The sequence below is a fragment of the Myotis daubentonii genome, chromosome 7 (assembly GCF_963259705.1).
Source record: "Myotis daubentonii chromosome 7, mMyoDau2.1, whole genome shotgun sequence".
NCBI classification, from domain to species: Eukaryota; Metazoa; Chordata; class Mammalia; order Chiroptera; family Vespertilionidae; genus Myotis; species Myotis daubentonii.
Genome location: NC_081846.1, coordinates 22,530,373 through 22,791,256, shown reverse-complemented (window position 1 = coordinate 22,791,256; position 260,884 = coordinate 22,530,373). Strand labels below are relative to the sequence as shown.

Sequence of the window (260,884 nt, the reverse complement as noted above, 5' to 3'; positions counted from 1 at the left end):
CCACCGCCTGCCAGAAAGCCCGGACACTTGCTCTCCTAGACTTCTCGGCTCCAAGGGTGCAGGCAAAAGACACAGCTCTGCCAGTGGCAAGCTCCCTCTGGGACTCTGAATCTGGATCAAGTCACAGAAAAGCGGGGACAGTTGAGAATTCATTTCTGCATTGTGACGGCAGTGGAGCCAGCAGTGGCCTCTAGTGTCCGGAGGAGAAAATGTCAGCCTCGGTGCCTGGGTGGGAGGGGGCCTCACTGCAGTGGGCAGCGGGACTGGCAAGCTGCCCTGTGCCCTGACCTTGACGGTGGTGCCGGCTGCCCACGTTCCCTTGGAGCTTACCTGTTTGCGGAGGCTTGTTTGGTGGCCCTAAATACTGATTCTGTGTGCTACCTGACACCTCTCTAAGTCTGTGTGTGTGTGTGTGTGTGTACGCGTGCTTTTTTAATTTGCCAGAGTTAGTTTCTGCTTTTTACAACAAAAGTCTGACTGATCTTGGTATAAGAGGAAGGAATAGGTTAGGCCACTCTAAAATCTTCCAAATCTCTTTCTCCTTACTTCTCTTATCTCCACAGACATTTTTCTAGCACCTCCCATGTAAGTGGTTGTATCAAGAACAGGAATACAAAGAGGCTTAAGTTCCAGTCCCTATACTCAACAAGATGAAAATATAGCTGGGACATAGACAAATGACAGCTGGGAGAAATTATATAAAACACATCAGCAAGCAGGATTCATCTCCTCTGTTCACAAAGAATTCCAACAAATCAATAAGAAAAGACAAACAATGCCATTTTTTAAAAAAAAATGGGCAAAGAGCACAGACAAGACAGTTCGTAGAAGAGAAAGTACCGACTTTTAAACAATTGAAAAGATGCTCAACTTCATTCATAACAAGAGAATTATGAAGGAAATCTGTGACAAAATACTTTCACTTATCAGATGATTGACCAAGATTAAAAAGTTCAGTACATCGTATGGGCAAGGCTGTGGGCACAGGCATTCTCATACACTGGTAGAGGGAGGGTAATTTGGTATAACTTCTAAACAGAGCAATATGGGGTATGTTAAAATTAAAGGTGCATAGCCTTTGACCACGATTGCAATTCTAATAACTTATTGTTGAATATACGTGCAAAGACATATACACAAGGGTTGCAGCATTTTTATCAATAGCAAAAAAAAGGAAACAACCTAAATACCCATTTAACCAGTACACTGGCTAAATAAGTGATGGAATGGAATGGAATACTAAATTGCCACCAGAAAGAATGAGGTATGTTCTAACACAGACTATCTTCTAGATTTATTGATAAGTGTGTGTGTGGGGGGGGAGGGGAACAGGCATAGAACAAAGTGTATGTAGGTTTGTATACGCACAGTATGTATAGATGTCTCTGGAAGGAAACACTAATAAAAAAGTCAACAGTGGTGGCTGCCAAGAGGGGAACCAATGAAGGAAACATTTTCACGGTATAAGCTTATTTCTGTTCATCTCGTTGGTACTTTTGAATTCTGAAGCACATGTACATAACTGTACAGATACATACAGAATTTTTAAAAAATTGGGAAAATAGGTTATTGGCAAGAAGCTAAGCAGCCTATGCCAAGCACAAAATGAGTGATAGAGACACACGCAGTAGGGGCCGGGAGGATCTAGAGGAGGCAGAGCTCCCAGGGTTGGATGGGTTCTGGGTGACCATGACCTCAGCTGGAAGGAATGACAACTTTGAGACAAGCAGGGGGAGTGGCATTCCAGGAGGAGGGAATGGTGGGAATGCCGCTTTGGGGGCAGGCATGTTCCGGACACATCAGAGGCGAGAAAATAAAGGTGATGGGTGGGATCCAAGGCTAGGAGTCTGTCTCTTGTGTCTGCCCGCAGGAGATAATTGTAGTCCAGCTTTAGAGGCATCACGGATGAAAGCATTCCCCTTCACTGAGGGAGTCCTCAGGAGCCCGGCTGGGTCACTCCCAGCTGCCCCATGGAGGTCAGAGTTGCCACCTCCACACACGCACACCCAGCCCAACCTAGGCCTGCCAGCACCTGCCAGCAGGGTTTCTAGCTGGGAGGCTTTTCGGGTCTGAGAGGAGGTGGCCTTACAGCTGCCCGGGGTGGGCTGGCTGGTACTGTGGACAGGAAGGGAGCCTGACTGCCTCTCTGGATGACCAGCATCTTGGCAGGCGAGGCCCTCCCTACTGGCCTCCCAAGCCTTCACCTCACCTCCTATGGGATGTTGGGGGGTAGGCAGAGGACTTTTCAGAAGGCACTGACAACCCCAAAACATAGGCCCCAAAACACCTCTGCTCTTGTTCAGCCCAGAAACTGGACCCTTGTTACCATTGCCCCCCCAACACATGCCTGGGCAGGGCAGAGTAAAGGGGAGTGTCACCCCCTCCCTGCCTTTGAGGCTCCTGAGTCACTGTCTGGGAATTGGGCCTTGGCAGGCCCAGAAAAGGTGGTGTCTGGAGGGGGGCCTGTAACTCCTATAGGCAGGAGGGGAGGGCACCTGGAGGAGCGGAGGGCAGCAGCATAAGCTTTGGCCCAGGCTGGCCTGGGGTTTGAATCCTTACACCTTCCTTTACTGGCTGAGTAACCTTGGGCAAGCCTCAGTCTCCACATCTATAAAATAGGCATTCATTTAACACGTCTATTCAACAAATACTGAGTATCTAATATAGGTTGGGCAGCATTCTGATCCTGAGAGTAGAATAGACTCTGTTCCCATGAAGCTTCCAGCCCAGTAGGTATAACTGTATGTACCTCAGGATTAAACCAGGTAATGTGGACATAGCGCCCAGTAGATGCCCAATAAATGACATGATTGCTTGGAATTTGAAGGACTCTCTGCCCAAAACCTCTTCCCTCCCCAAGTTTGAAACCAATCGAGAAAGAGAAAGACATGAGTCAAATAAAGATTTGAAAATCCGTTCTCTTAGTGAAAAAATAAACAGCTTTGAGGATATAGCTGAGCTATTGAGCCAAAATAGGCTTCTAAATACTCCCTCTGAATTAAGTGCCCCCCCTCCCCCCACCAGTACTACACACATATACACACAACTTCAGGCCTCTCTCCTCCAGGACAGAGCTTCCCGTGTGAGCTTAAATCCTCACATTGAGAATACTTGCTTTCTCTGGACAAATTACTCCAAACTAGAAGGAGGAAATTGCTATGCCAGGCATGCCCATTTTCTTCTCTAAATCCCCCACCACTCTGTTGCTTCCACTCCATCCTCTACTTACTACAAAGTAATTATTGGAACAAAAGTGACGGGGACAGGTAATGGGCCTCTGGGAAGGCAGGAGTCACTCCATTTCTGGTGTCGCCCAAGGTGCAGGTATGTGTTTTATTAGCCTGTTTTCTCTGAGATCCATTCCTCCATCTGCCTGCCCTGCTGTGTCTCAAAGGCTGCACCCTCTTTTTCCTTGGCCTCTTTGCCAACTAGCTTCTGTTTAGGTTCAGCCAATGGGAGACACTGATCGAAGATTGAGGGTGGGAAGAAGGGAGAAGCCAGGGTATTTCTCTCCCTCTTTCAAATCAAGGGGCACCTCTGACAGTGGTTGTGTCTCCTCCATGGCTCTGACTCTTGCCAAATTTACCTCCCTCCTTATTCCCTCCTGGTCACTCTGGGTAGCTCTGCTATGGCTGCAGCTCCCGCCTGGTGTCCCAGTTCCAAGCCTCTGGCATTATCATCTCCTCCCTTGGCCTCCAGCCCTCGGGGTGATAGCAGCTTCCTGATGTTACTCACTTTAGGGTTGGCTTCCCAGCATCCACTCCTGAGAGCAGGAGGCTGCAGGAAGGACTGCAGAGGGCAACACTGGGCACCGAATCTCGAATCTCGCTGAGGGTTGGGGGTAGGGTGGGGTTGCTCAAGTTTCTACAGCTCCGATGGCTGAACCAATCCTCCCGCCCAGCGGGAGCTACAGAAAGTCCATATACAAAGATTTTAGGGGCAGCCATCTGGTTGAAAGTGAGGGCTAGAAGCTGTGCTGGTATAACACATGGCATTTGAGAAAAGGGTCAATTGTCTTCATCAAAAAATGGCGAGTGTTGATGGAGCTCGCAGGAGGGCAAACCCAGCCCCTCCCCAGCCATTCTTCCATGGTTACGGCCACAGTGCCACTGTTCTGCCTTAATGCCAGCGTCTGGTCTCTCTAAACCCAACTGCCTGCCTGAAGAAGATAACTCCCCTCTATAGAGTGAACACCAGCTATGTCAGACTGTGTCAGCTACATCAGACTCCTCTAAGGCACCACTTCAGACCCGCCTGGCCTCACCAGCGCCAGCTGCAGTCTTGCGAGGCTCCGACCAGCTTCACATACATGCTGTTCAGAAGCGCCTTACCTCCTGTCCAGGGGTTCTTTGTTGACGCTGCAGCCCAAGGGTGCGCCACCCAGAAGTTCAGGGGGGTTCATGCTTAATGGACTAGAGGTTTAGCCAATGGCAGAGTGGAGTCGGTGCATCAATTCCCCCACCCTCACCACCACCCCTACCCAAGGAATGCTTCTGAGATGCCATTTATTCAGCTGCATCTGCTCTAAATTCTCCCTCCTTTCCGGCCTTACACCCTCTTCTTAGGATCGCAGCCATGAATGAAATCTGAAATCAGGTCTGCTTTCTGGGGAGCCCAGGCTAAGATACCAGCTTTCCTGTCTCTCACTGAAGCCCTCCCCCCATGGTTTTCCCCAAGAGAAAAAGACATTTGTGAGACAATAATGCCACAGCACTTTATTTAGGATAGATACAAAGGATTCCCCTAGTATTCATCCCCCTCCTCCTCTTCTCCCTCCCCCTCCACACTATCCATGCCCACCTCCTCGTAATCCTTCTCCAGGGCAGCCATATCCTCCCGGGCCTCAGAGAACTCACCCTCCTCCATGCCCTCGCCCACATACCAGTGCACAAACGCCCTCTTGGCATACATCAGGTCGAACTTGTGGTCCAGACGGGCCCAGGCCTCGGCGATGGCGGTCGTGTTACTCAGCATGCACACGGCACGCTGCACCTTGGCCAGGTCACCGCCGGGCACCACAGTGGGTGGCTGGTAGTTGATGCCAACCTTGAAGCCTGTGGGGCACCAGTCCACGAACTGAATACTGCGCTTGGTCTTGATGGCGGCGATGGCGGAGTTGACATCCTTGGGCACCACGTCTCCACGGTACAGCAGGCAGCAGGCCATGTACTTGCCATGACGGGGGTCACACTTCACCATCTGGTTGGCAGGCTCAAAGCAGGAATTGGTGATCTCCGCCACCGACAGCTGCTCGTGGTATGCCTTCTCTGCGGAGATGACTGGCGCATAGGTGGCCAGGGGGAAGTGGATGCGGGGGTAGGGCACCAGGTTGGTCTGGAACTCTGTCAGGTCCACGTTGAGGGCCCCGTCAAAGCGCAGGGAAGCTGTGATGGAGGAGACGATCTGGCTGATGAGGCGGTTGAGGTTGGTGTAGGTGGGGCGTTCGATGTCCAGGTTGCGGCGGCAGATGTCATAGATGGCTTCGTTGTCCACCATGAAGGCGCAGTCTGAGTGCTCCAGGGTGGTGTGGGTGGTCAGGATGGAGTTGTAGGGCTCGACCACAGCTGTGGACACCTGGGGGGCTGGGTAGATGGAGAACTCCAGCTTGGATTTCTTGCCATAATCAACAGAGAGCCTCTCCATCAAGAGTGAGGTGAAGCCGGAGCCGGTGCCCCCTCCAAAGCTGTGGAAGATGAGGAACCCTTGTAGTCCTGTGCACTGGTCAGCCTAGAAAGTGAAGGCGAAGAGAAATGTGGGTGTGAAGCACCCCTGACAAATGGGAAAGAACCAGCTTGTGCTGTTTCACATTCCCTCCATGTGTCATAAAATCCTTGGAAGACTTTTTCCAAGAGCACAAAACAGGGCCTGATAAGGTCGGCCCACTCTCTCCTCCTCATCCCTCTTCCTCTCTAAAGCCTCCCGAGGTCTCTAACCAACAGCTCTCTTGAATCTTGTAACATAATCATGTTTGTCATCACCGTTTGCCAGCTCTACCCATACCCGTGTTTCCCTGATTTAACTCCAGATATTTCTGGAGGGTTTCTCCAACAATCCAGGAACTTATCCCCAAAGTCAGTCATAGAGCCCTGGGCCAGCATGATTTGGATCTCTGCTTTTCATAAGGCCTTCTGCCCTCACCCCTACAACACAAGGTGATATTCTAGGAATGCTTATGGGCCTCCATCACTTGGCCAGGCAGCCCATGGACAGGTTTGCCCTGGCGGCCGTGCTGCCCAGGATTGGGCCTGTTGCTGTAGGAGATAAAGAAGACACCCAGCTCCGGGCTGCCGCTGTACTCCGCCGCCCCTGACCAGGATGCAGGGCCCTGATCCTGTGTGTTTAAGACTTTTCCAGGAGGCTCTCCCAAGGGCTGGCGCTGTCCTTCCCCTATCTGGCCTCCAAACCACAACAAGAATCCCCAGCCTTTAGCCATTCTCTCACCAGCTTCCGAATCCGGTCCAGCACCAGGTCAATGAGCTCCTTTCCGATGGTGTAGTGGCCTCGGGCGTAGTTATTGGCAGCATCTTCCTTGCCTGTGATGAGCTGCTCTGGATGGAAAAGTTGGCGGTAGGTGCCCGTCCGAACTTCATCTGCAATGAACAGAGTTTTAGGCCCCACTCCTCTTGTAGCCTGGCTCCCAGAGCCCCAGGGTACCCAGGAGAAGTGGGATCTCTAGGCTCCAAGTCCTACCCTGGAGGAGCCCCATTCAGGTTGCTGCTATTGCCCTTGACTTTACGTGTTCATCAAGAAAAGGAAAGGGATGTGGGGTGACGTTGAAACTCTAGAGCTGAGTGACAGCGGAGTTCTAATTGGCTGCAGTAACTGGGAACCACACACTCCAGTGCTATCCAGTTGTAAAGAAGGACTTGCTGTGGTACCTGGGACAAGGCCATGGAAGAGATGGATCATCACTCACCAATCACAGTGGGCTCCAGATCCACAAACACAGCCCGGGGCACGTGTTTTCCAGCCCCAGTTTCACTAAAGAAGGTGTTGAAGGAGTCATCCCCTCCTCCGATGGTCTTGTCACTGGGCATCTGCCCATCTGGTTGGATTCCATGTTCCAAGCAGTAGAGCTCCCAGCAGGCGTTGCCAATCTGCACGCCGGCCTGGCCCACATGGACTGAGATACACTCACGCTGAGCAGAAAATAGCAGAAAACACCCTTAGCAGAGAGAAACGTATCATGCCTGGACACAATTCCTGCCTTCTTGCCATCCTTGAGTGGTTCTCTGGCTGAGGGCAAAGTTTCTTGGACTCGGCTCTCCTTGCCCCACCCCCTGTGGCTAAGCATTTACAGGTGGCATTGAGGACCAACAGGCATTGGTTCTGGGGGCTGGGCCAAAGCCCTCAGGGGAAGCAGAAGATGTGGGCAGTTCTCAGCTTATGGAGTCTTGCTCAGGGACTAAGCATCTTGAGGAATGTTGAGGGGATCAAATGAGTCTGGCAGAGAACCAAAGTCAACCCACTCATGTTCAGAAAGAAATTAGGGGCCACTGGTGAGGGAAGCAAGATCCAAGTGAAGTTTCAGGAGTCAAGGATAAGGAAGAGGTTTATAGAAGCAGAAAGAACTCTGGATTGATGTGACAGCCAGAAATGCCAGTGAGAAAGGAAAAAGAGGGCCTGGAATGGACATGCATGTGCTATCTTTCCTCTTGGGTGTGCATGGCTCTGGAGTGGGGTGGGACTGGAAAGAAAGGTCTTCCTACAAGATTCAAGGCTGGTGGTCAAAGAACCCTTGGCCCCTGAAACAGGACTGTTGGTCTAAGAAAAGAGAAAGGTCGGTGTCCTTCCTGGGGAGTCCCATGAGAATCAAGAAGGCTTGACTCTCTTGCTTCAGCAAAGATTTATTGAGCCTCTACTATGTACTGCACACTGTGCTGACACTGGGGACACATAACGCCTATCACTCAGTCCCTGCCCTCAAGAAGCTCACTGTCTAAGGAAGGGAGAGTTTCGTAAGTTAACAGATGTGTGGCAGTGTAGTCAGTGGGGTACCAGAGACGTCTCCCAGACCACTTCCCTGGGTACTACCAGAGTACTTCTCTGCTTGAGAAGTAATTTCCACAGACCTTACAAATAAAATGAGCACATTCATCAAATTTCCCCAAATTAAGGCTTAACAATACAGAGGATGCGAAGAAATGGGAACTCTTACACTGCTAGTAGAAGCCTAAAGTGACGTATCTCAAATTAAGAAGAATCACATAATACGATACCATTTATATAACCAATACTATGCATCATCGACAGATAAATTTATATATTTACTATACAGTCTTGTAAAATGGATAGATTGCAAAAATAAAGAAAGCAAAGGAAAATATTAACCAAACTTGGAATAATGGTTCTCTCTGGTAGAGATGAATGTAATTGGGAAGAGATCCTTTTTCTTCCTTTTTTTGAGATCCTATTTCTTAAAGTGGGTAACAGGTGTTCATTAGATTATTCTTTATACCTTTTTACATATCTAAAATAGTTTGTACATTTTTTAACGAGGATACTTTCTCCATAAATTTAACATGTCACTGACATTTTTATCCTATATAATAAAACTCTAATATGCAAATTGACCAACTGGTGGACCGGTGGAATGACTGGTGGCTATGACGTGCACTGACCACCAGGGGGCAGACACTCAACACAGGAGCTGCCCCCTGGTGATCAGTGAGGCTACCACAGGGGGAGGGCTGCTCAGCCAGAAGCCAGGTTCACGGCTGGCTAGCACAGCGGCAGTGGTGGGAGTTTCTCCAGCCTCCGCTGCAGGTAGGCAGTAAGGAGTGAGGGGTCCCAGACTGCGAGAGCCCTGGACTGCGGGGGGCGGAGGGGGATCGGGCCTAAGAAGGCAGGCAGACATCCCCTGAGGGGTCCCAGACTGCGAGAGGGTGCAGTCTGGGTTGAGGGACAATCCCTTTCCCTGCAGTGCACAAATTTCATGCACCAGGCCTCTAGTATGATATAAGGGCCTTGACTTATGATTTTTAGATGACTAGGATTAATCCATAAATCATTTGTATCCCAGCCCCATTACTTCTGTACTTGCCTCGAGCAAGTCTTAGCCTCTCTGTTGATGTCCTCCATTATGACAGGGGGGCAATAATAAGAGCCCCCTCCTAGAATTTTTTTTGAGGATTAAGTGAAGGAATGCATGCATGTTGCCTGCCTCATTTCATGACACTTTCTAGGGTGCACCATATGTTGGGTCCCCCTACTAAACCCCTCAGCCCCTAATCACTGAGTCATAGAAAGAAAAGTTAATGAATTAATCTGGGAGGGATTTAAGGACACAGGAGTTCAGAAATCCGCAGGTCCAGAAGAGAGGGCTGACTCAGCTTCTCAGCTCACCAACCACCTGGCCAGGCCAGGGACAACTGCTGCACCTCCGAGCCTGGCCGAGCTCTGTCTACAAAGTCAGACGCTGTCCTGCTGCCCTTGCTCCTTTTTCTTGACTGTAAAAATAGCACAATCTCGTACCTGTATCCAGCAGGCTTTGTCATTATGTTGATTAGTCCCATATATTAAGCATTAATTAGTTCCAGAAACTATGCTAAGTGCTTCACATACATTTTCTCATTTGATCTTCACAACAGCCCCCTTGAGTAGGTATTTTTATTAACCCATTTTACAGATGAGGACACTGACTCTCAAAGAGGTTAAGCAACTAGTTCAAGGTCATGAGCAAAATGAGGAATATTCAAAGCAGGGACAGCCTGGCTCCAACTATGTTCTTAACTGCTCTTCTATCCTGCCTATGGGGGAGACAGGGTAAACATAGCAAATGATCCCACACCCAGACAACTCTGGGTAACTGGAAGCACCCTCCTTCTCCGCACCCCCCTTTCCTTCCTCCCCCCCAATATGTAACTGCAGTTGGGCAGGGCTATGAGGGTGTATCCCCACAGCTGGGAGATGGGACCACAGTGAATCTGCCATGGGGCCCAGGGTGTGTAGGGCAGTGCCTACATTTTGTGTTCCAGTCCTGCTTACCCCACACTCCCTACCCCGAAATTCAGAGCCCTTTAGCAGCCCTGTTCCTGAGTCCAGGCTCGGAAAACACACACACACACACACACACACACACACACACACACATCCTGGTTACCATCACCCTGTCCTTCTTCACCCCTGCACATACCCCCACATATCAGCACATTTGGGAAGGGGCACACACATCTGGAAGTCTCTTTCCCCCATCCCCACCTGCCCACACACTGTAGTACCTGACTCCCAGAGATTCCTCACACCACCCACCTGGGCCCACTGGGACCCTCACTTGCATGCTTAGCACCCCACCTCTGCTCACCATGCTGTTTGGCTGAGTGCTGACTGGGGTCTGTCTGCTGCTAGATGGAAAACAGGGATGGGTGCGTGAGAGACCCACAGCCTCTGGCCTCCTATACGCTCTGGTCTGCTCTCAGGGTGGAAATGTTGTTAGAAACATCCCCGGGAGGGCAGGCCTGTTGACTTGGTTACCAGGCAGCAGGCAAGTCCTGGTCCTGGGCCCAAATAGGGGAGGGAGGTGGAGTGTAGGTGGGGCTATGACGAGCCTGTGGTGAACTAGAACAAGGAGTCCTCGGACAGGAGATCAACCTCAGGGCCTTTGGGTGGGAACTCTGTCATAGAACATAGGGAATAAGAGCTTGGTTTTAGCCTCAGCTCTAGCATTTAACTTTTTTGCCTCCATTTTCTCATCTGTAGAATGGGGAAAGGGGGAATTGTGAGGATTAAACAACATAAACTTTCTAAGTGCTCTGTCCAGAATTGCTGCTGTTCTCCATGGGGAAAACACGCTGATGAGCAGGGCTCGGGGCTATTTGTCGGAGTCTCTCCCTATTTCAGTGCAAGTTGTTGCTGGCCTCGCCTGCCCTGATTTCTCCACCGAAGGACTCGCCCTATGGCCTTAGGCAAAGTTATGAAATGAAAATGTTAATCTCTCACATTTGTATTCTGTGTTGTAGTTCTTTTTTTTTTTTTTTCATGATTTTTTTTTTTTTTTATTGCTTAAAGTATTACAAAGGGTATTACATATGTATCCATTTTATCCCCCCGCCCTAGACAGTCCCCTAGCCTCCCCTATCACCCAGTTGTGTTGTAGTTCTTAAGGCTGCTTCACCCCTTATCTCCTTTGAGACCCTCAACTGTGTGAGGTAGCCAAGGTGAGGCCTCCATTCCCATGATGTCTTGCCCAAGGTCACATGGGGGTTAGTTAGTGGTAGAATTAAGAATCTGGGACTCAAGCTCAGCGCCTCTCCGCTTTCCACGTGGCAGCGTTGTCTGTCCCTCTTCCCCATCCTGTGTCTCTATTTTCTTCCTTCCCTTTCTCAGTTGCAGTGGTGGCCATTCTCTTGCATACCCTGCAACTCCCTGGCCTCCCTCTAGCTTCAGCAGCTTCATTTGACTAAACCACCACCCTACATAATTCATTTCTTCACCACGTCTGTGCCTGCACTGACCCAGCGAAATAGTGGAAAAAACCCAGAACCAAGCTGATGAATCTGACTTCGAATTCATGACCTCAAATGGACCCTAACGCTGCCTGGAAACCACACAACATCTCGTCTGTCATTTTTCCAAATAGCAACCGTGACCTGGAATAGGAACGCCATATTTAGCAAATAAGAGAATTTTATCTAGCAACCCTATCCAGGAAGTAGTTGCTACTGTGAAATTTCAGTCACTGTGGCAATTAGTGGGGGTTACTTTGAGGGAGGGGCTTTTTCAGAGTCCTTCTCATCACAGTTTACTAGGGAGTGACCCTGAGTATCAACATGGCTAACTCTGACTTGGGTTGTAGACTGAAGTCTTCACTCTTCCGCCGGGACCTAAGAGGCCAAGATCCCCAGAGGGAAGACACAGTCAACCAGCACTTCAAAGGCAAGGAAGCCCCGCCTCCTACAGGGCCGATTCATGGAGCCACAGGCCTCAGGAACTGCCATCCTGGGAATGATTATTCAGATGGAGGAATTCAGGGCCTACCCACTGGGCCCCAAACTCTGTTACCTAGCACTTTGTGAAACTTTTTAAAAATCCGTTTTTATTGATTTCAGAGAGTGGAAGGAGGAGAGAGAGAAACATCGAGGCACTGCCTCCTGCACACCCCCTACTGGCAATCGAGCCCCCAACTCAGGCATGTGCCCTGACCGGGCATTGAACTCTGACCTCCTGGTTCATGGGTTGATGCTCAACCACTGAGCCACACCAGTCAGGTTCTTGTCTAGCACTTTAACTTCTCCCAACTGGACTCCCAGTTGGGCTCAGGGTCAACCGAGATTTCACCAGCTCTAGAGAGAGGCAGGTGGGGGAAGAAGCCTTATGTAAAATGGAATAACGAGACAGATTTTTAAAGCATATTAATGTACCTAAGTTATAAAATAAGAGGCAGTCAATACTCTAATTCCTTCAACAAATATTTATTGAGTGTCCACTATGTGCCAAGCACTGTACCGGATGCCAGGGTTCCAGTGGTGGACAAAAAGAGTCTGTGCTCTTAAAGAGCTGACATTTTCATGGGCAAACACATAACAAATTAAGAAGACGATCTCAGAGAGCCATTGCACGTGAGAAAACAAAACCGGACAATGGCCCCCAAAGAGATAGATGGGAGGTGGGGGCTGCTGCTGAGAAGGAGCGGCTCTCTAAGAAGGTGACACTGGAGCTGAGAGGGCACGACAGGGTGTTAGCCATGCGGGATCTGGATAGAGCGCTCCAGGCAGAGAAAATAGTGAGTGCAAAGGTCCATAGGTAGGAGTGAGCCCCACGTGTTCAAGGAAACAGAGTGAGGGAAGGGGAGAGCTATACAAGATGAGATCACAGAGCCAAAGGGACTTGGAAGGAGAACAGCTTTTATTACAGGTGCAATAGCAGGGTTAAGCAAGCATCATTGCCTACTTTGTGTTTTAGAGAGATTATTACAGCTGCTGTGTGGAGACTGCATTATAGGGGTTCAAGAGTAGAAGCAGAAAACTGGTTAGGAGGCTACTGTAGGCATCCAGAAATGGGGGGTGGGGCTTGGACTAGAGTGGGGACGGTGGGAGGTGGCTGGGTTCAACGTAGTGGGACGTGCTAATGTGTGCAGCAGACCTACCCAACAGCCTTACCTGCCCCCTGCCTCCACTTCTTCTTTGCTCGCAGGGTCCCGATTTGTTTAATTACTTCCCTTCCACTTGCTCAGGGAAGATGGCTTTTCCCCAGACCTAGGAGTGAGTAGAGAGCAGTTTAAACCATTCATGGTAATTCTAGTCCCTCCTTCCGGAGATCGGTTTAGGAATGGGGCCAGTGAGCTAAAAGGGGAAGTCTGCAAGGATGCTTTAAGGAAAGGTTTTTCTCCCTGATAAAAAGAGATGTGGGAGAAAACCCCCCTTTTCCTGTGTCCATTGGAGGCATGATACTTGTAGCTGCTGCAGGCATCTTGTGATCATGAGCGAAGCTGCCACCAGCTCACTGAGGATGCCAGAGCAGAAAGCTGGAAATACTGGGTTATTGGTGACATCACTGAAGCAACCCTGGAACCGCCCTACACTCAGAATTCTTGTGGGATAATAAATACTCTCATTGTTTAAGCTGTTGTTACTTAGGCTTTTCATTATTTGCAGCCAAAAAAAAAAAAATCTAACTAATAAAAGAGGAGAAGGAGAGAGGGAAAGAGGAATGCAGGGTGACCCTAGGTTTTTAGCTTAAGCGTGTGGGTGGAAGGTGATACTGTGCACTCAGACTCAGAAGCCTAGGACAGAGCAGGTTTGGCAGGGAGGGGGGTGAGGGTATTGAGAGTTCTGCTTTGAATGTGCTATGTTTGAGATGTCTCATGGGCTTTCAAGTGGTGATGTCAACAATGCAAAAAGTCACATGAGTCTGGAGTTCAGAGAAGTCCAAAATGGAGATGCAAATGTGAGAGTCATCAGCATATAGATGCTATTTCTTTTTATTCCATTCTTTCACTATGGTTGGGGAATGTGTAGACTCTAGTTCTGTTCCTTCTGGATAACCCTACAAATGTTGTAACTTTTTATTAAGGACATTTAAAAATACACTTACAGTAGAGATAATATAATAAAACCCCATACACTCATCACCCCCCTTCAACAGTTGCTTTTTCAGGGACAAAAACAAAGAAAAGAGAGAGCCCAGGACTGAGCTATGGGAACTCCCTTTAGAAATAGACCATGAAAAACTACCAGGAAGAAGTGCCCAGGACAAAAACCAGGAGAGGGGGTGTCATCAAAGCCAAGAAAGAAGTGTTTCAAGGAGGGAGGAAGGACCAACTATGTCAAACACAGCTGAGAGGCTGAGAAAGATGAAGATAGAGATGTAAACACTGGCAAGATGGAAGTCACTGGAGAACTTGGCAGATCATCTCAGTGGAGCATGAGAACCAAGCCTGCGTAGAGAGTGGGGAGGAGAGCAGATATGCAGATATCCCTTTAGGAAGGTTGGCTGTGCGAAGGAAGACAGCTGGTAGGTGCTCCAGTCTGAAAGAAACAGAAGGGTGTGCACTAAGGCTCCGCTCCACCTCTCCCAGAGGGCGTCAGTGGAGTCATTTGAAGCTTTGAGGACCTTGTTGCTCTGCTCCAAGATGGAGGTGTAAGATTCTGGGAAAAGGTTAGAAAAGACAGAGATACCAATGGCCAAGGGGGAAAGTATAGAAATCCAAAGAGAGTGTGTTTTGCTGGACACCCATGTATGGTAGACGGACTAAGCAATGATTCAATGGGAAGAGTGAAGTGCCTGGAATCGTCTTCTAGATTCTGTCCATGTATGTGAATGTCTAAATGTTTTCAGTCTGGTAATGTGGACCATTACCTGCATATCCATGCAGAGCTACGGCCCTAATTCAGAAGCATCTGTATATATGCTGAGGATATGCACACAGTCATGCACAAAATCAGAAGTAGACTCTTCATTCCACTAACACGCCTTGGATAATTCTCCCTGCACCTTCTCCATTTTCCCTGCCAGAGGCCTGCTCAGGAGTTTTTAAACTTCTTGCCACAGGGGCCAGGGTAACATAAAACTGTAAGGTAGGCTGAGCATATGATGTTAAATGGCAACAGATACTTGTCTTCTGTGTCAGGAAGACACAGGATGGCATGTACTGAGTGAATTGGAGCAGCTTGTTGCCTCTCAGAAAGCTCCGTTTGTTGCCGTATTTGTTTCCTGTCGCTGCTGTAACAAATAGCTACAAACTTAGTAGCTTGAAACAACACAAAGTTACTATGTTACAGTTCTGGAGACCAGCTATCCACAGTTGGTCTTATGTGGCCAAACTCAAGGTGTTTCAAGTGTTGCCTCCTTCAAAAGACTCTAGAGGAGAATCTGTTCCTTGCTTTTTCCGTCTTCTAGAAGCTGCCCACATTCCTTTACTCGCGGCCCCCTTCCATCTTGAAAGCTAACAGTCACGCCTGACCTTTGCTTCTGACCTCTCCTTCCCTGACTCTGACTCTCCTGCCCCCCTCTTCCACTTGTAAGAACCGTTGTAAGGGCTGATCCCACCCAGAAAGTTCAGAATTATCTCCACATCTCAAGATGTTTACCTTAATCATGTCTGCCAAGCCTTTGCCATGTAAGATAATGGAGGCACAGGTTTGGGGATTAGGATGTGGGTCTTTTTGCAGGACTGTTATTCTGCCTACCACTGTTGCTAAATGGGAATGCAGGCCTAGTACGGCCAGACCTACCAGTTCTTTTCAATTAAACCTAGAAACCTGCATTTTTATTTTTATGTTATTGACTTTTCCCCCCCCCCAATTGATTTCAGAGAGAGGAAGGGAGAGGGAGAAAGAGAAACATCATTGGGCTGCCTCCTGCACGCCCCCTTCTGGGGGTCAAGCCTGCAACCCAGGCATGTGCCCTGACTGGGAATCAAACCCGGCAACTTCCTGGTGCATGGGATGACACTCAACCAACTGAGCCACACTGGCTCAGCCAGAAATCTGCATTTTTACATGACTGCGTAGAAAAAAGTTAACATAAAAGGCCTGAGATTGCTATCCTTAGAAAGGCCTGCTTACAAGACTGGCCCTTGGCTGGCATCGGGGAACTTGGTGTTTGCAGTGTTCCAAATCAGCAGTTAACTGACAATGATGGTTTGTTGTGCCTAGACTCTTAATCTAAATAATATAATTTATGTTGAACAGCTGCTTTTATTCCAGGAGTCTGGAATTGTTGTATGTGCTAGGCAAAGGTGCCTATGTGACTGACACCCAAGAAAAACCTTGGGTGTTGAGTCTCTAATGGGCTTCTTTGGGCAGAAACACTGCAGAGAAATATTGCTCCATTTTTATTCGGGAGGAAGAACACACTTTGTGAGCCCTTATGGGAGGGAGAGGGCATAGATCACTCCACACACCCCTTGTGTTTTTTCCCCTTACAGTCTGCCTGTGTATTGTCCTATGTCCCTGTAATAAACCTTAGTTGTGAGTACAATTTTATGCTGAGTCCTTCAAGTTCTTCTAGCTCAGTGGTTCTCAACCTTCCTAATGCCGCGACCCTTTAATACAGTTCCTCATGTTGTGGTGACCCCCAACCATAAAATTATTTTCGTTGCTACTTCATAACTATAATTTTGCTACTATTATGAATCGTAATGTAAATATCTGATATGCAGGATGTATTTTCATTGTTACAAATTGAACATAATTAAAGCATACTGATTAATCACAAAACAATTTGTAATTATATATGTGTTTTCTGATGGTCTTAGGCGACCCCTGTGAAAGGGTCGTTCAACCCCCAAAGGGGTCGCGACCCACAGGTTGAGAACCACTATTCTAGCTAATCTCCTAACATAGGGGTGGTCTTAGAAATGCCCCAACACAATGACAATTCCTGAATTTTTTCATATTCTAAATGTTACAGGGGCTAACACTGTGAGGGCCAAACAAAACATTTCTGAAAGCGAATTTGGCCTCCAGGCTGCCAATTTGTAAATTCTGGCTTCTTAGACGTCTGTCTACCCTAGTTTTAGTCCCATCTCTGAAGTGGAAAATTCATCCGACACACTCAGCACATGCCTACCATGGGCTAAGCACCATGGTAGGAGCTAGGGATACAAAGATGAACAAGATACAGTCCTTACCTTCAAGTTTGCTATGTAGTAAGATGGAAATGTACACAAATAAATGCAGCATGATGCACTACACGCACTGCTACAAATGAATAAAATAAGAATCCAGATAGCTGCTTACAGTGCTTTGCCATGTCTATACACATTCCTAAATTCATCTGGTCCTCACAACCTGAAGTTATCCCACTTTTACAAATGAAGCATCTGAACCTGAAAGTCAAAGACGGTTAGGGTTTTGCCGAAGCTAAAATCTCTTTTGGTCTTCGTTGTGCGGGGGTGGGGTTGCACAAGTGGAAAAGAGCCAGGGGAGGTCTGCAGAGGCCAGGTGTTCTGTTATCACCAAGCTCCTTGCTCTGTAGAGACCATGACCCCATTTCCCAAAGCAGCCTTGCTCTTGCCCTTGTCAGTTTTCTTTTTTATGAATGAGTCTTGTTCTTCCAACCAGAAGGTAAGTCCACTGGGAAGAGAGACCTTGCCATGTTTCACCGTATTCCTTTCCCTGCCTTGCCTAAGTAAGATCTCCTTCAGCTCTTTTGTTGAGAGAAGGTTGCCATGCTAGGTATTTTGTCCTACTGTGTTGTGTTGTCAGAGAGCCCTGGCCCTAGGAAACACTATGGTAGGAGCGGCAGGTGAATCCTTTCTAAGTGACTAGCAGGTGGGACAGGTTTAAGTCTGTGCCGGTGGGCACATGGGGCACTTCCTGGTGAATTTCCCCGGTGAAGGGAGAGGGCTAGGAAATGTAAGGCACGTCAAGGAAAGCAGAGGTGGATTGAGGCGTTCATTCTTGCAAGCAGTGGAAATGAAACATAGAAAGAGGGAATGGCTTCTGTTGCGGCCTCCACCTGAGTGCTGATGCTCTAAAGATGCAGGTTGTAGCTCCTGCCCTTGGCTGAGGGTCAGAAGAGGACGTGAAAGCCAAAATCCGCCTCGATATCAGAGTCTTCGTTTCCTTTTTTCCTCTTCCGCGTCAACAAGCGTTCTGATACCTCACAGCAATGCTTTCGGGGTGGAGTCGTCTCCTATTCTCCGATGAAGAAGCCAAGGGTTCAGTGGCATTAAGTCACCTGCCCAAGGTCACATAGGGCAGTCGGGATGCGAGTCCAGGTGCTAAGGACTTCAGGCCCGAGCTGAGCTCCCGCGGTTCCGGCAGCAGGAAAGCGCGCGGGCGGTAGTGGCAAGGGCTCGCCAATAGCTAATAGTGACGGCACTGATGACAAGGCCACCAGCCGCGGGCACCGGCCGAGTCCGGGCAGCTTCTCGGGGTCTGCCCTCGCAGACAGGCTGCGGGGCGCAGCTCGGCGGGGCCGGCTAAGGGATCGGCGCCCTGGGGCTCAGGCGGTGCAGCTCGCGGTCCTCGGCCTCCCACAGGCGTTGGCCAAGGCCAGCTGTCCCGGGCATGCAGCCGCAAGGGGATCCTCGAGGACCGGCCGGAGCCAGGCGGCCTGTGGGAGCCGCGGGAGAGGCAGGGCGGGAGGGCGCCTGCGAAGGCCTGGGGCAGCCACCTGGGGCGCACAGCCCCGACGGCAGCGGCCTCAGCCAGAACACCTGCGCGCCCCGGCCCCCATGACGCAGGTGCAGGCGGGACGCGCTCCGGCTCCGCGCCCTCCGTGCCGGCAGCGGAGCTCGAGAGCCCGGCATGGGGGCCCCAAACCCTGAGCGGGGAGTTCAAGTCCCGATTGCTTCACGTTCGACAGGTGAGGGACCAGGGCGCGACTGGCGGGAGGCCCGCGCTGGCCCCACCCCCGGAGCCGCCTGGCCCTCGCGGGGCGTGGCCTCTGGGCCTCGGCGCCTAGTGGGCGAGGAGCGCGGGCCCGCCTCCCTATATAAGGCGGGTGCCGCACTGCAGCTAGCGCACTTCTCACTGAGACCCGTCGCCCGGACTCTACGTGAGACCCACCGCCCGGACTCAACATGGTGAGTGCGGCCCGCCAGGACTGCCCGCCCCCTAACTGTCCCTCTCCCTCGGGGGCGCTCGCTCTGGGGATGCGCGGAGCCCTCCATCTGGCGTTCCGCGTCTCAAGGAGGCGCAAGGGTGTTTGCCTCGCCCCCGCCCCCACCCCGTCCGGCTACTGACTTTGGCCGGGCCGTGTGGTCCACTTTCAAAGGCTGGGGAAGGGGGAGGGTGGAGTGGACTCTTCTCCAGGAGAGAGGAGCGGCCCTGGCGATCCCTTCCTGCCCCACCAAGCGTTCGCGCCCTAATCCTCCTGCGGGCAGTCACGCGGTGCGGCGCCCAGTTTCCGCGGGCGAGGGAGACCCGCTTGGCTGCCCTCCGCCGCCAGCCTCACCCCACCCAGTCCCTGGCACGGACCGAACACGTGCTTGGCGCCAGAAGGTGGAAGGGGATCGGGTGACTGGATCCAGCATCCCCTTTGCCTTCGGCTGCGTGTGCATCCCTCCTGCCCACAGCCTCCCCCCGCCGTGACTCAGCACCCCGCTTCTGAGCCAGGAATGGGGTTCGGTCTCGTGAGGCGGGCCGGCCCCTCTCCAGCGGGAGCCCGGGGGCGCGGACGGGCAGAGACAGCTGTAGCCGAGCGGGAGCCCGGGCCCAGGCCAGGTTGGGGGGAGGGGAAGAGGTGTGTGTAGGGGGTGGTATTTATAGCCCAGGAACGGGGGCCGAAATCCAATCCTCGCTTTCCGCTGGGATGTAATTGGAAAGGGGGGGGGGGGGCGAATACAGGGCGGGGTGCAGGATGGCGTTCATGCTGCCTGGGGCAAGGCGGGGCAAGGCGGGTTACCTCTGTGCCTCACCGCGGGTTCCGCTTCCTTTTCTGAGTATTTGGAAACCTTCACCCCGCCATTTCCGTGTGGGACAGGGCGGCCGCGCGGCCTGGCGCCGCACCACTTTGGCGCGTCAGGGGTTACTTTCAGACTGGCAGGGGCCAGCTTAGGGCTGCGACTGTCCCAGTGCTCACAACCCTTATTGCCCTCACCTGCCCTCTGCACACACCAGCATTATCGCTGCTATTTTCCTGAGGCCTGTCGCCTCGGATGAAGGTGGTAAAGACTCCCAGAGTGCTGTGTGTGTGTGTGTGTGTGTGTGTTGGGGCGGGGAGGGAGAGAAGGGAGCAGGAGGAGCCAGATGGGATTGATCCCCAGAGCCAGATGGGATTTAAAGGTGGGGGAGAGGGCATCCTGATGCCAGTGTGGTCAGTTGATGCCAGACTGGAAGGCTGAGATACCTCTGCAGCCCACAGAAAAGAAAGGGGGAGAAGGTTATATGAAATTTCAGTTGTTTATCCTCCAAGCAAAGAGTTAGGCGAGTGGGGGCCTCTAGCTATAAACTGACAGGTCTGGAAAACCTGTCTTTTCTCAGGCTCTTCAGAAGCTGTTGTTGTGAGGGTAGGAATCAGGAACAGCTAGAAAGTTGCTTGTCCTTGTCTCAGTTACTGCACTTGCCCTCTCCGCCCTCCCTGAGTATTCTGTGAGTGTGGCAGGGTCATGTGGAGCCACAGCTCTTGCTTTTTAAAAAAATATGTTTTTGATTTTTAGAGAGGGGGGGGGGAAGGGAGAAGGATACGGAAATAGAAACATCATCAATTGGCTGCCTCCTGCACACCCCCACTGGGGATCAAGCCCCCAACCTGGTCATGTGCCCTGACTAGGAATCAAATTGGTGACCTCCTGGTTCCATGCTCAACCACTGAGCCACACTGGCTGGGTGAACCACAGCTCTTAATTAACAAGGACCCCATGGAGTAGTAGGCTAAGGGGCTGGCCTGCCCTACTGGGTGCCTCCAGTTGGAGCCTGGGCAGGCTGCCAGCCTTTTCTGACCTCTGTCCAGCCCCAAATTTCTACTTTTGCCAACTGAGTCATCCTAGCTGAAAGGTGATAGGATGGGGGAGAGGTTTATAAGTGAGGACTTATGGATGTAGGGCTTATTCTCTGTCCCCTCTTTTTATTTCTCAGCGTGAATGTATCTCAGTCCATGTGGGGCAGGCAGGTGTCCAGATGGGCAATGCCTGCTGGGAACTCTACTGTCTGGAACATGGGATTCAGCCTGATGGGCAGATGCCCAGTGACAAGACCATTGGTGGAGGAGACGACTCCTTCACCACCTTCTTCTGTGAAACCGGAGCTGGAAAGCACGTGCCCCGGGCAGTTTTTGTGGATTTGGAGCCCACTGTAATAGGTGAGAGAAAGAAGGGGGTGGAATTGAGGGGAGTGGAGAGTGACTCTAACGCTTCTTTCTGGTGAGAGTACCTAGACCTGGCTTTCCTCATCCTGAAAACTCACTCAGTTTGAATCTAATCGAATGCTGGCCTTGCACAGCAGGTCTGGGTTTCTCTCACACTGGTATCTTGGACTGGCAGAAGGATGAGCTATTCCACATATCTCACTGCAGCTACCGCACTGAGGGAGGGAGGCCCCAGCTGAGCACAGCCTGTGGTTTGGGCCCTGACAGTGTGGTTTGTGCCCTTGCAGATGAGATCCGAAATGGCCCATACCGGCAGCTCTTCCATCCAGAGCAGCTCATCACTGGGAAAGAGGATGCTGCGAACAACTACGCCCGCGGCCACTACACCATTGGCAAGGAGATCATTGACCCAGTACTGGACCGGATCCGCAAGCTGGTGAGAGTCTGGCATGGACGGGAGGTAGCTTTTGATGATGCTAAGGGTCAGGAACATTTTTTTCCAGGCCTTTTGGATGGAGTCACTCTAATTGTACATGTTCCAGAGCATGTTGCTGCTATGGAATACTCATTAGTCTGTGCTCTGACTCCTAAGATATTTAGTCTTTTGTGGAGCGAGAAGATAGAGTTCCTCAGGACTCTCCCACCTACATTGCTCTTTCTCGTTCTTGTCTTTCAGTCTGACCAGTGCACAGGACTTCAGGGCTTCCTGGTCTTTCACAGCTTTGGAGGGGGCACCGGCTCCGGCTTCACCTCACTCTTGATGGAGAGGCTCTCTGTTGATTATGGCAAGAAATCCAAGCTGGAGTTCTCCATCTACCCAGCCCCCCAGGTGTCCACAGCTGTGGTCGAGCCCTACAACTCCATCCTGACCACCCACACCACCCTGGAGCACTCAGACTGCGCCTTCATGGTGGACAACGAAGCCATCTATGACATCTGCCGCCGCAACCTGGACATCGAACGCCCCACCTACACCAACCTCAACCGCCTCATCAGCCAGATCGTCTCCTCCATCACAGCTTCCCTGCGCTTTGACGGGGCCCTCAACGTGGACCTGACAGAGTTCCAGACCAACCTGGTGCCCTACCCCCGCATCCACTTCCCCCTGGCCACCTATGCGCCAGTCATCTCCGCAGAGAAGGCATACCACGAGCAGCTGTCGGTGGCGGAGATCACCAATTCCTGCTTTGAGCCTGCCAACCAGATGGTGAAGTGTGACCCCCGTCATGGCAAGTACATGGCCTGCTGCCTGCTGTACCGTGGAGACGTGGTGCCCAAGGATGTCAACGCTGCCATCGCCGCCATCAAGACCAAGCGCAGTATTCAGTTCGTGGACTGGTGCCCCACAGGCTTCAAGGTTGGCATCAACTACCAGCCACCCACTGTGGTGCCCGGCGGTGACCTGGCCAAGGTGCAGCGTGCCGTGTGCATGCTGAGTAACACGACCGCCATCGCCGAGGCCTGGGCCCGTCTGGACCACAAGTTCGACCTGATGTATGCCAAGAGGGCGTTTGTGCACTGGTATGTGGGCGAGGGCATGGAGGAGGGTGAGTTCTCTGAGGCCCGGGAGGATATGGCTGCCCTGGAGAAGGATTATGAGGAAGTTGGCATCGACTCCTATGAGGACGAGGATGAGGGAGAAGAATAGACCAGCTGCCTGGAGCCCACTCACTATGTTCATTGCAAAATCCTTTCGAAATAAACAGTCTCCTTGCACGATTTCTTGTTCCCTCTGTGATGTGAGTACTTGAGCTTCTGCTGCCTTCCTTTGTGCTGCTGCTGCTTCTGCCCTATTTGCTGCTCATGACCCTTTTCCCTTCCATGGCTGAAGGTGAGACTTGCCAAGGATCCCTTGCCAGACTCAGGAAACATGACCCCAGGGACCTTGATGTAGGATCCTAAGGGGTACCCAGGAGAGGGAGGAAATGAGGACTGAGTCCTGGACCAGTCTGTCCAGCCACAGCCTATTGAAGGATATGAGTCTTCACTTCTTTTCCAAGTAGGAGTTTTAAGTAGAAAAGTTTCTGTATTTGAGTTGGACTAGACCTGTTCTTCCTGCTGCTTCTGCATTCACCGACTCTGGAAGCAAGGCTTGGCCCAGGCACCTCTGTGTTACGAGGGCTTGGGAGTGGGGCTGAGCTGGCCCAAAGTTCCTTGGCATGGAGCCCAGTCATAAGCGTGGGGGATGGGAGGGAACAGGGCCGTCTCCTGGAGTTGTTTATGTCACTGCATAAACAGCTTTGCATAGCTTACTGTCTTGCTGCTTTGCTGGGGGCTAGGGCTGTGCCATTAAAAGTCAGGTCGTCTTCCCTGTTTGTGCTTTCTTTCTGGCCTCGGTTCCTAGCTGGTGGGAGCCTCTTGCCAGGGCCCTGGGGAAAATTTCAACTTTGCTAATAGGCACCCCAGGACCCACACTGACGTCAGCATGTGGGGGTGGGCAGGGTTGGGGGAAAGAAGCTTCAATCTCAGCAGCAAGCGATGCCAACCCTGCCCTTGCCTCCCCTCCCTGTGATTCAGGGACGCAGTGCCCTTCCCTGGGGAACAGGTTTCCAGCCCAGCAAGGCAGGGCCCCTGTTTACTCAGCAGAGTAGGCAGGAAGTGGCAGTTGGATGCTGCCACGCCACACTGGCCTCATTAATCATTAACCATGTGTGAGCTAAAACCATCTGGGAGAGACTGTGGGCCAACATGGCTGCCTCCTCCACTCCCTTTGCCCCCAGGCTGAGGCTGAGACCTGTTATCTAGCTGTCAAGCTTCCTGGGATGTCTCCACCCAGAAGCCCTTGCCTGGCAAACCAGCTGGGCTGCTCTAAGCTATCCACCCCTGGGAATGAAGGAAGGAAAGAATGAGTTGAATGTGTTTTTTAAGGGACCCTGGTTCCAGTTCTTGGCACAGAAGCCTGCTCAAACCAGAGCAACTTTAAGTTTTTAACTAAGTCAAGCTAGAAGCCATTGCCAATCATGCCTCCTGACACACCAGTCCCGCTTTTTCCCAGGCTGTTCCTTGGAAATGACCAGACTTTGGGCCCCTTATATCTCCTCTCCAGGAACAATGAGACTAAGAGCCACACCAAGCTGCTTTCACTTTATTCTTCTATTTATACACTCTCCTGCTCCCCGACTTGGAAGCAGACCATGATGTAAGCTTGGCAGTCCTGCTCAGATCCTTTACCAGAATCTATCAGTTTGCCTTTCTCCATCCCCCACCCACCCCAACTCAGGCTCCCTGTCCAGTTGTCCTGAGGGTAAAAGAACAGAGATAGAAGACGGAGCTGGCTCTCCCCAGCCCCCTGCCCCAACTATGAGAGAGCAGGCCTAGATAGAAAGGACGGAGATTCCAGTGAAGGACAAGGCACAGGGGCCACCTCAGCGTGGCCACTGGTTTGTTCAGATTTGGGTAGTGTGCTGGCCTGGAGTTGGGGGTTGCAGTGCTTCCAACTGACTGAGGAGGAATGGAATATAAGGGCGCTGCAGGGGGTCCACAGTCATCATCGAGGCCAGCAGCTGCCGCAATGCTGAAGAATGCCTGTGGAGGGAGGAAGGCAGGGTGACTGAGGGGCACCCATCCGCCGTGCCAAGGCTCCAATGTCAAGGAGAGTCAAACGTGCTTGGTGCCCCTTCATCACTCACCTGGGGCTTTGTGGGATGCTGAGTTGGTTCTGTACAGCCAGGGCCACACTGTCACCCTTCTGGAAGACCATGTCATAAGGGCCTTCCCCAAACATCATAGCATATAGCACACAGCCTAGGGACTGAGCATAACTTGGTTATTCCATAAAAGGGGACCAATGGAGATGGTAACTCTCCTGTTAATTCTGTAGTGAAAGGAGACTACATAAACTAAAAGGACTATGCTAATGTCAGCCACATCACAGAGAAACTGCCAGTTAGCTGGAGGCCTCTGCAACCCTTGCTTAGCTACTGCCTTCAGCTATGACTCTTAGCTGTACCAACCCTGTTCAAAGGGCAGGGTTTTACCACTTCCTGAGCAATTGAGTACAGTGTTGGTAACAGTTCTCAGGAAGGAAGTTGAGGGGGATGGGGACATACATGGTTCTTGGGGCCCCATGCACTGGAAACCAAACACCTGCTCCTCTACTCCACAGGAGGTACAGAGCAGCTCCTCTCCCCCCAGATTCCCACCCGCATGCTCCTCACCCAAACATCAGTCCGCTCATCGATGACACAGTGGCTCTGCACAGAGAAAAGCTCCGGGGCCCGGTAGGAAATGGTGCACCGCTGGGCTGCCCAGTCCTGGAACAGTGGCCCCAGAGCTCAAAAGCGGGGCACAGGGCATGGTCATGTGACCAAATTGGGGAATGCACCAGAGGCGGTCAGGGATTGGGAACAGGTGGGCAAAAGAACCCGCAGACTCTTACCTGCAGGGCCAGAGCTTGGCGGGAGCTCTCCACATGGATGCGTGCTTGCTTCATGGAACCCAAGTCCATTAAAACCGGCTGCCCCTCATCTCCAAGCAAGATATTGGTGGGCTTCAGATCCCTGTCGGGAAGTGGAAATGACCCATGAGCATCTCTGGTCAGGAAGGCTAGAATCCCAGGGAGGCATAAGAATCATGGGATGTTCCTTAGGGGGAGAGCTCAGACCTCTCATTTCTCTTAGTGGGGCTCTTTCTGTCCCAGAAAGTACACAGGGCGCTCCTACTGACCTGTGGGCATAACCCTGGGCATGAATGGCTTCAAGTCCTCTGCAGATGCCCAGCAACAGCTGAAGGATTTCATCTTCAGTCAAGAAGTTGCCTTTGTCTTTCAGCCTTTCTATCTCGTTCCACAGCGTACCTCTCTGCAACACAAATATCCCCACAGTTGGTTTTTCAGCTTCTGTTCCCTGAGTCTGATCCCTTCCCTAGGTTAAAAGTTACCAACCTTTTCACCACACAACCACACCCTACAGTCCCATTTGGATTCCTCTAAACTCCAAATTTGAGGTGGTCAAACCCAAGACATAGCCTCTGATTCCTAATATATTTGACTGCTCACACAGCTCTCAGTTGGTGGCCCTGTTGCAACCCCTCCATAGCCAGGAGACTTTCTGACCTTCAAGTAAGGAAGTAGCAGCCAGGCCTCATGTTTTGTGCCCCGCTCCTTCAGACAATAAGCCACGAGGTGAAGAATGTTGGGGTGATTGAAGAGGTGATGCATATCTGCTTCTCGCTGGGCCTCCTCCACATCCTGCTGCTCGTGACACAGGATTCGCTTCAGTGCGTAGAAGTGTCCATCATGTAACCCCTCCACTAGGTCCACATAGCTGAACCCACTGTGGGCCAAAAGGGTCAGTGAAGGACCACGGTCATCTCCCACACTGCTTGGACCCAGAGGAACTCCCTGGGGAGAATGGGGATGTCTTTCCCAGTTAGTAGGAACCCTCCCAAGATGTGACTCTAAGAGGAGTTTGAAGATTATTACACTTTGAGCTCAAGAGCTGGGACACAGTAATCATTGAGGTCTTGTGGTCTTAACCCAGTGTTCTGCACAGGACAGATGCTCAATGAACATTAAATGAATAGTCTACATTTAGGTGCTGCGAACCTGGCACTGGCAAGACATTTTATATGCACTATCGTATTTAATCCTCACAGCTCCATCAGTGGCACAAGACAGTAATTATCTCCATTGAGCAGATGAAGAAACCATGGCTTATCAAGGTCACACAGGTGGATCAGGAGGCCTGGCTCCAGAGTCCACTGTCTTGACTAGCCTGTTACTAGGCTCTGTCGGGTGAGTTAAAGGATAGGCTACAGAATAAAACCTTGGTGCCCCTAATCATGAGCAGACTGCTGTCTTTCAATCATCATAACCCTGGGGGCTAGTCATTTCCAAACACTCACCCCTCCCCCAGTTTCTGGATGAAGAGGTAGCGCTTATTGTCAATGATGACAGTTCCCGGAGAGCAGATACACAGCGCGTGGCCCATAGTGTCTCAGTCATCCTCCTCCGGGGCGGCCTGAGGTGCCAAAGGGCTCGTCCAGGTTGAGTGGGCTCTTCCGGGCGACGCGCTGGGGGCCCAGCGGGTCATGCTGGAAGGAAAAGAGCGGCAGGGTCGCGGGTCGGACACCGTCCAGACGACCCTGAAGTACTGGTGTGGAGAGCTCAGGCCCAAGTCTCGGAATCGAGAGAAAACAGGTCCTGGCGATACCATCTCCAAGAAAGCTGGGATCGGGTGTCTCAAGGCCGAGGCCACGCAGCGACTACCAGCCCGCTTCCTCCACCACCAGCCCGCCTGTGGGCGGCCCCGGCTCCCACGCCCGCTCGCCGCCAAGGCAGGGCCCGGGAGTGCGAGGCTCGGGCCCAGCCCTTGCAGAGTCCACCCCCGGCCTCGGCGTGCAGACCCGGGTAGGCCAGCCGAGCTCCCCCACTGACCTGGCTTGGGCAGCAAGGAAGCGCCAAGAACCGGAAGCAGTGGGTGCGTCATCATTCAGCGCCGGCTAACGGCCCGCGGTGTCCTAGCAACCGCCGGGCATCCGGAGGATGTAGGGGCGCGGAGTGGACAAGCCGGGGGCGGGCTAGGCCTGCGGGAGGACGGGTACCTGGGCCCCAGGGAGGGTTCCACACCTGGCCTTCTGTAGGGGTCAGGACGCAAGCACCTACGACAGCGGGGAGCAAAGCCGGGCTCGGCCCGAGGCCCCCAGGACCTCCACTTCCCAATGCTGGAGGTAGGAGGCCTCATACCCACGGCGCGCTGCGTGGCCGAGTACAGCGCAGGCCAGGGGGTGGGGGGTACGCGGGGGGCGGGGAGGGGTGTGTGTGTGGGGGGGCGGGGGTGCTGGCGATCCGGACTTCTGGAACTCGAATCGGTACAACCCTGGGGGCTCTGCCTATACCCCACTACCCTAGTCTCACTGGTTAAGAGCTCAGGCTCTTGAACCAGACTAGGGTCTAAATATGGTCCTAATACTAGCCTACCAGCTGTGCGCCCTCGGACAAGTTATTTCACATCACTCTCCCTATCTATAAAATAGGTACCCACTACCTAAGGTTAAGTGCATGAACCGTGAGGCCAGATTGCCTACTTCAAATCCCAGCTCTACTAAACTAGTTGTGGGACCTTGAACAAGCTACTGAATATTTCTGTTCCTCAATTTCCTCATCTGTAAAATGCAAATGATACTTATCTACCTCATGGAGTTGTTTGAAGATTAAATGATATGTGAAGTGCCTAGCACAATATCTGACGCATAGCCCTCAATAAGTGTTAAACAGAAGTATTCTTATTCTTATTATTATTATTATCCTGATTCTCACATCTCAAGCTTGGGACTGTGAAGGCAGGAGTAATGGAAATTCCCAAATTCCCAAGCCTTGGCACCAAGCAGCTGTCCTTGACATCTCTCGCACAGGCAGGCAGAGGTAACTTAGAAAGGGGCGCACACCCAAGGAAGATGGAATAGACCTTGAAGGTGTCTTTTGCTGAAATAGGGCTCTCCAGGAAAAATATGTTTTGTAACCTACCTCCCCAACCTTGCCCTCCCCCTTGCACATCACTGGGAAGATCTCTCTGCAGTTTTCCTTGTTTCTAAACCTGTTTTACTCATCCCCTCAGGGTTCTGACATTTATCTAGATTTAACCTGCTACATGTGGACCCTGTGCCTGAAACTGAGGATGTAAGGTGAACAAGGTCCCAACCCTTGAGGAGCTCATCTAGGTCTAGTAGAGCACGGGTTCTCAGTCTTAAATGTGCTTACGATCGCCTGGGAATCTTGTTAAAATACAAATGCCGATTCTGAGGCCTGAGGCAGGACCTGGAACTCTGCATTTCTAACAAGCTCCCAGGTGACTCATAAAGCTGGTTCACAATGCAGAGGACTTTATCGCTTCCTAAAACTAACTTGCGCTATGCATTTCTATGGCACAGCAAATCAAGAAATGAAGGATGGGATAAGGTTAATGATGATTTTTTTTTTGGGTCTAAATAACGTAAACCACCTTTTATGGGGGGGTGGGGGGGGAATGTGGAGGACTCTACAAACTAGTAGAGGAGCCGGAGGCGAAAGTCCAGGCTAATTGCCTGGCAACTTGAGGTGGTCTCCGCCCCTCCTTGCTCACTGAAGTTCCCGCCCAGGAATCCGCCACGTGACAGTTGGACCGCAGGCTAAGCGCCATGGCTCCCAAGAAGCCTCTCTGCTTTCCCTCCTTGCTGCTGCTCCTGACGCTGCTGCTACCCCAGGTGAGACAAGAGGATTGAACTAGCCTGCGGTGAGACCGGATTCGATCTGGTTTAGGAGACAAAGTGAAAATAACAAAACTCTCGGCCGAGCTAGTTCCATCTCTTCTGCTCTTGGCAGACGCCCATTACCCCTCCTCCCAGCCCTTCCTCCAGACCCCTGCTGAGCACCGCCTCTCCCTTTGCAGGCAGACTCTCGGTCGTTCGTAGTAGATCGGGAACACGATAGATTCCTTCTGGACGGGGCTCCGTTCCGCTATGTGTCTGGCAGCCTGCACTACTTTCGGGTACCTCGCGTGCTTTGGGCTGACCGGCTTTTCAAGATGCAAATGAGTGGCCTCAACGCAGTACAGCTGTAAGAAGGGCTCAGGAGAGCCACGGAGGGGTGGGATTTATTTTTCCTACCACCCCCTTATGAAGCGGGTCGGGACAGGAAGACTGCTTGGGTATGATGAGGAGTCAGAGCTCCAGGGCTTCCAGGCCAAGGGTGGGAAAGGGTGGGCCAGGACCTCCGTCCAGCAGCTTCCTGGCGATTCCTTGCAAGGCCAGGAGCCCTTATGCCTGCCTCCCAGGCATTTCCCATGCAAGCCTTGGGCCCTGTTAACCTCTTCCTTTCTCAGTTATGTACCCTGGAACTACCATGAGCCAGAGCCTGGGGTCTATAACTTTAATGGCAGCCGGGATCTCATTGCATTTCTGAAAGAGGCATCTATAGCGAACCTGTTGGTCATACTGAGACCAGGACCTTACATCTGTGCAGAGTGGGAGATGGTGAGTTAGTTGAAGGGACAGAACCAAAGCCACCCACGTGGGGTTCCTAGGCTATTCCCTTCTGCCCATACTCTAGGGCCACTTCCAGCACTATACTTAATTTCTTCTCAGACAACAAAACCCATATGCTGCCTTTGTTGTCTTTATGTTTGTCTCAGGGGGGTCTCCCAGCCTGGTTGCTTCGTAAACCTAATATTCATCTGAGAACTTCAGATCCAGGTGAGTTGAAAGAAAAAAAATTTAACAAGGAAAAAAAGCAAACAATGACAAAATGGGTCATTTGGGTGCCTAAAACAGAAGAGACCATCCCCAAACTGGAGATCATACATTCAAATATATATTGAGTGTTTCCTTTGTGCCCAGCAGGATGCTAGAAACTGGGGAACTAGACAGACTCAGTTCCTGTTCAATGGAGCTTACTATGTAGTGGAAGAAACAGATCTTTTAAGAAACCAAAAATCTGTAATATTATTGCAAGTTATAAAAATACCACACAAGGAATAGACAAGTTGAGATCGTGAATAATAGAGAAGACCTCTTTTAGGTAGGGAGGTCAGGAAATGCTTTTCTGAGATGACATTCAGTTGACTAGGGAAGGAAGCGTTCTGGTCATATGAAGAGTGAAGTGAGAATGACCAGGTAGAGGGGACAGTGTATTATAAGGCCCAGAGATGGGAAAGAACATGGCATGATTGAGACCAGCATGGCTGGAGCATAGTGGGTAAGGGAGAAAGTGGTATGACGTGAAATTGGAGATAGGAACTGCCAATGCAGGACTTTGTGGGCTATTCTAAGGGGTTTGCATTTTATTCTAGCATAGTGGAAAGTCATTGAGTTTAATCAGAGATGTGACATGATTAGGTTTGTTTTCAGACTACTTTAGCCTGGATGTAGAGAATGGGTTGAGGGGAGTAAGGATCATGGTAGAGAAACCAATTGGGAGATTAAGCCTGTAGTTGAGGAGATGATGGCTCCTGAACTATGGTGATGGTGGTGGAAATGGAAAGAAAAGAGCAGAATTGAGATATAGGTTGGAGATAAAATCACCAGGACTTGTTGACAGATTTGATTGAAAGGGTAGGGGTGGCGGCAGTGTGAGTACCTAGTGAAGATGGTGGTGCCAGCCCCACAGATGTGGCTCAGTGTTGAGTGTCGATCTAGGAACCAGCAGGTCATGGTTCGATTCCTGGTCAGAGCACATGCCCAGGTTGCTGGCTCTATCTTCAGTTGGAGTGTGCATGAGGCAGCCAATCAATGATTCTCATTGATGTTTCTATCTCTTTCTCCCTCTCTCTTCCTCTCTGAAATCAATAAAAAAAAATTTTTTTTTAAATGATAAAGTCTTGCCGAAACCGGTTGGGCTCAGTGGATAGAGCGTCGGCCTGCGGACTGAAGGGTCCCGGGTTCGATTCCGGTCAAGGGCATGTGCCTTGGTTGCGGGCACATCCCCAGTGGGGAGTGTGCAGGGGGCAGCTGGTCGATGTTTCTCTCTCATCGATATTTCTAACTCTCTATCCCTCTCCCTTCCTCTCTGTAAAAAGTCAATAAAATATATTTTAAAAAAAAATGATAAAGTCTTGATGGAACACCAATATGCAGTGTAATTTTTTTTAAATGATTATGATGATGAAGCTTATGTGTAGTCTCACTTCCTTTTTTTATATAAAGATTTTAAAATTGATTTTGAGAGAGAGAAGAAAGGAAAAGGAGAGAGAGAAATATCAATGTGAGAACAAAACATTGATCAGCTGCCTCCTGCATCTACCGGGGATCAGGCCCGCAACCCGGGCATATGCCCTTGACTGGAAATCCAAACAGCAACCTTTCGGTGCATGGGATGACACTCAACCAGCTGAGCCACGCTGACCAGGGCTGCAATCTCCTTTTTTCTCAAGAATACCAGTAACCTCTTTAATGTTAACTCCATGGCGATTTCTCAGACCTCATCCTCCTTGACTAATCAGCAGCATTTAGCACAGTTGGTCACTCTCCTTTGAAATACATTTTTCTCGTAGCTTCCATGATACTACACTTATCTGGTCTTTGCCCCTCTCCCCACGATCTTTCTGACCACTCCTCAATCTCTTACTGGTTCTTCTCCATTTCCTTTTCTGCTAAATGCTTGAGTGTTTCAGATCTCAGTCCTTAGATGTTTCTCTTTTCTGTGTTCATGCCCTATACCCATGGTTGGCAAACTGCGGCTCGCGAGCCAAATGCGGCTCTTTGGCCTCTTGAGTGTGGCTCTTCCACAAAATACCGACTTCTGCGCATGGGCCACGAAGTTTCGATCACACTGTACGTGGTATTTTGTGGAAGAGCCACACTCAAGGGGCCAAAGAGCTGCAGTTTGCCGACCACTGCCAAGACCAAGCATGTCAAACTCAAAGGCTAACACAGGCCAAATAAACAAAGTTTAAGTTTATGTGGGCTGCAAAAAAAACAAAAGCTTCAATTTTCATAGAAACATAGGTTTATTTTGATAGAGACATGCTGAATACAAAAGGCTGAAATAAATGAGTAATCGTTAATATAAAATAATAGAGCATTTTAATAAAAATTAATATTTTTTTCTTGAATATTAACTTACCAGACACTGAATAACTGCACAAATTAATCAGCGTAACGCAAATAAACCTATTTTTCTTGTTCTCCGAAAGCAAAATACTTCCTGTTGCACACAGCAAACAAGTCAGTACAAGACTAATGACGTGGCAATCAGCTGCTAAAATATCTGCTGCTAGTATTAGTGGAGAGAAATGGTGCGCCTGCACATAAGGCACGTAAGGGAAATGAATGCAACACGATTATAGTAATCAGTCATTAGCGAATGCTGTAGTTCGTTATTAATAATCATGTATGACAGGATATTGTAATGATTAAGTTACAAAATTTTAATTAAAACGTTTCTTACATACCATTATATTGGCTGGGCCAAAAAAATATTTGTTGGGTCCTCAGGCTGCGAATTTGACATGCTTGCCTTAGACCCGTGGTCGGCAAACTGCGACTCGCGAGCCACAGGAGGCTCTTTGTCCCCTTGAGTGTGGCTCTTCCACAAAATACCACGTGCGGGCGCGCGTACAGTGTGATTGAAACTTCATGGCCCATGAGCAGAAATCGGTTTTCGGCGTGGGCAAGTCTATTTTGAAGAAGTACTGTTGATATTTGGCTCCGTTGACTAATGAGTTTGTCGACCATTGCCCTAGACAATCTCATCTATTTGCATAGCATTGAACTCCATTTATTAGCTAATGACTGAAATATGTTCTCTCCAAGACCTTTCTTTGGCCTCCAAACACATTACCCAACTGCCTTCTTGACTTCTGCATTTGGAGATCCAACAGTCATAATGATACAACTAAGCACTTGATATTGCCTCCCAAACTAGCTATTTCAACAATCTCCCCCTGTCAGTTAGTGGTAACTCTATTTCCCAACTGATCAAACTAAACACTATGGTGTAATTATTCATGTATATCTTTCTCTTGCACCCCACGTCATAGAATTCTGTCAGCTTTACTCTCAAAATATATTGAATTCAACTACTTCTCATCACCTCCACTGCCACCACTCTGGTCCAAACCACCTCTCTCCGCTGGATTATTTTAAGCTTCCTAGCTCGTTTCCCGTCTTTGCCCTTCTCCCATGTAGTCTTATTCTCAATACAATAGCCAGTGTGATCCTGTTAAAATATGTTTATCATATCAGATCATGTCATTTCTTTGCTTAAACCTCTCCAACAGGTTCTCATCTCACTCAGAATATGAACCACAGGTTCCTTAAAATGGCCTACTAGTTCCTACCTCATTGTCTCGGTCACCTTCCTGACCTCTACTCTTCTCACTGTTCATGCTAGCCTCATTGCTGTTCTTTAAACCCTCCAGCCCTTCTTGCAGAATCCCCTTCACAGTAAGGTCTTCTCTGGGCCAGCCTTTAAAATTTAAGCTCCCCCACCTCACTATTTTATATCTTCCTTTTCTGCTTTATTTTTCTCTCCTTGGCATTAAACCACTGTATTTTTTACCTATTTACCAACTGCTTCCCTCACTGGAAAGGAAATTTCCAGGGATTTTTGTCTATTTCTTTCTATTCTATATCCTTAACACTTCCAATAGTGCTTGGTGCTAGTCACTACCCATAATGTTTTGTTGAGTGAGATTTAATGTATGCTTGGATTAAAGAAGGTAATAAAACCCGGGCCTCCTTTATGAAGAACACAAATATAAAGGAATTAAATATTTCATTTTAGTCCTTTCTTAGAATTAAGTCTTTTAGGGACACAAAAATATTCTCCAAAATATCTTTCATCAAATCCACCTTCAGGAGTCTGCTATCTGCTAGGCATTGTCCTTAATGATAGGGACCAACAAATGAACCTGACAAAATTCCCGCTCACTAGTGGGGAAGACCAACAGGAAACAATTACAAAAATAAATGCTTAATTATAATTGGGTATGTGTTTGAAAGACAAGTATCAGGTGATATGAGAGGATGTAACAGGGGGATCTACCCTAATCTGGGATTATCAAAGGCTTTCTTAAGGAAGTGAAATATAAGTTAAGACCTGAAGACTGAGTTGGAGTTGGCTAGGTAAAGGCAGTGGGGAGAGAGTGTCAGCCAAAGGTAGTAACATACATGAAGACCATGAGTATGAATCAACAACAATCACAAATAGGAGTGGAGAATTTTAAGCCATGAAACCTAATATAATGCTCTTTCAGTTGATGACTGAAATCACCTGGACTGTCGTTCACATCAAGGTGTAGGTCAGGCATTCTACAGTTCTGTGAATTCCCATGTTAGATTACACATTATAGCTCCATTAGATGTGTTTAACATTTTTCTTACATTTAAAAAATAAATTTACAAGAAACGTTGCTTTAAGGTTTCATGTGCTCAAATTTCTTGCCATGCAAATAGGGTTGAGAGCTTTTCACGAGTTACTGCTTTCCACATTTAGTTATGGACAAGTGGGATGCAAACTGCTATTCCTACAATCTCTCCTACAGTTCAGGCAGCACTGAAGTTCCTAGCATTGATGCTAGGGTGGGGATTGTGGAGGTGGTGGTGCCCTAATGAGCAGAGCACTGCTCCTTCCTTTAGACTTCCTTGCCGCAGTGGATTCCTGGTTCAAGGTCTTGCTGCCCAAGATATATCCATGGCTCTACCACAATGGGGGCAACATCATTAGCATTCAGGTACAAGTGGAAAGTTGAATGGGCAAGGGGAAGGAGGTTCCGGGGGTCTTAACCTTCTCCACCTCATGGCTGAGCTCTACTTTTCCTTTCTCCTGGCAGGTGGAGAATGAATATGGTAGCTATAGGTCATGCGATTTTGCCTACATGAAGCACCTGGCTGGGCTCTTCCGTGCACTACTAGGAGATGAGATTTTGCTCTTCACCACAGATGGGCCACAGGGACTCAGATGTGGCTCCCTCAAGGGACTTTACACCACTGTAGATTTTGGCCCAGGTCTCCTAAGCAAGGGTTAGGGTGGAGTCTGGGGAAGGGGCACCTCTTCTGTGATGTTTATCTTTCACCCGTTCCTCCTTTCTGCAGCTGACAACATGACCAAAATCTTTGCCCTGCAAAGGGAGTATGAACCTCACGGGCCACTGGTGAGAAGCCAGAGGGGAGGGCAATCAAGGCAAGAATCACGGGTGGGAATGGGTTGAGCTCGGTTCCCCATCTTGCTCATGGTGGCTCCTTTCACTTCACACTAGGTGAACTCTGAGTACTACACAGGCTGGCTGGATTACTGGGGCCAGAATCACTCCACACGGTCCATTATAGCTGTAACCAAAGGACTAGAGAAAATGCTGAAGTTGGGAGCCAGTGTGAACATGTAACTGGACACTGGGGCCAACATGAATGTAACTGGGTGTGGGGGATGAAAGTTAAGATTCCATGGGTCAGCACATGCTTCCCCCACCCCCCCACCTTCCCTCATTTCAGGTACATGTTTCATGGAGGTACCAACTTCGGATACTGGAATGGTGAGTCCAGATGGTCCCTGGGGTGGAAGCAGGAAGGTAGCAAGGAATTAGAATTTGAGGGCTGGGTGGATTAGGATATCTATAATCGTAATGGCCATCACTGCCCCCATCTGATGGCAAAATTCTCTGCATGTGCATAGATGTATTGAATTAATTAAATTGGTTCAACCCCAGGTGCTGATGAGAAGGGACACTTCCTTCCAATTACTACCAGCTATGACTACGATGCACCAATATCTGAAGCAGGGGATGTTACACTCAAGCTTTTTGCTCTTCGAAATGTCATCAGCCAGGTGCCCTACCACTTCATTAAGTACCAAAGGCTTTTATTAATTGGGGAAAGGGAGTGCCTAAATTGTTTATAGAGTTCCCAGAAATCACTGGTGGTTGTCTAGGCCACTGAGCCCTGTGAGCATCCTATAAAAACATTTTCTACTTGCCCAAATGGGACTACCTGGGGAGATACACACAAGTATGTGTAAAATTACAGGATCTTCATGACCCTGAAGCCATTCCCTGGATGCCAGGTTAAGAACCCTGTGCTAGGGTCTTGGAATAGGGGTTGTGTGGTTTTTCTATGGCTCCTGAGAGAATTTGGGCTCAGTTCCAGGAAATTCCCTTGGGACCTTTACCTCCCCCCAGCCCCAAGATGATGCTCGGACCTTTGACCCTACACCTGGTAAGCTCCTCCCTCTCTCCTGATTCTACCATATTATCCTCTAAATAGCCCTCTATTCTGAAACTTCCCTTTTATTCTGATACTGCTTCCTTATTCTAATAGGATGGATATTTGCTGGATTTCCTACACTTACTGTGCCCCCAAGGGCCCATCCATTCAATCTTGCCAATGACCTTTGAAGCTGTCAAGCAGGTAAGGCATAATCCTACAGCCAGTAGGTAAGGCAACCTTCCTCACCAGCTATAGCCAAAGGTTCCCTAAGTTCCACATCTTCCCCATTTTTTATATCAATTTATCATAAGTACTCATTCTTCCACACTTAGGACCGTGGTTTTATGTTGTACCGGACCTATCTAACGCATACTGTTTTTGAGCCAACACAATTCTGGGTGCCAAACAACGGAATACATGACCGTGCCTACGTGATGGTGGATGGGGTACGAACCTAATTCCAGGCTACCTTGTGAGCCCCACTTTCCTCTCCTCTCAAGCACCCTTTGGCCTTAAGTTCCCCTACCTACCTTTTCCCACTGCCTGCCCACATTTGCAGGGGTCCAGGGATACGGTGGGATGAGAAAGCATTTGAAGAAGGGTAAGGTCCAGAATGGAGAGTAATTGACAGATGAGCTACATGCTCTTTGCCCTCCAAATAAGTACCCTAATGTGGCTTCCTGTTTGGTGGCCAGGAGCTAGATGCTGAGCCCTTCCCATCACAGATGTTCTTATCCACAGGTGTTTCAGGGTGTTTTGGAACGAAACACAAAACACAAACTATTTTTGACGGGGAAAATGGGGGCCAAACTGGATGTCTTGCTGGAGAACATGGGGAGGCTCAGTTTCGGGTCTAACTACAGTGACTTCAAGGTGAGCTAGCTTTGCCCCTCCTCCCACCCCACAACTTTATTGACCAAACTCCCTTAGAGGGACGTCCCACAGCTCCAGCAGCATCTGAGCAGAGGAAGAAAAATGGAAAGATAGGGGCCTAATGGAAGATAAGCAAGAGCCATGTCCTTAGCAAAGTAGTGGCTTGTAGGAATCTGGACTTGGCTACTAGTTGCATCTCGGGGCTTGATTAGGGACAGTTTCACCTTAGAGGTTATTGAATGTGATGACTTTTCATTTGCCTTCTTCACAGGGCCTTTTACAGGCACCAATTCTGGGGCAAACAATCCTTACCCAATGGCTGATGTTCCCTCTGAAAGTTGATAAACTTGTGAAGTGGTCATTTCCCCTCCAATGGCTGAAAAACTCACATCCTCAAACTCCCTCTGGCCCCATCTTCTACTCCACAACGTTTCCAATTTTAGACTCCGTCAGAGACACATTTCTCTTTCTACCTGGATGGACCAAGGTATTGCTGATAGTAGTCGTCGGGATGAGGGTGGGAGGTGGTAAGACAGAAAAATCATGGAAGGGGGAACAGAAATTATTCCTCTGAATAGAAACCCAAAAGAGGATAATTCTACCCCCCTGAGAACTGACCATTTATTTTCCTCTCCTCCCACCATGACAGGGTCAAGTCTGGATCAATGGGTTTAACTTGGGCCGGTACTGGACAAAGAGAGGGCCACAACAGACCCTCTACGTGCCAAAACCTTTGCTGTTTCCTAGGGGAGTTCTCAACAAAATCACATTGCTTGAGCTAGAAAATGTGCCTCCCCAACCCCAAATCCAATTTCTGGATAGTCCTATCCTCAATAGCACCTTGCATAGGACATACATCTACTCCCTCTCAGCTGATACACGAAGTGATTCTGAACCAATGGAGTTAAGTGGGCACTGAAAGAAAGGTAACCCTTGGACCTGGGACATGGAGTGGGCAGAATCCCTTGGTACTGGCCAAGGTGACCACAAAGAATCAAAGGCCAAAACAACTGTACAAGTGCAGTTTCCTTGCCAAACTTTATTGAGATTAAAATTCCAGAGACAGTACCAGCTCCACACATCTCTATGGCACTGTCTTTGTCTGGGCTCCTGAGTCTCTCATCCCAAGCTTCCAAATACTCTGGTTTCTCGGGAAGAAGAAACCTAGGACCAGTGTAAATGTGCCCTCAGGGTCTGAGTTGGCCCTGGGTGGAGCTGTGAGATCAGGAAGAGGGCTTCCTGGCCTGACAGCGATGAATCTGGAGGCAGCGTGTGGAGCAGAAAGAGAAGTCAAGGTAGTGAAAGGGAATGAGGCCTTGGAGGGACGTCCCACAGCTCAAGCAGCGTCTGCACAGAGGAAGAAAAATGGATGTACAGGTACCCAAAAACTTCTCGATCCAAGTACCCCTGCCCCTCTTCCTGCCATTTTTGTTTCCACTCCATAGGTTCAAAGAACTTCTCACACCCCTTCAACAGCCTTTGTAGGCACTCATTCTACTTGCCCAAACATGGTCCACCCATCATCACTCCTGCCCCCCGCCACATACCCAGCATTGACGATTGCAGAGTCAGGAATCTGAGGGGTAGGGGCTCCCAACTGAGCAGCTAGTCGGCGCTCTGCAGCCACAGCTCTCTGAGGGGAAGAGAAATTGTGTCAAGGACAAGGCCCCAAAGGTGGATGGGGTACCCAAGAAGTGACAGTTGAACATTGGGAAGGGACTAGACCGCTAAGGAAGTCTCAGGGTGGAAGAGAAAACCTCCAGCCTCACCTTCTCTCTGTCACTGAGAGCAGCAAATCGCTGCTGCTCTTCTTGCTCCTGCTTTTCCTGCTCCCACTGTTTGCGCTGCTGTTCCTCCCGTTGCCTCCGGGCTGCCTTCTGCTCCCTTTTCCGCATAGCCTTCCGTGCTTCCATTTCTGATGTCAGTGGCCCTGGCACCTGGAGGATTTCGGGGAAGGTATGAGGTAAGACCTATACAAACTATCCTTGGTAAATCTAAACAGTAGAAGAGATCTAGCCAGGATATATGATGCAATCCCACTCTGCTGCTGCTTCCTTTCCCAGCTGACCTGAGCCTTGCTGTAATCATAAGCATCTGGATTCTTCTCCATGAACCTTCGGAACTCATTACGTGTTGCTTTGTCAGCTGCAACCATATATGGTGGCCGAGTCCGGAAGTCCCTAGGTGTGGAAACCCCCAAAATGGGTTCAATTTGCCTATGGCATCTCCTAACACCACCTCCAGTGGTTCTCAACCTTCCTAGTGCCGCGACCCTTTAATACAGTTCCTCATGCTGTGGTGACCCCCAACCATAAAATTATTTTCGTTGCTACTGTAATTTTGCTACTGTTATGAATCCTAATATAAATATCTGATATGCAGGATGTATTTTCATTGTTCACGACCCACAGGTTGAGAACCACTGGTTAACCAGACCAAGGGGAATACTGTCAAGTAGCTAATGCCAATGTTAGTCTTCAGATCATCCTCTCTATACCCTAAAAGGCTCGCTATGGGGACCCTTACTTACCGGATGGTGGGGTCAGCACCTGCCTCTAGCAGCAACTGAACCACTGAGCCCCTCCCAGCTGCAGCTGCTGCATGCAGGAGGGTGAAGCCACTGGAGCCCAAGGGGGCATTGAGCAGAGACAGAACTTCAGGGTCTACGGGGCTGGCAGCTAGCTGGATTTTCAGCATCCCAGTATCCCCAGCTTTGCAAGCAGCGAGAAGCTTGTCCCAGCGCTCTGGCTGACCAGGGACCTTGGCCTCATCCATGAAAGGCTCCAAAGGGACTGCATGTGAGAAGGCCTTGTCTTCTTCAGGTTGCTGGGGAAGAGTCACATGTGCCCCAGCCTCCAGGTCTTGGCTTTTCTCCCTCTTATTCCTTTTTCTCCTCCTCCGCTTGGGCAATACCTCAAATTCACGAAGATCCAGGGTCCCTATTGTCGACTCTACTAGATCCAACTCTACCTGGAAGCCATCCTCTCCCTCTGACTCTGAAGCTAGGGAAAAACATGACATATTAGATCCATCTAAAGAATAAAGGGAGGGTGGAAGGATGTGGGCTAACCCAGATGCATAAGAATGTACATAAAGAGATAATCCAGATCATCTTAAAATAAAATTATCTGTATTGTCACCCAAGATAAAGTAACACATTGAGAGCTGAATCCATTAGTATGATATGCAGAAATGAGGCTCTCAGGCCAGACACGTACAGTCCCTAGATCAGGGGTGGGCAAACTTTTTGACTCGAGGGCCACAATGGGTTCTTAAACTGGACCGGAGGGCCGGAACAAAAGCATGGATGGAGTGTTTGTGTGAACAAATACAAATTCAAAGTAAACATCATTACATAAAAGGGTACGGTCTTTTTTTTTTTAGTTTTATTCATTTCAAACGGGCAGTCCGGCCCGCGGGCCGTAGTTTGCCCACGGCTAGACTCCCATGAGCACCCTTAGATGGTGCACACGGGGGAAAGCATAGGAGCAGTGACAGCTATGCAGGCCAAGAGTCTGCAGCCCAGGAAGCATCCAATAAGACAGGTGAATTCTGAGATTCATGCAACACATTTAAACATCTACTTCATGCTAAGACTTTTCTGAGTACTAGGGCTATATTAATGAACAGAAGCAGTAATAGATCTGGAAAGGTCACGAAACATGTCTCAGTAATTGCTATCACATATCTCATTATTAAAAGACCTGTGTGTGTTGCATGAGGCTCATCTATAAATAGGAAAGTGAGAGTAGGGGATTTGCTACTGCATTTCCTGGACAGACACCCAGATAGAGATTTGACAGTTGACAGGTGGTACTCAAACCTTGTTTGGGAGAGTCCTCATTCTGCCTTACTGCCCCGTTTTCATCACTGGGGACCTTTCTTTCTTCCTCAATAGCCTTCTTCTTCTCTCGCATTGTCTTCCAGTATGAGTGAGGTGAGTCCAACCTGACTGTCTCCCGGGGGTCTTCTCCTGCCATAAAACAAAAGATGTTGCTCAAGTTTAGCTGAGGAGAACCCAGCCAGGTTTTCTCAATGAAGATGGGATTGGGCTGCAGTCCAAGGACTAGAAAATCATCTGGATGAACAAATGAGAACCTGAGATTTGGTTTAGAAGGTACCAGAAGGTCTACGGAGTTGGAATCAGGGTCAAAGGCTCACCATGGATATGCAAAGTGGTCAGCTTATGGAGCACACGCTGTAGTTCTTTGAAGGTGGGTCTGCGGGTAGCGAGGGGGATATCCCAAAGTCGGGGATCCCCCCGTTGCAGGGGTGCCCCTTGGCCTCCGAAGAACAAGGAGCGGCCAGAGCGGGGGGCACGCAGCAGTATTGTCCCAGCCTCCCCCAACGCCTTAGCCCAGCCTGGCTCTGCCAGCAGGTCACGAACGTCCTAGAGAAGAAAGTCACAGCCCTGTATATCTTCACTTGTTTAAATCTCCAACCAAAAAGTGACCCCATGTGTAGGGAGTGAAAGGTAGAAATTAACAGAGGGAGGAAGGACAAGACTAAGATTACTGAGGATCCATCCTATTCTACCTTAACCAAAAATAATGAAGACTGGAAGATAAAGGAGTCAACCTCTTTACTGTAACATTTAGTAAGTTGAGGGGAAAAGGTATATTAGTGGGCCACAAGATCTGAGATGCCTAACTTACCTTATATAGTGCAGCTTCATTGTAGCGCCTCAGGTTGGCTCCTGCAGAGCGAGAAGCCCCACCCCGGGCATCATGAAGTCCCTGGGCTGTACCACGCTTGGCCCGTACTGTGTAGCGGTGAAAGGTTTTGTGTGTCACCACTTCTCTTCTGTAGACAATACAGACTCAGTACTGGAAACCTGGTACTCCCAGTTGAGAAGGATCCATTCCATCCTTAACCCCTCACAGCACCCTCTCACCCTTGGAAAATGGCACCAGCAAAGTGCCCAGCTGCAGCCATGAGTACCACGCAGTGTCTAGGACCTCCACTTTGCAGGTTTCGTAGCAGCAGTTCTGACTCTTCTGGGAGCACCTAGATGACAGAGGAGCAGCACTAACATATCTGGTTACATTCATTGAGAGTAAGGAACCAAGTGCCCGTGCTAACTGCTTCACATGCATTATCATTTAATACAACCACTTGAGGCATGTCTCCACTTTATATAGACAAGGAAATGTGAGGCTTGTAGAGTTAGTCAAGATCAAGTGGTAGAACTATAATCCAAACCTAGATTGGTCTGTTTCTAAACTTAATTCCATCACACTTGACCCAAGATTCAGGCCAGTTCAAAACAAGACTGGGCTGTCAAGCCTGACACCCACACGCAATAGGAAGGAAGGGGAGAAGTGAGAAATGGACTGAGCGAAGTGGAAATCTATGCTGAATGTACGAAAGGTTGGGGTTAACCACACAACCTGTGCTGTCACTTGCCTGGTGAGGGCCTAGGACACAGCGATAGGCATAAAGAAATTGGCCATGGGCATTTTGGAAAAGAACCCGATGGGAGCAGAAGCCTTGGGATCTGTTAGACTTCTCAGACTCAACCCTCTCTTCATCCAGTATCTGTAAGTCCTCCTCAGGGGCTGAGTCTGAGTCTTCTGATCCTGAGATGCTGGAAAGATCTCCTGAAACATGAGATATATAAGTTTGATGCCTCATCTTTGAACTTCCCTTAAGCTCCTAAATGATGGCCCTCTTCCACCCCCATGTCCTGCCCCCACTAAGGTCTTCCACCAGACATCACCTGTGGAGCTCTGCTTTTCAAAGTCCAGGGCAGACAGGAGAGGCTTGTCCTTGAGACGCTGCTTTAGGTTAAACCGATGCCAGTCAAGTTTATAATGTTCCCTCTGGTAGGAGTCAATGAGGGAAGCAGAATGTGGAAATATGCCCCAGCCTGGCCTTTTATGGTACCCAAGACCAGTAACAGGACTTCAGCAGTACGACTGGGTAACACCAACTGCCTTATTCAAAACGTGAACCTTTATTCATTAAACACAAATGTCTATCTCTCCTCACCCACTGTTCTACTTTTGCCTCCACCATTTAGTTCTGCACCTGTTGTTTTACCTGTTCCTGATGGTTCTGGAAGGTCTGGTCACAGGTTGAACAAAATAACTTCCCTGAAATATCCAGAGGACCCTGGAATGGTTTTCTTTCTGGGCTTGTTCTCACCCCTGAGCCTAAATAAGGGAGAGTAATTAGAGGTGGAAAGGGAGTCCAAATGGATAGTACCTGGAATTTTATTCAGGGTTTGATATATATAGCAGAGGAAGATACAAAAGAAAGAGATGGCATTTAAGGAATTTATAGTCTAGTAATCAATCAATAAATAGCACATGCCCAGCTGGTGTGGCTCAGTGGTTGAGCATCAACCTATGAACCAGGAGGTCACGGTTCAATTCCCCTTCAGGGCACATGCCTGGGTTGTGGACTCAATCCCCAGTGTGGGGTGTGCAGGAAGCAGCCAATCAGTGATTTTCTCTCATCATTGATGTTTCTCTCTCTCTCTCTCTCTCTCTCTCTCTCTCTCTCTCTCTCTCCCTTCCTCTCTGAAATAAATAGCACAGTAATCACTTTATACAATAAAGATGCTTCTGAAAAGATACGTGTAAAATGATTATAAGTCAAACATTGTATTTAAATTAACCAAAGGGATTTAGAGGAATCTTGCAGAAAATATATATTGGTACGGTTAAAATTATTTTTAACTGTTCAAAAACCACTTCCTGAATGCCAATTTTTTAGTTTACGTTTCCAGTTACAGTGTGCAGTTTGTTTAAAAAAGGTTCAAGAAAAACAGCCAGAGACAAACTAAAGTTGTACATAACCAAATATAACATTGTTTTACATTCAGCATGAATGAATGATTGATTGGGATCCAGTTAAATTTGTACTATAGGAATTTTAAAAAATACCTAGGAGTTTTTGAAGTGTTTTTGTAGGTAGTGGCATTACTGAGACAAGAACATAAGCAATGACAAGAGACTTATTTGGAGATAATTCAGGGGTCTGTGTTAGACAGTGAATTTAAGATACATTTTATCCCGTGGAAACAGATGTCAACAAGGGCTCCTAAACTGGGAAATGCCAATAGGAATGTGTTCTCTGGAGGAGCAATAAGCTGCAAAGCGCCCTGTTATGTTTCTCATGGGTTCACTCCAAATCTTCCCGGATACCTGGAGAGGAAGTCCGCAGTGCCTGGGCCAGAGTCTCCCCGGGACGGTGTCTCACTAGGCTCAGGCCCCGAAGGACCGGAGCCTCCACGCTGAGATCAAACAGGGAGACCAACGTAGGAGCCTGGGCTGCTGCTGGAGCCGGCGACATGGCTGCGCAGAAAAGAGGGGAGAAAAGCAGAGCCCTCCCCAAGCGAGATCCGACCGCCGTGTCTCCTGCCTGCCAGACTCGGTCTCCACCGCGCTGCAAGCAGGCTCCAGGAGTCAGCTTTGGGGCTGATACGTGACCCCAGCCCGCTTTCTCATACCTCCAGTCTCCGGCCACACAGGAGTGAAATGGGAGAGCATCCGGCTTTAAAATCGAATCCAACAGAGTTAAAGTCACTGAGGTTCCCAAAGCGACCGCTCTTCGCTTCTCGTGCGATGAGCTCCATCAGTGACTAAGCCGCAAGGACTCCTCCCGGCCCTCCGAAGCTGCACCGCAAATCCCAAACTGCTGCGAGTTACGCATGTCCGCAGTTCCAAATCCGGATGTCGGCAGCTCCACAGCAATCTCGTCACTACGGGGCCGCGAACGGGACAATCAGCAGCGCCCTCACCTGAGCCCCGCTCCACGCAAAGCCCCATTGGTCTTCTGCCCGCTCAAGACCCGCCTTTAGTCCCGCCCCCGAAGCGGGGGGGGGGGAATGGGCCGTCGTGTCCCCGCCCCATCATGCTCATTGGCCAGGCTGGCTGCTGGTGACAGTAAGTGGCAGGCGCCGGGCCTAGCGCTCTGGGTCGGGTCGAGTCCTACGAAGCTGTCGGATCCCCAGAATCACCGGGGTCACGGTTCCTGAGGTGAAGCGCGAGACCGGTTACTGGTATGTCAGGGCCCGGGCTGGACCTGGCCGGGGGCGCCCGCGGAGACCTGAGTGAGCTCGCGGCGGGTAACGGGGGAAGGGGCGCCGCGGGCGGGGCGGAGGCGCGCGGCCGGAATGTTTTGATAGCAGGGCACGCGGGCGGGCGCGCGCCAGCGGCGGGGCCGCGCGCAAGGTTGTCCGCTGTAGGGAGCCGAGCCCCGGGCCTGACCCTGGGGCGCGCTGGGCTCCAGTCGTGGCAACTGGGTGTGGGGAGGCCACCCAGCCCACCTGGGGTATCCGCTGTCGGACGGGCTCTCACCTCCAACATCCGCAGGAACCCCTGAGCCCAGGCCCGGCCGGCTGGGGTTCCATGGGCCCTGGGTCCACATTGCCCGGTGAGTGGTGAGTTCCCCGAGGGTTTGACCAGCTCCTTTGGACCCAGGGCTCTCACTAACCCAGGGAATCCCACGGGGGTCGGCCGGGCCGTGCTCCAGGGCCCCGGGACCGGGTGAGTGCCACCTAGACCATGCCTGGCTCCGTGGACCTCCAGAACACACAGTTGGTCCAGGATCTGGATCTACCCCGACCCGGTCAGGACTTCCCATCCAGGAGTTCTGCTTGCCCGCTGGCCCTTCATTGCTAGGGGAGCAGGAGAAGAGGTTGGCCAGAAAGGTCTCCTTGGGTTGCGGCTTTGTGGACCCTGTTGGCCTAATTTCGGAGGCTGAGGTGGAGCAGTGGAGAGATCTCAGGCCTGCACTGACTGGGTCTTCGCAGCTTCAATAAGCCACTGCTTGAGCTGAATGAGTGGTCCTTTATAGAGCTGCCAGCGGAAAGCGCATGACCCTAGGCTGTCCCAGGCTTGGCCCCTCTTGGTGGGTGGGGGGCATGCCTGCAAAGGTTGGTTTTTTTCCTGTCCCCACTCTACTCTCTGGGGCCTGACATCTTCTCCTCCAGCAGCTGCAGAGCCAGGACATCAAAGCTGGAGTGAAGCAGACACTGTCCATGGAGCAGGTAAGGCCATGTGCTTATTTCAGACCTTTGTTTACAAAATGCTTCCAAACTGCTAGTCTCTTAGGAGACCAGGCTGCTCCAGAAGGGCAGGGAAAGGGCCCCTTCTCTCTACTAATAGAAAATGAAACAGATCCCCCAAAGGGGCGGAGTCTGGCTTCAGGCCAGCAAGCCTCAGCATATACTCAGTAAAGGCTCTGGGAATGACTGACCTCATTGGCCAGTTAAGGTCTCCCAAGCCCTGAACTTACTCCTCCTCCTCTGTCTTTGAGTCAAGAAGACGGTAGTGGAAACCAAGAATTCTTTCTCACTCTTGGTCTAGTAGGCAGGACAGCAGACCAGCAGTATGGGGGGGCTGACCCTGGGTCTCTTTTTCCTCATTTCTGGCAGGTGGATAAGGTGGACAGGGGGCGGTGGTGATGGCGCAGTTTGACACTGAATACCAGCGCCTAGAGGCCTCCTACAGCGATTCACCCCCAGGAGAGGAGGACCTGTTGGTGCACGTCCCTGAGGGGAGCAAGTGTAAGTTCTTGGCCATGACAGCCAGAGCTGGGGCATGGGGGAGAGCTGGTGGAGTGGGGAACAAGGGGCTTCCATTCCTTCAGGGCTCTGACATCTCTACTCCTGTGCCCACAGCACCTTGGCACCACATCGAAAACCTCGACCTCTTTTTCTCTCGAATATCCTTTGTGTCTCTGTGTTGGAGCTGTGGGACCTTTAGCCCCTCTCTAAGCCAGGCCTCTGGTGGGAAGTTGGGGTGGGTTTGACTATAATCCCTGTAAGGGGGATGGAACTATTGAGGTTAAAAGAGGATGGGGGAAATAATGATTGTTGTAAGTAATGATATCCCACATTTACCAAGAACTATGTACCTTTCACTTCTTTTTTTAATGTTGGGTTGTTTTTTTAAATATTTGTATTGATTTCAGAGAGGAATGTGGAAGGAGAGAGAGACAGAAACATCAAGGATAAGTGAGAATCACTGCCTCCTGCACTCCCCACACTGGGGATCGAGCCCACAACCTGGGCATGTGCCCTGATCAGGAATCGAGCCGTGACCTCCTGGTTCATAGGTAGACACTCAACCACACTGGCCAGGCGGTGCTTTCACTTGTGGTGTTTATTTATAAGGGACCTCTCTAAGAGTGCTTCTCCTTTTTGATGGGATGCTAATAACCATAATAATTAATGTCTTTTGACTCATTCTGTGTCAGCTCTGTGTTAAATACTTTACATGCATTGTCTTAGACCTAATAATCCTATAAGATAGGTGCTATTATTCCCAATATATCACTGCAGACAAAAGCTTAAAGAGGTTAAGTCAGCCGTGGGCAAACTACGGCCCGGGACGGATCAAAACGGGCCGTACCCTTTTATGTAATGATGTTTACTTTGAATTTATATTAGTTCACACAAACACTCCATCCATGCTTTTGTTCCGGCCCTCCGGTCCAGTTTAAGAACCCATTGTGGCCCTCGAGTCAAAAAGTTTGCCCACCCCTGGGTTAAGTACTTGGCCAAAATTACACGGCTAGAAAGTCATTGAGCCAGGACTTAAGCTCAGGTATGTGACACCAAAGTCTGTGCTCTTAATTGCTGTCTCTACGAACCACTTTTTCTTAAGAATTACACGTTTATAATCTACACCAGAAGAATGGCTTCACTTGTATGCTCATCGGGGAGATCTTTGAGCTTATGTAAGTATAAAAAGGGATGGATCATTTGGTAAAGGAATACATCTCAGTCTTTACTCTTCTTGAGCTCACCCCTGGCCCTACCTGCCAATGCATCTCAGTCCCAGGCTCAAAATTCTGCAAACCTTTGTATTTCAGGGACCAGATATGGCACCAAAATTTACAGCCTTCACCATTTTTATCTCCCATATAAGCTTTCCAAGTTCTGTCTCTCCCATGAAGAGAATTCAGACTTGATCATTTCATCAGAGCTCCAGTGGAATGGGCATGCTTCAGTCAGAGATGCCAGCCACTTGAGAAAAGTGTCTCTGTTCTGCCTTGGTTGCGCCTTAGACCTGCTGCTGGGCAGAGAGCCTTCTAAGAGGAAGGAGCCATATGACCTTGCCAAAGAGGAAGGGGTTGGGAAACCATCCCTCAGTAAGAAAAGAGTTCAAATCCCCAAAGGGCTTCTAACGACTATATCAAAAGGAAGTCAGGGACCAGGAACCAGCAACAACAATCAAGACTTTTGAAAGATCCAGTAAGCAGTGGCAGAGATTACTGTGAGGCGAAAGACAGAAGCACACTGATTCTGTAGGGCCTGAAGCTAAAAGCAAAAAATAGCTTGTTTGTAGGGCTGAGCAGTAGAGAGAGCCCACGAGGAGCTCCCCAGCCCCTCCATTTCCCAGAGGCTGCTCCCTAATCTTGTCCCGCTGCTTCCAGACTCCTCTCTTTTCCACACTATTTCACTGGTGCCTCTCTGACCCTTCGGCTGCGCCCCCTCTTCCCAACTCTCCAGGCAGTTCCTCTTTGTGGTTGCCTTCACCACCTTTCTGGTCAGCTGTGTGGACTATGACATCTTATTTGCCAACAAGATGGTGAACCACAGTCTTCACCCCACCGAGCCCGTCAAGGTCACTCTGCCAGATGCCTTTTTGCCTGCCCAAGTCTGTAGTGCCAGGTAAGGGCTGCAGGTCAGAGGGCGTCAGAGCCTGTAGTTCTGATCGAAGGTGGGGAATGGAATGGAATGTGAGGCAATAAAACATTCCCTAGAACAGAGACTCAGGCCCAGCCTTGCCAAATCCTCCAGGAGAGCAGCTTATCTGCCAAGACTCCTTAAAGGCACCCCTTCTCGCCATTTTTTACCCCACCAGGATTCAGGAAAATGGCTCTCTCATCACCATTCTGGTCATCGCTGGTGTCTTCTGGGTCCACCGGCTTATCAAGTTCATCTATAACATTTGCTGCTACTGGGAGATCCACTCCTTCTACCTGCATGCTCTGCGCATCCCCATGGTGAGACTGGGAAGTTGGGCAGTTAGCGCCACAGCCCAAGATGCCTTCTTCACCTTGGTAAGGGTGGGGTGTATTCCTGTGCATCGGGCCTCCTCGGCTGTCATTGGCAGGTGAGGGAGCATCTGCTTAAGGGCTCCACTCAACTAAGCACAGGACCCTGAGCCTCTCAGGTAATGCAGGGCAATGGGTCAAGGCAACCATCCCACCTTCCACACCTTGTCTCTTCCCCACCCACAGTCTGCCCTTCCATACTGCACGTGGCAGGAAGTGCAGGCTCGGATTGTGCAGACCCAGAAAGAGCACCAGATCTGTATCCACAAGCGGGAGCTGACAGAGCTGGACATATACCACCGCATCCTCCGTTTCCAGAACTACATGGTGGCACTGGTTAACAAATCCCTCCTGCCCCTGCGTTTCCGCCTGCCTGGCCTGGGGGAGGTTGTCTTCTTCACCCGTGGCCTCAAGTACAACTTTGAGCTGATCCTCTTCTGGGGACCTGGCTCTCTGTTTCTCAATGAGTGGAGCCTCAAGGCCGAGTACAAACGTGGGGGGCAACGGCTAGAGTTGGCCCAGCGCCTCAGCAACCGCATCCTGTGGATTGGCATCGCCAACTTCCTGCTGTGCCCCCTCATCCTCATCTGGCAGATCCTCTATGCCTTCTTCAGCTATGCCGAGGTGCTGAAGCGGGAGCCTGGGGCCCTGGGAGCACGTTGCTGGTCACTCTATGGCCGCTGCTACCTCCGCCACTTCAACGAGCTGGAGCATGAGCTGCAGTCCCGTCTGAACCGTGGCTACAAGCCAGCCTCCAAGTACATGAATTGCTTCTTGTCACCTCTGCTGACACTGCTGGCCAAGAATTGCGCCTTCTTTGCTGGCTCCATCCTGGCCGTGCTTATTGCCCTCACCATCTACGACGAAGATGTGTTAGCTGTGGAACACGTCCTCACCACCGTCACACTCCTGGGGGTCACTGTGACCGTGTGCAGGTGGGTCGGGTAGCAGGAGGGAGCGAGCTGACTAGCATTCCCTGGCAAGGCTGACGTCTCACTGTGACCCTGGTCCTGCAGGTCCTTTATCCCAGACCAGCACCTGGTGTTCTGCCCTGAGCAGCTGCTCCGCGTGATCCTCGCTCACATCCACTACATGCCCGACCACTGGCAGGGTAATGCCCACCGCTCGCAGACCCGGGACGAGTTTGCCCAGCTCTTCCAGTACAAGGCAGTGAGTGGAGTTGGAGTTAGGGCCTGCTAGAAACTGGCCGATAGCTTGGTGGTGAGGTCTGGGATCTCTCCTGCTCTCATGGCCTTGGTCCCTTCCCTTGTAGGTATTCATCTTGGAGGAGTTACTGAGCCCCATTGTCACACCCCTCATCCTCATCTTCTGCCTGCGTCCACGGGCCCTGGAAATTATAGACTTCTTCCGCAACTTCACTGTGGAGGTCGTTGGTGTTGGAGATACCTGCTCCTTTGCCCAGATGGATGTTCGCCAGCATGGGCATCCCCAGGTACTCGGAGAGGAGGGGGCAGGTGGCTAGAGACAGTGCTGGCAAACTCCAAAAAGGTATCTCTCCTGAGCCAGCACCTCACAAAACAGCAGTCCTGTCTCTAGGCACACACTGCTTGATAAACAGGAGCCTGGGCTGGATTTTAGCCCTGAACTGGCACCCTTGGCCAAGAAGCTCCCTGAGAAAGGCACAAACCAGCAATTAGCTCAGCGTGTGGCCACTCCTGGGGTGGGCACCAGGGCCCTGGACAAGATACAGCAGTGTATTGCGGTCTCTGTCCTCCAGGGGTAAACCTCTCCCTAGCAGGAAAGGTACAAAAAGGGTTCCTGTAAGAGAACTCTCCTCTCACTGTGGCCTCTCCTGTGCAGTGGCTATCTGCTGGTCAGACCGAGGCCTCAGTGTACCAGCAAGCCGAGGACGGGAAAACAGAGTTGTCACTTATGCACTTTGCCATCACCAACCCTGGCTGGCAGCCACCACGTGAGAGCACGGCCTTCCTGGGCTTCCTCAAGGAACAGGTTCAGCGGGATGGAGCAGCTGCTGGCCTTGCCCAAGGGGGTCTACTCCCTGAAAACGCCCTCTTTACGTCCATCCAGTCCTTACAATCTGAGTCTGAGGTGTGTTTCTGGGGGCTGGAAGATGATGGGCAAAGTGGGCTTCAGGAGCTGGAGTTGAGAACTGGGCATGGGGTGGAAGGGCCTACCCCAGTGGTCGGCAAACTGGCCCCTTGAGTGTGGCTCTTCCACAAAATACCACGTGCGGGCGTGCACGTATAGTGCGATTGAAACTTTGTGGCCCATGCCACGGGGCCAAAGAGCTGCATGTGGCTCGCGAGCCACGGTTTGCCGACCACTGGCCTACCCTATAGTTTTCCTTCTCTCTGTTTAGTCTGTGTCATTGGTTCCTGATATAAAAAATATTGGGGGCCACAGAGGCTTCCCTCCTGCCCTGAGAATTCTCACCCCTTTCTTTCATAGCCACTGAGTCTTATTGCAAATGTAGTGGCCGGCTCATCTTGCCGTGGTCCTTCACTGCCCAGAGACCTGCAGGGTTCCAGGCATAGGACTGAAGTTGCCTCTGCCCTGTGCTCCTTCTCCCCTCTGCAACCTGGTCAGGTTTCCACAGGCCGGGCTCCCAGTACCATGACAGGCTCTGGGTGAGTAGAGGTGGGCCAAGATGGGAGGGCATGGCAGTAGCACCTAGCATTTTATTTCGGTCTCAGAAATGTTAATAATTGCTGTCTCTGTGCTGGGAGGGACAGGATGGATGCCAGGACAGCCAGCTCTGGGAGCAGTGTGTGGGAAGGACAGCTGCAGAGCCTGGTGCTGTCAGAATATGCATCCACTGAGATGAGCCTGCACGCCCTCTATATGCACCAGGTGAGTGGGCCGCAAGGAGCAAGGCCACGGACCCAAGGTAGCAGTTGAAAGAATAGAGGGTTTTAGAGGTGGAGAAGCAAGACGTAGGTTCAAATCTCTACTCTGCCATTTACCTGCTCTGCAATTTCCATTCCAACATATACCCTCTTACTATCCATTTAGCCAAGCTATTCTCATCCAGAGCCTTTACACACTGTGGTTTCCCCTGCCAAGAACCCCCTTCCCTGAGATACTGATATGGCTCCCTCCTTCTCCTTATCAGATCTCTGCTCTTAGCTTTTCCATGTGACAGTCTCTGGCCACACTGAGTAAAAACTTCCCTTGCCCGCCCTTCTGAATCTTCCCACTCCATTTTTCTCCATAGCATTTAGCACCATCTGACATATTTTATTATTTCCTTTATTTATTTATTTATTTATTTTTTATTTATTTATTTATTTATTTATTTATTGTCTATTCTCCCCCCTTCCTCCCTCCTAAGTATATAAGCCCGAAAAGGGCTTGGGTTTTGATCTGTTTTTCACTGCTATATCCCCAGCACCTAAAAGCGTGCCTGGCACTTAGATCCATAGTTTGTTCTTAAATCAAGTGACTAGATACAATGGGTGCTATTATAACCTTTGCACAGGCTCATTCTAGGGGTCTGCTAAGAATTTAACCTGTAAAACATTGTATGTATGTTACACACTATTAACACAATAGATACTCTGGTCAGTGATTCTAGGTGAGATGGTATAAATGGGAACTGGCTGATACCATGGTGGGGAGCAGCTGTTTCAGACAGATACCCTTCTGTTCCCAACTAATGAGCCCCCCACTTCTCAGCTCCACAAGCAGCAAGCCCAGGCTGAACCTGAGAGGCATGTGTGGCACCGCCGGGAGAGTGATGACAGTGGGGAGAGTGCTCCTGAAGAGGGGGGAGAAGGTGCCCGGCACCTCCAATCTATCCCCCGCTCTGCCAGCTATCCCTGTGCTGCTGTACCCCGGCCTGGAGCACCGGAGACCACTGCCCTGCAAGGGGGCTTCCAGAGGCGCTACGGTGGCATCACAGGTATCCAGTGGGCATTCAGGAGGACACAGCCTTTCTTCGCATCCCTCTTGGTGAAGAAAGAAGTGAGAGGGACCAGGCCAAGGAGAATAACCCTTCTGTCCCCACACAGGGCAACCCTTTCCCTCATTCCTGTTTGTATTCGTTCTAAGAGTATGTTTACTTGTGTCTCTAGATCCTGGCACAGTGCCCCGGGCTCCCTCTCACTTCTCTCGGCTGCCCCTTGGCGGGTGGGCTGAAGATGGACAGTCAGCATCAAGGCACCCAGAGCCGGTGCCCGAGGAGGGCTCTGAGGATGAGCTCCCCCCTCAGGTGCACAAGGTAAGGGCTCCAGGACCTGTTAACCGCCAGAAATAGCAACTTCCAGGCTGAGGTCAAAGCTCACGCGAAGGAAGTTGGGCCTCTCAAGCAGAGATTCTGCACCCTTTCACCCAAAATACACTCCCCTTTCTTTCCTCGCCTGCTCTGAAATACAGGCCTTGATTTTTCCTTTGCTTACCTCCCCAAGAATCAAGCTTTCCTTTTCTTTTATGTCCAGGCTTCTTTTAGGTAAGCAGCAGATAGCTGAAGACTATCTCTACTACCAACCCTCTTCTCTCCACAGGTCTAGACAAGGCTGAGGAGGGTCCCTATGCCCCAGGATGCAGGCATCTGTTGCCCTGCCATCCCATCCACCTGCCATGGAGGGCTTCTCTGAGTGTTGCCTGGCTCCACGCGTATGGTGTTTGTGTGTCCGTGCCTGGCCAAGAGAGGTGCCAATACTAGGCTCACCACAGCCCCAGGAGAGAAATTGGGGGCCTAGGACCAGGGCACACAGGACTCTAGCCTCATCCCCAGGAACCCACTTGGCTCGGAGTGTGGTGCTAGCAACTGGTCCCCAGCCCAGCCCCAATACTGCCACCTTTGCACCTACCCCTACGAGTTTCCAGAGGACTGCCCACCACAGAAGCTGCCAACCAGGGAGAACCTGTGCCAACTGTGGAGTGGGGAGGTTGGGCCTGGACCCTCAACCTCTGTGGCCTCCCTCTCCTCACCCTGAATAGATGAGCAGCTCAGGCTGTGGCCCTTACCTCACCCCCAGTTCTCCCAGTGCTACAGCCTGCTCACCCCTCCCTTTCTGCACATCACTGGCATGTGAGCTGCTTGCTCTGGTTCTGTTCGCTTGTTGCCCTTCTGTTCAACTTTTGATTTGCATTGGCGTAGAGGCCCTAGCTCCCAGCTCCTCTCACGCTATCTTTTGACACTAAGGATGGTTTCTAAATTACAGGAGCAGGATGGAAATTTTTTGCTGCCCTGTCCAATTTTTCAGATGGCTCCTGGGAGACTGAGGCCTTCCTGGCCCCCATTACTGCTTATTGTACCCCCATCCCTCCCACCTCCTGCACAAGGGACGGGGTTGGAGTATGCCCTGGTCCGTCTACCTCCCAGCAAGAGAGCTGTGACCTGCCTCCTGTTGTCCCCTAGAGGGGGACAGAGGGGCGGCAGGATGGCTTCGCCCTAGGCTTTGGGCTGCCGCATTGCATGCTGGGACCCAGCTCTTACCCTCAGCCCCACCCTCGGCTCTGGGCCGCTGCGGGGAGCGGTGAGTTGCGCTGCCTGAACTCACCGCGGGACGCGGTGGTGACTGTGTACAGCTTGATTACCCTTAATAAAGAAGGGACTTTGACCAGGTCGCGGCCATGTTGTCTCCACCGCTAGGGTTCGGGGAACAAGCGGAGTGGGGTACATGGGGTCCCTACAGGTGGCTGGGGACCGGGACAGGCCCCGTAGGAAAGTGGGCCTGTGCGGTGTCAAGGACATACCGAGCCAGCTGGCTTAGCAAAAGGGCCGTTTCCGATCCAAGGCTCCTTGGAGGTCAAGGTCTCCAGCCGGGTGGGCGGTCAGATTTCCCGCTCTGAGCACGTGACCGAGCTGACTCCGCTGGTTTGTTTCGCCTTCCCCAAGGCCCCTTCCCCCGCCCCTTCGGTGACACATCGCCAATGGCTGGGAAGGGACTGGGCGGTTACGGTGGGCGGAGCTGCTGCAGAGGAATGCGACTCGAGTCCCGCACCACATCCGCGTGGAGCGGACTCAGCCCGGGTCCCAGCGAGCGAGGGGCGGCCGGCAGAGGCGGCGGACGTGCCCTGCGTGAGTGCGCCGAGTGCGTGGCGGCGGCGCAAGCGCGGAGCGAGTGGGCGGTGTGGCTGGGACTGGGTCCACGTGCATCCCTGACAGCGACCCCCGCGGCTCCATGACCCGAGGTCGCCCGGCATCCGTGCCCCTCCCCAAGCGGCTGGCCCCGTTCGCCTGTCCCGGAGCCCCCGCAGCCTCGGCCTGCGGCCCCGCATTGCCATGGTGACTGTGGGCAACTACTGTGAGGCCGAAGGGCCCGCGGGTCCGGCCTGGGCGCAGGGTGGCCTGAGCCCCTGCTTCTTCTTCACCCTCACGCCCTCGGTGCTGACGGCCCTGGGGACTCTGGCCTTGGTGCTGGCCCTTCCCTGCAAGCGGCGGGAGCGGCCAGCAGTCGCCGATGCGCTGTCTTGGGGGGCCGGTCCTCGTGTCGCTCCCTACGTGCTGCAACTGCTTCTGGCCACACTTCAGGTGGCCTTGCCCCTGGCCAGCCTGGTTGGTCGAGTGGGCACTGCGCGGGGGGCCCCGCTGCCAGGTTACCTGCTGCTGGCTTCCATACTGGGCACCCTGGCCGGCGCCTGTGGCTTGGCACTGCTCGTTGTGGAACGGAGCCAGGCGCGGCAGAAGCTAGCAATGGGCGCCTGGATCAAATTCAGTCACAGCCCCGGTCTCCTGCTCCTCTGGACTGTGGCTTTTGCAGCCGAGAACTTGGCCCTGGTGTCTTGGAACAGCCCACAGTGGTGGTGGGCAAGGGCGGACTTGGGCCAGCAGGTGAGGGGGCTCATGGGAGAGTGGAAGCATGGGTGGCAGGGCTTGGGAAGAAGAATGTCATACTGGCTCCACGCTTTGGGGTGACTCTTAAGGGAAGAGGGAGGGGCTGACGCTGGCTGGAAGCTGATAGCCAGCTGGTAGGGCGTGTCCGTGCTGAGTCATTGTGGAATTTTCTTCCCAGCCCATTAGATGCTGGGCCCCGAGGAGGAACCAGGGTGCGCGCCCATGGTCCAATCCCCAACCCTGTTATTAGTAGTAACAATGGGATTTGGCCCTGTTTGATACTCCTCACATGTTTCATTCTAGGTACAGTTTAGCCTGTGGGTGCTGCGCTATGTGGTCTCTGGAGGGCTTTTTGTCCTGGGGCTCTGGGCTCCCGGACTTCGTCCCCAGTCCTACACATTTCGGGTCAATGAAGACGATCAGGATGTAGAAAGGAGCCAGGTACACCTCAACTTCTGAACCTTAGGGTCTGTCTTAACTTCATTTCCTGGCATCATTTTTTCCTACCATAATAAACTGTTTCTTACCCAAACCTCACATTGTGCCCTGTTAGCCTTTCTGATCCCATCAGGGCTTACTTGTGGTCTAAAATGCCTGGGGTCTGCACTCCCTTACATTTTTCCCAGAAGGTTTCTGGCTAGTGCACTTCTTTATGATTTCTAAGCTTCCCTCTATGTGTTTCACCATCCTAGGTTCAGTCAACAGAGGGGCCACCAGCATCTACCTGGCGAGACTTTGGCAGGAAGCTCCGGCTACTGAGTGGCTACCTGTGGCCTCGGGGAAATCCAGCTCTGCAACTTGTTGTGGTCATCTGCCTGGGGCTCATGGGGTTGGACCGGGGACTGAATGTGTTGGTGCCCATCTTCTATAGGGATATAGGTGAGGGAGAGGGGTGCCAGCTTAGCACTCTGGTCCTTCATTGGACTGGTTAGGGGTGGGGGGCGGTCAACCCAAGGCACTGCGACAGAGTTGAGAGCTGGGTGGTCAGAAAAAAGCTATGGCTGGTGCCTGGAGCAGTCTCTTCTGAAGAGGGGACTAGGGGGCCATAAGTGGGCTTAGACTCATTTTCTCCATAGTAAACTTGCTGACTGAGAAGGCACCTTGGCACTCCCTGGCCTGGACTGTTACCACCTATGTCTTCCTCAAGTTCCTCCAGGGCGGTGGCACTGGCAGTACAGGTATGGGGGACTCTCACCCTGGTTGGTACTGGCCTCTCCCTCTCCTCCCCATAGTTCCCTCCCACAGGCATTCCTCCCCTGGACTCTTTGGTGCTTTCTGACCTTTCACATCTGGGTGCTGGGCTGATGTCAATTGTCCCCTTAGCCCTACTGAATCCTCCTCAGGCTTTGTGAGCAACCTTCGCACATTCCTGTGGATCAGGGTGCAGCAGTTCACATCTCGGGGGATGGAGCTGCGCCTCTTCTCCCACCTGCATGAGCTCTCATTGCGCTGGCACCTGGGGCGCAGAACAGGGGAGGTGCTGCGAGTCGTTGACCGGGGCACAGCCAGTGTCACTGGGCTGCTCAGGTACCAAGCCCATGGAAAGGAGTGTGAGGGGGTGGGACAGGAAAAGCAGGGGGGCCTGAGAACTGACCCAGCTTGGGGAGCTGCCCCTTCTCCCTCTTTCTTTTTCTAATAAGGTTAATGTACATATGCTCTGTAATAACTTAAAGTAGATTGCGAGCATATCTCTTTTGAATTCTCACTTCTTCAGAGGTTTCCACTGCATTTAGTATGCTGAGTTCTGCTTCTTGGCATTTTTACATGTATATGTGCAGACTCCCAGAACTAAAGTGGTATTGTGAAGGTTTTTCCTAAAACAGGCACAATATAGGGGTCATCCTCAGAGTTGCTTTTTTTTTTTTTTTTTTTTTTTTTACTTTTTAAATGTATTTTTTATTGACTTCAGAGAGGAAGGGAGAGGGAGAGAGAGATGGAAACATCAATGAGAGAGAATCATTGATTGGCTTCCTCCTGCACGCCCCCTACTTGGGATTAAGCCCACAACTTGGGCATGTGTCCTTGACTGGAATCGAACCCAGGACCCTTCAGTCCTCAGGTGACACTCTGTCCACTGAGCCAGACCACTAGGGCCTCACAGTTGATTAACAAAATGTTACAGAGATGTATTCTCATTGGAGCATGAAGATCTCCCTCTTTCATTATGATAGACCCAGAGCATTCTGTAGTTTGGGCATGCTGTGTTTACTTTAGCCATCCACCTCCTGAGGGGCATTTAGCTTGATTGCAGTCTGTTGCTGTTGAAAACAAAAAACCACACTGAAACTGCTAGAGGTAGAGTTGCTGGCTCTGAGCCCATATACTTTTCTTTGTCACTTGACTTCCCCTCCCAGCTACCTGATATTCAACGTTCTCCCCACACTGGCTGACATCATCATTGGCATCATCTACTTCAGCATGTTCTTCAACGCCTGGTTTGGCCTCATCGTGTTCCTGTGCATGAGTCTTTACCTCAGTGCGTGCTGCTTGGTGAAACCAGCTCCCTGAACTCTCCAAGGACTCCCTTGAGCATGAGCTCTGATCCCACTTGGGTGACCCAGTTTGGAAGACTATAGATTAGTGGACTTGAATAGTCTCCTCAGCTCCCCAATAATGGTGGATGGGCATACTCCTCTGCCATGGAAACGTTAGCTTAACCTGTGTGGAGGGCCAGGGCATCGTGGTCACATTAGGTCCCGTGTGGATACGAGTCAAGGAGAAAGCTCCCTATGTCACAGATGCAGCTTGCCTTGATTTGCTCATCAAAAGCATCTTCACAGATGAGGCTTTGTACAGGCTGCAAAGATATCTTGGACACAGCCTCTTCCCTCGGGGAGCTTAGGATGTTCTCTCTTCAGAACCTGGGTCCCTGGGCTGTGACGTAGGGTTAGTGTGTAGTAGGCATCAGACATACACATGTGGTTTCTGCTGTTGAAAATGTTGTCTTGATCTCTTCTCCTTTTCCCTCCTCCTTTCATGCTGTAGCCCTAACCATTGTGGTCACTGAGTGGAGGACAAAGTTTCGACGTGATATGAACACACAGGAAAATGCTACCCGGGCACGAGCCGTGGACTCTTTGCTAAACTTTGAAACGGTAACAGAGGCCTTAGTGGCAGTGGTGTGAAGCATGGAAATATGGAGGTTTGTGCCTGGGACCACCGAGGCTGCTGAGGAGCTGGGGGGTGCAAGATGTGCTATTTAAAATTAGGAATGAGGGATTGGGGATCTGGAAGCAGTGATCCAGGTGCTGAATGCTGCAGCCATGTCTAATGGTGCTTTGAATTCATCAGGTGAAGTATTACAATGCAGAAGGTTATGAAGTGGAACGTTATCGAGAAGCCATCATTAAATATCAGGTGAGCACGCTAGTTTGAGGCCTACTGACAGCAATGGCCTGGCCTTGTGGCATTACCAGAGCCAAAACGAATAAAATTTGGGCTGTGAGGTTGAAGGTGCCTGGGCCCAGGTTTGGATTTGGTGAGGGTCAGCACATATGTGACACTCCTCTCTCCCATGTTATTTCCACAGGGTTTGGAGTGGAAGTCAAGCGCGTCACTGGTTTTACTAAATCAGACTCAGAACCTGGTGATTGGACTTGGGCTGCTTGCTGGCTCGCTGCTTTGCGCATACTTTGTCAGTGAGCAGAAGCTACAGGTGAGGGAACTGTGCTGGGGACAGGGAAGAGGGGGCCTGGGGTCTGTGTCTGGGCACCAGGCTCCTGGGTGGGAAGCAGAGAGATGACAGGACGTGGGCAGGGTGATGACCTGAAGGCCTCTGGTGGATGATCCTCTTCCCTGGATCTCCGCAGGTCGGGGACTTTGTGCTTTTTGGCACCTACATCATCCAGCTGTACATGCCCCTCAACTGGTTTGGCACCTACTACAGGTAACCTGATCCCTGGCCCTCACCTGGGCAGTGCATTATTTCCCCAGCTCCCCAGAGGAGCTCCAACCATTACCTGCTTGCAGGATGATCCAGACCAACTTTATTGACATGGAGAACATGTTTGACCTGCTGAAGGAGGAGACAGAAGTGAGTGAAGAGAGAGGAGTGGGGCTTGGGGGAGTGAGAGCCGCGTGGTATTTCTGGTGTCTGGAGAATACCAGACCTGTAACAGCGCCACGCCTTGGTGACACTCCCAGGTGAAGGACCTTGCTGGAGCAGGGCCCCTTTGCTTCCAGAGGGGCCAGATTGAGTTTGAGAATGTGCACTTCAGCTACGCTGATGGGTGAGCCCCTCCCCTTTTGCCGTCCCTGGACCCTTTCCCACTGTCTACTTACTGCCTTCCTGTCCCTCATCCCTGCTTCTTGGGAAGAGAGCCCACACAGGGGAGGGTCAGGGCCGAGTAGTAGCTCTGGTGATGGAAGGGGGCACGGGGAGTGCAGCAGGCCTGCTGACCATACCCGCTCTTCTTGCAGGCGGGAGACCCTGCAGGATGTGTCCTTCACTGTGATGCCTGGGCAGACCCTGGCCCTGGTAAGAGGAAACCCAGCCACTTGGCCCAGCCTTCTCCATCTTCCCTTATTCCAGTGCCCATGGTAGCTTGTCACCCAGGCTGGGAGTTAGAGAGCCCTGTCATGTGTGGTCACATGTGAATGTGGCAGCCTCCATGGACATCGGTGCCCTCTTGGAGAAAAAGCCTTAAAAGCCAACAGGCCTAAGAATGTGTTTCCCTTACAACAGGTGGGCCCATCTGGAGCAGGGAAGAGCACAATTTTGCGTCTGCTCTTTCGCTTCTATGACATCAGCTCTGGCTGCATCCGAATAGATGGTCAGGACATTTCACAGGTGAGGTTGTTTGGGAGGAAGCTGTCATTGTGTGTAAAAGAATGGTAACTGCTGAGCATCCAGGGAGAGGAGGAGACCTCACCTCTTCAAAAAGCTGGGGCAGGAGACCTTAGCCTTTCTAGCACCATCTTACCTACACTAGAAAGAGTCATGTATGGTGCTGTACACGGTACAAAGATCAGCAGCAGTCTAGGGAAGCAGGGAGAGAATGGGACTTTTCTCTTTAGCGATGGGGAAACAGACTCAGAGAGATTGAGTGACTTGTCCACACAGCTAGGGCTTGGGGTGGTGGTAGCAGGAATTTTACCCAGGGCCTCTCATCCCATGTACTTTCCGCCAGCCCATCCTTCCTCCTAGGCCTGGGGGGGATCTCACAGGCCAGGAATATGGTCTCTTGGCCCCAGGTGACCCAGATCTCCCTCCGGTCTCACATTGGAGTTGTGCCCCAGGACACCGTCCTCTTCAATGACACCATTGCCAACAATATTCGCTATGGCCGCATCACAGCTGGGAATGATGAGGTGCAGGCTGCTGCCAAGGCTGCAGGCATCCATGATGCCATTGTGACTTTCCCCGAGGGTGAGCTTCCCTGGCCCTGTTTTGCCCTGGGCTGTTACTCCCTGTGTCCTCTGTTCCATCCCTTCCTTGCCTCATCTGAACACAGAAACCAAGTTTATCATGTGTGACCTGAGAGAGGTGGGCAATATCCACAGGGTACGAGACGCAGGTGGGCGAGCGGGGACTGAAGCTCAGCGGTGGGGAGAAGCAGCGTGTGGCCATTGCCCGCACCATTCTCAAGGCCCCCAACATCATTCTGCTGGATGAGGTGAGGGTCCTGGGCAGCCTTCACCCCCCCCCCCCCGCCCTGCCTGTGCCCATGCCATTCCTGCGGGGCACTGTTTTCCAGGAATCCGTGTTCACAAAACACCTTACAGTTCTCAAGTGCAAACAAGGTTCTTTTTGATACCTGAGACCTTGGCCAGCAGCTTGCTGGGAATTTGGGTGGCAAGGGCAGTTTTACCCAGACCCTCTCTGTAGGCAACATCAGCTTTGGATACATCTAATGAGAGGGCCATCCAGTCTTCTCTGGCCAAAGTCTGCGCCAACCGCACCACCATTGTAGTGGCACACAGGTACAGGACCGGGGCAGCAGGCAGCGGGGCCACTTTTGGGGGTGCGGTGGGTAACTGGTCTCTTGACTTCTCAGGCTCTCAACTGTGGCCAATGCTGACCAGATCCTCGTCATCAAGGATGGCTGCATTGTGGAGAGAGGACGGTAAGGGGCACAGCAGGATGAACAGGCTGGGCCTCAGAGAGGAGCTCTTGCTCTCCAAATCCGTTATCTCTGTGGGCTGGTGGCGAGGACTCTTGTGGTGAAACTGATAGCTGGGACTTACACTCTCCTTCTTGCTCCAGGCACGAGGCTCTGTTGTCCCGAGGCGGGATGTATGCGGACATGTGGCGGTTACAGCAGCAGGGACAGGATGAAATCCCTGAAGATACCAAACCCCAGTCTAAGGCATGGTGACCAAAGTTGTGGCTACTTCCTTCCCAAAGGGTCACTGAAAGGGAATAAGATGTACCCTTCTTCCATGGCATATTTTACCCTGGTCTTGGGGTGCTGTGCTAGCCAAAGTGGGAAAGGGACCTTTCAGTAAAGCAATTTTTGGGGAAATAAAAGTGTGGACTGTGCTAGGACCACTGTGACTTCATGATGTGGCACACTGCAGTAGGCCTCTACTCTTAGATTCGGTGAGCATTCTTGACAGGACTCCACTGGTTTTGGTTGGAAAAGAAAAAGAAACACACCACTTGGATGTGCTATTAACTACCAATATCCTTTATTCCTCCCAGGACCCTCCCTGTCCCCACGCGTGCAGGCAGCCCCAGTGTCAGGGGGATGACATGATGCAGGGAGTTGAGTGGGGCCTGGCCAGCATCCCCGAGGGCCCAACCAGGGAACAGTTCACAGCTGCTATCTCCCACGTAGCTGGAGGGCCAGCAGGGCCTTCTATAGACTGAGTTCCACAGTTGTTTCTCTTGATACTCCCTGGAAACAGCCTTTGCGTCATTCCTCGTCTTCACTCCAGGCTGCTCTTGGCCTCCTCTCCCTGTGGACCTTAGAGATGTGAGGGCCACAGTCCTCCTCAGCTAAGCCTCCCTCCCCAAGCCCAAGGCCCTAGCACAGGCTGCAGTTGGACGGCTTCAGGCTGCGGCTTTGGGCCTGGAGCAAGGAGAGGGGGAGGGGAAGACAGGGTGTGATGTCATGGAAATGAGGGGGCAGTCCTCACTTCCAAGCTCAGCATGGGCCGGAGTCATACTGAAAACAAAAAGATAACTACCATTCCAAAACTTTCAACCACTTGGAAGAACCCCCAAAACTCCTTACTCCCAGTGCAGGACCCATCTCTACCCCATCCTCATACCTGCTGCCGCTGGTACTCTGCCTCACTGGCTGACAATGCTTGTGCTAAAGCTAAGTCTTCTTCCTCCTGAGAACTGGGAGAGAGGAGCAGCTTAAGTTGGATGACAATAATATCTAAAATATAAGCATCTGATCTGTTAGGCACCATTGTGTTGAACACTTTTGAGTATTATCTCAATTTCTATACAACCCTACAATGTAGGTATTAGTATGATCCCATTTTATAGAGGAAATTAAGACCCTAATGTGTTAAAAAAAAAAAACTTGTCAAACGTAATATAGTTAGTAAGCTTAATTTTGGGCTCAAGTACCTAACTATTACCTTTTTATTCTTTTAATATATTTTTATTGCTTTCAGAGAGGAAGGGAGAGGGAGAAAGAGATAGAAAAATCAATTATGAGAGAATCATTGATTAGTTGCCTCCTGCACACTCCCCAACTGGGGATCAAGCCCAGAACCTGGACATGTTCCCTGACTGGGAATCAAACAGTGACCTCCTGGTTCATAGGTCAATGCTCAACCACTGAGCCATGCTGGCCAGGCCTAACTATTATCTTGCAACAGACCAGAGTGTTCCCACCTATCTCTTTCCCACATCCCATCCTCTTTCACCAGAGAGTAGGTACCTTGGGACCTGGGGTTTCGTCTCTGCCAGGGACAATTCCAGGGCTCGCTGCAGAGCCTCATCCTCACTCTGCAAAAAAAGAGAAACAAGACCAGTTGCCTTGGACTTTACTCTGTGTGGGTTTGCTTCTGTCCGTTCAACCTCTGCTCAACTCACCAAGCCATTCTGCAAAGCAATCACTGGAGGGGCAGTCCATGATGGAGACTGGGCTGTGGCTCTAAGGCAGACATTCAGGAGGCAGAGGTCAAAAAAAGAAAGAAAGAAAGAAAGAAAAATAAAAGAGGTAGAGGTCAGAGACAAAGGAGGAAAAGGGAGAGAAGAAATGGGGAGGCCTACCTGCTGGGAGAGGTAGATGAAGGCAAGGTCTGACTTGGGCTGGGGACGGTGCTTGTAGAAGAAGCTAGACCTTGTGTTCTGGAGATGGCAGCAAGTCTGTAGGGAAGAGACATTCTTGGCATGTGTCCTAGAGTAGTCAGCTCCTCCCAGGCCTTACCAGGGAACTCAGGAGGGAGTTCCTCCAAACAGTCTGGAAAAATATGCACTTGAAAAGAAAGTTAAGACTCCCTAGTCAAAGAGGACAGGGTTCAAACTTCCCAGCTTGTAGTTATAAAGACTGAGTCAGTTCAGAAGGATGGAACGGTCCCATAGGTTAAGTAGAAGACTTGGCTGCAATTACCCTGCCAGGCTGGTTGGGTGCCCCTTCCCAGAGCAATCATGGTCCAGTGGGTGACGATGCTTGATGCAGAAGTTTCGGCCACAGCGTTCACAGGTCAGTTTCATCATTTCCCGCTGCCGGCAGCCAGAGCGTTCACACTTATTGGTGAAGATCTGAGGTGGAGTTGGGAAGGTTTGTCTCTGCTGAAACTGACCCCCTTTTCCAACCCAGTAAGAATAGTTGTTCAGGTGTCCAGGCATCCATAAGCCCAGCTGGGTCATGGCCAACCCCTCCAATGCTTACCTTACGTTTTTGCTGTGCTGGATCCGAGCGACAGTCTCGGTCAATGTGCTCCCCGACAGCGCGGTCAGGGGGCTCCCCTCTGGCCACAGGCACAGGCACATTACAGAGTGGGCAGACAGGTACTTGGATATCCTATAGTTAAGGAACAGAGCTCAGTCTGTGACCCACTCCCGCTTCAACCAAATCTCTGGTCCTGAAAGAAACTCAGACAATAAAGGAGAGGAAGCAGGAGGCAGAAGAATTGGAGGGATTCCGCATGCATCCTCTATCACCCTCAGACTGCATGCATCCTCCATCACCCTCACCTTTTGGTAAGCAGATCCACAGTGATGCTGAGCATAGGCCACATGGTCTGCACAGAAGATGCCCGAGCAGGCGTCGCACTTGAGCGGCAGAAAATCTGCAGGGAATATGTCAGACTGCAGGTCCAGCGGGACCCTGACATCGTTCCGGGTCGCTCAAGCCTTCCACTCCGAGGAAGGAAAACACCACCTTGTTTGCAACAAACCACCCGGCTCTAGTCCACTCTCCTTAGCCACGCCCCCTTTGACACCGTCCCCACTTCGAGCTCGCCCCTCCCGGCATTCCCAGCCCCGGGAGCCCACCCTTCGTCTCGTCTGCAGCTCCAAGCCCCTCTCCACCCGGTCCCACCCCCTCGCGCTCCGCCCTCACCCAAGCGCTGACAGCTCGGCTCGGAACAGTGCGCCCCGAGATCCGGAAACTCCATCGCTGGGCCGGGCGAGGCCTGCTGGGAGAAGAAGAAGCGATGCTGAGCATCTCTAGGGCTCCCGCTCCGGGTCCGGACTCTGGGGGGGCTCCCTGCCCCTCCCCATCCTCTCCCCCGCCCAGCCGTGTTACCGGAGCCTCTGCGCCTCCCGGTCCAAAGGTCCCACTCCTCCCCCAGCGCGCACGGGCGCACTGACGTCATCGCGCAGGGCGGCACATCTCGCGCAGTCGCAGGGCGGTCGAGCGGGCCGAGCCCCGCCCGTGAGTGGGAGGGGGTCGCAGACTGAGCTCTGTTCCTCGGCTGTAGGATATCCAAGCACCTGTCGCCCACCCTGTAATGTGCCGGTGCCGGGCTAGGGACTGGGTTGGTCCTGCGCCGGGACTTAGCTCCGCGTAGGGCGAAAGGACCCGCGAAGCCGAGCACAGGTGATTTGTTGGGGAAGGAGGATTGGGGTGGATTGGGATCTTTCACAAGACGGTCCTTCGCCCACTTCTCACTCTACACCTGGCCATTTCATTCACGGCCACGGCTGCACTTACTCTCCACCAGCTGACTCCCATATTTCCGTAAAGTACGGATTTCTCCCCAGAGCTGCAGATCCCTCCTCCAGGCTTCTCTCTGACGCCCTTTCTGTAAGGCTCCCCGAACCATCCCCAGTCTGAGCTAAGCACACCGGCTATGTGGCCTCCCCGGGTCTGTTCCAGCATCCGTGTCATCTTATTGTAATCGGCTGTTTACACACACAAATATACCGGGAAGTCAGGAAACACGCTTCCCTGGTTCTGTTAGGTTCCTGGCACCCAGCGCGGTGCCTTGAGCTGTGTGACTTCTGTGTGAATGCGAATTACTCACAGAGCTGGTTTTAAATGTAGATTCCTGGGTCCCGGATCTTCTGATTCTGGAGGAAGCACCCAAGCACACAGATGATCCATGTACAACACACTTTGAAAAACGTGAGACTTGAATATTCCGAGTGCATATTAAATATTTCTGGAATGAGGCATGGGAGTCACCGGACTGGTGTTCTGCTTTTCCTCCGGCAGCTTCCAGCTTCAGCACATTTTGCTTCTCACGTGCCTCTCTGGCCCCTCATGACTGGGAATGGTCGCACCCTTCAATTTATCTTCCCATAAATTTGACCATGAGAGCACATAAGCTTAGAGTTGAGCAATGTCCTCCAAAATGGAGGGTTAACCCAGGCCACAACTGGAAATGAGAAGACACTCCCTTCTTATTCTTCCCCTCTCTCCCCCCTCTAACTTTTGGCTCTATTTCACGATGTGTTTGCTTCTTCCCAATCCTTCCACGTGCCTGTCACTGGATGATACATTCAAAGAAAAAGACATACAGGGTAATATGGCAGTACTTTCCAGGGTCTGACAAGTGTTATTCAAGCCAAAACCTAAGGGGTGAGTAGATTTTGGCTAGGTGAATCCAAGAGCGAAAGGAATGTGGTGGAAGGAGATGGCATTCCAGGCAGAGGCAACAGCAGGGACAAATGAAGATAAGAGAGAACCAGGTCCTTTAAATGAGCTTTAAAAAAAGCTTGGGGTATCTGAATCTTATGGTATATGAGGCAGGCTAGAAGGGAAATGAAACTGGAGAGCTAGCAGAGGCCAAATCACCTCAGGTATTGGAGGCCAGTTAGTATTGAGAATTTTAACAAAAATACAGTGAAAAACTATAAATAGTTTTAAGCAGGGAGCGACATGATCAGACTTGTATTTTGGAAAAGTCACTTTGGCTTCAGAGTAGAGAAGAGATTGGAGGAAATATGAGATTTGAAGAAAGGAGACCAGGTAGGAAGCTGTTGCTGTAACCCAGGCAAGACATTATGATGGTCTGGACCAGAATGGGGACAATACTTAGGTATAACGAAAACTCAGTAGAGAGGTTAGATATAAGATAGATTTTTAAAAATAAGTAGCTTTCAAGTGTGTCACTGTAAGAATAAATGGAAAAAAATAAATTCTATTTCCACAGTAATCACAAAGTACACATAGTCCCTGATTTATGATGAATTTATGATTTTTCAATTTTACAGTAATACAAAAGCCATAGATGATCAACAAAAACTGGTTAGACTAAGCTATGATGATCGGTAGGTTAAAGGCATTTTTTGTATGTCTTTATTGATTTCAGGGAGAGAGAGAGAAAGAAGCATCAATGATGAGAGAATCATCAATTGGCTACCTCCTACATGCCCCTCCACTGGGGATCAAGTCTGCAACCTGGCCATGTGTCCCAACCAGGAATCAAACTGTGACCTCCGGGTTCATGGATCGATACTCAACCACTGAGCCACACCAGCCGGGCTTAAAAGGCATTTTTGACTTAATGGTATTTTCAATTTACGGTGGCTTTATATCCCCATCATGAATGAAGGAACGTCTATATTCAGAACAATATTTTTAAAAGAAAAATTCCAACTTTATCTGCAAGAAATACTTTGACCTACTTCTATGCAAAAATTTCAACCAATTAGTATTGGTTGAAATCTTTGACCAGTCCTTCAGGGAAATTCTGGCAGCTGCTTCCCTTAATCTGTCCTTATGCCCCGAGGTAGGCTGTGAGTGGCCATGTGTCTACATATGGAATGATGTACCTCAAAATTGTCCCTCTAAAGGTCAGGGGGCTGGGCTGACTTCTGTCTTCTATAAAAATTGGGAGTTCCTGCTGGGGGTGATAACTCCCCCAGGCCCACCTCGCTCAACCATTCTACACCTGACTAAGCTGCAGAGACTTTGAGGAAAGCCCAGGACAGAAGTGCTGAGGCTGTGCTTTGAGGTGGGAAGCCATCAGAGCTCAAAGGAACTGTCCACAGCAGCAGCTGAAGTCAGAAATAGGCCAAGTAGAGGTAGAACAGAGCACCAAGAACACCTGTTATATTTAGCCAATCAGATTCAGTTTGAAATCAAGGCCAAGAGATCAATGTTCATAATACCATTGGGCCTGTAACATATAAGTGATGGGATGTCCATCTGCCATACTGTCACACTGACAGAGGGACAGGAAGAGATTATTATCTGCAATACTTTGACTGATGGGTCACAGTGAGCTCCATAAAAATAGATTGATCTTGTAGTTCATACACATGGATTTAAGTTACATCATTACCTGACTCTTTTGCATCCTCCCAAAGTCCGCAATCCCCAACAACTGCCATTACTTCATTGGTTTCACTTTGTCTCTTAAGATAGTTATAAGTTATACCATTAGATTCAGGACACTGTATTTCTCAAAACTTTGTCAGAATCTCTGGTCACAACCTGAAGTCAGGCTTATGACATGTAGGAAATTCTTGATCCAGGTGTGCACCTAAAGGCCATCTGCTGTGAGGATTCAGCTTTTGGCCTAGGCCCTTTAGAAAGACAATTGTCGCCCTGACCGTTTTGGCTCAGTGGATAGAGCATCAGCCTGCGGACTGAAAGGTCCCAGGTTCAATTCCGGTCAAGGGCATGTACCTTGGTTGCAGGCACATCCCCAGTGGGAGATGTGCAGGAGGCAGCTAATCAATGTTTCTCTCTCATTGATGTTTCTAACTCTCTATCCCTCTCTCTTTCTCTCTGTAAAAAATCAATAAAATAGCCCTAACTGGTTTGGCTCAGTGGATAGAGCGTCGGCCTGCGGACTGAAGGGTCCTGGGTTCGGTTCTGGCCAGGTGCATGTGCCTCGGTTGCGGGCACATCCCCAGTGGGGAGTGTGCGGAAGGCAGCTGATCTATGTTTCTCTCCCATCGATGTTTCTGGCTCTCTGTCCTTCTCCCTTCCTCTCTGTAAAAAATCAATAAAATATATTAAAAAAAAAAAAGAAAAGAAAAAAATCAATAAAATATATTTAAAAAAAGAAAGAAAGAAAGAAAGACAATTGTCAAAGATCTAGTCATTTGTGAATTCCAAGACTCCGTATCTGTTAGATCCAGCATTAATCCTGTTAGATTTAAAATTATGAAATTGCCGAGGCCGGTTTGGCTCAGTGGATGGAGCGTCGGCTTGCGGACCGAGGGGTCCCGGGTTCGATTCCGGTCGAGGGCATGTGCCTGGGTTGCGGGCACATCACCAGTGGGAGATGTGCAGGAGGCAGCTGATTGATGTTTCTCTCTCATCGATGTTTCTGGCTCTCTCTCTCTCTCCCTTCCTCTCTGTAAAGGGGTCAATGGAATATATTTAAAAAAAATAAAAATAAAAATAAAATTATGAAATTGCTAATGTGTGCCTTTTTTTAACTAAAAAACACACACAATAATTTTGTATGGTTTAATCTAACCTAAGCAGCACATGTCACAGCCAAGAATTATTTTTCTGGCCATCTGTCTAATCCTCAGTCTGCTGGGTTTTGGAACCCAGACATGTCAGCAAACAGTCACTGTCTGAGAGTGTGGTTTAAAGTCCATACACCTTAAAATCAGGTGTGCCAAATTTCTATGAACCTTAGTCCTTCAAACTTCCACCATTTCCTGCTAATCATGTCTGTGAAGAACATATTAGGGTAGCTATCATGTCCTGATTTTAGTCAAGCAGCCATAAAAGTTAGTGTGGTGAGGAACTGAGTGTGCCATTTTGGAAGCAGATCCTCCAGTCCTAGTCAAGCCTTCAGATGACTGAAGCCAGCCCTGGCTAACATCTTTATTGCAGCCTTGTGGGAGACCTTGAACAAGAACCACCTAGCTAAGCTGCCCTCAGGTTCCTGAGCCTTAGAAATAGTGTGAGAACATGTCTGTTGTTTTAGGATGCTAAGTTTTGGAGTAATTTGTTATGCAGAAATAGGTAATCAATACACTTTGGTATTGCACTTTTTTCCGAGTTGTATGACACATTCAGAAATGTGTACAGGTCAGTGAATTTTCATGAATTGAACACTCCCACATAACCAGCACTCAGATCAAGAAATAGAATATTACTACGCTGGCCGATGTGGCTCAGTTGGTTGGGCACCGTCCAAGCACCAAAAGGCCAGTTTGATTTCTGTTCAGGGCACATGCTCAGGTTGTGGGCTTGATCCCCCATAGGGGGTGTACAAGAGGCAGCTTCACTCTCACATTCATACTTTTCTCTTTCTCTCCCTCTCCCTTCTTCCTTCTCTAAAAAAGTCAATAAAAATATTTTTAAAAAGAAATAAAATATTACCAATCCCCAGCAGACCCCCTCCAGTCACTGCTTCCCTTCCCCCAAGAGTAGCTACTATCTTAACTTCTAACAATATTAATGTACTTTATATAAATGTAATCATATATATTCTTTTGTATCTATTTTCTTTTACTCATTTTATGTATGAGATTCACCCATATTTTTGTACTTATAGTTTATTCATTCTGTTTAGTTATCTGAATATACTACAATGTATTTATCCATTGCACAGAAAACTTCTGTTATATTTACCATATGTATTTCTCCCCAACATTTTGCCACATTTGCTATATTATTTTCTCTCTCTCTCTCCACATATATCATATATTAATATACTAATTCTTATTTGTTTATTTTATTTCCAAACCGTTTGGTACAATTTACAGAGAACAAAGCCCTTTACCTCTAAAATATTCAGAATGTGTATCCTACAAATAAGGATATCCTCATATATAATCAAAGTGAAATGATAAAAATCACAAAATTTGATCTTGAGACAATCTTTTTTCTAATATACAATTGATATTCAAGTTTTACCAGTTGTCCTAATAGTGCCCTTCATAGTAAGTTTTTCTCCCATCCAGGTTCCAATACAAGATCCCATCTTGCAACTCTTGTCATGTCTCTTTGATCTCTTTTTAAATCTTGAATACTCCTTCAGTTTTGCATTATCTTTTGTGAAATTGATATTTTTGGAGTCGACTCAGTTTTTATACTTATTCCATTTCTGCAGTCACATTTTTTTCAAGCGAACACTAATACATATAATTGAATTTTTTGATCAAAATATTTAGTTGCGCCCAGCTGACATGGCTCAGTGGCTGAGCATCGACTCACGAACACAAGGGGTCACGGTGATTCCCAGTCAGGGCACTTGCTGGGGTTGTGGGCTCAATCCCCAGTAGGTGGCATGCAGGAGGCAGCTGATGGATGATGTTTTTCTCTCTCATTGATGTTTCTATTTACCTATTCCTCTCCATTCCACTCTCTCTAAAAATCAATAAAAACATATTAAAAATATTTAAGTTGAGTTTAAATAGTTTGGTCAAATTTGATTTTGAAATAATTTAATAATTTAATGCAATCACAAGATCAAGCTGATTGTGCAAACTTAAACTCAGAAAGGCCTTTAGCTTTGAAACCATCAAATATGAACCTCCAAATCTAGATCATTTTCATTGCCTTTAACCTAGTCCAGGAACAAAGAACTACAAGTTTGTCAGTGGGTTATTTTCACTTAGCTACCATTCACTCTAGAACAATAACAAACAGAGACAAGATATTTATTGTCAACAGGTATGTACCAACCACCCATATCTATTTATATTGGCTGCTTCAATAGTTAGGACTCCAGTACACCAGTTCAGTTTAGTCCAACATACATTTATTGAACATCTACTATGTGCAGGCACTGTGCTAAGTTCTTGGAATATTCAGATGATTAAGACATAGTCCCTGCCCTCAAGAGTAAGTAGTAAAGTGGAAGCTATACATGTACACATATACCTATGTACCCCATACACCATACTTTATACAGAGAGAATGAAGTTTCTATGTGATATGTGGAAAAATACAAGTATACTGAGAGAGCACAAGGAGAGCAGGTCTGATATGGGGCAGGTGACATGGGACATGAGGAAAGGCTCAAAGTACACCTTAAAAGACAAGTGAAGCCCTAGCCAGTCTGGCTCAGTGGATAGAGCGTTGGTCTGCAGACTAAAAGGTCCCAGGTTCAATTCTGTTGAAGGGCACAAGCCTGGGTTGCAGGAGGCAGCCAATCAATGATTCTCTTTCCTCACTGAAGTTTCCATCTCTCTCTCCCTCTCTCTTCCTCTCTGTAATAAATAAAATACATTTTAAAAGACAAGTGAAGTGTTTTCCAAACAGAGGTTAAGGGGTATGTGTAGAGCAAGGTTGGGGAGGGCAGCATAGCTGAACAGAGAGGACAAGCTGTTTGGATTGAATGTGTTAAGGTAAAGAATAAGACAAAACATCTTAGGGCAGATCTCGGGCTTCTTAACCATATCAGGGAGCTTGGATGATGTCTTGTAGCAGGAGAGCCTTTGATTAATAATGAAATAGCAGAAAGGTCATCACATTAGTGTTTTAAAATAATGTAGCCGAAACCGGTTTGGCTCAGTGGATAGAGCGTCGGCCTGCGGACTGAGGGGTCCCAGGTTCGATTCCGGTCAAGGGCATGTACCTGGGTTGTGGGCACATCCCCAGTGGGAGATGTGCAGGAGGCAGCTGATCGATGTTTCTCTCTCATCGATGTTTCTGACTCTCTATCTCTCTCCCTTCCTCTCTGTAAAAAATCAATAAAATATATTAAAAAAAAAATAATGTAGCCATTTGCTAGGCATGAATTTTGGTGGGGGACACGAGTGTGGGTAGGAAAACTGTCTGAATGGGCCAGATGAGAGATGAAGAGAGTGTGAATTAGGGCTGTCATGGAGGTGACAGAATCAAGAAATAACTTGGACATCAAATTAGCAGCAACTGCCCTAACCGGTTTGGCTCAGTGGGTAGAGCATCAGCCTGTGGACTGAAGGATCCCAGGTTTGATTCCGGTCAAGGGCATGTACCTTGGTTGCAGGCACATCCCCAGTAGGGAATGTGCAGGAGGCAGCTGATCGATGTTTCTCTCTCATCGATGTTTCTAACTCTCTATCCCTCTCCACTCCTTTCTGTAAAAAAAAAAAAAAAATCAATAAAATATATTTTTTAAAAAAATTAGCAGCAATTAGTGATTAACTGGGTGTGGGATGAGGAAGAAGTTGGCCTTCATAGTTGGTGGTGCCGGCAAGCAAGATGGCAAATACAGAAAAAGCCTATCTGTTTAGGCGCAGCGGTGGTGGTGGTGAAGTGCACAGTGGTAAAAGGAGGTATCGTTTTTGGAATGTTGAGGAGAAGGTACCCATGGAACATTCAAATGGAGATATCTCATTGGAAGTTCTGGGAAAGGAGCTAAGATTTACAAGTCATTAACATATGAGTAGAAGCTAAGTGGGTGAACACTGAAAGTGCCCAGGCATAATACAAAGAAAAGTGAGCCAGTGACAGACCCAATTAAAAAAAAAAGCATTTAAGGGAGCAGGTGGAGCAAGTCCAAGGAGACTTTAATTCAGTGGTCGCCAACCTTTCTGACCTCACAGATCACCAGTGGTTGGCAGACCACCGGGTGGCAACCGATGCTTTAGTTGGACACTAAAAGCAAAACATGGTGATATATTGTCCTTCCATAATGGGATGAACAGTTCTTAGAATCTCTGTTCTTGATCTTTTGTACTTTTAAGGATCATTGAAATCTACTGTTTTGCAGTATCTCTTGACCAGAAAAACAATTCTGCCTAGCACTATTATTAATTAATCTCGTCTGAAAGATTTAATTTCTGCCCTCTGAAGTCCTACAGATAACCCTTCAAAGTCTGAAGGCAGCTAATATGACTCAACTCAGGTCTCTCTCCTGGCTTAAACATTCTCAATTCCTTCAACATAGTTCCCATATGACGATTTTCAGCCTTTACCTCTGGAATCTCCTCTCTTGGGAACACTGCAATTTGTCAACTTGTCCACAAATGTAGCAAGACTCCTCTGGCAGTATTCTAACCTGTGCACAGTAAACCATAGGTATCTTCCTCGCTTTGGAGACTATTATTTCCAGTAACGTAGCCTAAAATTAAATTGTTTATGAGCAGCCATATTACATTGTTGGCTATTGGAATGTATAGTTAAGTGCACTGCCCTGCTCACAATATAAACATATAACCAATTCTCCCTCCTCCAGTCTGTACTTCTACAACTGGTTTTTATTTAGCCTAATTGTAGGTTTCACATTTTTGCTCATTTTTCTTTCATATGAAAACTTTCTTCTTGTTCCTTTCATCTTGGGGCAGGAAATGGCCTGGACACCTGATACAAAATTGTAGACAAACACATAGCAACCATCAGATGAGGGTGAATGTCAAGAATGATCCCTCATGCCCTGGCTGATTTGCTCAGTGGATAAAGCATCGGCCTGCAGACTGACGGGTCTCAGGTTCTGTTTATTTTCCTTTTCTTTCCTCAGGTTCGATTCTGGTCAAGGGCATGTACCTGGCTCCTCCGTTGCAGGCTCGATCCTCGGTCTCAGCCAGGGCGTGTGCGAGAGGCAACCAAAGGATGTGTTTCTCTGTCTCTCCCCCTCTCTTCCACTCTCTTAAAGATCATTGGAAATATATTCTCAGGTGAGGATTTAAAAAAAAAAAAGGACCCTCATGGAATTCCAAACCTATGGTCAATGTTTTGATCCAACTACAGGCTTCTGTCTTCAAATTTCAAGTTTAACAAGAAAATTGATTAAAGGTGGGTGTCTTTCTGATTGGTTAATTCTCATTTTTAATTGCCTATTTATGATTAGAACTGTTTTTCCATTTTCTTCTGAGATCTCTAGATGATGAAAAGTTTCTGTTCCTTCAGTGGAAGTGGACAGAGACTCAGTTATCCCTGAGGATTTTCTCAGGCAAATGTGAAACAAATGGAAAGAAAAAATTTCTCAAAGCTTAGGGGAGATGTGGCATAGAAGCCAACCTCAAAAAGTCAGGTAGCATTGCCACATGGATCCTCCAGCTGGAGGCTGAGGAGGTGAACTCATAGAGGCCATCTGCTTAGTTCTGGGCTTTCTCCAACATTGTTCTTCCCTAAAGAGCAAAGGTTCCGTGTCCATTCTTTGTGAAGTCAAGATATTAGATTGGTTCTCGAGTGTCCATGTCCTTGAGTGTCTCTCCGCTTGTGCACTATTAATGGACAGGGGCTTCCTGTTCCAGTGTGATTGCTGGAGCCACTGCTTGGATGTGGATCCTGGCTCCACCCTTTACTAGGACTGTGGCCTCCTGGAACGTTAGACTGTCTATAAAATGCAGTGAATAACAGTGTATCTCAGGATTGTGAGGGGAAAAAATAAGTATCAACTCGTTTTAGAAAAGTGCTAAGCATATTTTATGTATTCAATTAGTGGTAGTTACTAGTCTTTAAAAAATGTTTTTATTAATTTAGAGAGGGAGAGAAACATCAATTGGCTGCCTACTGGGAATTGAGATCACAACCTGGGCATGTATCCTGACCTGGAATCGAACTGGCAACCTCCTAGTGCGTGGGATAATGCGCTACTCAACCAACTGGGCCACACAAGCCAGGCAATAGATACTATTTCTTTAGTATTACTTGGTCTGAAATCAGTTTTGATACAGGTATAGGTCCTGCTTGTTTGGTCTCCCCTGTATATATAAACCAGAGCTGAGTTATTGCATGTAGATGGGTAAGAGTGTTAAGGTTGTAGGAAACATAGTAGAAAACTACTGTTATGGAACCAAATTTGTACTGATTGGGAAGACGAGGCAACTTCTTCCTGCATACTTTATTCATATATGCTAAATCTCTCTAAACACATAACCCCATCAGGGAAAATAGCTAGGGCTGTTAGGGTAATCCCTGTTTCTTGCCTTGTTTTGCACCAGGTAAATAAACAGCCAGGAATAAGATTGGGGACAAGGTGGTAAGGGGTGAGGATGGCACAGAGCAGAGTGTAGCAAGCAGTTCACAGTGAGGCAAGCAGGTAGGCAACAGCATTTCTAGCCAATCAACATTTTATTTTTCCAATCAACACCTGCACAGATGTTACTGTCCACTTCCTCACTCTAGTAGGGGGTCCTACCACACTTGAACTACTCTTGGCCCAGCGGAGCAGGTCTCCTTTTCTTCCTGGGACAGTAAGAAGCCCCTCTTCGCAACAAGACAGAGCTCCTGCTCACTAACACAGTGCTGTACACGTGCTGTGGGATCCCTGCTCTGCTCCTGTATCTTAAAAGGCTGGGGCGAACTAGGCCAAGGGTGCAGTGGAGGTTCCACAGGCTACAGTAACCTAAGTGCTCAACTACTGGCCTGACCCACCACCCCAGGTTTAGTCTGTACCTCCCAAACAGGAGCCTCCTTAAAGTTTAGCCAGGGAGGTGGAGCTGGCAGAGTGGGGATTCAGCTGCTAAAGACAAGACACAGCAGGGAAATAAAGCAGAGAAGAGCACAGGACAGGAAAGAAAAATGATAAAGTGTCTAAACGAGCGGGACACGAGGACAGACCGGCACAGGTCCCTGAGGATAGGAGGAAAAATAAAGAGAGAGACCACTAGGGTTTAGGGCAGAGTGGAATGAGAATAGAGATGAGGCAGGGAGGCAAGTGCAGGCTGTGGGAAGAACTTCCCTAGCCCTGTTCACATCCACTAACCCAAATGTAAAATTATTTACAAACTAAAAACCAGTCCCAGGCACTGTAAGCAGGCCTGGGACAACAGGCAGGCAGGTAGGCAGAAAGTGAACTAGCTATCACCTGACAGCCAGCTTCCCCACGTACTGTCACTCCTAATAGTAGAGAAAGGAGAAAACAGTGACAGCCCCAGCCAGAAAGCCTTATTACTGTGCCTGCAATTTCTTCCATGGCTCATGGCTCTGCCATGGTCTCAGCTTCTTGGTCTGACTGTAGCAGAGAAAGGGTGTTGGGCCCTAGGGGTGGAGCATCATGGGGCTCTGGGGATGTCTCTGGCCCCAACCCCAGCTCTGCATTCAGCTGCTCCAGCTCCCCCTGATCCAGCAACTCGAAGTCCTCAGAGGCAAGTGCCTCTTCTTCCTCAGGGGCAGGCAGGGGCTGGGGAGAGTCCTGGGGAAGAGGTGGGAGCACTGGGAGGGAAGGGACTGGGTCACTTTCAGCAAGGCAAAGTAGAGGTGACAGGGTGCTCAAGGGCGTGGCGGGGTCACCACTCACTGCCTCTGGGCTCAGTGTCTCTACTGGTCCTCCAGGGGAGAGCTTTACTTCATCCGTGGGAGAGCCTGCCCCATTGAAGTGCGTGTTCACAAAGTGAAGGGGGGATGAGAGCCGAAGCAAGGTTTCCTTGGCTGCCACAACTTCCTCCTCCTCCTCCTCTTCCTCCTCCTGCTCCTCCTCCTCCGAGTCCAGGTCTTGCCTTGAGAGGACCTCAGGGGGGCCCAGCAGGTTTTCGGGAGGGGCCATCTCTGCCTCCTCTCCCTCCCCCAGCTCCCGGCTCAGGGCTTCCTCTGGCTCACTTGGCAGGCTCTGCTGGTCCAAATCTGTGCAGAAAACAAAGGGTTAGGAATGGGCCTGCTATTCTGAATGGCCATAATAGGCCAATATGTTCAAGACTGAGAACTTGGGCCCCAGCCAGTTTGGCTCAGTGGATAGAGCGTCAACTTGCGGACTAAAGGGGTCCCGGGTTTGATTCCAGCCAAGGGCATATGCCCAGTTGCGGGCTCAATCCCCAGGAGGGGGTGTGCAGGAGGCACCCGATCAATGATTCTCTCATCATTGAGGTTTCTACCTCTCTCTCCCTCTCCCTTCCTCTCTGAAATCAATTTTAAAAATATTTAAAAACAAAACAAAAAAAGAATGAGAGCTCGGGACATGGAATGCTGGGCTAGGCCTAAGGTGTTAAGGTCTTTCAGGATCTTGAGGTAGAATTAGAGGGTCAAATTTCCAAAGAAAACAGTTATGGGGCAACAATTAGAGAGCACGATCAGTATCTCACAAAAGGGAACAGGAAGATCGGGAAGGGCAAAGGATTGCCCATACCTTCAGAGACATCAGTTAGTTGTGGAGTTGTGGCCCGGGATACTGAGAAGCCGCCACTCTCCAAGATAGATGCCTCCTCATCTGACAGCTCTGAGTCTGTAATGGCCAAAGCCAGTGCTGTTTTCTTCACATCCACCTGCAGGAGAACCAGGATGAACACAAGAGACAAGGGGATAAGAGAACCAGTTTTCTAGGAGCACCCTCACACCAACTCCCACCCCTTGAGAGGTATCTGCTCTAGACCAGAGATTCCCCTCAACCTTCTACTTGATAACCCATCTCCTTTGGATCTCACCACCGGGGAGAAGCCAGCCAGTTCTGCCTCGCTTTCACTCTCTGTGTCTGCCAGTGGCTCATCACTTCCGGGGAGTGTGTTCTTCCCTTGCCGCTCTAGAGAAGCAAGAGCACCACGATACTCACCAAGCAGGGACAGTAGTGGGGGGCAAACCTGGCCAAGGGACTGGAGAATATCTAAATTCTACGGTGTTTTATGAGCCATGAGTCAAGGCCCTCCCTGTGCCCCCCGCCCCCCACCGGGTTACAGGAGCCCCTTACTCCTCTTGTCGTGTTTGTGATGCAGGGTGTCAGCTTCTGCCTTCATGCTATAGTCCAGCTGCATGAGCAGGGGCTCGAGGCGAGTGTACATCCTCTGGATCAGCTCATGATAAACCACCAGGGGCCACAGCAGGATACTCAGCACTGGAGGATAGAGCACCCACTCAGAGCTCCCTATGCTTATATCCTAAGGGCCCTTATTCAACTGGTCCATGAACAGAAAGGGCTGAAGGAAGACAAGGTCCTTTCCTGAGGCTGTATCCCCTGTCCTCCTCCCCGATGACTCCTCCACTGTTACTGATACTACAGCAGCCCTTGGGAATCTCTATAAATGGGCAACTGAGCAGAGAGAGAGCACAGTCCTCCCTGTAGGTCGGTCCAGGGAAAGATGATGAGAGGGCTTTGGGAAGGGCATGGTTAGACTCTACTCACAGACAATGTAGGAAATCATAATCCCTGGAACATAGTGTCCCAGCACAGCCAACACAGCACAGCCAGAGCAGACTCGAGCACAGAACTGTGGAGAAGAGCACAGGGTCAAAGGACTTGGGCTGAGGTATGTGCCCCACTCATTTGGGCAAGAAATCACTGCTCAGCTGGTGAGAGGAGGGGTATGTCCTCTAGGAATATGGTGATTCAGTCTAGTCAAGAGGATGCCCAAGACCACCACCTGGTCAGGAAGTCTGCATTAGTTGCCACCAAACACCTGTAATTCAAACTGGTCTGCCTTGCAGGAAAGTGTCAGAACATCAGCTTATTCCTCGAGACAAGACTGCCTCCTGTACTAGGCTACCAGCTGTGAATGTTCCTCAAGTAGACACTAGGTCTCTTCCTAAAGTGTCCAAGCACTCCTCCCCACCCCCACCCCCACCTCTTCTTCCCCACCTGCAGGGAACTGTTCTGTGACATGGGGGAGGTTACCTGAGCTGGATTCTGCCTCTTGTACTGCAGCAGCTCCTGCAGGTGAATCTGGAAGGTGAGCCAGCTCTCAGCCAGGTATCTGCACAACTCGGGCACACTCAGCAGGTGCGGCCGGGCGCCTGACCCCGCACCCTCACTGGGGAGACATGACATGACCCCTGGAGGCCTCAGACACCAGTTTCCTAAGCACTTATATCCCTCTGAGAATGTCAACGAGATCGTCAGTCTAAGGAAATGGATGACCCTACCTCCCAAAGGGAGGCTGTCCTGGTCCAGGGAAGCAAAGCCCAGAGCTCCCAACCCTGTGCCCCCAAAGGAGAAGGCACACAGACACCTGCACTGGAACCTAGAAACAAGCTAATTATCAGTCCATTCGCTACGCACTATGCTGGGGTCTGTGCCTACAGAAGCTGCAGTGCTGCCCGGCACCACGGTGACACTGGCACTTTGCAAAGCAAGACAACATGTGGGCATCTGTCTTCAAGAGGCGGCCTGCACTCACCTGTCAGAGTGTGGCTCCTCTGGGGATGATGCTATAGAGAGAGGAGGGGACAAGTTACTGAGGGGAAGGGGCTCTGGGAGGCGCTCCCCCAGGCGGCGGGTCCCAGAGACCTGCGGCCAGATGCCAACTGCAGGGAGCGTGTTGGGGTACCGTTTGTATGCGTCTCCTGTTTCAGACCTGGCCCCTTTCGAACACGGAACTACATCTTATTCATGCCCACATCCCGAGCAACTGGCACACAGCCTGGCACCTAGTTACTCCAAAAAGCCTATGAAGTAAACGCGTGAGTTACACACGCACGCACCACACACACAGAACGGTGAGGGCCAGCACGCATGTAACTCCCGTCACACAGGAGACCTCCCGATGAGATGAAGTAAGTTCGATCACCCCTGCTTGGCAAATGAGGAAACGGAGGCAAACAGAGACAGGGTGGCTTTGACGAGGCCGCACACGCGCTAAGGGGCTGCGCAGACCATGGAACCCAGGCAATCGGGCCGCAGAGACCACAATCGGGGCCACAGTCACAGGAACACCCATTCCGAGACAGGGGCCGTTCCTAACGGGGAGGGCCTGCTGCCCACCCCCCTCCCCACGGCCCCCACCCCGCAAAGCTAACTGCAGGAAGTGACACTCACCTGCCATGTCAGGGAGGAAGCGAGGCTGCCAGAGATCCAGCAGAAAGTAGGCCAAGAGCGAGACGCTGAGGAGGAAGATGGGCCGGAGGGACGACGATGACAGCAACCTTCGGGAGAGACAGGCGCCTCATTGGTGGAGGGGCGAGCGCGGCCCCCGCAGCCATCGCCAAGGGCGGGCACGGGAGCCTCCGGGCCTGACTCGGGACCCGAAGCCGGAGTCACCGGGCCACCGGGCCACCGGGCGCAGGACGGTCCTCACAAACCCGGGACGGTCCTCACAAACCCGGGACGGGTCGCGCCCCAGGGCCAGTGTCCGCCCCCGCGCGCCCGGCCCCGCCCCCTTCCTCCGCGGCCGTTACCAGAAGAGGCCGTTGAGCGCGGCCGCCGTGACCAGGCTGTGCAGCGGCTTCTCCCAGACCAGCAGCCGCTGCGCCGCCGCCAGCACCGGCTCCCAGCCGCGAAGCCGCAGCCACAGCGTCGTGGCCAGGCGTCCCACCGCTTCGGCCGCGGCCGCCTCCTCGTCCGCCTCGCTGGTGGCCTCACCCATGCCGAGGCTCAGAACCGGGCCCGGGCCTAGGCCCAGGCCCCCGCCCGCGTTACCCCCGCCACCGCCGCTCGCCATCGCCCCGCCGCAGCCGCCGCCCGAGCCCGCGAGGAGCCAGGGCTGCGCGGCCGCCGCCGCCGCCGGGGGCGCGTCAGGCGGAAGGGGGCGCACGCCGCGGAGAGCGCCGCGGAGGCAGCCGCCGGGCAGCACGTGATGGCGGAGCGGCGGGCCGGTCACGTGACGCGCCCGAACCGCCCGGATGGGGCGGCCCGCGCCTGCGCGCAGGGGCTGTCGGTGACCGGCTCCTACGCAGGTGTGCGCTCTCTCCTGGAGTCGGGACTCCGGGCCGGCGTCAGGTGGTGGCCGCCTCCTCCCGACAGAAGGACTGTGTCTCCGTGTTTCCCACCCCAGCCCCGTTCCTTCCCCCAGGGTGGCCCGGGACTCCGGTGTGATGCAGCCCGAAGGGGCAGGGAAGGGGCTCCCAGGGCCCCCGCCCCCGGTAGGCGCTGCTGCTGCCGCTCTGGCTGGGCGGCCCTCGACGGACTGGTCCACCCAGGGCCCTCCTCGAAGGGTAAACAAACCCCAGCGTGTGACAGGGCCGACCCAACAGCAGCGTCACCCACTCAGAGAAGTTGTTTCCTTCCCGTGTCGTTCTGTAAACTTCCCCGCCCCCGTGTATCCGAGCTCCTTCCAGTCCCCTTGCTCAAAGCAGGAGATTGTGGTCAGGGGATGAATTTAAAAATAAGACCCCGTTTAAATGCTGTTTAACTCTTTGGGAGCATGTTAACACCCCTTATTGAGGCTTCCAGGTACCAGGCAGTTTATAGTCCCTTGAACCACTTAATGCCTGCAATAACCCTACAAAAGACGTGTTTCATTAGGTTTGAAATGCGGAACTATACCAAAAGGTATACAGCAAAAAATAAGCTTTCCTGCTTGCTTGTCCACAGTTCCCCTGTTACCCGCGAGACCTCGGTTCTTGTCTTGCTGAGGGAAAGAAAGAGTTCAATCAAGAGACAAAGTGTAGAAAAGCAAGAATTTATTGGCCGCAGCAAATATATAGTTAAGGGAGTGAAACAAGGAAGGGCATAGACGAAGCCACAGGAGAGCCGGGCTGGGCTGCCCCAGCTCCCCGGGAAGTCAGAGAACAGGGGGCCTTGGAGACAGGCTCGGCCCTGGCTGGGCCGCCGCTGCCCATGGCTCCCCGGTTGGAGTCTCCTGGGGGCCCTTAGGGGCCCCTGCGGGGCATGTGGTGGTGGGGAGGGGAGAGGACGGAAGCTGTGCTCCCTGGAGGGAAAGCAGGTGGGGACCTTCATTTTCAGTTTAAAAGTTTGGGCATTTAGGGGAGGTCTTACAGCTGGATCAATAGAATATTCATCAACTTTTTGCTGATGTACCAAAACGAGATTTATTTTCTTGATTTGTCCTTGGGTGTGGCTGGCAAATGGCACTAAGTGGATTTCTGTTATCTGTCTCCCGGAGTAGGGTGGTTTAAACTACCCTCTGGTTGGGGAGAAGTGCAAACTGTTTGCTCTTACGTATCCTTGGTTTAGGGAAGATAGGATTTACTGGGTGGCTGTCCTGGAATTTTCCTAGCTTCTTACTATTCTACAACGCACCCACTGTCAAGTTGCTTGTGTGTCCTTGCCAGCTCTTTTTAGGTACATTGCTGTGTGTGTGTGTTGTGTGTGTGTGTGTGTGTGTGTATCTCCCCTTTTAGAGAACAACTGGGGAGCAACTCGCGGTCCTGCATCTTCGTTTTATTCCCATTAAAATCTACATTAGTACGAAGTCAGCGCGGCTCCTTCATCTCCAATGCGGCACGGTTCCCTAGGAAATGTCCCCACTTCTCAAATGGGGGGAGGGCACGCTGGGCTCGGCTCCGTGACCTGCCCCACGCGGGGCGAGCGGGCTTCGGAGCGCGGCCGCTTCCCGGCCTCGGGAGGCAGCGCCCCGCCCCGCGGGCGGCAGGAAGTGCCGACGGCTGACTCCGCGATACCCCCGCGGCTGGTAACGCCGGACGGACGCGCGGCGCGGCGCGGCGCGGCGCGACCTCGGCTCCGCACGCACAGCCTCGCGGCCAGGTCTCCTCTCTGCTGTTCGAGGTGAGCGATCCGGCCTGCGAGCCCGGAGCCCCGAGCCCCGAGCCCCGATCCCGGCGTCGGGAGCCCCGCCCGGGGCGGAACAGGAAGAGGCGCCCTCCTGCCCGGCCCCGCCTGCGGCTGCGGGCGCGAGGGGAGGGGCGGCCCTGGCGAGGGCGGCGGCCCGCGCGGAGGAAGCCGAGGGCAGGTGGACGGGCGGGCGGAGACAGTTCGGCAGCTCTCTTTCAGCTCGTCCCCCTCCCGTCCACCTTCGCAGGGCGGCGACTGGCGGCGCGATGGACCTCGCCGGGCTCCTGCTGGACGAAGAAGGCGCCTTCTCCCTCACCGGCTTCCAGGACTTCTCGGTGAGCGCGCTGCCCGCCTCCTCCCCGGCCTCCCCGCCCTTGGAGCCCGGTCTGAGCGGGGTTGCGAGTTCGCGTGACAGTCTGCCCGGGGGTCGAGGTGTGCTTACTTGTCCCGGCCGGTTGGGCCGTGGGCAGAGCCGCGGGGTACAGGCTTGGGGATAGAGGTGGCCAGCCTCGGAGAGCCTCACTTGGGGAGCCCTCAGTGGAGGAGGACCTTCCCCCTGTGGGTAGGCTGCTATTGGCCATCCAGCCGGAGAACGCGGGGCGGGGTAGGGGATGGGGGGGGACACCCGACCTGCTGGTCCCAGCAGTGAGACAGGCCTGCGGCCCCGCACCCCCTTGTAGCCCGAGGCCAGGATATCCTCTCAGTCATACCCTTCCTCGCCGTTACCCTCCACCACCCTCCTGCCCTGTTTCAGTTCCTTCCAGGACACCAGAAGCTGAGCGCCAGGATCCGGAGAAGACTCTACTATGGCTGGGGCTGGGAAGCGGACTGTAGCTTGGAGGAGCTCTCCAGCCCCATGGCAGGTGAGACAGTGCTTGTGTGACCGGGCAAATGGGAAGCAAGAAAATGGGGTTGTCAGTGGGCACCAAAATGACTAGGTGCAGACACTTCATAGCTAGTTTACTAGTAGTTGGTATAAGCGCTGGGTTTATTTATTTGTATTTGTTTATTTATTTGTTTACTTATCGCCAGCTGGGCTACTTACTTTTATTTTAAAAAATATGTTTTCTATTGATTTTAGAGAGGAAGGGAGAGGGAGAGAGAGAGAAACATTGATTGGCTGCCTCCTGCACTCTCCCTACTGGGGATTAGGCCTGCAGCCCCCAGCATGTACCTTGACCAGGAATTGAACTATGGACCCCTCGGTGCATGGGACAGTGCTCAACCAACTGAGTCACACTGGCCATGACCAGGACTGGGTTTATATTTCACTTTTTTTTTTTTTTTTAGCCCAAACGAGTAAAAAACATTGCTATCTTACAAATCTTTATCACTCTTGTTTTGTATAACAGGATTTTCCAAGAGCATGTTTATTTCTCAAATGAACAAGAGTGGGAGACAAATTTAAGTAACTTCAGGTGGCTGGTAAATAAGCCTTCCTACTGGAAGGAGCTGCAGTTCAAACTTGGGATGGACTTTTTGTCTCAGTGTGGGAGAATTGATCTCTGTTACTATGGTCCTGTCTCCAAGACCTCAGATAATAGAGAGCTCTCTGGGTCTTCTGCTGAAAGAAGTGGGGACTAGTGTGTGTGTGTTGGGGGGGGGTGGAGTTGTTTGCTTACTCTGTTTTCCTTCTGCCTCTGCAGACATTGCTGTGGAATTGCTCCAGAAGGCAGCCCCCAGCCCTATTCGCCGACTCCAGAAGAAATATGTAGCCCATGTGTCCCGGTGAGCCTGGAATTGAGGGGGACAGGATGAAAGTGTTTGGGACCTAGAAAGAAGGGAATGATTATCTCTAAAGAGAAGCTGTAAAGACAATGGAGCCGGTGGGCCTCAGGAGTTACAAGAGCTGAAAAGCCCTTGGGTTTAATTACTGATCCTTTCCACCACCCAGGGAGGCATGCATCTCCCCGTGTGCTATGATGCTGGCTCTGGTGTACATTGAACGGCTCCGGCACCGAAACCCCGACTACCTACAGCATGTGTCCTCCTCTGACTTGTTCCTGATCTCCATGGTAGGCCAGCCCCTCCCCTCATTTCCCTGGTGAGCCAGGAGCCCAATGTGAGCTCTGTTGACACCACGTCTGGTGCCTCTGCAGATGGTGGCCAGTAAGTACCTCTATGATGAAGGGGAGGAGGAGGAGGTCTTCAATGATGAATGGGGAGCTGCAGGGGGTGTGGCTGTGCCCACTCTCAATGCCCTGGAGAGGGGCTTCCTGAGTGCCATGGTGAGTAGCTATTCTCTCTCTCTCTCTCACTCTGTTTCCCTAGCCCATCTTTATGTTCCTGTCACCCTTTGTCTTTTCTCTCTCAGCCTTCTGTTTCTTAATTTCTCTTTCTGCCTGTCCTCCTTGTTAGTATCTTCCCTTTTTAGCCCTCTGGACTAACTATAGCCTTTGAAGGTGCCTGGTGTAGTGAGGCCAGAAATGGAGCATCTCTGCTCCCCCATTCCTCCAGGCCCACCTGGGTACACTTTGAGACAAGAGTTTATCCTACTGGGTGCTGATTATTTGCTTCCAGACTTTCTCTACTCCTAGCCTCGTGGGTCATTAGCAGGATTATTTTCTCCCTGTGCCATTAATGGAGGGTGTAATGTGAATGCAGATATGTGATGATTAAATTAGTTAATACATAAAAGCTCTTGGAATAGTATTTGGCACATAGTAAGTGTCAAGTAAGTATTACGCATAGTGGCAGTTGTAGTGCTGTTGCCGCTCTGGTTATTAAATGATTGTGGCTCATGTCTGAGCCTGGTTTGGTGCCCTTCTCTTCATACCCACAGGATTGGCGTCTCTACACTGAACCTCGGGAGATATTTGAGGTGCTGAGCTGGTTAGAGAGCTGGTAAGTTCTAGGAGTTGAGGGGCTTAAGGGCTGAGGCCTAAGCCATAGGAGCTAGACAGAGATAAGGGTCTGTATTACGGGGTGGGGGGAACGGGGGGGGGGGGGAAGGGAGGAGACAGGGAAGAGAATTGTCCAAGACAGTGGTTCCCAAACCTGCCTGCCCTTTTTGTAATCAGTCAGTCACCTTTGGGAGAGTGGGAGAAAATTATAAAAAAAATACAGATCAAGATCTCACCCTCAGTTTCTGGGATCAACAGACAACCTAGGAATCTGTACTTTTAACAAGTTCCCCAGTGTTCCCTGGTGGGTCCCTGGGAGAATGTAGGTACCATTGGGCCCGCTGCAGACGCTCTGTCTTTTCTCCCCTCCCAACAGTGTGGCTGAGCATCAGGGACGGCGACGGGGCTGGTACACCTACACAGACCTGTGTGTGCTGCTGGAGCAGCCAGCCTGGCAGCTGGCCCTGGGCTCTCTCTGCCATCGGCTGGCAAAGGTGAGAAGGAGTTAGGAAGGATAGGAGGCTTGAGCAGGTTGATGTGTGGTTGGGATGATGTAAAACAAATGCTAAAAGGGTTTAGGAGAAGATGGTGACAGAGAGCTCTAACTTGAACTTCTAGAGACGGGGTGGGTGTGTTACGACTATCAGAAGCAGATTTTAGGGGGAGGGTAATTGACACTGACCTTTCTTATCTTCTCTCCTGCAGCTGTCCTGCCTGTTAGCTGTGGCATACGTGAGCGGTGTGGCCCTGGCTGTGGCATCGGTGGCTGTAATACACCAGTCTTTGGGGCTGTCCTGCAGCCTGTCACCGGGCCCCCCAGACCTTGGACTGGCTTCCAGGTGCCTCTTGGAACCCTGCATACCTTCTCCTGTGCCACAGTGCCTGCCATCTCCTGCTAATGTCTCCAGCTTCCTGGAAGGCGACGTAGGGCTGCGTTCACTCTGGGGCAGTCTTCTGGCCTCGCTGACCCCCCCACCATTGCCTCCCCCAGACCCTCCTGCCCCTCCCACTCTTCTCCATAACTGTCCCTTTTGCCAGAAGCTCCAGAAAGACTCACCAACCTGTCATGCCTGCCACCATCCCAACCATACGGGGTCCCCAAGCCCCTGGTACCACTCCCATGGCCTGGCTCCACCCTGGCCCTGGAGCCCAATGCCTTCTCTGCTCCCACAGCCCCAGCAATGTTCCATTTTCAGCATCATGGAGCTGGCCCGCCTCAAGTCTTTCATTTTCCCAGGCTAGGTAGGGTTCTGAAGAATGCAGGAAGAGGGCTTGGGAGTCCCTGAGAACCTGAGGAGCAATGCTTGATTTAGATCCTCTCTACCTCTCTGGGTCCTTGGCTGGTCCCTTGTTATTCTGGGTGAGGGAGCTGAAGGGGTTATGGGGCTAAAGGACTACAGGTCTCTTGTTCTCCTGGACCTCAGTAGCTGGCTGCTTGGCCAGGGCAGTGATGGCGCCAGGGAAAGCTTCAACCAGGGGCAAGCCACAGGTGGATAGAGGAGAAGCCCTTGTCTCTTCATCTCTAGGCTCTGTTAGACTTAAGCTGTTTAGTTCCCTGGGACGGAAGGGAAAAGGTGGGAGATGGGCAATGTGGGCGAGGGAGGGAGGACATGTTGACCAGGTCTGTGTGACGTCTCTGAGGCAAGAGAGCCAGGGATTGATAGGGCCAAGGTGGGAGCTCGGAGGGAAGGCAGGGGAGGTGGGGAGCCCAATCCGCACCTGCCCCTGGAATGTAGTCTAAAGGCGCCCGGACTGCGGGGACCTTCGACCTTGCCCTTTTGTCTTCCAGCCTTATCATTTAGTACCCTACTCCTGGGCTTCCCGCTCTTCTGGTTCCTCTCCTGGGTGTTCTCTTCACAGGCCTCTCTGGCCGCCGCTTTGTATCTGGGTTTTTCACGCTTTTGTAGAACTGAGGTTTCAATAAACAGTTTCAGTTGCATGGCCTGGACTCTTCCTTCTCTGGCAGCCCTTGGAAGGGCTGACTTCCCCATATCTGCCTTTTAGCCTCCCTGCTTCCCAATCCCATTACCTACGACTCATTCTCTCTGAGCCCCATTTCAGAACTTCCTGTTTGATAGTCATAGGTTTCCATTCCAAACTTCCCTTCATCCCTGCTCCCAGCACCCTGGGCTCACTAACGCTGCCCAACTTGGGTGCATGGGGCATGGATGGTGACTGTGCCATGTTTGGGGTTGGCCATGACTGTTGAAAGTTCTGGGTGAGCACCACCCTTGTAGTTTCTGAATCACATCTTGAGAGAGAGGCCAAGCCACGTATCCAGCAAAGCCCCATCAGCTTCTTGAGGGCAAGCCCCAAGGACACCTATGAATCCTGGCTTCCAATCCAGTCTGTCACGTGGTGGTAGTTGGTGTTAAGAGCAGTCCCAAGCTGGGTTATCATTGGAAGAAGGAAAACCTTTCTGGGCAGCTGGACTGAGGGTATTTGGGACTGCTTACGATCACTCATAGCAGGAGTCTACTGCCTGCCTTCTGGGGGGCATTTTGGAAATGTATGAGGCACTTTTTGCTGCAAAAATTTGAAGGTATGCTACTGGCATTTCGTTGGCCTCGGCAGAATGCTAGATATCCTGAGATGCTCGGGACACCGCTTATTACGCAGAATTCCCAAGATGACTTTGGAGTGACCGGCTGCACATCCTGCATAGGAAAACCCTGTTCATCTTGGACTCTAGAACTATCTAACTTCACACGTAAACACAACGCCCTTTTGGCACATTTTAAAAAAGACTCCGTTTTCTAGGAAAGCACCTCCTTGCAAATTAAACATTACTTTGCTTTAGCACTTTACCATGAACTTTGTCACTACTTCGGAGCATCAGGTCACCAAGGACAGCACTGCCTGTCATCTGGTCCATGAGTCCACGGGAAAGGACCAGTGTCGGCATTGTGGCTACTGCATCCACAGGGATTCATATGGGGGTGGGGACTGGATCACTTCACTGCCTTCTCTTTCCGTTGGGCCCAAACTTTCACATAATGAAATACCTTTTATCATAAATTATTTTTATTTCTCCTTTATATTACCGTGAGGACGTTACATAGGTTGTCATGTATGTCATTCATTACCCATCCATTACCTTTTAAGGTAGTCCAAGGGCTTTGACCCTGGAAGGGTACAGGACTGTAGTGTAATGATGGTTCTAAATTGCGGTGGAGAGGAGGGAATAGAGTCTAAAATCTTCCCAGGTTATTTTCTAGATCTCCTCACCCCTCTTATCCTGCTTTACAGAGACTGGAACAAGGGATCTACATGGAGATTCTTGGGGGAGGAGTCCAGAACATGGCTCCCAGTTAATGGATGATGGAATTTGCACAAGAACTGGGCAAAGGTGAAAGGGCTGTGTCCTCTCCCAAATCTCTCATTCCTTCGCTCTGCTTCATTGGCACTCCAACCACCTCCCCACTCCAGGCAGCCAAACTCTGACTTCAGCCAAACTCTGACCTCTTACTCTACTTAATTCTGGCTCAGGGCAGTCAACACAAGACGAAAGGCAGGACAGCATGAGCCGATCACACCCCCAAACCATCCAACTCAGATCTGTGGGCTCCCAACGAACCCGGGCTCCCCTGTCTCCACAGCTTGCTGTCCAGAATCCCTCCTCCCACTCTTGGGCGTCTCTAAGTGGGCCTCCTCCCTGGGCCCTCGGCTGTCTTCTGGCTTTGCAGGTAGGAGGCCGATGTGCAGGAGTTGGTGCTGGCTGAAGCGGGTGTTTGGGGAGTAGATGTGGCATTAGAAATTCTCTGGAGCCCTGACTGGTTTGGCTCAGTGGATAGAGTGTCGGCCTGCGGACTGAAGCGTCCCGGGTTCGATTCCGGTCAGGGGCATGTGCCTTGGTTGCGGGCACCTCCCCAGTAGGAGGTGTGCAGGAGGCAGCTGATCGATGTTTCTCTCTCATTGATGTTTTTAGCTCTCTGTCCCTCTCCCTTCCTCTCTGTAAAAAATCAATAAAATATATTAAAAAAAAAAAAGAAATTCTCTGGAAATGTATTTCTGCCTAGTTCTGAAGACCACCCCTTCCTGTACCTCCACCTGCAGCATATTTTGGTCCTGGCTTCTCTCCTCTGTGCCTCGCACCTGCTTCTGCTTCGAAGTCTCCCCGCAGGAGGACTCTCTTACTCCCCTGCCCACCTCCTGGCCTCCAGCCTCTTTGCATGTGGTGTGTCTACCACCCTGCAAACTTGGATGGGCAGCAGGTAAGGGGGGGGCTCCCTAGAGGGAGAGGGCAGGTTCCAGGGGTGGCTAGGAGAACCTTGGGAAGTCCTTTTGGCTGCAACCTGTTTCCAGACCTGCTGGGGCTGCTGTTCCTACAGGCTGCCTCTTGTCCAGGCTCCATCTTTTGAGTTCCTTGTCCCTGCTCTGGTGTTGACCAACCGGAAGCTGCCTCTGGCCATCCAGCAACCTGGAAACTGTGAGCACCGAGCAAGGCTGAGGGTGGGGTTGGGTGCTAATCTGCGTGTACAGGTGTAGGTAGGTACAGAATTGAGAAAAGGCACCTTGGGGGTCTTGGAGCTGTGCAGGCATCAGCTAGGACTGCACTGCCGTGGGTCTCCATCCCATTTACCTCCTCTCCATGCCCCCAACTTTCCAGCCTCCCACCTGCTGCACCCGTGTGAGGGGCCTGGCTGCCATAGCCTGGAGCTCCGGGACACTTCTCTCCAAGAGGTAGTGCCTGGGGCTAGGGAGGCTCTGGTTTCCATTATGCAGGGAGTGAGCTGCTCTGAGAGGAGCCGGTGGGGGTGCTCTGGGGAAGGGACCCACCCTGGAATTAGGAAGTCAAGCCAAGGTCAAATCGGTCAAGCAGAATGTTTTCTCTGTCCTCTCCTCCACTCCACTAGGTGTCTGGGGCAGTGGTGGTGTCTGGGCTGCTACAGGGCATGCTGGGACTATTGGGGGCTCCTGGCCACTTGTTCCTTCACTGCGGACCCCTGGTACTGGCCCCCAGCCTGGTTGTGGCAGGGCTCTCTGCCCACAGGGAGGTGGCCCTGTTCTGCTCCGGTCACTGGGGGCTGGCCTTGCTGTACGTAAGTCCTGAGAGGCGTGGGGTGGTGACCAGCGGGGTGTGCGGGACAGGACAGGGGGAGGGCAGAGTTGCTGGCCCTACCAGATTGAGCAGCTATCTGAGCAGGGACAACTTTGTGGATTCATTTGGTTTCCCTAACTTTCACACAGTCTTCCGCTGACCCCCAAAGTGCCGTCCTTCCCTGTCCATGGGGGCTTTCTTCTCTGGGACCCTCTTTGGTGGAATTCTGCCACTCCTGCCTCCATTGCCTGCCTCTGGATGCCTGCTTCCTCCTGCTCCTCAAGTTCCTTCTCTCTCCTAGGCTTATCCTGCTCATGGTGGTCTGTTCTCAGCACCTGGGCTCCTGCCAGTTACCTCCATGCCCCTGGAGGCCAGCTTCAACCTCTTCAACTTGCACTCGAATCCCTGCCTTCCGGCTCCTCTCGGTATGTGGGGGTCTGGGCAGGGGCAGTCAAGATTAGAAGGGCCAGCATAGTACACTTGCTCAACCCACCCCCTACTCTCTGGCCTCTGTTACTCCTCTAAGGCTGGCCTGGAAGGATCTGGGGGGTGGGGGGTGGTGGTAGAAGGAGGTTCTTTTCCATCTCAGTCTTGCCCCTCAGGTGCTGGTCCCAGTGGCCTGTGTGTGGATCATCTCTGCCCTCCTGGGTCTCAGCGTCATCCCGCTGGAGCTGTCTGCCCCCACTGAGGCACCGTGGTTTTGGCTGCCTCACCCAAGTATGTTTTCTCCTAGTCCTCCATCCTCTTGCTGAAATGAAGGTGTCTCTTTCTTTCAACTCAAGATTTAATGAACTTAATTTCTGAGTTAAATCCTGTGTTTTCTCAAAACACACAGGAGAGAGAAATTGCCATTCTCAGGGGCAATGCCAGCCCCTCACCACAGATGTCTGCAAACCCCAGCACTCTCTACTGATACTCCTTACCCAATTTACACATTTATGTTACCTACCCCACAGGCATTTGAGTTAGTTCCCTGTGTATAAAGATTGCTTTTGAGTCTTTGCATCTGAAATCTGCTCATTCATCCATTTAATAAAGGCCTGTTGAGTATCGATTAAGTGCTAGGTACTTGATAGGGAACATAGTGATAAACATGACATGCATAGTACCTGTTCTCATGAAACATATAATCTATTGGGCAGTACAGATCCTAATTAAGTAGGCATTCAAGTAATGCAAAATTGCATGTGGCAAGTGTAACAATGGGGAGTACATTGTGTGATGAAAACTTATAATGGGGAGTCTGACTTTATCAGAGAGTCAGGAAAGGTATTTTTGAGGAAGTGGTCATTGAGGTGAGATATGAGTAGGAGCTAACTGGGTGAAGGAAGACAGAAGAGCATTCTAGGTGGAGAGAACAGCATATGTAAAAGCCCTGTGGTAGCCAGAAGCACAGCAAATGTAAGGATCTTAAACAAGGACAGTGTATCTGGAGTGAGGGAAGTCAGGCAGAGTGTGGTGGGAGATGAGGCTAAAGGGACAGTGGTAAAGTCAGACCCAAGAAGACCGGTAGACCATGGTAAAAGGATGGTTTTTATTCTAAGAGTTTGATGGTTTTCTCCTAAGACATCTTCAAAGGCAATGGGGCCTCTAGGATTCTTGTAGCACAGTTCTTTGGAGGTGGGGGGATGCTCCAGACTTGAGTCTGGCCCCAAAGTCACTCTTTCTCTCTCTTCAGCTGAGTGGGTCTGGCCCTTGCTGACACCCTGGGCTCTGGCTGCAGGCATCTCCATGGCCTTGGCAACCTCCATCAGCTCCCTGGGCTGCTACGCGTTGTGTGGCTGGCTGCTGCATTTGCCTTGTCCACCTCCACATGCCTGCAGTCGAGGGCTGAGCCTGGAGGGCCTGGGAAGTGTGCTGGCTGGGATGCTAGGGAGCCCGTTAGGCACTGCATCCAGTTTCCCCAATGTGGGCACAGTGAGTCTTATCCAGGTACGTGGATGGGATGGGGTGGGGGCTGTGCTGGAGGTGCAGGAGAGGGAAGGGAACTCACATGACTGACTGACAGCTGTGTGCTATACTCTGTTAGGCACTTCACATCAGTGTTCTCATTTAGGGAGGTGCCTAGAAGTGGTAAGGGGCTAGGAGTGTAAGGAAGACACCAAATCAACATTGAACTTCTTCTATGCCTCGGGCACTGTATTAGGGCTGGGGTTCCAGTGAAGAATGAGTCAAAGTCCCTGCTCTCTTCGGGACTTCAGAGAGGGAGTGGCGGACAATTTGAGAAACACACACACACACACCCCAGAACAGAAATAACGTAATTTCCCGAAAACAAAGCAGGTAGTGGGGTAGTGGTTGAGTAAGGGAGGCCCCTTTAGGTAGAGTGCTTGGGGATGCCCCATGGAAGGGTAACATTTGAGTTGGGATCCAAATGGTGAGAAGAGGCCACCAGGCAAACACCTTGAATAGTCAAAGAGGTGGCTGTGTTTTCTAACGTCTCTTCTTCATGTAGGCTGGATCTCAGCGAGTGGCCCACTTGGTGGGGCTGCTCTGTGTGGGGCTTGGGCTCTCCCCGAGGCTGGCCCACCTCCTCACCACCATCCCGCTGCCTGTTCTTGGTGAGTGAATGTATCAGCAGAACTGGTATTGACCTAGTATCCCCCCTAGTATCCCCCTAGTATCCCCCTAGTATCCCCCTAGTATTAACCTAGTGGCCCAACTGGTTGCTGTCGCTAGCACCCTTTTTTCCTGAATAGTCTCCCTGATACATGGATATGTATGTCAGCTGCCTTCATTTTCTCAGCCCAACAGAAGCGCTTGATTTGGCTTCTGGCAGAATCAGAAACTGCCTTTTGGTCATCTCTGTCCGTCACAATCTGCCCCACCCTGCAATACCCCCTGCTATGCCAGCCCTCACTCAGCTCCTTTGATGACTTTCCTATGAGACAGGTGGCGTGCTGGGCGTGACCCAGGCTGTGGTTGTGTCTGCTGGATTCTCCAACTTCCACCTGGCTGACATTGACTCTGGGCGGAATGTTTTCATTGTTGGCTTCTCCATCTTCATGGCCCTGCTGCTGCCGAGATGGCTTCGGGAAGCTCCCGTCCTGCTGAGCACAGGTGGGAGGGAGGGGGGAAGCCAGGGCTTGAGGCTTGAGGCTCTCTGAATTGCAGGCCCTTCACCCTTTTCTGGTCTTTCGTGTAAATAGTTCATCCATTGGTTTAGCAAATATTTATTAAGCACCATGCAAGTTCCTTGGGATACAAAAGTGCCTCCAGATGTTACAGTCTAGTAAGAGAAATTAGATGTGTATGGAAAAAACAGGAAGGGTTCAGATAAAGAGCTGTGCTGCTCAGTGGTGAAGAGATGGGTGACTTGTGGATTGAGATGATCCAGGTAAGTTTTATGTGTCTGCAACAAGCAGAATCCGAAGTAACCGCTTGAGCTAAAGCTGACCCAAGGTAAGTTTTATGGAGAAAGTATGTTGAGCTGGTCTTGAAGGATGCTAAGATTTAAGCACATTTGGTGAGAAGGTCATTCCTGGTGGAGGAACCATCGTAAAGACATAGAAGGAGGAAGTCATAGGGGATGTCCTGAGAGCAGCAAATAGCTCAGTGTGTTAGTTCAGCTTAGCAAACAGCACTGGTTCTCAATTGAGAATGATTTTGACAATGTCTGAAGACATTTTTGGCTGTTACAAAAAGGGGATGGGGAATTGTTACAGGCATGTAGTGGGTAGAGGGATGCTGCTTAGTATCCTACAGTGCACAAGACAGCCCCCCCTCAAAGAATTATCTGGTCTAAATGATTAGTAGTACCGAGGTTGAAAAACCCAGGCTAGAGCATAGAAGGTAAGTGGGAAATAAGGTTGGGGGTTTTAATACAAAACTTTCCAGAGCCTGGAACAATCAAAGCATATCTGGAGGGCATGTGGATGCTCAGGAGATAGGGTGTTGAGCAGGGATCCTGTGAGAAGGGCCAGGGTGGAGAGGGACAAAGGACGAAGGGGGTGGAACTACGATTCAGAAAGATCTGTCCTTAGTCCAAGACTTAGATTTAAGTCTGGAAGTATGAGACTCATTGGCCTTGCATAGTATCAGGGTTCCCCACCTGCCTGGTCCCAATCCTATAGGCTGGAGCCCCCTGGATGTGTTACTTCACTCGCTGCTCGCAGAGCACATCTTCCTGGCGGGCCTTTTGGGTTTCCTCCTAGAGAACACCATTCCTGGTAAGTTGAGGTCAGGCCCTAGACTGGGAATGGCCAGGAAGCCATCACTCCCTGGGTTGGGCAATGGCCTGACCGACTTCTGTTTTGCAGGCACACGGCTTGAACGAGGCCTAGGTCAAGGGCTACCGTCCCCTTTCACTGCCCAAGAGGCTTGGGTGCCTCAGAACTCCAGGGAGAAGGCTGCTCAAGAGTATGAGCTTCCTCCTCCCCTCCAAAACTTGTGTCCCTGCATCCCTCAGCAGGCCCGTTGCCTCTGCCCATTGCCTGAAGACCCTGGGAATGAGGAAGGAGGGCCTGCTGAGCCAGGAGAGACAGCCGACCTGCTGCCTGGTTTTGGGGAGCAGTACCCCCGGTCTAGCAGAGGAGAACTTAGGCCCCATTAATTCCAGGATTCATACTTCCGCTCTGGTTAGATTGCTCTATCTCCCAGCTTGCTGGAGAGTCAGCTCCCAGGTTCTACTTTCTCTTAGGGAGTGTGTGTGTGTGTGTGTGTGTGTGTGTGTGTGTGTGTGTGTGTAAAATAGGTCTACTCAAGGGTCTTGTTTCCCAATAGGTATGTTGCCTTTCCTTCTCTTAATTAAGTCCAACTGTTTCAGAGCAGAGGCCATGAATGAATAAACGAGATTTTGCCTGTAAACTATCTATACTTGAACTCTGGCATTCACTTAAATATTTACTGAGCGCTTCCCATGTGCAAGGCCCTGGAACTACAGGTATGGATAGGACAGGGTTCCTGCCCTAGCTGGTTTAGCTCAGTGGATAGAGCGTTGGCCTGCGGACTGAAGGGTCCCGGGTTTGATACTGGTCAAGGGCACATGCTCGGGTTGCAGGCTCGTAGGAGGCAGCCAATTGGTGATTCTTTCCCATCACTGATGTTTCTTTCTCCCTCTCCCTTCCTCTCTGAAATCAATACAAATATATTTTAAAAAAGCCACTTATGGTTTTAAAAGACTTATGTAATTCCTAACTAAAATCCAAAGCAGAAGGCAGTCTGTATCGAAGATTAAAACAATGCTATGGGAACAAAGAGGAAAAAGCAATTAATTCTGACTTGGGTAGTGGGAAAGGCTTTATTGAAAGCAGCAGCTCTGAGGCTGGCCTTAGCAAGAGGAAGATTTGGGGTTGTGGAAAATGCACCAGAACAATTTTCCAGCTCAGGTATCCAGCTCAAGAAAAACCGTAAGTTGTAGGAAGTACAAGATGATTTGAGGGATTTCAAGCTTCTCAGTGGTGATGAAGCCTAATTATGGCAATGTAGGGGAGGCAGGGGAAGTGACATTTATTGACAAGCCCAAATACAGGACTCCTCTCCTGCACCTCACAGAGCATAAAAAAAACCAACCAAACAAAAAAACAATGAGACTCATTGATCGGCTGCCACCTGCACACCCCTTAATGGGGATTGAGTCTGCAACCCCGGCATGTGGGCATGTGCCCTGACCAGAATCCAACGGTGACCTCTTGGCTCATGGGTGGATGCTCAACCCCCGAGCGGCCCGCCCGACATTCTTTCTTTCCACGGGGCCAGCCCGCTCCCCCTCCCCGTCTCCACCAGCGGGCCGCCCTGCCTCTCCCCCTGGCCAAGGTGGACCTCCAGGTCTGAGCGCTCCTCCAATCAGCTCCGTGGGCCCAGATGCCCCGCCCATGTCGGCCCAGGCTCCGCCCCGTGCCCCTAAGGCCCCGCCTCCCGTGGGGGGTGGGGAATGGCTCTAGTCTAGGCCTTTCGGTTTGCGTGGGCGGCACGCCTGCCGCGGGGAGGGTGGGAGCTGTTGCAGCCGCTCACGGTAGGTGGGGTCGGGCTCGAATCGGGACCAGAGCCGGGCCGAGCGGCGCGGGGCTGCTCCGACCCTGCGCGGTGCCGCGCCCACGGGCGCTTTGTCCCAGGAGGGACCCGCGCGCGGCCCACGTTCCTGGGCCGACCTCCCGGGGTGGGCGGGGCCTCGGGGGCCGCGCGCGCACAGCCCGCCTCCCGGCCGCGAGGCGGGGTCGGTGAGGGTACTCCTCGGCGGGCTGTTTTGTGCGAAAAAAGCAGCGGGTGGTTGGCTTTGTTACCCCTGAGGGGTCCCGAACCGCGCCCCAGTGCAGCCGAAGCTGTAGAAATGCTGAGGCGGACGGCGAAGGCCCCTCGGGCGAGGGCGCCGGGCGCGGCTCCTGGGCTGGCGCTGTCGGCGCGGGAGCGAGGGTTCGTCCCTCCCACGGGGGCGGGGCGTGGCCCAGCCCAAGGGTCGCCGGGGCCTTGCTGCCATCTGCTGGTTGGCGGGGGAACTGCGCCGAACTGCAGGCCGAGGGGCGGGGGTTGGCGCAGACCCGCGTTCCCCGGTGACCTCACCTTGCTTTTGGCCCTGGGCGCACCCCCACTTCCTTCAAGAATAATAAACGGGTTTGCCGGGTGGCTCAGTGGTTGAGCTTGGACCTATGAACCAGGGGGTCACGTTGGATTCTGATCAGGGCACATGCCCGGTTGCTACTGGATCTCCAGTTGGGGGGCGTGCAGGAGACAGCTGATTAATGATTCTTTATCATTGATGTTTATCTCTCCCTCTCCCTTCCTCTTTGAAATCAATAAAAATATATTAAAAAATAATAAACGGGAAAATATGGTTAACGTGAGGGTGAAAGGGGATCTTGAAGAATAAAAGAAAAAGGGGATAGAGAGCCTTAGACTCAATAGGACGTGGGTGGCGCTAAATATCTGACCTTTTTATGTGGCCTGTTGACCCTGGCCACACTTTAAACTCCTCCCCTACCTCGAAAACAAAAAAACAACGACACAAACCCCCCCGCATCCCTACAGTTTGATGTTCCTGAGCTTCCAGGCTTTCTGAAGTGACCGGCCAGGATAACCCAATTTTGGTGAATCAGACAGTACACGCGAGGTAGTGCCACTAAGGGAGAGAAGGGTTTGGCGACTTCACTGTGTCTGCGACCTTTGCCAGTGAGTTCTGGTGCAGTGAGGATTAGCTTAATCACGGTAGGAAATGTGACTGATGTACCATTCAACAAAAAAATTTTGAGGCTGCTGCAAATGAAAGTCACAATATTTCACTTGTCTACCCACTGTACAGATTAAATTACGTTACAAAGCTGTGTTTAAAAAACTAGGTTATGGTTGGAAGAATAATGGCTTAGACTGAGATGGAAATGCCTGGAACAAACCATGTTAACTTTGTTAATGAAACCCAAGGAATTTTCTTTATATTCTGAGATGCCCCCCCCCTTCACTTTGTATTTATATACTGAAATAATAAAGGACATTATAACACTCCCTCCCTTTTTTAACCCACAAGAAAAAGAAAACTTCTTGTCAAGTAGCCACAGTTGCTGACTATCTCCTAGGTTAAGGCTACAGACTGAGTTGTTGAAGTAGGAAAGTTGCTTTCTAGTAGTTCCAGGATGTGCAGTAGGGCAGGCTGTCATCGAATGCGGTGCCCTAGGGCGGGGATGTGGGGGATGAGTGAAGTGGGCGTTCATCATCTCTACCTCTGTGATGTACTCTGCCTTGTATTCATGACTTCTTAGTCTTTCAGGTTCTTCTTGAATTGGGATTTGGGCTTTCCTGTTTGCTCTGGACCCAGTGTTTATTAGTTTCTTATTTGTGTGTCATTGATCCCTTTGAGAATTTGTCCATCGCCGTGGACTACTTCTCCCCAAATGAATATATGCATGCATGCACAAATTTTGCATGCAATTCCAGAGGACTCATATACATAGATTCTAGATTAAGAATCTGTCTTAGGGAATATATATTTATATTATATATGTAATCATTTATTATATTTGTCATTATATTATATATATTTTTAGTATATGTATTTTGTTCAGTGAAAATAAAAGTGTATATGTATATACTAGAGGCCCAGTGCACAAAAATTTGTGCACTCGGGGGGAAGGGGTTCCCTCAGCCCGGCCTGTGCCCTCTTGCAGTCTGGGACCCCTCGGGAGATAACGACCTGCTGGCTTAGGCCTGCTCCCGGGTGGCAGAGGGCAGGCCCAATCCCTAGGTGCAGCCCCTGGTCAGACTCAGAGCAGGGCCGATTGCGGAGTTGGGGCGCCGCCCCCTGTCATGCACAGAGCAGGGTCGATGGGGAGGTTGCGGCGCCATCCCCTGTCACGCACAGAGCAGGGCCATTCAGGGGGTTGGGGCGCTGCCCCCTGTCACTCACAGAGCAGGGCCCATCAGGGGGGTTGGGGCTCTGTACCCTGTCACGCACAGAGCAGGGCCAATCAGGGGGTTGGGGCGCTACCCTCTATCACCCACAGAGCAGGGCCGATCAGGGGGTTGGGGCGCCGCCACTCTCACACTCAGGGCAGGGCTGATGGGGAGGTTATGGCTCTACCCCGTCACACACAGAGCAGGGCCCATGGGCGGGATGGGGGGTTGGGGCGCCGCACCCTGTCACAGAGCAGGGCCGATCAGGGGGTTGGGGCGCCGCACCCTGTCACACACAGAGCTGCAGGGCGATCAGGGGGTTGGGGAGCTCCCCCCTATCAGGCACAGAGCAGGGCTGATCAGGGGGTTGGGGCGCCTTCCCCTGTCACAAACAGAGCAAGGTGGATAGGGAGGTTGTGGCCCCGCCTCCTGTCACACACAGAGCCGCAGGGCTATCAGGGGGTTTGGGCGCTGCCCCCTGTCACGCTGATCCTGGTGCCGGGAGGCCTCGCGGCTCCGCTGATCCCGGTGCTGGGAGGCATATTACCCTTTTACTATATAAGGTAGAGGCCTGGTGCATGGGTGGGTGCCAGCTGGTTTGCCCTGAAGGGTGTCCTGGATCAGGGTAGGGGTCCCCACTGGGGTGCCTGGCCAGCCTGGGTGAGGGGATGAGGGCTGTTTTCAGCTGGTCACACATCCTTCAGGGTGGGGGTCCCCACTGGGGTGCCTGGCCAGCCTGGGTGAGGGGATGATGGCTGTTTGCAGCTGGTCACACACCCTTCAGGGTGGGGGTCCCCACTGGGGTGCCTGGCCAGTCTGGGTGAGGGGCTGAGGGCTGTTTTCAGGCTGGGGGTGACTGAAGCTCCCAATCGCTCCTTTTTTTCTTCTTTTATTTTATTTTATTCTGGGCCAGCTTTAGCTTTGAGGCTTGGGTCCAGCTCTTAGGCCTCCGCTGCTGAAAGTAGGTTTCTGGCCTTTGCTTACAATGTTGCGATCCTGCTGGCTGAAGCCCGGCGGACTAAAGCAGGTTTTGGGGTTTTGTTTAGCTTCTATATTTGTTACATAGTTGCTTAGAGTTGCAGCTCAGAGGCCTGCAGGAGCAGGCGGGGAACGTTGGAGTCCTCCGTCACTGAAGCAAGCAAGCCTCATGTTAGTTTCAAGCTGCCTGGCTGCTGACCGCCATCTTGGCTGGCAGTTAATTTGCATATTGCCCTAATTAGCCAATGGGAAGGGTAGCTGTCGTACGCTAATTACCATGTTTCTCTTTTATTAGATAGGATATATATATATGTTCTGAGAACTTCCAGAGTTTTGTTTTTAGATAATGATCAAATAATTTGAATTTTCTCTGATGACACTTATGATTTATGATGTTTTCTGAGACAAGAACTATTCCTTCTCCTAGAAGTTCTGGGAAAAGATAACATTGACATATTTCTTAGGAATGTGATAAATATGCAACAAGAATGGTTTAGGTTTCCACATTAAGTTATATTATTAGAAATCAAAAATACTAATACCAATATGCTGAGGCTTAAACACTATAGTAGAAAGAGGTATTTTATGCCCTCTAGGAACTTAATATGGAAAAAAAATTCCTCAAAATTCTAAATAGATTTTTAGTGGCAAAGAGTTACTAAGATTGGTGCTCAGTTGGTTATATACTGAGGTTGGGGAGATGGGGGTGATGAGTGGGGTAGAATATAAACCCATGTTTTCTGTTTTATTAGGGAGGAATTTCCTGAGACTTATTTGATATTGAACTGTCTGCTGGTCTTCCCTGCCCCCAGGCCTGTAATACCCTGGGACACTGATAATTAAGACTTTCCTGCAGATGGAAGAACTGCAGCAAGGCCTATTGATGCAGCCATGGGCCTGGCTACAGCTTGCCGAAAACTCCCTCTTGGCTAAGGCTTATATCACCAAGCAGGGCTATGCCTTGCTGGTTTCAGATCTTCAAGAGGTGTGGCATGAACAGGTGGATGCCAGTGTGGTCAGCCAGCGAGCCAAGGTAAGTGTGAAGAGAAGTACTGCTGTGGTAATGGGTATAATTTATTTCCTATTGATGGCCAGGGGACATTAACATAAACCAGCTTGCTAGCCTTTCAGTTGTCAAGGAAGGTTGAGTCAGGTTGAGATAATTCCAATTAATATCCTGCACTTCTACCGGTAGCCCTGGGATCTTCCCACATGGTCTCTGTATTAGTTTATGTTCTGCATACAGTACAAGGCAGAATTGTGAAGTAGGCCAGTTGGTCTCTCTTCTCATGCCTCTGTCTTCATGTTAACTAGAGTTTTCCTTTGCAGTTACTTATGAAGGAGTCAGTTTCCTCTTAGCACCCTCACCCTGTACAACTCCCGCTACCTTTTTAGGAGCTGAACAAGCGCCTGACTGCCCCCCCTGAGGCTTTTCTCTGTCATTTGGATGAGCTGCTTCGCCCGCTGTTGAAGGACATTGTTTGCCCTGGGAACGCTACCTTCTCCTGTGAACGTGTGGCGGAGGCACTGATACTGCAGGTGCGGAGTGAGCTCTCTGGTCTCCCCTTCTGTTGGACTTTCCACTGCATCCTGGCTAGCCCTTCCTTGGTAAGTGAAATTCAAATATGGGTAGGGGAGGGCACTGCTAGCTGCTTTTTTGAATGATTTTAATTGAATTTCTTGTGACATTTTCCATCCTGTTTTATATGCAGAATTTACCTATTTTCTTTAAAACTCCTGTAACTTTTTCTAAGTAACACCAGGGGGCACTGTTCCCTCAATAATGCTTGTTCTGGGACCAAAACATTTGAGAAGCCCAAATGATGGTTAATCTCATTTTGCACTACACAGCCCTAGAAACTCAGAATAGTGAGATTGGGGAGGTAGTTGTCCTTGGAGGCTGATGAACTCTAACAGCTTTTTCTTTCAAAAGAATACTGATATTACAATTGAAAATATGTAAAGAAAAAAATATTCTAGGCCAGCTCCTCTAATTGGGGAGCTTCATTAAGAGGCAACAGTTTTCAGAATGAAATGAGTTTTGGTTGGCTGTGGGAGGAGTGAGTATTGAACAATTGATTAGTGATTATGTTTTAATGTAAAATAAAATAATCATTTTTGCAAGAAGAAGAATGCCATCCCAGGGAAATCCCAGGACCTGAGGAAGCTTTATAGGGAAAAAGTTAGAGCCAGTGGACACTGGCAAGGACGTAGGTGGATACTATTTCAAGTTCATGTGTGTGTCTTTGAGGTCACACAGTCATAATTTTTGTTTGTTACTCATACTTGTGATAGCTTTTAAATTTTTTTGAATGAGTAATTCATGAAAAGACAAACATTTCAGACATTTAAGGGTATACAGTGGAAAAAAAAATAGGTTTTCTTTCTACGCCCTTTCCCAGTCTCTCATTTTCCTTCTCTAAAGGAACTACTGATATCAGCTTGTGAATTCTTTAAAATATATATATATATATATATCTTTATTGATTTCAGAGAGGAAGGGAGAGGGAGAGATAGAAACATGATGAGAGAATCATTGATTGGCTGCCTCGTGCACACCCCCCACTGGGGATCAAGCCCAACCTGGGCATGTGCCCCTGGCCAGAATCAAACCTGGGACCCTTCAGTCCGCAGGCCGACACTCTGTCCACTGAGCCAAACCAGTTAGGGCTCTTGTGAATTCTTAAAGAAAGCTCTATATAGGTACATGTATGTATGTATATGTACACACAATCAAATATTATCTGGGTATATGTATGTGTTTTCACAAATGACAGCATGCTATTTACATGGTTCAGTACCTTGCTTTTTTCACTTAATAGTCTAGAACTTAGAAATCACTCATCACAATACATTTAGTCAGGCAGGGTATTATAGGCCTGGGGGCAGGAAAGTAGGAGAGTACCTGTTTCCTCTCTACAACATAGTGTATTCACATTAATAATTTAATTTTTCTTAGGTCTCTGCAGATTATGGACTATATAAAGCTTCAGGTCTCTGTTTTCCAACTCTGAGCCCATTTCCACTTCTGGCCAACTTCTCTTATCTTCTCCTCCTTTCCACTCTGTATTCTTTCTAGTATTTAATGTAATTCTTTTTGTTGTTTATAGGTATTTTTCTAATGTAATTCTTGGTATTCCATATTTTGACTTTCAAATTTGTCACCTCTTTGGCCAGTTTATAATTCCTAGGACTCACATGCAAAGGTTTTTGTTTTTGTGGTTTTTTTTTGGTGTGTGTGTGTGTGTGTGTGTGTGTGTGTGTGTTAGAAAGAGCAAAGACCTCAGGCTTTGGAACCAGCAGACCTGAATTTGTAACTCAGCTCTGCCACGTTCATTACTTTTTTTTTTTTTTTTAAATCTTTTTTTTTTTAATCTTTTTTTTTTTTTATATTTTATTGATTTTTTACAGACAGGAAGGGAGAGAGATAGAGAGTTAGAAACATCGATGGGAGAGAAACATCGATCAGCTGCCTCCTGCACATCTCCTACTGGGGATGTGCCCGCAACCCAGGTACATGCCCTTGACCGGAATCGAACCTGGGACCTTTCAGTCCGCAGGCCGACGCTCTATCCACTGAGCCAAACCGGTTTTGGCGCCACGTTCATTACTTACATGATCTAGGATAAGTTACTGACTGTTTATGAGTCTCGGTTTCTGTATTTGTAAAGTGGAGATACCAATCACAACCTTACTATGGAGTTATGAGGATTAAATGAGAGGACATATGGAATATTACTTATCCTTAGCATTATAGTGGACCCGTGAGGGCAAACACTACAACTTTATAATTTTTCTTTTTTAGAAAGGATTGAGACCATGAGAGTACTTGGGTTACGCCATTTTTACATCTAGGTAATCCCAGAGCCAGAACTAGAACCGAGGTCTCCTAATTCCAAGTCTGTAACCCTTTTCACTGTATCCAAACCTGATACGATTCATCTTGAGATGGATAACTGCCATTCTGCTCTCCTGCCTATGACTTGTGAACATTTCTATGAGAAATCTGAAGACGCTGTGGGAAATTATAAACAGCTTTCCCTCTGGAGAAGACTGCCAACTCCTGCTTCTGTATCCACACACTTCCTGACCTCCTTAACTCTTGCGCTCTTTGAGGGCATAGGCCTTGTGGGGTCAGAGCACATATTAGGCACAGAGTAGGTATTTGTTGCACTAACTTGTTGAACTGCATCTCTTCCTGTATTGCTGTCTGTAAATGAAGGGGGTGGGGTGGGTGTGCCCCTGCCCTCCAAAAGCATTTCAAGATTTTTCCTTGTAGTGTCTGTGGATTTGCTTTGAAATCCATTCCTTCAGCCGCAATGCCTTGTTCTGATTAACTGATCTAAGTTAGTGTTCATCTAACTTTGAAGTGAGTTATATTCCAATGATTCAGAGTGATGTAACTCAAGCCTATGAAATATTTTAGAAGTTAAAATATTTACTGATAAAAAGCTGCCCCCCACCCCCCTTTGCTATATAGACTCTGGAGTCCAATAGATCATTTTAGTTGCCTGGTACAGCATTACCATGTTTAATTAGATATGGAAATAATTAAAACCTGTTTCTCATCATGTTTCATGTTGTTATCCTTATTAATACTTAAAGAAATGGCTATTAAGGTGGAAGGAGGCTGGTTAATTAACTTTAGGAGTTTCTGTTATGTGAAAGCTGTCACCAAATGGCTGGTGATGCTGCTTGTGCAATTACTTTCTATTAAATATATTTTTGTTGATTTTTAGAGAGATGGAAACATTGATGAGAGAGAAACATTGATCTGCTGCCTCCTGCACGCCCCTGACTGGGGATCGAGCCGGCAACCAGGCATGTGCCCTGACCTCTTGGTTCATGGATTGACTCTCAACTGCTGAGCCACACTGGCTGGGTAGCAAGTGCAGTCAGTTCAACCCACCAAATATTGACTTGCTTTCATACAACTGTTCACCTGTTTTTCTTCCTGATCTATCTTGAACAGAACCAAAGTTCCCCAAAACAATTCCTAGGAGAGAAGGTTGGGTCTAGTGCAGATAAATTTTCCCAAAGCATAACTGCCACATTCTGAACAGTACTTCCTGGAAGCTTAAGTTTACACCAAGGATCTGAGCTGGCAGACAGCACCAGTTGGGATGTACTGAGTGATGGAAAGAAGTGACTAGTATCTATAACTGGACTCAATTTCTGGCCTTCCACTTTGTGCCAGTGCCCCAGCATTTCTTGGGTCACGATGCTGGTACAAAAGCTGCTGGCGCTAACCCTTAACACCTAACACTCCCCCCCTCCGCTCCGCCCCCAATGAGAGAAATGTGGAAAAAGTCCTTTTCTCTCCAGTTGAGCCACAGTACAATTGGAGTTTTTAGTAGGAATTTTTACTAGAAAATTAATGGAAGACAAAAACACAAAAATCTGCAGAGTTCAGACTTCTCATCCTGACTGAATAAGTCTGGCTTGCACATCTTTAATTTTTTAAATATATTTTTATTGATTTCAGAGAGGAAAGGAGAAGGAGAGAGAGATAGAAACATTAATGATGAGAGAGAATCATTGATCAGCTGCCTCCTTTATACCCTCTACTAGGGATTGAGACCACAACCCAGGCATGTGCCCTTGACCGGAACTGAACCTGGGATCCTTCAGTCTGCAGGCTGACGCTCTATCCACTGAGCCAAACCAGCTAGGGCATGGCTTGTACATCTTATAGGACACTCCCGGACCGTCTCCTCACTTCAAGCCTGTGTAGGGTATCTTGCTTAAAAGTTCTCTGTTTTAGATTGAGGGCTGGGGTTGGTACACTATGGCCAGCAGGCCAACTCTGGCTTGCTGCCTATTTTTGTAAAATTTTGTTGGAACCCAGCCACCCTCATTTATTACATGTTGTCTGTGGCTCCTTTCATGCTACCAAAGCAGAGTTGAATATTGCGACAGGGACTTATGGGCCGCAGAACCGAAAATATTGACTCTCTGGCCCTTACAGAAAATGTTTGCTGACCTCTGGTCTAGGGCATTTCTTAGTGCCTCCTTCAGCTCATCTCCTTGGGGGAAGGGAAAGAAACTCTGATAACATCCTCGAGCCACAAATAGATTATTGATTTTAGTTATTTTCTTTGGCTAAGGCTTTTATCTTTCAAAGGCTAATGGACACTTTGCATAGGCGAATTAAATGATAATTTTGTATTGCTGTACATTATCACATGAGAACACCATCCTAGCTGCGCTGCAGTATGGCTGTGCTTGTGACCTTCTTACCTCTTATTAAGACCAAGGTGTGTTGGTGGTTTATTTCCTCTGAGGCTGGTCTCTTAGTGACTGTCTTGCTTCTATTACAACAATGGCCTTAGACTTTGTGGCATTGGTGGAAACAGATTGAAACTCTGGGCTCATTCTGGGCTATCATCAGCCCTGAAATGGCTCTTCACTAGTGTATGGATCAAATTCGACTTTGAAGTCTCTCTACTTTCTGTGATTTTTGTCTCCTTTTATACTCCAGCTAGCATACTCTGTTGTAGCCACAATTAATTTCTTGAAGGTTAGTTGGCTCTTCTGCTTTTGTGCCTCAGTCTCTCCTAAAAATTGAGTTAGCACTTTCCTCTTATCAGCTGTACCACATCCTTCTCTTGAAATCACACTTTCTAGGTAGCTATTCATGAGTATTCTTTTGAAAAAATGTTTTTGTAGATTTTTAGAGAGAGAGGTAGAGAGAGGGATGTATAGAAAGAAACATCGATTAGCTGCCTCCCTGCTGGGGATCGAGCCCGCAACCCAGTCATGTGCCCTGATGGGGAATCGAACCAGGGACCTCTTGGTTCATGGGTCGATGCTCAACCACTGAACAACACCAGCCAGGCCATGAGTATTCTTTATTCTTCCCATCTTTTTGTCTGTGACTCAAAGAAAATCCTTGAACTTCTTTAATATACTTACTTATTATATTTGTGTTTATATTCATGTAAATGGATTGCTTGCCTATGACCCTGTAAGTTCCTGCGAAAACATTTATTCTTCAGTATTTTTTTCTAATTCCTAATGCAGTATTAGGGAGTATTTTATAAGTATCTGTTGGTTAATTGCTATCTCTTCCATGAAAGGTCTCCCAACATTTGATTCGTCCTCTGATGGGCATGAGTCTGGCATTGCAGTGCCAAGTGAAGGAGCTGGCAACATTGCTTTGTATGAAAGATCTAGAGATCCAGGACTACCAGGAGAGCGGGGCTACATTGAGCCGAGGTGAGAGGACATTCTTTGAGATATTGAGTGGGAAATGGTACAAATAATCAAAGGTGCCTCTGAAAAGTGGGAGACTTTATTTGCGTTAGAGAGGGCTTCCTGAGGGTGGGTGCTAGGTTCTGACCAAAACTGGAGACTTGATGCTTGGTGACACCTCTCTCTGTCTGGAACACCTGGCTGGCACCCAACTGGCCAATAGAAGCTGTGACTGAGTTCAGACATGCCCTAGACCAGGGGTGGGCAAACTTTTTGACTCGAGGGCCACAATGGGTTCTTAAACTGGACCGGAGGGCCGGAACAAAAGCATGGATGGAGTGTTTGTGTGAACTAATATAAATTCAAAGTAAACATCATTACATAAAAGGGTACGGTCTTTTTTTTTTTTTTTTTTTAGTTTTATTCATTTCAAACTGGCCGGATCCGGCCCGCGGGCCATAGTTTGCCCACGGCTGCCCTAGACAGTGGCAAGGAAAGACTTTGGATAGGGGCCAGCAGCTATACAAAATTGTACGAGGGCAACATGAACTTGGGACTTTAGGAAGTTGCATAGCTCCATCTTCAGAGTAAAAATTCAGTTTGACCTTTGTCTTTATGTTGGGAAAAACTCCTGGAGCACATGCTGCCACCGAATCTGTTGTTTGTTGCTAATCACCCTCTCCTCCTCGTGTTTGCCCACACACTCTCATCCCTTCTCCCACTGGACTAGGTGAGTCTGGGTATCGCATCTTCGTGCTCTTTCCCAAGAAGAAGTTTTGGGCTCTGTTTCCTTTCCATCTCACAGGTAGGAAGCTTGTCCTAAGACTCACACTTCTTTTCTGTATCCCTTCTTATTACAGACCGGTTGAAGACAGAACCATTTGAAGAAAATTCTTTCTTGGAACAATTTATGGTAGAGGTAGAGTATTTGTTATTTCCTTTGTCCTGTGCAACTTGGCTTTACTTCCTTTTTCCAGGTGCCCGAGTGGTGACTTGCGTTTGGGTGTTAGGTTGCTTGCATGGTTGGAAAGCCCTTTCTCTGAAAAAGTTGCCTATAGAAAGTCTGATAAAGCTTGAGATGTACATGGGGAAGATGTGGGAAAGAAGAGGTAAGAATGTAAAAGGCAAAGTGGGCTGATTAACATTCATAAAACATCTCTGTTAAAGTACCTGGGTATTTCATTTGGAATTTTCTAACCTTGGGAAGCTTGGTTGTCCAGTTGCTAAATCTTTGCTTGTTGAGATCTGATCGCAAGCCTGGACTGTGGATCGGTAGGGGGGGAGGGGTAGTTATTATTACTTGTCGAGGCCCCTTTAACATCTCACAGTAGAGGAAGGTGGAAAGCACAGGGCTACCATTTGGGGACTGTCTTGTGGGCACAGTAGGCTATGGAAAATCACAGTGTTTATACAAGGGGACTGGCAAAGGAATGAATGGGGAGTAGATAATTGTGGCCTGTCAGAAGCTCCTGCCTAGGTTTCCCTTCTAAGGATTGAGCTTGGCCAAAAGAAACATCTGTTAAATGCCAAACAGGGGGAGTATTATTAATAGTGACCTTTGATAATCCCAGTCAATATTGATCTTCTCTTTCTCTAACTCTTTTGGGACTTGTTGGTTGTACAGTTAGTACCTTAGTATTATTGCCTTGTTTTCTAATTGTATATGTTATTCAAGTTGGTACTTTCTTATGTAAGTAAATAATGCTATTATAATACTATGTTATATGTAATTTATTCATATTTCTATCTTGTCTTCTAAGTGAATTTGTAAACTCCTTGTGGGTAGGGCCTGTCACTCAAAAGTCTTTTGAACCCCAAATTAGTGCTTTTCACAGAGCTAAGCATAAAGCAGGTGTTCTTAAGGTGGGACTTTCTGTTCTGCCTCTGTGTATTGACTGAGCAATGACTCCATAATGCTAGGGGTCTTAAACTAAGGACAAAAAAATGCGAGTGGAGTGCTAAGTCCATATATTGAAGCAATTGTAACTCTGGAGAAGGAAAGCGTATATTGTTAAGTCCTGAAGCAGAAAAGGTTTCAAGACTGTTTGGGGAAAGAGAGACCATTAAACCTAGACTTATAGTAGAGAGAGATTTCCTAAGCCCATTTTCTGTCAGTTAGCTTCCCTTGTCTATAAGTTTGGGGATAAGGTTAACATAGGCTGGAGATGACATGGTTTGTACATCAGCCCCTTAGTTAAACAATGCAAAGCTTATTCTTAGCTCAGCAGAGGGGTCCCTTCCTGATCTAGTGCCTACAACACTGTCCAGCTTGGTTTCTTGACATTTTTCTTTATGTACTTTACGCTTCAGCCATATAGAATAACTTTCAATCACCAAAGGTGCTTTTTCTCTAACTTTATATCCTTGTACACATTGTTCCCTTTGTCTGAATGCCCAATGCCCTGGACTTAGCTACCTTGTAAACTTCTATTAATTTTTTAAGTGTCAGCTTCAGCCTCTTTAGGAGACCTTTCAGGACTCTCCTTTTATTTATTTATTTATTTAAATATATTTTTATTGATTTCAGAGAGGGAGAGAGAGATAGAAACATCAATGATGAGAGAGAATCATTGATCGGCTGCCTCCTGCATGTCTCCTATTGGGGATCGAGTCTGCAACCTGGGCATGTGCCCATGACCCGAATTAAACCTGGGACCCTTCAGTCCGCAGGCCAACACTGTATCCACTGAGCCAAACCAGCTAGGGTTAGGACTCTCCTTTTAAAGATAATACTTCATCCCTGCTACTGAGGTACATTGGAAAAATTGGAGGCTCATCTCTTCCATGCTGTTGGGGTGGGTAGAAACCTATAGACCTGAATGTGAAAGCATATAGAGCCCTGGCCGGGAGACTCAGTTGGTTAGAGTGTCATCCCATCACCAAAAGGTTGTGGGTTCAATTGCCAGTCAGGGCACATACCTAGGTTTCAGCTTTGATCCCCGGTCAGAGCACATACGGGAGGCAACTGATTAAAGTTTCTCTCTCTCTCTCTCTCTCTCTCTCTCTCTCTCTCTCTCTCTCTCTCAAAATCATTTGAAAAAAACAAAACAAATAAAAACCCCCACACATATCCTCAAGTGAGAATAACACACACACGCACATGCACATGCACATGCACACACGCACACAAACCACAAAAGAAAGCATATAGAATCCAGGTGCTAGTCCAGGAAGGATCTTAGTGTTTTTGAACCAACCACTTCAAGAATACTGGTCCTTTAGGCTTTGGGTGGATATCATCCAAACCTCATAGACTTGTAGAATTTTATTATATCTGCAAAGGATCTGAGGGACAGGTAGCTGTAGCTTTCCATTTCATAGATAAAGAAATTGAACCTCTGACAGTGGATAGAGCCTCAGCCTACGGACTGAAGGGTCCTGCGTTCGATTCCTATCAAGGGCACATGCCCGGGTTGAGGGCTCGATCCCCACCAAGGGATGTGCAGGGGGCAGCCGATCAATGATTTGCTCTCATCACTGATGTTCTTATCTATCTTTCCCCCTCTCTCTTCCTCTCTGAAATCAATAAAAATATATTTTTTAAAAAAGGAAAAGAAATCAAGCCTCTGAGAGGTTAAGTGCCTTGCCTAAGGACATAAAACTATAGCTGTATGTTTGGGACCGCCTACATTTATTGTCTAGGATTACCCCTATTTTGCTACTTTGGTTGTACATACCAATTAGAGGAGAGTTAAGGGCTAGGATAATGTGGAATTCTTGTGACCGCTGGGATCACTGAATGTCCTGCATCATTGCTAGAACTGAAAGGATTCCTAATGGGACTGCAGAATCTCTGATGGCCACTGCATCTTTTCAGTTACTCTGCTTGCCTGGGGTCCTACAAACAGGACACAGAAGGGTCAAGGGGTCATTCAAGACTGAGCTAAAAGGATGTGCCATCAAAATAAGCAACATAGGAAGATAAACAAACCAGGGACAGAGAGCTCGGGATGAAGGTGCAGGGGGGCCAGGACTGATGTCAGAGGGCCATGCGGTCAGTGCCTGGGGTCTGTTTTCCCTAGTTCTTGTTGGGACTATTGCTGGATAAGAGGCCATAGAGATAGGGCAAGCGGCAGTAGGACAGAGGCTTCTAGGATACTAAGACCAGGAAAAATATTTAAGGATTGAACAGGGGTTATTTCTCCATATTTAGTCCTTTTTTCCCCTTTCCCCCCAAGAGCCTCTGATCTCTCATTTCCAGGGAGCCCAAGGGGGCCAGGTGATGGTGGCCTAACTAGAGGGGAAATACTGGCAATGTTGCTACAAGTCACCTGGGTGGAGTGGCTGTTGGCTTGATTCTAAGAGAGGGCAAGAGCCCTTTATAGAGCATTTCCTAGGACTAGGGGTTGAAAGTCACCTTTAGCCCTAGCTGGCATGGCTCAGTGGATAGAGCGTCAGCCTGTGGACTGAAGGGTCCCAGGTTCAATTCTGGCCTAGCGCACATGCCTGGGTTGTGGGCTCGATCCCCAATAGGGGGCGTGCAGGAAGCAGCCTATCAATGATTCGCTCTTATCATTGATGTTTTTTTCTCTCCTTCTCCCTTCCTCTCTGAAATCAATCAATCAATAAATAAAGTCACCTTTAGCAGTAGAAGATGAATCAAGGAATTGGGGACTATTATTGCATGGCAGTAGGAACTATGTTAAAGGGGAACTTTAGAATGATTGGGCTGGCACAGCCCACTCTCAGTCTAGTCCACTGGAGGGAGTTCCTTCCCCTGGCCCTGTCCATGCCTTTCTCTTTCCATCTGGTTGCCATCAGGCTGTGCGGCTGCTGGCGGGGCTCTTTATTTATTTATCCCAGTGTAATGGGGTGAGGAGGGAGCTGGCCTAAGGCTGGCATTCCGAGGCCAGGCCACTGAGCCACAGGCGGTTTGCATGGGTGTGTGAGTCACTGGGGCTGCATGCTGCTCAAACCAGACTTGGCCAGGCTCAGGGACAGGCAGCCCAAAATAGAGCCCCGCCCTCTGCAGCTGGCAACCCCTGGCTAGGAATCAGCCCTTGACACCAAAACCTGGGCAGTTGCATGAAGTCGGCTTTCTTAGGGAGGGGAGCCTTAACAGAGATAGACATTTTGCAATTCTCTTTTCTCTCTTCAGAGGAGAGTATTCAGCAGAGCAATCACTTCTGTTGCTGCATTCTGCGAGACTTAATCTGTTCAGTATAATACTTTAACCAACTCTATATAGTTTTAGTTATATAACTGCAGTTAACATTGATTTGACTCAGCATCCTAAATGTAGCCATGGCCTTTGTGTCCTGTCTAGTTTTAGTTACTATCTTCATCCACTGTCTGGTTGTAGCCTGATTCTAGAGTAGATCTTTCAAGCAATGAAGTTACTCATTGCAATGAAGTTATTCATTACTGCTCTTAGGAAGAGTATATCACTGAAGATGGGGAGTTCTTTAACTTGAAAATTGTTATCCTGTTAGGTTCATTCACAGGCAGCTTCTACTTGGTTTTGGGGGACTGGCTTGCCATTCTTTGCCTGCCCCTTAAATGTTAGTATTGCCTGGAATTGTGTCCTTGATCCTCTCACTCTTCACTCTCTTTCTGAGTTACGTCATCCAGATCCTAGTTTTAACTCTCATAGTGCACCACTGAGCACCAGGTTTCTATCTCCACTGTGTTTCAGGCCATACTTCTTCCTGCATGCTTGACATTTCCACCGGGATGTCCCACATGCAACATGTCCAAATTAATACTAGACTTCCTCAAACCTATTTCTCTTCCTATATACCTTATCTTGAGGAATTATACCATTATCCACTCAGTTGTCTAGCTAGAAACTTAGAAAAAGTGGGAGTTATGTACTTTTCTGTTTGTCCTTGCTTCCAAAGCCCAACTTGTCAGCTGTCTTTTGAATCTGTTTTTCTATATTCCAGCTCCCATGACTTTAGATTCACCATGCCCTGCTCCGTTTTTGGTTTGACCATACAACAATCTCCTAACTTTTCTCCCGGTCAGTACTGCTCCCCTCCAGTTGAACTTGCAGTTGTGTCAGGGTGACCTTGAAACAAAACCTGATTATGTCACTCTCTTGCTGAAAGTCTGGTAGTGGTTCTCAATAGCCTATAGGATCAAGTTCAAACCTTCTTGCATGTCACACAACTTCATTCATGATTCGGTCCTGCTGACCTCTTCAGCCTGATCCTCAGTCCCTTGCCCATAGTATCCCCAATTTCACTATTCTGAAGTATTGACAGCTTCCTGCCCATATATCTCTGGACCCATTTGCTTTGTATTCTCTTTGCTCTTGTCCCCATGACAAACTCCTATTTAACTTTCACAACTCTGCTCAGGCATCATCTCTTGTGTGAGTTTTCCATGGTATTTTTTCCTTTCCTTAGCCTGCTCTCATTCTTCCAAGCATAGGTATGCTATCCTGCTATTCACAGCCACCTGAACCTACCTCTGCCACTCTGGTCTGAGCCACTGTCGTCCTCTCCCTGCATTTTTGCAATAGCCTCCTTACTGGTATCCCTGCTGCTACCCCTTCCCAGCTTCTGGCCAACAAAATGATCTTATTAAAACATAAATCACATCATGCTCCTCTCCTGCTTACAGGGTAAAACCAAGACCTTCCGATGGTCTACAAAACCCTGCATGATCTGGACTTCATTACCTTTCTGACCTCATCCCCTACTACTTTCTCCCTCACTAACATACTGCAGCCACACTGGCCTCGTTATGTTTTTCTAACATCTGCCTTTAGACCTTTATGCTGCTTGTTCCCTCTGCCTGGGATGCTCTTTCTTCAGATATTTGTGTGGCCAACTCCTTTATGTCTGTATTAATTATCTATTGTTCTATGACAAATTGTTCCAAAACTAGTGGCTTAAAACAGCAAACATTTAATATCTCATACAGTGTGTGAGGGTCAGGAGTCTGGTAGCAGCTTAGCTGGGCAATTCCAGTTCCTGGTCTCTCATGAAATTACACTCAGGATTTTGGATGGGAATGCAGGCATTTGTCATGTGCTGGAGAATTCGATTCCAAGCTCTCACACATGGCTGTTGGCAGGAGGTGCCATTTCCTTGCCACATGGCCTCTCCATAGGGCAACTCACATGAACATCCCTGGCTTCCTCCAGAGCCAGCAATCCCTGAGAGACCAAGACTAAGACCAAGATCAAGATCACATTGGAAGCTGTAGTCATGTTATAAACCAATCTCAGAAGTGACATCCCATCACTATCTTGCTGTATTCTCTTATTAGAAACTAGAGGCCTGATGCATGAAATTCATGCAAGGGGCTCAGCCCTCACAGCTCCGGCTGCCTGTGGCCCCGCAGCCCCGAGGTCCTGCCCCTCGCCCACTGGTTGTTCTGGAAGGTTGTTCAGGAAGGTTGTTCTGCCATCTGTTCTAATTAGCATATTAGCTCTTTATTATATAGGATGAGTCACTAAATCCAGGCATATTCAAGGGGAGGGTAATTAAGTTCCATTCTTAAGGGGAGGTGTGTTAAAAAAAATCTGTGTATGTAGCTACATGGGCAACAATAATGTCTATGTTCAAATATCACCTTCTCAATGGAGTTTACACTGACTATCCTATTTAAAATTGTGAGCCACATGCCTGCCCCTCTGCACTGGCACTCCCATTTTACTTTGCCATTCTCAACTTTTTTTAAAAAAATATATTTCTTTATTCACCTCAGAGAGGAAGGGAGAAAGAGATAGAGATAGAAACATCAATGATGAGAGAGAATCATCGATAGGCTGCCTTCTGCACACCCCCTACCGGGGATCGAGCCCACAACCCAGGCATGTGCCCTTGGCAGGAATCGAACCTGGAACTCTTCAGTCCACAGGCCAACGCTCTATCCACTGAGCCAAGCCAGCCAGGGCCATTCTCAACTTTTTATTTTTTCCATAGCCCTTATTTTCCAACATATTACCATAACATCCACTTACTTGCCTATTGTGTATGGTCTGTCTCCTCCTCCCTGCTAGAATGTGTAAGCTCACCAAGGAGAAGGGTGTATGTTTTGTGCACCGATCCCTAGAACAGTGTCTCTGCAGAGTGGGCACTCAAGAAATATTTGTTGAGTGGATGAAGGAATCATATCTTCCCATTCCTTTTTAGTGTCCCTATCTTATGACTAGTCCATCAACTTATCACTTGTTGGTAGCCTGAGGCTCAGACAGTCCTATGGTAAATAGATGGGTAGCCTAAGGAGAGGACCACTGTTAGATTGCCATTCTATTACCTGCCTTGTTTCTTTGAAACTTAGTTTACTGAGAGATAGTTCCCAACACTGAGATGAAACATAAACCTTGAATCTCTTATCATAGAAAGACCCTAGAACCTCTTTTCTAGATCCAAGTAAATTAAATATCTCAAAAACCAAAAGAATAAGAACTTAACGAAATCCTGGAAAAAACATTAGTCATAGAGCCAAGTTAAGTTTCTTCTTTCCTCAGTCTTTCCTCTCTCTGGGGTCTACTTCCACAGTTGGGAGCACTGCTCCTCTGCCATGCACCTGTTGTTCAATATGTAGAGGAAGACATAGGATTCAGAGCATGTTTGTCAGTATACTCATGGGCATCATACAGAAGGGTAAGTCTAGAGGCATCAGAATGTCCTCCCTACCATTGTGTGTGTCACTTCTCTGATCCAGAGACACTTGCAGTTAATTCATTCTTCTGGAATTCAGCATAGTGCATGTGCACTATGCCGGGTTCTGTGAGCATATAAAGTTTGATAATATTGTCATCGGAGAGCTCACTGTGCTTAATGAGTGATAGTAGGGGCACAGTAGTGGAGCGATTGAAAAAAGCTTCCTGTAAAAGGCAGCTCTTGAACTGGACTGTAATGATTTGTTTTCAGTTTTCTAGAGAAATATTTGGAAGGTAATTTAGGTGGAAAGTACATAGGCAAAGGATATATGATAAAAACAAGAGTGGGTGGGGATTAGTAGGAAATGAGGTTAGCAAGATAATAATTAGAGGCCAGGTTGTGGAGGGCCTTAGATGCTGGTCTGGAAGATGGGTGCTTTATTCTGAAGGGAAATGTTTTTTAGCTATTTTTCTGCCTGGAATTTGTTTATTTGCCCATTTCAGTCTAGTTAACATCTATCATTACATGCAGTGATTCTCAAACAGAGGCACGTCTCCTAGGAAGGAAATGGGGGCACTTCCTTCTCACAGTTATTAATTACTGTTGTAGATAGCGGGAAGCCATTGAAAGTTTTGCCTGAAGAATTGACATATGAAAGTAATCTTTCAGGAAGATTAGGCTGTCAGTGGTATGCCTGTGTGATCTGAAGAATAGTGGTACCATTGACAGGCTGGGAAAAATCATGGGTGGGGCTCAATTAAATCTAATCTTGGGCATATAAAGGAATGGTTTTCCTTATTTAAAACACAAATCCACCAGTATTTGAGCTCTGGAATGAAAATCTCCAGGGAGGAAGGGATGGCTGCACATGTTTCTCAACTATATTTCTTCTGAATTTTGCCTTCTCTTTGGGGTTTTTCTCACTGTGACTCCTGTAGTCACCACTGAGCCCTGCTGCCAGGGGTCACCACTTCTTTTCTTTGGGCCCAAGAATATGTGAAAAGGCCCCTTTCTTTATTTTCCTTTTATAAAGCTTTATAAGGGCTTATACTTTCAAAAGAAATTTATTTAAAATCAGAGGGAAAACTAAAAGAAAGTCAATATAGAAAATGCAAATGGGTAAAAGGACCCATTTCCAAAAGATAGGCTTCTGATTCTGGGAATCTCAATAGTGAAGGACTTTATCATGTTCCAAATTCTCTTACCTGAAAAAAACCTCAAAACCAAATGTTTAAACTCAGATGCCTATAGAGGATAGGCATGTAACATAAATATGTGTATCTGGCTGGACAAAAGACAGTAGAGATTTGTGGGAGCCTGTGGAAAACTAAATCATACATCCCCCTGTATCTAGACCTAGATGGGCTAGCACTATTTAACAGACACTGCTCCAGGGAGTTGTGTATCTCACTTCATTCAAAGGAAGTTACCAACTCTTCTAAAATAAAAAACTATTTTGTTGTTTAGCTTCACCAAATCTACTGTTAGTCTCTCAGGTGGTTTTAATCTCCAGTCTGAGAAATGCACTTAGTTCAGAATCGAGTTTGAGGCAGTGTGAATTGATGCCTTATTTCTGGGAAATATATAGCCCCTTTAGGCCCAACCTATAAGCTTCACATGCTTCTGGGGCATTTTGCTGTGATTCATAGTTGAATCTTCCTCTTTTCCTCTCTTGTAGAGGAAGGGTTTCACAAAACTCCATTGGTTACAGTATGCCCATTTAATAATGCCTTCGCTTATTAAAAAAAATCGATGGCTTATATATAATTAGTGTTAATTTGAAAACATAAGATGAAGATCTTTTAAAAATGTTTTTTATTGATTTTTTCTTTTTATTTATTTATTTTTAAAATATTCACAGCAGTTTTATTTGTAATAGTGATTTTTTTTTCTTTTAGAGAGAGAGGAGGGAGAGGAATAGAGAAACATCAATTGGCTGCCTCCTGCATGCCCCCTACTGGAGGTCATCCCACATAACCTGGACATGTGCCCTGACTGGAAATAGAACTGGTCACCTCTTGGTTCATGGGTTGATGCTCAACCACTGAGCCACACCAGCTGGGCAAGATGAAGATCTTTTTCAATACATACTGAATTTAAATGGATTATAGGACGTACAAGTGGGAATTCGGGAAAGTCTAAAAAATAAGGTTGAAGCTTAGGTTGAAAAAAAGGACCTATAGAAATAGATTTGGGAGTCATCTGCAAAGGAACAGAATTGGAAAATGGATGCATCTTTTGCTGGGAAGAGCAAGGAGAAAAGAACAAAAGTCCAATGATGAGATTTTGGGAACAGTCATAATTGGAAGGAGTCATAAGAGCCAGTGAAGGAGATGTGAGTGAGATAGGATGAGGATCTAGATAGAGGAGTAAGTTAGCCAAGAAAGAGGAACTAACCATTATCAAGTACATACTGTGCTTGTGCTAGACACAGTGCTAGGTGCTTTATCTAAATTATAACTTTCTAAAAAAATGTATATATATATATATATTTTGATTTCAGAGAAGAAGGGAGAGGGAGAGAGAGATGGAAACATCAATGATGAGAGAGAATCATTGATTTGCTGCCTCCTGCACGCCCCCTGCTGGGGATCCAGCCTGCAACCCAGGCATGTGCCCTTGACCAGAATTGAACCCGGGACCCTTCAGTCCACAGGCAGACGCTCTATTCACTGAGTCAAACCAGCTAGGGCTAAATTATAACTTTTATTCCTTACAACAAACCTGTGAGGTTAGTGACATTATCCTCACTTGAAAGATAAAGAAGCAGAGGCTCAGGGGTTACGTAATTGGTTTCAAGTCACTCAGCTGATTTACTCACATTTGTCTTTACCCATGCTCTTCCTGTCCAACCAAGTAGGGTGACTCACAGTGTCACATGTGGGAGAGGGACCAAAGAGAAAGGGTGACTGCCTGACTGCCCAAGGAAAAATCCTTTAGGCCAGTGGTCGGCAAACTGTGGCTCGGCAAACCGTGGCTCGCGAGCCACATGCGGCTCTTTGGCCCCTTGAGTGTGGCTCTTCCTCAAAATACCGGCTCTTCCACAAAATACCGACTTCTGCGCATGGGCCACGAAGTTTCAATCGTACTGTACGTGCGTGCCCGCACGTGGTATTTTGTGGAAGAACCACACTCAAGGGGCCAAAGAGCCGCATGTGGCTCGTGAGCCGCAGTTTGCCGACCACTGGCTTATCCTAACATGCCATGCCCATCCTCAGTGCTTCCCACTGGGTAGGACAGTGATGGCGAACCTTTTGAGCCCGGCGTGTCAGCATTTTGAAAAACCCTAACTTAACTCTGGTGCCATGTCACATATAGAAATTTTTTGATATTTGGAACCGTAGTAAAACAAAGACTTATATTTTTGATATTTATTTTATATATTTAAATGCCATTTAACAAAGAAAAATCAACCAAAAAAATGAGTTCGCGTGTCAGAGGTGACATAGGTTCGCCATCACTGCCATCACTGGGGTAGGAGCACGTGCTGATTCCTGTGGTGTAAATACTCCCATGGTGACTGCCGTCCAGCTGCCAATGTGATTCTCTATGTCTCTGAACATGGGATGGGCAAGGAATGGACGCAGTTGGCTTTCCCGAGCCGGTCCAGCTGGTTTGCCGACCACGGCTTTAGGCGGTTGGTAATCTGGGCAATATCAGCAGATTATGGTAGTTTAAGAAGGATCAGTTGAACAGGCATGGAGACATCGAATGTAGAACCCTCATCAGAGAAGTCTCACAATAAAAAGGAAATGAGAGCTAGCTGGAGAGCTAGAAGGGGCTTAAGCAAAACCCTTTCTTAAGATGGGAAGACACATATGTTTAAAAGCACAGGAGAAGCCATTGGAAAAGGAAAGTGTGAAAGCAGGGACCTGCAGAGCTGAGCAAGTGGAAGGATTAATACTTCCTCTAGGGTTTGTGGACAGCACCGAGGCACAGGCTGTATTTGAAGATAAGATGATTTGATTTCTGCCTATTTCCATCCCCTTTCCCCAGGAGATGTAGTTTTTCATCCCAGAATTATAAAGTCCTTTCCAGTGGCATTCAGTCTGCCTTGCTTAAAAATAGGATCGTGTTGCTTAGTGTTGAGCAGCCAGGAGGTCACGGTTCGATTCTTGGCCAGGGCATGTGCCGGGATTGTGGGTTTGATCTCCGGTAGGGGGCGTGCAGGAGCCAGCTGATGAATGATTCTCTCTCATCATTGATGTTTCTATCTTTCTCTCCTTCTCCCTTCCTCTCTGAAATCAACCAGTGAGCTTCACTGGCCGGGCTAGCTGTACAATATGTAGGATTCGTGGGCATCCTTGTTATCTCCCATAGGGAATTGTCAAGGCAAACATTACTACAAAGTCTCAGGAAGCATTTTTTTCATTCTGTGTGGGAGATCTTTGGTCTATTTGGAAGCCTCAGTTCTATATGGATAGTACTTATTAAGCACCAGCAAAAATATTAAACCATGACAGTTAATGTTTTATGATACTGAAAAATTAAAACATGGTATCTGCCCTTGAAAAATTGACTTTTAAGAGAGATTAGACCACTGAAATTTACACATATACAAAGAATATTCTAAATACATAGAATGTATGTTATCCGAGAGGAGGAAGAAATAGATTCATTTGATGGGATCTAGGGTTCATACCAGGCTACTTTGGGTAAGGTATTTATGGAAGAGATGAATCTTGAGCTAAGAGTTCAGAGGGATTTTGTATAATAAGTGGCTGCCAAAGGGAAGACACACTGGATGTTTTATTCAGTTACACAATCTGAGAGGCTCCCCTGAGGTGTGGTGGTTTGAGGGAATCCTTCAAAAGCTCTTTGGCATCTGTTACTCTTATGCTTGAAGCCGGAGCAGTTCTGATGTTGTACGTGGTCGCTTAGAATCTTTTACTCCAAAGAACCCCTTCTGAATTGATGTGAGTAAAGCTAGGAATGAGGAGGAGCTTTGAGACAATAGGATGACAGCACATCTTGGCTTAAAGAAAGAACAGTTGAAGATCATCTTGGTATTTCGTTTTGTGAAGTCCCCAGCAGCTGGGGAGTGAGCAGAGGAAAGTGCTGAATTTAATGGGTCCCTAAGGAGATGCAAGTCCCATGCAGAGTATCCCTCTAAATTTGGGGTAACCTCTGATAATGAGATAAATAAGAATCAATATAAAATGGATGAGATTAGCCATCTATAGAAGTAACTCGCCCAACTGTTTGTAAATATGTTATTGCTTATGAGACAAGGTTGCAAATCTCATCAAGGGCATAGGCAGGGAATCATGACATCTCTGATACCTCCTTGTACAGAAGATTAGAGCAATCGAATTTTATGAGCTTTAAGGGAGTTTATCAATTTAAGAATATATCAAGCCTCTTCATTTTACTTATGAGGAAATTAGGGCCCACAAAGATAAAAAAACTCTTGTGTAGACAACTGATAGTAGATTTTGGCATCAGGACTCCGAATTTAGCACCAGAACACAAGGCTCTGAACTTCCAGTCCAGTATTCTTCCATCATGTCCCGTCGCCTTGCCACTTGTTACACAGCTACACATGGAACTTTTTTTTTAAAAAAAAATGTATTTTTATTGATTTTAGAGGGGAAGGGAGAGGGAGAAAGAGACAGAAACATCAATGATGAGAGAGAATCACTGATTGGCATGTGCCCTTGAACGGAATCGAACCTGGGACCCTTTGGTCTGTAGGCCGGTGCTCTATCCACTGAGCCAAACTAGCCAGGGCTACACATGGAACTTTATGTGGACAGTAGGCAAGACTGGCTCCCACTTCTGAGCAGTATAGAGACCTAACTTAATTGCAAGATAGGAAAATGGTGCATGGCTAGAGGACTCTGCCCCAAGTACTGCCTCATTTCTTACACTGCCTTCTTTCTTCCAACTTTTGGTCTTGCACACCTCTAGGCTCTTATATGCAATTTGAGAAAAACTGTTAAACAGTTAATTCATGACATCTGAGGAGATGTACTAACAGAGGGGCAGAAAGGCATAGAATTAAAAAAGAAAAACCAATGAGTTGCACTTTATTAATTTATCTAGCACAGTGCCAAAGCAATACTATAGTAGAATGTGGATTAATAATGTGTAGCTCTTTCCACACGGTGTATATGAACTATCCCATACAGTCATTTACTGGTTTGTTTGGTTTTTTTGCTTTTTTCTGTGTTCAACAAGTAGCACTCTCACTGTTTATTCAGCTTCCCAGGAAAAATCAGCTGGGTCATTGGGGGTGAAGTTCTTGAATGGTATAGCCCCCACCTTGTAAAATTGACATTTTAATTTCAAAAATACTCTCTTATGATTTTAGTTAGCATCAGTCAACCCTCTAGAGTCTAATTATCCTAAATTAACTAATGAACACCAAGTTAGGGACTCTGGACCTCTGATCACCACTGCAGACCCCGGTAGACTCCCCACGAGATGCTGCTTGAGCAGCCACTCAGGGTCTCTCAGTCCATGTATCCATTGCCCTTCCCCCAACGCTTCCTTTTTTTAAAATATATATATTTGTTGATTTCAGAGAGGAAGGGAGAGGGAGAGAGATAGAAACATCAAAGATGAGAGAATCATTGATTGGCTGCCTCCTGCACGCCCCCTACTGGGGAATCGAGCTTGCAACCCAGGCATGTGTCCTTGACCAGAATTGAACTTGGGTCCCTTGAGTCCACAGGCTGACGCTCTATCCACTGAGCCAAACTGGCTAGTGCTTCTCCAACACTTCTTATTGAAAATACTGAATGCTGGGGCTCCTCTAACTCCATTTTAGAGTATCAATCTGGCTTTAAAAGCATTGCAGGTAAGTAGCAGAGAGTATTCATTGGACGCTGTGCCTTTTGTTCAGTGCAATACGTATGTGGACTTGACCATACAACTCCTTTCACTGAACCTGCCATGTGCAGTAAGAAAGCCTCCCATCAATGTTGGGGCTTTGCCGAGCTGGAGAGGCCCTTTGGGTGGTGAGAGGGAGGCGTGGAGGGGGTCTCTCTCAGCACTCTCTTAACTCATAGGTTCCCTTTCTTTGACTTCATCCACCAGTGAAGAAAGTGCCCCTTTACCTCTTTTTCTTTTCTCATTTTATGAAATTTAGTGTCAGAGGAGATCCCAGAGTTTTGGTGTAGAGAGCCCTAATCTAGAGAGCCCTAATACCCAGAGTTTGAAGATTGGTTCTAGCTTTTCTGATCTGGTCAGAACCGCCTGGATCAACTAGCAGTGCTATATAGACCATAGCCCCTCTCTCCTGAAACTGCTTCTGAGGCCTTAAAGCCTGAATCAAATAGCCATTGTACTAACTCGTATTGGGGCTTAGAATGTCAGTTTTCAGCTTGTCCTTATATATAAATATAGGTCTCTCTAGATATAAAAAGTGAGAGAGTCTGTAAGTTGCTCTTTTTTTTTCTATACCCCCTTTCATGGGACAAGCTAATGAGATGCATATCATTAAAGACCTGATGTTTTGTGGGATGGAGCCTTTTAAACTGGATGTGCCTGGCTTAGTCATGGCAAATATTTACCAAAAAAAAAAAAAAAAAAAAAAAAGGGACATACCATATAAAATTAGAGTTCTGAAAATAGTACTGAGAGAGGGAGAAAGAAAGAAAAAAAAAAAAAAACAGTGCAGAAAATACAGGCCAGTCTGTTTGGGGAAAAGGGAAAAAGAGATAAAATGAGAGAAACCTCGGCAGTAAAAACAGCATCTTGGTAAACAGACTATAAAAAAAATTGTGACCTGCTTTCTGGCAGCCCCGGCGGCTGTCGAGCGGGTGAAGGTGGCGGAGCTGGCGTCTGTGTGGACACACGGTGCCCGGGGCGCACGGCTCCCCTGGCCGCGCAGGGCGTTAAATTTAGCCACATAATGATGGGCCTGAGGACAGCCTCTTGTTGACCACGCCATAATTACTGCTTCACTTTATGAATTTTATTTTGCTTATTCTGTTTCCTCCTTCTTTGGCATGAAGGAGGCCTGGAGTGGGGGGAGTCCCGCCCCCACACTCCTCCCTTACTGGACAAATGAGTCTTCATAGAAACGTGGGCTCTTGGGCCATGAGGGTAAAGAGTAAGCTTCCTTGATTAATCAGAAAGAGAGGAAGGTTTGCTGGTCCCTAAGGTTCTTGATTATTCATAGCAGAGTCAGAAGTGGGACTTGCTAGCTCTACCTCTCAGAACTCTTGGAGAAAATCCCAGATATCTTTGGTCTTAGAAGGTACTTCCATGTGAGTCTATAGAGGTTGACGCTCTTATTCTGTTTGTACCCCAAGAGCTAGTCTCCCAGGTTTGTTGGGTTTTTTTGGTCTTTGGTCCTAAACTCCTGGCTACCTACTTGGAAGTTTAGTTTGGTCAACCTCATCACGAAGAGGTACATTGTTTTATATACGTTAGTCTTGGTGATAACTGGGTTCTTGAAGCTGAGGGTCTAACATAATCAAGTGACTGTTCATGTAGCATGAAAATACTTGATCAAAATATTTTTGAGACCTCAGATTTTGTTCTTCTTGGGGGATGATGCAGATATTCTTGGTTTTAGAGTTAAAACAACATGGTTTGGTGGAGCATACCATGGAGTTTGTCAGAGTGGTGCTTGGAGGCTGAGCTTTACCTGCCACTCTATGGAAGGGGCCAGAAGCCCCTGGTCTCGGCAAAAAGTACTATATTGGAGAGAGAAAGTAGGCTGTATAAAGGGCATTGGAGGGTTGTATAGAATAGGTGCTGGGTCATTGGGGGTGAAGTTCTTGAATGGTGACCTAGGCTGGTGGCTACCGATGGCCCCACAGTGGCCCTCCAACTGAGGAAGTGGTGGAAAAGGAAAAGCAAACAGGGGTTGTGGTCAGGGTACTGGCTTGTCTATCATTGGCCAGGACTGTCCTGTTTGTATGTCAGGGGTGGTTGGGCTTCTCCGAAGCAAGGCAGGATCGTGTCAAGGAGAGGCTTCTTGCAGCTCTTGTTTTCCCAAAACAAAGGAAGCTCCTTGCATTGCTGGAAGTCGCGTGCTTGGATGCTGAGTTTGTTATTGCCTGATAACCTGGCCACCAATTCCTGCCCTCCTCTTCACCCCGGCAGCCAGGGCCTTAGTGGGGGCAGCTTCCTCTTCCTCATCCCGGCAGCAGATTCACTCTCTATTGTATCCAGAGGGGAAAGAGAGGAGAGCTAGCCCTCCTACCCCCATACCTATTCTCTTCGCTTCTCATGGAACCTTCTAGAACAGTGCTTTTCAAAATAATTTGACACATGGTTTTACTGTGCATAGCTAATATGCAGCACATGCCACATGTGACAAGTTGAATAATACTCAAACCATTTTATACCCTGGCCATTGAGATGCATCCTCCGAACCTGTGTTTGGATGTCATGGTAACATCAGATTGCTGTAAAAGTTTTGAAATACTTACATTCAGTCTCTATGCTTACCTCATTATGGGCTAGTAACAAAGAGTTCCTGGATTAGCACCAGGCTGGCTGCTGATCACACTGAATAGCATTGTTCTAGCCTAGAACCTTAAGACCCAGTGAGTTTGAGTTCTATTGGACATAGAGCTCCTACCCTAACCCTGTTTAATAGGGGATGAATCGAAAAAGGAGTTATTAAGGACATTTTAGGCAATAAGAAATAATCTGACCTCAGTTGCCATGCCATGCCAAAGAACTCTGACACTGAGGTGGAATGTTGGACTAGAGGGTTCAAGCTTTCTTTCCCAGTGCCGCGGTTCTGTTCTTCTAAGGTTAAACAGTGAGGCCAAGAGATAAAGTTAATAACCACGATGATTTTCCTTTAGGGCAGCAATTTTCAACCGTGTGCTGAAAGAATTTTTAAAACATGCAGTATCTGAGGGGAAGGCAGTGACCACCTTCCCCTTAGATTGTCAAATAAAAAATGACAACAGCCAGCACAAGAATAGCCTTCTGAATAAAAATTATACCTATTTATTTGTCAGATTGACCCAGAAAATTTTTTTTGGTGTGCCAAAAGGTTGAAAATCGTTGCCTTCGGGTACTGTTTCTAACCTTAAACTGCAGCTCTAGGTGATGTAATGAGGTAAAGAAAGAAAAGGAGTTATGTTTTTCATAGAGTTTATTTACTAGTGTGTCATTACTGCCTGGATATGAGGTCTTTCTTCTACAGATTGATCATGTGTTTGGTCAGCATTATCTTAATCTTCTGTTAGAAGGCCACCAAATTGTTTCTAAAAGTTGAGAGATCTAGGATTGAAGGGAAAAGTAAATATTGGCAGAGTTGGTGGAATTCAAGTAAGAGATAAGAAATGGGTCTTTGATTAGAAATGTGGATTATTGGCAGGGTTACCTGACAGCCTTAGTTGGGGGTGGAGTGAGGCTGATAGCCCAGGTCCATAGGACAGCTGGTTGGAAAGGACTTGGCACACGGTCAAAGGTTATTCTTTGAAAGAGAGAGAGGAATAAGGGGACTGAGAGGGAAGACTGTAAAACAAGACATGATTTTAAAGGGCTAGAGACTTCCATGAGGAAGGGAGCATGAACCTTCTGGGTTCCACCATTGCCAGAGGATGGAAGGAAAAGAACTAGGCCCAGTCTCACTTCTGCTTCCCTCACTAACTTCAGGGATCTGCAATCAGGAAAAGAAATCAGATGGAAGCCCCCAATTAAAGAATTCTGGCCACATGTCCCTCTTAAAATTGATCAATGCCTTGCTATTGACCTTAGGATGAAGTCCAAACTCCTTAATGAAACCATTAAGGCCCTTAAAAAAATATATATATATACATATACATATGTATATGTATATGTGTATATATATATATGTATATGTATATATATATGTATATATGTGTATATATATATATATATATATATATATATATATATATATATATATACACACACACACACACACATATATATTTCAGAGAGGAAGGGAGAGGGAGAGGGAGATAGAAACATCAGTGATGAGAGAGAATCATTTATTGGTTGCTCCTTGCATGCCCCACACTGGGGATCGAGACTGCAACCCGGGCATGTGCCCTGATGGGGAATCGAACTATGACTTCCTGGTTCATAGATCGACGCTCAACCACTGAGCCATGCCAGCGAGGCCATTAAGGCCCTTTTTGATCTGATATGTACTTGCTTCTCCGGCTTCATCTTCTCTTCTGCTAGGCTACACTGCCCCCATTCATACTCCCTACCTTCTGTCCCAAATTTATGCTTTAGTCACAGTGAACTACTGTCAGGTTCCTAGAGCCCATTATTCTCTCTCTTATCTCTGGTCCTTGGCACATGCTGTTCCCTCTGGAAACTGCCTGGCACCACAGCAAACCTTCATACCTGCATAGCTCCTATGTGTTGTTTAGATTTCAGTGAAGATGTTACTTCCTCTAGGGAATTTTCCCTGGCTCTCCAGTTTAGTTTAGTTGCCCTTCTTATGTGCCACTTTATTTGTTCTATCACAGGCCCTATCAACACTGTGTTATAATTACTGGTTTTCCTGGCTCCCTCCACTAGATATTACCTATCTTTGTTCAACTTGTTTGCTCCATTGTAAGAACTCAGTAAATTTTGTGGTGCTATGCATTCTGCAGAGAATTTTTTTCTTTATTATTTAATTTAAGCCTGATAAAATGAGCAGGCTTCATTCAGTAACATTCAACACAAATATACTGATCAACTATTCAGATAAAAAGAAGACTAAAAAGAAAGAACAAATTTCCCTACTCTTTTTTTTTTTTTTTTTTTTTTTACCTCTTCGGGCCACTTCAGGATGAGGAGCTCTGATGGATTAGCTCAGAGAAATTAAGTGATCCTGAATCCCACAAGTAATTGCAGTTGAAACCAGAACCTCATCCTTTGACTTTCTAGTACAGAGCTTTTTTCCACTATCTCACACTGTCTCAAAGGCTCTGTTCTAATGAACTATATTTGAGAAGGGAGGATGCTCAGAGACTAAAAAGTGTTCCTGTAACTCTTCTTAAATCTGCCCATTGAAACATAGACCTGAAATTATAGAAAAATGGCTAAGCACCAAACTGGAGTATCATCACATAGAAGGTCAAGAAAAAAATGTTAGGACCATGAGACATGGAATGAGCTGAGACACAGTTGGAGGGGAATCCTCTATCTTGGAGAAGGATCTGAGAAACACTGACATTTTCAACTGCCAAAATGTTTTCCTTGGGGCCGCCCTGAGAACAGGATAGCCAAGTGGGATGAGAACAGAACTGGGGGCCGGGGGGTTGGGGGAGTTTGCTGGCTCTCTTCCCAACTCTAGCAATTTCTCGGCCACTGAACAAGTAAGGTAGATAAGCTAGAACCTTTAAGGCTGCCTCTCAGTCCTTTTTGTCCTTAGGTTCTTGGGAGCTGAAGGGAATTGGTATCGCCCAAATCAGCGGGAACCTAGTCTGTAGCAGAGCTGGCCAAAGGCCAGGTTCAAAATTATTCCTGGGCCTTGGCCTTGGGCAGGGGAGAGCGTGGTCGGGTTCTCTCACCAGCAGGGATCAGTAAATTCTAGCCATACAGGACCCAGACGCTCTTTGTCCAGCAATGTTTTCCCAGTGTCTCCTGGGGAGTGATTCAGGGCCAAGGTGACAGTGGGTTTGGAGCCCAGATGAAAGGATCGCAGGGACCACAAGACAAGATCCCTTGTGTGGTGGCCGGCTGGAAAGAGGAGGGAGTGAGTATGTGCGGAGGTCAGTGACGCAATTCTCCTGGCTTGCAGAGATGGAGGAGGAGAAGGCTCGTGGTGTGTCTCCTTATAAAGAGGCCCTTACCACATGAAGCAGGGGGTGAAGGTGACCCCACTGTGAGTCACCCAGGAAGGGACGCCGTGTGCCCGAGCCCAGAAGAGAGGACTTGTGGATTTCCCACTCTTTCCTTCTATGATGTTTTGCGTAATATGGTTCCTTTAGTCACTCAAGCTGCGCTACTTCTTTGTCTTCCAGTCTATTCTTGCTCCTCACTCTGTACTGTCCCTGATGTGGAGGGGTTTTCAGTCTATCAATTTGTTTTTGATTTCTATTGTTGTTGTTTTTTTAATTTTTTTTTTAATCTGAAGGTTGATATCTGTTGATTGCAAGAGACCCAAACCATACTAATTGTGTTTGCCTTTGAGAAGATGGCCTGGGGGCTCTTTGCTAAGCGGGTTGTTCTTAGATTGTGTTTGCTTTCCTTCTTATCTTCAACCAAGGCAGGTATCATATCCTGGACTGGAATCTGAAGGGATTCTAGGGGCCCCCTGGATTCAATTGCCTGCCCTTTGGTTGAAAGCAGCTCTAGTCTGGCCTTTATTGAGGTTTGGGATTGCAGAGAGCTCTGGGGAGTGTCCCTGTAATCAGCCAGCCACCAACCCCACACTGCCTTGTAATAAAGCAGCTCTATATTTGTTCTGTTTATAGTCTCCTCTGTAATAATGCCATAGCCCTCACTGTTCTCTCTCTTTGGGGAGATTTTCTGGGTAATAGAAAATTTTGAAATGTTAAAGAGGATTGTAGGCTCAAAATGTTTTTATCTAGGATGTGTCTTAAGTTGGGAAGATGCCTAGGAAATCCAGGCAGCCAGTGCTCTTGGGGAGGAGTATGTTGTGGTGAGCTTGTTGTGTGTGTGACACTGCGGCTGTAAGGACCATGGGTGAGGAGGGGAGGTCTGGGAGAAGCTGTGGGTGCATGCGGTGTGGTTGTGTAGTTGTGGAGCACACTGCCCTCGTGGTGGTAGCAAGTGGAGAGTGTGGTTGGAATGGGGAGTGTGAGAGGTGTGCAAAAGGGCAAGTGCAATGATGGAAAACCCTATTTTGGCAAATTTCAAAACTGTCAGGTTTGTTGGATGGTGAGACCTAGAAGTTTAGTCTCAGAATGGAACCTTTAGAAACTCACATTCCATTCATTCTTTCAACTGACAACCCCTTTCCTCTGGTCCTCAGACTTTCCAGGCCTAGGCTCCGCACAGTTCTGCTGACATTCCTTCTTCTACCTTCAGGTTCCTTCCAGTTTCTCATCTCTTTTCTTTGTAAACCAGGAAGAAGTCAGAGACAGACTGTTATGGAGAGGAGGTGAACAGTAAGCCACCTTGATCTAGGTTAATGAGAGCGAGCCGGATGTCCCAGGCTGATGGCTTTGAAGTTTACCTCTGTGGTGAATACTGGGAGTTGTTGTTGCCAGGGCTCTTGCTAACAATTCTGATTCCTTCTTTCCCCTCTCCCCCCTTTACCTTTGCCCACCCCCAACCCCCGGATTCTATAAATACTTTATTATATGGCACTAGTAAAACTTCAAGTATTTTTTTTTATTAGAGCTACATAATATGGTAATTGTGTGACAGAACACAGCTCCCGTGAGCAGCCCCCACCCTCTTCCTAGGTGTGGCCTCTCACCACCTCGGCTTGGGCTAGGCCGGCAGGCCTCTCCATTCCTCTTAAGTGTGTGTGAAGGGGGCTGGGTCAGCTTTTCAGACAGAGCTAAGGGGTCAAGGCCTTTGAGTAGGATTAGGCAGAGGAGTGGAGGCACTTCTCTAGTTTTAAGCACAGTCTGTCCTGGTGTGTGAGTACAGAAGGAATCTTATTATTAGCATTAATTTTAATCACTGCATAAGGCCACTTAACCTGCCTTTCCTTTACTAGTGTTGTCATATGCCATTGAATAGGTGTTGAACTTAGACCCAGGTCCAGGGGTGCCTGAGTTTCTTTGGTTGACTCTGATTCACAGCACTTATTTCTTTATCTATAATAATAAAAACATAATATGCTAATTAGACAAGACAGCCAAACAACCAGGGGCCGAGGCAGAGGCAGTTAGGGGTGATCAGGCAGGCAGGCAGAGTGGTTAGGGGTGATCAGGCAGGCAGGCAGAGTGGTTAGGGGTGATCAGGCAGGCAGGCAAGTGAGAGATTAAGAGCCAGCGGTCCTGGATTTCGAGAGGGATGTCTGACTGCTGGCAGTCAGACATCCCCCAAGGGGTCCCGGATTGCAAAAGGGTGCAGGCTGGGTTGAGGGACCCCCCCCCCCCCCCGCACAAATTTCATGCACTGGGCCTCTAGTTTTTAAAAACAGGCACCATTCTTTCTGGTATCTCCTGGTTCAGAAGCTATCAGAGCTGAAAGAACCCAATGCCTCCCATCTCTTGTAGCTTCAGCCCTGGAACATGTTTCTTCTTAAACCTGAGCCATTGTTCTCTGTGTCCACTAGTTTCATGAAAGGTGTGGAGCTAGAGACTCCACAGTCTCTAGGTCCTTTGTTACTGTTAATGTGTAACTTGCTAACTGTGTATTTTGTTGCCTAATTGAGCTTTTTTATTTGATTCAGGTTTCTTCCGAAAGAGATCTGACTTTGAACCTTCCCTACCTCTCTCTCTACTATAGTGATTGAACTAGGTCACTGTGTCTACCTGTTCTCCTCTGAATCGAGGTCTTCCTGTTTCTGCATCCTTACTGCTGCAAAGCGTGAGGATTGGGGACTTCTGCCTGGGTAGCAGCTAACAGAGCCCTCAGTGCCAGGGACATGGGGTACAACATTGAGTCCCTTCTTAACTGCCCTTGTGTCCAGTGTTTGCATAGGGACCAACCCCCAAACTAGATTCTGCCACGCACCCTTTACTCCCCAAGGAGACATATGGGCATATGCTCTTCCCACCTTTTGGGCCTGGCCAAGGTTAATATTAGACCTTCTTGCTGGGCTGCTGTTCCCGAAAACCACAGGGTGTTGTTAATATTCATGTGACCGCAGAGGTTCATCAATATTCATGGGTATTTGCAGTCTTCCTTTAGGCCCTTAGCTTGAAGAAAACAGGAATGATTAGAGTTTCTAGGACTTAAAACTAACCTTATTTCCTGGAGTCTCTTGAGGAAGAAGCAAACCTTAAGAGTAAATGTCTGGGCCAAGAGAAAAAAGGAGTTTCCAAGCCAATATCCTAAACTGGTCCGACAGCATAGTGGAGGTGAGCTGGATGGCTGCTGTGATATTACCATCCTTAGCCAGTGTTTATGGACTCTTCCCGGAGGTTAGGTTTTTGCACGAGGTGCTGCGGGGCTAGGGAACTAGCATTGTTAAGTACCTGTGACTGCCAGGGATACAGCAATGGCTGACATGACTCCTGCCCCGAAGGAGAAGGGGAGACAGGTAGGTGTGCTTATTTATAAACCTGCAATCCAAGGCGAGAGTGCTGTGCTAGTGATATAGACAAGGTGCTGAGCGGGACAAATGAGGAAGCCGTTCTCTGTGGGGAAATTAGTGAAGGATTCCCAGGGAGCTCCTGACAAGGGGGTGGATCTAAGTAAAGGAAAGCAGAATCTTCTGATTCCTTTACTAGCCCTCAACCAGGCACACACCCCTCTAAATGCCCTTCTGGGCTCCCTGCACATCGACCTTGCCTGCTACTCTTTTTATCAGATGCTTTAGCTACTCCAGTATCTTATGTAATAGAATGTCTTTCCTATAAAGTACCTTCTATTTCCTAGGTGGGAAAATGTCCCCCTTTTTCCTGAAAGATTTAACTAGGAAGAGCTCCCAACTGTGACATAGTCTTTGGCATAGTTTGGGTGAATAAAAAGATGAACATCATTCCAGATTGTATCAATAAGAGAAGGGCATGAGATCCTGAGGCCACTTTCCTATTGATTTAGCACTAGTGGGCCTCTTAGGATTTGAGGGTCATGCTTGAAAGATGCATAGGGCCCGAGTGCCCATAGGAAAGTTAGGACAATAATAAAAGTGATGGAAACAGAATTTTAAAAAAATAGTATCCAAGGAAAGTGGGATTATTTAATTTGTAGAGTAGATTGAGTAGGGGTAGTAGCTTGGTCTTTTAAATATGAAGATTTAGCACATGCAGGATAATAAATAGCTTTTTTAAAATTTCATTCAAGATAATACAAGAAAGGATGAACTTGAATTGTAGCAATAAGATTAAAGGTGATGTAGAGAGACAACTTTTCTACCTGACTAGATTGCTACTAGGAAAGCTTTGGAAACTCCCTTCCTAGAATTCTTTAAGATTCTTTTCCTGACTTCCTTTTGTGGGTGGTGGTGAATGCAGAGAGAATGCTGTGCAGGCCTCAGGCATGGGCACGCTGCAAGAGTACCAGGTGGTGGGGTACAAGGTGGTGCGGTGCTTCCTGCCCACCCCCAACTGCCGCACACCACCCCTGTACCACACGCACATCTTTGCACTTAACCATGTCGTTGCCAAGTCCCGCTTCTGGTACTTTGTGTCTCAGCTAAAGAAGATGAAGAAATCTTCAGGGAAATCACCCTTCGGGTGAAGAACTTTGGCATCTGGCTGCGATACGACTCGAATCCCGCAGTGGCACCCTCAACATGTACCGGGAGTACCAGGACCTGACCACCGCAGGCACTGTCACCCAGTGCTACTGAGACATGGAGGCTGGCACTGTGCCTGTGCCCACTCAATCCAGATAATGAAGATGGAGGAGATTGCAGCCAGCAGTCAAGCAGCTCTACAACTTCAAGATCAAGTTCCCGTTTTCTCACCGGGTCCTTAGTGGCCAGCATGAGCCACACTTCACGAGCACCAAGAGGCCCAACACCTCATTTTAGATGCAGGGCCTCCCTATCCCCTGGTTTGCCCAAATAAACTCCTTGGGAAAACCGGGGGGAAAAATATTCTTTTCCTACTGACAGGTGTAGTCTAGAGCTGCTTGGACACAATTTGAGAGCAAGAGTAGGGAGGGCATGTCTAGCCCTAAGATTCCTGCAAGATTCCCAGTAAATCAGGGGGATGATTGGCTCCATTCCCCTGATTTACTGGGTCATGCTAGGGCCTATCAGCAGCGTCTCCGTTTACCAGATGACAATGCTTTTTATGGAGCCCCACATATTTCCTGTGGTGACGTTTGGGAAAATACTTGCATGTAATTTAAACTGTCAATCCCAGGCATCTCTCCATAATTTCTACTAAAGATTTGTAAATCTTGAGGTCTGAGGAAGCTGACTTTGGAAGCTGCATGCAGTTCCTAGAGTTAGGTCCAGGAGTGGGTTTTAGGGGAAAAAAATACTTATCCATAAGGAATATGATGAAACAATAATTAATTGTCCCATTCTGTATACCCTTCCTTCTGTAGCCTTTTATATTTTTTATTCTGTCTTTACAAAGTCTGTTTACATTTTTGTCTTGCTCTTTTTTTAAAAATATATTTTATTGATTTTTTACAGAGAGGAAGGGAGAGGGATAGAGAGTTAGAAACATCAATGAGAGAGAAACATTGATCAGCTGCCTCCGGCACACTCCCTACTGGGGATATGCCTGCAACCAAGGTACATGCCCTTGACTGGAATCGAACCTGGGACCCTTCAGTCCGCAGGCCGATGCTCTATCCACTGAGCCAAACCGGTTAGGGCTGTCTTGCTCTTTCTTTTAGAAATATATTTTATTGAATTTTACAGAGAGGAAGGGGGAGGGATAAAGAGTTAGAAACATCCATCAGCTGCCTCCTGCACCCCCCCTCACTGGGGATGTGCCTGCAACCAAGGTACATGCCCTTGACCGGAATCGAACCTGGGACTCTTCAGTCCACAGGCCGACGCTCTAGCCACTGAGCCAAACTGGTCAGGGCTTTGTCTTGCTCTTTGTTGTTCACACAGGTATTCTTTAAGATGAGTGAGAAATTGCTAGAATTCCTTAATACACCAGGTAAATGATGTTAGCATGGAGGCTCTATGAGAGTAGGAACCTCATATGTTTTACTCTCCCCATACCTTCAGCTTGTGCCTAGTTCATATTAGGTGCTGCAGAAATATTTGTTAAGTGGATGAACAAATGTTTATATTTGTGAGATGAGCTTACTGCTTGTTAAATGTTTGCCCAGACCATCCTGAGGACCACAGGAATGGAGAGCAGTGTAAAATATCTAAGTTGTTGCTCTTTGGGTGACACTGCTTTCATTTGACTGTTTGATGACAAAGGATCATGTCATCTTGGTGCAAAATTAGAATTTCTACCTAAAACCAAGAAAATAAAAACTGATATAGAAATAATTTTAATGTATATGGACTCTATTAAATAGAGAAAGGGCTTATTGAGTATTCACAGTTCTCAAATCAGAAAGACTCTTGGAGAAGGACCTTCATAGACTAATGGTTGTTAAGACTAGAGCTAAAAACCCACCGAGTAGGTTCTGGCTAGTTGGCTTTCCTAAAACATCTGTCCCAGGAAACAGGAGGATGGGCACTGGGGTTGGCCATTGCGTGCTGTGGGAGTATTCCCTTTGGTAGAAGTTTGGTTTCTTTTCTCTGGGATTCCATTCTTTTGGGGCTTAATGATGAATTAAAGAAGGTGAATTTGAGGTCCGTCCAATTTTAGGGTCTATTCTACTAAGCTGTCAGGAAAGGACGGCAGGTGGCGCCAAAACATTGTCATACATCTCATGCTGGCTTTGGGGAAGGAGGTGGAGAGAGGGAAGGATTCTTTTTTGAACTGGGGACAGGGGGGCTCTGGCTGTTGCTCAGGTAGGAAAGCCTTGTGGCTCAGTGCTTGCTAGCTTCAATCAGCCAGTATCTGTACCTGCAATGTCCTACTTTGGGAGAGGATTGGTGGAGAGAGGGACGTCCACAAATCAGAGTGGAAGAAGAACCTGCTTACTTTTTGCCCCTGTGTGACAGTGTCTCCTTTAGGGCCTGATGCTATAAGATGCCATGGTTTCTTATAAGGTTCTTGCCTTGTTCTGTGAGCCTCTTTTTCCTTTCTGTGAATTTGTTTCTATCTTTTATTAGATGTCCATCTTAGGATATTTTTCTTGTTTCAGGACACGTTCCTTATGGATAGATTTCTGTTTTTCACCTGCCTCCCACCCCTGTTTCTTTGGGAGGCTGGGAGTGGGGTTAAGGGTGTGAGAATGGAGAAGGGTGGGAGTGGGGGTGCTGGTGGGGAGAGCGGAGGAGGGCAGGGAAAGCTGGTTCATTGGTTCTGAGAAGGAAGCAGAGCACCATCAAGATGGTAGGACTCCAAAGCAAAGAGTTAAACGTCACCTCCAAATTGGCCAAAACTCAGAGCGAGGCCTTTAGCGGCCACGGCCATGCGCTGGAGCAGGCACAGCTCCCAGCCTGATTGATTCCCACAGCCTGGGCGCGAGCTCGCTTCCAGCATTGTCCCTGACGCCCCTCGTTTCCCCACTCCCTTCGCAAACCCGCCGGGCTGTCTCCAACCTTCATTCCTTGAGCTTGTTCCTTGGGCCGCCCCCCTTCCCTGGGCGGGTTTAAGGGCTGGGCGGAGCTGTCCGCCTGAATCCCTTGTGGCCCCTTTGGTTCCTGGTTCTATATATATCCCTGTCCTTCTGTGAACAGGGTTTGATAGGGCTTTATGGGCATTTCCATCCGCTTCACAGGCACAGCCATCACAGAGACGTGTTTCACCCGAGAAACCTCAGCGGAGCCTGGCCTGTGGCGGACTCAGTCTGGCCCCTGAATCAAGGCTCTCTTCTCTTCCTGCCCTCCCCCCGGCCCTCCCCTCTGGCTCCCCACTACCTACCCCCAAGTGAATAACAGAGCTCTGGGGAGCACTCAGCCTCATTGGCAGGGCACTTTGGAACTCCAGAGACTCATGGAGAATGCTTTAGTGTCGCTTTCTCTACTAAGCTCGCCAGGAAGATATGAGCCCTGGCTTCTGGCTTAGATGCTGTAACAGGGCAGTGTGGCTTTTTTTGAAAAGAATGGAACCCGGTGGGTGCTGGCAGGGTCTCTTGAGGCATCAGAAGAGAAAGAAGAGCCTTTCTGAAGGAAGGCTGGAGGAGCCAATGGGAGCTTAGTGAGGAGGGTCATGGCCAGAACTGGGTCATAGGAGTTCAAAGGGATAAAGGGACAAGGGGATTCAAGACAGTCGGTAGGAAAGAATACTTCCCCAAGAGACCCCCTTTGGGCTCATTCTCTGGCCAAGAGATGGACAGATGGAGTCTGGTTTATTAAGGGAAAGTGTGCATAGAATAAAGGGAAACCTGTTAAGCAGGCTAAGATTTGCCAGGGGAAGCAATAGAACACCCATCACAAACACATTTTAGGATGTCTAACATCCCAAAGAATACCTACAATTTTTGTACCTGTTGAGTGCCAGGCCCTCTGGCTGTAAATCTCGTTACTCTTCACAACCTTTTTATGAGTTGGTATTTTCCCATGGTACGGAAAGTGAAACAGATTCAGAGAGCATAAGTTGACCAGAGTCACATAGCTCATAAATAAGTGATGAAGCCAGCTTTCAAAGCCCATGCTCTTTCCACTACACCATGCTGCCTCCCTCAGGAGCCCATAAGAAGGTGACAGAACTGATGCCGACTTAGTTTGTGGTCTGAATAATGTTTAGTCTCTTTCCGTTATTTAAAACTTCACATTTCCACATGGTTCTCTGAACCTGACATCTGTGTTTACTTGTGAGTTTTCTTTTTTTAAAATATATTTTATTGATTTCCTACAGAGAGGAAGGGAGAGGGATAGAGAGTCAGAAACATCGATGAGAGAGAAACATCGATCAGCCGCCTCCTGCACACCCCCCACTGGGGATGCGCCCTTAACCAAGGCACATGCCCTTGACTGGAATCGAACCTGAGACCCCCGAGTTCACAGACCGACACTCTATCCACTGAGCCAAACCGGCTAGGGCACACTTGTGAGTTTTCTTGATATTCTCGCTGATTCCGTGAGCCTGGGAATTCCCAGGGCTCCAGGATGCTTGGCTGTACCCCATTCAGGCTAGGCCCATCTGTGTGCATCTCTTTATTATTATCTGGCTGAGCTCAGTCCAGAGGGCAGCTCACTGTCGTTGCCTAAAAGGCCTTCATCCCTGGCTTAGAGACATCAGTCCATTTGTGACTTTGCTGTGTCCAGAGTGGCCGAGTTAGGTATTTTCTTTTCCCTGCTTTGTTTACTGTTCTTTCGTGGGATTTCAGATTTCCATGATGGCGGAAGGCTTGTAAAATTCAGGGGTGGGGAAGGGTTACCGTGGCAGAAGCCCGGGCCAGGCCAGGTCGAGCCAGCATTACAGACAGCTTTTATAATGGTGTGCAAGGCTAGGAGGCTTGTAAAGGCAATGCAGGCAGATAGGGAGATAAATCATGCAAGCAGTGGGCAGGGTGGTGAGCCGAGGTTAGAAATTAACTTTGTGTTGGATGGAGCCCAGGTTGTGGAATGGGAAGAGAGGCCTCTCCTCTTTTCCTCTCCTCTCAGCTCTGTTCTTTGCTCTCCTTTCTGTTGGCCCTATTCACTGCAGGCTGTGACATGTTTGCCCTGGCCTTTCCTGTCCCTCCTCCAAGTTGCCTGAACTAAATCAACAAGGGAGAGGGTACCCCAGAGCAAGGGAAGAAAGTACTCATGCTTCTACCAATCAGATTGCTTTGTTTTATTGCAAATAGGGAATGGAACTTCCTTCCTACAGCCACAGACAAGGATGCTCATCCCGAGCTCCTTTCTGCTTGTTCTCATCTATTATGGCTTTTACCTAGAAAATGGAACTGAATCATTTGGGATTATACAAAAAGCAGAAGATGCCCTCCAGCTCTTCTGAGACTCTCCCACATGATGTAGGGTCTCAGCTTGCCTGAGCCGAGGTGCAGACTTTGGCTTCTTTTGAAGGCTGAGGCGAATCCTGATAACTTCATTCAGGAATTATATTTGATGATGGCATCCTTGATCGGTTTGGGGGTGTCTCTGTGTGTCACGTATGGAAATGAGGAGGGAACTGGGAGAAATGCAGAGAGAGTCCACATGAGTGGTCAGAGTGGACTTAGTATAAAAAGAAGTCGAGGTTAAATTCTCTGCGGACTGTGCATGTGTACGCAGTGGCTGAGTGTTGAGAGGTGGGTACTCATGGCAGGGACAATCTTCAGGTCAGAGTTATGGCTGTTATGATCTTTATTTCTCCTCACAGCCCTTTGTGTAATGCTTTGCAAATTGTGGGTGATCAATAAATGTTTGGGGCTATCTTTTTTTTGGCTCTTGATTGACTCAATCAGCCAGCCTCTAAGTCCTCTTCTTCCATCCCTCCCTCTCCCTCCAGCATCTCTCACCATAAATTGTCCCTCTAATCATCACAGCTTTCAAGTGGATGGCTCAGCCCAAACTCAAGTCATTGACTGCATTTCTTCCTCCCCAGATCTGTAATAATAGCACTGCCACTTTTCTTTCTAATTAGGCCCTAATTGAAAACTGGTTGCATTTGGACTTTTCTTCTTCTGCTCTGCTTTTTAGTTCCAGTGGTGGAAAAACATTCAGCTGAGGTTTGGGTTTTCCCTTTCTTTCCCCACCCCTTTTTTTCTTCTCCCTCTGCATCTTCTTCCTTTTGAATATGGTGGGATTCTTTTGGAAAAGCTGTCCCCAGCCTGGTGGAGCCCCGCTCACAAACCCCAGCCTTCTCCGAGAAGACCGGGTCTTTTCAAGTGGTTTGCGTTGAACACGTCGGAGGCCCCCAATGCCTGTGACAGTTTCTGTTAATTATAGAGGCTCTTTCCCCCTCGCACATTAGTCAAAGGAGTTTTGTGTGTTTTAACAGCGTTTTCCCTTGGCTTGAATAAGACTCTGTTCAGACATTTCCTAGCGCTGGTGAGTCGGCAGCACACACTAGTACCCGGTAGCAATGTTTCCTTATTTGCTTCTCTAGGGGCTTCAGAGATTACAGTGGAGGGATGCTTCCTACTAGGCCTGAAATTTAGTTGTTTCTGGGTTCCAAACATAGTGCTTACACAAGCAAACGCTTCTGCAATGCCTGGGCCTCAGATATAAAATAGACGTGCCCTTGTGTGTGGAGGTGTTTTCCAGGTCTCTGGGTCTCTTCTGTGTGCTTTCAATCTGCTCCCAGTCTTATCCAGTCCCTGTAAGAGTCCCCTTCTAGTCCTGTTGTTTTTGTTCTCGGGTTACATCAGAGCCTTTCTGGGGACCCTTGCTTCTATTTTCTATTTATCTTTTTAAAAAGTATGTTATTATTGATTTTAGAGAGAGAGAGAGAGAGGAATGGAGAGAGAGAGAAGCATCTATGTGAAAGAGAAACATTGATTGGCTGCCTCTTGCACATCCCCTACTGGGAATTGAGCCCACAACCCAGGCATGTGCCCTGAGAGGGAATCGAACCAGTGACCTTTTGGTGCCTGGGACCACACTCAACCAACTGAGCCACACCGGCCTGGGCCATTTTCTATTTCTTAGGTCTTATTAGCATTATCTCTTGTAGGCCTTTGGAAAACTTATGTTGCTATTATCTTTTTTTTTTTTTTTATCGTTGAGAGTATTACAGGTCTCCCCCCCCCCCCCGCCATATCTCCCTGCTATTATCTTTAATATTAAAGTGCCCTTCTGTCTTGAAGCCCCCAAGAATGACATTTTGCTTGCTTAGGTCAAGGCGTTCTAAATAGGAATCAGCTCTGGCACATGATCTGCTTAGGGACTTCTCTGAGAGGTCAGTCTACCCCGGTTTGGCTAGGAGCGAGCAGAAGACGAAGGAGACAAACAACATTGGACTAGATCTCCTATGTGGGCTGCATTTTGCTGGATCCTGTTGGATGTAGGCAGCCTGAATTTAGTCTGGGAGGAGGTCAGCAGGGTCTCACAGATGGAGCTGTGGTTAGAAGGTCAAGGGACCCCCTTACAGGCAAGGCGTCATGGGCACAACACTTCTAAGTGCTGGATGGTAATTGCTTCTCCCATTGTGGGCTTTATTGTTGTGTGTGTGTGTGTGTGTGTGTGTGTGTGTGTGTGTGTGTGTGTGTTTCCCCAGAGATTTACTTAGCTCTGAATTTCCCCTTAAGAATATTTTGCTTTTGATGATGCTTGTTTTTAGCACCTGCACCATTTTTCTAGCCTAGAAACCTCCCTGTCTGAGGCGTTGATTTTATTTGGATGAGAACATTGTGGGAGGAGGACCTTGAAGAGTGATAGACCGATGGGTTCTGTTCAGGGCTTCTCCTGTGAGCTCTGTCGCTTAGAGCAAGAAGGATGAACTTTTTTGGAGTATTAGGTGGGTGACAGTCATGCTGATGCTCACTTCCCTTTTCCTAGAAGTACGGTGTACTTGAAATTAACATCAGTTCTGGCTATAGCTTAAGAGATTTGACAGGGAGTCTTAGGTCACACAGGGAAAGTTAGCTAGCTCACCTTCTCCATTGTTTATAGAAGATGGAACTAAGACCTGTGGAGGTCATTACTCGTGGAAAAGATGGACATGGAGTGTGGAGAGAACTCTTTTCTAGGTTAGAAAAATAGAATCCTTAGAGGCCCTGAGTGGCTGGACCTGGAGGCATATCACTCCTCTGGAGCCCCTGGAGAGGGACGAAGCCCTAGGAGGAGGGTGATGGAAATTCATAAGGATTACATTTTGTGAAAAGTCCTTGGACCCAAATTCAAGGAAGCTGGTTCCCCACGTGGAGTATGATTTCCCCATTGGCTTTCCCTTTTCTTTCCTGTCTGTCTCCCCCTCCCCAGTTTGTTTGGAGTCCCGTGCAGCACATGTTTGGTGCACCAAATGCAAAACATCTCCCTGTCCTGTGACCAGGGAGACTGCAGCGTTGGAAATTCTTCCTGAATTGCTGACATGGTGCTGTACATTGTTTATGTTTTATGACACACGTTTAACAATATAAACTGTGATATATTAAGGTCAAACATTGAACAAGTAAAGCAGAGTCAAGAGATACTAGTGACGTGTTTGGTCAGCCTGAGGAGCAAAGGACTTTAACTTCATCACTGCAGTTTCCCTGTGCCATAAAGTGACAGACGCTTGTCTGCCCCAGGCTTTGAAGATGTGGAGTGTAAACAGTGTACCACATAAAGGCACAGGGGCTTTCTGTAAAACTGGGCAACTAATTTCAGCAACATCTTTTCATGTATTTTTCAAAGTATATTTATTTGAAATACTTTCAGATTGTGATTCTTGGTGGCACAGTGTTGGTGGGAGGGTGTTGTCATGCTCTACTCAGTGGTGATTGGATCAGACTTTTATGCTTATTATTAATCGTGGAAGTCATGAGTGTAAGGAAAATATAAAAGAGGGTGAAGGCAGCAGAGATTCAGAACAGAACTAAGTAGCCCAGCAGCTGTGAAGTTTGTTCCTGAAAAACCGTGGGTTGCTAGAGATCAGCTGTCAGGAAAATAGTATTGATGAATCCTTTCTTCCCCTTCGTATTGGGACCTTTTGCAGCTGGGAGTATGGCTTCTGGGGCATCGTTCAGCACGTTGGCCTCCTCGTTATCCTGCAGCAAGGGAAGGGTTTAGGTGTATGCTTTTAGGAGGCTTTTGACAAGTTCAGGGGAAGCTCAAGTTCTCCCTTCTGACCTAGCTCTGCTCTTAGAGAGACTGCAGTTCATTGGCCAGTTTGAAGTATAAAGGTGTACAGTTAGTTTGGGAGAATTAATAAAAGTAATGATTGATATCTGTGCGGTGCTTACGGTTGGCAAAGTGCTTTCACTCGCACTGTCTTTTTTGGGTTCTGTCTTTGTGAATTAGGACAAAGTTTTTGTATTATTACTCCTATTGTGTAGATGGAGAAACGGGGGTCCTTCAGCTTCCCAAGGCTGCATAGCAATGAAGCAGCCGAGCCAAGACTCAGGCCCGGTTAGTTTCGATCGTTCCATTAGGTTAAGTTGGTCACCTGGTCTCCTACCTTATGACTCTTGGTTTGACCAAGGGCCAGGGTTCAAAAGGATAAGCTCCTAGCATTCTCTCCATTCAGTTTCAATCTCTGTTATATTTTTCACTATTTGTAGCAAACTTTTTCTTTCTCACACTTTCTTTTTCCTCTCTATTCCTACTTTTCTGACCCCCCACTTTCAGGGACTGCCTTATTTGCTTTCCTAGAAATTTCTCTTTTAAGGCTTTCGGGAACTTTGACCTACCAGTAGTAACTACGTTTAAGAGAGTGTTTAAAATCTCTCCTGCCCCTCTCATTCACCCCCCACCCCCAAAGCATGGCCTCGCCCCATCCTGCCATCACGCTGGCCAAGCGCGTGGGGCAGCTGTGGTCAGTCCCATTTATAAAACTGGTAAATATGGGACCGGTTTCTGTCCCCTCCAAAGGTCAATATTTGTGCAGAGTTTAATTTTAACTTAACAAGCAGTTGTTTTCTGCAGCTGCCCTAGTGTGTTGTGTTGTGTGTGCTTTCCTTTCCCCTCCTTCCCACTGACTGTATGCGTCTGTGTGTGTGTATCTGTGTTCACACTGTAGACTCAGTTCTGGTCTTCAGAACCTGCAGCCACGGGCTTGGCTGGGCTCTGTATCACCAAGGACATTTGGGCTGAAGGAAGCTAGATGAAGAGCAGTGGCCCTAGCAACTGGAAACAACACAGCCTTTTTTTCTAGAGATCAGGGGACAGAGAACACTATTTAGTGTTCGGTAATCCTAATGCCATCACCATATCATCCTTTGCAGGAGAGATTCTTGAATGCAGGAGTTGTGTTTTTATTGATTTCAGAGAGATGAAGGGAGAGTGAGGGAGGGATAGAAGCATCAATGATGAGAGAGAATCATTGATCAGCTGCCTCCTGCATGCCCCCTACTGGGGATCTAGCCTGCAACCTCAGCATGTGCCCTGACCGGGAATTGAACCATGATTCCCTGGTTCATAGGTCAACCTTCAACCACCGAGCCACACGGGCCGGCACTACGTTGCTTTCTAAGGAGTGTTCACCCCTTATCCAAGAACTGGGCTCTAATTTCAGCAGCTGCTTCTGGAGTAAGATGAGGGGAATGCATAAGATCATCTCTTAAGGCCTCTTCCAGCTTTTAATATTCTATGATTTTATGAATATTAGGGTATTGGACTGGGTATCAAGAGTAAATTCTATTCCAATTCCTAGCTTTAACCTCATTTAAAGAAGGATTTTTTGGGGGATATGACTTTTGTTCTTTGCAAGGATTTTGTGTGAATGGATGAGATTTTATTTAAAAGAACTCTAATCTGTTTAAACAAGGAGAAATACTTTAATACTAAGCTATCTTACCTACCTGTGTCCCCTTTCACCAAGCTACTTAAGTTCCTTTTGCTTGTGAGCATGTCCCTGGCTTAGACAATTTAGTCCAACAGGCAATCAGCCCAGCTCCTCAGAGCCATAGGATGTACAATGGAGGAGGAACTGTCACCAAGAATGGCTCCAGGCATAGTGGCCTCCTTACGACTCTTCCTTGAACACACTAGACATGTGTCACACCTGAGCACCTTCTCACTTGCTGTCCCTCTGCTGAGGATGCTCTTTCCTCAGAGACCTGCGTGGCCCATTCCTTCTCTTTGTTTGGCTCTTTTTTCATTTGCTACCTTCTAGTTGAGGACTTCCTGGCCACCCTCTGGAAAATGTCATCCCCACCCCCTCCAGCACTCTCCGTTCCCCTTTCCTGCTCTGTTTTTCTCCTTAGCACTTATCATTACCCAACATACCACAGATTTTGCTTTTTTTATTATGTTGTTTTTCTCCCCTGCGAAGGCATGGATTCTCAATGAGGACAGGGATTTTTGTCTGTGTGCTCATTGCTGTCACCCCAGTGTCCTTAGAACAATGCCTGGCATATCGAAGCTTTTAAAATGTGTTTGTTGAATACATGGAAGGAAGGAAGGGAGGGAAGGAGAAGTAGGCTCCCTAAACTGATGATTCTTCACAGGGGGATAAATAACCCATAGGGGAGGTGGTCAGAATAATTTGGAGGCCTTTTCAAACAATTCATACCCTTGCCAAAAAATTCTGATATATGTCCCCTCTATCCCAGGATGGTTAGGCATCATTACATAATGACTTAAAGTTACTGATGAAAATAGGTGATATGCTTCATGTGTGTTGGGTGGAAAAAAGTTGGGAACCACTCTCCTAGGCAGCCTGACAGGCCTGTCCCCTCCTGGCCTGTGAATTGCAGGCAGCCATCATGGCTAGGAAGAGATTTGTTGTTTTCCTCCTTTCCCCATCTTCTCCTACCTCCTATATAGCCCCAACCCATGCCCCCTTACCCCTCCCCTTTCCTTTATTCTCAGCCAGACACCCACCCGCCTCAGCACACAGAGGCTGCCTACATTGTGAATGGTTGTAGTTGGGACACAGAGAGCCCTTGATGGCAGCAAGTGCTTCTTGTGACATCAGCTCTGTGGCTTTAGGGGGAAGGCTGTCGCTCTGGATCCCCAAGGGAGGGGGCTGTTTTTCTCTTCTTGATCGTTCACGTTGGTGCCGTCTGACTTATAAACTTTAATGGCCAGTTTTAAAGGTTACTGCCATGGGGCACCTTTGTTGCCAGTTTTAGTTTTTTAATTTGGAAACTTTTTTCCCCTTGTGGTCTTGGGAGGAAAGATTTGGGGCCATTTGGGGCTGGGAATTGGCATTTGTGGGTGATGATGAGATAGCACAGCAGCATTCTGGTTCTGGCTCCAATAACCAGAATCCCTGGCATGTTAGCCAATGGCCCAAATGAACCCCCAAATGAGAAAGGGAAGATTGACATTGGGATGTATAGTCTTGGACAGTATTGATCAAGGCTGTACAGGTTTGGGAGTTTGTTGGGCTGTTTGAGAAGAATGGTAACCATAACATTGAGGCACTGAGAAAGGAAGGAGACTTCTCTTTCTTATTCTAAGCCTCTTAACTCTTCCTTCACCTGAGTCCCAGTCCTTTCCCCTGAATATGAACCTCATTGACAATGGCCAGGTTTAATTGGGATGGACACAAGGCTTCAGATATAGAATTGCTAGTAGGGATGTGGCCCGTTGGTTATTGCCCAATGTAGCACGGATACAGAACTAACAGAGAAAGCCGAGTCTTTTTGCCAAGAGCAATCTGCTATCGAAGGAAGGGATAGCTCATATCTCCAAGATGCATAGTACGAGGGCAGGGCCTTCTGGCTATAATACAGGGTCTTGGATTCAGATCTCATTCCTCGCTGCTCTCCCTGGGCTGGACAAAGCTCGATTTGCTTCTTGTTCCCTGCGTTGCAGGGCGGGGGAGGAGGTGTGGGGTTGGCTCAGGGCTGGGCCACAATTAGTGACCTGGAAGCTGGGCTGGGCACCCAGAGCCTATAAATAGAAGACGTGGAGCAGTCGCTGAGCGGACTCGAAGCCCAGCCAGACTAGCCGCGTTTCAAGTGGTCTGGGTGGGATTTTTTTCTCTGTTAACCATTTGTACATCTGGTTTCCTCAGTGTTGGTGGGGGCAAAGGAGGAGGGTGGGGTTGTGAGCAGAACCAGAAGTGCGTATGTGGAGTAGCTCCCTGATTAGTTTTGTTATATGTGTGTCTTGGAGCTTCTAGGGTCTTGGCAGGCATCTGGGATGGCGGCTGCTAGAAGCTAAGGTCTCAGAGCAGGACACGTGGTATGGGAAATGCAGAAGTTCTGCAGGGCTCCTGTCACTGCGGTGTCATGGGTGTTCCTGAAAAGGGAGAGAAGTGGAGTCTCAGATGGAGCCACTCAGATCATTTGGGAGTAGACCGGGGCTTCTTATTTCTCAGTACCCTACAGAACTCAGTACCACAGGACCTCAGTACTCAGTACATGGTCCCTCTGTCGCAGCCAGGCCTGTCTGCTCACCTTCCTTTTAGGCATTGCTCATTTTCACTCCTCTGCATTTGTTCCTGTCACCTGCTCTCCATCTGAAGTCAGAATAATTTGATTTGAATTCCAGCTCTTCCACTTACTTATTTGTCACTTGGACATATTTTATTTAAGCTCCCTGGGCTTCTGTTTAGTTCATCTGTCAATGAGCAGTTTTCATAAAACACACCCTAAGGTTCCTTGTAACTTTTATAAACCCATAAATTGAATTCAGTCAGTCCATTTCTGTTTTTCTTCTTCAAGAAGAAAATTCACCTCTGCCAGGAAGCCTTCCCTGAATTATCAGCTGAATCTTATTTTCCTCTCACTCCACAGACCATGAGCAGTTACATATCAATAGTTTATCCTATTTTCTCCTGTATTTATCATCTCTTTCTTTGCAATTATTTTCTTGCTTTTTTCACATATTTATATTTTGTCTCTGCAAGTAGATTACAAGTTCTTTGAAGCAGGAAACTATCTTCTCCGGCTCTACCACTCACAGCACTTACTGCTGATGTTGTAGGCACAATCGAAGCCTACTGAAAGTTCCTGAGAAGCAGGCAGGCAGGTGGGCTGGAGTGGAATGGGAAACAGGAAGAAATGAATATGTTTTCAGCAAACTCCACTTTGAGAGTTGGCTTTGTTCGAGTAAAATGGAAAAGAGCGAATGAGAACACAGATGGGAGATTTCCTGCATTTTACCTGACCATGGGATTCCTTCCAGTCCTGCTGCTTTTCTGATTCTCTTTCTTGCTCCTTTTTCTTCTTTCATCCCCAGGTGCTTTGACTTATGGGTGCAGTCTGCATCGGTGGGTTCTGGGGACACTGCTTTAATGACACTGAGTATGGGGCTATCTTGTGCGTAATGGTAAAAGAATTTTCTGTCCCAACCATAGGCTCTTTGTATTCGGTTTCAGTTCTATTTTCAACAATCCATCTGTTTGTAGTCTCCTTTATGCCTGAAGATAAGGATAATAACACTTGTTGATATCTGTGAAAATGTATATGACATTGTTTGCTGAGTCCAAGGAGAGCCGTGTCTCTCCTGGTTGGCTTTTCTGTCGCAGGACTTTGATCTTCCATCCTTGTTTCATCCTTTCTCCTGCTTTGAGCTCCTTGGGCCAGGCTAAACAATTCCTCTCCACTTGGTGTTTACACTCTCCCGATGTTAGCAGAAGGTTATCATGTCTAGTCTCAGACGTCACTTAGGCCATCTGCCTGGCTTAAGCCCCTAATCGCTCCTTTTTCATTCTTCCCTCCCCCACCCAGGTCAGTTATGTTACTCTTCCTGGAACTCCCTCAAACTTATCTCTACCGTTTTGGTGCCAGAGTGCCGGATACTTGGCACATGAACCAGGCAAGGTCTCCTTACACCAAGGGAAAGAGATGATTTCTCTGTCTTCAAGGTGTGATGTCTTTCAGCCCTGGCTTTTGAGGCAAAGAACCTGATTTTGCTGTATTATCTTTCTTTCAGTTCATTCATGTAATAAACATTTATTGAGCACCTGTAATGTGCTGGCTTCTTATTAGATACCAAGAATATAATTCTGTTTTATTAAACTTAGCAGACACTTAAGTAATTGCTGTTTGCAAGGCATTATGTTAGAAGATGGGGATTCAAGAAAACTGAATCTAGAATTTACCTTCAAGGAGCATATAACCCAGGAGGAGGGTCAGACATGTAAATATTAAACTGCAATGCAGTGCAGAATGAAACGAGTACAAATATAGGTCCAAGTAAGGTGCTTTGGTCGAAGAGAATAAAGAAGGTTTAACTTTGGCTTTTTTTAAATAGATTTTATTGATTTTTTACAGAGAGGAAGGGAGAGGGACAGAGAGTTAGAAACATTGATCAGCTGCCTCCTGCACATTCCCCACTGGGGATATGCCCGCAACCAAGGTATATGCCCTTGACTGGAATCGAACCTGGGACCCTTGAGTCTGCAGGCTGACGCCCTATCCACTGAGCCAAACTGGTTAGGGCATAACTTTGGCTTTTTGAAGGAGGTAGGTTTGTGGGCAGCAGGAAACAATCAGGGAAGACTTTGAGAAAGAGAAGAAATTTAAGCTGGAGCTTGAAGGATAAGAATTTCTTTAAGTAGAGAATGTGAAAAAGGATATCAGAGTGAGCAGCATTCATTCTTTCTTTCCGGGTATAATTTTTGAGAGGATGGGAATAGGGAATATTCAACGAATGGCACTGTTTCTTCTTTAAGTATTTGTGAGTGCCTCCTCTGTGTCAGTTACTGTTCTAGATGCAGCGACAGAGCAATGACCAAAACAAGTTTTACTCTCCTAGAACTTACAGTCTAGTGAGTTGTCAAAATAGATGTGGTACTTGTTTCCCTGTCCCATTGCTCTTATTCACTACCCTTTTTACTGTACTGAGGTCTTTGAACTATAAAGGAAATAATGTCTCATAACCCTTTGGGCATTGTCATCTCCTTATTCGGTGCCATCTACGTCTTTCTTGATTGTTTCTTTCTAGCCAGGTTTTTGCCAGGTCAGTAACTGAGACCGGACACTGTCACTTCCTTAGACAGTAGTGACAATTGATAGTTTTGATAAACACCCAGGTCATTGGAAGATTATGTGGTGTCTTATATTTTAGTGTTATTTTTATTTTACAACATACTTTCAAATTCTTTGAAAATCGATCATCTGTGTGAGTAGCAAGTGGTAAATATTAACTAGAATTCCCCTACTCAATCAAGCCAGTGATTGGCACTCACTTTTACCATGTTTACCTTGGCTGACTCTTCTCCATTTCTTCCAGTTGCTGTGCCGATCCTCAGGGCCCATCTTTTGCCTAGCTGATGTGTGTTTCTGTTTTACCCATGGTCTCTTTATGGCTTTAGGCCATTTTAATTTGGTCAAGTTAAGCCTTTCTTCCCAAGTCTGCAATTGCCTTTGCCTCAATTCTAAGAGAGGCTGACAGTAGGAATGAATCCAAAATTCCATTCATTTTATATTCACCACATCTGGGTTTCTTTTAGCATCATTTTCCCCCTTGAGAATATTTTCAAGGTTCTCCTAATTTTCTAGTGGCTTTTTATTTTTATTTTATTTTTATTTTTTGGTGGCGGTGGAGGGGTGCCTTTTGGAAGATTACTAAGACATTTCCAGGGCTGATTATCTAGTCTTGAGTCTATTTATGTCTATCTCCCTGCTTCTCTACCACCTTCTCTCATATAGTAAAATCATTTCCTTTTCTCTCTTCATTTACTGTGTAGGCATCTTATTCTTATGACCTGAGTTGTTGGTGATACTTACCCATGTTCCCCTTTGTATCCTAAGGAACCATTGATTCCCCAAAGAGGAGTCTTGATTTATCTTGCATTCTCTTGTGTGAGAACACTCCAGTGCAGCGGTTCTCAACCTGTGGGTCGCCACCCCTTTGGGGGTCAAACAACCCTTTCACAGGGGTCGCCTATGACCATCAGAAAACACATATATAATTACATACTGTTTTTGTGATTAATCACTATGGTTTAATTATGTTCAATTTGTAACAATGAAATTGGGGGTCACCACAACATGAGGAACTGTATTAAAGGGTCGCGGCATTAGGAAGGTTGAGAACCACTGAGTTAGAGGAAGCAGCAATTCATTTTCATGTCTCCTGATTTCACATCAGCAACTACCCTAGTTCTGTCAATACTGGAGCTCTCTAGCTAGACATTTGCAGTTGTCAACACTATTCTCAACCACTAGGGGACACTCTGTTGGCCTAATTATGGGGAGAAATCTCCCTTTTCCATTAGTCAGTCTGCATCTGGTCCTGGGGCCCACACTCAGCTCTGTAGGTTGTGTACTGCGCAACTCCAGTGAATTCCATTCACATAAGTATGATGCCTCTGGAGTCATGCAGTTGGGCTTAACCTGACTTTAGCTCACCAAAGGCAATGTCAGTATTTTGTTTTTCAAACCGTAGGCAAAACAGAACCGAAAATACCCACACAAGAACCCTCCCCGCAAAAAGGTTAGATAGGGCCCTAACCTGTTTGGCTCAGTGGATAGAGCGTCGGCCTGCGGACTGGAGGGTCCCAGGTTCGAGGGTCCCAGGTTCGATTCCGGTCAGGGGCATGTACCTTGGTTGCGGGCACGTTCCCAGTGGGGGGCGTGCAGGAGGCAGCTGATCGATGTTTCTCTCTCATTGATGTTTCTAACTCTCTATCCGTCTCCTTTCCTCTCTGTAAAAATTCAATAAAATATATTAAAAAAAAAAGGTTAGATAGGAATACATTCTTCCCCATACTATCATTACATTATTCATATAAATAATACTAGTTTTATTAAACACACAACAAGCAAGCAAACATTTTACATATGTGTGCTCTGGAGTTAGACCTGGGTTAGAATCCCGACTGTAATATTTACTGGCTATGTGGCTTTTTTTTTAGAAAGTTACTTGTCTAAGTGGGGAATCCAGAGTCAGATAGCCCGGGTTCAAAACCTAGTTTTACTCAGTTATTAGTTGTGTAATTTTGAGAAAGTTACTTAACCTATCTAACTTCAGTTTCTTTTTGTATAACATGGGCATAATAATGCCCTCTATGGAGTTGTGGGAGCTCAATAAGATAATATAGTTAGGTACTTTTCATAGGGTCTGGTACATAATAAAAATTAAAAATTAAAAAATTAAATGTATGTAGTTATTATTATTCTCATGTTTCTTTTCCTTTAGCAATCAGTATATTTTATGAAGATGGTATCCTCTTGGTTCAATGTTTAAATATACAAACAAATTTGAAAATAGTTTTTATTGTTCTTAAACTGATATATCCTCCTCCACCAAAACAAACAAAACAAAAAGGCATTCACATTAAAAGATGAATGAGGTTCTCTCCTCCTATTAGTCGGCAGAAATTAGGATTGATTACTATAGCTTTGACAAGAGGATGGGGTATTGGGCATTCTACATATGATTTTGATGGGAAGGTAAATTGATATACGATTTTTGGAGAGCAATTTTTTGGGCAGTATCAGATCTATCCTTTCCTTCAGAAGATGGGAATGTAATCTGTAGAATTATTAACATATGAAGACGTGCACAAATATTTTCAAAGCAGCATTGACAACATTTAAAATGCCCATTGTTACGTAAATCTGAAAAAAATTATGGTTCATCCATACACTGTAGTACAGTGAACCCATTAAAAAGAATGAGACAGACCTGGATATACCTTGAAAAGATGGCCATGATATACTTACTATTAAGTGAAAAAAGGAAAATGCGTAAGAACATATGTAATGTGATCCCATTTTTTTTGGAGGGGGGGAACACCTCAATGTGTCTATGTTTGCATAAGAATAGAAAAAAAGGCCCTGGCTGGTTTTCTCAGTGGTTAGAGTGTCGGTCGGAGGTCCGAAGGGTCTTGAGTTCGATTCCCAGTCAAGGGCACATACCTCAGTTGCAGGCTCCATCCCCAGCCCTGATTGGGGCGCATATGGGAGGCAATCAATCGATGTCTCTCTCTCACATTAATGTTTCTCTCTCTCTCTCTCTCTCTCTCTCTCTCTCTCTCTCTCTCTCTCTCTCTCTTTCTGTCCCACCCACCTCCCTCCCCTCCACACTCTCTAAAAAAATCAATGGAAAAATATCCTCGGTGTGGTAAGAAAAAAGAATAGAACAAAAATCTGGGAGTATACATACCAAATTGTGTACAGGTTACCCCTGAGGAGTGGGTTGGGTGAAGAGAGGGGGTCTGTTACTTATATACTTCTGTAGTGTTTAAACTTAATGTTAAGCATAAACTTAAGTGTTAAGTCGGTATGTTTTGTGGTGTGTGTGGTTGTTTTTTGTTTGTTTGTTTGCTTGTTTTGTAACTTTTTAAAGGGAGGAAACTAAATGGATGAGTTTATGCAGCACAATTCCTTATCCTGATAGAGTTATTTGCCATTTCTTAGCTCTACTGGTTTAGCTTCCTGGGCTCACTAGTGTAGGTTCCTTTCCTCAACTCTCTCTGGGCTGGGAGTGTGTGTGTGTGTGTGTGTGTGTGTGTGTGTGTGTGTGTGTGTGTGTGAGTGGGGATGGGGCGGGGTTCTCAGTCCCTCTGGGAATTTACATTCTAATTCTCTTCCAGAGTGTAAGCACTGATGAGATCCTCTTGGCCATATTAATAGTCTCTTTGCTACTCTGCCCTTTTTAGAACACCCTAATTTCTAATTCTCTAATGACGAATGCACTTTCCTAATTAGTCCCAATAATTCCACTTAGGGCTTTAAGTCTATCTGTACTAACCTTGCACAAGTTTCTCCTTTCTTGAAGATTTCCTTAATTCCTGAACCCTTGAAAACCTGTTCTCAACTCTTGATAGAGGTGTGTCTGGTTGACTTCCTGATATTAAAGCTGGTAGTGTTCTTTGGTGAAGCTTAGAAGATTATCCTTTTGTTCTAGACTAGTTCTAGCCGAGGGTTGGTAATAATAATGTGACTTCTAGTGGCATAGCCTCATTCTTGGCATATTCTTACCTATGTTTACCTTCTTGCCAAAATAACAGAAGGCTTCCTTCTTTTCTGGTTTTGAAGATTTGTGTCCTCTACACCCCCATTCCCCTTAGTGGACCTCCCACTGGACTCCATCTTTTATTCTGCACTTCTTCATCCTGTCCTCTTTTCCTACCCTTCCCCAATTCCTGAACCCTTCCCCTGTGCCTAGTGGAATTGGTAGTGCATCATGAGCAAAATCTTATCTCCAGCCTCTTCTCTGAGCATTCTTTTCTCCTTCTTGCTCAGAAACCTGGTATTGCCCTGAAGACACTTCTTTCTCTGCAGCCTTCTCACAGGGTGGCTGTATTTCCCCCCCTAGTCCTGTAACCACTGACTATTGAAGTGAGGTGTATCTTCTTTGCTTCTAATTGCTGCTTTCTCACCATTTTCCTTCCTCCCTTAAAAAGTCCGGTTTTGAATCTATCACCCAGTCCTCTTCATTGTTGTAATGCACTGACTCTGAGTCATTCCCACTCATTTCTTGAGGACTTTAGTTCCTGACTCACTGCCACTTTCTCCAGTTTTCTCTGGTTGTCTTGACTTCTGCTCTATCTCATTCACTGATTTCTGTAGGCATGCTCTAGAACAGTGGTTTTCATCGAGGGGAGATTTTGCCCTTAGGGAAAATTTGGCAATGTCTAGAGACTGGCATCTAGTGTAGTGGATAGCATCCGGGGGCATTGCTCAGCATCCAATAGTACCCAGGATGGCCCCCCATGACAAAGGCTTGTCCAGCCCCAAGTGTCAGCAGTGCTGCTGTTTAGAAACTCTGCTCTAGAGTCTACTCTAGACCTTGTCATCACCAAAACTGTAACCCCCAGAAAGCTCAATTTTACATATCCTCCTTTCCAACCACTTCCTCCTCTATTGTTCCTGCTCTCTCTCTACCTCTACTCAACATTCCCTTAATCCCACAGAGACCTGCAGTTAGTTCATTGATCTTACCCTCCTTTATTGTCCTGACTCCTTTGATGTCCTGCTTTCCTTCCTTACCCAGCTTCTATGGTCAATCATTATAATTATTTCCTGCATTGACACTTGATTCTACTGACCATCTCTTATGTTGTGTATAGTTAAATCCAAATTTTCTACCTCTTCCATACCTGCATATACAGTCAAGCGTAGTCAGGAAAAAACAAACACATAACCACCAGGCTGACTAGTTTCAATTTAAGTTCTTGAACGTGAATCTCAAATGTACCCTTAATACTGCCAGACAATTATAATATTTCCCTAATCTATTAATTTTCTGATCATTCTACATGACTTTCACACCTTGTTCTCTTTCCTCAAGTCCCTGATACCTTAACCTTACATCCTATTTTGCAGGGGGGAAAAAAAGAAAAGTCAATCAGAAGTGAACTTTAACAGATTTACACCATCACTTATATTTACTCTAACATCTATTCCCTCATACACTGCTTTTCTACTTGCTACATAGATGAATGAGCTGTTTGTCTGAAGGCAGTCCCTCCATTTGTGCATTAGGTTCCATGTCACCTATCAAAGAATTCTGTCTGGTAATTCTCTCTCTAACTTTTTTCTTCCTATAGGCTTATCTTATTAATATACAAATGTGCTATTATGTTTCCCATTTAAAAAATCCTCCTCTTGATACCCCAATTTGCCCACCAGTGACTACCCTACTTTTTTGCTCTCTTTACTACAAAACTTCTTACAAGAGTTGTTTATTTTTATTATGTTCCTCTTTTCCAGTTCTCTCTGGTTCTCATCTTATCTAGTCTATAAGCAGCCTTTTATATAGTGGTCATACAATGCTCCTACTTTCTTTTCTTCTTCTTCCTCCTCCTCCACTTCCTCCTCCTCCTTTTCCTTCTTCTATATTGTATTTGGAATTGATAAAACATTTGGAACTGAAAAAAATCATCCTACAGATAAAGTTCTAAGTACAGAGTCTGTCCCCAACCATAAAGTTTTACATCAACTGTACAGAACAAAATTAGCAACAAGTAATCTTTGGCACTAGAGTGGGTAATTCCTTAGCTGTTCATACAATATCCAAACAGCACACCACATGACATTAGATTGCTGGTTAACAGTTGAATTTTACATTTAAGTTACCTTAAAAAGTTGAAAGTCCTAGCTTAGTTTGTCAGTATCAATATACTAACCATAGCTAACAGTGCCTAAGGTAGAGACTTCTGTGAGAGATTTATTAAAGAAAACACAACTGAGAGTACAGTAAAGAGGAAGGTTTCCAATCATGGAAGCATATAGCCAAATGTCTTTGTTCAACAAGCCAACCTTTGAAATGTAGAACTCTTGCTTCTTTAATTTCTGTGGTGATTTTGCACAGGATAGAACTTTCTTCTGTTTGGACTCCTGGGTTTTAGAATATCTCAGTAATGATGTTAACTGATTTTGGGTTGTGCACATTCCATGTTAATAATCACCCAGTCCTTCATGACACACTTTCTTCATTTGGTTGCCAGAGCTGTGCACCTTCCAGGCTTTATTTTCTACTTCTTGGTTCCTTCTTCACAATCCCCTTTGCTGATTCCTTCTTTTCTGCACTAACCTCAGGGTTCAGTCTTTGTTCCTCTACTATTGTCTACAAACATTTACTCTGTTGGTGATTACATTCAATCTCATGGCTTTAAATACCATCTTTAAACCTATATCTCCAGCCCAGACCCTCCCAAATCCCAAACTTGTGTTTCCAGTGCTTTTTCAACATTTCCACTTGAAAGTCTAAGAAATATCTCAAACTCGACATATTCAACCTGAACCCTGATTTTTCCTCCTCTCCCTATCTCACATACTCCAAGCATACTTCCCCTATAACCTTCTCCTCCTCAACTGATGGCAACTCCAACCTTCCACTTGCTTGGGTTAAAAATTTTGGAGTCATGTTTGACTCCGTCTTTCTCTCATATCCCACATCCAGTCCATCAGGAAATTCTTTTGGCTTTTCCTTAAAAATAAATACAGGCTTTGCCACTGCTTCTACAACCTTGATCTGAGCCACTATCATTTCTTGCTTAGATGACTGCAGTAGCCTCCTAACTTGTCTTTGTGCTTCCTCCTTTGCTCTCCTAAAGTCTCTTCTTAACTTGGAAGCTGGAGTGATCCTTTAAAGTTCTTACAAAAGCCACCTTGGTAGTTAGACTCAATGGAAGTGAGAAAGGAAGAAAGCTGATTAGGCCACGTGTTTCCTACTGCTAGCCTTTCTTTGTATCCACTGTTCCCTATCCCTTTCTAGCTAGGGACGGATACAGTCTTTCACATCCCTGGTCAGCCTTTTCTTTAGATCCTCCCTTAGGTGCTCTTCTCCTCTATCTAGTGGCCTGTGGGGGACGGGATGGTATTATTCCCTGGTATGGGAATCAGAAGGAATACAATTCCTCTCTCACTCTCTTCTGTTTTGGTGGGCTGGAGGGCTGGAGCCTTGACAGATAATGTTTTATTATCAACAGGTGTTCAAGATACCCTGTAACCAGAGCCTAGATTTGGTCCTTCCTTCATCCCCTCACCTGGAGATGAACCCTGTAGTAGCTGCTCTGTTCCCTAGGGTCAGCCTGGTGTCAGGGCTGCCTGTTCTCGCCTTCTAAGTGAGCCTGAGGATAGGGGGTTAGCAAGTCTGTGGGAATCTTTTTTTAAAATATATATATTTTATTGATTTCAGAGAGGAAGGGAGAGGGAGAAAGAGAGATAGAAACATCAATGATGAGAGAGAATTATTGATGGCTGCTTCCTGCATGCCCCCTACTGGGGATTGAGCCTGCAATCTGGGCATGTGCTCCTGTCTGGAATCAAACCTGGGACCCTTTAGTTCGCAGGTTGGCGATGCTCTATCTGCTGAGCCAAACCAGCTAGGGCAGTGGGAATCTTAAACCCACAAAATTATGGCTTCCTGTATCAGTTAGGATATTCTAAATTAGGTAATCAGGAACTCTCTTCTCTTCAGTACAACCTAGATCCAAAAGAGTGTGTCATGTACTGGACCTATAAATGAGCTGGAGTTTTGAGTTTCAGTACCATAGACAGGAGAGAGAACAAGGAATGCATAAGTCCTGGCCTGAGGAGCCAGAAGTCTCAGGAAGCAGCTTTTAGCCTCAAGCCGTGTTCACATTCATGTAGAATTTCCTCCTAATCAGACCTGTCTTGACTCCTCTGCAGATTCACACTTCTCTCCTTCTCCAGCCCTTTTCTCCCACCACCCACCCCCTTCACTACCCCCTACAGTGCCACCACACTCCTGCTCTGAGTTGAGGTCTGACTTGAAGTCTATCTTTTAACCTCTGGTTTTTGTTTTTTTTCTCCCTATATTTCATTTTTTCTGGTATCTCTTTAATGTCTTGTTGGACCTGCTTAATTTTCCCTAGGCACTAGATTTTAGAGTCATCTTTGGACAATTTTAGGTTACATCCTTCTACTGCTACCTCAGCCATGGATTAGGCAGGTGCCCTGTTGTGAATGAGTATTTTGAGTTAATAACTAGCAATTGACCTTCTAGCATTTCAACTTCCTAACCCCACAAACGCCAGTCTCCTTGACTTTCTGGAAAATGACTTGATATCCAGAATGGTGTTTTTCCCCCCTAGAACTTTGGACTCCTTGGAATCCTGCGCTTCCTTAAACTCAGAGTCCCCAGGGCAGGCATGGGTATACTCTGGAGAGTGTGTCCCTCAATGGACTTGTGGTGCTTGAACTTCGGCAGTCAAGCAGATGTTGTGTTAAATAATTTTCACTTTTTCCTTTGGATGTTTGATTTGGATTTCACTGTTAAAAGATATATATTTATTTAAAATATATACATATATTTTAAAAAATATATTTTTATTATAAAATATCTACACTAATAAAAGAGAAAAATGGTAATTGGTGTACGACGCTACCCTTTTCATTGGCTAATCAGGGCTATATGCAAATTAACTGCCAACTAAGATTGGCAGTTAACCGCCAACTAAGATTCGCAGTTAACTGCCAACAAGATGGCGGTTAATTTGCATATGTAGGCACAATGCAGGGAGGCGAAAGGGAAAGCAGGAAGAAGCCCCCTGCCACTGACAGTGATCGGAAACCCAGGGGGGAGCTAAGAGCTGGGGGGCAGGGCAAAGACGGCCCTGGGGCCGCCTTTGCCCTGCCCCCCAGCCATGATCAGAGAATCAGGTGCCTTTTCCGCCCTGGCCAGTGATAGCAGGAAGTAGGGGTGGAGCCAGCGATGGGAGCTGGGCACGGTCGAAGCTGGCAGTCCCAGGAGCTAGGGGTCCCTTGCCTGGGCCTAAAGCGAAGCCCACGATTGCGGGGCCGCTGCAGCTGCGGGTCCCCACTGCCCGGGCCGGAAGCCTCAGCCAGAGGCGTCCTGCAGGGGCAGGGGCGGAGCCTGCAACCGCGGGGAGCTGGGGGTCCCCTGCCCAGGCCTGACACCTCTGCCGGAGGCCTCAGGCCTGGTCAAGGGGCCAATCTGGTGATTGGTGATCGGAGGGTGATGAGGGTCAACTCCTCTGGCCGAGGCATCAGGCCTGGGCGGGGGGCTGGGGGTCCCCTGCCCAGGCCTGATGCCTGGGCCAGAGGCATCAGGCCTGGGTGGGGGGCGGAGCGGGGATTGGGGGGATATGATGGTTCCCTTGCCCAGGCCTGAAGCCTGGGTCAGAGGTGTCAGGCTTGGGCGGGGGGTGGAGCAAGTGATCAGAGGGAGATGGGGGTCCCCTGCCCAGGCATGATTCCTGGGCCAGAGGCCTCAGGCCTGGGCGGGGGTCAGAGCCAGTGATCGGGGAGAGATGGGGGTTCCCCTGTCCAAGCCTGACACCTCTGGTGGAGGCGTCAGGCCTGGGCAAGGGGCCGATCAGGCGATCGGAGGGTGATGGGGGTCTACGCCTCTGGCCGAGGCATCAGGCCTGGGCAAGGGGCTGAGCCAGCAATCGGAGGGGTCTGGGGGTCCCCTGCCCAGGCCTGACGCCTGGGCCAGAGGCATCAGGCCTGGGCTGGGGGCAGAACCAGTGATGGGGGGAAATGAGGGTCCCCTGTCCAGGCCTGACACCTCTGTCAGAGGCGTCAGGCCTGGGCAAAGGGCTGATCCTGCGATTGGAGGGTGATGGGGGTCAACGCCTGAGGGCTCCCAGTATGTGAGAGGGGGCAGGCTGGGCTGAGGGACACTCCCCCACACACACACCCAGTGCACGAATTTCGTGCACCGGGCCCCTAGTTTAATACATATAAAAATCTATGAGGTATATAGAATAACAAAACACATTATGTACCCATCACTCAATGCATTTTTTTTTACTCAATGCATTTTAAAACAATTAATAGTAATATTCAATCCCTTATATCCTGACTTTCCTGTATGCCCTCAGTGGGATTACAAACAGTGGGAAGAGCACTAGACAAAACTACTGTGGCACTAGCAGTATCTGTGATTTTGTCACCAAAGAAATCACAGATATTTTCCTACATTTTTATTGTTGCTGGGGATATCATGCAATGTAGTTTATGCTCATCACTACTTGAAATATGATAGTTGTTAGAGCCACTACTAGATCTTGTAATTTAATGTGTCAATAAAAAAACACGTTATTACACATTTGTTTTTTAAATACTTGGATAATGGCATTTTAATTAATTAGTTTATTTGATAATGCTATCTGTTTTATTTTATGCATTTAAAAAGGACCCAGAGCCTTCACTAGCTTGCCAGAGGAGTTCATAGCATAAAAACAACAACTAAGAATCCATGCTCACGACTTTCAGGTCACATGACTGAGGGAGAGAGTCTGGTCTAGGGATTGAGTTTTCTTGGGTCAGGTGTCCATCCACCATGTAATTTTCTGGGGCTGTGGGATTATGGTCACAGATCTTCCCCCTCCCTCATTTTGCCTTTTCAAGGAGGGCTATGGGGGAATAGGAGATACTTCCAGAGAAGGGATTTTTCCTGAATTGGCCACCTTAGTTTATCTGTATTCATTTTTATTTGATAAAGAGAACAGTTTTCTTTCATAGCCATCCATCTAGAAAATATGTGCTATTGATCATCAAAGGAACCAGGAAGAAGAGTGTAGATATATCAATATGAATTTAGAAAGAGCCATACTGATGACACTAAGTAGCGTTACTATATTGGTTTGGTAAGAAAACATAGTAGTGATTGGAATAATAGCAAAGTTTCGATGTTGAATGAAAAAAATATATTTTCCTCTCCCCTTACTCAGGATCATGGATCCCGGGAGAGCCACTCTTCCACACTCATTTTCTCCAAATTATAGTATTTTCAATGTTGATTATGGAAGGGCTCAGTGTATTCATCTAAGATTTGCAAGTCCTTACACCAGGAGGACAACATGACCCTATCTGCTCAGAGAGGGGTGAGGGAGAGTAATGCTGAGATTAATGCTGGGGTTGAGTTCAGAATTTGAGCAGAATGTCCAGAGAATCTCATTTTCCGATAACACTCTCACACAGATTTAGTTGCAGAACATCATTTCCCACATAACACTGTTTCTCCTTGCCAGCTCTCCTACAGGCCCATCACTAATTCTGCTAGACCTGGCAGCAGTGATTTGGGCTGAGGCTATTAGCTGGCTGGTTCCTGTGGATTTGCCTTCTGTTTTCAACCCAACATGCTATTCTGATTTAATGGACATACCTTGACCTCATTCCCACCATCCAGATCTACCCCATGGTCTTGCTTCTGTTTGCTGCCAGTGCAGATTAAAAGCAGGGAGTTTGGGGGGTAGGGCCAGGAAATCCCTGACAAGGATGAAAAATCCTGCCTACTTTCTGCTGTTCTCTCATAGTAGACTGTGCACAGACCCCTATCATAGAACTGAACATATTTTGCTGAATGCACAATCATTCAGTTATTTCTTTGGACCTAGAACAATCTGGCTTAGAGATGTCTAGTAAGTGATTCTTGAATGAATAAATGTATTTGTTTCTGTAGCTTGAGACTTTTCCTCTGATTCTGTTTTCATGACATTATCTCCTGTTATTAAGCAAGGACTTATTCTGTGTGTGTGTGTGTGTGTGTGTGTGTGTGTGTGTGTGTGATACACCCTTGTTCATTTAATGAATTTGAAGCAGCTTTTTCAATAATCCTTTGACTTCTGTTATCTCCCAGTCCTAAAAAAACAGTGTCCCTTTGATGTATCCTAAGCGTTCGCAGTAGAATATACTTACTGGCGACTAATTCAGCATTCCTAGACCTCAGGCTGGCTTTAGCAGGAAGTGCCCTTTGAGGTGAAGTCAGGTTGAATGGTCTGAGAACCTCAGGGCACTGACGTGGGAAGGTGATGTGGGCTCAGCACTTCCAGGTCTAGTTATTCCTTCTTTGTGGGTCTTAGGGAGACTCTCATCAACCTGCTGCCCCCACCTCCCCCAGCTAGTACATCCCTTGCTTGATAGCAGCTGCTCTTGCCCTTAGAATGCCTATATGAAGAGCCTTATAAGGAAAGAACTTACAGAAATGGCTCTGAGGTTGTGCTGCTGTCCCTAGCTTAAACTTCATTGGGCTGTGGGCATGGGGTTCCAGGAGTGCAAAAGGAAGAGCCAAGAAGTCCCCAGTTTCAGCCTTTTGCTTTTTGGACTCAGTGAGAGATTGCCAACCAGGGGCTCATATCCACCTGGCCTAGTCAGAAGAGGGGCCTCCACCAGAATTGAGATAATCTTCCACCACAAAGCTTTGCAGCAAGTATATATGCCATATCATCCATGAGGATAGTGGCCATGTCTTCACCCCCAAATGGAATTCCCAGCACCTACTTCAGAACCTGGCACATAGTAGGTACTTGGTAAACATTTGCTAAATGAACCTGAACTCCAGGAGCTCACAGCCTAGTGGAAACACATAAACAAATAAATAATTGAAAAGACAGTCATTCTGAGGGAAAATAATAGAGTGCAATAAAAGAGCAAACACTTTAGATGACAGGGTTAGGGGCCTGAAGTGACATTTAAACTGAGATCTGAAAGATGAGAAAGAACCAAGCACTTGAAGAGCGGGGAAGATAGTATTATAGGAGATGCCCTTAAGCCCCTGGCCAGTTCATGGCAATGCTGAGGAGGCCGTCTGCATGCCTATTTATCTAGATTTTTGTAGGCTATTTATAGAAAAAAAGAAGGGTCTACTGTTGATTCATGGTTAGTCTGTTCACCGCTGCCCCCACCCCACACCGTTCCTTACATATCCAGCTTTGTTTTATAATGCCTTAGACCTAGTGTTATTGACTGGGAATCAAAGGCTCTAGTGTGTGCCTGGCCATGAAGAACAATTATTTGTTTATGTGTCTGACTCCCTAGCCAGACTATGAGCTCCTTGAAGGCAGTGAACTCCATCTTCTCCTTAGGACACAGCACGCTATCTGGCCCACTCAACAATTTTGTTTAATGATTGAATTAATAATAAGAGTTACTATTTATTGAGTGCTTTCTATGTGCCAGGCAGTCTAGTGACACTTTACATGCATTATCTCATTTAATCCTCATCCTAAAGAGAACAGTTCCCTCGTCACTTTCTTCATGGTGTTACTATTCCTATTATACAATTGGAGAAACTGAAGCTTAGAAAGGTAAAGTAATGGACTTGGGATTTGAGCAGTTCAATTCCAGAACCTACACAGTTTTGCTTAAATAAAGTGTGTTTTCTGGTTGCCTTCAAGTAGCTGAGATTGATTGGAACTTTCAAGGGAAAAGACTTAATGTGCTACATACATGGCCTCTTTTAACAATCCTCACAACAAGCCTCATTGAAAGGAATTATTTTATTCATTTATAGAGAGAAAATTGAGGCTCAAAGAGATTAAGTTAACTTAGCCAAGATCATAAAGACAAATACGTAAGTGGTGGACTTTTTTTCAAAACTAGTCCCATGTGACTCTACCTCCTGTGCTCTGTCCCCATTCTGTGCTAGCTACCATCACTCGTAGTCACTAGGCAGTAATCTGCTCTACTGACTGTGTCTAAGTCATTCAAAAGTTGTCCAGGCCTGTTGGGAGCCAGAGAGTCTATTTCTGAAAAAAGGGAACAGAATGGAGAACAGGCAGAGGAAAGGGGGAGAGTGGAGAGTTTATCTTTTTAAAATCCTTTTTCAAAATTGAGAAATAATTCACATACCATAACATTTACCAAAAAGTATACACCGAAAGTGTCCAATAGTTTTTACAATGATAAATGGTTTTACAATATTCACAAGTTGTGCAACCATAACTACTATCTACTTTCAGAACCTTTTCATCACCCCCAAAAGAAACCCTGTACCCACATGCAGCCATTCTCCATTCCCCTTCTCTCCTAGCTGTTGGAAAACACTAACCTACTTTCTGTCTCTGTGTGGATTTGCCTATTTGAAATATTTCATACAGATGGAATCATACAATATATGGCCTTTTGTGTCTGAATTCTTTCTCTTAGCATTATGTTTTCAAGGTTCATCCATCAAGGCAAGTATCAGCACTTCATTCCTTTTTAAAAATATATATTTTTTTATTGATTTCAGAAAGGAAGGAAGAAGGAGAGAAAGATAGAAACATCAATGAGAGAGAATCATTCATTGGCTGCCTCCTGCATGTCCCACACTGGGGACCGAGCCTGCAGCCTTGGCATGTGCCCTGACTAGAATTGAACTGTGACCTTCTGGTTCATAGGTTGATGCTTAACCATTGAGCCACACTCGCTGGACAGTGCTTCATTCTTTTTTTTATGACAGAATAATATGCCATTATTTGGCTATCTCATATTTTGTTTATTCATTTGTCAGGTGATGGGCAGTTGGGTAGTTTTCACTTTTGGGTTATTATGAATAATGCTGCTATGAACATTTGTGTGTAAATATTTATTAATCCTTACCCAAGGATGTTTTTTCCCATTGATTTTTTAGAGAGAATGAAAGGGAGGGAGAGAGACAGAGAAACATTGATGTGAGAGAGACACATTGACTGATTGCCTCCTGCATGTGCCTCAACTGGGGCCAGGGATTGAGCCTGCAACCAAGATACGTCCCCTTGCCTGGAATTGAAACCATGACCCTTCAATTTGCAGGCCAACACTCTAACCACTGAGCCAAATTAGCTAGGACATGTGTGCAAGTGTTTGTATGAACATATGCTTTCAATTATTTTGGGTATATATGCCGAGAAGTGCAATTGCTGGTTAGCATAGTAACTCTACATATAACTTTTTGAGGACCTGCAAAATTGTTTTTTTTATCATGGTTTATCTTTTATTAATAGTCTTTTATTAATTGAAATATAAGGTACATACAGAAAAGTGTCCATATAATAAGCATATAGCTTAAAGATTTATTTCAAAATGAGCATAGCCATGTAATCAGCACTCAAATTAAGAACTAAAAAATTGTCAGTACTCAGTATCTACCACCTCTAAAGGGTAACCACTCCTCTAACTTCCAACATGATCCTACCTAATAAAGAGGGAATATGCTAATTGACCCTCGCACCATCGCAAAGATGGCGGCGCCCACAGCCAATGAGGAGGGAATATGCCAATTGACTGCCATGCCCTCAAAGATGGCAGCGCCCACAGCCACAAGATGGCTGGCAGGGGAGGGCAGTTGGGGGGAACCAGGCCTGCAGGGGAGGGCAGTTAGGGGAGACCAGGCTGGCAGGGGAGGGCAGTTGGGGGCAATCAGGCCGGCAGGGGAGCAGTTAGGCGTCAATCAGACTGGCAGGGGAGTGGTTAGAGGGTGATCAGGCTGGCAGGCAGGTGAGCGGTTGGGAGCCAGCAGTCCCAGATTGTGAGAGGGATGTCTGACTGCCAGTTTAGATTGGGCCTAAACCGGCAGTCGGACATTCCCCAAGGGGTCCCAGATTGGAGAGGGTGCAGACTGGGCTGAGGGACACCACCACCTCCCCTCCCCCCCAGTGCACGAGTTTCATGCACTGGGCCTCTAGTAGATTAATATGCCTATTTTGAATTTCATACAAATGGAATCATGGTATATACTCTTTTGTGTCTGATTTCTTTCACTCAACAAAATGTTTATTAAATCCATCCATGTAGTGTTTAACAGTACTTTGTTAATTTTCTTTTTTAAAAAAATATGTTTTTATTGATTTTAGAGAGAGGGAAAGGGAGAAAGAGAGATAGAACATGGATGAGAAAGAAAAATCAACATCTATGGGCTGCCTCCTGTACGCCCCGTACTGGGGATCAAGCCTGCAACCTGGGCATGTGCCCTCACCAGGAATCAAATCAGTGACCTCTCAATGCATGGGTTGACACTCAACCACTGAGCCACATGGGCCAGTGTAGCATAGGCTAATTTTCATTTCTGTATAATATTTCATTGTATTACTGTACCACAATTTGTCCATTTATGTTGGATATACAGGATGGGGCAAAAGTAAGTTTACAATTGTGAGTATGCAAAACACAGTTTATTCTTGTATTATTATTTATTAATTATTATATCATTTTCCATATGGACAACTGTAAACCTACTTTTGCCCCACCCTGTATACACAAGTGAAATGGTTGTTTCATAGTTATGCATATGTTTAGATTTAGTAGCTACTTCCAAAGTGACTATATCAATTTATACTCACACAGGCAGTATTATGAGAGTCCTAGTTGTATCATATCCTTGTCAACACTTGTGTTGTCTTTTTCCATTTAGCCATTATTGTGGTTTTGATTTCCCTAATAACTAATGAGGTCCTGTACATTTGCATGTAAATATTGGTCATTTAGATATGACCAAACCTTTTGCTAATTCTCTGTTGTGTTGTCTTTTTCTTATTGATTTTTAATAATTCTTCATATATTCTGGAAACAAGTCTTTGTTGATTACATGTATTGCAAATATTTTTCCCATTCTATAGCTTACTTTTTTTGATCTTTTGTGTCTTTTGACGAAGAGGTTCCTAATTTTATTCTTTTCACCTTTGTTTTTAAACCAGAACTTTTCTTTTTCTTATTTTTCTATTATAGTTTACATTCAATATTATTTTGTATTAACTTCAGGTGAACAGCATAGTGGTTAGAAAATCACATACTAGCCCTGCCCAGTGTGCTCAGTGGTTAGAGTGTTGGCCTGTGCACTGAAGTGTCATGGGTTTGATACCTAGTCAAGGGCACATGCTTGGGTTTCAGGTTCAATCCCCAGTCTGAATCGGGGCATATGGGGGAGGTAACCAATTAATGTGTCTCTCTCACATGGATTCTCTCTCTCTCTCTCTCTCTCTCTCTCTCTCTCTCTCTCTCTCTCCCTCCCTCCCTCCCTCCCTCCTTCCCTTCCACTCTCTCTAAAAGTCAGTGGGAAAAATATCCTCAGGTGAGGATTAACAAAAATGAAAATCATATACTTTACAAAGTGTTCCTCCTGATATTTTCTTTAAAAAAATTTATTGATTTCAGAGAGGGAGAGGGAAATAAAAACATCAATGATGAGAGAGAATCATTGATCAGCTGCCTCCTGCACACACCCCCACTGGGCAAGGAATCGAACTATGATCTCCTGGTTCATGGTTCGATGTTCAACCACTGAGCCACACTGGCTGGACCCTCCTGATATTTTCAGTACTCACTTGGTACCATACATAGTTATTACAATAATATTGACTATATGCCATACTTTACATCCCTGTGACTATTTTGTAACTACCAAAATCCTTTCACTTTTTTCACCGAGTCTCCCAACACCCCTTCCCTCTGGCAACCATCAGTCTATTCTCTCTATCTATGAGTCTATTTTAATTTTGTTTGTTCATTTATTTTGTTCTTTAGATTCTACATATAAGTGAAATTATATGGTATTTGTCTTTCTCTAACTGACTTATTTTACCTAGCATAATACCCTGTAGGTCCCATCCAGGCTGTCACAAATGGTAAAATCTCATTTTTTATGACAGAGTAATATTCCATTGTATATATGTACCACAACTCTTTTCATCCACTTGTCTATTTATGGGCACTTGGGTTGCTTCCTTATCATGGCTATTGTAAATAATGCTGCAGTGAACATAGGGGTGCATATAGTCTCTCGAATTAGTGTTTTGGGTTTCTTCGTATATATACCCAGAAGTGAAATCACTGGGTCAGAAGGCAGCTGCACTGATAGTGAATAGTAGCTACACCAGTCTGCATTCCCACCATCAGTGCATGAGGGCTCCCTTTTTTCCACATCCTCACCAGCATACTTGTTGATTTATTGATGATAGCCATTCTGATATGTGTGAGATGGTATCTCATTGTGGTTTTAATTTGCATTCTCTGATGATTATGATGTTGAGCATCTTTTCATATATCTATTGGCCATCTGTATGTCTTCTTTGGAGATATGTCTATTCAGATAGAGGTTCCTAATTCTAATGTAGTCCAATTTATCTTCTTTTCTTTCTTTCTTTTTTTTTTTAAAATATATTTTATTGATTTTTTATGGAGAGGAAGGTAGAGGGATAGAGAGTTAGAAACATCAATGAGACAGAAACATTGATCAGCTGCCTCCTGCACACCTCCCACTGGGGATGTGGGCGCAACCAAGGTACATGCCCTTGACCGGAATCGAACCTGGGACCCTTCAGTCCGCAGGCCAGTGCTCTATCCACTGAGCCAAACCGGTTAGGGCACTTCTTTTCTTTCTTTATGATCTGTGTCCTATTAAGAAATCTTTACCTACCTAAGGTCGTGGAGGTCAGGCCTTGATCACGAGTGTGTGTGTGTGTGTGTGTGTGAGTGTGTGTGTGTGTGTGTGTGTGTGTGAGTGTGTGTGTATGTGCATGATGTGGTATATCACCCTATAGAATAAGATGTTGCCGGGTGGAGAGGACATTGTGTCACCCTACAGGGAGCAGGCAGAGTGGGGTCAGGGAACTCATGAGATCACAGCCTCAGTGGGCTGTGTTCCCAGCTGTCAAGCGTGTAATCTGGCGTGAAAGAGAATCCCTTTGGTGGTAGATGTTCTACAGAGAGTACTGCTGGGTCCTCTAAATCACCTCTGTGCCCTACAGACCCAGCTGACTGTCCTCTGTACTCCACTGAAACAGAAAAGAAAAAAAAGGAATGGCACTTACGTGCTGAGCTCGTGGCACAGGGCAGGGATCCGAGCGCTCAGAGCCAGATGCCTGCCTTGGAGCTGAGTGTTTCTTTTTGTTACTAAATCTGATGCTTTTTCCTTTCTGCTTTCGACCACATTGCTTCATTTCCATTTGGGAAAAGGATGGATTTGAGAGAGGTGCAAAACTATCATTCCGACTTCCCCTCCCCCCCACCCCAGGCTGGTTGGAGCCCCCTCCCTGAACCAGAGCCGACAGGAACTGCTTGTTCTCCTTGGAGAAGGAGGGGGGAGAAAAGAAGGAATGAGAGTTGCTACTGCACTTTCTGAGGGCCTCCGAGGATCCGTCCCCCCAGGAAACCACTTTTGTCCCCCCAGCCCCTTTGCTGCTGTCAGTCGCTCTCCAGACTAGAAAGCCCTGGTTTGTGTGTGCCTGGGTGGGGCTTCGGGACAGTTAGGGCTCTGGCCCCCGAAGGGGAGGGGGTGCTTAAGGAGTGAGCAAAGGGTCACAGCTTAGGCTGTACCATTTGCTTGTCACCTTGAGAAGTTCCACCTTGTCTAGCAAAACCTCCTTTCAGAGGCAGCCACCACAAAGGGCTCTTATGAGAGCAGCGGCCCCTGCCCCCACCTTTACTTCCACTCCCTTTGCCATTATTTTTCTTTTGGGGCAGAGCTGAGGGGCCTTCCTGCTATGGCTTTGAGGGGCTGTACTTATTTTAAAAGCAATTTAGAATCTAGAGCCTCCCCATACCAGAGATTCATTTTCCTGATTTTCTGGTACTATTGGAGGATATTCAAGGGGTTAAGTCAGCTTTCCTTCTCTGGAGGGCATTGTGTCTTTTCTTCTTCAGCCTCTTGAGCTATTTGGAGATTTAAGGAAGAAGGTGAGAGCTAGCATCTAGTACGACTCAACTCGACCTCAGAACACGGACCAGCCTTCTTCTGGGGTGGGTGGGAGGGAGAAATGGGGGTCTCATTGGGTGATTCTAAAAGGCATCAGAGTGAATGGTTCAGTGTATGTGCTGGAGCTCAGCTTCCTGGGTCTCTCCCCTCCCCATTCTGCCACTTTTTAGCTGTGGGCTTGGCCAAGTTACTTAACCTCTCTGAGCCTTTGTTTTCTCATATACAAAATGAGAATGATTTTAGTGTCTAACTGATAGGATTACTGTGGAGATCAATTGAGATAATGCATTAAATGCTTAGCCTAGTGCCTAGTACTTCAAACGCATTCCAAAATGTCAATCTTACCAATATCATCCAAGTGTTCCGTTTGGACCTCTCTATATTGTTTTTCTTCCCACCTTTAGTCTCTTCTGACTGTGTAGTTCAGGGCACTAGGTAAGTCTCAAATGGAACTACAAACACATAAATAATGTAAGCAAGACTGGTCTTTTATCTCAAATTGTTTTAAACTCTGCACCTATCTTATCTCCATTGTATGTCCAGCACCATGAGAGAGAGTGAAGCAGCAAAAGTAACCCATTTTGGTAGGCAGTCACAAAGAAAGTGAACTAATGATTTGACTAGATTGCATACATGCATGCTTGAGTGTATGTATACATGCTTTCATCCATCCTCCCACCTCGTTTTAAAAGGGTGGAGGGGTGAATAGACTATAATTAATTTGCAAGTTTCAAATACAAGATTAAGTTCAGGCCTCTGTTTTTCCTTAGCCGAGCCCAGCGTTGAGTGGGTGGTGCTCAGGAGTCAGAGGCGTATGGGAGAGCATGCAGAGGTCAGCGGCGGCAGGCGGAATGGTCAGGGTAGGCCTTGTGCGGCACAGACCCAAACAAAGCTAACCCAGACCAAACACAGAAGCAGTGTCAGCTGTCTCGTCAACTTCACATACGATCTTCAAGGGCAACGTGCCTTGTATACTTAGGGTACTGTGTTCTCTCCCAAATCACCAAGGTTTGTGCTCAATGAACTGAGAGAACAGAGGGGTATTCTGTGAGGAATAAAACGGAGGGACCCCTCGGGGTTGGATCTTGCCTGAAACTCAGAAATAGCTCATCCAAGTGAGATGCTGTGCAAACATTTGAAGTGAGAAGAGGGGAGAGGGAGACGTTTCTCTTTTAAAAATCTGAACATTGCCCTAGCCGGTTTGGCTCAGTGGATAGAGCATCAGCCTACAGACTCAAGGGTCCCAGGTTCGATTCCGGTCAAGGGCATGTACCTTGGTTACGGGCTCATCCCCAGTAGGGAATGTGCAGGAGGCAGCTGATCGATGTTTCTCTCACATCGATGTTTCTAACTCTCTATCCCTCTCCCTTCCTCTCTGTAAAAAATCAATAAAATATATTTTAGCCGAAACCGGTTTGGCTCAGTGGATAGAGCGTCGGCCTGCGGACTGAAGGGTCCCAGGTTCGATTCCGGTCAAGGGCATGTACCTGGGTTGCGGGCATATCCCCAGTGGGAGATGTGCAGGAGGCAGCTGATCGATGTTTCTCTCTCATCGATGTTTCTAACTCTCTATCTCTCTCCCTTCCTCTCTGTAAAAAATCAATAAAATATATTTAAAAAAATAAATAAATAAAAATATATTTTAAAAAATAAAAATAAAAATCTGAACATCACCACCATCTCTCTTTCTTTTATCCTATCAAAAACCATTTGGCTGTGCCCTGGCTGGTGTGGCTCAGCTGGTTGGAGTATTGTCCTGTGGCACTGAAAGGTTTTGGGTTCGATCCCTGGATGGATGTTTTCTCTCTCTCTAAAATCAGTAAAACATATCCTCGAGTGAGGATTAATAAAAAGAAAAAAAAGAAAACATTTGGCTGTTAACTATTTGAATAACATATCTGCAGGTCCTGTTTTTCTACTTTCAAAATAGTCTTTATTGAGTGTGTTACTTTAAAATGGAAATGCCAGCCCTGGCTGATTTTGCTCAGTGGTTTGAGCGTCTGCCCTCAGACCAGAGGGTCTCAGGTTTGATTCCTGGTCAAGGGCACATACCTCAGTTGCAGGTTAGATCCCCAGCCCAGGCTATGGTCGGGGCACGTGTAGGAGGCAACCAGTCACTGTGCCTCTCTCACATCGATGTTTCGCTCTCTCTCTCCCCCTCCTCCCTCCCTTCCACTCTCTCTAAAGATCAATGGAAAAGTATCCTCATGTAAGGATTAACAACAACAACAAAAACGTAAACCAGATCATTTCACTCTGTTTATGAACTCTAATGGCTTCTCATCTTACAGGGGAAAAAAGCTGATAGATTTCATTATCTCACAATTTTAAATAAGTACAGTTACATGTGGATACCTACCATGCTCTGATATAGGGTGACCATATAACTTATTGTCCAAATTGGGCACTTACAAGAGAAAAAGGGAGCTCTATTAACAAACAATAAACATAAACTGGAATGGACCCAGATATTTGGATCATACTCTCACTTCCATTTAGGTCTTTTAAAAATGTCACCTGTACACCTGAAACTAGCACAAAATAAGGTTGAATGCAAACTATAGTTAAATAAAATTTTTAAAAATGTCACTTTCTTTGACCTGTATTTAAAGTTGCAATACAGTCCTGCCCCTGTACCATTATGCTTGTGCGGGATTTGTTTTTCTCCGTGGTGCTATCACCATCTTGATCTCCCCTCTCTAGAATGTACACTTCAAGAGGGCAGTTTTTTTTTTTAAAGTCTCTGTTGTTCAACATACTATATCCCCAGCATCTAAATCATCCTGAACACTGTAGGTCGTCAGTAAATATTTGGTGAATAAAGTAAGAAAATACAAGATTAAGTTCAGGCCTCTGTTTTTCCCAGAAAGAGGTCACATGGATGTAGCAGAAAGACTAAAAAGGGAAACCTAGAGAAGCTTCTGAGTCCTCATCATTGTATCAGTTTGGAGCCCAGGAAGCCTTGGCAGGCAGTTGTATTGTAGAGAAACAAAAGGAAATTCCCACAGGCATAGCCTTACTTCAGAATGCAAAGTCCTTTGCAATCTGATGGATATGAATTAGCCTCCTGGTCTCATTTCCCCTGAGATACATGTGTATAGCCTTTGTGCCTCAGAAACTTCCAGCACGTTCACAGTCTAACCTTGCAAGGCTGACCTTGATGTCCCCATCTCCAAAGCTTTCTGAGGACTCTCAGTCAAGATTCGTCTCCTTCTTCTCTGGTTCCTATTACCCATTGTTTATAATTCTGTTATAGCATAACACTTGAAAAAAATGTATCTTCATACATATCTCCCTCTCTCCCTTTGAGGCAGGGACTCTGACTCATTCCTGTTCCGAGGAGGGAAGGACTGATGCGTCCATTTCCCCGCCCTCAGTCCTGCAGAGCTTGGCACATGGTGGAGTCTCACCTTTGCTGAGTAGCATTGATTCTGGTTAATCAGATGAACACATTATACAGTAGAACATGTTACACAATATTCTTCCCCTCCCCATCCTGGGCAGTGACCCGCTTTGTGGCTGGTACACCTTGCTCCTGGCTCAGTCATACTTAGAGCAGGGGGCACTGCTATTTGCTTTTCTTAGTCCTGACTCCAGCATTCTCCCTTTGATCTCCGCCACCCGCCCCGGCTTGCCCCTGCCATTGTCCTGGGCAAGGAGCTAAAGTTTCTCTTTCCCAGACTCAGGCCTCTCTGCACCTCTCTCCCCTAGCACATTCTGCAGACGCTGCCCAAGGAATCAGTGATGACAGGGAATGGCTAGAGAAAGATTAAGGTTATGGCTTTTCAGATCCTGAGGCTTCCAGGGAGGGCCAGCTATCTTTTTTTATGTGTTCACTCCCCCCCCCCCCCCCCCACCGTCACCATCACCGTCACCGTCACCGTCACCGGAGGGAGCTTGTTCCTGGGCTGGATGGAATATACAAGCAGATGATCTATGATATGAGGGACTGAGGGTTGTAATCCTGGGAAAAGCTATATTTCCCTTTTTAAAACAATGTTTTATTTTATTTTATTATTGATTTAAGAGGGGAAGAGAGATAGAAACATCAATGATAGAGAATCATTGATCAGCTGCCTCCTGCATGCCCCCTACTGGGGATCTAGCCCACAACCGGGCATGTGCCCTGACCAGGAATCAAACCATGACCTCCTGGTTCACAGGTCAACATTCAACCACTGAGCCATGCCATTTTAATGCAAATTCTGCTATTCAGAGAAGTAAGTAGAGTAGTCATTATATTTATGGGCCCTGAAGTCAGACTGTTTGGATTCTAACCCTGTCCCGTCACTTAATTGCTGTGGCTTCCTCGGGGAAATGGGACATACTATTGCCGACCATGTTCATTTATGCACAAATAGTTATTGCCCCCCGACTATGGGCCAAGGGAATAGCAGTGAATAAGGCAAAATGGTCTAGCACATAGTAAATATCAGCAAATGGACCAGTATTCATTTCCTAGTCCTTTGGCAGCAACTGTAGCACCAGATCTCTCTGAGAAGGGGAAAGATAGAGGGAGGGCTAGCATACAGGTTCTAGATTTGGACTCAGGTGCAGGTGCAGGACAGCGCTGGCATTAGTGGCCTCTCAGTTCTGACACTTCATTTTGCGACTAAATACATGAACTGGCTACAGATCACCCAGGAAAATGGATGAGTCCGTTTAGTTCCATAGAAAGGGCAGGAGGAGATGACCGTGGCTGTCTGGATTCTACCTAGCCCATTTGTACAAACAGTACAGTGCCAGCCAAGCTGTGTGTGGATGACGCAGAGAGGCCGCATATCTTGAGCAAAATGAAGGGAGATCCTAGAGGCCTGAGGTAGAAGGGAGGGCTCTCTGGCTGTGAAGTAGAGGACCTTCTGGGGGAGGAGGTGGCTTGGGGATTGGAGAACTGAACCTGGAAGGAGAGGAAGGTGAGGTGGAGGTGTGTGGCTTGATAGTTGGCCTTCCTTGTTTCAGTTCTTTCCTCTGATAATGATGCAGCTGTTTTACTCCTAGTGTGATGACTGGCTGGAGTAAAGTTTGCACTCACGGCTTCTGATTCATTGTCTGTGGCTTTCAGTGAAAGTCCAAGACTGGTATAATCTTTCTGGTGGGAATCGGGTTAGAGTAGAAATGTATGTTACATTTCCTGGGATCACCAAGAAGGTTTTCCAGCTGCCACCATAAGATAACTATATAGTCTTGACTATGGTTCACAATTACTTCACTACTTCTCCTGCGATCTCTTCCATCTTTCTCCCACAGTGCATTTTCAGAAATGAATGTCCTTATAGCCCAGAGAAAATGCCCTTGACAAGAGATATGGGCCAATCCAGGATTTTTGGGTTGGTTCCCATATGAGCTGCTGGCATGGCTTCCTTGGAGACCTGCTAACTTGGCTGGGAACCATAACAATTTGCATGCATAGGGATAGATGAAGTAGTTCTGGGCCATTTCCAAGTTGCTTAAGTGCAGCCAGGTTTGGGAACACCGGATACCATACTCTTTCATCTCGTTTTTATTGCTCTTTCTTCAGTCTTCAGCATTATTTCACTTCAGTTCAGCCAATATATGAAAGTCAAACTAGGCAAAGCATTTTGCTATGAATATAAATCCACATAGTTCATTCTTTATTGAAGGAAACATAAATATAATGTGATTTTAACAATGTTTTTCAACTTTTTTTTCATTATCACCTCCCTAAGGAACCTTTTAAGACATTTTCCCCTAATCACTCCCCTCAGGAAATCTTAATATTAAAAGGATACCAAAATTCTGTTTATGTTTATATATATCTGTGCTTTATACTTTAAAGAGTAAGATTGTTTTCACCCCTCAAGAACCAATTTTCACCCCCTTGGGGGCAATATCTGTCATGTGAGTTCATGGATTATGACAAAGCACAGTGGGATTACAGTCGGGAATATAAAATGTCAGTTTAGCCTCCAAAGCTTTGTAAACTGTTTCTCCCCTCGCCTCTGACGGAACATCATGACTCCATAATTTTTTCTTGTCTCGCAGCCTATCATTCCCCTATTTCTGTCACTTCCCTATCCTGGATCCCATCTCTCGTCATTTTTCTCTCTAGTGTGGAGGGTTAGGAGTGAATTTAATTAAAATAGTAATCTGTACAGCTCAGGGATAATTTAGGGACAGTGATTTCCGAAAACAGTCCTCTAAAGATCATCCCTTTAGAAGAAAGAGCCTAGAGACCTATGGGGTATTAATGGGAAAATGTAATAGATCTAAATATTGGGGGAAATAAAGATACATATTTGGAAATTGCCTTTCAGAGGAGAAGATTCTCCAAGAGTCCTATGTATTGGTCCCATCAGCCTTGGATATGGGTGCCCTCAGATATGAATCTGACTTCTTTATGTGAATTCTTTCGGGGTTGATGCCAGTGGAATATCAAGTCCCTTTTCTCTAGAAACAATGTAATCAATGACCGCATCTCCTCTCCTCTATAGAAACTACCAGAGGCATGCAGTGTTGGTGATGGGAGACCCTTTGTCACGAATCTACAAAATCTGTATATGGCAGTCACCAGACAAGAGGTCCAAGTGAGACAGAAGCATCAGGACGCTGGTGAGTAGCTCCAGAGGAACTTGGTCTCCCGGGGTTAAAGTTAGGGTCTAGGTTTGTACAGTCTAGGTCTGTGGTAGCTCTAGCTACTTGTGACTATTTAAGTTTAAATTAATAAAACTTAAATAAAATGAAAATGTTATTTTTACTTGCTCTAACCACATTTCAAGTGCTCAGCAGCCGCTAGTGGCTACAAGCTGGACAGCGGAGATACAGACCATTTCTATCACTGCAGAAAGTTCTATTAAACTGATCTAGGCACTTAGGAGAATTAGTAAGAGAACCAGGAGAAAGAGGAATCTCTGTGCCTGAGACATGTCAGGAAATGTGTAGAACAGTTGGCTATTTTGAGTCAAGGAAGTTCTTTTCCTACCTGGTAAAAGTGGGCCTGGGGACTCTTCAGAGTAGAAACAGGGCTTTTTGAAAGTTAGCTGGAAGTTGCATGTGTGGCTACTTCTGTCTGTTTATATATTAACTAGAGGCCCAGTGCACAAAATTCGTGCACGGGGGTGAAGGTGGGGTGGGAATCCCTTAGCCCGGCCTGTACCCTCTCACAATTCAGAATCCCTTGGGGGATGTCTGACTGCCGGTTTAGGCCCAATCCCACAGGGATCCCTGCGGGATTGGGCCTAAACCGGCAGTCGGACATCCCTCTTGCAATCCAGGACCGCTGGCTCCTAACTGCTTGCCTGCCTGCCTGATCACCCCTAACCACTCTCCCTGCCTGCCTCATCGCCCCAACCACTCGCCTACCTGCCTGATTGCCCCTAATCCCTCTGCCTGATCACCCCTAACCACTTGCTTGCCTTCCTCATTGCCCCTAACTGTTCACCTGCCTGCCTGATCTCCCCTAACCACTCTGCCTGCCTTCCTGATCACCCCTAACTGCTCACCTGCCTGCCTGATCACCCCTAACCACTTGCCTGCCTGCCTGATCACCCCTAACTGCCTCTGCCATGGCTCCCACTGCTGCGGCTTCATCCAGAAGGACAGGATGTCCAGAATGATGTCTTGGAGGTTGTTCAGCTGTCCGGTCTAATTAGCATATCATGCTTTTATTATTATAGATACCAACCCTGGCCTTTGTCAAAATGTCTGGTAAATTCTGATATCTTCCTTGATCTTTCTGAGTTTAGGAGATCCTCAGACCTCAAGTAGTGCCTCTGCACAAGGAACTGATAACCAACTTCTGAACCAGCCAGAAGAGCCAGTTTCCTCAGCACCATCTCTCCCAGTGCCTGACAAAGAACCCACAGTGAGTCCCGAGCAGCTTCCTGGGTGGTGTTCTAAGTATTAGAGAAGTCCATAGCCTCCAAGTCTGTGGTCCCTGGAATTGCCACCTAGTTGATGCTGCTTTAATAATATTGGGGGATATTTGTCACCAGGCTTCCAAACTGTGGCTTTCTAGATGGACCTTGACTTCTTTACTATCTTAGCCACTTCCAGTGATGGTCTGTGAGGTTATTCCCTGGAGAAGGGATATATGCGCCTCCTGCATAGGATCTTTTTTTAAAAAAAGTATTTTTTTATTGATTTTAGAGAGGAAGGGAGAGGGAGAGAGAGATATAAATATCAATGATGAGAGAGAATCATTGATTGGCTGCCTCCTACACACCTCACACTGGGGATTGAGCCCACAACCCAGGCGTGTGCCCTGACTGGGAATCGAACTGTGACCTCCTGGTTCATAGATCAACTGAGCCTTGCCGGCTGGGCATCCTGTCTAGGGTCTTTTATCACATAGACTCCAAAACACTGTGTCAACCACCTCAAGAAGGCCTCATTCTAACCCAGAGCTGTAGGAGGAAGAAAGGTCCTTTCCTAACTGAAGTGGTCTGTTCAAACCCCTATTAATTTGGGTTGCTTTTTTCTCTAGGATACTTCAGGCCCTGTGAAGAGACCTCAGCTGTCCAAGGTCAAGCGGAAGAAGCTAAGGGGGCTCTTCAGTTAAGCCACTGTCTCAACTGCTGAGGATGGACCCAGAGAACAGTTCCTGGTGCTACCTTGAAAGGAGCTCCTGGGGCAGCAGGAACTCTGACATGGTTACATCATCAGAGGCTGGATCACTGAAGTTCATATTCACAGGCCACCTGAATGAGTGCTATTAACTGACAGAATCTTGGCTCCACCCATTGGGCATTGGCCTGTCCCAGTGGAAGCTAGTCTCTGGGAATCCCATACCTTCCTCTCTTTTGGTGGAGGCTCTCTAGACCCACGACCCTACCATGGACTTTAGGTGTATAGAACAAATCAGCAAAAAGGCACAACATGCTTAGGAAGCCTTGCCTATCTTTCCCTAGCCAATTCCAGGTGCTCCTCAGAGATCCACTTCTCTCTTTAGCTTGGAACAAAAAGCACTCACACTCCCCTGCTTTTGAGAGTACTTATTCTGTGGAACACATTACCTACTTCACGTTACTGGATCCCACTCCACTGTTGTCTCTTAATAAAGTCTAGGCCTTTAGTCCAATCATTTGCTTCCTCATATGCTTCTCTACTGTGGCTTGTGCTAAGCCTCCATGTGGGAACTTGGATCTTGAGAACTGTCTCCATGGTGGGCACAAGACGAAGCAGAATGCTTATGCTCTCCTTTGCCTAAGTGATGTGGTGGTGTTTTTTTGTCTGTTTCCAAGGCATAGACAACAGGTTAAACTGTTGGGCCAAGGTAGTTTCCCACTGGAATGGGACAAAAATAAATTTTACCTTCCCCTCCTTTGCTCCACTTCAAATAACGTCGTAACTAGAAGAACTAGGAAAGATAGGATGACAGGGAACAGGAAATAGCCACAGGAGTTCTCGGGGACAACATAATTGACCTAGAGAATGAATAGTGCTTTGCAAGAAAAAACATAAAGGCCGTATGAGATAGGCAGAATCTTAGACAGTTAGAAAGTCAACTCTGGACAGATCTGGAAAATGTAGCAGACCAGATTGGCAAAGTCCCTTGTCCTTCTCTGCTAGGTTTTCCTGTATAGGTAAACCATCTGAAACTCTACCTTTGAGAGACAGGAAGGAAAGTAGAACTCAGATGTTAGCTGGGATCTGTAGGGTAGAAGAAGGGGTCAGGGGAAGAACCCACAGAGGCCTTTTCTGGTTTATTTACCATACATATGGTGGTCAAATGCCTCCTCGCCCTCATATTCTCTCTGGCTGGGATTGGTGTTTCTGTCCTCATATCAAGTTCTGGGAGAGTGGGCAATCCAAGCAATAATAAAATAATGATTATAAAGAGAACTACAATAATGACATTTATTGAGCAGTTAATGTATACCAGGTTAATAAGTGCCTGACATGGATTCCTCACAGCATCAGATGAGGAAGATACTGCTAACCCACTAGGAAATGGAGTCTTGAAGAGATTAAGTGGCTTATACAAGGTCACACAACTAATAAGTAACAGCCAGAATTTGAACCCAGACAGCTGAGTTCCTCATTCTATACGTTACTGAAACCATTTTCCAGGGAGGATGTCAGATCCTTCTTTCCTGTCTTCCACTGTGGCATCCTTCTATGACCCTGCCTCCTTTCAATAGGATGTTCTAGTCCTCATTGCTCCTCAAGGCAGGAAACTTTAAAGACTCTGGGACTTACCTCCCTGTCCTTACCTGCTGGTAGAGTCGGAGAGAGTCACCAGGGCTCATCCCAGTAGCTGCTGTTAACTTTCTTTGCCTCCAGACCACAGTGTCCTAGGGTGTACCCAGTCGTGACTGTCATTGAAGTGAAGTCATTGGGAACCAAGTAAAATCAATCTATAGATGCCTCATTTTGTTCTTTAGTTTCTTTTTAGCATAATTTAGGTAACCAGGTTTCAGGATCTACAAGATATGAGACCACCTGGGAAAATGGAAAGACTTCCCCAGCAAGCTGGGAGAAAATATGGGTTCTTCACCTGGATAATCCTTCTACCTTAAGAGCACAGTCTCTAGAGTAGGCCTTTTTCATCACAGGGGGTTCTGGGGTTTGTGAGTCCCCCCAAATTATAAGTAAAATCCTAGAAGCATAACTTTGTTTCATGTTCTCAAAAGAATGTGTACTTTTTTAAAAGGTTAAGTAAGAATATGCCTAATGACCTCTCTGTCCACTGCCCACTGTATCCCCAAAAGGCTGCTGTCTCCATGGGAATATTGCCCAAACACAACCTTCTATAAACATTGCTTCCAGAGGTCCTGCCTCAGGCATTCTTGCCTTGAACCTCTTACCCCCCAAACCTAGGGGTGGTGGTTGAGAATCTTTCGTCCAGGGCAACTCCAGGGAAATCCCTGCCTTGACAAATTGGCCTAACCAGGCTGTATTCCAGCCCTGCCCCCTGGCTTGGGCCCTCCCCAAGGCCCCCAGCCTGGCCCAACCCCCACTCCACATGCACATAAAAGGGTCGAATTCTCGTGGCTGCTCCATAAATTTTATTCCGTAAATATTAGTTTTCCCTGTGTTTAATAAAGCAGTGGCCCACCTCCCCGCCTACCCGCCCGCTCCCCGGGGCCGGGGCTGGGGCCAGGGCTGGCTGGTGGGAGAAGGGACTCTTTCAATTGCTTTGGAGTATTTTTAGAAAAAAAAATAATATAAGGTGGTTTACACGAGCCAGCCAGCAAACCAGGAGCAGGACTAGAGACCTCGAGGAAGTTCCTGCAGGAACTTGACCTAAAAAGTAGAGAAATAGCGCCACCTAGGCTGCAAGGCCTACTTGGCCTGGCTGGCCGGCTCACCCCTCCCCCACAGTCAGCGAGGACTGGCCAGCTCTTTGCTGGAAAAGAAGCCTTCACTCCTTAGCACTCCAGCTGGGCAGCATCTCCTTTACTCAGGCCTCACAGAGGGCTCTCCCAGCAGTCCTTGAAGGCAGAGCCCAAGCTGGGTCCTGGAAAATCCCACTGGGGTCATTCTCTTTCCTCCTGTGACAGGCAGCCAGTCTCCCAGATCAAGGAGTGTTTCCAAAGGATAGTGACATTATTGAGAAGGTAGGAAGGAGCTCCTAGTCTGTCTTCCCACTGAATCCTGAGGCTCGCCCTGGAATTCTTAGGGTGTAAGGTGGCAAAGAGTGAAATCGGTGCTCCTTGGCACTGGACTTGGAATCTCTCCCTGTCAGATCTAGAGCCTCCCACGCAGCGCATCTAATGCAGGGCCCCACAGTGAGACACTCAAGTCTCCTGCATACTCGGCCCTCCTGCTTCTTAATTTTATCCTGTGGTACATCTGAACTCCCTTTTCTTGCCTTTCTGTTCATTAAAACCTCCCATTTTCCGAAGCCCTTATATCCTCCTCCTGCCTGGTCCTCTGGAGATCAGCAGGAGCCCCAGGTGTCACTCTCCATAGGAAGATGGCGGAAGGAGCAGGAATAAAAGGCCGTGCCCCTTCTGGTCCTGATTCAATCTCGTTCTTAACATTGTCACCAGGGCATTTTCTTCTCTCCAATTATTATGTCCCCCATTTTCTCCTAGCTTTTTTTTTTTTTTTAAACAGGGTTTTGATACAATCATGAGGTGCTTCTCTAACCTTTGAATTTTTCTGAAGAAGAAACTGTTCAAAAGGAGTAAGTGACACACTGCAGGGAAGCCACCATTCTCAGAGCTCAAGGCCCTTGGTTCCTAGTCCCTGGTACTGACATCAGTAAACCTTCGGGCTCACAACCTTGTAATGGATTCTGCCAGGCACTTAGATACAGAGAGAAATGCCAGAAGAGAAGGGAGCCACGGTTTGGAGGAAGGGTTTTTTCTAAGACCTCCTGGAAGCTGCTACTGGGTATGCCTGTTGAAGGTTCCTACTGCTCTATTTTTCATGTTCTCTTGGACAGGGCCTCCAAAGATCCACCCCTAAGTGGGAGTGTGTGAGGTGCCTGTGTGTGAGGGCTAGGGACCCGAGGGAATCCCTCTCTACTTGAGGAACCACAAGCCCATCTGGCCTCCATATTTCATCCCACAACTTCAAGGACTACTTTCTCGTCTCCTAAGACTTTGCTTTGGCGGTCCTTTCTGCTTCCCCTCAATTTTGGGGTCTCATGTCTCTACTCCGGCACATGGGAAGTCATTAGATAGCATGACTTCCAGAACATTCTAGCAAAGGCTCGATTACTTTTCCAACCTGTTAAGTCCTACCTGCACTCAGTATCTCTCTATCTGGGTTGGGGGGCAGCAGGTTTTGCTATGCTCTCCACACTCCCTTTGAATGAATGCTCACTTCTCCTCACCTAAGTCTCATGGGTTCCGGAGGCTCTGGGCTAGCCTGGGGGAACCGGGAAGAGGCATTGGAAGAACTCCAGGGTGTGGGGAGCACACAGCCATTGACTCACCTGGGAAGATTGTGCCTGGATTACTTGTCCTGCTGGGCCAAGGGCCAGGAGTTAAAAGAGCATGCAGTACCACACTCTTCCTCCCCTCACTCGGGCCAAAATCAGTAGCAGGGTTAGAATTGGGGACTAGGACTCCGGGGCTGCTTGGAGTCCCTTTTGAAATCTGGGTGTTGTATTTACTTTTTCATATTGGCAGCTGGAAGGGGAAGCCCATCCCAGCTCGGCATTGTTGTCTAACATGGTTAATCAGATCCTATAATCCTGCTGTGGAAATATTGGGCCTCCCTCAAAACAATAGAGACCAAGAATATTGTGGTTAAACTTCAACCAACTGCCTCCCTGGCCTGTTTGCCTAACCTCTACTCCCCTCTCCCGGGCCAGAGTCCTCCTGGCTTTATGGACCCCTGATAGGATCGACAGCGGTCAGAAATCGGTGACAGGAGAAGGGAGAATGGAGTAGGGGAAGGGTAATCCTCTTGATTGGCTCTCTATCCTGCCTGTCCCCTCCCACCTGAGGCCTTGAAGGGTGAGCAGGGAGTGGTGAAAGCAGTTAGAGCTGGTGGGGAAGCCCCGCGGGGTCTGGATCTGTGTTCAGGGGTCAGGGGTCAGGAGTGGTACTTCTGGGAATCTTGGGTGGTAAAGAGTTCCCTTATTCAAGATGGAAAAAGACTGCTGCTGGACCAGGAGGAGACTGCTGCTTCAGTTTATTATGGCTGCCTGGCACTTCTAGGGCACAAGGCAATGCCAGTTTGTCCCATGTCACATGGGAGAAATAGGAAGGCACTTGTTGGGGGAAGGGGAGTTGGCAAAAAGGACTTGTGTTTGATTAGTAATCTGGTATAACAACAATATAAATAACAATATAAATAACAATATAAATAACAATATAAATAACAATATAAGTAACGGGTAGGGTCCCTAGCGGCTGCCTGCCACAGCTGCCGGCCCCGCCCCCCTGGTCGAACTCCTGGTTGAACTCCCGGCTGAGGGGACAATTTGCATATTAGTCTTTTATTATATAGGATAATACTCTGATGATGTGTGAAGGTGACACTGATACCCTCACTGGAGTTTTCTGGTAGTGCTAATGTCCACTATGTTCTTTACACTGAGTACAAATTAAACGTGGCAGAATGGGACTAGATAAATTGTACAGTGACATTGTGAATCAAAAAAGGACGCAGTGTCTGGATGGGTGGGGGGAGAAGGAGGTCGTAATACATGGTGACAGGGAAAGATTTGACTTTGGGTGGTGGGCACACGGTGCAATATGTACAGATCTTGTAACATAGAAACCCACACCTAAAACCTATATATTCATGTTGACCACTGTCACCCCAATCAATTTAATTTTAAAAATAAAGAATGAAAAGGGGGGGGATTAACATGGCGATATGTTCACCAAGAGACAGAGAACATTCCTCTTGCAGATACCTAACTTGTGAAGTGGTCGACTTCGAGATTGTACTGGGCTGTCATGCACCCAGGATGCACTGGGCACAAGTTGCAGCCACACTGTGTTTGGAGCGTCAGCAGTCAATGAGGTAAAGCACAGTGAGGCCCCAGCTCCAGCACTGTGGAAAATTGAATGGTCAAAGTGAATGTGCATTTTTAGGATTTTTAAAAAATATGTATTTTATTATTGATTTCAGAGAAGAAGGAAGAGGAAGAGAGAGCTAGAAACATCATTGATGAGAGAGAATCATAGATCGGCTGCCTTCTGCATGCCCCACACTGGGATTGAGCCTGCAACCTGGGCATGTACCCTGACTGGAATCGAACCGTGTCCTCCTGGTTCATAGGTTGACGCTCAACCACTGAACTGCACCACTGGGCCATTTTTAAGATTTGAAGAATGAAATAGCAGAGTTGTGCCAAATGAAACTATATTTACTTAATCTATTCATACAAGATGGGGATGGAGGAACAACAAAGAGCACTTGATGTTTCTCACTTAGGGTGCTATGAGATAATTCAGGGACTGACATGGTTCCTGTGGATCATTCATCAAAGCCATTTTAAAGCAGGGACTGCTTGGTGGGGGCTGTGCTTCGTACCACAAAGGCATGTGGAATATAGTTCCTGGGAGTGAGACGCTAAGAGGTATGTTTGTTCAGGAATCTCAAAACTAACTTAATGGCAGACATCAAATGGCATTGTAGCAAATATGAAACTGACATCAAAAGGATCTAATGAGCCCAGCTGGTGTGGCTCAGTGGTTGAATGCCAACCTATGAACCAGGAGGTCACAGTTCGATTCCTGGTTAGGGCACATGCCCGGGTTGCAGGCTCGGTCCCCCGTGGGGGGCATGCAGGAGGCAGCTGATCAATGATTCTCTCTCATCATTGATGTTTCTTTCTCTCTCTCTCCCTTCCTGTCTGAAATCAATAAAAATATATTTTTTAAAAAACATCTAATGATGATGGAAAACATTTCAACAGCTGAGCAGCTTGAGTAACTAGTACGAATAATTCAATGAGAAGAATGATCCCCAATGGAAGCTTCAGAGAATGAGCCGTGTTCCTGACTGAGAGGGGGAATGCAGAGGCCAAACTAGTTCGTTTAGCCTTGTGCTACACATAGACTCGAACTGCAGATGGGAAAGTCCAACAGGAAAATCCTGGGTCACTACAAAGGAACTCAAAGGAGTGCTACAGGCTTGTAGGGCATGTGTGGGGAATGAGACTGAAAAATCCATATTCAAGCCCTAGCTGGTTTGGCTCAGTGGATAGAGCATCAGCCTGTGGACCGAGGGGGTCTCAGATTTGATTCCGGTCAAAGGCAGGTACCTAAGTTGCAGGCTCCTCCCTGACCCGGGCCCTGGTCAGGGTGCGTGCAGGAGGCAACCAATTGATGTGTTTCTCTCATATCAATATTCTCTCTGTCTTTCCCTCTCTCTTCCACTCTCTCTAAAAATCAATGGAAAAATATCTTTGGTGAAGATTTAAAAAAACAGATAAAATAAATCCATATTCAACAAGAAACAGGAATAATTAAAAATGCATTTACTCAAGTCATAAATATACTCACTAGCATCTCACCAATTGGCATTATGCTACATATATATGTACATGCATACATATATATGGCCACAAAGACATACTCCTGCTTTCAAGGAAACTACAATCCAAAGATGATTTTAAAAGGTTAGATTTTTTTTCCTAGAAATTTTTCAAGCATATGAAGTACGAAGTGAGAGTCATGACTATGTATCTCTTTTTTTAACAAGTTTAAAAGAATTGTATGTATGAGTGCTATTTGTTACCTGCTTTTACTTTTGCTTAACTATATTGTGTCTATATTTCCATGTAACACAAAGTTCTTTAAAGGGCACATTATCTTCATGCTGAGCTTTATAAAAAGTTTGAAAAACACCCTCATCATCATAAAGGAGAGTCAAGCTTACTCACTCCATTTTCCCTGTAGCTTCATCTTCCACCACACTGGTCTCCTTGCTACTTCTATAATATGCAAGCATGTGAGAGCCTTTGCGCTATGCAGTTCTCTCTACTAGAATGCTCTTCCCCCAGTTAACCTCTTAGTTGAAGCCTCACCTCTATCAGGTCTTTGCTTAAGTCCCACCTTCTTACTGAGGCCTCCACTGACCACCCTGCCTGGCAGAACACCTGCTTCCTGACCTTTCATCCTCTTCCCACAAGCTGGCTGTGTGCTTCCAATCCTTTTACACCATCTTTGTGTTTTGTGTTCATAGTCTTTCCTTAATCCCTTCTAAACCATTCTAGATTTTACTTATTTTTATATTTATGTGTGATTATCTGTCTCCCCACGGCCTCCCACTTGAATAAAGCCCCATACGAGCAGAAATCTAGGGTTTTGTTTTTATTGTTCTCTCACACCCCAAGCACTGTGAACAGTGTCTGGCACGTAGTAGTTGCTCAAAAATAGTTGTTGATTGAATAAATGAAGAGATTATCTCTCTTACATGCACACCAATACACACATCTGCTCACACTAGCAGCATCTTGAAGTGGTTTTAGAAATTTGTGGAGATAAATGGATGTAATCTTTGTTGTTTGCAGCAACCAGGTGTAAGGTGAGAGTCGGGCTTAAATATCATTTTGTTAGTTATAGCCATAAGGGAACAAATTTATCATTTTGCAGAAACTAAGAATACAGCTTATTTTTTAAAATATATTTTTATTGATTTCAGAGAGGAAGGGAGAGGGAGAGAGAGATAGAAACATCAATGATGAGAGAGAATCATTGATAGGCTGCCTCCTGCATGCCCCCACTGGGGACCGAGCCTGAAACCCGGGCAGGTGCCCTTAACCAGAATGGAACCTGGGACCCTTCAGTCCACAGACTGATGCTCTATCCACTGAGCCAAACTGGCTAGGGCAAGAATATAACTTATTAAAAAGCCAGTGCCTGTATACCTTCCTTATTTGGCTACAGAGCCCCAGCATCCTTAGGGTGCTATCTCTATCAAGGAAGACCAGTGAAGCAGTGACCAGCATAAACCCAGTTCAGAATGCCGACAGGCATGTCAGGAGCATCACTTGAGCATCAAGAGTAGTACCCCTATCCCACTTTACTGAACATTCGATGGACTAGTATTTTCCACGATTCTCTTTAGGCAACTATTTCTTCCCAAATAGAGACACTGGGGTGGAAATAAAGCTCATTATTTGGTAAATATGTTATTATCCACACCAGAAGTATATTTATATGTATGTCTTCCTGTCTATAAGAGTTTCCCACAACCTTTAGTCTCTGATGTGAGGGGAAAACACATTCGTTTTGTAACTAATTCTGCTGCCTTTTCCTCCCCTTTCAAAGTCATCAAAGCAAGGTCTTTAATGCTTGGAGCTCTCTGAAGTGCCTTGTAATGAGCTTATTGTTTGGGCAAAGGTAACTTGACATTCCCATTTCTAATCAATAGCTAGCTTTCAAAGCATTGTTAGTTTTGAGTGGCTCTAATTGGATCTCTGAATGCATTCTGGACTGATCTGAGGCTTGAAAGACAGGCATGCTCCCATTTCTGCATTTGGTGGAGTTGCTAACTTCTTAAAAAATCCAAAGTAGAAGTTAAGAGTGTACCCAACCAGCTGGGGAAGTGGTCGGTCAAATAGAGTTTGGAGTCTTAAAAGCCCAAGATGAAGATAACAGAAGAGTCCCCTAGATTTAGAGAGAAAATGAGTGACTTGAACAAAGGTCAACAGCCCAGCATGCCTGTCCTAGGAATCACTTACCAAGGTACTGATTATTATGGAGTCAAACAAGCCTGGATTCCAACTTCAGTTTCCTTACTGACAAGCTCTGAACCTCAGTTTCTCATTCATAAAATGAAGATAATGGTGTCAACTGCATCCGGTTTTCATGAAGGTTACATCAGATGATATTAGGGTTTCTTCCCTTTTCTAGATCATTCGGCGTGGCTCTTCATCATTACTAGTGCCATCATCTTTGCTTGGACCACTGCCCTTTTCTGTGGATCTTCTTCATTCTTGTCAGTCACTTCTTTTCCTCCTTCAAAATGGACTTTTTCTGCAAGAGATCTCATAGCAGGCTCATCGTTTCTTTTTATTTTTAATTTAAAAATTATAGCTGACATTCAATATTATATTCGTTTCAGGCTTACATCATTGTTTCTTAATTCCATATTCTTCTAGAGCAAGTTCAGCTTATCTATTAACCTATCTGATTTATAATACATTTTTCTGTACTAACTAATGAGTGGCATTTATGGATTTGTAACTGCCTTTTATTTTCATGATTTATCCTTAGGCGTAAATGGTAAATTCCTTGAGGACAACAACTGTGTCTTCTACTTTCCTGTTTGTGTTTTCTATCCTTATGTACCCATTATACTCGTGTGTACACGGTAGATGTTCCCTAATAGAAAGAAGTAGGGCCTCCTAATCCCCACTACCGTTTTAGGGAGAACATACATGAGCATCCTGGACGGGTAATAGGCTGCCTCTAGTGGACCCAACAGAGAATAAAAATGAATTATACATTTGATTTGTACTTTACAGCTTGTACTTTAATCCTCTTAACAACCTTACGAGGTAGGTGATCTTAATTTTCACTTTATAGATGAGAAAACTAAAATTTAGAGAAGTCGCGTGACTTACCCAAGGCCACACAGGTTGAAGGTTATAAAGACAAGTATTCAGGCACAGATCTGCCAACTCCAGGCCTAGCGCTCTTTCTATTGGCCAGAGGTGCTGGGCACTGGGTCATGGGAGTATATTTTTCTGACCGCATTACTGAAGCTTGTTTGACTGTGGCTCAGCACCAATATATTCAGAGTGGATTGATTTGGTCAAATGGCAGGATTAGGAGAAAAAAGACTAGTTGAATATAAAAGTATGGACTTAGTGTGTATGTGAATATATACATAACATATATATTTACATATATATGAATACATCACTAGAAGTACACTATATTTGTATGAGAGTGTTACATTCAAGATTGACTGAAAATGCTAACTTGGTAGTCTACTAAACAGATGTTAAATAATCAGGTTCTATGGTGTATTTTCCTCCCTCCCTTTTCTTCCAAGCTATTTTCCAACTTTCACTTTTGTGAACAAAAAAAGTGAATCATGTTATCCAAAGAAATATATTTTACTTTGTTCTCTTCAAAATAGAGATGTTTGAGGAGTACAGAGCTCTAAAGGTGAGAGTAGAAAAGTGATTTTACCAGTTGGCCCAGGACCCAGATCAAGGTGCCCTGATCAGGCCCTGCCACCTCTGCTCCGACCGCAGGCCTTTGGTGCCTCCAGAGTGGATACCTCAGTTCCCCAAGTTCCCTGCTGGCAAGAGCCTGAAAGTGACCAAAAAGAGAGCCAGACTTAATTTGATAGATCTAATGGATCGGCCTAATTCCAAAGCTACCACACATCCACTAAACAGCTAAGAACATAGGCAGCCAAGAAATGATCAGGGTTCTTAGGCACAACTTGGTTTAACAGTGCTGCAGGGTCACTGCTGTAGAAGGTATGATGCTTCTAATTTCTCCCTTCCTCTCCCCCTTCCTCTGCTGAAGGATATTGGACTGATGTTGATCTAAATTTGAGCTTCAGCTCTTGAACCACCACTGTGTCCTGAGAAGGGACTATAGCTTTGGAGTGAAAAAATCTCCAGGTTCAAATCTTAACTGTGTGATCACAGGTAAGCTACTTTACTACTAAAGCTCTAGAGTTGTAGATCTGTAAAATGAGAATAATAACTACTGTGTACTGAGTGCTATTGTGAAGATTTACTAAGTGTTTAAAAGCTTTTTTCTTTTATTTATTTATTTATTTTTTAAGAAACTAAAGGAAGTTTTTATCATGAGACATTAGTCAGGAGTGGTACAGAAAGAATGGGGAAAGGGAACAGTATAGATGTTCATATAAACCTATAAATTGCAATCTATTTATACATTTTAAAACCCATGATTTCTGATTGATAGCTCCAATTCTGGTTTGGCACCTAAAAGCTTTTTTCATAGAAAAGATTTGGTCACTGTTAGCCCCATTTGCTTCTCCCAGTACACACCCTTATCACTGCTCTGAAGACTGTCAGAGTGAGGAGGGTCTAGGTTTAGTGCAGTACAATCCAAACCAAGGTCGTGCAGCTGCAGAAGCACCCTCATCCAATCTACACCAGCACTGCATAAGTAGTTCTTATTTGACACTGATCCGATCTTTACCAGAGATTTGTATTGAACAAGACCACAGTTTAAGAGGAGAAATAAAGAGGAAGAAAGACAAAATTAAGAAATCATTATAAAGGAGAACTTCTGAGAGGATCTTAAAGAAATAGTCTTTCACTTGGAGAAAAGAAGATTGAAAGTGAGTCTAACAACCCTTCAAGACCATGGGTAGGAGAGAATAGACAGGGTAATAGCCCTAGTTGCTAAGGCCAGAGAAAGAGGAAAGGGGATGAATTTGCATTAGAGAGGGAGAAAGAAGGAAAGATTGAACTTGAGGCAAAACTTGTATAGAAAATGAGTATCTTTTATACCCATTTTCTATACAGGTTTTGAACTCTACAGGATTTTCTCTTTTGGAGCTCCATCAAAACAGGGAGCTCCTGTCTGTGTGGACTGGACGAGGTACTGAGCTGGCTGCATGGTCTGTCCCAGAAATCTGAGGGGAGGGGGATATTGCAGGGACCATTCTTAAACCCTGGAAAACGTAAGTGAAAGCACTCTGAAAGCTTCCAAGGAAAAGAAGCAACATTAGCGTGATCTGTGCGTCTGAGACATAGAATCTGAATGCTAATGTGAGGATGAATGAGGCGTGGGGAGGAAATATGGGCAAAGGGGAAGGAAAAGAAACAATCCATTTTGTTTCCCAGTGACACATGCCACCCCACTCCTGGTGGAGCTGCCCTAAATTCCCAGTGAGCCCCAGTCCTTTTCTGTAAGACGAGGTGCTTGGGCTAAACCTTATCTTGAGTGAGTCCCTCCCCATTCTGAACTTGTGTTCACAAAATTGATCTAGAGAAAACGTGAGTCCGTCTGCGAAAAGCCATCTTAGCCCCAAACCTGAGCTGTACTGAATGAGTGGGCACTTTGCAGAGAAGGGGCCAAAAATACCTGCTCTGAGGTCCCCCACCCCCCACCCCCACTGGAATCCCCAGGGGCAGGTTGCTCATCCCCTCTGAAATTCAAAATCTTCACTTGTAACGTGGGGATATTAGCTCATTTGGGGGTTGTGAGTTTAAATTAAATATTGCAAGTAATAATATCTAATAGTTTCCATGTATCGGGCACATAAGTACCTATTGTATCAATATTCTTGGAACGAGAATTTTTAAACCTTTTAATTGCTCAGCCTTTTATTTCTATTGCTACTGACTTTGTAGAATATACACAACTAAATCATATATGTAGTTTGTTGTGTGGTGTGTGTGTGTGTGTGTGTGTGTGTGTGTTTTACACACTTGCCTTTTCTTGTTTTAGCAGAATGAAACCTAATTCATTCAGCTTTCCTGAATGGCATATTAAAATAAACACACAACCCATGTTTACTTCTCCAGCTGCCTCTACATATTCTCTGTCCTTGTTAATTTGTAAAGTAGAAGGAAGAGAGTAATTATTTAGCAGCTCCAGTAATTATTTAGTGGCATATTTGTATGCCACTGGCTTTTTTTTTTTTTTTTTTGCATTCTTAGCAAGCCCCCTGCGTTGCCCCTCTTTATGGTGGCCAGTCGGGGTTTCTTTGGTATTCTGTTGATGTCACTATGTTGGCTGCACTTCTCTACACCTTGGCTATCCTTTGCAATTTCATCTTGCTTCTTTCACAGCGTTCGGTTCCCAGCTTCACCAACGGCGGCTGAGGGCGCGGCTCCTGCGCCAGGGTGGGGCACCAGGTTACCAGCGGCCTCCTGCCTTTTGGGTTTACTTCCCCGCAGGGGACACCGTAGGCGGCTGTGCGGTCCGGCCACTGCCCCCCGCCCCTCGCGTCCGGCCGCGCCGTGGGTTGCGGTCGCTGTGGGGGTGGCAGCTCCTGTCCGGGAGGTTTGCGCCTGGCGGGGCACCCCGGAGCCGCGGGGAGCCCAGAGGCGAGGCCAAGGCGGGGTGGGGCGCGTCCGGGCGGGGAGGGCAAACTCAGGCAGCGCAGGGGGCGCTGAGGGCAGCGGGCGGGCTGGTGGACTCGCGGTGGCGGAGCGAGCGGGACGAGGGCTGGCTGGTGCCGGGGGCCGCCCGCCGGAGGGGGAGGAGGCTGCGCTGCCCTTGTTGCAGGTTCGCTGTCGAGCACACAGGAGGCAGGGACATGGGCAGGGTGCGGTCTGCGCGGGGCCCGCGCCCGGATCTCTTCCATTTCCCCTCTCACTCGGCCCCGGGCTGCGCCGCAGACAGCAGCAGCTCCCGCTCCGCCCGAGCCGCCTGACCGCCGGGCCGGGGTGCTAACCGCGGGGCCCGCCAACCCGCCGGCCCGGCCAACCCAGCCCAGCCCGGCGGCCCGCAGCCCCGCCGTCCGCCGCCCCCCGCCGCCGCCGCGTTGCCAAAACAAACGGGCCGGCCTATTTATTGGCGGCGGGCGAGCCGGGCAGCTCAGAGTCGAGGCGCCGAGGGGGACAGCGCGCCGCCACCAGCCAGGGCCCCGGGCCCCCGCCCCGCACCTGAGTCCCGCCGGCCCTGCGCCACGCCGCGCAGCCCATGGCGCCCCCACCTGGAGCCCCCCGAAGCCACCCCGACGCCTGAGCCCCCTCAGGGCCCGGGTCGACTAGCCCACCCATCAGCCCACCAAGCGCCCTCGCCCGCCGCTCTCCCGGGCTCCCGGCCATGTCTCCCGCCCGGCTCCGGCCCCGACTGCGGTTCTGCCTGCTGCTGCTGCTGCTGCTGCTGCTGCTGGTGCCGGCGGCGCGGGGCTGCGGGCCGGGCCGGGTGGTGGGCAGCCGCAGGCGGCCGCCGCGCAAGCTGGTGCCGCTCGCCTATAAGCAATTCAGCCCCAACGTGCCCGAGAAGACCCTGGGCGCCAGCGGGCGCTATGAAGGCAAGATCGCGCGCAGCTCGGAGCGCTTCAAGGAGCTCACCCCCAATTACAATCCCGACATCATCTTCAAGGACGAGGAGAACACGGGCGCCGACCGCCTCATGACCCAGGTGAGCGCGACCCGCCCTTCCAGGGCGCTGCTGCCGAAGCACCGCCACCTGCCCGGCCCTATCCGCCCTCCCTGGCACTTTTGCTCCACTGGTTGGCACGCCCCCTGGCACCTGCCCCTCTCGCCAAACCCAGCTGCTTCTTGCCCAGGATGGGACAGCCAGGGGTCCCGGCAGGCGTGTCGGCATCCCCGATCGATCGTGCCGATGGCTATGAGAAGAGCTCCCTGCCGCCGAGCGCCACAACCCAGCCGGTTGGCCACGGCCCCTCTGCCCCGGCGCGCTGGCAGCTCGGGTCATTCGCGGCACCCGGCACCCGGAGGCACCTCGATCTGGCTGCCTCCTGCGCTACCGGGATTCACGCGGTACTTCCTGGCCTAACCCTCCGCACGGCTGCGCCTCTTTCACTTAGAAGCCATTCGGCACCTCGGCACCCCGAGGCGAACAGCTCGGGGTGCAGAGGGCCCCACGGCCTTTGCTCCACGCGCGGTCGCTGTGGGGGTGGCAGCTCCTGTCCGGGAGGTTTGCGCCTGGCGGGTTTGATGCGCTGCCCCCGGTGGGATCTGGGGTTAAGGAACAGCGAGGAAGGTGAAGGTGGGAAAGAGAACTTGCCGGGAGAGACCACGTGTCTGTGCAGAGAGCTGAGAGGCGCCCCTGCGTAGAAGGGTGGGGGACGGGGGGCCTTTGAGCGCTGGGGCCGAACCTGGGGGACCCCTGGGCTTGATGGCAGGGATGAGTTGGGTTGAAAGGGAGGGGTTCGGGTGCCCGCGAGGCAGGGAGCAGAGCTAAAGTTAGTCTTTGCATGCAGGGACCAGCGCTCAGCACAAGCGCTGAGGAGTGGAGGGCGGGGTGGGGGTGAGGGTTGGGGGGCGCGGGGGGGGGGGGGCGTTGGGGGGAGACGCAAGCTTTCTTCACTGCAACCAGGTCCGCAGGGGAAGAGACCTACGTCCCCTTCCTCAGTGGCCCACCCATGCCCCCCCCCACCCCCCACGCAGGCAGCCCACGTTCTAAGTGCTTTAGGAAAAGCAGCTAGACCACGGCCCTCGGCATGCGCCCTGGCGCCGGGGCTGGCCGGCCAGTGTCGGGGCGAAGGTTGGCTGGTGGCCGGGCCGGGCTGGGCGCAGAGGAATGCAGATAAGGATCCGGGCCACGGGCTGGGCAATCATTGACAGCGCGCGCCCCAGCTCTGGACCCGAGGGGGCGGGGGGTGGGGGGGGGGTGGGAGAGAGAGGCAGAGAGCAGGGGCCGCCAGAGAACATAGGTGGGGGGCTAGAAGCCTGGAGGCAAGAGCACACGGAGCTCCCTCCTGGGGCAGTGAGCGCCCCAGCTAGCTTGCCCGCCAGGGAGGACTACGGGCTTTGGGCTGTAAACGTTGTTGGCTCCTGGGAGACAGAGTCCAAGGGTCTGTGGGGCCGGGCTCTGCGGGGCGGGGGTAGGTTGAGACAGGGGCTACCCACGCCTGGCGGCACCTCGAACTTCAGAGTCAAGGACTGTGGAAGGGCCCCCTCTCTTGCCGGCCCCTCCCCCCAGTCAACTGCAGGGTCCCTTGGGCTGCAGGCACGTGGGGAGTCAGCACAGACAGGTGATCTCTCCCGTCCTTCCCGCGGGCGCGGCTCTACTCCCACCCCGTGTGAGGCGGAGCGTGGAGGCGGCTCCCTGAGATTAGAAGTTCGATTTCTGGAGTCCCTTCCCAGATGGGAGCAGCGCAGAGGCGCGGAGGACTCTGGGCTCGGGGGACATTACCTAAGACGATCAACCCTGCGGAGACCCTTGTAGCAGGAGACGCTCCGCGTCGCCCTTAATAGGGCCAGGCCGGGCACTAGTCCTTCCACCAACTTCTGGGGACAGGGCTGCCCTGCTTCGGCAGGGGTGCGGGCAAGTTTTGGACATAAGAGGGTCCCAGCAGGAATGCTTTGTGGTGCCCGAGGGATCCAGGTAGGCCAGGGATTCCCGTCCAGTACACCCCCATGCTGCTGGGTCTCCGCACCTGCCGCGCCTCCGGGGCTGGTGTCCCCGGGCCTCAGCCCTGAGGCTACGGTGACACCTACTGGGCATCTCTGGCCTTGCACGCCTAGTAGGCCCGCCGCAGGCTGCTCCCGCCCCTCGAGCTAGCAGGCGTCCGGTGAAACAGAGGGACTGGGCGTTGGAAAGGTGTAGGCTGCGGAGGAATTGGTACCCGAGCGAGTCAGAGAAGGGAGGGGCCACTTAACCGAGAAAGGCGCCCTCAGGACAGGGCTTGCCACGCGCTTCAGATTTGCGGCGTCACTGTGCGGTCCAGGTCCGTGGGGCAGCCGATGCTATAACGGAAGTAAGTTAGGGCTCTGTGTTCCGAAGAGAGAGGAAAAGAGCACCCCTCCCGATTTCCCAACTCCTGCGGTTGCGCTGGGAGAGCGAGGCTAGGACTCCACCTGCACGCGGGCCAGCTCCTCCCCCTAACTCGGCGCTTTCCTCTCGCAGCGTTGCAAGGACCGCCTGAACTCCCTGGCCATCTCGGTGATGAACCAGTGGCCCGGCGTGAAGCTGCGGGTGACCGAGGGCTGGGACGAAGACGGGCACCATTCGGAGGAGTCGCTGCACTACGAAGGCCGCGCAGTGGACATCACCACGTCGGACCGTGACCGCAATAAGTACGGACTGCTGGCGCGGTTGGCAGTGGAGGCCGGCTTCGACTGGGTGTATTATGAGTCCAAGGCCCACGTGCATTGCTCCGTCAAGTCCGGTGAGCCGCTGCCGGGGGACTGGGCCCGGGGCCGGGGCCGCAGGGCGTGGGCAGGCGGCGCAGGGCCCTCTGGGGCCCAGAAGAAAAGACCCGCCCGGGGATGGAGGCGGGAACCCCGGGAAAGAGGACGTCGGCGGCACTCCCCGCTTCCTCTTGTGACCGCCTGCTCCTCCGGCGCCTGGTAGCGTCAATGTTGGGAGCCTAGTGAGACAGGGCCCCGTCCCGGTGCTGCTGGGTCCTGACCTTGAGGTCCACAGTCAGCGGTTCTCAACCTGTGGGTCGCGAACAATGAAAATACATCCGGCATATCAGATATTTACAGTACGATTCATAACAGTAGCAAAATTACAGTTATGAAGTAGCCACGAAAATAATTTTATGGTTGGGGGTCACCACAACATGAGGAACTGTATTAAAGGGTCGCGGCATTAGGAAGGTTGAAAACCACTGGAAGCCTGCGGCAGGAGGTTCAAGACAGCGAGCTGAGCGGATGTGGAAGCCAGGCTGAGACAGACACAGCCTCCCCACCCAGTCTGGTGCAGAATGAGGCGGGTGGGGTGGGGCAGGGGCCAGGGCTGCCCAGACATCAGCAAGTCTGACCAGGAGCCCAGAGGTTCAGAACCGACAACGGGGCTGCAGGCCAGACCCTTTAGGGCACTAGGTGTGCTCCTCCCAGGGGGTGCAGGCATCCCCACCTCTCCCTCAGGCCCTGAAACTGGGCATTTGGGGGCAAAGCCAACCACGAGGGCCAGAATAAACAGAATGGACTCAATAAAGTGTATTTTCCCAAATTTGCCGCCTTGTTGATCCGAATTGGCAGGCATCGGGGCCTTGCCCCTCTCTCAAATCTTGTCAGCATCCCTGTCACCACACTGAATCCAGTCATGGATGCTTCAAATGTTTCCTGTGGGACTGCCAGCCTGGCCCCAGGGCTGCAGGCTCAGCCCGCCATGCTGGTACCAGGCATAGTCACATGCACAGACCCTGCACACGGAGACCAGGCCCCTTTTTACTATTCCTGATCCCACCTGGGCCCACAGGGGTGACCCCACCCCCACTCCCACACTGCCCTTCTCCTCAGCACTTTCCTGCCAGTGGTATCTGTTTCAAGTCACATCCACCTGCAAACACTGACCCAGTGCCAGCTCCCAGAGAGGCCACTTCCATTCCTCATTCCTGACCCCCAAACACTGTTCTCCATCCCACGCACTGATGCCACTGTGTCCTGTTCCTGCACAAGGACCCAGCACATGAATTGAGACAGTGATTTTACCATTGCCACTGAACCAGGCTTCCCTGGAGTCTATATTCACCCACGGCTGGCCTTCCTTTCACTTCCGTTTGGACTCCAAGGGCCAGCTCTGGCACGGGACTTGGCATGTCAGTCTGAGAGGGCACCATTGGGGGAGTGAGAAATAATGGCACATTTAGACCCCAGAGGAGCTAAGTGACTCGCCTTCTCCACGAGGCTGCAGCTTTCTGGGTGTCAATCACAGCTGATCACTGCCTGGCTCAGCTGACCTCTGACCTCTCTGACTGCTGCACAACGTTGTCAGGGTTGAAAACAGATGGGGACGTCGCCTGGGCGTCAGGATGGCCTCTTCCTTCTCCCTCACTGGAGCCACAACACGCTCCTCTCACTGGCAAAGGATCAGACTGGGGAGAAGGGCAGAGATCACATTGTGGGGTGGAGTGGGTTCGAGGCTGCATGAGAAGTGGGGATAGGAGCCAAGATATGGTGATGGGGGCTCTTTGGGAGCAAGAGGGAGCACTGGCTGGGCTTGGGACGGGTGCTATGACTGGGAATTGAGCTCCACAGCAGTAACACCTTCATGTCCCTTCTTCCCACAGAGCACTCGGCTGCAGCCAAGACAGGTGGCTGCTTCCCTGCTGGAGCCCAGGTGCGCCTGGAGAGTGGGGCACGTGTAGCTTTGTCAGCCGTGAGGCCAGGAGACCGGGTGCTGGCCATGGGGGAGGATGGGAACCCCACCTTCAGTGATGTGCTCATTTTCCTGGATCGTGAGCCAGATAAGCTGAGGGCCTTCCAGGTCATCGAGACCCAGGACCCCCCGAGACGCCTGGCACTCACACCTGCCCATCTGCTCTTCACTGCCAACAATCACACAGAACCAGCGGCCCACTTCCGGGCCACATTTGCCAGTCAAGTGCAGCCTGGCCAGTATGTGCTGGTAGCTGGGGTGCCAGGCCTGCAGCCTGCCCGAGTGGCAGCTGTCTCCACACATATTGCCCTTGGGGCCTATGCCCCACTAACGAGGCACGGGACGCTGGTGGTAGAGGATGTGGTGGCCTCCTGCTTTGCGGCCGTGGCTGACCACCGCCTGGCTCACTTGGCCTTCTGGCCCTTTCGACTGTTTCACAGCTTGACGTGGGGCAGCTGGACCCCGGGGGAGGGTGTGCACTGGTACCCCCAGCTGCTCTACCGCCTGGGACAGCTCTTGTTGGAAGAGAGCAGCTTTCACTCACTGGGCATGGCTGGGCCAGGGAGCTGAAAAGATTCCTCCACTGTCCTCCCGGAACTGCCCAACTGGATCCAAAGACCTCCCTACCTGGAGGGCATTGGCCCTGGAAGAGACCCGAGCAGGGGGTAATGGATCCCACCATTGCCGCACCCTACAGAGATATACCATTGAGACTTGCCTGGGCAATGCCAAAGTCCTCCACCACCATCTTGGTGTAGTGACAGAGCTGCAAGCTGAGCTGGCAAAAGGGTGGTCTGTCCTTCTAACTATAGGCCTCTAGACTGGCACAGTGGGTCCCAACCCAGCCAGCTCTCACTACGATTTTTCATACCTGCCTCCCCCAATGGGGAGAGCCCGTTCTATCTGTCTTAGGCCCCCCCTTTGGTGGGCTTGCACCTCAGTTGATGCTGCTAGATTCCCTGGGAGCCAGCAGGGAGCTGGCTGGACTCAATGCTGCCTGGAACTGAGAAGGCTGCAGGGTGGGGCAGCCATCCTGGCCATCCTGAGACATGTCCTTCCTCCCTGGCCACACTCCTTGGGACACATCCAGAGACTGTTGCTGTCAGTGGGCAGAGTTCTGTGTTCCAGCCAATGTGACCGTAGAGCCCGGGACAAGGGAGTGGGCTGGATGTCCTTCCCACCCCTGTCCAGGCTAAGTTCCCTCTTCTGCTGAACCCCCGCCCCCTCCTCTGGTCAGTCTTCCCCACCTTATTTATTGGCGCCAAGGGGGAAGCCCATGGGAGAATTTGAGGGATGTTTTGGTGTTTTCTTCCTTTTGTAATAAAAATTATTTAAGTTGTTAGAGCCATAGAGTCCAGAATGCTGAGTGGATTCAATACTTGGATAGTCCGGAGTCAGGGATGTGCTACTTTCCTCTGAGGACAAAACCTCCAGTACTCCACCCCCTCTGCAGGCCTGTTCTCATCAAAGCTCTGCAAAGTCCCAAAAGAAAGCTGTGTTCATGCCAGGGCAGGCCTTAGCATGCTGACCCCAAGGTTGGACCAGGAGAGAGAGGTGAGGTAACTAGTTCATGGTCACTTCACTCATCTAGACCACCACCTCTAGTCACGGTGCTTTTCCTGCTGACTCAAGTCTTTCTTGGGGCCTGGGTTTCTGACTCTTCATTGTGATCATGGACCATGGCATGAAATTATTCTGGAGACATAACATCTGCCTTCTGACTTCTTGGATAAATCCGGGGTCCCTAACCTGCAAGTTCTAAAACCTCAGAACCAACTAGGCAGCTTGTTAAAAATTATTCTTGGCCCTACTTCCAAGATTTTGCTTTAATAAATCCAGAGTGAGGGCCCCGGAACTTAATTTTACAAACAGTCCAAACACGGCAGATGGCCCATGGATCACACTTTGAGAGACATTACTTAGTCTAGAGAAGGCCCAGTTTATTGCCAAAACAGAATGATACTTTTGCCAGCCACGCCCAAAAGACCAATTTTGGGGTGAAGGTGGGGCCCTGTGCTCACTACAGGTTAGCTGATTCCCAGGCTCAGCGGTACAATTGTAAAATTTTCAGGAACTTCATGAGCCAGTTGATATAGACCATGGTGGGACTATTTATACCATGGGAATTGGTGTATGCTACAAATTAGGGTTCCTCACACTGTGGAGAGCTGGTTGTTAGAGCAAACCACTGCCAAGGCTCTAACCTCCTACAGAGATGACTGTGCTGGGGTGACTGCTCAGATTTTTATCTTACCAATCCCCACCTCCATGGAGGAAAACTCCAGAGAAAACTTCATTCCCCCGGGAACTGTGTCATCTGGGGAATAGCCCCCACAAGGCTATAATGAATAAAAGCTGCTATCATTTAATGAAGATTCCCCGCTGCCAGGCTTTGTTTTAAGTGCTCCACTTGAAGCACCCATTTAATTTTCATAACAGCCCACTGTGGTATATACTATAATATTACTGTTTTTTCCAAATGAGAACACAGAAGCACAGGGAGGTTAGTAACTTGCTCAAGATGTTACAACAAGTGATAAGCAGGATTTGAATCTATGCAACTTGGGGTGAAGGTGGAGACCTGCAACTTTTCTGGGAGTCCTGGACTCAGGTGTGAGGAAACTACGTGAGCAGGGAGACCAGGAGAAACAACCTAAAAAGTCACCCTCCACCTCTGCAGTGTGATGGCCCCTAATCCCTCCCTCCAGAACCCAGCTTGCCCCAACCGCTGTCCGATGCCAAGGCCCAGCAGAAGGTCGACCATAGAGCCTAGGCCCAGGCAGCTTCTGATCCAAAACATGGCTCATGCTCAGCCCTTGGCCAAGGCTGCTGCATCCACAGTTGTAACCTTCATTCAGAGTTGTAGCCTTTGGTCATTGTTTACTGGACACCATGTGTCAGGCACTGTGCCAGAGCGAGGGAAAGAGGCAGCCCCTGCTCTCAGTGAACTGGGTGGCAGGGAGCAGCACAGGAAGAGGGGTGTCCATGCCATGTGCTGAGTGCTGTGCCTGACATCCTCACAGGGGCTATTGAGTGCCACAGAGAGGCTGGAACTAGGAAAATGTCCTGGAGATGAGGACCATGCAGGAAGGGCAAGGTGTTTGCATGGCAGGTGAGTAAAGGAAGGGGTCCAGGCTGAGGACACAGTAAGTGCAAAGGCTTTCAGGCTTGAGTGAGGCTGGGGGGTTGAAGGAATCACCACCAGGTCAGCATTGCGAAGCTGTTCAGTGCCAGTGGGTTTGGCAAAGCTGCGGTAGACAGGTGGGCAGCACCGAGCCTTGTGTTCCATGCCTTTGGACTTCATCCTGAGGGCTTGGTGAACGCCTGTAGGGGTTGAAGTTGGGAGAACTTGCAACTAGATGGTTTCAGAAAGCTCACCCGGTTGCAGTGTGGAGGACAGACCAGAGAAGGCAGCTATGGAAGCAGGAGTCTATACACTTGGTAAAGAAGTTCACTAACTTCTGGACTGAAGAGATGGCTGTGGGGGTCAGAAAAAGGCAACGGATTGTAGACATTTTGGCAGGAAAATGGCCAGGACTTGAAGCCCATTTGGATGAGCAGGAAGGGTGAGTAAACGGCCCAAGTCAACTTCAGGTTTTTAAGCCTGAGTTCCCACCTTGGCTATGAGGCCTCTGGAACAGCCTGGGCAGACTATGTCCACATAGAGGCCGCTGCACCCTGGCTCTTTGACTTGTCTGTGCAGAGGCCTCTCCTCAGATCCGCATCCCCATCCCCACGTTGTCCTTACATGCTCCTCTCTTGTGTTTGGAAAGATCCAATCACCTTGGCCATGGCTCTCTGAAGCCACGTGGGCCTGCGCTCCCCTTTCTTCCCCAACATAGCCTGAAGGTGCTGCCTGCCCGAAGATGGCATCTGACAGGAAAGGCTGAGCCCAATGCACCAATCCTTTAGGCAACCAGGCCTGCTGCTAACACAGCAGCTCAGGTGTGGGAACTGGAAATAGGCACCTCTCCATTTAAAAACGTCCCCCGAGGAGATCTAATTAGAGAAGGCAACTCTTCTGGCCTGGCACCAGGAGACCCTTGCACATGGGGCATGCGAGGGTATGTAGCATGTCTGGATTTCCTGGTGGCAGCTCCCCCAACCCTGCTCTGCCCTCTGGGTGGGATGCACCTTCCGGGGCTTGGCCTCACATCCCATACCCCAGCTTGGTTCTCAAAGCCTCTTTGTTCTACTGGGACAAGCTGTGGCCAGCCCAGACCTGATAAGGCTGAGTCAGGCCAATAGTATCCCCAAACCACACCCAGGCTGCCTTGTACACACACGGAACTCCCCTCAGATTGGCATAAATGCAGGATGCTTCCTGCCCAGGTTTGGGTCTGGAAGCCTTAACCTCTGTGCTGACCCTCCCTTTGTTCATTTAAGACCTCTCATCTGGATGAGGAAGCAGGCTAAGGGGATTACCCCCATAAGTCTCCAAGAGGAAAAATGACTCACCCATCGTTATTTATTCCACAATCAGGAGCATCAATTGTGTTAGGTCTGCTATTTACAGCATCTTTTAAAATCCTAACTGCCTGCAAAGTGAGATTGTTCCTAATTCCTACTTTGCAGAAAGGTAAAGTCCAGAAGCCCAGAGTGGTGAAGTCACTTTCCCATGATGGCACAGTAGTTGAAACCAGAACCCAAGTCCTCTGCAGCAGCAACTGAGGGAGGTAGGAACTGATGAGTCATCATCCCACAAAGATGGGAGGAAGTCACTCCCACCATTAGCCTAAAAGATCTGATGAAGCTGGGGGTGGCCAAGAACCTGTGAGGGAAAGTGGTCTTGGAAGAATAATGTTCTAGACACTATGAGAAAATCTCATTTTGGTGGGAGTGGCAATGGTTAAAATAAGTCCTCAGTTATTTGAGCCTCCTCTCCCTTTGAATCTGGGCTGAGGCTAGGAAAGGCCATGTAGCTTCTTCCTGGTTCTACCCTGAGATTGTCAAGCTGAAGTAACTCTAGATTGGTGTTCCCATCCACAGCCTAGTGAGTGCCCAGCTGATGGCCGGCACAAACTTTCAGCCATGTGAGGGCACCATCTTGGATGACCAGCCCCTTGGAGCTTTTGGATGGCTGCAGCCTTGCCAATATCTGAATGCCACTGCATGAGAGACTCCAAGTGAGAGCTGCCTGGCCACACCCTTCCTAAATTTCTGACCCACAAATGCATAAGCAAAATAATGATTGTTTGGAACCTTGAAGTTTGGAATAATTTCTTATACAGCAATGGTAAACAGAACAAAGGGCAAAGAAGGAATAGGAACTGATGAAGGCATCTTCTAAGGCTCTCCAGGGCCTTTAGTACACGTTTACACAAAAGCTTTTTAAAACGGAGCCTGCATGAGGTTGGAGGAGGTGTAGTGCCTCTTCATCTTCTAAAGGGGAAGCATGAGAAGGCACACTGACTAAACTTGGGGCAGATAGAGATGGAGACAGAGGGAAGAGTTGATAAGCACATCTCTTCACACTCAACTTACTGAAAAATGTTATCTATGTATCTGTTCTGGTGGCAGGATCTTTCATGATAGCAAACTCTTGAAGGAATGAAGAGCTTTCTGGAAGGAAGGAAGCTCATGTATTTGGGCCAGTGGCCAGCAAGAACTTATACATGGCCAAGTAGGAGAAAATGTTATTAGAGATTTTTTTAAAAAAAACCCAGTGTTAGAAGTTGAAGAAAGGGCTCAGAGATCAGGGACATGGAAAAGAGCTGGATATTCCTGTGGACGGTTGCTGGCCACATTTTCCCAGAGTACCCCCTGTCAACAGAAACTTGCAGGACCTGGACAAAAGTGTCCATGAAAACAAACTAGAAGCACCCTGATGCCCTATTAAACTCCAGGTGTATCTGCATCTGGCTTCTGTGCACACCTCCAAATGCCCAACTTAAGTAAATTCAGAGGAAAGTGATCAGGCATATAATGGGACATGGGTGTGGCTCTGGGGAGTAATTAGGGAGTGTAGGGGTGGAACGAAAGATTTCTTGGTTTTAAACCCATAATCCCAAAGAATCACAAAATGGGAATGATCAAAATCTAATAAAGATGGGGGAAATGCACATTTACAGTAGAGAATCCTGGCAGACACCACTTTAGCCAAGTGATCAAAGTTAACATCACCAATAAAACATATTGACATCATGTACCCTCTAATACAATGCACTGAGAAGGGCATATCACCTCTGTTATGCTTCTCAATAATGAACACCTCACTCTATTATAAGAAACTAGAGGCCCGGTGCATGAAATTCATGCATGGGTAGGGTACCTAGGCCTGGCCGGTGATCAGGGCCAATCTGTGGAGTGACCGGCAGGGCAATCGGGGGGGGGGGGGCCCTGCTGTCACCTGCCTTGGCCGGCCTAGTGCCGCCCACTCACCAGCCATGCCTCCCACTGCTGCCGGTTGCCTCCCTCTGCAGGGTGTAGTGAAGGGGGGGGTGCTGGCACCCACCTTGGCTGGCTTGGGGTCTGCGGGCTGGGGGCAGTTCCTGCATTGAACATCTTCCCCCTGGTGGTCAGTGTGCGTCATAGCAACCGGTCATTCTGCCATTTGGTCAATTTGCATATTAGTCTTTTATTATATAGGATAAACCCAAATTGAGGAAAATTCTACCAATAATGGACAGTACTCTTCAAAAAAGTCAAGGTCATGAAAGACTAGGAAAACTCAGGAAATGCACAGGTGGGATCCCGGATTACATACCAAAACAGGAAAAGAACGTTAGTGGACAAACTTGTGAAACCTAATAAAGTCTATACTTTCATTAACAGTATTTATTGTATCAAGGTTAACTTCTTAGTTTTGAGAAGTGATCTATGATCATGTAAGATGTTAACCTCAGGGAAAGTTGGGTGAAGGGTTTATGAGACTCCCTGTACTATTTTTGTAACCCTTCTGTATATTTAAAATTAACTCACAATTTTTAAAGCATCTAAAAGATAGAATCTCATAGACCAGTCAAAGATGGTCTCCTTTAGCATACAGGAAGTTCAAGCCAACTTCCATACTCAAAGGAAGCCAGTGGTCATGACTCCTTTACTTGAGAGAAGACCCTGATCAGAAATGGATTAGAAAAGGGTTTGAGGAATTAGATAGAATGGAAAGTAACAAAATAATGGTGTTCTTCATTCATTCAGAGCCTGTCATGAGCCAGGCACTGTGCTAAGTTCTTTGGATATTTTATTCCACTTAAATTTCACAACCTTTTAGCTGTTAACGTTTTCCCTGCTATGGAAAGAACAAGATCATAGCTGAAAGCTGGTGCAGTTGGGATTCAAATCCAATCTGCTTTACTCCAGAGCTTGTTCTCAATCACTCCACTGTACTGTCTTCTCAGAGATGTCCCTCATTTAGTTCGTACCCCAAGGTTTCTGCACTGTGGGCGGGGAAAGAGGAGATAGAAGGCAGAGGAAGTGGATGGGCTGGTCATCAGGAGCTGTCCATGGTGCTGGTCAGAGAGACTTGGAGCCAGAGGGCCAGAAGGAGATGGTGTAGGGAAGACAGCTGGGAGGTCTCACACAGAGAAGGAACACTGCTCAGAGTAGAAGGAAAGAGCGGTTAGATGTGGTAACGGGCCCTTCACCAATGCGGAGGAATTAGAGGGGGAAGAAGCCGGTGAAGTAGGATTTGTTTTGGGGTCTAAATTGCAACTAATAGTATTCAGTATAGCTATACTGATTATTGAAATCTGGAAATACTTTGGTACTATTTGGTAAATAGTCACTGACTGAGTCCTCCACTGCTGTGGTGGCTGCTCTCTCAGTCCCTCCCTGTACTCCCAGGTTCCCCCATGACCCAGCAACTAAAGGGTTAAGGCCTGGCACAATGTGGGCTCCCAGAACTCTGCTTCAGTTCCAAGGCCCCTTCTCATAGGTCATGCCCACACCTTACCAATTGTTAAATATTTTACCCCTGTTTATCCCCATTTTACAGATGTGAAAAGTGAGGTTCTAGAATGTTGAACAATTTGCTTGAAATTGCTCAGCTACTAAATGCTAGAATCAGGACTTGAAATCAAGTCTTCTGGATCAAACCTCAGGTCCTTTTCCCTTCATCTCCCTACCATAGGCCTGCATGCCTATCTACTTTTTGTGGGGATAAAGAATAGTAGGAGAAGGTTACCCAGGGGGCTTAGGTTGGCACAGGAGACTCAGAAAACCCTTTGGGGGCCGCAGGCAGAATAAAACTCTTTTCTTTGAATTCTCTTGCCATGTGGCAGCCTACCCCAAACTCCTACTAATTCTGTGCCATGGTAACTTTTTCAGGCTGGAGGTGCCATCAGTCTCTTAATGCTCTCCCCACCCCCTGCTGCTCTAGGGGAACATGACACTCTAATGCAAAAAGTGCTCCATGCCTGCCCCTTAATCCAGTCCTGAACCAATCCAATGGCCCTTTTGGCTGCAGTCTTCTCTCACTCTCCACCCCTTGGCTGAGCTTAGAAGATTTATTCCACTAATTTCCCCTCTTTATCTCATTCCCGTAAATTAAATATGCCTTGGATGAAGACCTGATTTCCAAACTAACACTCCAAATGGAGTCAGTCACAGGGAGAGAGTTTTACAAGTGCTAGAGCTGGGTTGCCTTGCCATCTGGAGTGCAGATTACTCTGGCATCTCCTTTTGTCTTTCTCCACCCTGGAGCAGCAAGGCAGCCTCCTTCTTGGAGAAACAAGAGGAGGATGTGGAGAGGAGAGAAACTTCTCACCTCTCCAGTGTGCAGCAGAGAGGCTGGGAGGTGGTAAGAGAGGAGGGTGCACAGGCCAAGTGGTTTATTTATAGGGACCTCCCATTCAATCAGTGACTCTGTGTGTGTGTGTGTGTGTGTGTGTGTGTGTGTGTGTGTGTGTGTGTCTAACTTTGTTGTCTAGCATGTGTCAAGTACTTTACACATTCATGATTACTCAGTCCTTACACCAGCCTTTTGATAATTATCACCAGCCTTTTGATAATTAACAGATGAGAAAAGTGAGGCTCAGAGAGGTCATGTGACTTGTCCAAAGCCACAGCCAGTAAAAGGCAGAGTCAGGATTAATATCAGAACTGCCTGATTTCTCAGACCAGAGTCTTCTCTGTTCCATAGTCATGGGAGTTGGAGGTGCCGGGAGCCGGTCCATCCTTGCTGTTTCAAGGGACCTGGCATATATGGCATACTGTTCTTAATATGTTTGCTCCCCTTAGCGCTGTGTGTTTTAACCAAGGTCACCTCTCCGAGAAAGGTTGTTTCCCCAGGTAGGGATTTTTCCCTGAAGTCAGGGAGGGGATAAAACCCCTCAACTAAGTGCCAGGCGGGTAATTAATCCCTTTAACTACGAACAATCATGCTTAAACTACATAATCTTTTCTCCCTGGAATGGAGATAAGAAATGCCCTAACCTTTGTAATAGAGATTGATAGGATTGAATCAACTGGTATAAATACAGTTGTAACAAGACAGAAACACTCAGAACTTAGAACAGAATCAAGAAGACAGAATCTACACGGAGCCTAGGGACAGAAGAACTTTGCTGGAGAGAGCATGCCGGAGGATCCTGGAGAGGGACTGGCCTCGGAGCCTAGAGACAGAGCCTAGCGGGAGAACATGGCAAGGGATCCTGGACTGAACCTGACTACAGAGATTGGCAGGAGAACCTGACTGGAACCTGGACACTGAACCTGACTGGAGTACCTGGACAGAACCTCTCTGGAGAGCCTAGGCAGAACCTCTCTGGAGATCCAGACCAGAACTTGGCTGGAGATCCGGGCTAGAGATCCTGGCTAGGCTGCTGATCAACTGAATGCTGTCTCCGTGTCATTCCTTCTTCGCCGACTCTGTCTACGCCTTTGGGGACCCCTGGACCTGCTGGGGTTGGACCCCGGCATCTGGCGCCCGAACAGGGACCCCTAGGTAAGCGCCCTGCACTCGGGAGGGATCGGACTCCACCGTAGGAAGAGGGTGGGTAGTCTTCGCCGACTCCGTCCACACCTTTGGGAACCCCTGGAACAGGATTCCCTTAGGTAAGCCCCCCTCCCCCATTGAGAACCCCCACACTCGGGACGGATAGGACTCCACCATAGGAAGAGGGTGGATAGTCTTCGCCGACTCCGTCCACACCTTTGGGAACCCCTGGAACAGGATTCCCATAGGTAAGCCCCCCCCATTGAGAACCCCCACACTCGGGACGGATAGGACTCCACCAGGGTGCTGCAAACCCCCCTACAGAGGATAAGTAGGGTAAGAAGGTGGATAGTACAGAACTTAGATTGAGAAGATGTGCCATACTGAGTCCAAAGAAAGAAGACTCTGTATTGATCTTTACATTAAGAAGATGTGCCATACTGAGTCTAAAGAAATAAGACTCTGTATTGATCTTTTAACACATATGCTTGCTAGCAGAAGAGTTAAGGTTACTCCCAGTCAGATGGAACATTTTATACAAGAAATATGTCCATGCTTTTCTGAGGAAGGAAAGGTGCCAGAAAGGTAAATGTAGAGGCATGGGAGAAGGTAGGCCCAAGGAGCCTTATCCTTAACCCCACTGCAGCCTTTCCACCCCGGGAAAGTGCAGGATTGGCAAGCTCTCCCTGGGATGATAGATCAGGACTCAGGTAATAGCGGAAAGCGCCAATCCTACTCTTAAAATGGATATAAGAGAGCATTTCAGGTTTTTCTTTTTAATGCCTGCTTTTAAAAAATAAAAAAGGGGGAATTTGCCGGGAGCCGGTCCATCCTTGCTGTTTCAAGGGACCTGGCATATATGGCATACTGTTCTTAATATGTTTGCTCCCCTTAGCGCTGTGTGTTTTAACCAAGGTCACCTCTCCGAGAAAGGTTGTTTCCCCAGGTAGGGATTTTTCCCTGAAGTCAGGGAGGGGATAAAACCCCTCAACTAAGTGCCAGGCGGGTAATTAATCCCTTTAACTACGAACAATCATGCTTAAACTACATAATCTTTTCTCCCTGGAATGGAGATAAGAAACGCCCTAACCTTTGTAATAGAGATTGATAGGATTGAATCAACTGGTATAAATACAGTTGTAACAAGACAGAAACACTCAGAAATTAGAACAGAATCAAGAAGACAGAATCTACACGGAGCCTAGGGACAGAAGAACTTTGCTGGAGAGAGCATGCCGGAGGATCCTGGAGAGGGACTGGCCTCGGAGCCTAGAGACAGAGCCTAGCGGGAGAACATGGCAAGGGATCCTGGACTGAACCTGACTACAGAGATTGGCAGGAGAACCTGACTGGAACCTGGACACTGAACCTGACTGGAGTACCTGGACAGAACCTCTCTGGAGAGCCTAGGCAGAACCTCTCTGGAGATCCAGACCAGAACTTGGCTGGAGATCCGGGCTAGAGATCCTGGCTAGGCTGTTGATCAACTGAATGCTGTCTCCGTGTCATTCCTTCTTCGCCGACTCCGTCTATGCCTTTGGGAACCCCTGGACCTGCTGGGGTTGGACCCCGGCAGGAGGTAGTGAGTTATGGGTGGTGTGGATGTGTGTGGAAAAAATGCTTAGAAAAGATACTTTTGTGTGTGTGCACTGGAGCCCAAATCACTGAGTGTGCTTTATCTATATTACCCCCACACCCAGCTTTTTACTGGAAGGATTTGAGTTCATCTCCTACTCATCCTCCTTCCTCCTGTTCTCCTACATCCTGGTCTTTGTCAATTTCCTGAATTATCACTCACCTATGTTTGGAACTTTGAACCAAATAACAGCACCCCCATTGTCTTTTTTAGATCCATGAAGGATATAGTCACTAGGACCCAGCACCCATTATCTCCTACTAGAGGCCCGGTGCATGGATTTGTGCATTGGTGGGGTCCCTCAGCCTGGCCTGCACCCTCTCGCAATTCGGGACCCCTCGAGGGATGTAGGACTGCTGGTTTCGGCCCGATCCCTGCAGGCCAGGCTGAGGGACCCCACCGGTGCACGAATCCGTGCACCGTGCCTCTAGTATGCATATAAGATCTTTGGTTAATCTCTTCCCCGCTCCCCACTTCTCTCTGCAATTCATCAGTCTGTTCCATGTTTCCATGCCTGTGCATTGAGCGTCTGCCCCCTGGTGGTCAGTGCACGTCATAGCTACCGGCCAAATGGTCAAATGGTTGAACAATCGCTTAGGCATATATATATATATACATATATATATATATATATATATATATATATATATATATATTCTAGAGTTCTGAAAAGGGGGGCTTCTAAAGCAAACCTCAATTAAAGTCATGATTGTGGGGACATCCTCTCCCATCCTCAGGCTCAACTCCTTGCCATGCTCTTTTCTATGCTGTTCACCTCCTGGGGCAAAGTCCAGATTGGGTCTCTTTTTGCATCTAAGATATACCTTTGAAATGTCAGAGTAATCTCCTTTCCCAGACCCCTCAAGGCACAATCCCCACACCAGAGCATGAGACCACAGAACCCCTCATTGTTATCTTGTTCCCTCAATACCATCTCTATGTGCTGTAAATGTTAATTACTAACTATGATGCACTCACCAATGTAAAAGAAGTATGCATCTCTCTGTTTTACTTTTCATTCCGTCCCAGAGATTTCCTTACTTTGCTTTCTCCTGCTCCCTTAATTTACCATCTATGGATTTTATGTAACACTCCTTATGCCTCCTTCTTTTATTCTAATGTATAAAATAAGCTGCAAAGCTGCCACTCTGCAGAGTTTTTTCTCAGTCCGTTGAGATTTTGCTTTCTGCCAGTTTGGCTCAGATAAATTCATAAAAAACATTTGGACGTTTCTTATGTCAACACTACTAAGAATTCCCAAGTCCAGAATCCACCAAGGTTTGGGCAGATCTCTGGAGGGACAGTCCCCCAGTGAAGAGGCACAAGGATGTGTGGCTCCTAGCATGAGCTTTTCCTCCTACTTTTTAAGAAATTTGACTTCAGAGAGGAAGGGGAGTAAGAAAGAGTCAGAAACATCAATGATGAGAGAGAATCATCAATTGGCTGCCTCCTGCATGCCCCGTACTGGAGATCAAGCCCACAACCCCAGCCCACAGCCCTGGGAATGTGCCCTTCACTGGAATCGAACCGGGGATCTTTCAGTCTTCAGGCTGATGCTCTATCCACTGAGCCAAACTGGCTAGGACTCTGCTTGTGGTTTTGTCTCTGGGATTGCTGAGGCCACCACCAAGCCTTGCCCCAGAGTCACTTCTCCCTATTTCTTTTTGACCTAAAAATGAACAAACAGGTCTCATCATTCCAGCTGAGTCAGGCTGACCATTTCAAAAGAGCATAGGGGAAAACAAAAATGAAATCATTACAGAAATTATAAACAGTATAAAAGTTATCATGTCCAAACTTCAGGTCTCAGATTTGAGAATAACATTAAAACCAGTTCAAAGCTCACTGAATTCTGCACTCCTTGATCCCAAGTAAACTCCTAACCTCACTGTGCTTGCATAACCAAATGGGCCGTTGGCCTGTCCCTTCCCTCCAGTCCAGCCAGCATCTGGCCACGTGATCTCCCAGGCCAACTCAGTCCACTTTGTCAACAAAATCTATCTTTTACCTTTCACGAGTAAAACCCAACTGTCCCAAAATGAGAATTTCTTTTCTGGATTCACCCTGAGACTCATTAAGGTTTCTCCCCTTAACACCAATCCCCATCACTGTCCTGGGGAGTGAAACATCTTTATTGTCCATGAATGAACTTTGAAACTTTTGGCTTCACCCATCAAAGGCATCTTCACCAAATGAGACCCTTCCCCACAATACATCCAGACGAATGAACAAAGGGTCCAGAAATCCATAGTATGTATAACAATGCCTTCTTCATACATTAACCTTCAGATCCCTTCAGAGAGTTAACTTTTGTGCTGGTCAGGAGATAAGGACACATTTTCTCCAACCAGCAAAAGGAAGCCATTTGCAAAGCAATGTGCAAATGAGAAATGCTACGGGCTGCTTTTCAATTAACAATTGCAATCACAGAATGAAGTTCCGCTTGAGATTCTGACCCTGTGTCACCACCTCGTCGGGAAAGAACAGGAACGACTCCCACTCAGGTGATGTGTCCACGGAATAGCTTCCTATGAATTTGGTCGTCAATTAAATCACGATTGCGGGAGGTCACGACAAACAAGGGACTATACATACCATGTTGCAACTGGTAGAAGCCCAGTTACTATTTGCAAGGAAAGTCGTAAAATCAACAAACCGGGTAGGACTTAAAAGTTGGGCAGCGCTTTCGCCTTCTCTGAGCCATGACTCATTTGGGCTGCCGTAGTTGCCCTAGGATACCAGGAATCGACGCTTCCTGTATCTATGGAGACGACAACAAGGCGGCGGTGTGAGTTTTGAGCGTTGATCTCAGGAACTCAGGAGCTGCGCGAGTGGCCAGGAAGGTATCTGCCCCAGAGATCGCCTCCTCCGGGAAGTGGCCCGGGGTTCCCTCCGTGCCCTTCAGAGAGTCCCGTGGAACTGAGACTTGGGCGAGATCAAGCAGACTGGGATCCTGAAGAGAAAAGAGGCACAGCTATAAGTAAATTTTTTCCCTTCATTTTACCTATTTCTTCCTCCCCCAACTCTACACAACGACTTGCCACTTTTCTCACTGGCCATTTAGGAATTTTCAGGTTGGAAATTAGAAAATTAAGCAAACTGACAATATATTTTTAAAGTCCTTAAAATTAGAAAATTTGATTGAAAAACACCACCTCCTTGCATAATGATTGCAGATGTGTGTCTTTTGGAAGAGCGGTGCAGGCCAATGTGGAGGTTATGATTGTTAATTATAGTAACATAAGTTTATCTAGGGCTTTTTCAAATCCTTTATTTCATTTGAGCTTAGCATTAACTTTGTGAAATAGTTAGCATAACCCTCACTTTACAGATGAGGAGACTGAGGCTCGGGGATTTGGAGAAACTTTCCCATCTCAAATGAATCTAAGCAGATACCAGAACCCAGTTTTCTTTTTTCCAGGATCAGCGCTCACTCTCCTAAGCCCTAAACTCTGACCTGGACCAGCTTTCTACCTCATCCTCTCTCATTTCTTCTACACTCACTGGGATGTTCCATGTGCTGACTGGAGACTTTTTCAGAGCCCTGAAGTCACAGGCATTAATGAATCAGGGTAGAACTACAAAGCCATCTAGTAGCAGCAAAGTAAGGGACCCTCTTCTCTGTTTCCTCAGCTTGCATTTCTTTGATTCCATTTGAACGTACACTTCACAATTGAAGGTAGGGGCTTACCTTTCTTGTCCAGTGCCTAACAGGCACCCAGTAAATGCTTTGTGAGTGAATGAATGAAGGAATGAATCTAATCAGAGGTTTTGGAGATGTTGCCAATTAGGAAACGAACAGATTCTGAATGAACAGAATCTTTTGCTGTGGGTGGGTGGTGGGTAGGGGATGGGAGAGTGTCTGATGGAAGTATGTAAATTTCTAAAGGGTGACCATAACATTGTCTACTGAAGCATAATATGTTATAGTAAGGAGCTGACCCCCAAGCCTAAAAAGAGATAATTTTAGGCCAAATAAAAGACAAACCACATCTACTCATAAACTGTTTTAAGAATTAAAGTACATGCGAAGGCCTTACAGTACTGCCTGGCAAGTTCTTAGTAAATGTCAGTAGAAGGTTTTATTAATTTTGTTATTGTTATTCAAAGAGGTGGGGAAGGATACTGAGCTGTCTGCAAAATATACATATGTTCAAAACAGGTATTAGATTGATGCTGTGCAATATGATAGCCACACATGGGTGTGTGTGCTGAGGGGAGTCTGCTAAAGGAAGAGGGCATTTGAGGAGATGGAGCCATAGCCAGTTTGGGACCCTTGTCTGTTCCCCTAGAGGAGGGCCAAGCATCGTTTTGAGTATTTGGTGAAAGCTGTGGACGCTCTCTCTGGAAAAGGTCACATTCCCATACACATGATATTTTGCATATAATTTGCCTATATATTTGCATATAACTTATAGCTCTAGTCCACCCATAGATTCCTTTGCTTTAAAAGTTGATTCATTTATCCTTGGAAGGAGTCATTTCAGTGAGTGCTTACTTTAAACCTGGACTACAGGTTGCATACTGGTAGAGAAAACCCAGAAGACTGAGAGCCCTCCAGTCTCATTAGCCTCTTTGCTCCTTATTCTTCTCCTCACAGGATCAAGACACATTCAGAGGAAAGATACAGAGAGCAAAAGCCAGACAAAGGTAATGCATATGCTTCAGTACGTCTCACTGGGGGCTTTCTAGGAAATGCCAAGGATGGCCATGGAGGGCAGGGTTCCTCTTCCAGGTGCCTTTGCTGAATGCTGAGTCTTGAGGTTCCCAGACAAAGCCCTGGATCTCATTCAGGCTCATTCCTCATGGTGCCAGCTCACATCTGTTGCCAGAGCTGGGAACCAGGCACTCTTCTGTGATAATGATGGCCATGGGGAGTCTACTCCATTGGCCTCTCTTTTTCATGTCCCTCCTGTCTCTCCTCTGGTCTCTTGCCAGCTCCAAACTGGCAGGCACATCTGGCTTAGCCAGGAGCTCTCTTTTCCTTCAGAAGGCTCTTCTTGTCATGACCCCTAGGACTTTGTGCTTTATCAGTATGTAGATGTTGATTACTTTTTGTAGCCCCAAGCCCCATCACAAGAACGAGAGACAGCAGGGATTATACCATGACTTCCACATCATACCTGAGTACCAGCACCACGGCCATTCCCACTGTCACTGGCAGCAGTATTGCCATGAGTGTCTGCAGCAGCAGCAGCAATGTCAGTGCCCATGTGAGCCCACATCTGGGGCAGGTGAGGCAGGGTCCAACAGGGCTAGGGCTGACGGAGGGGTGGCAGGGGAGGGGAGGGGAGGAATCTGAAAGGACCTGACTCTCATGTCTGAACCCAGATCTAGACCCTGTACAGCTGGAGCACCAAGCTGGCTGGCATGATGGTAGCAGTGAGTGACCGTGGTGGGAGGGCTCTAGGACGCTGTGAGTTGGAGACTGATAGAGTAGCCAGGAGCTCCCTTTTCCTTCTTGTCATGACCCCTAGGACTTTGTTTTTGACCAATACAGAGATGTCGATTACTTTTTGCAGCTCTAGGGTTCTCTCTATGTGATAGCGCAGGAGTGGGGCGTGGTGGTCTAATGGTGGGACTAGGGGTATGGCTTTGTCTTTGAGGCAGTGTGTGCCTGTGTTTGTGAATCCTTAGATGTGGTGGTGGTTGCACTTGCCTTCCTGTGGACCAGGGGTCTTCTCACCCCTCCATCCTTGCCATTCCAGGCCTGTTTGCCCTAAGATCCACTTACTACCTTTCCTTGCTCTACTCTGAGCTGGCAGGAGATTGGAAGGTGGGAAGAGGGGAGAAGCCAGAGTATTTCTCTTCTGCCCTCTCCACCCTCTCCATTTCCAAAGGCAGTTGCATCTCCCTGTGACTCCAATCCACTCCGGACAGGCCTGTGGTCTCAGAGAACCCCACCACCTCATCTAACATAGGTGTGGTTGCAAAATATATATATTTGTGGTTGCAAAATATATAAAGGCTAGCCATACACACACACACACACACACACACACACACACACACACACACACACACACTAGAGGCCTGGCGCACGAAATTTGTGTGTGGGTACAGTCTCTAGGCCTGGCCTGCGATCAGGGCCATCTTCCCCAGCTGCCCACAGCTGGCCCTGCCCCCTGCCACCACCCACACCTGGTTCCTGGTTCACCATCGGGCGATCGGAGCCTGCCGGCCAGGGAAAAAGACCAAGAGGTGGTCAGTGCGCCTCATAGTGACTGGTCCAGTGGTCATTCTGGTCATTCTGCCATTGGGGTCAATTTGCATATTACCCTTTTATTATATAGGGTTTTAAAAATTGATTTCAGAGAGGAAGGGAGAGGGAGAGAGAGATAGAAACATCAATGATGAGAGAGAATCATTGATGGGCTGCCTCCTGCATGCCCCCTACTGGGGATCGAGCCCACAACCCAGGTATGTGCCCTTGACCAGAATCATACCAGGGACCCTTCAGTCCCCAGGCTGATGTTCTATCCACTGAGCCAAACCAGCTAGGGCTGGTTGCAGCTTCTTGATGACTCTAACTTCGGGTTACTTCATTATCTACTGGTTGTACATTCAATTCCTTGTTTTAAATATCCAGAGTGGCTTCTGTTTTCCTGGTTGATGATGCACCAACTGATATTTATAATAAATTACCCTTGCTCACCCATGTAACCTTTTCTCCATGGAAAAATTGGGAAAGAAAATACGATGTTGGCCAGCTGAACTCTCTGCAAATATTGACATTGAGAGTATAACCTCCAAGAGAGGAGGGATTTGCCAGTCATGTTCACTATTGCTGTCCTGGCACCTAGCTCAGTGTCTGGCTCATAATAGGTAGTCAACAAATATTTGTTGAACAGATGAATATTCCTTATGCTATATCCTATATAATAAAAGCATAGTATGCAAATTGTACCCTTGACTGGGAGTTGTCCGGGAGTTTGACCAGGGTGCGGGGCTGGCCAGGGGAAGGGAGGGAGGCCCTGGCTAGTGGCAGCAGCAGCAGCAGGCAGCGGGGGAAGGGAGGAAGTACCCAGCCAGCAGCCAGCAGCTGCTAGGGACCCTACCAGTGCTTGAATTTCATGCACTGGGCCTCTAGTAACAATATAAAAGTGATCCTTGGTCAAAGATAAAATGGCAATGCATTGAGCCTTCATAGCAATGACTGTGGTAGGAAGAATCACCTGGTTCATCCTCCTTCCACCTTGCCCCCCAGGGGGTTTCCCATCCCCCTCCCTCCTCAGATAGATAGGAATTGCAGATGGGAAGTATTGGCACATGGCACCTCTAGTGTCATCGGAGTAGTGCTTGGAGTGGCCCCAAAGTTAGGGCATGGAGTTGCAGGCAAATTGGCTCCTTCCTCTACTCCACCAGCCAGTTGAGGGAGGAGGGGGAATGGAGGAGTATCACTGTGGTCTGGATAGTGCCTGTGATATACCACTCCAGCTGGCAGAGACTTCTGTAGTAAAGGGTAGGATGGGGAGGAAGGAGGAGGAGGCAGCATCTGAGAGGCGTGGTGTCTAAGGGTGCATTGAGGCACACAAAAGGCTAGCTAAGACCGCTAAGAGTGCCGATGCAAGGGCCAGATGAGATGGCCTACAGGAGGCTTTATGGGCAGGATTGCCAGGAATCTAGTTGGAAAACCATTCTGGTGATCTCGGTAGAGATAATATCTGATTCCAGGGTCTGCCTGCCCCTCACCTTCTCTCTCCAGACCATCCCTCGGGGCTGGGGTGTGATTCATTACTTTCTGGAGGTGGAGAGATCTTTGCCTATACTCTGGATCTTGGAATCCTGCTCCAATAATTCGTCCTTCTGTCTCTGGCAACTGGACAGCCAACCAGCTCCAGGGACACTCGGGCGTGCTTCTCAAAGAAGGACAAAGTGAAGACGAAGGTCATCTGGGGCATTGAGGTGGCTGAGGAGCTGCTATGGAAAGGCTGGGAACTAGGGAAGGAGGTCACCAAGAACCTGGTTCTGAGAAATCGATCCTTGAAAATCCAGAAGATGAAGTACAGGTACGAGTATGAGTGGTCAGAGACCCAGCCCCTGATCCCTCAACCCCCCAAAGCAGGCACTCTTTAAAAAAAAACTTTTAAAATGTTACATGAATTCAGAAGAGTGTATAAAACATGTGCAGTGTGAAGAATTATCGAAAGTGGAACCCAAGTGACCAGATTAAGTAATGGAATAAGTGTCCAAAGCTCCTTCCATTACGTGTCCCTCCCTATTGGAACACTAGCCCTACCTATAAAGGTCTGTAAGAAGAATAGTAAAATGAGGGAGACAGGTCCTCCTGTGACAGGGCCCTGGGTTTTCCCCCTTTATGGTCTCAAGGACTCAAGCCTGCTTAGCTTTCCAGGGTCTTATCACTCTGCCCTGACCCTGAAGTGCGTGTCTTCTGGTTCTCTCCTGCAGGCCCCCCAAGACCAAGTTCTTCTTCACGGCCATGCCTCAGACCATCTTCCTGAGCCCGGGCATAACCTTCACACTCCCCATCATCTTCCGGCCTCTGGAGGAGGTAAGGCTCACCATGGTGAGCAGAGGGCAATGCGGGACACATGCACAATGACCTTGGAACTGACAGAGCAACACAGAGGCCCCTCCCCCACCACCACCATGCACACCCCTGCCAACTGCAGCAAAACTCCAGCTGGGAAAGCCCTGGAAAGCTTAGACCCTAACTTCATTAGAGCCTAAACTCATTCCAGTTGGATGCGGCTGTGTTACTATACTGGTCATCAGAAAGCCCCAGGTTCCTTGGCCTCTTCCTGCTCTCAGGATGTTCCCCCTAAATATGTTGTTCCCCACAAAAGGGGCCCCATATCTTTGAGACCAAGACAATGGTAGAGCACAGGTAACCAAACCTCTCCTCAGAGACTGAGATGGAAAGTCATAGCCTAGCCCACCCCTCAGTGGTTTGGGGGGATAGCCATGGGCTGGGGCGGAATGTAAGGTCCCTGAGTACTACCCAGGTACGACTGATCAGGGACTGCCTCTGCCCCACCCCCACACTGCAGAAGGAGTACACGGACCAGCTGTGGTTTGAGAAAGAAGAGGGGAAGTTCTTTGTGGACCTGAGGGCCACCCTGCCTTGCCACAGTCTGATCTGCCCACCGTCCCTGCAGTTGCCCATGTGTGCCATGGGGGACATGGCTGAGGCCTGGTTCTGCCTGGACAATGTAGGGTAAGGGGCTCAGAGGTGGGGAAGCAAGAGTGTACCTGGGAGAAGAGAGACTGGCCCATCTGGTGGGGAAAAGGTAGGGGGAGTAAAGAGTGCTGCCCAGCGCCTCTACCTTTCTAAAGCAGGGGCAGTGAGCATAAGGAGCCCAGTGGCTCTGACTTGCCCCACCCTCCAGGGACCTGCCTACCTTCTTCACCTGGGAGTTCTCAAGCCCATTCCAGATGCTGCCCAGCACGGGCCTGCTGCAGCCAGGACAGGCTTGCCAGATCAAAGTGACCTTTCAGCCCCTTATGGCTATCATCTATGAAGTCCAGGCCACATGCTGGTATGGGGAGGGCAGCAAGCAGAAGAGCAGCATCCAGCTGCAGGCTGCAGGTGAGGCTCAGCCTCTCACCTGTCCCCAGAGCCCACCTGCTGCACTGCCCTGGGTCTTAAAGCCTCCATGTGCCCCCCGACCCCACCTTCTGCCCTGGCCTGGCCCCCACGGGACCTCCACCAGCTTCTTGCCAACCCCCAGCCCTGCAAGCTTTGCCTTTTCTTTGCCTTCCTTGGTGTCATAGACCAGTGTTTCTCTGGGTTCACCTACCTTCTTTAGGGGGCTGTTCAGCTGGGGCCACAAAGGCCCTGGTCAGTTTTCCCCAAGACTCTCCCCCAATTCTGCCTCAGGCAAATGCGCCCAGCTGCTAGTGAGCATAAAGGGACCAGAGGACCAGGATGTCGAGGGCTTCCAGAAAGTGCTGCACTTCGGCTCCGTGGCTGTGGGCTGCACCGCCGAGAGGCAAATCACGCTGTATAATCCATCAGTGGTACATCCTATGTGTGTGTGTGTGGGGGGGGAGTGGGCGCAGGACTCAGGCCACAGGGGTGGGTGCTCCTGACACCCACCCCTGGACGGAATGTCCCCCTTTCTCGCCACACCTTTGGCTCCAAGCCTCACGTAACCCATGTCTATTGATACATATACAGTATGTGTCCACATGTGTCCTCCTCTCTTCTCAGCTGGGGGACTGGGCTTCGGTATTCCCTGATCCTCCAGATCAGTCCCCAGATCAGCCCCAGGACTGTCCTGACCCCAGAGCCACAGCTAGCCTTTATGGTACCTTTGGTGGGGGGAGGTACCCTTCTGGTCAGTCCCAGTACAGTACGGAGCCAGGAGCCTGCCCCACCTTACTGCAGCGCCCCCTTCCTTACTCCTGGTGGAAGTAGGGTCACCAAAGTTGACAAGTGAGGCACAGGCTGGATGCCAGCTGCCCTGACCCCCTTGGCTAGGCACCTTGGTAATGACAGACTGCCCCACCCTGTGACCTGACCCCTCCTGTCTTCACCTGGCCCCACAGGTGAGTGCCCCCTTCAGGATTGAAGTAGCTCAAGACATGCTGCCCAAAGACCAGGCCTTCTCATGCCCCACGGCCTGTGGCATCGTGCCTCCAGGAAAGAAGAAATATGTATCGGTGTTTTTCCACCCCAAGACCTTGGACGTCAGAACTATGGACTACGTGACTGTTATGCCCTCTGGCTGCGCCTCCCAAACCCTGGTCAAAGTCGTTGGTTTCTGTAGAGGTACTGGCAATCCCAGGACGCTGCAATTCTCTGGGGACAGGAGCAGCCCATGCTTAGGATTGGGAAATGCTGCTTGCCTGCTAAGAGCCGGCTGCCTCCTTGCCCTTCAGCCTCTGTGTCTGCTGCCCCCTGGTGGACTCAGTGAGGAATCAGTTGAGGACACCTGGAGATCATGTGCCTGCCCTCACTCCTGGGGACCTGGAGGTCTTCTCAGGCTGCTGGGCTCCCAGCCTTTCCAGCCTGGCCGCCTGTCTCCAGGCAGCACCACCTCCCATCAGTGGGACCCTTTCTGAGACACCCTTGGGGAGGCTGATAGTTCAGCCCCACCCAGGCGGCAGGGCCCACTCACAGGGACCCCATCTCCTATGCCCAGGTCCTGATGTGTCCCTGCAGCACTACTGCATCAATTTCAGCTGGATCCACCTCGGAGAGCGCTCAGAGCAGTCCCTGTGGATAGAGAACAAATCGGACTGCACGGCCCACTTCCAGTTTGCCACTGACTGCCAGGAGAGTGTCTTCAGCATCAGGCCCAGCTTCGGGACCCTGGTGGGCAAGGCTCGCATGACCCTGCTCTGTGCCTTCCAGCCCACTCACCCCATCATCTACTTTCGGCGGGTGGCCTGTCTCATCCACCACCAGGTGAGTGGGGAGGGAGGGGTCAAGGAGGGGCTTCCCTGGGAGCTGGAGGGGCCAACCTGAGGCCCCATCATAAAGACAATGCTTGTTGCTCACCTCTGTTGTCTCGAACTTCTGAGGCTGTCTGCCTGGATCGTCTCCTCCAGAGCCCCAGCTTGGCTTTGGAGCCACAGTGTGGCCGGAGGCACCTGAAGTGAGCACCCCGACCCACACCCCTGGGCAAGCTCATTCAAACTGTGCCCTGACCAGCTGGTGGTGAGTGGGGGCTGAAATCCAGCTTCACATGGACCAATGTCACAGGACCCACTGTTCCTGGACCTGATCGGGACCTGCCACTCAGACAGCACCAAGCCGGCCATTCTGAAGCCTCAGCACCTCGTTTGGTACCGCACACACCTGGCTCGGGGCCTGACGCTCTACCCCCCTGACATCCTGGGCCAGATGCTGAGCGAGAAGAAGCTGGAACAGGATAAGAATGGAGCCCTCATGATTCCCATGGAGGTTCGATGGACCCCACTGGGCCCTGGGAGCAGGCTACCCCGCCCCCCCCAGATTCATGCCCCCTCTTTAGCAATTCTTGGGCAGCCCTGTGCCTCCATAGCAGGGTGGGGGTGACCTGTGCAGAGTTCTGGCAGCTTTGTCCAGAAAGAATCATACAGGTGAGGGCCATGCTGGAGGAATGCAGCTGGGCCTCCACCCGCTTGTCTCTCCCTCCAGGACCTGGAGGATGTGCCGGCGCCGCAGTATCCCATCATCCCCCCCATGACTGAGTACTTCTTCGATGGCACCAAGGACTTGGCCATCTTCCCCCCGCCCGTCAGCCTGGAGCCTGTTGAGGTGGATTTTGGTGCCTGCACCGGACCTGAGGATCCCAACCCTGTCCCGCTGTGCCTGGTGAACCACACCAAGGGCAGGATCACTGTGGTCTGGACACACAGGTCTAACTGCCCCTTCTGGGTGACCCCAGAAACCTGCGATGTGCCCCCGCTCAAGTCCACGGCCATGCGCCTGCACTTCCACCCGCCTCACCCAAACTCTCTCTATGTGGTGGAGCTCGAAGCCTTCGCCATCTATAAGGTGTGTGCAGACACACAGGACGGGGCAGGCGGGTTCTCTGGCCCAGAGCCTGAATGGCAGGACGGGGTCTGAGGGGGTGACAGAGGGGCCCTACAGGACCTATCCTCTTTTCTCCTAGCCAGGCTCTTCTCCTTGGCTTCTTGGCTGGGAAGTAGCCTTACTGGTTTGTGTTCTCCCAGGCTCAGGGCCTGCCTTGGCTGAGGGCCTTCTTGTCTTGTGTGATTATGTCTGTGTCGTGTGTGGCCTCCCACCCGCTCAGAGGGAGATCTCAGCTGGGTCCAGCCCAGGGGGAATTCTGGTGTAGGCAGAGTTGCTCCTGGCGTCTCTTCTAGTCTTTGAAGTAGGAAGTAGTCCCTCTAAAGGAGCTGGGGACAGGAACCAGGGCCTGGGGACAAAGGCGCCAGGTAATTAGGTGTGTGTGTGTGTGGGGGGGGGGGGCGGGCTTATAGCACAGCACAGCTTCCCTTGGCCAGGAAACTCCATGCACAGGCTGACCCCAGCCCAGCCTCAGTCCCAGGCGCACATGGCTCCCTCCTCATCTCCAGGTGGTCCTGCCCTTTCTCTCCCTTCCCCTCTCAGCTCTGCTCACCTCACTGTCTCCTCACTGTCTTTCCCGGTGGCCTGGGTGGTGGGGCCCAGAGAAGACCTGAGCAGTGCAGTCAAGATTAGAGTCCTTTACCAGGCATGTGACCCTGGGCAAGTGCCTTGATGTCTCTGAGCCCTGGTCTTTTCATCTATAAACGAGGTCACATCCAAACTTTTGAGAAGTCTTTCTAAAACTGAGTCTTTAATTGTCTCCATTCTAATACCTTGGCAGTGGAATGTGGAAGTCTGTAGGAATGAGGCTGTGGACACCTGCCTTGGCCAAGGCTGAGCCTGTCAGATATTTTCCCCCTTTATTGATTTTTAGAGAGAGAGGAAGGGAGAGGGAGAGAGAGATAGAAACATCAATGATGAGAGGAAATCATTGACTGGTTGCCTCCTGCACACCCCCTACTGGGGATTGAACCTGCAAGCCAGGCATGTACCCTGACTGGGAATCAAACCAGTGACCTCTTGGTTCCCAGGTTGACACTCAACTGCTGAGCACACCAGCCAGGCAGCATGTCAGATTTTTAGGTTGCATGCCTAGCCCTGTGCTGCCCGATACAGCAGCCACCAGCCACAGGGGGCCACCAAGCACTTGAAATGTGGCCAGTCCAAGTTGAGATGTGCTTTAAGGGTAGAAGACATTTTAGATTTCAAAGACTTAGCATGAAAAGAATGTAAAATACTTCACAAATCACATATACTGACTATATGTTGAAATAAGATTTTATTGGGTTAAATAAAACATAATCAAAATTAATTTCATGTGTTTCACTTTATTAATGTGGTTCTTAGAACCTTTAAAATTATGTCTGTGGCTCACATTTGTGGCTCTCATATTTCTATTGGCCAGTGTCTCTCTAAGCACATTTCTCCAGGATGTCCTAGGGCTGGTGTGAGGACTGAAGGGCGGTTGCTGAGTGCTCAGTGTGGGGAGCCAGGCTTGCAGCAGGAGGGGCCTGATGAGGACTCCTGCAGTGCAGGGGGGGCAAGCTGAGGTGCCACACAGGGTCGGACACGGGACTCTGAGCTTGTCTGTGGATCCGCCCCCACCCCTTGCAGGTCCTGCAGAGCTTCAATAATATTGAGGAGGACTGCACTGTATGCCCCTCCTGGTGCCTGACACTTCGGGCACAAGGCCACAGCTACTGTGCTGGCTTGGAGCACCACATCCCCCAGTATTCCCTGGATGCCCCCCAGGTGAGCATGGCCCAGCAGCAGTGGGCGGTAGACAGAGAGCCTGGCTTCTGCCATGGCCTGCAGATCCCTCTCCCTTTTCTGATCGTCTGAGAAACGCATCCCAGCACCCTCTCTAGCTGTCCCAACCTCCTCACCATCAGCCCCTGGGGACTTTCTCCTGGGACTTTCTCCTGGGCCATGGCCCTGGAACTGAGGAGAGCCTGGGGCTTGGACAGCTGGTCCCTGCCTGCTCCATCTGAAATACACCCCTGTCCTCTCACTTGGGTTTAAAATGTTCCAGCTCCTTCGTTTGTCTGTGCCCCATTTACTGAACATCTGTCAGGGGTAGGACACCACAGAATGAGCCCTTGCTAGGATTGCTGGGGCTTTCACTTTCTCAAAGTGGGGTTCCCCTCGGCCTCCTGCAGGAGAATCATCTAGAAGGAGCTGCTCATCCCAGAGCTCCTGAATCAGGACCTCTGAAAGCGGGTTCTTCCAAAAGATGGTTTGAGGGTGCCCTAAAATGAAAGAACTCTTCCTTAACCTTGAGGAGAGGTCTTGGAGGCCTGTTTCCTGGGGCCAGTTCCTATGGTCACTCCATCTCCCTGTCTGGAGGTATCTGGAAGGCTGAAGCATTTTTTGGTGCCAAGCTGTGGCCTCTCTCCATTCCCTGAGTGTGTGTGTGTCAGGGGTGGGAGGGCCTGTAGATCTGAGCATGGGTCCCTCTTCTCTCGCAACCCAGCTGTTTCCTGCAGTGTCTCCCAGTGAGGCCTCCTACCGCAGCCTGCTCCTCACCAACAAAGGCTCCCTGCTGCTGACCTTCAACCTGGCCCCCAAGAGCAGCCCAGACATCTCCCTGCGGCCCAGCTCGGGCCTCCTGGCCCCTGGGGCCCACCAGATCTTCCTCATCTGTACCTACCCCAAGGGCAACACCTGGAAACAGCACATTTTTTACTTCCAGTTCAATTTTTGCGCCCAGTATCTCAAGGTAGGAGTCAGGAGTAGGGGCCTGGGTCCTTGGGAGTGAGCCATAGTCTGGAGTTGCTCCCTTTTCAAAGCCACATGCTGGGATTGGCCTTTAAAGCTCACTTAAAGTAGCCAAGAGACTGCTACTCCTTCAGGAAGTACATGGCAGGGAGGTGAGCAGCTCTCTCACCGCTCCAGGCCCTTATGGGGTCCGGGTCAAGAAAAGGGATTCAGAGTTTCAACAGGAAGGAGCAAGGCAACACAAGACTCCTATCTGCAGGTGGTAGAAAGGGCCAGGCCAGAGAAAGGGTCTGGGGTGGTGGAACCATCGGTCCCTGAGCTCTTTCCAAGAATCATCTGGGTCGGTCCCAATCTACTCTGCCTTGGACAGAAGCTGCACGGGCCCAGGGGGTGGTGGGGCCTTTTTCGGCCCCTTGGAGCTACCTACCCATGGCTTCCTGGACATTCAGGGGATCCAGGGCTGCAGGGTGAAGTCAGGGCACTGACCTCCCTCCTCTGGCCCCAGGAGGTGAGCCTACAGAGCCGGGAGGAGCCGTTGCAGCTGAAGCTGGACACCTCCAAAAGCATCTTCTTCAAGCCCACCCGGGTGGGCTGCTCCTCCACCAGCCTCTTCACCTTCCACAACCCCTCGCGTCTGCCCCTGGAGTTTGAGTGGAGGGTCTCCCAGCAGTACCGAAAGATGCTGACCGCCCAGCCCGCCAGGGGGCTTATCCAACCCAATGAGAGCCTCGTGAGTTCCCTGCCCCACTGCCCAAGGCCATCCTCACCTCAACCATCATCTCTTACTCATGCCTCTCAAGGGCCAGGCTTACTATGTGCACTTCCCACTTGACCCATAGTCACCTCCTATTCAATCCATAGTCACCTCTCCCAGTCTTACAAGTAGATGTGATTGTTACCATTATCATCACTCCCCATTTTGTAAAGAAGAATTAAGACTTAAGAAAATCCATTCACTAAGATGATAAATTAGGAGGTGCAGAGCTGGGACTTAAACCAGGGTTTCTGATGCCACTGCCCAGGGGTGAGTCCACCCTCCACCCATGGTCACCCAAAACTGTGAGATCACCGGGAGGTGGTTTGGAGCAGCTGGATTTGGGCCAGGAGTGAGGAAAGGGACTCCTAGAGGTCCCAGTGGCTGTCTGGAGGGGAGCACAGGCTGGGACCCAAGGTAGCATCCTAGTCTAGGGCCTTATAGACTAGTTGGGAGGCCAAAACAGGCCACAAACCACTAACACGTGGTAGGGGTAGTAATCGGCCAGGCAAGAGACAGACTCTGGAGTCAGCCTTGAGAGTTCACACCCAGCTCCCATCAAGCACCCTCACCACTGTGTGACTTTGGGCAAGTTACCCCAATTCTCTGAATCTCCAGCTTCTCATCAGAAAACGAGGCACTAAAATAATACCACTTCCCTGGTGAGGACAAAGGAGTGAGAGGCTTTGGAAAGTAACATGATATATAGTGTGTGTGTAAGATAAACACTCAGGAAGGGTTACCATCGCTTGATGTCCTGCAATGGGACTTCAGATAGCCTGCGTGGAGGGGGGGGGGGTCCCGAAGACCCTACACAGGGAGAATCTCTGTGACAGCAGACGCTGACGTGGACCTTCAGTCCCCTGGAGGAGACCAAGTACCTGTTCCGAGTGGGGGTGTGGGTCTGGGAAGCCGGCCTGCCCTCAAACGCTAAGCCCACCACCACCACCCACTACATTATCCGGCTGGTGGGCATGGGCATCACCAGCACCATCTCCGTGAGTGGGAGAATCCCGGTGGGTTGGGGTGGGTGCTGGGGGTCAGTGTACCCCAGGGGACCCAACACTGAGAGGGCAAGTGATGGGAGCCCTCTGGCCCCTGGCCCATACCCCTGGAACTGCCCTTCCTTGGGGAATCAGGGGTGGGAAAGCCAGAGCTGGGGGAGCCCCCTACCCTGGCTGGCTGACTCTGGCCCTCAGGCAAAGGAGAAGGAGCTGGACTTTGGGAACGTGGTGGTGAACAACCAGCAGTCCAGGTTTCTGGTGCTCCAGAACGAAGGCAACTGCACCCTCGATTATCGCCTGTTCCTGGAGCAGCACAGCCCTGAGAGTATCAGCAACGACCCCCTTGGTACTGGCCTGGGCTAGGGCTGGGGCCAAGGAGGCGGGCACTGGTTAAGACTGGTTAATCAGACCACGGTTTGTGGGCAGGCAAAGCAGAGCTTAAACCTTGGTGCTTCTACTTTCTAGACGCATGGCATTGGGCTGGCCCGCTCTGAGCCTCAGCTTCCTCACCTGTAAAGTGGGGCTAATGGTAGCACCTACCCCACAGGCTGTTGGTGGATCAAAGTGTTTAGCAAGATGCCAATGACACAAAGACAGATGCCCTCTGTCTTGGTCTGGGAGGAGGGGCTCTGCTCCCCATTTTCTGGCTCAGAGCCTACTCTGCAGCCAGTGCTCTGCCAGCCCCGGGGGGATATCTGGAGAGGAGCAGGAGAGGCAGAACCTCTCTGACCTGCACTGAGGGCCCTCTGCCCTTGACCTCACCTGGGTCATCCCTGAGCAGCTCTTCAGCTGGACCACACAGAGGGGAGCATGCCACCCTGGTCCCAGGACACCATCTGCCTGACCGCCTGTCCCAACCACCGGGCCCAGTTCTTCTGGACCATCAGTTACTCTCTCCTCTCGCACAGAGGTACCTGGGCCGCCTGACACGGATTCAGGGCTTGGAGGAAAGGGCGAGGGCTATGTGAGCAGGACTTGGGTGGGGAGACGCGGAGGGTCCGGGCAGAGCTAGCTGACTAAGTGTGAGTGTCCTGGGGTGCACCTGTGGGTGTCTAGTGTGTGCCTCTCATACCAACTACCTCTGTGTGGGTGCCCGTGTATGCGACACCTGAGCCGTGGAGGTTCAGTGAGGAGGTTGGAGCTGTGCTGATTTACTGTGGGATCTCAGGCAGACCCTCAGCTGCCCTGGGCCTCAGCCACCTCCTCGGTGGAATGGCGTTGTTCCCAGCCTGCTCGGGGGCAGGGGACAGCATCCAGGGCAGCAAGAAGAGTGGCTCAGAGTGTGGAATTGAGCCAGACTGCCTGGGACTGGATCTGGCCGCTGCACTTATTAGCTACGTAATCATAGCAGGTTGTTTAACCTCCCTGTGCCTCATTTTCCACATCCGTAAAATGGGGATAATAACGGTGCACAGGCAAGAAAAAGGAAAGCAGTACTGACTCAGGTTGCCGCATGGAAGAACCTTAAAAACATGTCGAGTAAAAGAATCCACTCACAAAAAGCCACATAGTATATGGTTCCATGTATGTGAAACATCCGGAATGGGCAAATCTATAGAAACAGAGCAGATTAGGGGTCATCAGAGGTGGAGGGAGGGGAGAATGGGAATGACAGCTATTGGGTTTCTTTTTGGGGTGATGGAAATGTTCTAAAATTAGATAGTGGGGGTGGTTGCACAGGTCTGAATATACGAGAGAACACTGAATTGTATGCGTTAAAGGGTTAATTTTATGGCATATAAATTATGTCCAATAAAACTGATAGTAAGAATTAGTTTGACCACAAATGCGGTGCACATTAAACACAGTGGTGTGTGTGAAGCACTTAGGACCGTGCCTGGTACGTGCAAGCATCAGACAAGGGCTGGCTGTCATTGGAAACGTCCCATAGCCTGGGGGACATCTGCTGCTCCTAACCAGGGCCCCAGGGGTCCCACACGCCCCGCCCCAGGGGAGCCGGGAGGGGAGCCCACTCCTCTCATCCACATCCCTCTCCCCCAGATAACAACATTGGGGAGAAGCGGGAGCTGTGCCGCGTCTTCCTGACGGCCGTGTACCCCTTACTCTCCGTCCTGGATGTCTGCTCCTTGGGCAGTGCTGGGGGCATCACCCCCAGGCACCTGTGGTACCTCTTCTCCCTGGACTTGCTCAACAGTTACCTGGAGCGTGACCCCACCCCCGGGGAGCTCATGTACAAGGTGCCCACCAGGCACAGGTGAGCCGAACCTGGGAGGGGGTCAGGGCCTGTTGGGGATATTCTTGGAGCCTTCTGTCCACACCTTCAACACCAGGCCCTGTCCAAGAAGTGGCTCCCTAACTCCCCCCAAATCCTTGCCCATCCCTCGAGGGGCCTGGAGAAGGCAGGGATCGGCTTGGCATCCTAAGTACTGCCCAAGTCCCTAATTCCACCTGTAGGGCGATGAGTGCCAAGCCCCTGGGAGGTCCCCCTCTTCTTATTCCTGTCTCTGAGCCATTTCTCTGCTCCACGCAGCACAAGTCCAATCGCACCCGTCTACACCCCTCTGAAGCTTGACTTCAATTTTGGGGTAGCGACCATAGAGGCCCCACCCTCCGTGGTGCTCCTGGCCCTGAAGAACAGCGGAGTGGTGCCCCTGGACTGGTAGGGCTGGAGTAGGGGGTAGCTAGGTGCCTGGGGGCAGAGGGGGGGAGGTGCTAGAGGCCCTCACTTGCTACTGGTAGACCTGGCTGCCTGGCGTCTGTGAAAGCGGGCACCCCATCGATGGGCTGTGGCGGCCAGGGTGGGACTGTGGCTGCCCAGCAGGACGCAGGGCCTGTCACTGGCTGGGAAATGACCACGGGCTGGGAAGTAGTGGCATCACCTGCTGGAGACGGCACCGTCATCTCAATGTTTAATGAATGAGAAGCGTCCACTGAGCATCTGCTCCATGCCAGGCTCTGCTTCACAAGCCTTTTTCCTCCAAGCCTCACGCCAGCCATGTGGGAAGTCCTCCTTTGCTGACTGGTTCACAGACGGGAGGCTAAGCACTCAGCACAGCCAGGTTTAACCCCAGATTTGTCCACTCTAGGGCCCCTGTCCACACTCCTTAGTCAGCAAGGCTTAGAACAGCTCTTGTGTACCAGGCACTGTGCTGGGCGCTGGGGCACCCCTGACAGAGCCCAGTCCAGTGAGGACAGGCCTGCATGGGGGTGAGTAGAGGGTCTCAGGTGGGGTGCGGGGAGGGGGGAGAAAGACAGGGATCTGCTGCTGCCAGGGGGTCAGGGAGGAAGGTGTGACTGAGTGAAGCCCCGTGAGGCTGCGGGAGCGTGGAGGCTGGCCCGGGGCAGGCTGCACTTCTCTAGTCACCCGGGGCCCAGGCCGGAGACCCGAGCCACACGCTTGGCCCTTCCTGTGCTTGGCTTTCCTCCCACTGGGGCCCGAGCTTGTGCCCAGTAAACATCCCGTTTCCACGCCAGGGCTTTTTCTTGTTCTTCCTCCCTGTCTCTGCCACGCGCCTTGATTTCCTAGTAAACTTCCTTTTGATGACTTCCAACTTTCCTTGGCTAAATGGAGGTGAGAGAGAAGTGTCCCATCTGGGTCAGGCCGGGGAGAGAGCCAGGCGTCCAGCCTGGGCGTGACAGTGGGTGGATGAGGTGGAAAATACGCAGGCAGGGCATCTGGGAGCTCAGGAACCTTCCTGCCTGAGCAGAGTCTTGGGGGTGCGATGCCCCTTGCTCTGGCTTATCCTGCCCCTCCCTGTGGAGGTTGCTGGGGACACTGGCTCCCCAGGCGGCCTGCTGAGAAGGGCTGGATTCTGAGGAGGGAGGGCTCTGGCCCTGAATGACTAAGGAAGCTTGGCAGGCAGGGCTGCCGGCCGATGGGGAAGGCCTAGGGCCCATTTTGAGCTCTGGATCCGCCATTCACTGGCTCTTTAGTGGCCAGGAGCCAGGTCCAACAGGGCTGGGGGCCGGGGGGGGGGGGGGGAGATGGGGGGGCAGGAAAAATGGCACTGGCCTGTGTCCTGGCATGGAGCAGGGTATTTTGGTGGATTGTGTGTGCATGTGTGTTTGTGTAGGAGCAAGCCAGCTCCCACTCTCTGTGGAGAGGGCCCAGGTTGCTGGAAACCGAGGCGAGAGGAAACCCAGGCAGAGTGCCCACGCGCGGGGCCCGTCCGTCGGGAGATCACTGGAGGTTCAGGAAGCAGTCTATGCTTCTTCCAGGAGCCCAGGCACGGGGAACCTTCCTTGGATGGCTGGACTCTCCTAGGCTTTTTGTGTGTTGTGCTTCCCTTCCCTTCCTTAGAAGGCTATTTTTGAAAATTCTAGCTGGTCTCGGCTGAGTTTATAAAGAACAAACCGAAGGTTTTATTCTTGCCAAGACCAGCAAGAAACGGGAGTGTGGACTTGGCCCGGAGGCGGCAGCCGGCAGGACAGATGGAGTAAGAATCCCAAGGATGAGGAGGGCATGGGGGGAACAGGGAGCCGCACCGTTGCCCACTCCCTTTGAGCCTTCTCCCCTGACGCCTCTGCCCTGGGTGCAGCGAATACTAGGGGCCTAGTGCTTAAGGGGAGATTCCTTACAGGGGCCGGCTAACCGGCTAACCTCGTTTGTTTCCTGGTGCACTCGGTGGGTCATTGGCTAAATTTTCCCTGGGGCTTCCTAGGCACAGGGTCCAGGCTGGCTCTCAGATAGAAATGCCGGCGAGCCCAGGCCCTGCAGCAAGGCTCTCTGGGCAGACAAGCCTGTGGTGCAAGGTGATATGTGCAGCACAGGAGGCCACCTCACTCCGTTTTGGACGTGAGAAAGGCTTTTCGGAGGAAGCTACAACTAAGCTAGGCCTGCAGCCTCCGGAGAAGCGCAGGGAGAGGCACAGAACCTTCCAACAGAGCACCTGGCTTGTACGTGGGTAAGAGGAAAGGGCCCAGCATGACTGGAGCATTGATGGGGAGGGAGGGGAGGGCCTCAGATATGGTGGGGCAGGGGATGGATCCAGCAGGGGCCAAGGTCTAGGCCAGGGGTGGGCAAACTTTTTGACTTGAGGGCCACAATGGGTTCTTAAACTGGACCGGAGGGCCGGAACAAAAGCATGGATGGAGTGTTTGTGTGAACTAATATAAATTCAAAGTAAACATCATTACATAAAAGGGTACAGTCTTTTTTTTTTTTTAGTTTTATTCATTTCAAACGGGCTGGATCCGGCCCGCGGGCCGTAGTTTGCCCACGGCTGGTCTAGGCCTTAGAATCCTTCTCCTTCCGAGAGTTTGGACTTCTTCCCAAGAGCATCCATGGGATGTAAACTGGGACGAAGGGCAAAGACATCATCTACTTACCAGGCCTGTCACTCTGGTCTGGGTTTAGGAGAGAGAAACGGATTAGCAGTTTGAGGCAGGGGGACAGGTGGGGAGGCTGCTGCAGCCCCCGGATGGGGGAGCCCACACTAGAGGGTCAGCAGGGAAAAGGGGCTCGGGATTATTTTGAGGGAGACTGGGTGAAGGCGGTGAGGGAAACGGAAGTATTGAAACTATTTAGATGACCCCCAAAATGACAAGATCTCCACTGGTCAATATCCCCCAGATAAAAATGACAAAAGCTGTTTATTCACCTGTAACAAGTCAACCGACACAAGGTGATGGGAGAAAAGTAAGAACTTCCCCTGCTCCCCTTCAAGTCCGCCCTGCTGAGGTGATGAGAGCTTCCTCCCTCAGCACTTGTACAACATACAGGCCCAGCGAAAACTACAGGGTTATTCTCTCTCTCTCTCTCTCTCTCTCTCTCTCTCTCTCTCTCTCTCTCAGTAATAGCACATTTTACATACTACTTTCTGCTCAGTATTATATCAATAACGTTCCCTTTAGATAAATACAGATCAATACATAGATCTAGCTCATTCTTTTTAGTAGTTGCATAATATCCCATTACATGGCCATAAATTATGAAACCACTCCTCTATTGGATGACATTAGTAGTTCTCAGTGCTTTATATTTTTCCACTACAAAGGAGGTTGTGACTTTCCCAAAATATAATTTCTGTGTCAGAGCGCATATACATTTTTCATTCCAAATTCCTACCAAAAAAGGTGGCGGCAGCTCCTTCTCTCCCTACCTACTTTTGAGGGCATCTCTTCTTCCTAGACATAACAGCACCGGATGTAACTCTTCACATGTCTGATGTGAAAATATTTCAGATCAACTGGAGGAAGTTTTGATTTGCTTTTTCCAACTCCCATTGAGCCTTTTCGGATTTGTTGCCCATTTTCTTTTCCCCTCTGACTGCTCCCTGTTCATAGCCTCTGCCAGTTTAGGGCCTTCTCTGTGCCAGACCTCAGGTTGTGATCTTGGCCTCCGTTGTCACTTGTTTTGTCAGCAAGGGCAGTGTCTACTTTACTACAGCACCAGGCATTTCAGAGGCATTAATCTAGGCCCATCTTTCTTCAGATTCCAGAACGCAAGTCCTGCTGGGACCTCTGCTCTCTGCCCTGTGCCCAAGCTGGGCACGGTCCCTCTCGGGGGCCCGGGTTGGTATTGCTGGCATTCTTAGGAGCCTCAAATGGAGTTTTGTCACAGAAAACCCTCCAGGGTTAATGGGCAGCTCTAAGTGACCCACATATATAAGCAACCTCCTTGAGCCCCCAAACCCACAATGGGAGCCCGCCCAGCCTTCAATTCCTGTTTAGTCCTTGTGCAATGACATTCTACAGCAGCCACGTTTGCCCAGCCATGCATGGGACAGCTTGCCAGGTGGGATGAAGCAGAGAGGCATGGAGGAGGCTGCCCACCTCCCTCCTGGGGCTCAGAGCTCCCGCCTCTCTATTCTGACTAAGAGGCTTCGCCCCCTCCTGCTTTGTACCCCCTCCCAGGGCCTTTCTCTTTCCAAGTGACCTGCAGATCGACCTGGAGCTATGGGCAGAGCAGACAGAGTTTGACAGCACCGAGCTGCACCACATGCGTGTGCAGGACAATTGCATATTCTCTATCAGCCCCAAGACTGGGAGCCTGAGTCCTGGGCAGGAGCAGGTGGTGGAGCTCAAATACAGGTGCTTCTCCCCGCCGCCCCCTTCCCTGCACTGCCCACCCTGCACTTCCAGTCCTGAAGATCCCTCCTTTCCCCTGGCTCCCGGAGAATCCTGGTCTTGCACTGTGTGATCCCAGGGTACCCTGAGCAGCCACCACCCTGGGAGGACTCTGCCTTCCCACCTACAGGGGAGGTTTAATTCCCCTCTTGTCCCTTCCCAACTCAGGGGCTTCCACATGCTCCCAGGGCAAGCCAACTCAAAGCCACTGGTGTGCTGTGATCGTTTGTTCTCCCACTGGTACCAAAGCTCCCTAACTCATCCTGGACTTGTGCCCTCCCTTCCAGCCACCTGTTCATCAGCACTGATCGCCTCCCAGTGCTCTTCAAGGTGTCCCATGGCCGAGAGATCCTGGTGAGGCCCCAGCCCTGATCCTGTCATTGGACAGTCAAGAGAGGAGCAGGGACTTATACCCCCAAGGAGCTGGGGTCTGGGTCTCTCTGCTGGGGGCTTCACTTCCTCCCTGGGATGAATGCTACTCATGATCTGTCTATCTCCAGATAAATTTCATAGGTGTGACAGTGAACCTGGAGCAGAAGTACGTGCACTTCACCTCCACCGTGCACCAGTTCATCCCTGTCCGGATCGGTGACACACTGCCCCCGCGCCAGGTCAGTGGTCTACATTGTCCTGCTCACCAAGAGGCCTACTTGTTGACCTATGTGTATCTGCAAAAGTTCTTGACAGGGTGACAAAGACACTGCCTTCCGGAAGCCCTCACTCTAAGAGATGGGCCTGCAGGTTGGACCCCGAGAGACCCAAGGCAAGAGGCTTCAGCTTCCTGGTGCCCAGTGCCCAACCCTCTGCCAGGCCTCATTCCCATGCAAAAGAAAGGTTATTATATTTGTTCCTCTAGCACAGGATTCTTCAAACCACACTGATAACCCACCCCAGATCACAAATCAATACATACATGCAAAGTGCTCTGATGGTTTGTTTTATTATATTCTGTTACTTTTTTAAAAAATGCTGGACATAACCCACTAAATTGGTTTCATGACCTGCTCACTAATAGGTCTCAGCCACATTTAAAAATCACTGCTTTGAGAGGGATATCTTTCTGCATCGTGAATTCACCCGAATCGGGTTCCTTTGCTGTGAAAACATACATTGAAAATCTCCAAGAGGGAGGCATAGTATTTCCCTAAGTATTTTATAGCTCTGAAATTTCCAACTGTTTAGAAGCCCTTGTGTTTCTGGGCAGGGGCCTCTGGCCATTTAGCCTAGAGCAGTGGTTCTCAACCTTCCTAATGCCGAGATCCTTTAATACAGTTCCTTATATTGTGGTAACCCCCAATTTCATTGTTTACAAATTGAACATAAATAAAGCATAGTGATTAATCACAAAAGCAATATGTAACTATATATGTGTTTTCCAATGGTCTTAATCGACCCCTGTGAAAGGGTCGTTCGACCCCCAAAGGGGCTGCGACCCACAGGTTGAGAACCGCTGGCCTAGAGGAAGAGAAATGACAACCTGAGATGGGGTCGCCAGCAGCAAGCTCTGTTCACTTCCCTACGTCACCTTCTACTTCACTGGCTTCCCAGAAGCCCCACCTGAGGCGGGGCATGCCCAAGCTTGCAGAGGTCCAGAATCCCAAAAAGGAAGTCAAAGGCTCATGTGCCCCAGGAGAGCTTTCAGAGCGACCAGACCACTCTCCTGTGGCCCTGAATGCAGACAATGGAAAATGCCCTCAGACAAGGAGCCAGCAGACCCAGTTGTGCCTCCAACCAAACCCCACAACTATGGGCGAGCTTCCTCTTTCGTTCATGACAGATGATGGCCTGGACTTGCAAGAGGGCAGTGGAAAGAGAGAGAAGTAAACAGATTTAATTTACATTTTGGAGGTAGAATCATTGGGACTTGCTGGGGATTGGATCTGGGAAGTGAAAAGGGGAGGGAGCCTGGCTGGTGTGGCTCAGTGGCTGAGTATCAAATCTATGAACCAGGAGGTCACAGTTCAATTCCCAGTCAGGGCCCAGGCCCAGGTTGCAGGCTCAATCCCCAGTGTGGGGTGGGCAGGAAGAGCCGATTAATAATTCTCTCTCATCATTGATGTTTCTCTCATACTCTCTCTCTCCCTACCTCTCTGAAATCAGTAAAAACAAAAAATTTTTTTTAAAGAGAGAGAGAGAAAGTGAGGGAAAGAGGGTGCATTGGCCTCCTAGTTTGAGCTACTGGGAGTATGTAATGCCATTTACTAAAAGGAGATACACTGCAGGGAGGAACAGGTTTTAGAGTGAAGAGGTTGGTTTTGGGCAAATTTGAGATGCTTGTGAGACAACCAAGAGGGGTTATCCAGTAGAAGTTGGTACAGGTCTGATGCTCAGGGGACGGTCCAGGCTAGAGAAATAAAGTCAGCATATTCAGGAGTGGGTGCTAAACAAGATGAGAGGACTGGGCCTCAGTCCAGATGAACACTTAGTTCTCTCTGGCTTCTGTTTGCTCATCTCTAAAATGACTAATTGGACCAGAAGATCTCTGGTTTCTTCCAGGACGTTCTGTGATTCCCAAACTTTGAAGTTAATCCTGGGGGACCGCATGCCTTCCTTCTGCTCTCCCTTGTCTGCCTTTAAGCAGGAAGGCCTCTGATAGCAGATGTGGAAAGTGGCAGTTGCACAGGTGACTAGAACCGGAGCCTAGAAAATGATGAAGAGTCAGGATGGTGCTTGCTTGGACAATTTCCCTAAATGCCAATACTAAGGACATGAGCTAAGTGTCCCCTTATACCTTGACAAAGGTAAGTTCAGAGCAAATAAAACGAAGATTACAGATTATCTTAAAATATCACAGCCTGCAAATACAGTTATATACTTCTTGGATGATGAAGCCAGAAGGGAAATCAGAGGTACTTAGGGGAGCTCTGGGACTGTAAGTGTGACTTATGGAGACCAACCTGCCCTCCCGCAGTGGACACAGAATCCCAGGCTCTCTGCATTGCAGCCCTGAGCCTGTACGGAGGTTTCCTTATCTCCACCCCCTGCAGATATATGAGCTGTACAACGGTGGCTCGGTGCCTGTGACATATGAGGTCCAGACCGACATCCTGTTGCAAGTTCAGGCAAAAAATTTTGACCACCCCATCTTCTGCTGCCTCAACCCTGAAGGGGAGATCCAGCCAGGCACCACCGCTCAGATCTTGTGGATCTTCTCACCAATCGAGGCCAAGACCTACACAGTGAGTAGCAGCCTGGGCTAACATGGGGCGGGGCTTGAAATTGGCCTCCTCAGCAGGCCTTGCTCTGACTAGTCCTTTCCCCCACCCTCCTAACTGCCCAGGTGGAGGTGCCCATCCACATCCTGGGATGGCACTCGGCCAAAATCCAATTCCAGGGAGTGGGCTATGACCCCCATGCCTTGGGGGATACAGCGCCTTTCCACAATATCTCCTCATGGGACAACAGCTCCACACATTCAAGGCTGATGGCTCCTGGACAGGTAGGGGGAAGGGAGCTGGGAAGGTCTGAGGCCTAGGAGGAGCCTGAGGGCCCAGGGTGGCAAGTGCATGGGAATAGGGAGGCTGGGAAGGAAGTTGTATGATGTGGAGAATGGAGAGATACAGAGGTGAAGTCTGGAACGAGACTTCCTCCAGGTTTAGGAGGCAGCACCAGCTCCATGGGAGGCTTACCCTGCCACCTAGTGACCACAGGTGTTCCTGCTCAAGCCAGTCCACCCTCTTCTCTGGCCATTAGGGTGAGGTTACTAGAAGGCGTAGAAAGAAGGGGTAGATAATACCTAGGGCTCTAAGGTATTATTTTCAAACAGAACAGCCCACCCCTGGACCTAGATGGATTTGCTGAAAGATATCTAGAGTCACTAACACTACCTTTAGTTCACATACTCCTCACTGTTGGGAGGTCTGACCCATTTATCCATCCACCCATCTATCCATCTCCTCACTGACCTGTATGCCAGTTTACTCATCCACATATCCATCCATCCATGCAGTTCTCCATCCATCCTTCCAGGCACCATCTAATCATTACCCGCTCCTATATCTGCCTGTCCACCCTTCCACCACTACCCTTTTGGACTCTTACTGCAGGATAAGCACTATGGAGGCCCTGGGGACACAGAGAAGAGTCCGACAAAGTCCCAGCCCTGGAAGCACTCAGTCTGGACAGAGAAAAAGTGTTCCTTTCATGTAGCCTCAAGTCTTCCCAGACACCCCTATAACAGCTCCTGTTCTGTGCCCAGTGACAATAACAACAGCTGGTCACCCATTAATTTATAACCATCCTTCAGGGCCTCAAACAATTTCTTTATTTCTGTCTTCTTTAAGCAAATTCTGATTTCTCAGCCTTTCCAAGCCCATTTTAATGGTCAAAATCATAGGATTCAGAGTAAAGCTAGGTTTACCCAAGCTTCACCTGTGAGAGACCTTTGGAGAAAATATTTATGCTCTCTGAACCTCAGCAGCATATCTGTAAAATGGGAATAGCAGTAGAACCTGTATCATAGGGCTATTGGGAGGATCAAATGCATGTTAATTGCCTACCACGGTACCTGGACTGTTGAAAGCACTCAGTAATCGGTAGTGGTTGCTCTGATTATTATTTTTTCACATCCCAAAGTTGCTGTTGTGTTGTCTCCACCAATAGGATGTCTTCCTGTCCCAGTCTCATGTCTCCCTGGGAAATATTCCTGTGCAGAGCAAGTGCAGCCGCCTGCTGTTCCTTAACAACAGCTCCAAAAATGAGACAATTGTCTTTGCCTGGCAACTGAAGCCTCTAGACTTCGGGGAGGTGAGAGCCGCTTGTGTCCACAGATTCTGAACCTCCAGCAGAGTTCCAGACCTACCCCCTTGTCCCATCTCATCCCACCCCATCCTATTCCCTCCCATCCATACATCCCACCCCACTTCATACCATACCATCTCATCTTGTCCCATTCCATCTCTGTGAAGCTCTAGAGACTCCTTCCCCAAACCAACAGGTGTCCGTGAGCCCCATGAAAGGGAAGGTGGCTCCGGAAGAGACGATCCCATTTGTGGTAACTCTGAAGGCCTCAGTGCATGCCAGTTTCTACAGCATGGACCTGGTATGCAAGGTAGGATCAGCCCCAGAAAGAAGCTGAGTTAGAGCACAACTCCCAGCCCTATTAGATCCCCAGATCCCCAGGGTGAACCAGCTCCTGGAAGGACAGGGGGCCCACAGCAAGCTGCCCAGACCTTAGTCTTCTCGTTCCTTGTCCTGTGCCACAGGTGTACCGGCAGGACCTCCTGAAGGAGTTCCAAAAGGAACTGCAGGAGTGGCAGGATGAGAAGGTGCGGCAGGAAGTGGAGTTCACTATCACAGATAGGAAAGTGAAGGTGAGGAGGGCAGAGTGGGCCTTGAACACCATAGATATTTCTGATTGGCCTTACCAGAGATGACAGAAGTAATGATCTGAGGGGGTCTTACATGCAAAACTGGCCAGCCTGCCTTAAGAGAGTAGATTTCTTTCATTAAACTAATCATAATATCTCCTCAAGAGACTCTGGATACAGAAGGCTGGCTGACCATCCTGCTTCATGTAGCTAGTACTTAACAGGTGCCTTTGAAGTGCTGGGTACTAGGGACCAGAGGAAACAAGATAGAGCTCACCTTCTGATGGCGAACAGTGCAGTACGGTGGTTTCGGGTGTAGACTCTGGGAACAAGTTGCCCGGTTTGGATAATTTCTAGCTCTGTGATCTTGATCAAATTATTTAACCTCTCAGTTCCCTCAACTGTAAACTGGGGGGGGGGGGGGGGGGGAGGGAGGGGTAATATGACATCTGGGATTGGCTTCAAGATAATTCAGAGGTGGAGTAGAGATGAGACAAGATTGGCTGTGAGTTGCTAATTATTGAAGCTGGGTGGTGGGTAATGGAAGATTCTTTGTATACAAATTTATATATGTCTGAAATTTCCCAAGGTTAAAAATGAAAGTTTTCAAAATATTTTAAGTGTAAGTAAAATATTTTCTGCTTTGAGCGCTCTTTGGGGGATCAAATGAGTTAATACATGTAAAGTGCCTCCCCCCCCACCCCCCCCCCCCACCCCCCAGTAGGCATTCATTAAAGATGCTATGAGCATTTGTCGGGGGAGACCAATGATAAACATAAGACAAAATGTATCTTGGTTCCTCCTCCAATCTCATAGCTTTCCCATGGTAGTATTCATGTTCCTTGATCACCTTTGTGTCCACCACATAGCTTCCAAGGGGGGACTGCTCCCCTCTAAAGCTCTGACCCGCCCTAATTGGTTTGGCTCAGTGGATAGAACGTCGGCCTGTGGACTCAAGGGTCCTGGGTTTGATTCCAGTCAAGGGCATATACCTTGGTTGCGGGCACATACCCAGTAGGGAGTGTGCAGGAGGCAGCTGATCGATGTTTCTCTCTCATCGATGTTTCTAACTCTTCTATCCCTCTCCCTTCCTCTCTGTAAAAAATCAATAAAATATATTTTTAAAAAAATAAAGCTCTGATCCAACCGTGGAGGCAAATCATATCTTGAGGCCACAGAAGAAGGGATTTCTGCATTAAACCCTTTTTTCTGAATTAAATCTTAATAAGAGGGCTGTTTCCTTATCACACCAAACCCCAAAGCTCCAGGGCACAAAGACAAGCCTTTTGGGGCAGCCTACACATATTTGGCGGCACCTCCTCTCTCCTTCAGTTGGATAACTAGATTTTCCTTGTCTTTAGGTTACACTTTCCTAAGGAAGGTTCTGGAAGAAGGTGTTTCTAGAACTTGGGCAAGTTCAAGAGGGCAGCAGGTCCTGGCATTGGCTTCAGGCCTCTAGGCCTCTTGTATCCTAAGCAGGGGTCTCTTTGCTTTCACAGAAAAGGGCGTATTATGAAGCCTATGAACCTGTGAGGAGGTACAAGGTAAAGCAATAAGCCCCAGGACCATCTCCTTGGATAACCTGAGAGGGTCCTTGCTCGCTCTCAAAGATACCTCCAACCCCTGGTCCAGCCTCCTAGAAGGGTAGAGTCAAACCCCTGCATGGCCCAAAAGACCATTGGTGATGGGAGTACAGTCCTGAAGCCCCTGCCATCATTGCCTCCCTCTTCCCAAAGACGCTGCCCCCCATCAAGAAACAGCAGTCTTTCGATCCACCCACCAGCTGGAATCTTAGGATCCCAAAGGAGGAGACATCCTGGCCATGTCCCCAGCCACCCTCGCCAGGCCTGCTCTACTTGGGCCTCACTGCCCGCGCCCATGCCATCGACTACTTCCTGGACAACTTCTTCTCTGACTTTCCCCGACACTTCTTGTACCGGTGAACTCTCAGGGAGTGAGGGGTCTCCATCCTCTACTTTCTACCCTCCTCCCTCTCCAGAACAGGGGCTGCCCAGACCCAACCCTTACTGAGGGCGGGAACAGGTGCAGTGGCAGGGGTGGGGGAGATTGGGGCTAATATGGCATTGTTGGGCCCAAGATGCCCCCATTACTGCTAAAGCCCACATGCAGAGGAGGCAAAGAGCCAGAGGCCTCTAGGGAACCCACCTAGGCTTCCCCATCTCTCCTTCCTTCCTTTCCAACTGGGAGCCTCTCCAGGTCCTGCATCAACTCTGAGGGTTGGGTTTAGTTCCCCAAATGCAGTAGCACTATGTCCTCTTGACTGGGAGGCCACCACCACCGCTTGTGCCCCCAGTCCCTGCATGGTGGCTTGTCCAGGCCACTCAATGTCATGGCTCACCCCAGGATGCTGCCAAAGAGGACGTGTGTCAGGGAGGAGTCAGAGGCTTCTGAGAAAGAATCCACTGACACGTGGGCCCCTGTCTCCAAGCAGAAGAAGCAGCTTTTGGTTGACTGTCTCACCACCATCATCAGGTGACTGTCCACCCTGTGGACCCTAACCCTCATTTCTCCAGCCCATTCAGTCAATTCTGAGTCCACTCACAGCCGCTGAAGTCCTAGCCCTTCCTTTCCTGAAAAATAAAATTTCCTCACAAGATCCTTCCATTGATGGCCCCAGGCTCTCTAGGATGGTACAGCTCCCGTAGAGCTGGACGGAGGGATCATCAAGGCGGGGTCCCAAGTTCTGCCCTGTCCACGGCTGGTAGATGATGTCTAGAGCCAGTTCACATTCTCCTCAGGGTTCCTGTCCCTCGTGTGTGTAACTCAGACTTTCTGGCTCTGTCTCTAGCATATAATGTTCACCTCCAAGGCTCCATAGGGTCCAGAGATACCTTCCTCTAAAGAAGGAGAGGGGTAGGAGCAATGGACCAAGGGCTTCCCTCCCCCACTTAGCTCCTGTTTGTGGACCCAGTAGGCGAGAACCACTACTTGGGGAACACTGAAACCAAAGCCTCACAGGGGGCCACAAGGCCTCTCAGTGAGAACTTTCTCTTCCTCCCTGCCACCCAGGGGCTTGCTGGAAGATAAGACCTTCCATGAAGCCATGGACCAAAGCCTAGTGGAGCAGATTCCTTACTTTTGCCAGTTCTGGAGTGAGCAGTCAGCCAGGTTCATGGCCCAGTCCAGCAGCCTGCACATAGGACCAGGCCTGTTTCTGTCCTCCAGCAGCTTGGGGGACAAGGAAGGCAAGGAGCAGGAGGAGGACAAATGGGATCTGGGGGAGGAAGATGGGGAAGAGGAGAAGGAAGAAGAGGAAGAGGAGGAAGAGGAAGAGGAAGAAGAGGAAGAAGAAGAGGAGAAAGAGAAGAAAGAGGAGGAAGAGAGCAGCAAAGAGGATCCTGTGGAGGATGAAGAGATGATGAAGAAGAAGGAAGAGAAGTCGACCTGGACGGAGACCGAAACCACACAGCAGCCTTCGTCCCAGGAGTCCCTGAAATGGTGGTGGCAGCAGCAGCTGAAGATCATAATGAAGGAGGAGCGAGAGCAGGATGAGAAGATGGCCATCAGCAGGTGAGCAGCCAGACGCAGGTGAGGGTTTGGAGGAGGGCTGTGTGCAGAAGGATCCTTCCTGCAAGAGAGTGGTATACTGGGGTGGCCTCCTGTGCACATGTCTTCCAACTCAGTGTTCAACGGTTGGAAGAGTAAGGCCTGGGTGGGAGTATTTGCAGAACGGCAGTCTGAGCTTTAATTTTTTTCTCCAAGACCTGCCTATTAACATTCACCGTCATACCACTACAAGGAGAGTAGTTATAGTCTTCACGATCTCTTAAACGGGTTTCTAGAACCAGGAGAGAAGTTCCACCTCCTCTTGTACCACTTTCCCTAGGATTGCTCCGTGGTTGCTTTCTTTTGGGGTTGGGATTCCCTAGGCCCCATGTAGTCCCTTCTGTACATTCTCATTGTTGGATGCCTTTCCCCAAACGTGGCCGAGAGATGCGGACTACAATTGCCTGGGTTCGAACCACACTACTGTGCCAGCAACATAACACTTGACAACTTGGGCTCTGTAAGTGTCGGTAAACTTGGAACGAGGACGCCGCCTAGTGTTGGGAGGGTGGGGAGGTCAATGAGAATCCAGGTAGAGCACGTGGCACACGGTACGGCACCGAGGAGGCCAGCAGAGAATGTGATTGTGGTGGGTGACAGCCCTGACACCTACTCTCTGGTCCCCCGCAGGCTCCCGGCTTTCGCCAACCTGCAGGAGGCGCTGCTGGAGAACATAATCCAGAACATCCTAGTGGAGGCGAGCAGAGGGGAGGTGGTGCTCACCTCGCGGCCGCGCGTCATCGCTCTGCCGCCGCTCGGCAGGTGGGGGCACCCCGGCCAGCGCCGCGTGGACGGCAACGGAGGGGTGTGAGGGGTGGTAGGGACGGGCAGGTTTGGTCCCAAATCTCGCCCTCGCCCCTACCTGGGGCTTTCTGTCTTCCAGGATTCCGACTCTAGACCTGCTGCAGGGGGCGCCCCAAACAGCGGTGCCTCGGCCGGTGCCGCCGCTCCCAGCCGACACTCTGCGGGGGCCAGCGCCCAGCCCCTTCGATTTGCTTGATAGGTTCTAACCGGTCCCCTCTCCACCGCCCCACCAGTAAAGCATCTAGCTTTTTAATTTTTATTTGTTTCTTTCTATATCCGTTTTTATTTCCCCAACGCGGAAGCAACTCGCACTGGGTTTGCTACGAAACAGATGGTGGGAGCGGCTGTGGAGTGCCACAACTCATCGGAGACCTAGGGGCTGGCTGGGAGATTGCCCTCTCCACTCCACACCGAGGCTCGGCGCTGTATCTGGTCAGGCCAGGGGAGGGCGCTTTGGTTGGGGTCCGACTGGCCTTAAACACAGTGTAGCCAGGTGGACAGAAACTGAGCGCCACGCCTGGTCAGTGCAGCAGGTGGCCTCGGGTCGAGGTGACCTCTCCGAGGCCTGGCCACTCCGCCCTTAGCCTTTTTTTCCAGCAGCTGCGGGGCTCCTGGGGCTCTGCTAATAGACTGGAAAGAAAGGGAAACCGAAGCGCTTCGAGGAGGACCAAGTTACTAGACACTGGGGCGCCGGTGTAGGTCTCTATTAGACAGAGGGCCACAGTCTCTACCAGTGACTCGCGTCATAACTCTGAGTCCCCTGACCAGAGGTGTCCCGCCTTCCCTGAGATACCCACCTCCGCTCCCCCTAACCTCCGCCAGGCAGCCTGTGTCCTTTGCTCTTCTGCTCTTCGGCTCCTCCCATCCTCTCTCCCCACCCCCCGCTAGAGGCAAGTGGGTGGAAAAGTGACATCTGGTGTTGTTCCAGAGGCACCCAGGTCCCCAACGCTCCCCCCGCCCCCCGCCGCCAAGGCCTGGAGGAGCTCTGGCCCTGGAGCCCAGCCGGGGCGGGGAGGGGGTTGGGGCGCTCCGCCTCCTCTGAGTCAATATTTGCCCCGAGCAAACGAGGCCCGGACAGGTGTGAGTGTGCGTGTGTGTATGTGTGTCTAGGGGCGGGGACTGAAGAGGCCGTATAAGAGGGCGCTGAGCCCGGGCTTTGGCACAAGCTCCGAGGTGTGCGCTGCAGACTTAGCCAAACGGCCCGAGAGGGTGGAGAGTGGCCAGGAAGGGAGGGGCAGGCCAGGTGCGCACCTGCGGTGGCCTCCCTGGCCGCCGACGTGTCAGCCGCAGATGCGCGCAGGCGAGGCGGCGGCTGGCGGGGGGCAGTGCGGCACTGCGCTCGCTCGCGGAAGACCAGGACCGGATCACCAAGGGCCACAGCCAGGCCCCGGGCCCTCCGCTCCCGCCCCGCGACGAGCCCCTCGCACAAACCGGACCTGAGCGTTTTGTTCGTTCGGCTCGCGTGAGGCAGGGGCGGCCTGTCAGCATCCGCCCGGAGGCCCAGCCCCACCGCCACGCAGGCACCTGCCGCCGCCGCCGCTGCCACACGGGTCGGAGAGGCTGTGCGCCGCTCCCAGGCGAGATCCGGCTCCCATCCGGCCCCACCCGCTTTGCCTTGTCCTGCCCTGGCTCGAAACCCCTAGGCTGCCGGGCTCTACTGGGGTAACCAGGCCACAGGGCAGGCTCCATCGGATGGCATAGAGGGCTGTGACCCAGAACAGGAGCCTTTCGGAGGTAGAAACCCAGTTTCTGGTCGACTCTGTCCCAGCGACTTCTGTGGCCTTGGGCAAGTCGTTCTCGGCCTCTCCTGGGGCTTTCACATTTGCAAAATGAGGATGATGGTCTGGCCTCCCGTGAGTCTTCATATCCTGGTTCCTGGGAAAGCTGGAGGCCCACAAAGGGAGTGAAGCAGTAGTGGTGAGATGTGAAGCCGGATGGGGTGGGCTAGAGCCATGATGGCGATCAAGTCTCTCCTCCAGATCCCTATGGTACTGCCCGCTTGAAGGTTCACTCACTGCCATCTCTCTGGCCTCTCTTTCAGTCTTCCCATGTCCCGTCCCAAGGCACAGCAGCTCACTACCTTCCCCAAACTTCATAGTTCCTCAACCTCTTGTTTCAGGATGGGGGTGGGGTCTGTGTGGCCCCCAGCATAGCTGAGAGTCCATGAGTCATTAGCTATAATCCAAACCTGGGACAGACCATCTCCCTTTCCAGGGACTCAAAGTGCTAAGATCTGACATAGAGGAGGGGAACAGAGATTGCTCATGACCCTGGCCTCCTGCTAAGAGACCTTAGAACTGAGGGCTCCACACAAGGCCTTTGATCAGTCTGAGCCCCTAGCTGAGTCTGTCCTTGACTCCAGGTGTCCTCCATTCCCCTTTCCAAAATTGATGGTGATGCTGAGCCAGCCCTGGATGGAATGGCTAGTTGTAGATCGGAGGTGGAAGTAAGGCTCTTTGGACAGCAATATGGAGCCCTAGTTCCCCCTTAGGGTGAGGAAGCCTCATGGGGAGGGAATGTATCGCCACACACCCAGGCCTAGGCAGCCCGCAGGGATATGAGAACAAGGGTCAGGAGTCACTGGTCCCTTCCAGCTCTATCTGGCTGTTGCTGGAGGTGCTTGCTGGCTTGTCCCCCTCTCTCACCCCCCCCCCCCACTCCACTGCCACACTTCACACGACCACCCTCAGGCCCCATGGGGATCTGCTGTGTCCTTGTTGCAGAGAAAGAAAGAAGGAGTGGGGATGAGATGGCTCTGACAGATCCCAGGCAGGTCTGGGGAGAGGGGGGCATTACAGATGGGATCTGTGGGCACAGCAGCCGTGTATGGGAAGGAGGGGAAGGAGGGATGCATGGGTCCCAGGCTGGGGTGTGTGCGGTCCCCATTCTGACCTCACTGACCAGGCTTCTGTCCTGGGCTTAGCCCTCTGCTCCTTGCCTGGCACTGAATGATGTGCCTCTTAGGGATTAGGCCTGGCGCTGGCATGTCCTCCCTGTGTCTTGGAGGGCTTCCTCTCCCCTCCCCCAATCACAGAGGGGGTGCTAGAGCTCCTCCCCTCTGGCTGGGACTCTAGATCCTGGGGCTGCACAACAAAGGTCTCCCTAGAATGATCCCTAAGACACACACAGAGCAGTCCTTTGAGGGGGGCGGGTGTTGTGAAAATGAGGCTACCAGTGGTCTGGGACATGCCCTTATTCCTCTTCCCCCCAGAGCCTAATTTCCCTGGGCCTCTACCCCCCACTCATCATGAAGACCTGCATATCCTGGCCCTGGCCAGGGATCTGTCTCCTCATCCAGGTCCCTCCTCCCCTGCCTGGTCAGGGGCGGAGTCTCTAGGCGCCAGGCAGGCCTGCAGGTGCCAGGCTGCCTGCATAAGGGGGGGTGCTCAGCAGCTGGTGTTTGAGGGGGCCCATCCCCCCTCGCCTGTCCAGCTCCCAGCCAGAGCCTGCTTCCTGTCTTCCCTGTCAGCACCCTGGGCAGGGGAGGGAGCAGGAAAAGGGACTGAGCTTGGAGTTCAGGCAGTGGTGGGACTGGGAGACTGCCAGCTGGAAATGACATTGGGAAGAAGGATGAGATGAGGGCCAAGAACACAGCCAGAAGACAGACAGACAGACAGAGGGTGCTGCCCAAAGGTGTGTGAGAACCATAAGGGAAATTTCAAGGCCCAAGAGACTGCAGACACCCCCCCCCCCACACACACACACACACATACACCCACAATGAAAGCAAAAGCTAGAGAGAGACCTGAGAGAGAGGCAGAGACCACCTGAGAGAACCCAAAGAGGGACAGAGACAATGTGAGATAACAGAGATGTACACTTAAAAGAGATGGAGGGTCAGAGGTCAGGTAACCAGAGGTGGAAGGCACAGTATATGTAGAAGGAGGGGGAGGTGATGTGGAAACAGCCTTCACCCCATCCCACATTGGTGAGGGGAAATTGCCTCCAGAAGAGGAGAAAGTGTGGGCTGCAAATGGGACAGCCAGGGCTGGAGGTGGGAGTGACACCCTCTTTTGGGGGACCAGTCTCTTCCCCATTAAGAAGCAGAAGCCAAAGAGGGGCAAGACTCAGGCCATGAGTGGGGCATGGTCTGACTCCATCTCTCCCCCTTTCTCTCTTGGCCACAGCTGGACTGAAAGACAGACAACTGGCAGCTGCCCTGCCTCCACTGTCCACCTGCTGATTCTGGCCCAGCCTTGGAGCCTCTGGGTGTGGAAGCTGCCCAGGGTCTATAAAGAGTGGGGGACCTGGGCTTGGAAGCAAGGGGGGTGGCGTTCATACCCAGGTACTAATCCCCATCAGGCCAAGGCAGAAGCCGAGGCTCAATGACCTTCTTAGAGATTAGTCCCCATGGTGACAGCAGGCAACTCGCCCCCTCACACTGGCTAGGTCTGAGAGGGGGGGGGGGGGGAAGCTGGGTAGGAAGAGCGGGGAACCTTCCTGAGGCATCATGGGATCACGGAAATCATGACTGGGAGGCCCCTCAGGGATCAGCAGTTAGCTTAGTTTACAGGTACAAAACTGAGGTCCCCAAGAGGGGAAGTGCCCTGCTTAAGACCACATATAGAGCCAGAAAAGGTGTGGGGACCAGAAGTCAGATCTCCAGTTTCACTCCCAAGCATTCTTTCCAGAACAGCAGAGGCCTGAACAAGAACAAAGGATTGGGATACTCCCCTCTGACCTTCCCAGTCCTCCCAAACAGGTCACAGCAGAGTGACAGGAATGGGGTGAGGCAGAAAGGCTCCTCATCCTGAGTGCTAGGCTGGCTTCCACAGGCAAGGGTGGGAAGTGGGATGCAGATCCCAGACTTATGCTTGCTGCCCTGGCTCCTCTCTTCTCCCCACCCCAGCCCCAGGGGGTGGGCAGAACCATGCAGCAAAGCCAGTTATAAACACAACAGGAACAGCTAACATTTATTGGGTGCATACAGCAGGCTGTGTTTTACATGGATTTAAATCTTCACAGCAGTTTTTAAGACTATTATTCCCATTTTACAGAGGGAAAAGCTGAGAAATAGAGTACAAGTTCATCTAACTTATAAGCAGTGGAGCTTGGATTTGAACCCAGGCAGCAGTGTAACTCCAGAGCCCATCTTCGGTGTATGATGATGGGTGGGTGGCTGAGATGATCTTCTCTAGGTGACCATGAGCGGGATATGTGCATGTGAAGGTGCATACTCAGGCGTCACTCCAACACTCAGCACAGTGCCTGGCACATAGTACATCTTACTAAATATTTGAGAAATGAGTGAGCAATGTCAGCACATCAATGAGTGTGACTTTGAGGTGTTTATTAAATGCTAGGATGTTTACCTGTGGTGCATGTGGGACCCATCCATGTGCCTGTACTCTGTGAACATGTGTATGCGTGCACACACTCCCTGTTGCCCTGTGCCAGCCTGTGCCTTTGTGTCTGGGTGAGTGGGTAGTGGTAAAAGCTGCCTTCCATCTCCCTGGATGGTGGCCAGCTCTCTATCCCTACTGAGGGGCTCTGTTTATAGCAGGATAAGACAATGGGTCTGTGTGGGTGGGGCTCCCACCCCCTCAAGACCCACCTCTTTGAGGCCCAGCTGTTGGACCCCGCTGGGGCTGAGCTGGTCTCTCACTGTTATCTCTGTCTCCCAGGAGACCAGGCCTCACAGCCCCAGGGAAAGTGCTCATCTGCCTGTTCCTGGCTCCAGACCTGGGGTGGAGGAGCAGAGCTGCAAAGGAGGGGCTGGTGATGGTACAAGGGTGCAAGAGGGCACCATTCACAGAATTTGCATCTTCAGTCACCAAAGCCCTGGCTGATTTCCCAGTGAAATGAGGGGTAAGGGTGAGAGCAGGCTGATTTGATAGGACAAGGGCCACCAGGCACTTCTCAGCTGCCCAACAGGACTGAGAAGTTGGGCCTTTTATGGGATGGGGCTCTATATGAAGGGGACATCACTTCTCTGGGGATTCTCAGGGCCTTTAATTGGGATGGGGACCTGGGTGAAAGGCCAGGATTGGTTCTGAGGGTTTCTTTGTTGGATCTACATGTCCCCATATAGGATGGGGGTATGAGTGGGATCTACAGGAAACAGAACTGGGTCTAAGGCTTTCTCTGTGAGATCTTAGGGTGCCTTATGAGATGGGTGTTTGGGTAGAATCATAAGTGGGGGAATGTCCTGAGGATTTCTCTGTGGAACTTTGGTCCCTATAAGAGATGAAGAGCCCTAACCGGTTTGGCTCAGTGGATAGAGCATCGGCCTGCTGACTGAAGGGTCCCAGGTTCGATTCCGGTCAAGGGCATATATGTTGGTTGCGGGCACATCTCCAGTAGGGGGTGTGCAGGAGGCAGCTGATCGATGTTTCTCTCTCATCGATGTTTCTAATTCTCTATCCCTCTCCCTTCCTCTCTGTAAAAAAATCAATTATATATATATATATATATGTGTATATATATATATATATATATATATTTTTTTTTTTTTTTTTTTTTAATGAACTGGATGGGTTCTCTGAGGTGATGAGACCTCTATGAGATCTTGAGGTCTCTTGAAAGTGTGGACGTGGGGACACTTTTTTGTTTGTTTGTTTTGTCTTCCTAACTCTCCCTCTCCACACCTAAAGGCCAAGGCTGTGGCTGTGGAGGAGGCAGCAATGAGGGTGCTGAGCTGGCAAACAAAGCCACCTGTGCATCCACCCTCAGGAAGCTCTGGGCAAAACTGATCGGGGAAAACAAACAGGGCCAGCTGCTGGGGGATTGGGAGGGGGGCTAAGAGGGGGTTGGATGAAGGGAGACTGGGGGACTGGAGCTGGACCAACCTAATGGACAAAGAAAGGAAGCTGGGAGGGGTCCATAGTACAGGAAAGGGACAGAAACCCAGAGTCCCATTCTGGCACACCAGGCAGGGACCCCTGACAGCCCCTTTCTTGCTCCTTCCCCTCAGTGGTTCATTCTTTCCTTTCTCCCTCAACTTTGAGGTCCAGAGTCAGGGAGGGGACCCTGACTGGGGAGATCTTGAGAGAAGTCTAGAGGTCTTCTGGGCAACTAGCTATTGGCAGTGCTTGGTGGGTGTGCAGACAGCTAGAATGAAAAGCTGTGGACTGTAGGGTGGGGGCAGTGGTACCTATACACCATCTTCCTGATGAGGAAGCTGAGGTACAGGGGAGGGGAGAGGCTGGCTAGTGCCCCACAGCTTCATAGTGCAAGCCAAGATGGGAACTTAGGACTAGAAGAGGAGCAGTGGCCCTGCTCACCCCACACACAGGGTCCCCACCCCAAATCTCAGCCGGACTCCTAATTCTAATTGGATCTCAGCTGTACTACTACCACCACTTCCCCCAAGTCTTTGAAACACACACACACACACACACACACACACACACACACACACACACACACCCTCCTACGGAATACAGTCTTCTGATCTGACCAACACCTGGACTGGAAACAGCCCTCCCAGGTGGAGCCCCAACTTCAGGGGCATGCCCAGACCCTGGGCCCCAGCTCCTGTAAACACAGCGTCCAGTCTGACAGACACCCCGCAGCCTCGGATCTAACACCCGGGCCCGCGTCACCGACCGGGCGAAGACGCACAGCCTGACGCACTCGCAATGGGCGCCCGCCCGCCACCCCTCCCAACCTCAACCTCCTACCAGCTGCCTCTTCCACCAGCCCGGCGGCCTCAGCTTCCCTCCCAAAGCAGCCCGTCCGCGCCTCCTGGTGGCTGAATCCAGAATTCTACAATAGAGATAGGGGAGAAAGGCAGAAGGGAGGGAAAGAGAAATTGGGTTCCTCACCTCGCACTGCTGCCATAGTCCCGATTTGGGAAGCCAAGGCAAAAGGCCAGGACACCGAGTCCAGGGTTGGTTCTTGCCTCCCTTGATAGTTTGTATTTCTCCTTTATGGTTTTGGGGAAATTATGGTCTCTTTGTGTCTCTCCAAACCTCCTCGAGGGCAGGGAGTCAGGGGACTGGGCGTGGTCTGACCCATCCCCAATCAAACCTGGCCATGGTTCCCTGCTCTGACTTAAACCCTCCTAACTTGGACTTTATTCCCCATGTTGTAGGACATTCACCTTCACATACACTGTGATCCTCAAGCGCAATTCCTTGCCAGTAAGAGAGAGACACAGGGGAGGGGAGACTTTGGCTGCCCTCAGCACCTGTTCTTGGCACTCCAGAACTTCAGGGTGGGGAACTTGGTAGGATGGGCAAACCATTACTCCTGCACTCTCATTGTAGAATTTCCTCTACACCCCATCCCCATTGGACATTTGACCCAACCTGACCACCTTATTCACTCATTCAAGATTTACTCAGCGTCTACTTTGTGTCCAGCATGGTGCTAAGGTTTGAAAATAACAAAACTGACACAGCCTGCTTAAAAGGAGCTTACATTTGGTCTAAAAGAAGACACTCAGCACACCCATAAACACTCATAAACAAAAAAAATGAAAAAGATTTACAGTGACAAATGATACAAAGAAAACAGGGTGATGTGATGGACAGTAAATGTCAGAAACAGGGTCAGCCATGCCAAGATCGTGTGACTAGGACACTCGAGGGAATGAATGGGGAACAGCACATGCAAGGGCACAGAGGTGGCTAGAAATCCTGCTGCAAGTTGTGAGGAAACGTCTTCCTTGGGGCCTCCCTTAGGGCCCCAAACCTTTCACCTCCTCCCCTCACCCCAGCTGGCGGGGGGGGGGGGGGGGGGGGGTTGGGGGCGAGGGCCTAACAGAAACCCAGGTTCACATCTCTGCTGGGACACTTCCTCCACCACCTTCCGCAGGACCGTCCTAAGCTGCTGCTTCTTCTGTGAAGTGCAGGGCAAGAACAGCTCCTACCTCTCGGATATGGTGTGAGAATTAGCTGAGCAGAGCGCCTGGCCTGAACTAGGCGATCAGTGATCAGCTGCTGGCTCTCAGGTAGGCATGGGGACCCCAGCCCAGTCCCTGGCGGCTGGTAACTACTTTAGCCACTTCCTTAGTTACTATTATTCTAGGTGCTTTGTAAATCCGAGCCCTCCCTTGGGCGGTTCAAATTTCCTGCGCTCAGCACTGCCTTGTGTCCCTCCGCTCAAGAAAATCCAGGAATGAACAGGGGGTAGATGCAGAGACAGAGCAGCATTGAACAGACTGTCAAACTACAGTGGGAAGCCTGGGGAGGGTTTGGGGGCGGGGGTTAAGAGATCAACCGAAGGACTTATATGCATGCATATAAGAATAACCAATGGACACAAGACACTAGGGGGTAGGGGCCGGGGGAATGTCCAGGGGGGAAAAAAGGAGACATATGTAATACTCTTTGTAATACTTCAAGAAATAAAAATTATTTTAAAAAAAAAAGAAAATCTAGGAATACAGCGCGGATCTGGGAACTCAATTTGGGAGGAAAGAGGCTGCGATGGAGCCATCTTACAGGGAAGAGAAGACTGAAGGGTGTGAGGAAAGTCGCTTTCGGGAAGCCTGTCTATCTCTACCCTAGCGTCGCCCAAAAGAGAGGCCTCGACCTAGGGCTGAAGAAAGGGTGGACTTTAGGCATTGGGAAGAACTTTTGTGCCTCCAGTCGGAAATGCGCAGTTTCAGTGAGGCCTCTGGGTAGTCTGGTACCTCTAGTCCTGAGGGTCTGGGCCAGGGAGGGCGTTTTCTGCTCGAGGTCGCGTGCGCCTTGCCTGGCTCTGGCCCCCCCCCCCCCCCAGAAAAAGCTGAGTCACCCTTGGTTGCAGGGTGCGCGGGACGTGTGCCTCAGCACTTTCTAGTGTAATCCCCGAGGACAGGGGTCAGATCCGAGGCTGCGGGAAAGGCCTCGGCTCCTCAGGGGACAGCAGAGCTGCCCGCAGCCTGCCCGCTGACTCAGCTCCCTCCAGCCCAGCGGGAGAGGGCGTGCGGAGGGAGGCGAGGCTGAGTATAAAGCCCCGCACGCCCGGCCCCTGCTCAGTCTCTCCATTTCCGTCAGTACCGCGCTCACCTGCCTGGTGAATAGTCCGTGCTGGGGCAGGGTCTTTTCAGGGCGGAGGAGGGCGAGATGGCGGAAAGCCACTAGCAACCCGGGTCCAGACCCCGGGGCCTTCTCCCTCAACCCGGGTTCGATGGGCCTGGGCCTGGCTCCGGAGGGGTTTCGCGAGATGCTGAGCACTTGGTCCTGTCCTTCTTGCCACAGTGGCATGAGCTGCGCCCTCCGCGCCGGGCCGGCTGGAGTCCGCCTGCCTCACACTCCGAGAGAAAGAGGACTCCAGGGCCGCCGCGGTGGGCTGTTGAGTGACTGCACGAACACCTGCGAGCGCGGAGGTCTGCGAAGGGTGCGCTTATCAAGGTGGAACGCGGTGTGTGAGTGATCGCCCAGGTGCGGCTGGGCTGCGGGGCTCTGGGCTGAGACATCATCTCTCAGCCCTCCGTTCCCCAGCCTGTAAGCCCTGCCTGATAAAGACCCACCAACAGAGGAAACCCTCTGGCCTCCCCCAAATCCCCAGCTGCCTCAAGACCAGTCATACGACAGAGTGCGAGCTAAAAGAATAAAGGCGGAAAGGGAACCTTTGCTGCAGAGGCGGGGGAGCTGTGGGGCCAGCTTGAACAATGAAGAGGTTTCCAGTTTAATCTCCTCTCCAAAGTTAGATGGCTCTGCGCTTCATTTAACAAAAGAAGCCAAAGCTCTTCCACTGGATCCACCTTGGTATCCTAGAGGAGAGCTGACTGTTGTATCATAGGCTGCTACGCAGGTTGGGGTGCAGTAGGGTTCCTACACCTACTTTTGCAGGCATCTAAATTCTTGATGTAGAAGCACTTGGTTGGGTGACCTTTGTAAGCTGGAAAATTATTTCCACTCTAAGGGCACTGAGCTGGAAGTCTGGACCCCTCAAACCCTGTTCAGGGTGTTTAGCCCTAGAGGAGATGGTCTGCCATGCAATGGATGCGTCAGGGAAAGGGCCTGGGATTAGAGGAAAGGATCGGGTTTCTCAATCTTTTCAATCACAGCCACAAGGGGGAGGGGGAGGAAATAGTGCTGCTGGGCAGATGCTTCCCAGCTCCCCTTACCTTTCCCCAGCTGGATGGCCTATGAGTACCCCAATTTCCAGGGACAGCAAACCATTCTGGAGAAGGGTGACCATTCTTGCTAGAGCGCCTGGAATGACAGTGGTGGCCACCACAGCAGCGACCAGCTGCTCTCTTTCCGGTCTGTGTTCTGCCGGGTGAGCACAGCTCTCCCCCTCTTCTTCTCCCTCCTAACTCCTGGATCCAGGCCCTGGTCCCACCGTGCTGCCTCCAAAAGGACATCCACTGACTGGGGGTGCATAAACAAATCTTTCTTAGATGGGTGGTAGTGGCATTACTTCCCAGAACTAGAGGGCTGTCCATAAGATTGGATGGTGGGCCTAAGCCAGACGTTGAAGATCAGCACCACGGACAGCGCTGAGTACCCTGCTGGTGAGGCCAGGGACTGGGAGGTGGAGGGCAGAGAGCAAGCGTCTCCAATCCAGGAGACCAAGGAGCCTTTCAGGGGGAAGAACCTGGTACTGTGGAAGCCCAGACCATACCAACACTGATGCCCTGGCCTATCTGTTCTGACTCTGCCATCCAACCCATTAGTTGGGCTGCCCAGGGTTCTGGGCAGGGGACTGGGTTAGTCAATGAGGCCCTTAGGGAAACTGTCTTCATTAATGGACCAGATTTCTCTCAAGACTTCTAATTTTCCTCATGAAAAATAGGTCAATGTCACAAGATACTTTCCAGCCCTGACCTGGAAAGGTCTCTGGGACACCCCCTTCAGTCTCACCACCTCAATCCAAAGCCATAGAAGAGACCAGACTGGGAATCTCTGAGCACCCCAGCTTTTCAGGCTGCTAGGAAGCTAATGGAATAACTGCCAGGAGTGTTTGTGGAGCCTAATTATCTGCATGACCTGTGTTGGCAGTGAAGTGAGGGGAGTGATGCTGAGAATGTACCCATTAACACCTCTTTGGAGGGCTGACCCCTACCTTTCTGTGCCTCAGAACCACAGTGACAACCCTGTGACACTATTTGAGGGGGACAACTTCCAGGGTTGCAGGTTTGAACACAGTGATGACTACCCATCCCTGCCCTCCATGGGTTGGGCCAGTAGGGATGTGGGTTCCCTTAAAGTCAGCTCTGAAGCATGAGTCCTGGGACTGGGATAAGGGAGATGAGAAGAACAGAGAGGAGAGTGAGGAAAGGAAATGGGCATGCTAAAAGACATAGTAAGAGAGATGTTGGAGACTGGAGGACAGAGGGAAGAGAGGTGATGGGAGACTTGGAGGGAAGCAGAAGAAAGTGAAATGGTGGAGATTGGGAGGGAGGGGCAGGTCATAGGAGTCAGGGGAACAATATAGGGATGGGGAAAATATTAAAAACTTGGATGAGGAGGCAGTGGAGGGCAGGAATAGGGGACATGGTCAGGAAGGTGATAGGAAGATGTGGACCAGTGAGCAGGGCAGGAAGAGATCTATGTAGGAAAGCAATGGTGTTGGAGCTGAGGGTTGGGAACTGTGAAAGGAGGACTACTACTAATGGAGGATATTGATGGGGGCAGGGGCAGAGCCTACTTACCACCCTTTTGCCTTCGCTGGTCTAGGTGGGTGGCCTACCAATACCCAGGCTACCAGGGTTACCAGTATGTATAGGAGCAGGACTAGCATGGCAGGGAGCTCCATACCTACAGCGAATTTGGCACACAGGTCCATACTGGGCAGCTGCAGTCCATTCGAAGAGTACAGCAATAGGCCATATGGCCCCAACACCTCTCCTGAGGACCCTCAATAAAGCCTCCTGAATCTGCCTGCCCTCTTGCCTCTTTTTTTGTGTCTTGCTTTGTGATTTCCATCCTCATCTTTCTGAGGGTCCTTCCCTGCCAACCTGACTTTCCCTTCAGGCTTCAGGACCTTTGATTATGGAGCATAACTGAATTAGTGTGTGGCTAGACTCATGGGGCTGAGAGGAAACTGCTGGGAAGAGTCTTGGGTATCCTGTTAACTACAACTAGTCCCACATCACTCCTTGGTAAAGGCCCATCAGCTTGGGATGGACACTGTGGCCACATGGCACTGTTGCCATCCCCTGGTTGGAGGGCACACAGCTCCACAGCAGGATTTAATGCTGCATTTCAGTCCTGGGACAGGCACCATCATGCAGGGCAGGGCTCTGTGCAGGAGCTCTGTTGGGTTCAACTTTAACCCCTACGGCATTTCCAGTCTTTATTGTCACCTCCCTCCCTTTTTGGCTAGAGAAGCCTGCATCCTTTTCCCAGCCTTATAAAATCTCTGCCTTACAGAAAAGCAAGAGTGTGAGAGGAGGAATTAGTGGGAGGTTTCACTGTCTACCAGGACCTTCTAAGGGGGAGACTTCCTCTCTCTGAACAGAGCCTCCAGACCCTTTGTCTGAATAATAATGATCCCTCACATTGCTTGAACTCCAGCATTTTCATACCCCTCCTCTCTACTGTTCCAAAGAACTCACTCTTCGTTCTTCCTCTTCCTTTCCACCCTTAGGAGAACTGGTGAGCTGGAGAGGCAACCCCTCAGCCACTGACTACAGTGAGCCTGGGTTATGGAGCAGGTAGCAGAAGCCCACAGACATGGCAGGACTGAGTGTGGCAGCAGCCACCAGAGCCCCTGCCACCAATGTAGTTTCTTCCTAGTTTCCTCTTTTGTCCAGGTAATAACACCCTCAGTCCCACAGGCTCTGGGGAGTCCTCTCATCATGTCCCTCCCTCAGGAACGCTTGTGTTTTCCAGACCCTAGTGGGCTTATCAATGCGGAGGGGTGGCTCAGATCATTGCCCCAACTGAGGGGAGGCAGGGTGATGTTGAAAAGCAGTCAGACTTGGACCTGGAAGTCCCCGCGGGTCCTGCTGTGCAGTCAGGCATCTGCTCCCTGGGGGAAGAGCCCTGAACTAGAAGTCAGAACACCAGAAGTCAGACCCAATCACATACCACCCCTGAGCTTCGATTCCCTCTTTTGTAAACTGGGGCTAGTGATCCCTGCCTTATCTGTGTCACACGGATGTTTGGAGGATTCGTTGAGAACCCCCTGAAAATGCTTGTGGTGTTATGGAAAAGCACTGGGGCAGTCAATTAGGACCCTCCTTTCCTTCCTGTCTCCCCCCCCATGGATTCCAGAGTTAGGTCCAGAAACCAAGGGACAGCGTTCTAGGTGGGGTCTATTGCAGATGATTCTCCTAACACTCCATGCTTCATCCATTTCGCCAATAAAAAACCTGGACCTCCTCTGAGAGGGAGAAGCCTCAGTGAGGCTACCCACTTAATTGGTGACTTGAACAAGGGCTCTTGACCCCAATCCATGCTAAGTGGAGGCTCACCTAAGCTGTGGCTTAAAGCCTCAGGCCTCAGAAAAGCTCCAAACTTTTCTGGGCCCCAAAGGAGCCTGGGAGTCCTGCCTAGTCACAGGCTCCTAACTGTCTCTTTGGGGGATAGTAGCAGTAACAATAGCTAAATGCTTAGAGAGAGCCTTGTCTGAGCAGTCAGCATGTGTTGTATAAGCCTTATAATCCTGTGTAATAGGTAGTATAATCCCCATTTTACAGATGAAGAGACTAAGGTGGAGAGGTTATGTAACTTTTCCAAAAGTCACACTAGGATTAGAGACCCAGAGTTGAACCCAGACAAACTGGCCTCAGAGCCCAGCAGGCCATCTCCCCACTCCATTTTGGGAAGCAGACAATGGGCAAAGGGAGATCTGGTCTCTACCATCAGCTGAGCTGTTCTCTCTCTGGGGGGGTCTGTGGCTGCTGGAAAGAGCAAGATGGCTTCAGAAACTGGCAGTGTGACCCTGAACAGGGCATTATCTGTCTCTAAGTATCAGTGTCCTCACCTGTACAACAAGGGAGTTGGGGAAGCTAATATTTGTAACAACTTTTGTTTTCCCAGACCTGGGGGTCAGACTCTGCTCCCCACACTGACAACAAAGGTGTGGGGGCTGCAGAGGCCCATTCCAGGCAGACTGGTGGCTTGCAGAACCCTGTGGGACCTGTACCATGCCTGGAACTTGCTCTTTGGCTGCACTCAGCCAAAGGCCAAAGCGGGTAGAGGAAGACAATTCCTTACCAATTTAGCCAAGATCCAGATGGGGTTAATTAAAGGACAACTCTCATCTGCCACCCCCACACACCTGCTCATCCCCTGCCCTCCCACTTAGCCCCCATCCCACACCCGCACAAATTCTTCCTGGAGCCCACCTACCCTTTTAACACCTGAGTCCTCAGTGAGGCAGGGGCTCAGAACCTGAGATGCTGATCCATCACCAGTTTAGAGTTGGGATGTCTGGATAGACTGCTCACTCTGGGAAGCCTCTCTGATGAGAGCATTAAGTGACTGAACCTTGGTGTCTCCAGGCTCTGACCACCTGCTCCTTACTTTCTGTCGGGGAAGTGCTAAGAAAACACCCCCCACCAGTAAGACAAACACTGGCAGTGACAGCAAGAACCCACCACATTAGACTTTCCAGCCATTCTCAGTCAGGCACCCCAAAACCAGGATCCTACAGAAAACTTGCCCATTCTAATCCATGTGCCCTGGAGTTCCAGGCCTCATCACCTCCTGGGCTCAAGTAGTGGGAGAAAAAGGCCTGAAGAATACCAATTCCAACAGTAGCCACCAGGCGCTTCATGGCTGCAGGTGGCTCCTGGCCCAGAGCCTTTAGCCAGCACCCCTCCTTGGCAGCCTACCCAGAGTTAGGAAGACCCACAAGTGCCCAGAGCCTCCAAGCCACCTAGGAAGCACATCAGCTTGGCTAATACACAATCAGCATCTTTGCCACTTTTTCAGAGTGGATTTCAGCCTCCACTCCCCCTGAGTTGGGGGCCTTGTACAGTACACAACCCTGTATTAGCCCCTTTACTCTTGTAAGAGTAAGGTGCCAATTCCCAAGTGATTTAGGGATAGCCAGGATGGCAGCAGTTGTGAGGGTGGATGTAGGCTGGGATGACATGGAATGGGAAGGCTGGGAGAGTGGTCATTGTGGTGGAAGGGGAAGGGGGCTCATGAACTTACTGTATGCCACAAATTAATGGGGAACAAATGAATGAGAAAAGGAGGAGAGAGACAGGAGGGAGAGAAAGGGTGGAGGCAGGAGGAGAGACTAAACGGAAGAGACCCAGAAAGGGGGGAGGGGCAACCCACTGCAGTTGTGGGGAAGACGCCCCGCGCTGGCCCAGAGGCCTGGGAGCCCTGGAAAGGCAGACAGGGAAAGAGATCGGGTCTCCAGGGAAGAGCAGAGAGTGGGAGAGGAGTTGGAGGGAGAAGGCTTGGGGAGGAGGGGTGCGGAGATAAAGGGAGCCACGGCTGCCCGGCCCGGGAGCGCAGCGACAGGAGAGAGGGAGGGAAGCGGAAATTTAAAAGTGAAGATGCAGATAACGCAGCCTGGAGACGGGAACCCGGGTGGGGGTGGGAGGAAGAAGGGGGAGGAGAGTGAAGCGGTGAAGGGGGCGGGAATGGTCGGGTAGCAGGAACTGTGGCCCTGAAGGTCCGAGGTGGGGCCGCGTACTCCACCCCACCAATGTTTGCTAAGACTCAGGGAGGCGGAAAAGAAACGCGCTCCTGACCCCTGTCAGAGCGCGAGGCCCAGGCCCATCCCCCGCGCGTCTCCCGGCTGCGGGGCGCGGGGGGCTGCCGGGTGCGCTTGGCTGCAGCACGGCGTGTTGGAGACTTTATTGCGATGGGGCGATAAGAGGGGCGGGGGCGGGGTCCCGGGGCCGAGGCGACAGCGCTTTAATTAAAACGGAAATTGCGGCCCCTGCCCGCGCCGGGGGCCGCAGGGTTCCAAGCTGCCTGGTAGCTGGGAGCGTGGCTCCAGGACCCCCTCCATCCCCGCTTCACCCGGCCAGCCCCCTCCCTCCAGGCCCTGCCGGACCTGGCGCTGTCTTCATCTCCCAAGTACCCGCGGTCGCATCGGGCGGGGATCAGTACCCCAGAGCGCAAAGCCTGACGCGTCCCCCCTCTTTCACCCCCCCCCCCAACCTCCCACCACCCAGCCTCGGGCGGCGATGAGACAGAGCGGCGCCTCCCAGCCCCTGCTGATCAACATGTACCTGCCAGGTACCAGGGACCAGCTGGGGGCTGGAGGCACCGGGACCCGGGGCTGGAAGTCTAACCTGGGGCGTGGGAAAGGGATTGTTGGGGTCCAAGGGAAGGGGTGCAGTCCAGAGATTCGGACTGAGCCATCTAGGGCATTGGAGGACGGCAAAGACAGATGGAGAGCTGTGGGGCTTTCATGTGAGGTCTAGAAGGCTCGAAGTGAGCAGATTGGGAGACTGGGAGGCCGAGGGCGCCAGTTCCGGGGCTGAAAGAGCCTGAGGGGGAACAGCGGTCTTCGATGTGGCGGGGACTCGGTGCGCGTGCAGCGCTGGGAGGTTGTAGTCGGCCGGGCGCCGCCCCTGCACCCTCGTGGCTCCTCACCTCCGTGCTCCCAGTGTTCCCACCGGCCCAGCCTTCCAGGCGCCCTCCTCTTCTCTCCGATGGGCTCCCCGCGCTCCGGCTCGACAGACGCAGCCCCGGCTCGGCTTTATAAGGCTCCCGCCGGCCCGTTCGGAAAGCGGATTTCCTTTTTCCTGGACGCGTTTCCTGACTTGGGCGTTATGGAGGGGCTCAGCGCGGCGCGCGCCCGCCCGGGCCAGGCTCCGGGAGGAGGAGCCGGGCAGCTCGGGCCCCCAGCCTCACGCCCCTTCTGGAGCCTTGGCCCCAGGGCCCTTTGGGTCAAGCCCGCAACCTCCGCCTCGGTCCCTCTGACTGTTTTCTTCTGCTGCCACAGATCCGGTCGGAGACGGTCTCTTCAAGGAGGGGAAGAGCCCGGGGTGGGGGCCGCTGAGCCCTGCGGTACAAAAAGGTGAGCTGGCTGGTGGACTGGGTAGGCGGGGGCGAAGACAGAGGACGGGAGCCAGGGCATCCACCCAAGGACAG

At 49.2% G+C, this 260,884-nt stretch overlaps 16 protein-coding genes and 1 pseudogene across 45 annotated transcripts in view; 12 read left to right on the top strand and 5 right to left on the bottom strand.

Moving 5' to 3' along the window:
* Positions 1-4,728: 4,728 nt before the first annotated feature.
* On the bottom strand, positions 4,729-10,444 carry LOC132238261 (tubulin alpha-1D chain). Its single transcript, XM_059703237.1, has 4 exons — positions 10,304-10,444; positions 6,917-7,139; positions 6,442-6,590; positions 4,729-5,727 (listed from the first exon to the last, which is right to left on the bottom strand). The coding sequence occupies exons 1-4, from the start codon at positions 10,304-10,306 to the stop codon at positions 4,744-4,746; spliced, it is 1,359 nt and encodes a 452-aa protein (XP_059559220.1). The 5' UTR covers positions 10,307-10,444; the 3' UTR covers positions 4,729-4,743.
* An 8,381-nt stretch (positions 10,445-18,825) lies between these two features.
* TUBA4A (tubulin alpha 4a) lies at positions 18,826-22,914 on the top strand. The gene is made up of 4 exons (XM_059703227.1): positions 18,826-18,973; positions 20,967-21,189; positions 21,483-21,631; positions 21,872-22,914. Exons 1-4 carry the CDS (start codon positions 18,971-18,973, stop codon positions 22,841-22,843), a joined length of 1,347 nt encoding a protein of 448 aa, XP_059559210.1. The 5' UTR covers positions 18,826-18,970; the 3' UTR covers positions 22,844-22,914.
* Positions 22,915-24,259: 1,345 nt separating this feature from the next.
* Positions 24,260-27,681, bottom strand: STK16 (serine/threonine kinase 16). 3 transcript variants are annotated; one of them, XM_059703228.1, is made up of 8 exons: positions 27,572-27,674; positions 27,040-27,228; positions 26,249-26,468; positions 25,861-25,994; positions 25,574-25,694; positions 25,353-25,448; positions 24,825-24,946; positions 24,260-24,720 (listed from the first exon to the last, which is right to left on the bottom strand). In XM_059703228.1, the coding sequence occupies exons 2-8, from the start codon at positions 27,123-27,125 to the stop codon at positions 24,582-24,584; spliced, it is 918 nt and encodes a 305-aa protein (XP_059559211.1). In that variant the 5' UTR covers positions 27,126-27,228; positions 27,572-27,674; the 3' UTR covers positions 24,260-24,581. The 3 variants fall into 3 exon arrangements, with proteins under 3 accessions (XP_059559211.1, XP_059559212.1, XP_059559213.1); XM_059703229.1 differs by lacking the exon at positions 27,572-27,674 and adding an exon at positions 27,455-27,553; XM_059703230.1 differs by lacking the exon at positions 25,353-25,448 and having other exon boundaries at positions 27,572-27,681.
* A 19-nt stretch (positions 27,682-27,700) lies between these two features.
* Positions 27,701-38,768, top strand: GLB1L (galactosidase beta 1 like). Of its 4 annotated transcripts, none has more exons than XM_059703214.1 (17): positions 27,704-27,864; positions 29,272-29,376; positions 29,562-29,728; positions 29,994-30,144; positions 30,303-30,363; positions 35,248-35,342; positions 35,442-35,616; positions 35,704-35,762; positions 35,868-35,989; positions 36,100-36,140; positions 36,315-36,433; positions 36,745-36,819; positions 36,922-37,011; positions 37,143-37,256; positions 37,552-37,683; positions 37,955-38,170; positions 38,333-38,768. In XM_059703214.1, the coding sequence occupies exons 2-17, from the start codon at positions 29,311-29,313 to the stop codon at positions 38,600-38,602; spliced, it is 1,953 nt and encodes a 650-aa protein (XP_059559197.1). In that variant the 5' UTR covers positions 27,704-27,864; positions 29,272-29,310; the 3' UTR covers positions 38,603-38,768. The 4 variants fall into 4 exon arrangements, with proteins under 4 accessions (XP_059559199.1, XP_059559197.1, XP_059559198.1 ...); XM_059703215.1 differs by having other exon boundaries at positions 29,261-29,376; XM_059703216.1 differs by lacking the exon at positions 37,143-37,256 and having other exon boundaries at positions 27,701-27,864.
* On the bottom strand, positions 38,703-45,385 carry ANKZF1 (ankyrin repeat and zinc finger peptidyl tRNA hydrolase 1). Of its 3 annotated transcripts, XM_059703210.1 has the most exons (14): positions 45,140-45,385; positions 44,835-44,984; positions 43,726-43,838; positions 43,403-43,505; positions 43,090-43,283; positions 42,578-42,690; positions 42,339-42,486; positions 41,845-42,073; positions 41,507-41,656; positions 40,214-40,685; positions 39,752-39,863; positions 39,453-39,620; positions 39,231-39,316; positions 38,703-39,030 (listed from the first exon to the last, which is right to left on the bottom strand). In XM_059703210.1, the coding sequence occupies exons 1-14, from the start codon at positions 45,177-45,179 to the stop codon at positions 38,907-38,909; spliced, it is 2,202 nt and encodes a 733-aa protein (XP_059559193.1). In that variant the 5' UTR covers positions 45,180-45,385; the 3' UTR covers positions 38,703-38,906. The 3 variants fall into 3 exon arrangements, with proteins under 3 accessions (XP_059559193.1, XP_059559194.1, XP_059559196.1); XM_059703211.1 differs by lacking the exons at positions 43,090-43,283; positions 43,403-43,505; XM_059703213.1 differs by lacking the exons at positions 43,403-43,505; positions 44,835-44,984; positions 45,140-45,385 and having other exon boundaries at positions 43,726-43,844.
* A 151-nt stretch (positions 45,386-45,536) lies between these two features.
* ATG9A (autophagy related 9A) lies at positions 45,537-55,244 on the top strand. Of its 11 annotated transcripts, none has more exons than XM_059703205.1 (16): positions 45,537-45,691; positions 46,625-46,681; positions 47,069-47,200; positions 47,315-47,358; positions 48,311-48,375; positions 49,151-49,312; positions 49,506-49,647; positions 49,885-50,633; positions 50,715-50,868; positions 50,972-51,151; positions 51,520-51,768; positions 52,129-52,307; positions 52,413-52,530; positions 53,356-53,643; positions 53,754-53,899; positions 54,183-55,244. In XM_059703205.1, the coding sequence occupies exons 3-16, from the start codon at positions 47,098-47,100 to the stop codon at positions 54,196-54,198; spliced, it is 2,595 nt and encodes an 864-aa protein (XP_059559188.1). In that variant the 5' UTR covers positions 45,537-45,691; positions 46,625-46,681; positions 47,069-47,097; the 3' UTR covers positions 54,199-55,244. The 11 variants fall into 11 exon arrangements, with proteins under 11 accessions (XP_059559188.1, XP_059559189.1, XP_059559180.1 ...); XM_059703206.1 differs by having other exon boundaries at positions 52,407-52,530; positions 53,356-53,581; XM_059703197.1 differs by having other exon boundaries at positions 52,407-52,530.
* A 364-nt stretch (positions 55,245-55,608) lies between these two features.
* Positions 55,609-62,948, top strand: ABCB6 (ATP binding cassette subfamily B member 6 (Langereis blood group)). Its single transcript, XM_059703209.1, has 19 exons — positions 55,609-56,458; positions 56,765-56,902; positions 57,154-57,340; positions 57,538-57,639; positions 57,805-57,988; positions 58,816-58,937; positions 59,447-59,556; positions 59,753-59,818; positions 59,991-60,116; positions 60,271-60,347; positions 60,431-60,494; positions 60,605-60,690; positions 60,881-60,938; positions 61,146-61,250; positions 61,655-61,829; positions 61,964-62,076; positions 62,289-62,383; positions 62,458-62,526; positions 62,667-62,948. Exons 1-19 carry the CDS (start codon positions 55,910-55,912, stop codon positions 62,776-62,778), a joined length of 2,538 nt encoding a protein of 845 aa, XP_059559192.1. The 5' UTR covers positions 55,609-55,909; the 3' UTR covers positions 62,779-62,948.
* Positions 62,949-63,069: 121 nt separating this feature from the next.
* ZFAND2B (zinc finger AN1-type containing 2B) lies at positions 63,070-66,212 on the bottom strand. Of its 5 annotated transcripts, none has more exons than XM_059703233.1 (10): positions 66,118-66,212; positions 65,932-66,007; positions 65,565-65,659; positions 65,260-65,391; positions 64,978-65,129; positions 64,638-64,733; positions 64,458-64,518; positions 64,303-64,370; positions 63,677-63,749; positions 63,070-63,474 (listed from the first exon to the last, which is right to left on the bottom strand). In XM_059703233.1, exons 2-10 carry the CDS (start codon positions 65,984-65,986, stop codon positions 63,430-63,432), a joined length of 777 nt encoding a protein of 258 aa, XP_059559216.1. In that variant the 5' UTR covers positions 65,987-66,007; positions 66,118-66,212; the 3' UTR covers positions 63,070-63,429. The 5 variants fall into 5 exon arrangements, with proteins under 5 accessions (XP_059559216.1, XP_059559215.1, XP_059559218.1 ...); XM_059703232.1 differs by having other exon boundaries at positions 65,932-66,004; XM_059703235.1 differs by having other exon boundaries at positions 63,070-63,361; positions 65,932-66,004.
* A 10,280-nt stretch (positions 66,213-76,492) lies between these two features.
* On the bottom strand, positions 76,493-82,234 carry RETREG2 (reticulophagy regulator family member 2). 3 transcript variants are annotated; one of them, XM_059703223.1, is made up of 9 exons: positions 81,703-82,234; positions 81,344-81,450; positions 80,706-80,736; positions 80,204-80,339; positions 79,715-79,799; positions 79,283-79,426; positions 79,023-79,117; positions 78,728-78,863; positions 76,493-78,228 (listed from the first exon to the last, which is right to left on the bottom strand). In XM_059703223.1, the coding sequence occupies exons 1-9, from the start codon at positions 81,963-81,965 to the stop codon at positions 77,585-77,587; spliced, it is 1,641 nt and encodes a 546-aa protein (XP_059559206.1). In that variant the 5' UTR covers positions 81,966-82,234; the 3' UTR covers positions 76,493-77,584. The 3 variants fall into 3 exon arrangements, with proteins under 3 accessions (XP_059559206.1, XP_059559207.1, XP_059559208.1); XM_059703224.1 differs by lacking the exons at positions 80,706-80,736; positions 81,703-82,234 and having other exon boundaries at positions 81,344-81,456; XM_059703225.1 differs by lacking the exons at positions 80,204-80,339; positions 81,344-81,450; positions 81,703-82,234 and having other exon boundaries at positions 80,706-80,734.
* A 1,604-nt stretch (positions 82,235-83,838) lies between these two features.
* Positions 83,839-88,780, top strand: CNPPD1 (cyclin Pas1/PHO80 domain containing 1). Its single transcript, XM_059703226.1, has 9 exons — positions 83,839-83,992; positions 84,246-84,333; positions 84,753-84,861; positions 85,645-85,726; positions 85,893-86,013; positions 86,098-86,226; positions 86,781-86,842; positions 87,218-87,335; positions 87,547-88,780. Exons 2-9 carry the CDS (start codon positions 84,265-84,267, stop codon positions 88,081-88,083), a joined length of 1,227 nt encoding a protein of 408 aa, XP_059559209.1. The 5' UTR covers positions 83,839-83,992; positions 84,246-84,264; the 3' UTR covers positions 88,084-88,780.
* A 139-nt stretch (positions 88,781-88,919) lies between these two features.
* SLC23A3 (solute carrier family 23 member 3) lies at positions 88,920-96,548 on the top strand. 4 transcript variants are annotated; one of them, XM_059703218.1, is made up of 12 exons: positions 88,920-90,527; positions 90,898-91,055; positions 91,173-91,270; positions 91,451-91,524; positions 91,698-91,879; positions 92,184-92,307; positions 92,485-92,599; positions 93,561-93,814; positions 94,338-94,443; positions 94,775-94,942; positions 95,956-96,051; positions 96,142-96,548. In XM_059703218.1, exons 1-12 carry the CDS (start codon positions 90,363-90,365, stop codon positions 96,432-96,434), a joined length of 1,833 nt encoding a protein of 610 aa, XP_059559201.1. In that variant the 5' UTR covers positions 88,920-90,362; the 3' UTR covers positions 96,435-96,548. The 4 variants fall into 4 exon arrangements, with proteins under 4 accessions (XP_059559201.1, XP_059559203.1, XP_059559204.1 ...); XM_059703220.1 differs by having other exon boundaries at positions 95,956-96,061; positions 96,142-96,292; XM_059703221.1 differs by lacking the exon at positions 93,561-93,814 and having other exon boundaries at positions 92,215-92,307; positions 92,554-92,599.
* Positions 96,549-97,733: 1,185 nt separating this feature from the next.
* On the top strand, positions 97,734-178,772 carry NHEJ1 (non-homologous end joining factor 1). Of its 4 annotated transcripts, none has more exons than XM_059703195.1 (8): positions 97,734-97,835; positions 101,992-102,212; positions 102,575-102,787; positions 108,259-108,397; positions 109,234-109,292; positions 176,188-176,305; positions 177,439-177,557; positions 178,179-178,772. In XM_059703195.1, the coding sequence occupies exons 2-8, from the start codon at positions 102,036-102,038 to the stop codon at positions 178,251-178,253; spliced, it is 900 nt and encodes a 299-aa protein (XP_059559178.1). In that variant the 5' UTR covers positions 97,734-97,835; positions 101,992-102,035; the 3' UTR covers positions 178,254-178,772. The 4 variants fall into 4 exon arrangements, with proteins under 4 accessions (XP_059559178.1, XP_059559177.1, XP_059559176.1 ...); XM_059703194.1 differs by having other exon boundaries at positions 97,741-97,835; positions 102,036-102,212; XM_059703193.1 differs by having other exon boundaries at positions 97,754-97,835; positions 101,932-102,212.
* LOC132237929 (large ribosomal subunit protein eL20-like) lies at positions 133,915-134,818 on the top strand (annotated as a pseudogene).
* A 13,671-nt stretch (positions 178,773-192,443) lies between the features above and the next one.
* IHH (Indian hedgehog signaling molecule) lies at positions 192,444-199,156 on the top strand. The gene is made up of 3 exons (XM_059703191.1): positions 192,444-193,152; positions 195,607-195,868; positions 197,720-199,156. Exons 1-3 carry the CDS (start codon positions 192,832-192,834, stop codon positions 198,376-198,378), a joined length of 1,242 nt encoding a protein of 413 aa, XP_059559174.1. The 5' UTR covers positions 192,444-192,831; the 3' UTR covers positions 198,379-199,156.
* Positions 199,157-213,833: 14,677 nt separating this feature from the next.
* Positions 213,834-243,249, top strand: CFAP65 (cilia and flagella associated protein 65; the record flags this gene model as incomplete). Its single annotated transcript, XM_059704859.1, has 34 exons — positions 213,834-213,971; positions 214,260-214,269; positions 214,383-214,534; positions 217,149-217,330; positions 217,731-217,833; positions 218,333-218,499; positions 218,672-218,871; positions 219,163-219,302; positions 219,834-220,056; positions 220,430-220,695; positions 220,993-221,193; positions 221,410-221,769; positions 223,420-223,557; positions 224,279-224,524; positions 225,029-225,253; positions 226,117-226,275; positions 226,477-226,627; positions 227,063-227,191; positions 228,283-228,496; positions 228,773-228,901; positions 233,098-233,274; positions 233,598-233,664; positions 233,811-233,921; positions 236,298-236,489; positions 236,591-236,749; positions 237,913-238,056; positions 238,247-238,360; positions 238,515-238,622; positions 240,119-240,163; positions 240,356-240,558; positions 240,984-241,112; positions 241,650-242,150; positions 242,817-242,948; positions 243,070-243,249. Coding segments are annotated over 34 exons (5,742 nt in total), but the record flags the coding sequence as incomplete, so codon positions are not given.
* Positions 243,250-251,892: 8,643 nt separating this feature from the next.
* On the top strand, positions 251,893-255,695 carry CRYBA2 (crystallin beta A2). The gene is given in 7 exon segments (XM_059704858.1): positions 251,893-251,923; positions 253,130-253,189; positions 253,192-253,263; positions 253,266-253,287; positions 254,003-254,147; positions 254,949-255,091; positions 255,548-255,695. Coding segments are annotated over 7 exon segments (621 nt in total).
* Positions 255,696-259,695: 4,000 nt separating this feature from the next.
* The window catches only part of FEV (FEV transcription factor, ETS family member), a 4,638-nt gene continuing 3,449 nt past the window's right edge, over positions 259,696-260,884 (top strand). Inside the window, exons 1-2 of the mRNA XM_059703190.1 lie at positions 259,696-260,023; positions 260,736-260,810. Of these exons, the coding sequence (XP_059559173.1) occupies positions 259,972-260,023; positions 260,736-260,810 (127 nt within the window). The 5' untranslated portion in view covers positions 259,696-259,971. The remainder of the gene's footprint in view (positions 260,024-260,735; positions 260,811-260,884) is intronic.

Coding starts and splice junctions, on each gene's coding strand:
- SLC23A3 (XM_059703218.1), top strand. CDS start 90,363: ATGAGCCGATCACACCCCCAAACCATCCAACTCAGATCTGTGGGCTCC. Junction 90,528..90,897: donor GCTGTCTTCTGGCTTTGCAG/GTAGGAGGCCGA, acceptor CTCCACCTGCAG/CATATTTTGGTCCTGGCTTC. Junction 91,880..92,183: donor CACTGGGGGCTGGCCTTGCT/GTACGTAAGTCC, acceptor TCTCTCTCCTAG/GCTTATCCTGCTCATGGTGG.
- STK16 (XM_059703228.1), bottom strand. CDS start 27,125: ATGGGCCACGCGCTGTGTATCTGCTCTCCGGGAACTGTCATCATTGAC. Junction 25,695..25,860: donor GCCCAGGGTTATGCCCACAG/GTCAGTAGGAGC, acceptor ACTTCCCGACAG/GGATCTGAAGCCCACCAATA. Junction 25,449..25,573: donor GCCAAGCTCTGGCCCTGCAG/GTAAGAGTCTGC, acceptor CCACTGTTCCAG/GACTGGGCAGCCCAGCGGTG.
- LOC132238261 (XM_059703237.1), bottom strand. Junction 6,591..6,916: donor TCTGGAGCCCACTGTGATTG/GTGAGTGATGAT, acceptor TGTTCATTGCAG/ATGAAGTTCGGACGGGCACC. Junction 5,728..6,441: donor TGGACCGGATTCGGAAGCTG/GTGAGAGAATGG, acceptor TTCACTTTCTAG/GCTGACCAGTGCACAGGACT.
- RETREG2 (XM_059703223.1), bottom strand. CDS start 81,965: ATGGCGAGCGGCGGTGGCGGGGGTAACGCGGGCGGGGGCCTGGGCCTA. Junction 80,737..81,343: donor CTTCCTCCCTGACATGGCAG/GTGAGTGTCACT, acceptor CTCTCTCTATAG/CATCATCCCCAGAGGAGCCA. Junction 78,229..78,727: donor ACTAACTGATGTCTCTGAAG/GTATGGGCAATC, acceptor TTTTCTGCACAG/ATTTGGACCAGCAGAGCCTG.
- ABCB6 (XM_059703209.1), top strand. CDS start 55,910: ATGGTGACTGTGGGCAACTACTGTGAGGCCGAAGGGCCCGCGGGTCCG. Junction 58,938..59,446: donor GTGCATGAGTCTTTACCTCA/GTGCGTGCTGCT, acceptor TTCATGCTGTAG/CCCTAACCATTGTGGTCACT. Junction 61,251..61,654: donor ATGGTCAGGACATTTCACAG/GTGAGGTTGTTT, acceptor TCTTGGCCCCAG/GTGACCCAGATCTCCCTCCG.
- ATG9A (XM_059703197.1), top strand. CDS start 47,098: ATGGCGCAGTTTGACACTGAATACCAGCGCCTAGAGGCCTCCTACAGC. Junction 47,359..48,310: donor TCGACCTCTTTTTCTCTCGA/ATATCCTTTGTG, acceptor TAAGAATTACAC/GTTTATAATCTACACCAGAA. Junction 49,313..49,505: donor GCCCAAGTCTGTAGTGCCAG/GTAAGGGCTGCA, acceptor TTACCCCACCAG/GATTCAGGAAAATGGCTCTC.
- TUBA4A (XM_059703227.1), top strand. Junction 21,190..21,482: donor TTTGGAGCCCACTGTAATAG/GTGAGAGAAAGA, acceptor GTGCCCTTGCAG/ATGAGATCCGAAATGGCCCA. Junction 21,632..21,871: donor TGGACCGGATCCGCAAGCTG/GTGAGAGTCTGG, acceptor CTTGTCTTTCAG/TCTGACCAGTGCACAGGACT.
- ANKZF1 (XM_059703210.1), bottom strand. CDS start 45,179: ATGCTCTCCCATTTCACTCCTGTGTGGCCGGAGACTGGAG. Junction 43,839..44,834: donor ACTGCGGACTTCCTCTCCAG/GTATCCGGGAAG, acceptor TCCCTTATTTAG/GCTCAGGGGTGAGAACAAGC. Junction 43,284..43,402: donor TGAAAAGCAGAGCTCCACAG/GTGATGTCTGGT, acceptor CTCATGTTTCAG/GAGATCTTTCCAGCATCTCA.
- CNPPD1 (XM_059703226.1), top strand. CDS start 84,265: ATGGACCTCGCCGGGCTCCTGCTGGACGAAGAAGGCGCCTTCTCCCTC. Junction 86,227..86,780: donor GGGGCTTCCTGAGTGCCATG/GTGAGTAGCTAT, acceptor TCATACCCACAG/GATTGGCGTCTCTACACTGA. Junction 86,843..87,217: donor CTGAGCTGGTTAGAGAGCTG/GTAAGTTCTAGG, acceptor CCCTCCCAACAG/TGTGGCTGAGCATCAGGGAC.
- IHH (XM_059703191.1), top strand. CDS start 192,832: ATGTCTCCCGCCCGGCTCCGGCCCCGACTGCGGTTCTGCCTGCTGCTG. Junction 193,153..195,606: donor CCGACCGCCTCATGACCCAG/GTGAGCGCGACC, acceptor TTCCTCTCGCAG/CGTTGCAAGGACCGCCTGAA. Junction 195,869..197,719: donor GCATTGCTCCGTCAAGTCCG/GTGAGCCGCTGC, acceptor TTCTTCCCACAG/AGCACTCGGCTGCAGCCAAG.
- ZFAND2B (XM_059703233.1), bottom strand. CDS start 65,986: ATGGAGTTTCCGGATCTCGGGGCGCACTGTTCCGAGCCGAGCTGTCAG. Junction 65,392..65,564: donor GTGGATCTGCTTACCAAAAG/GTGAGGGTGATG, acceptor CCTTAACTATAG/GATATCCAAGTACCTGTCTG. Junction 63,750..64,302: donor ACGAAACCCCAGGTCCCAAG/GTACCTACTCTC, acceptor CCTCTCTCCCAG/TTCTCAGGAGGAAGAAGACT.
- NHEJ1 (XM_059703195.1), top strand. CDS start 102,036: ATGGAAGAACTGCAGCAAGGCCTATTGATGCAGCCATGGGCCTGGCTA. Junction 102,213..102,574: donor TGGTCAGCCAGCGAGCCAAG/GTAAGTGTGAAG, acceptor CTACCTTTTTAG/GAGCTGAACAAGCGCCTGAC. Junction 102,788..108,258: donor TCCTGGCTAGCCCTTCCTTG/GTAAGTGAAATT, acceptor CTTCCATGAAAG/GTCTCCCAACATTTGATTCG.
- GLB1L (XM_059703214.1), top strand. CDS start 29,311: ATGGCTCCCAAGAAGCCTCTCTGCTTTCCCTCCTTGCTGCTGCTCCTG. Junction 37,012..37,142: donor CCTTTGAAGCTGTCAAGCAG/GTAAGGCATAAT, acceptor TTCCACACTTAG/GACCGTGGTTTTATGTTGTA. Junction 38,171..38,332: donor TTCTACCTGGATGGACCAAG/GTATTGCTGATA, acceptor CCACCATGACAG/GGTCAAGTCTGGATCAATGG.